Source organism: Falco rusticolus, chromosome 12, assembly GCF_015220075.1.
Source record: "Falco rusticolus isolate bFalRus1 chromosome 12, bFalRus1.pri, whole genome shotgun sequence".
NCBI lineage: Eukaryota > Metazoa > Chordata > Aves > Falconiformes > Falconidae > Falco > Falco rusticolus.
Genome location: NC_051198.1, coordinates 9956204 through 10244561, shown reverse-complemented (window position 1 = coordinate 10244561; position 288358 = coordinate 9956204).

The following is a 288358-nucleotide window of genomic DNA, read 5'->3' as shown; positions in this document are numbered from 1 at the left end:
AATCTAAGGAGGACACAGCACTTCACTTTGCAAATCACTCCGTGCTTCCAAAACTTTCTCTTAAGCAGTATCTCATTTTCTTGCCTTTCCTATTGGCATAGAAGGAGATGGAAGGATGAGAGGAAATGGTTAGAAAAATCTGAATATCTGTTTTGTAGGGATCCAAGAGGGTCCTTACAAAAGGAAAAGATGACACATGGAAGCAATCACCTTCCAGCCACTGCTCACTATTCTTGTAATTTCTTACTAGCATCAGCAAAGTTGTCTGCTGAGGAGGGCAAGTATTAGGTATTGGGCACTTAGTACTCTCGTTAGCTCTCTCCTACTATGTAGACCACAGAAAACATACAATATTCTCTCTAGTACACATGAGATATATGCATCTTAAGAGATTTTTTTTGCCTGTGTTAGCTCTGCCTAAAAGCATAAACATGTTTAAAATGCTCCCTTTCATATTCCTTTGGAGCTTTTCAATGACCAGTTTCACATTTGGTAGTTTACCATGGGAAACGAGAGTGGCACGTTCTCAGTAATGCCTTAAAATAGCTTTTCATTATTTCAGGCCCAACACTGACATCAAAATTATAGTAACACATTAAAACAATCCATTAATTATTGTTTATTCACCAGCAACTCTATAGTTGAAGTAAAATTACTTCACATACCACTATTTCTGTGGAATATATAACAGAGCTCTAATTTTCCATTAGCATTTTCCCCCCAGTTCAAGTAGCACTGGAAATATAAAAATACAGATGGGATTACGCTTTGGCCATTGCAAATACTATATATTTCCTCTATAAGAGCACAGCTGTGACTGCTGTGGGGAAGTGGCATCGTCTGACTTGCTCTTGCATCTTACCTGATCACTGTGGTTAAGCTCCAGATGGAGCCAGGCGGGTGCTTTTACAGACCCTGTGTGCTTGCCTGCTTGGCCAAGACCTGAGCCTGGCAGGAGTCATCACTTTTTGCCTCCCAAGATTTTGTGTCGCTTTACCAGACAGGCAACAGACGTTTGAAATGAAGGGGAAAGGAGAGCAGGCATGATTAGTTCTTCACACCCCTTTTTCCTCCCAACCAAAATCACTGCAGCCTTTTCAAGGCTGAGATTCTATCCTTAATAACTTCTTTTTACTCCCATTTAAGAGAGCAGGGGAAATGACCTACCACATATTTCACAAGGATATATCTTCACTAATGGCATATATGGCATCCTAATATATTTCCACTAAGGGTCTCAAAGCATGAGGACAGAAAAAGACTTCTGTGGAAACTCCAAGGCTAGGGTTTCTGAAAGATGTTGGAGCTCATTTCTGAAAGGAATTTTTACTCTTCTGTGTATTTATTCAAGGAATAAGGACATGGTCGAACTTGAGAAGGAGCAGAGTACAGGAGAGACATAAGCAGGTAGCTATGAGTGTGCTGCTGCCATCTGTGCATACAGGTTGGAGTACATCTGCTTGTTAAAATACTGGGAGGGAGTGGTGCCACAGGCAAGATTAAGCCCAGAACCAGGACTATGCAAGAAAGGTCTCTCCTGAAATGGAGGTTTTGACTGACGTTTCCCAGTCGTACCACTTTGTAGATTTGGGGTTTCTGGTAGGACCTTAGAATACTCTGCCTTGATATATTTGGGTGATTTTACCCTACATTCTGCCCAGGAGAGGAACCAGAACACCCTTGGAACTAGTTGTTCCTCACTCAGGATGTAGTCCTTTTTCTCAAACCATCCACAGCTGGGAATACACCTAAACTGCACCAGCCAACAATTTTGGCAGCTGGCATTTCTTCCTACCCCAAAGCACCTTTCCTCCACCCCCAGGGCAAATACCATGGAGGCATCACAGGTGAGAATGCCCTATGTCTGAACTTACGATGCCACATTATGTGGATCTGACTGCAACATGGAGCCAGGCAGGGGATCCCTCTGGCTGAAGCTACCCGGAAGGTACTGAAGTTCATTAAGGAGAAGGCTAATCTGCTCTGCATATTTCTGAATACTATTTGCTTGTAAATTCAGCTGAACACAGTCAGGTGATAAAAATAGTATCCTCCATAGTTTTTTTTTAAGGGGAAAAATTTCTATCTAAAATCATTATTTTTGCGCTTTGTTGGAAGTGGCTTGCCTGCTATGACAATTAAACGTAAAATGGACTTCTGTACATGGTTTATAGTTTAGAAATGTGTTTCTATAATGGCTTTGGCTCATGCATTTAAAATCTGTATATAGATTGAATCAAGCTCCTATTTTATTAAGATACTTTGTTAAAAAAATCTGCAGCAAATAATCATTTTCTAAAGCATTAAATTGCTATTTTAAAGAGATGGTTTCAGGTCAAAGAAGCGTATTTGTAACCTACTACAAAACCACCCCCTTAATTGACTAAGAAGGCAGTATTTTAAAAATCTATCACCAGGTAGCACAAGTACAATCACTGAGATTTTATTTTATTCATACATTATGACTATAGTCAGAATTTGTTCTCTCTTTTATTTCTCTGCCATACATATGTTTTGCATTTCTTTTAGCTTGGATAACAAGCCTAGGCTTCTGAGTTTCATATTCTCATTTGTTGATTTAGTCCAACAATTTTGTGCTTACATTGCAAGACAATTTTTCTCTTAATTCCCTTTCCATTAGAATGTCTAAAAAAAGGAAATATTTCTGTTGGTTCTAGATTCCATTAAGGGCTAAATTTATCCAAATGGTTAACCAAAACTGACCTTATGTTCCCATTCAAGGTTTAAGCATGCTCCTAGGATTGTTTATATTTATGATTCACTTGCTCTCTTAATTGTACATCTTAGAGTTCTCCAGGTTGTAATGTTTGCCTGAATATCAAAATGAATAGAAAGGTTAGCACGGTTTCACTAACTAGTGATTTCCTGGGGGGAGGGGAAACATCCAACACCCCCCTACTGTAATATGAATAGTGCTGTAATACCTTTCAGTGGCGATTAATAGAAACTTTGGCTGGGATTTTTAAAATCATATCGGTAAATCCTTCAGAGAAAGTCAGGGGGATTTGAGTATCTTCCAGTCAGGTTTTAACATGAACATTGTTTTCTTTTTTTTTTTTAGTAGAACATTCATGGGCTGTTGCATTTCCATCTAACCACCTTCAAGGGCAAGTTGCCTTCCCACAGTCCAGATCCCATTATGGTTTTTAAACCAAGTTAATTTTCTCAGAATTTGGAAGAAAACCCACCTAAAATACCTCCAACAAAAGGACACCTCCACCTGCTTGACGCCCTTCTCCGTTCTTTTCCAGGATAATCCTCTTCCATGTAGTTGCCTCACCCCTCTTTATGGAATGCCCTCTGCATTTCGTGCAGTTGCGCTCGTGCTCTCTGCTATTCCCTCCCAATCATCCAGCCCCTGCAGGCTGGGACCCCCTTTTAGCTACCAGTGTCTGGGATTCACAGGGAACTAGGTGTATTCATGTTGTCTTTCCAACAAAGATGAAAATAAGCTCATTATGTTGGCCTCTGAATTAGTTCAATTTTAATACTGCAACTGGACATGGGTGTTTTTCATAGCATTTATCATAAGAGCATCAAAACATTTCGTAATATTAAAGCTATATCAAATGTATTGCTAGGACGAAGATCTTTCTTTTCTTGTTCTTTTAATCCGGTTTGTTCAAGTAAAATAAGCTGCTGGCAGATTCCTTTGCGTTCCATTTGGCTATTAGCTGGCACGTACTTATTTCAGTAGAAGAGTTTTGTTGCACGCACTAGAACTGGGAAGATTCAGGCTCAACCAGATCTGCTGGAGAAATTTGTTCCATAAAAATCCTGTTGGTTTTGTGTGGGGTTTTTTTCCCCTCCCCAAAAATTTTCCTCTCATCTCTCAGCAGGATTCAAGCTGGACTCCATCAGACCGTGTTTTTAGTGATGAATAGGAAACATGGATAGGAAGACAGAAAGAGAAATAATTCTCCACAGAGATCATAATAAAGAGTTTGACTGGCTTGAAAATCTGATTGGCAGCCAAGGCGGGTGCCAAGCACATGTATTGCAAATTCGTGCTGGTTAGCATCAGCACATGTTGCTGGGAGAAGGCTCCGTACTGTGCAACAGATAGCGCCCATCCCCGGACTAGCAGCAAGTGAAATTCTGCCTTACCATTTCTCAAGGGAAAACTTAAATACTTGAAAACTCGAGACAAATAACTGGAAATGACTGGATCAAAAGGTGCACAAAATCTAATTGTGCAGAAATGAGCACTCAGTTTCCTCTTGCCCTTAAGTTTCAGAGGGAACTGGAATATAACCTCGCTGCTTTTTTAGGCAGAGGCTGCAAGCAGCCACAGGAGTCAGTTCTTCCTCACAAATGCCTTTGCTATGTGGACCCAAGGTTTTCACATGCAATAGCAAGAAAGATGTTTATGACAGCAGAAAGGCATGATGAGGTATTGCTGTCTTCTTATAGCAGACAAATCTCTAAAGCACGTATCCTGCTGAAAATAAAGCTCTTTAGTTTGGTTTTCAGTACTGATCTAGGCATTAATGAAACCCAGTGATTGTCACTTTTTTTTTTTTTGCCTTTTGTCACTTATTGTTGTTGCTTCTTATAGCTGATTTATACCTGATTAGCTGAAACCAACAAATGAATAGCACATTACATTGTGTGTTTTAAAAACAGTTAATAATACTGTAAGTAGAAATATCATCAAGCGTATAAACTCAACACAGAAGTCAGAGAAAAGGAACCACTTGAATTCTGCACAGAATGACTAATTTCATTCTCCAATTTCATTCACAGAGACAAGGTGGGATGGCTGCTATGACTGAAGCGCTGGGATGGAAGGATACAAGCTCTTTAGGAGAACAGGCAGGGGACCAGAGATTTGTGTTATCCTATAATATCTGAAGATTAAAATACTTTAATATTCAAATGTATGAAATTTTCTTTAACTTTTAATATCTGGTATGTACTTGGAAAGAAGCTGGTGTGTCATCTCAAGGAAACAAAGAGTTTTCTAAAAACAAAAGTACTTATTCCATTCTCTGAGTAATTTTCCCTCCCCCCCCCAATTAAAAAAACTTTGGGTTTTTTCTTTCATCAGATACTTAGGTTTTGAAATATGATGTTATTCCCTTTTCTGCTAGTTCTCCTCTACTAGGAGAGAAAGGAAAGTCTGTTTTCTTTTAAGGTTTCAAATTTTTAATCATGCATTGGATCAGCTCCTGTTTCACTAAAACGTTTATCATACAAGAAACTGTAGCAACTCCTTTTGGTTCAGTCTGGTAACTACAGAAATGCAGGTTTCACAAGGGAGGATTAGACACTGCACTATTGAACACTGGCACACTGCGATGTCCAAAATTTTGGCCCTTGGCATCCCAGGGGAATCTGTAACCCCAGATTTGGCACCCCATCTGCTGCTTGGAGAGTGGTGTGGACTTGTAAAAGCGGGTACACAGAAGCCAGCAAGCTGGCTGCAGAATCAGGTAATACTAGCCCATAGGAAACTGGAGAAGAACAGAGACTCAGGGATTTTTCCTCCAAAATGTACAGTGTTTCTAATTTTGGACTGAATAGAAAGGCACCTTTTTCGCAGCCGTGAACCCCTTCCTGGACTGAAGTGTCTAATTTGAGTCAATCTTTTTTTCTTTTTTTTTTTTTTCTTTTTTTTTTTTCCCCAGAAACAGAGGAACAAAGAGTGGCTGTTGTCCTTCTTTCCTCATTTTAAAAGTTCATTGGGTAGATAGAGATTCAGAGTGTTTCAAAAATACGATGGCTTTTGTATTAATCTGGGATACTTAGATGCAGATCCGTTCTCCAGTGAATATAGAAATATATTAACCAAGGGGAGAAACAGGAGAGGTGAAATTTCCCCATTCCACATCTTAAGCGCAAGGGAAGCTTTCTGAGTGATGCAGTTTCCACATTCAGCTCCCAACCGCAGACTGGGCAGGGGGGTGTCCCTGGCTGGGAGGCTCGGATGCCCTGGCTCACTGCTCTCCTTTGCTGTGCGGGACGGTTGTTCTGCGGGGGCTGGGGGACCCCAGGGTTGGGGGATTTGCTGCCAGAATCCCAAAAAGGTGGAGCTGCATGGAAAGTTCAAACACTTAGAGCAGGCTGCAAGGATCAAGCTCCCAAATGGAAAAAGCTCGAAAATGCTTCTTTGTGAATCATGGATATGAGATAAATCTTGCTGGTGACAATTTGTGCAGCATTTGGGTGGTTGGATAAATGTTCAAAGGCAAAAGTGCAGTTGCTGGAGGAAGTGCTGATGAAAAACAAGCTATTTGTGTATTTAAGTGGAAGTAGTGTGAGGTTCAGCAACCTACGATACCTAACGCTGCATTTAGGGATTAAAAGGGATGTTTAGACTCTCAAAACTCCCCTTTTCTTTTAGATTTTTTTTTTAATAAGAATATAAATCACTCAAAGTAGGTCAAGAGTTTCTCAGAAATGCCCTGAAGTGATTTGGAAAAAAATGATGAATATCACATCAAACAACACAAAAAGAGCAGGGTCATTGGCCTTTCTGAAAATTCCCTTGTCTTCAGCAAACCACAGAGCCCTGGTTTTGGTAACACTGCATTTCTACGTCTAACAAGCACACCTGAAACATAAGCAGAAACACCTTCTTTTTCATTTTGTTTAAAAGCAATATACCCATATTTCAATATGCTTTATCTTCCAGTTTTCATGCAACTTAAAATCTGACTCGGGAAGTTCTTGCCACGTTCAACATTAAAAATTATTACTCACCCAACAACCATTAGTATGAGAATGTATATCATTAATTATGAAAATTAATCCATCTGCCTTCTGTGTGCTGAGCTGTCATGCCTTCCAGTGTTACCACAATGGGCTGATAGTGAAGATTTTTACAGGGACATAGTGGACCAGGTTCTGGAATTAGAGATTAGAAAATAACAATCAAAATCAAAGGAGCTGACAACACTGGAAATATAAATTGGAGAAATTCATTCAGTTATGGGCCTGCAGGTCACGTTGGTTCTTCTTCCAGGAAACTAAATAAAGTGGTTTCTGTTGGTTTTTTAGTTGGGAGAGACATCTGCAGTTTATAAGAAGTTAAAAGGTAAACATTATCCAGATATGGGGATAGAAATTCCTGTGTTTCCTTCATTCAAGTCTTTTAGCCTCTTGTTTGCCTGGGATGAGAGGGTGAAAAAGAAATCAATGTGTATTTCATTCTCACACCCAAGTGGGCAAGTAAGTTATTCCCAGAAATGGATTGTTAAACCCCAGGGAAGGAGTCTGCAGGACAGAAGGCATGCTGCCTCTAGCAACCCAGTGAAACATCATGGCATTCTGCACAAAGAAAGTGGCAAAATCCAATCCACAAGCAGGAGAGATAAAGTCAGTTCAGGGACCAGAAAGGGCAAGTCTAGGCAAATGCACCTTCCACCATAGGCCAAATCATCCTGTTTTAAAAACCCACAGGTGAAAACAAAAAAGACATCATGGGCAACTGGGCTGAGACTTTCCCCATTTGCTGCAGAGTGGACAGTTTCCAATGGTTCTTACCGGGGAAGGACCTTCTCTGTTGTCCCATCAGCACAGAATTTACTTCAGCTACTTAAAAAAAATATTTTTATTGTTTACCTATTGCATTATATATGAGATATCCTATGATAACATATTTTAAAATTATTTTTGTCTTGCTCATCAAGGGAAAATGTCCTCTGCTCTGAAAGGGAGGCCAGTTTTAGTACATTATTTGCCTGAACTTAAGCAATTCTGGCAAAGGCTGTAGGGCCATTTGGGCTGGTTTTTTTCTAGGTCTACTTAAAAACCAAGACTACCTATCAAACCTACCTGACAGTCTATTGGATGGCTTGAGTCACCGGTCGTGTCAGAGTTTTCATCACCAAAAGTTCTTTGACAGGACCATAGCAGTATGTAGCTTTCATTACAGAAGAGAGGGTGGAAAGTAATTCTTTATAATGGCCCCAAAATCCAAGCAATTCCAGCCAGTCTCATGAGATCAGCTAAAAAACCTGAGCAGTCAAGGGTTTTGGGTGTAGTTCACTTTTTTTTTTTTTTCAATCTTGTTTTGGCAATGTTGCATGTTTTTGGACGTTCAATGGACAAATGCATTTATGCACTTTTCTCCTTCCATGTACATGTGACAGTGCGCTCAGGAGCAGCAGCGCAGCAAAGTGAGGGATTTTTTTCCTGATAGTCCTGCAGTCAGCTTATCTTAGGCTGTTCAGACTCTCCAGCTTGGAATTCACAGTTTATTTCCTTTCATGCATTGTGGCCTTGGAGTTTTTTTCAGTCCCCGGCTAAATTAGTTCCTTTTAAAAAACTGAAGTGCTCTTGGCTAATCATTTAAATAAGTGAAGGGCACTTGAGTGTACAGAATGCATATCCAGCAGGAAAGCTGATGGAAGTTATTTTTTCTGAATCTCTCTTAAGATGACTCAGAAGATAAACAAGCACAGCGAGCCCGGGCATGCAAAGGCAGGTAGCAAAGACCTTTACACTGACGGCATTGACTTCTTCACTGGACCAAAAAGGGTCCAACCTGGAGGACTGCGATGCTGCTCTGAGACCCTCTTCCACCTGCCCTCCCTGGTCCTACTAGGTTATTACAACATATTACAACTCTAGGAATCTTATAATACCACCAAGGCAATTAATGAGGTAGGTTGTGAAATCACTTTTTTAAAAGACAAATTGTTTGTTCGGGGGGGGAAAAAAAGATTTTTTTTCATTAAAATCCTGCTCAGGTGGGCTATGCTGCAGCTGTGCTGTACTTCATTTTGTCTGGAGGACTACAAAGACCAGAAGATAAGCAGAGGATAGAGTGAGGAGAAAACAAATGGCAAAACACCACAAAGACAAAATGTAATTATAAGAGCTTGATCCTGAAGTCACAGAAGTGTCTGTAGAATCTTGACCTCTCGATCTACTTCTAGTGCCAAAGCCTTACACCATAGGTATGTAATCCACATTAATTTTGACATTTCTGAAATAAAAACCTTCAGTGTTTCATTTGAGGATAAGGCACTTTAATAGCATTCCAGTGCAGGTTGCTGACTGATATTTTAAAAAATGTTGCTTTGAAATTTTAAGAGACCCTCAAACTGGACTTTGGTGAAATGAACTGAATTATTCTAATTCCCTGTACTTACCAGCTGACAGCTGAGTATCCACTTGATCATATCACAGAATATACCTCATTTTGTTCCTCCGAGCACTTTATTTGGTTGTCAAAGTCATTAGAATATTCCTGCTATTAGAAGATGTATTCTCTATTGTATACGCAATCCTATTGTTTGAAGTTAATACAAGCCTGTTTGAAAACAGCAGTTTCCATAGGAACAGTTTTTCCAAATAAATCTTACATGGAGAAGTATGTCATAAATAATTGGTCCTGCCCTGAGGGAACCGTTAAACACCCGAAGAAAATGCATGGGTAGAGACAGAGAAAAGCAGTGAGAAAGGCATAAAATGATGGCAAATGGGGAGAAGTACATATTTTTTGCCTATTCAGAATTTTTTTCAAAGTTAAAAAAGATATGAACATCCATTGTTTTCAGAACTTGGTGGATATAGAGTAGGAGTCCATATTTTATCTCTTAGGATCTTAGCCGTGTTCAAGATAAACTCCATGCATATCTCCTTAAATTATATTGTGGCGATATCTTGGGTTTAGTACATCTAGTTATCCACACTGCCACTTTACCCAACAAGAAGAATATACGCATGCTTACAGTACATTTTTAGAATGTAAATTTTAAAATGTCTAAATCTTATGTGACATCTTACAAAAAGGATAAGCATTATAACATCTTCACAGACTGTAATACCTGAGGAAAAAATGTGCTTGCCTCCAGTAAATAACGAGTCTCTCTGGAGAACACAATATGATGGACATTTTCACCAAGAATCTCCCAGGAGAACACATGTTTGCTCTCCTTTTAAGGCCAAGGAGAGTTCAGCGGGCACGTGCCAAAACCAGAGAAACGTTGCTATTTGATAATGTTTGTCATATAACAGCCCCCCACCCTGCTCAGCCAGCAGGTGTTAGGGGCTGTTTAGGGGTGGGCATGTGAAGGAATGGCCTCAGACACCCGCCTCAAGGGATGCTTCAGGAGCTGTGCCTTTGGTTACTTAATTTTACCTGTACAACTGGAGAGAGATGAATTTTCTCCTCTTCAGCAACAGGCTCGAAAAGCCTTGTCTGAGTCACAATTTCCAAACTATAAGAAAACTCTGAGCATATGTTTAAGGTAACTGTTTGCTTTGAATTATATTTTAATTCTGGTTAGTTTTTGACAGTTAATTATAAGCTTGGTGTGGAAGCCTCAGCAGTGATGGCCAAGGCAAAGAGCTGCCAGCTTGACTAAAAGCTCTGGATAGGATCCAGACCCAGCTAACTTCTGTAGGCATGTGATTTAATTTCCTGAGCTTTTGTCCTCTGCCACGACTTCAGGGTGGACAGCACAAGGGTATCGCTTTGTAAAGACGTGCAGCTTGCAGGAATCCCTGCCTGGAGAAAAGAGTGTCTCCATTAAATGCGAAAAGCTGAGTTTTCTGTTTGTTGGTGATGAGCTAAATTAGGTAGCAAATAATTGAGGAGGAGATTAAGCAGGCATAAAAATATCATTTACCACAATATCTTTCAGGGCCAGCTGCCAAGGAGATGACTTCTATCGTGCTGCCATTTATAACAGTGGGTCAGCCGGCTGAGCTGTCTGGATAGGTAAAAGAAATTCATCAGCTCAGTTGAAATATATAACTAGAGTATAAAGTATTTGAAGTGATCTGTTACATCTTCCTGCAAACCTTTTCCTTATGACAATGAGTAATGACCCTAAATTGCTTAATGTCTCCTCTACTTACACAACTGAGGCCTGCAATTATATTCTTTTTCATTTGGAAACTTGACACATTTGGTTAGCCAGAACTCTAAAAGAAAGTTATATCAAATATAAGGTTGAATTATGCTATTTAGTAAAGAACTGGCCCCCAAGCACCTCATTCAGTGCCCCTCATTCAGTGCCCCTCCACACTGGAGCCTTTGCTTGTACAAATCCAGATTGACTTCGTTAGACTTACACTGATTTACACAAGAATTTGAGTCCACCTGCTAATAATTGTCAACCCCTTTTGCCGGAAAATTATTCAGATAAGCCCCAGGGCAGACTGGAGGAATAGGACACAGGATGAGCATGTTGGTGGCAGGTCCCAGACGGTGGGTAGAAAAGTCAACAATTGTGAACTTGGGATGGAGTTTGGATCAGTAGAAATATACCTCTAATGCCTTGCAGTCTCACCTCTGTATACTTCACTGTGACATTAGAAAAAGCGTGATTTTTTGCAACATTGAACTGCTGGCAAGCCCACATACACAGACGAACATGACAAAAATTTCTTTAAGTGCTGTGACTGGTTTTATTTGTACCAGAAAGGTACAACACTGGCTCCAGCAAACAGCACTAGAATGCACTTAAGAGGCCATGCATGGCTATCTGGAACTGTTTTATGGTTATGTCTCTTACATATTTAATTTTAAACAAAGGGATTAGGTTTGAGACGGTAATATCTTCTTCTGGGAGTGCCACCATCACAGTAGTCCTCTGCAAGACATATGTGTGTTACGTAGGACATTTATGGGTAGAGGTAAGTCAAGGAGTCTACACAAAATCTGGTAGAAAGATGGCATTTGCTATAGGCATCCACATTTCACCACCATAGAATCAGATTCACCACTGAAATCATGCGAGCCTGTGAAAGCAAGATCTTATGGTACCAGATGATCATAATGAACACAAGAAGCAGTGCTATCACCTGTAATTTGATATAAATGCAGCACAAACTCTTACGTAGATTCTATTATAGTCTTTCCAGATTATGGGCTGTGAAATTGCTATCTTGTAAGCAATGCTGGAGAAAGTGTAACAGAGATGGAATTTAAAACAGACAATTTGCTTCTGTCCCAAAACACAGAATTGCTGATAGGAAACAATAACACTTGCTAGAAAATGCTACTCAAATGAGAACGATAGCATTTCCTCTGCAGGAAATTATCTTAGGAGTAGAAAATACTTAAGTAGTAAATGACAAAACCCAAAAGCCTGTAAAAATGTTGTTTCTGTCAGGGAAACATTCCATAATCAAGACAGACAGCATTCCCATAGTCACTAATGAACCAGTGTAGTGTGTGCACATCTAATGAAGGTGCAGACCTAAATTTGCTCTTTTGGAAACCAAAATTGTGAAAAAAGAAGTTGCATGGTGTTTCTTTTTGCCCATTTCTTGACTCTTTTTCTCTGAAGTCTCAGTCCTTTCACATCCAAAATGGACCCTGCTAGCCTCAAATGTGGTTAATTAATTCTGCCACCTAAACAGTAACTGTAACAGGCAGAAAAAGCACTGAAGATACCCCATTCAACTGTTGCCGTCCCTAAAAACCCTTAAAAACCATGAGTCATGCTCTTTTCCTCTCCCAGCAATATGATGATTAAATAATAATAGTCATGCTTTAGGGATTTCTTTTTATTTGCCTTCTGCTTCCCTACCTTGGAGTCACTTCACACAAGAAAGTTTTTTTCTCCATAACCACAAAAGTTAAAAACTTTCTTTAAAATTGAAAAGAAGGATCTACAGTAAGATCCTGATTCCAGGAACTGGGACTGTGAGAACTACCCTGAAGCTGTGAAATCACAATAAAACCATAAGAGCTGGCAACAGTGCAATTCCTCCATGAGGGTGTTTTAATTTTATTGTTAATTTCCTCACTGTAGGGCTCAGAGCATGGAAGAGGGGACAGTGGAAAGGGATTTCCTCTTCTCAAGGCTGGGAAAGGTGCCTCGTAGATCCTGTCCCTGCCCTCTGATTCCTGTGTTTGTGGATGACAAGAGCTGCTCCCTGGGAACCTCTCGCCCAAGGGGGGTGGAGGTGAAGAGCATCAGGAGGTGGAAGGGGGAGCAATGCTTTAAAATGCGGGGGGAAGTGAGCCTCAGGTTTCATACCCCTGGAGGAGGGAGGCAAGAGAAGACAGGCAATCAAAGTGAATCCCCTGTGACTTGGCCAACCCAGGGAGCAGCCGAGGTCCCTCACCAGCTTTGTGCTTCAGAGTTACACAGAAACCCTCAGCCGTGGTCTAACACCACTTGGAGAAGAAAAGCCTCTTCTGCTGGCAGGTCATGTGGTCCAGCAGGCTCGTTCAGTAAGAGTGGTGTCTAAATTAAGTAGTCAGGAAGATGCTTTCTTCCTCCTCTTGAGAGAATGAGAAGTCCAATTCAGCTTCTCTGGAGTAATTGCTAAAACTGAGATTTATCTATAAAAGATACGACCTAACCTTTGTTTGTTTTTTTGTTTTTTTTTTTTAACAGAGTGGCAAGGCTGAGTTCATACATTTTTATAATTTCTGGATTTTCTTTTCTTAGCCATAACAGTTTAACAATAACTCAGCACCACCAACCAGTACTAATGTTGTAACTGTAGAGGTAGTTTTAATGTGTAATAGGTGAACAAATATAGCCACTTGCAACTTCACTCCCTACCCCTCTAAGTATTTCTCCCTAGACTGACTTATCTGATAATCTTATTTGCATTGAATGGTAAAGTTGTTGTCGAGCTGTTGTCACATCTCAGTAGACAGGACAGACTTTATGTTCTTCGAAGCTATTTAAATTCTTTTGGCTGGAAAGTTTGATCATACCCAGTGACTTCAAAAATTATACATAAATATTTTCTACATTAATTTTGCCCTGCAAAAATCTGGATGTTTATCTTTAAACAACATTTTTTGCAGGATGGGGTTTTTTTTCCATAATATTTTAACCAAGCAGAACCTTGAATTCCTTTTTAGCACTGAGGCAAAAGTAAGAAAAAGGAAAAATAGAGTACACGTTTTTTGGTGGCAGTGTGTCTTTTTAGTGACAATACAGGGAATAAAAAAACTATAGAAAGAAATAAAAAATGAAACTGAAAAGAAGTAGTCTGCTAGCCTAAACCTCTGTCTAGATTGGACACCAGTGGATTTGGGAGTGAAAAATAAATTCACCTAAAGCGGTAGTTTCAGGAGACTATAAATTTTTTGTGATTTCAGGGTCTAGTTTTACCCTTTCTGGGATGGGAGCTGGCACGTGGAAGAAGAAGAAAAGGATGAGAGAGAGGTCTTCTTCTGTTTGGACATTTTCCAAAGGAATAATTTAAACCTTTTTCATTTCAAAATGGCATTTTATTTTTAAAGTCAAGTATTTTAATATCATGTTTTAAGGACTGAAGTGATCACAAAGTGAAACATTGTTCAGGTGAAGGGGTTCCATTTTTACATCAGCTTTTCTGAACTTTTTTTTTTTTTTTTTTTAAGTAAAACAGTGGGGAGAGGGTGAGGATTTCATCAACCAGCCAAAAGTTCTGTTGCTTGCTTACATCTAACCTTAAGTCAATAAAAGGGTTTTCATTAATTTTTTTGATATCACAGTCCTATGTAAATTTGTTTATGCTCTGTTCTAGGGGTAAGGGACATGACAGTAGGCTGTTTGCTCAAGGGCCTGTCATCTGTTCCTGGCTGCCTGGAAAGCAGGGTGGGAACGCCACTGCCTCACCACCTACCCCCCTAATATAAGGTGCATCTTTTGCCAGACTTCTGTAAAACCCCAGAGATTCACTCCTTCCCAGATCCAGTCATTGCACTGTTCCATCTCCAGTATTTTCAAAACTTCCAAACTGAGCGAAAACATACTGAATTTCCCAATTAATAAAAAAATAAAAAAAATCACTTAAGGTGAGATCATACAGTCCAGGGAACCACTCCAACATTTTACTTCCATCTATTCCCTGAAGACCAGGGACAGCTGCAGGATGTAAAATGGTTTGGGCTTTCGAGGTATGGGCACCTGCTCTTGATGTACTATAATGCCGGGGAGCAGCTGGCAACGCAATCGCCACGAATGGTTTTGTAAGGCCCTCCTGTGTGGCTGGTTCATGATCCTAATTCTCTAGGTCAGCATCAAGGAGGAAGAGTGGCTTCTCTCCACTGCCGCCAGGCTGTCATCACGTTATAACTTAAATGGTGGAAGGAGGTCAACAGCTAATAAATCTTGTGAGCAGACTCACCACTTTCCGACTGCAGTCCCTTTAGAGATTGTTGTTGCCTTTTTCCCTTTTCTTCTTTTACCCCCAGTGAACCTGTACATCTTCAGAAGTATTTGGCTTTTCCTGGCCTCTGACAAATGGAAAATGTTAGGCTTTGAATAGGAAGCTTCTGCTGTTGCCTGTTAGTCTTTGAAATAACCAGAGGAAATACATTGCCAGATTTTTCTTTTTTCTTAAGAGCTCTGAGATAAAGGTTCAGATTAAAGACAGGACTGTACAATTACATGAACTTTTCAAAGGGCATTTTTTCTCAGTAGCTTTGATTAAATTATTGAAAGGTTATTGCATTAAGAAAATGGTGCCATTTAGCTGTCCTCCCTGCTTTAGAGCTAGTTGTGAAAGAGCTGCATTACAGTCTGTTATAGTATTGATGGATACGCTCATAGTGTCAGGTTCACCAGTAACTCTGCTAAGACTCAGCAGAAAAGCAGCCTAGAGCCCATCACTTTTTTCATTCTTCTCTTGTGCAAAAAAACGATCAGGAAAGGGCAAATGAGAGGTTGCATGGCAGATAATTAGCACAAAGGTATTTCTGAAATCTGAATCCTGAGTTGTTTGTGTCCTGAAGTATTTCATAGTAATGGATTATATTTTATACTCGCTTGGATTTCATGCTGTCTTGCTTGCCTATTCCCCACTTCACTTTGCTGTTTGTACTGCAGAGGCAATGTTAGGCTAGGCTGTTTCTTGTTCCAGAACAAAAGCAGAGACCCTGAGACAGCCAGATTGACTGGTGACAGCCCAAGGAACCACTGTTTTCCCCAGAAACATATGTAGCTGAGAGACATCCATCTACTATAGATACAGTACGGCTGCCTTCCAGAGTGGTGACAGAACAGGATGAGACATCTGCACTTGAGACAAGCCCCACAAGAAACAGGTATCTTAGTGGCTGGATACAAGACTGCTGCATCTGCTAAGGCGATGCCTTGTACTACACACAAAAACTGAAGGCTGACTTAAGAAGCCATGCTCTTTGTTGAATAGGAGATGTTCTGAGTGTACACTGTTAATTGCAGTTCTCTAAACCCCATATTTTCCTGTATTTCCCATTATTTCTGGAGCCTCCATGATTTGCCGTAGCTTGAAAATTGGTACAAGTATGATTGCTTTCCGAATAAACATCTTTCTGACCCAAAAGTAAAAATGTCTCAAAAGCAGCTTCAGGTGGCCTCATGCAGCAGCCGTAGGTGGCATGTTGCAGGCTGAGGTCGGCGGGGAGAGGGGAGCATGGTACCCTGTGTCGGTCACCCCAGCACAACTGAACCCCAAAAGAACTGCATCTCTGATAACAGCAGATTAACAGAGACAGTGCAGAAGCTCTTGTAGTTTAATGTTATGTCTACAAAAAAAAAAAAAAATAAATCAGGAGAAAGTTAACATTTAGTTTGTTCACTTCTCTAATGAAAACAAAACATTCTCTTCTCAGTCCCATGCCACATAATTTTTTGGTCCCTTTCTTAAAAATACATAAACATTAGAAAGCACTTAAGTACAGCTCTCTTCTTGAATATTTTTTGAGGACTCCTCTAGTTTATCATCATAGGGAAAAAAAAAAAGCCTGTCTGTGGGGCCCAGTCAAAGCTCTCCCACCAAGACCCTCAAAGACAAACCCATTAGTGTTTTATACTATGTAGTAACAGGAACAGCTCTCAGGGCACTCACAGAATTTCAGGTGTTAAAAGGGTTGATAAATGTCTGTAGATACTGAAAGTCAGGAGCTGCAGAGATGTCACTGTTTCGTGTCGTGCTGGCAGGGCACTATCAGGGCAAGCTGGCCACTGGTGCCCAAGATGTGCGGATTTAGCTGTCTCAAGGGTAACCTCTGCCTAGGCAGACTTGTCCACTATGGCTTCAGCTGTGGAGAAGAGCTGATCAAAATGATATGGGAAAGTAAATGCACCTTTATGCAGAATAGATACTCCTCATCCTGTTCCAGCATTTGCTAGGGAAACACGAGTTATTGCAAGAGAACAGCAAAACTGTGCTGCACTCCCAGACAGAGTGGGGAGGTTTTAAGCCTATGTGTCTCCTTTCTGTGGGTTCTCCCTTCCCCAATAAAACACCCAGAGGTGGAAACCTCCTAGGTTTCTTAGTCATTGGTATTTGACTCTCTTCCACAGGACCATGGAAGGCACAAGCAGCAAAAATGAGGGAGGTACACCAGGAACACCTTCAGCATCTGCGCTGGGCACCCTCATCCAGTGGCCATCAGCTGAAATGTGGTAATTGAAAGGGGAAAAGGAGATGCTTGGCCAAGAGTTTGACAGAGGAGGGACGAAGGACCTCTGAGGGCCATGGAGAGGGGCAGTTCCAGTTCATAGTGTAAGTTGTGAAGTCAGTCCTTCACACCAAGGTACAACATTGATCACGCTGTATCTGAAGATCACTGAGACCTATTGATGTCCTCAGAGACCAGTTCATCCCTCCCTTATCCCAGGCTTTTTCCCAAACTTCTGCTGTTCAAAGTTACAGGGTTATTGAAACATCCTGCTGCCACAAAGCTCAAGGGGATGCTGTAGGGCCAAGGCAGGAAAGTCCCCGCAGCGGCTGGCATATGGGAGAGAAGAGAGTGTAGGGAGACCAGTGTGAGCAGTCTCTAATCTAAAGTATGCCTTACCACTCCAAGTTTCAGCAATTTGTCTGTACTAAAGGTAATGAAGTTGTGTTGGCATGCTGTACTAAAGGGCTGAATCCAGCACCCATTCAGTAGGTGACAGATTACAATTTTATTGTAAAATAAATAAAAAAATATTGTAAAAATAAAAAATTACCAATTCCCTTGCTAAAAAGCCATGTGGGGAAAACAAGTAATGTTTTTGTCTTTGAGGTATACCTTCTGTTTCTTATGTTCTTCTTTGATGGAACTTCAATGACAAAATTAAATATTAGGAAATGTTATGTTAACCTTGTCCACATATCCTGTACAGTCTGGGTTGTGTATAATACCTTGCTTAAATTTTTGGCAAATCCACTCCTGGTTTACAAACACCTAGCTCCTAGCAGAAATCTACTGTAGCTTGGAGAAGGTAATGAAAGAAACCACAACTGTAACTTCAGATGCTGTAGGCAGAACCCGGTGCAATGACTGCCTCAGGATATTGCAGAAGAACAAGCAACAACAACAGCAACTGTCAATACTGTCAGCCTCAGGGACTCCAAAATGAGTGTCTGCTGCTTAAACAGGATAGTCATTGGCTTAGGACAAGGATTAGCTAAGTTCTCTGGAGAAGACAAGACTGGCTTCAGATGTTTCCAATCAGCATGACAATTTCAGGCTTTGTGCTCATCTCAACCTCATTGCTTTCAGCATCCCTGGGCCGCAGCAATACTGTAGCCTTTCCCTGAATCCAGCGTGTTGTTTGCATAAGCCCCTGCTTAAACCTCATGTTAGACCTATGAGAATATACCTGGTGCACCTCTGGATTCATGAGCATGACCACAGTTATAGAGTTGAATGCACAAATGGTCCCTTTACTTGCATACCATGAAGGCACAGGCTAAAGCCAGGTAACACTGCGACGTACGGGCATGAGGCTCTCAGAAATTATCTCAGTGCTCTTGGATATTCTGCGCTTTTAAGTTATTTGGTATTAGCTGTGACCAAATACTTAAAATAAATACAAAATGTGTCCATTAAATACCAATTGACTGCAGAAGCAATTGAAAGCGTCCACAGTACCCTTCTCTTCTGCCACGTGCTGTGTAAAATGTTTCTGTGTCACGGTTCAGACCCCAGAGGGATGTGATGTATATGACAAGTAGCTCATTGTGAACAACGGGTCAGGTAGAGTTGAGAGCTCTGAATCCATTACCTTTCAGGGTCACTGAGCTGCAGGTTGTAAGGAAAACACCTTGCACATCATACCGCTGGAATAATAATAGGAATGAATAGAGGTGGAAAAGGTATACACAAAACAAACAGATACAGTATGCAAGTATTAAACCTCTTGCTGAACAGGAAAAACAGAACAAGAATATCAAAGCCATACTCTGGAAGTTCTTTTACTACTAAAGGCAAATGGGTCTTTGAATCATTGCTGGCAGAGGCAGCAGAGGAAAACCTGTAGATAGGAGGAACAAAGAACCACAACCAAAAATAGAAGAATCCATATTTCCTTTGATTTATGTGCTTTATGAAGCACAGAGGGCACTGCACTCTCTCCAGGACCATCACTCACATTTCCTAATTCTCACCTCATGCTACAGGCCAAGGAACAGTCAGTCAAGCCCGAGCAGGGGAAAACGGTAACCAGAACACATCAGCTGTGAAAATCTTTAGCCATGAGTAGGCAGGTGCATGGTTTGCAACCAAGGAGCATTGTTGCCTTGATAAGCAGTGTTATTCTGTGCAGAGTCACCAACAGAGTGCATTTATTGGGTTGAGGCAGTGCTTAATACATGCCATCAATACCATTTAGGCAGTGGACAGCGCTCTAGCAGCTGCTGTTCTGTATTTTCCTGCCAGAAACATAGTACCGAGAAGGTAGCTAGTCATCTCCACTCCTGTGCTGTCAATGAAGGTCTCAGAGTTTTTTAACTGATTAGGTTTCAGTTCACCATGCCTAATTTTAGGCACCGAAATAACATGCCTAACAGTCCCCCCATATATTCAGAGGCTCTGAGTCCATTTCTGAGATGCCTCAAAATTTAATGACCTCTGCCAGTATCTATCCCTCCCTGCTGCTTATAGAAGGCTAGTGCAAATAGGGTCCCAGTGTAAAAACTTCTAGATCCCTTACAGTAAACTTCCTGTTCTGTTCTACTTCAGGATATCACTGTGTCAAAGGTTTCTGTGATACCATGCTCCTGTTCTTATTTGCTTACTCTTAAAAGAGCAGCTCCTCTGTCTGGGGTCCTTCACCCTCAAGGATAATAGAAAAGTTGTAGTTGCACCTTGGAATTAAAGAAGACATCTTCTCCTACCAACTGCTTTCAGTAAGTGATTAGGAAAAGTTTTCTTCCTAGTATCAAAGGATTAATACATGGGGCATTGTAGAGGAATGAAGGCAGTGGGTTGGTTAGCATTGGTAACATGCAGCTGTGGCCTTGCCTCAGAGGCAGTGGGTTGATTGACATGGACGATGTGCAGCTGTAGCTCGTCCCGCAAAGTGGTTAAATAACTCTGAGGAGTAGGTGAGAGAAGGTGCTGGCTGGAGGAGGAGCAGCGTGGTCTGGTCTGGTCTGGTCTGGTCTGGTCTGGTCTGGTCTGGTCTGGTCTGGTCTGGTCTGGTCTGGTCTGGTCTGGTCTGGTCTGGTCTGGTCTGGTCTGGTCTGGTCTCTGGAGGAAGGAGAAACAGTGTGGCCAGTAGAATCTGACTGATGGTAAAAGCCTTGTTGCAGCCTGATATCCTTGCTTGTGTGGCAACAATTGGTGCCCCGTGTGAGGCTGACTGAGTTGGGCTTTGACTACAACAACTGGTGCCCAATGTAGCTGAGCCAAGCGGCAGAACCTGCGACCCATAACAGACACTGTGAGAGGTGAGCCAATGGGTGCATTGCAATATTTGTTGTCTGTCTTAACTCAAATTGCAGCTGGGCATCAGGCACTGAACTGGCTTTAGCTGAAAAGACCACACATGTGAAATCCATGGCTAAAATCAAGGCATTATTAATGCCATGAACCTTTACATCTCACAACACTTTCATAGGTGATCAAGTTATTCTACAAACAGGCAAAACATAACAAACACACTTGAGACCACACTCAGACACACTTGAGCCTTCTTTCCATGATTACATACTCCATTTTCTGACACTAAATGCTCACCACTTCAGAGAGGTACTGCAGTGCTTTTCTACTCTATCCTTTTCTTAAGTTCTTACACCCTTCTCTTTCACTAGTCGCAGCACATGTCATCTTAACCTGTACTTTGTCACGCTCGCTGATGCTTTTCTCTCCTGGGCAAAACAGGGGATGCCAATCTGCCCCCCTGTACTCTGCTGCCTGCTCTTCAGGTGGTGCCAGCCATGGCTGAGTGTGGGCAGAGTGGCAGGGGGTGTGAGTGCCAGGGGTCAGCAAGACAGCCCACCTCTCCCCTGTGCTGCGGGACGTTGCCTTTGTGCATCAGACACCCGATGGCTGTCTCCCAGCATCAGCCTCCAGCTGAAACACAGACACCCGGGCGGACACTCTGTGAGAGCGGAATTAACTCCTGATCTCTGCAAAAAAAAAAAAATGATACCGCTAAAAGTAGAAGAGATATCAGACAATCCTCAAATTAATGGTAAGGAGTCAAACTAGACCATTTTTGGTTTTTTGTGGTTTGTTTTTTTTTTATTGGCTGTGGTTTATATTTAGGGTTCTGTGTATGTTGCCACTGACTGTCCACAAGTGATTGTCACTGCTCATCAAAAGAACCTTTGATCAGTGATGCCCGCTTGCTATGATTATCGCCATTCAGAAACATACAGCTCCATTTTGACACAAAATACAGATAATGTAACAGCTTGGCCTTGCTATTTTCCGGGGAACCCAAGATGTTCTTCCACCAAGTTTGCTGTGACACAGTAAAAACATCTCAATTTATTCTAAGTGGCCTCATCTCACAGGCCAAAGGCAGTGTTCTTCCATGGTTGGAGGCACACCATCAGACGATCTTTTGCAAGATATTATGTATATCAATGATATTATGTATAATACAAAGAAAAAACTTAAATGTGTGCTTTTTCTAGTATGATTTATTTTCATTTGGAAAGTACTGAAATATTCCCCTTGCAATATTCTGAGAGCACATGCAGTGCAATTAATATGGTAGCTATGCCTCTGAACAGGGAAGAAAATACTTGTTTTATAGAAGTGTGAATATGTTTTGAGCAAGGTAAAATTATATCTGTATATTTGGGGGGGAATTCAATACTAATCCCATCTGGACCTGATGTTTTACTGAAATGAGATCATCAATTACTGTCTGTGTTTCCTCATGAGGTAATGTTTTATTTAAATTGTTCCTGATTTCTTCTGACAGTTTAGGCAAAGGTAATTTTCATAAAAAGGACTTTTACTGCTTTCAGCTTTTTTCCTCAATATATAATTCCTAATAGAATTTTTGAGGCACTGGTGATTCTCTAATTTTATCTCTCTCTGATGTGTATGCATGCATAACACAGCCCCTGAAACCTTTACTTTCTTGAGTTGTGATTAAGTGTGATATTAGTCATCTAGATTACAGCAAATTCAAGAAGTAGTCTTAGATATATCTATATATCTATGTATATCTCTGCATGAATTCCTCCTTCACTTCTTTGCTAAGAAAAAAAATTACTGTTTTGTTTCCCAACTCTAAAAATAAAGGATAGGTCTATCAGTTACCATCATCGATCTCCTTAAAGCGTGGCTTGCTTCTAAACTAAGTTGGACATCCCCTAGCTGTCACTTTCTCTGCTACCTAACCTTGTATAGCATCCACAGAACTTGTGGTACCTCCCCAGAAGTGTGTTCATACCAAAGCTTGAAGAGGCAAAGTCCAAGAGGAAAGGTCTTTGTGCTGGAATTACTATTATTGTTATCACAGACTTTGTTTCCAAGTGAGAACAGGTGATTGAAATGCAGTAATTTCTATGCTGAAAGCAAAATAGGAGGTGTAGAACAAGTGGAGTTACATATTATTTTCCTGTCAGCAACAAAATATCACTTCAACAATAAATTTTACTGCAGAGTGAGTAAAAGAAACCCACAAGTGAATGCAAGAAACTGCCTTCCAATAGCCTGTGTTCCAGAAAAGGCCTGAATTCAGAGCTTATTAAAACGTGTACTTATGTACTTGGTTACGCAGCAGGAAAACATTATCCTAATATACTGCAGCATAACTGAAGAAACTTTCACTGAAATGATGGGAACTAAGGACAAATGAGACAATCGTACGAATAAAAAAAGATGTAAGCCAGAAGGCAATCTGGTGGTATCATCTGTAAACTTCCCTCTGGCTACAGATGTATGGGGGAGGTCTCTCTGGGTTTGCTGAAGCATTACTGGGCTGTGAGGCCCCCACCTCACCCCAGGTGTCACTCAGTCGATTCAAGGTTCAGACCATACTGTGACATCTGTTCTGGGAGATGAGCATGCTGCTCAGGTCAAATGGTGAGTCCCTGCTAGCCCATGGTGACTTCTGTATTCAGCACCACCAACTCTGGTGTCCTGCAGCACCGCAGGTGTCATGCTTGGAACAGTACAGAAGTGTTTGGAGTGTTGTGGTGTGGAATCAGTGCCACTCCATACACTTTTTGCCCATGCACACTATTTGCCCATGATGCCAAATAACCTCAAGTTCAGCATAATGTACGAGGCCTTATGACTAGTTTCAGACCTGCTTAACTCTATCAAATGGTAGTAGACATAGCTGGTGTTGAACATGATGAATGTGATCCTCCATAGTGCCCCCCTTATCATCTATCTGTTCCACTCTGAAAGGCTGAGAAGGTTCCATTCAGCCCATTTCAGGACAGGTTAGGAAATGAGGCATAAAGTGAGCAATAAGGCCTTATCCCTTAAAACCCATCATTATGCCTGAAGTTAAAGGAAATGTTTCCTGGTTAGACATCTTCTGCATCTCCTACTCTTGTTTTCTAATTTCAGTATAAGATAAAATCTGAAATTAATTGTAACTAATATGGATATTGATGTTTTTGTGACACATTGAATTACACCATACCAAGTCTCTGTCACTGAAACTGTCTCACTGTCTTCTTACATTTGCTTTGGCAACCAAACCAACGTCTACTTTGTTTGTGAAGTACACAAGCAAAGATTTATAAACATGATAAGCACATTTAAATATTCACAGATGTCAGAAGGCATTGAAACTAGTTCCCATGCTAGCTCAGCATATCAAATATGTTTAAATACCCACAGATGTCAGTGTGTTGCAACAAGTTCTCATGCCATATCAGCAAACAAAATTTAAACAGTTGCTTTGCAATGGATGTTTCAGTACAATTAGTGTCTCTGTCATGTTTTCAATAACACTTTTCAAGCAGGAAACCTGCCATACACAAGCTCCTTTATCAATTCCCTACTTGCTTCTGTCTTAGCTGCTCCGTTACAACTGTATTTCCTTTTCAGAGATGCTGGGGACAAAATAGATATTGACTTATTAAGGGAGGTTTCTACATCAACTCCATTCTTCCAGTGATAATTTGCTTGTCATTACTGTTACATAATATTTATTTGACAAATTTAATCAATTTGCCAGTAAAGCAATTACCTCAGGGGCTTTACTTGAATAGCGCCCAACTGAGACAGACATGGTTTTAGCAAGCTAAATTGAAGGGACCAGAAACATATGCTGACTTATAAACAATGGGGGACATACTTTGGAAATAGAGATCTAGATCGTTCTGACAGCCCATAGCCAGCATATACAAAGGAAGAAATTCAGTATCTTTCAGTACACAGATATCTGAATGCAGCCAGTAAGATGTCGTATGTGAATTTACAGTGTGTATGGGCAGGGAGGGCAAGGAGTCAAAACCAGCACTGCCCATGTTAACTGGAAGGGAAATTAACCTCACCCTCTATCCTAAGTGGAGGTATTTAAAAGACATGTAGAAGTGTGCTTAGGCACATGGTTCGGTGGTGGACTTGGTAGCATTGGGTTTACAGTTGGGCTTGATGATCTTTTCCAACCTAAATGATCCTATGATTCTAGGAAATGTGCATAGGCACTTGGTTTAAGTGTTCTGTAATAATTTGTAAGATTGATGCTTTATACCTGAAGTTAGAAATAATATAAAATACTTTTCATCTGAGGAATGCCAGCATCTTGAATGAACAAACCAAACCAATATATTCCACCACCAAGAAGAGCTACAGTGGTTTCCTAATGAATATGTAATACCTACATAAACATTTTTATTAGGCACAAGTCATCATTTTTTCATATCCATAAACACAGTGGACCATGTATGAAATTACTACTTTTCAAGAGAGTGAGTTGTGTTTCCTGTTGTAAACCATCACGGAACTGCTGTGTGGTTTCTGCTAACAAGGTTCTTTGGGAGATCTTTTCTCTTCTGTTGGTCAGGAACCATATGGCAATGACAGAGCCACATTTTTAGATAACTCATTTGTTTATCTAACAACAAAAAATAACTAATAGATTAATCTAGCCTGGAAGAACTGTCATGCTCTAATTCAACAGCTTGCTTCAGTCTTAAGAGCTCTGAAAGAATTTAAAACCCTGTTGCTTCCACAGTACGTGGAAGCTTAAAATTTCATCCTGAGATTTTGAATCTGTTACAGAGCAAATATTCATATCTTCTCCTGGTCTGTCAGAATGCAACTGACTTTTTTGTTCAGTTTTTATTCAAGTGCAGCTCTTGTGTTGATAATACATTAACTCTACTAGTATGAGTCAAAAGGAGAAAAAAAAAATTGTAACTAAATGAAGGGCCTGGTTGGAGGTTCTTTTCTGCGATGTTAGAGTCCAAAGTTAGGCAAAATATTTATCCTGAGCTAAGTATTTCCATTTACTCAGCATCTATCTAATTCTCTGTTAACATGGGCAGTAACTTACCAATGTAGACCATCTGAAACACAATCATCACAGAAGTTCAGCTGGATCGTCCACCACACATAAATAATACGTGCTGGTGGGGCAGACACAAGCTAGCTGATGAACAGAACCTTTCCTTTCCACTTGCTTTGATACGTGCTCCCACCCCTAGTTGCTTCTCTCTGCTCCCTCCTGTGAAAAGCTCTCATTCCCACCTATTGCCTTCCTATATGCCGAGTTCTCACCTCTCACCAGTGGCCGCACAGGGAGCAAAATCCCCATCAGGCAGAGCTGGTCAGGGATGCAGATTCCTGTGTGGTGGACATCAGACCCTGCAGACAGTGGAGGCATCACAGCATCCCTGGTGATGGCTGGCAAGGGAGGACACAAAGTGGTCCATGCTGTTCAGCTCAGCCACTAGCCTCTTCGGAGGAGATGTGCTGGCATGGGTGATGGAATCAGCAAGCGGCTGATGTAGAGGATGGAGGAGCAGGAAGCTGCTCCAGGGGAGCAACGGGAAGGAGGAGGAAGGGATTGCTGAAGAAAGAGGTTGCTGGATTACTCTGAGATAGCTGAGAAGAGACTTGCACAGCTCCCCACACCCCACTCTGTTCAAACTGGCCCTGAGCAACATCCCCCAAAATAAATGTTCTTCTCACAGAGCGTCACGGGACTATGCAGTTCTTTTTTTCATTTCAAATAGGAGTCAGAGTCTAATGCAGTGGTTAGTGCTAAAAAAAAAATAATTTCAAAGTTTTAATAACTGGTGGGATAGTGATTAAAACACTGGAAAAAAAAGTGAAGCTGTGTGGAGATCCGATTGAGTAAATCTGAGGGATGTGCTTTTTTAAAGTTAATGAAAAGTCTTTGGTAAGCTTAGTCATACCTGTAAACTTTGATGTGGTATCAAGTTGATCAGTTTGACTGAAAGATTTTGATAACTGCAAATGTACTATGACAGAGTCTACTGTAAAGAAGTGTGCTGATTTTGGCTGGGATAGACTTAATTTTCTTCTTAGTAGCTGTTACAGTGCTGTGTTTTGGATTTAGTATGAGAATAATGTTGATAACACACTAATAGTTTAGCTGTTGCTACGTAGTGCTTACTCTAAGTCAAGCCTTTTTCAAGTTCCTGTGTTCTGCCAGCGAGCAGGTGACCACCACGTGATCAAGTCATTTTTAATCCAGAATGAGCTACTGTTTTGGTCAGATCAGAGGTATTCCCCATTCCTTTCAACACAATTTGGTCTTACTGAGCAGTTCCTGCAATGTAAAGAAAAAAAGTACAGAACTGTTAATATACAACTGCTTTGTGCATGCCTGAGCTTACAAAACCTAAGCCAAAGATACTGTGGCTTTTATGTTAGTGCTGCCTGTGACTCCTACACTGCAAGAGGCTGTGAAGCACAGTCAGTAAACTCAGAGGGATTGTTGAAGGTCATCTGAACAAATCTGAAAATTATCTGTTTATAATGATACAACCATAAACTGGACCTGTAAAACCAGATCTTCACATCAGTTGGACTGCTCTCGAACAATACCACAAACCTGAATATCTATTTATCAAAAATTTTACATTTAACATATGCAAAAGGCAGATTTATTTTGCTATCAGGAATGACTGAAGAGTAGCATCCTTTATTAGGTTGTACCTAATATACAGTGATAATAGCTTACAATACTTAAGCTCTAAGGATGGTGATTTGGGCATATGAAGACCCACCAAGATTATTTCCTCTGCTTGGGCTTAGACAGGTACATCAATTAGCCTGTTCTGACTTCCTCATCAGTCATCTGATTGCTTGGGAAGGATGAACAGGAAAGCAATGCAACAAATTCTGGATTTTGGCAGAAAGTAAAGGAAAGAAACAAAAGACAAATATTTCTGGCTGGATGCTGTCCGTGAAAATACCATTTTTAACATGCAGGTATTGTCGTGTCCTGAATGAGACAGAAATAGGCTTCTGCTGTATAATTAATCACCCTATGATCTGCCTTTAGAGAATATTGTATTTCACATGTTAACAAGACTCTCAAAGTCATAAGAAAACTTAAGGTGGTAAGAACTGAATTAAAAATAAAAGAATATCCATGGAAAAGCAAATTTTTGCTTGAACATTTTACTGGAGTTTTCTTTAAAACAGACTTTTTGGATGATGGTGAACACACATGACTGAAAAGTAGCTATTACCCAGAAGAACATGATATTACTCTCATATTGCTGGTAGTGTCCAGCTCTTCAGACTATACCACCAGGTAAAGCAAATTACGTTTGATTCTGGCTGATGAAAGCCAATAGAATACAGTGAACTATTCATGGCAAATTTCACTTTTTAAATCTTGATAAAAAGCTTCAAAATCCCTAACCATTTTTATGTTTTCCTTTTTAAGGATGCTGGTGCTAGGGTAATCAGTGCTCAGTATTTGTATAATGTAATATTAGTTGTATACAAGCCTATCATGCCTTCTGTGGGTTGAAAAAGATTCAGAATATCAAAATTTATTATCTTCAAGAGTGGAACTAACACTGGTCATGGTAGCTACTTTTTTGGGTTTTCTACTGTGGCCAAAGGAAAATGATATGACCTTATCTATGCTTTATGTACATTGACACCTAGTTTCTGGGAATCCGCACAAGTATAGACTTTCACAGCAAGGCTAGCTAGAGGGCTATACTGTATGCCTCAGATAGTCTCAAGCTGTATTCCAAACCAGGAAGAACAAAATCCACTGTTATTTCAATATTTTTATTTTAATTTGTTTTTGCTGGTTTGTGCATTTTAGCTTTGTCATTTTCATTATTGTAGCTTTTGTGCTTGTGTGTGTGTACCTGATTTTATTTCCTGTTCTTAGTGTTTTGCTATTTTTTTCTGTCTCAGGATTCATGTAATGTTAAAAATGATTATCTGTTCATCACAATGTTTTTGGTGGAAGGGTCACAAGAACTATTTTCACTAGTTTGTGAAATGTTCCCCATCAGGGATTCATAAACAGCCAAATTCCATAAATAGCCAAACATATGATCTCTGACATATACAGTCAATCAGGTTTTTATTATTGCTACCTATCAGGTGGAACAACAGCCAAGAGAGTTGTCTTGACAGATGGGGGGGGGGGGGGGGGGGGGGGCGCAGAGAGAGAGAGAAGGAAGGAAGAAAAATAAAAGGAAAAGAGAAAGAAAAAGGAAGGGAACACAATCACTGTTACTCATCTGAGGCATGCGTTGGTTACATGAAATATACACCTGCTTGGCTATCTCTTTTCTTGGTTCAGTGATACAGATTCTGCTCTAAAATTTGTCAGGAACCAGTGATTTTCCTTTTGTCTTAGAATTATTGTAGACCTTTGAAATTTCTGCAGGGATAGACTGAAAAACAGATGCTGGAGGGCAGAGGAAATAAATAGTCTTGCTAAGACTGTGGTGCAGGAGTCCAAGGGGAGGAGAAAGGAGCAGCATTACCCAGACTGCTAAAGACAGATGTCTGCTTTCCCAAATCTCCTGTGGAAGCAGAAAACAGCAGAGAAATCTGATCCCCTCTTTCCACAGGAGCGAAAAACTTCTGTATTTCCATCACGCTTGCAATCAAGGAACAAGAGAGAAAATACAGGTTCCTTATTGTGGGCTAAGATAATCCCTGCTTCTGTTGGTCAACAGGCCTAAAACTGTGAGGCTTAAGCCAGAACGGGAAGAATATTAACACAGCCCTCAGGGGCCCAGTGCATCATCTGGCAGCCACTATACAGCACAGTTCTGGTTTGTTAATATCCATTAATAGTCATGTGGAACATGAGAACCTGAATCGCACTGGCTGAAAAGAAGTGTATGAAAAGCATTCTATATATTTTTAGAAGTGGTATTCAACATTGACATCTTCTAAGTTTCAAAGGAAAATGGTCATAATCCTTTCTTTTCCCCATATTCTTCTGCTTATGGCGAAAAAGAATAAGATATAGAAAGTGCTTTCTCTGATAAAAAAATACTATAAAAAAATGAAAACCACAATCAAAAGTAAAACATATTTTTTGTAAAACTTCTAAAAACTGAAATATTTTTCACTCTTTCTATTCCAGATCATCAGATTTACGGGAAAAATTTATTCAAACTTTTTGTCTCGGTTGAAAACTGATTTCCATCTTTTAACATTGTTTTGATGGGAAAATTCTGTCAGCTCTGACTTGATGATTACCCACACCAGGTCCTGGTGTAGGGGAACATGCAGCAACTGGTGGGAACAATTCTCATCCACGGTCTAGATTTCTGAGTTCAAAGGAAACACAGGTGCAGAAGGGTCTTTGAAGCTGCACTGTGGATTTTTAAGTCTACCTGTGTCTGGGAACATAGAGCTGATATAGCTGGACGTGTTGGGAGCTGATGGATGAGTATTAACAATTTCTCTCAAGTGGGGAAGCTGGAGATCAAGTCTCAGAAGACTTGTCCCCTTCTTGCTGCACGCTGGCATCAGCGTGCTCAGGATCCTGCAAGGATCATGAAGTTGCCATGCTGTACCATAGTATCAGCAGGAATGGACCTGTCAGTGTCCATGTGAATACGGGCCACTCCTTCTGAGGAGCAGGCTTGGAAGCTACAAATCTACAGCTCAGAGGCAGTCTGAAGAGAATCTTCAAAATTCATTCAGCCAGAAAAACTGGCACTGGTTAACAAAGTGTGCATAGCTGCTATGATTTAACTCTTTCCCCCAAGCTGCAAGTAGTGATTTTTTTCTTCAAACACTAATAAAATGCACAGACACCTTGTTCCCACTTTGCCTACCTCTATTCCACTGACATCAGCGCTGCTCTTCAGAGTAATATTGGTTGAGCATGTTAGCAAACACGGAAAGTATTCGTAATTGTCAGATCATCTCATGCCATCAGCAGGCACTGGAGGCAATTAATATTTAATCATTCATTAGGAACACACAGAGCCAAAAAATAACATAACTTGCCTTTAAAAGTATTGGCACAAAGCACACAGGAAGCTGTGTGGGTCTACAGAACAGCGGCTTACAAATCTAGCAAATATGTTGTGGGGGTGCTATTATAGAACGCCATTTATCTTTATGCATACACATCCTGTTAGAACATCTAGTCTGCAGCATAAAAAGCTATCACACTAGTAAAACCAAAGATCTATGGGACTAATTATGGTACATATTCCAGAAAGGAAAGAAACCTCAATTTGAGAGCTTTTATGGGCTGCTACCAGACTTTATCTTTTTAAGTTCACAGTTTCAGTCTTTAAAAATTGGCTTCTACATGTGGGACTTAATTAATATCACTGTAACTTCCCAGTTATACACACCAAAAGCCAGCTCCATTTAAAACACAATAAAGAGAGAACTGCACAGCTTGCTGGGCTGCCAGTGACTATGTTGCTGCAAATAAGAGCGCTGAATTAGTTTTCCCAAAACCTGCAACACACAATCCCTTTGGTACTATTTCTAGTGTCCTTGCAGTAGATCTCTGGTACTGGAAGCTCACTGAGAGCATTCAGAACAACTCCCCGCAACCCACACATCTAAGACTGCCTGCATGCACATGTAAAAAATCCATTCAGGAATTGCCATAACAAAACAGTATGCTTCAAAGCACAGGCTGCCTCTGTGACCATGTCTTTAGGAAGGGAGCATGCAGAAAGATTGTGATCTGTACCAAAGATGTGGACTGCAGCTATACTACGTGCTTGCCTCCCCACAGAATAGAAATGCAAGCTCATTCACTCAACAGCATGTGCTTGTCCTGACAGAAGAGCCATCGACTGCTATACTTATTTCATATTTGTATTGTATTTGACTCCTTGAGACTGATTTGACCTTTATTATGTGATTGTCGGAGACATTACATTCGGCTTCTCAATGTGGACAACTTCTAGGAGCCCAACGCAGGATTGTGCTTTTGTGCTTTACCGTCAGCATCGTGGTTAATCAACATTAACACTTAAAGGACATCAGGATGTATGTGTATGGGAAATCAGCTTCATAATTTTTGCAGAGTGCTTTTCCAGGTCAGGAGAAGTCACATCTGTTTTTAATTATTTTTAATGAACTAATCTGGAGTGAAAAATAAAATAATATTTGGTTTCAAAATTATTTGGGATACTAAAATGAGAGTGGTTGTAAGTAGTGGAGTCTCTGCATGGTGACTGTGTGATTACAGATGATACAATGGTTATCAGCCAAAATAATCACCTCTTTCAGGAGTAGAGGAGTTGACTAAGAGTTCATGTGTGATGTGTTTCCACTGGAACATCTCCATCTCATCAAATGCAACGCACAACAGAGTTTGGATTCTGTAGAATGGGGTAGGAGCAGATCAGTCAGTGAATACCCCGCTGTTTCTCTTTTGCTTTTATTTTAGTGTACCTAATGTTTCCAGTCTGTTTTCACAACACAAATTGTATTCACAAATTTGACATCACAGTCACTAAACTACAGAGCGGTAGAGAGAGCTGACTCCCCACCTTAGGGTGTTGTTATTATGGGGAGTTTCACGGCAGGGAAGAGTCTCAGCCTTTTTTTAAAGCTTGCATTTTCCAGAGCTGGAAAATTTCATACAACTCCTTCCCTGCTTCTGTTGAGTTCTGTCTAGCAGCTTTTGCCTGTGAGTTCACACAGTTCCATCACTTCTTCTCATTAACTCTGCTCTTACACATCATGCAGTTGCACAATTTCTGAAGTTACCTAAGCCATTCTCTCTTTGCACCTGGATGACTCCTAATTTCTTTTCACCTATTTTTTGGATTTGGATTGGAATTGATATATCACTTCTCAGAAATGTTGCATTCCTGTAGTCACCAAAAGCTGGTCCCCACTTGCATCTTTTTTGCTTTCAAATACCTCCCAGGTGCATTCCTGTAATGTAGATGAAGTCAGTCACTAAATGAATACCAAGTAGCTATTTAGCTACATGATGCTCACTAAGATCCTCCACCTGGAGCTGAAAAAGAGCATACAACTGAGCTTATATAGGTATTTAACTGTGAGGGGTAGTCATCATGCAAGAAAACTAAGGGCAGAATTTGAACTACAGCCAAACCTGCCCAGAAAACCATTAGATTTTGAAGGCAGGAAGAGGAAAGGAACAGGACACAACAGGTGCACTTCTGTTAGGAAAGCAGCTTCATAAAAATGCTCTGAATTGCTTTAATTGGTATAGGTATATGTCACTCAGACTTGTAGGCTTTAAGAAAGTAAGTAATGGCTGCTAGACATCATACAAAAATAAAAAGAAAAAGAGGAAACAGCTTAATTTCTGAGTGATGCTGCCTTTCATTCCTGACCTTAGTTACTACTATCCTAACTTGTCCGGAATCACCTATCACGTTTCTATTTGCTTCTGTGTAGCAATACAACTATTAGATAGTAAATATTGATAGTAAGGACTGCATCATATGCATCTGAACATCATGCGGGCACTCAGTAATCAAAGCTGGCTTACACAAGGAGCATGAGAATGCCTCTTCTGTGATACGGGCTGAAGCATGGTTGTTTAACACAGTAAGACCTCATTTCACAGCAAAGGCAGTTACTCCTCTATTTACATCTCATAACTTGCTAGTTGGTGTTATTTACTCTGCTAAATGCAGGTGAGTGAGGCAACAGTTTAATTCCCTCTCTGCCAGGCCATATGCTGGCCTCTGGATGATGCCAAGCAGAAGGGGCAACAGAGGTGTCTGCTGCAGGGTTCAGGAAGTCATTACCGAGCTTTGCATCCTCGGGAGATCTCAGCTGGAAAGCCAGACTAGTGACACACACACACAGAGTCACACTACCAGAAAAATGCAGGTTTTACTTCTCTGTCTACTCTTGCCCCTGGCTAGTTCCACAGAATCAGCAGAGATCTCTTACTCGTTTCTCCATCACGGAGTCAACTGTAACTAGTAAAGACTGAAACACCTTATTTCTCCATGGTGAGTGTTATACACTTCCCAAGGAGCATAAAACTATTCCATGATGCCAAGGGCATTTTCTTTCTTTCTTTCTTTTTTTTTTTTTTTTTAATTTCTAAAATGACTACTATACATTTAGGTCTAAGCCTGTCATCTCAAACAGATACATATACATGGGGAAACAACAAAAGCAAAAGAAATGTTAGAAAAAAAAAAAAGTAAGGTAGTTACAGAACATTGCCTATGAAGTGTCACATATTTCTTTGGTGAAGAACACATCAAGGAGCTTCTTACTATTTTAATGGACCTCTTTTACAAGAAAAGAGCCCCATCTTTAAAAAGAAGAATTTCAAAAGGTGTTTGCTGAAGTTGGTGCTTCATTATGGGTAGCTATGCTTGTGCACAGCAGGTGAAACTGACTCAGTCATAATTTTTCAGAGACAGGATGACGGGAGACAGTGATCCCAAAAAGATGAGAAGCCCAGGCTCTGGGAGAATGACTGAAATCCTAAGACAGAGAAAAATCTTTTTTTCTGAGAGGCTGTGTGCATTAGTGCTATTCCCATAAATCGTCAAGTGAAAGTGGTTGCAACTAGTGGCCCTGTAACAGGGTTTTCTATGCTGTCCTTGTTGCAGTCTACTCATGTTTCTATTGCACTTTTCTCCACAGTTCCCTTCCACTCACCAGAATTTTGCTTGTGTTTGTTACATACATTATGAAAGAGATAATATCTCCTTTACCAGCTTTGTACTGTATTCCAGGGGTGTTTCTGCTCAGGAAAGCTGCTTAAACCTCCAAACTGATAAGAAGAGCAAATTGCTTATATTGGTCTACCTTCTCTAATTTTAGAGGAAACCATGTGTAGGGAAATAGCCTCCTACAATGATTACTTAGTAGTGGTAAGAATTTCTAGCCAAGCCAATTGCACAGTAGTTTCTCTAGCTGCGGTGAAGCACTGATTGCTTTATCTTCTATCTTGAGCACGTAACTAGGTCTTTTCTACAGTTCACAAATTGTATGAAGACATCTGCACAAACTGTGCACGTTAGATCTGTACTCTCACAAAGCTCCAATTCAAAGTTATCTTAAGTGCAAACACAAAGGGATTATGTTCTCCTTTTAAAGCTCCATAACTGAGGTTTTTCTATAATCTCTTACTAAACAGTACCAAGTAACAGAACAGAATCATGAAAAACAGGTATGCATTTCTAACTCACCTCCTATGCTTCTATAGAATTTAGCAGTAGCCTTTTACGCAGCACAGAGGCACGATAGCATTTTACAGTTTTAAAATTAATTTTAAAGGTTATCACACAAAACTTTATGCCTTTAGTGAGTGTCCTTCTATGGAGGACAGTCCACAGAAGTTCAAAATGGTCAAAACCACCATCTCTCAGCCTGTTTGCCTTGCTGAAATGAAAAGCCCAAACCTCAGTTCATTTAACTAGGAAATGAAACAGTAGTTTAAGACAGAAGGCTGTCTCACTACCTTATGTCATTTGTTCTGGCCCAATGGGAATGCCACATCTCAGAATTCAAATTACTGCACTGAACCTCAAGGTATGTTACTAATTCCCACCCCTGCTACTTGATACTTCTACTATTTTGGGCAATTAGCTAAGTCTCCATGCCTTAGCACCTACATCCTGAAATATAGTCACCCAATCTCTTAAAAAGTGCAAAATTTCCAGGGCTGTTCAGAGGATGCAAAGTAACTACAGTAGCTACATATTGTGCTCCTCACAGGGTGACCTATGATTGCTGGGGTAGGCTGGTAAGAAGCAACCACTGTGCAAAGATTTGAGGGAGTGAAAGAGGAGGCTTAAAAGGAGGTGGTGTAAAAACTGCCAGTCTAGACAGAAGAAATTTTTGCTCCTCAAGGACACTTCTTAGCAACTTGTATCATATAGCCTCCAAGATCTCAAAAAGTACACTAACATTTTTAACAAATAAATTTAATATGCAAATTATTATTATCGTTAATATTTTTTACTCTCACTTTTATGGTCAGTATAATTGGGTAGTGAAAAGATTTAGCAGATCTAAAAAATACATGAAGATCACAGAGTTCCTTCTATTTTTCCTTTAAATAAGTTCACTGAATTAAGTGTCCTTTTTCCAAACAACTTACAATTATCTGTGCATTTATGAAATCAAAATAGTTCTACCTCATTTTTAATATTACTCTATTTAGCATAAGACTTTGGCAAGTCATGTTTAGGAAAGATAACTTAAAAAATCATTGGATGTCTTTTTTCTTCTCTTCTCCAAAATATTTGTAAAAAACTTTTACTCAAAGTATGGAAATGTTGTCTTTAACCACTGACACTAGTATTATCTGTCCAGAACAGAGGGGATTTGGTGGTTAGAGTTCAATGCACATAGTTTCTCCTAATTCCCTATCAAAATGTGGCACATGCACACACACACACACACGCAAAAACCCACAAAACGGCAAACAGAAAAAAAAACCCAAACCAGCCAAAAAAACAATTCCTATCCTGCAGCCATAAGTCTAATGCTGAAAGATTGTGAGTCCTGAGTGTAGTGATTAATGGTTGAGAAATCTGCATACAAAAAGCTACACTGAATGAAGCTAAAAGGCATTTCCATCCCAGGAGGCAATTAATAGGTGGCAAGAATACTCTTCATTTACAAAGTTATGTTTAACTGGTAGTGATGACACAGAGCAGGGTAAATGGTAGAACTGCCTTAATGGTCCCCAAACCCCAAATCTCAGCGCTGATTAAACCTAAGTCATAGATTAATGAAGAAGCATTTATACTTTCAATCTATCCCATAAATAACTATACAGTGTTAAAGTCAGCTAATAAGGAGGCAGAAGTTGTTGCCTTATGACTACAAGCACGTTTTAGAGATGTAAATTTCAAAAGAGATGTTTTTTTCTTAAAGGATGCATTACAAGTCACACAGAGGAACTACATAAAACTCAGCAGAGTTTCTTGTGGGAAGCTGTCATGTATGGTGCAAACAACAAAAGTCTTCAAACATAGAAGTCTAGCACAACACACCTTCTTTTAGTAAACAACACACTCTTAAGTAGGTAGAAAACTCATCAGCAAACATGACCTTTGACCAGAAAGAACCTTTCAATTTTAGCTGTTTTCCTTGGCAAATTGGCAGAGATGACTATGGTTAATCCTATTGGACTCATTATTCTTAGGTTATACTTGGTAAGAAGCTGTCAGATACCCTTGCACTATCAGTAAAAGATGCTGGGGTTCTAACTATTGCTATACAAGAATTAGCCTCAAAAGTTTCTGGGGCTTAGAATAATAATTTTGCACTAAAAGCCTCCCCCCAAAAGGCTCTACTACTCCGGTACTGCCGTATTTGCAGTGGCTATCACCAAAATAAATCTAGCAATGTACTCCAGCAGCTATGTGTACCTACTTACATTCACTCTACTTTTAACTACGTAAAGTTTTGAAGCTAATACTGATGCTGGGAAGAACTTCATTACAGTAAGAGCTGTCATTTATTAATCTCAAGTTATTTTTAATAAATCACAAATTCACTGAAGTGCCACAACTATGGTTAAACACACACACACACACAATTAATTAAGCAAGAATACAAATTTTGGTTGGATTATAAATAGCCACTACTTATTTTACACAAATATATCCAAACATTAGTGTCATTATTAAAATTTTATTTGCAGGCAAATAACTCAAATTATTTGATTGTTGAAAAGAACTTTTCAGCCTTTATAGTGTTTGGTGTGATTTGCTAGCATTTCCAATGCCTGACCAATTGACTCCCATGATTAATTCACTATGAATTTCATTCTGTAACTTAATACAAATTGAATTTTTGCTTTAATTTGTTTAATATCATTCATTCCAGAAGGGAGGACTTCCAAAACACTGCACTTTTCTGTGTTTTATATTTAGTGCAATTTTCTTGTTTTAGTTTTGTTAGTCAAATATCCTTAAGACAGCTAACTTGGAATTGTGCATATAGGAAAGAAACATATTAACATTGCTTTAAAGCAGAGGCATATTCCTGAACAGTTTTACCATGGAGAGTAGTTCAAAACCACCGAGACTGTAGCTATCAGTAATTGTGGCTTGTGGAGCAGGCAATAGAGATTAACCTGGTGAAGTTGTTTATAATAAATACAGTTGGGGTGAGACTGGTTATTGAGGCAGCGTCCAGAGAAATTAAGAGAAGTGCATAATTTATGGAGGATTTTATAACCACAAACCATGAAGCAGGCAAGACAGAGAAAATAATAGTCCCTGGCATAAAATATAACTTCAGAAATAGCAGGCACATGCTACCTTGCCTGACTGAGTTGTACCCATCTAGACTGCATCTTGATACCAGATCAGGAACAGAGACAGAACAATTACAGTTTTAATGTGATCCTTGCCCTTCTGCCACTCTGAGTAAGTTGGATCCATCCAGCTAAGTATTACAACAGAAGGATTTGTTTCAATAAGCAGCCTGGACATTTGTTTTGTTCCTCATAAGGCCAGCCTGCTCACGCCCCAGAAACACATCTCCATGGAACACCAACAAACCTGTCAGCCAAGAACTGAATGTCCATCTGGAAATGACACAACCGATGACAGTATCCAGAGGATGGGCCTTCTGGGTGTCATTAGCCTCTGTACAGATTTGCCCACTGAAGGTGTTATCCCAGATCTGGGTTCTTCACCCAGTGTGCAAGAGCCGATCCACGCAGAGCCGAGACAGTTGTTTGTCACATGTCTATGCAGAAATGGATGTTAGGTGGCAAACCCACAAAGCTAGCGTGCCTCTTAACACATTTTAAAACATTTTATACACCTCAAACAATTGTTTTTAATTACATTTAGTCACAATTCTGATTGGTTCTTATGAGCCTCTTCTCCTTTTAGAGGTACAGTATTATTTCTTTTCACAGCACGTTCTGTGGGGAGGGGGCTTTGTTAGTAGGGGGCTTTCTTTGCTCGAGGGTGATGTTTTAGTATGTTAATTAGGATATTTCACACATATTTCAAGTAATTTTCTGTTTGGTCCCATCAACCATTTGGTTCTCCTTGATATTATCTTGTTATTTCTTAACTTGGTGTATTTATGGAGTTTATTCCTTCTCCAAAGGCCATGCCTTATTACCTATTTGTAAGGGTTAACATCCTCTATTTTTTCAAATTCTTTTGGCCTCTTGTTTTTCATGATAGATGTTTCTTTAAAGTAACTAGTTCTTTTATCAAAGAAAGGAGGTGTTCCAGTATTTTTGCCAGCTGATTTGACTACATTGACATGCCAAGAACAAATGCCAAGAAGGCATTCCAAAATATGTGCATCCTCTATTATTCACAGCCACTTTACTTTGTGCTTTCACAGAAGAAACTGGTAAGATTGATGAATAGGAGACAAAGTTTACATGCTGCCTGATGCGATTTAGATGTCTGCTGGGACCGATGTTTTTCAGGCAGGACAATGAAAGTCTTTAAGTTACTCTGCTGAAAAGAGGAATTGGAATTGACCACACAAGTATTTACAAAGAGGATCTGTTAGGAGATACAAAAGCACGGATGAGGAAAGAAATTAGGAAAGTGCAGTTTCTCTGAGAGTTTCAAACAAACGTTTAGAACAAAGTTATAACAGCTTAATGTTTTCTACTTCTAAACAAGGAGTCATGTTTCTTTGCTGTAAAGAAGTCATTGTTATTAACCTCCATGTTTCTATCACACTTGAAGTTTGGCGAGAGGTTGTAAGGGGGGCCTTGGAGCTTAGATATCTGACATAGACTATGTCAGTCTGACTATCTGACATAGTTCTCTCTACAAATTGGTCAAAAGTGATTATTACTGTTCTAACGGCTACATGCCGGCTTTCAGAGTCCTCGTTTATGAACCAGCTGATGAAATGATACTACCATCAGACCTCAGTCGATACAGTTACCTAGGTGGCAAAGACATTTTGAAATTGGTAATGCTGGTTTAATAGATCACTTCACTGGGGCTATCAGGAAAGTGCAAAATACTGCCAAGGCAAGATCACAGCTGTATCAAAATCAAAGAACTGAAATCTTGGAAGAAAACTAATTTTGGCAATGCCTTCTGTCTGAAATGGTAGCAAAGGCAGTAAATAACACTCTGACAAGGTGCCATGACAGTTGTAAATAAATGCCGAATTCTTGAACAATAAGTTGAAGAGCTTTGATTAACTGAGGTATATTTTCCCTCCCATCCATATAAATGGTTTCGTACATATGAAAGTGATTGGCATATTTCCAAGCCCACCCATTAGGTGTCTGTCTCAGTCCAGAAGAGATCAGAAATTTTTCTTATTGAAGAGCTAAAGGTAGTGCTATATCCCAGCACCATATGCACTGTCAGTATGTATGCACTGTCCAGTAAAGTGGCTTGTAACACATTCAAAGATCAGAAGTCCTTGACCAAAGGCCTTTTTTCTGTTGTCCATAAGCACCTCTGAGGTGAAAAAATTCTTCTCTCACTGGGTCAAAATTGGACTGCAAGAACTGAGTACTGTACTTTACATAGTGTCAGCAAATTTGTTTTATGATGAAGAGCAGCAACAGGCTAACAGGAAAGGGTCATAGCTATTAGCTTAACTGAGGCAGGGAGAATTATGAGGGCAAAACCATTAGACATATCAAGTAAACATAGCCAGGAAGAACAATTCACAATATTAATAGCAAATTATTGAACAGACTATTGTGGAAAACTGCTAAGGTTATTGCTATTAGTTATGATATCACATTACCCAGATCATTTCAATATACATGAAGCAAGACACATTACTTGTTGCTTCTACTTTTTTCTTACCAGCACAAAACAGGAATAGTCAATCTCCTGAAAGAACAGGTGGAATTGGTGATGCAAACCACTGCTTATGAAAAAGGGTCACGACACAGAGAAGAAGGTCACAGAAAACAATTTGAAACATGGAACCCAATTTTATGGTTACTGGATTTATATTATTTATAAATTACCACAGCAACCTGTGGCATCTGGGACAATATCCAAAAATAATTCAAATAGAACTAAGCCTTGTGGATGAAAGAGAAAAAAACCAGAAACTAAGTATAAAGGACAAAAAGATTAAAAAAAAATAAAAAAGCAGGTGTGTGTGTGTGTAGGAAATAATATACAAAGCCTTCTTGTAATTTCCCCGCTAAATATAAAATACTGCACACTTCATCCATATCCATTCTAAATATCTGCTAATGTCAGATTTACAACTTTAGCATCGTTATTGTGTTGTACTAGAAGGAAAATCAATGCATTGTACATACCATTTTCTTATCTGTTGGGAGCAGAAGCATGCTGTTTGTGGAGCTGGAGAATCTGTTCCTGCCAGCTAAATACGTTATATGGTGTAAACATAGGGTTAAGCTATTTTATAAAACCTGGCACTTCCTCTCCCTATTTGTGCAACAGAAGACAGATCACATTTAAAAAACTTTGCTGTCATTATAAACTATTACTGGAGATGAGATAATGCAATTCCCCTTGCTGCAAGGTTTGTGGTACAAAATGATAGCATTTAAAAAACCTGCTTTTGGTTGTGATGAGCAGCGTGATACGCTAGGTTGTTTTAAGTTCAGAGTCAGGCTTTTCCTCTTGTGCTAAACCAGAAAGGCTGTGGGTGCTTCACAGTCTCAGGTGATCATATTTGGTCAGCACTGGCTGACATGTTGATAACAGATTATGTATCACTGCTTCTGTGGAACAAAAAAAAAAGTCCAGATGGAGTTTTCTAGAATTTCAGCCAATCTTCCCATATTTCCAAAAAGCACCTGGCAACTACAAATTGAGTTGAACAGCGGCAGTGAAAGTTGATGGACTTATTAATTGTGACTGCTGTTCAAGAAAAGATGTATAGAGAAATGCCAACACACTTAATTGAATAACACTGACTCCTGGACCAGAAAGCCAACTCTTGCTGGTGATTTTTTTTTCCACTTTAAAAAAGTGGAATGTGACAGTCTTTTTGAAACAACTGATAAGTCTAACATAGTATACAATCAGATATGTTAGAAATTTTTGATTCCAGTTTCTGGATAGAAAATGAGAATTACATTAATATTGGCAGTTATCTAAATAGAAAATGTCAGAAAACATCAGAATGAAGGGTTATTTCTGCTGACTTTTGTCATTCATTGCTGCCCATGACATCACACCCATGAAGTCCTGTTGCAAGGATAGTACAGAATAGACTGGAAAGGATATGTTTGACGTATGTTTTCCATTCTTTCTTAAAGAAGGCCATTTTGGATCACTCACATCAACAGTTTCAGATACCACTTTGACCTTGTATTTATGACAGCGGACTGACCAGTGACACTTAGCTCCAGCTGTTGGTACCAAACAATGCAGTTAAAGACTCAAAGAATGTTTTTCTTCCTTATTTCTGAAAAACAAAACAAAAACAAGAAGCCTTTAGCAGTACTGCCTGTTTACAGAAGGAAGGCAGGCTTGAGTGGGACTTATCTAGAGGACAGAGTGTCATTGTAGAACAGCCCTGAAAGAACATATCTAAAACATATTACCACGTAGCTAGCTTGGAAAACACCTATCCTCTTGGTGTCTAACAACTGTCATGCAAGGGTTCAGCTGCCTTCTGCTCACTGTCTTAAGAAGCTGCTAGATAAGGCATTATACTTCAAAGACATGAGTCCCAATATCACATCCCACTACCCCAAAGTAGCTGCATAGAACTTCAAAAAGGAAATTAAAATTAACATATGTGTTTTACCACAGCCCAGCTCCATAGAAATCCTGCTATAAGCATCAGCAGTGAGATGTTACTCAGCTGTTACTGAAGATTCAGCTTCTTACAGCCCTTCCTTGCTATTAGAACTTTCTGAGATGCAAGGCAAAACAGAAACTGAATGCCTGCTTTCACTCAGCTAGAAACAAACCCGCTTCATCCTTCTGCTTTTTCTGTTTTCTTGCAACGAGAGAAGTAACTGACCCCATTTCCCCCTCATCTACAAAACGAAAGTATCACCTGTCCTTTCATTTTTGTAGTGAAGCAAATCTGGCTGGTGGGGGAAATCTCCAGCATGGGGGACTGAGATCTTTTTCACCCCTGCAGGGTGCCATCAGCCTGTTTGCAGGAAGACCTGTTGGCAGCTTCCTGCATCAACTCGCGCCCCGAGGTTTTAACACTCCTCCCTCCCGTACCCAAACAACTTAATTTTGGTGAGACTTCCCATGATTCTTGGTTTCACCCACTTACAGCTTGAAGTTAAGATAGCTTTTCAGCTAGAAGCAGAAAATACAACAGAGAATTAAGGTACAGTGGTTGGCTTTTTTTTTTTTTTTTTTAGCTTTGAGTGATGGTTGGAAAGTTTTGCTGGGATAAAAAAAAGGAGGATAGGAAAAGAAAAATGTGAAATTTTACATTACTGATGTTCAGAGACATTGCACACTATAAGACACTGATGTCAAAACAAACCAGCTATCTTCAGCCAGGCAAACTAGGATGAATGGCTGAAACTCCCCAAGCTTCCCAATTTACTGATTTTAGGCTTGCTAAGTCATTATTCAGCAATAATAGCTGAATAATAGCATTCATTCTTGATGAAACACTTTATCTTATATTATATAGCTTGTTTCCTAAGTAAAGCCATTTCCTCCTGGTGCCGGTAACCACATAAACCTAATAAACTCATTTACGTTAAGCTGTGACACTACTGTTCTCCCTCATCTACTCCTATCTATAAAAAATATTCTCACTGTGAACATACTGGGGCTGTTTAAAAAGCCAAAGTAGAATAATCAGTAAATTAAATCACTTCTCTTATTGTCTATTAACAAAAGTTATCAGAAAAGGCTGATTTTGGTGAAATAATCACAGCTAGGAAGAAAACAGCAGACTGATAAGGACATGGCTGGGGAGCCTATTTTCATTGATATTACCTGTGTGGTGTATTGCAGAAGTAGTTAAACTTGTTGGGAAAGTTCTAGCTAGATACTGAGCAAAAGGGGAAGGAATTTACAAAGTGCTCCTGGTTTTATTTTGCAAGACTTCCATTTACTGCAGCAGGGAGCAATACAGAGGGTTGGCATGAATAGTCTGGAAAGAAGAAGAGAACAATGTGGCATCTTTTTAAAGATCCTAACTGCAGTATGATTTTTTTTTTCTTTTTGAGATTTAATTAGGTCAGCATGCTGTGTCAACTATGAGGCTGTTAACTGTTCTCAAAATAGCTTCTGATGTTAGGAACCAAAACTATAATTCTGGTTTTAGGCTGAAAAGACCATGTTGCAAAGACATTACTACATATGTTAGATGCAGCCAATACTGCACAGGTAAATGATGCAGGTGATAAAATGACAGTCCAACCCTTCAGTAATAAATATAACGAAGAATGGAAATAGATCTCAAGAAAAACTAAGTTCCCAGAGAGATCTGAAAGACCCGGTAGATAATGCAATGTATCTGAACAGAGAGGTTATAGGTTTCTCAGGGTCTGTTCCCCGGACTTGAATCCAAGCTTCCAAATCATAAATCCTATATGTGCAGGAGAAGAGCTGGGTCTCTCAAGAGGGTAGCTGAATAAGCCTTTAAGCTCTCTAGGAAGGTCAGTAGAGCCATTTAACACATAATGTTGAATACAAGTATTATTTAAATTTATTCTTCTCTAGGACATAATACCTGAGACACAGTCACTTTCTGTTCCACTCAAGGTCAGAGCCCACCCCTCCTGGAAGGTATCTTTCCATTTTCATTTAAAAAACATGGGAATATTTTATTCAGAGAGAAGGTAGTAGAGGTGCACACTTTAACATATGGCCATTTTAACATTCAGCGACATGGGAGACTTGATCTTCCCAGTTTAACAGGTTAATAGACCCCGCTGCCACAACTGTTCCTACCTAGCAGGCTGAAAATATAGCTGCCTAAGGCTGGGCTGAGCCTTTCTCCAGTCTTGTCAACACTGAGTTTCTGGACAGACATCAATGCAAGAGTTGCAGGCAGAGAGTAAAACAGGAAGCCTTCTGGGGCCCTTACTTCTGGTCCCTATTTCTAACACAGTTTCTCTTTTTTTTTTTTTTTTTTTTTTTTGGAAGTCTAAGGAATGCTTCAACAGCAAAACCGAGAAAAGCCCTTGGTAGATATTCTAGCTTTAGGTGAAGTCTATCTCTACTCAGCTAGATTTGGGCTTGTCCTGTGCTACATTGCAAGGTAGTAGTATGCGGTCCTCATAAACACAGCTTTGTAAAAGCTTCCAGATTTGGACCCTGTCTGGACAAGATTTTAGCAGACCTAGTAGAAATAAAAGTGAAGTGCGTCTTCCTATGCACATATGAATAAAATCATCTGTTCTTCTAAAATCACTAACTCAGAGCGCTAACTTGGAGAACTGAAATAAGACAACTAGTTTGCAATTAAATATTTTTGTGGGCTGTGCCCTGTTTGACATAGTAACCTATTGCTAAATGCAATTTAGTTGGAAGTTTTTTCCTGATTTTTCATATGTAAAAATAAGCAAGATCACTAATTTAAGGGATTTTAAAAGACAAGCCTTACTTCTAGATAAGAAGGAAGATTGATTATATGCTTAGAGGACCTGTCCGTGGAATTTCTGACAGATGGCTGTCTTTATAGGATATTCTGAAGGCAATATGAAAGGAACAAAACAAAACAAAAAAAAAAAAAACAAACAAACCAGAATTATGTTGTTGGAATAGAAATGGATGACAGAATTACCAGAATGTCTAACATGCTGGTAAACTCAGGTGATATTCTTAAACAATCGCTTTTAGCAGTGAGGTGCTGATAATACAACGTGAAGTCCAAACACATTTGAAAACTGTGACTCCAGGGAGGGTAGGGCTCTGAGCAGAAGGCAGTTTCCATTATCTGAGTGCCAAGTAACAAAGACATCCCCTGGAGTTTTCATACCTTACAGTAGTTGACTGGACAAAGATATAAACTGGTTATTGGAGCAGATAACAGACTGAGCTGCTAGGCAAGGAAAACAGCAAGCAAACTTAGGGGGCAGAGTACCCTAGGCCTAGACCCCAGTTCCTGAGATGATGTGTAAGCATCTTACTATACTTTTGCCCAATCATGAACTGCATCAAGAACATGCTGCATGAAAGACAGGAATAATTACGGATTTTTTCTTTTCCTACTTCACTAGGGAAAGTTGAGTGTAAACAGAACTGTAAAATGGGCCAAAACTGGAGGAAAGGGGAAAGTAAAAATTGTTTTGAGCAGGAAAAGGACATTTTACATGCAGCGGTGGACTGTTTGCTAGGCAGTAAGTCTACATGACAAGCCCTTCCAGAATGTTCCTATGTTATTTCTGACTATGGACTGGCTGAAGGTGAGAGTACAGCTTCACACACTCCAGCTTTCCTCATCTTGGAATCTGCTGTTTAATCATAGAATCATAAGAGTCATTTACATTAGAAGGATCTTTAAGATCATCGAGTCCAACCATTAACCTAGCACTGCCAAGTCCACCACTAAAACATGTCCCCAGGCACCACGTCTACCCATCTTCTAAATACCTCCAGGGGTGGTGACTCGACCACTCCCCTGGGCAGCCTGTTCCAACACTTGATAGCCCTTTCAGTGAAGACGTTTTCCCTAATATCCAATCTCAACTTCCACTGGCACAACTTGAGGCTGTTTCCTTGCTACATTTCTTCTTTTATGAAAAAAAGCTGGGGAAAGGTCAAGCCTTCAGGCGTTTCTTAGCCTCTGTTCATGTGGGCTACATCAGTGCAGTAGCATCCGTCCAGTTGTCTACAACTACATGTTGTCTTGCAGTACAAGGCAGACCCTGTACATGACAGGAAGCCCCATCACCTGCTGCAGCAAGAATCATGTTTGAAATGGAGAATCCACCTTGGCAGGTACAGCAGTAGCCAGGCCTGTCCTATCTCTAATGCAGGTCTTCAAGAATATGGTTTTATACCTTGGTGTGTTCAAAGATGAACAGACACACTGCTTGTGTATGCTTCTGGGAGCTGTGGATGCAAGAGCAGGTTTGGACTTGTGAAAGTCCCAAATTTGTGTTTGAAAAGCAAAGCAAATGGGGCTTAAAAGGTGGTGCAGCAGCTGTTCCTCCATTAAAGCCCATGTTCCTTCCTTCTTATCACAGATATCCAGTCATGGGAGGATGGCTGAGAGTCCAGCCAAGGCCGTGAGCCCCCTGATCATACTTTGATGCTAAACTTGCTTTGAGAGAATGCTAAAACTTTAAACCTCTTTTTCAGGCCTAAACTTTTATATAATTCAATGACCCAATGATTCTGTGGATGGTTGGTCACTAAATTATGGACTTCACTATGGCACAAAAAGACACTGAAATCCTGTTGGGTTTTTTTCTTAACCTGATGGGTTCCATATTATGGACAATAATACCTGAAATCGGACTGATTAAGTTCCTCCATCTGTGTGCTCCAAATGATTGACTGCACTGTGGAGGTGTCAGAACTCACAAGAGGAACAAAATTGCAGAGAGGAGCTTCTAGCAGATGTCACTTCCAGAGGAGCCACCAGTCTCCAAAACAATAGGAAATAGATTATTACATGAGCCAGCCAAATACACATGACATGTTGATTAAAGAGATGTTATCTAGTATAATAATCAATACTGTGAATTAAATACAATATCAACTAACTTCAGTTTTCTTTCTGTAGGAAATTAACATTATAAGAACTTAATGTAAACAGGTGAATGGCAGATGAAAGCAACAGAACATTTCACAGAAGTGTTTAAGGTCACCTATTTTTCAAGGTTTATTTGATTTTTAGCACTGTGCTTCCCTTAGCATCATCTTTAACTATTTGCTAAAAGATTCCAGTTTTTTCCTCAAGAGTTTCCCTTGCCAGTGCTGGCTAGCTGGGATCATGCTTTCTGATGTTTAAAGTTTCTGTTGCTTTCTTTTGCTCTAGTACTTTGGTTTTCATTTAGAATTAGCCAAGACTAATATGCCTCTATAAATAACACACTGGCTCTTTGGCTTTCACCCTGGTCATTTCTTAAGCTCTGGGATGCTTAATTGTGAGATTTTGGTTTTAACTTGTCTTATGTTTGTATTATTATTTTTTAATTATTGTGAGGAAAACTACAGTCAGGAAAAGTACCAGAGCAGTTTCCACTACAAACACAAACTGTTAGCACAAGTGTTTGGCATCTTGGTACCCTTCTGTTTCTAATACTGCCCTAGAAAAAGCAAGTGACCACGCAGATGATCAGTCAAACTATGCATGATAAATTTTGAGGAAGTGCAGAGATGAGAAGAATCAGGTATATATGCTGAACAGTTGTAATTGTGCTTTAGGGTGTCTAAAATTTATTTCCATGTCTAACCTTCACTAACCCGAGGAGGAAAAAATAAAGCCTCTACATAGTCATTAGCATTTTTGCATGTTACTGATGATACCCAGAAATAATAATAATAAAAAGGACTGGTTTGAATTTTGTGTTGCTTTGAAAACAGTTAGAGGGCAAATTCAATCATGTGTGGATGAAGTAAGTTCATTACACAGCCGTGTAGAGGTGAAAAGCCTTGCTAGAGTTGACCATTGATTGAGATTTTGTTAGTTCGTTCAGGTTTAGTTTAATATCATTTCATATTTTAAATAACACTAACAGACACATACACACAAACACACACACACATATATATATGAGACACATAAACTGGCAGTTGCCTGAGGCAACAGACTGTCACGGGCATAAAGATATGCATAGCTCCTGCCAGGGCACTGGAAGCGCTGCTGCTAGTGCTGGAGGAGAGCAGGGGCATGAGGGATGGTGCCTGCTGCTGCAGGACAGTTTGGCTACAGCCGAGTCCATTCTGACTCGCATCTGGTCCCCAGTGCTGCAGCCCTCCTGCAGCAGGAGGCTGAGCCAGGACCTCAGTAAAGCCTGGTGCACTCCTTGGCACAGCTCCGTATGTCCACTTACAGAGCTGGCAGCTACATGAAAGTCTGTTGCCTCAGCGCCTGTAGCTCCCGTACTGCTTTGCAGATTCAGCTGGACGGTCATGGCACTAACTTCCCTCCACAATTTTATTTCTCTGGTGAGCTCTGACACTTTCAAATTACAGTCAGTCATTTGGAGCACACAGATGGAAGGAAATTTAACCAAATTTATTTGCAGGCACATAGACCGTGAAGGCATTCCCCATTAGGCAGGAAGCTTCAGGGTTTCAAGCTCTCATTTTGTAATAACCAGGACCTCAGTCTAGTGACCAGACATTTCAAAAAACATCCCAGCTCTCTCCTTCCTGCCTGCCTCTCTTCTTCCCTAGGCAGGACTTGCCCAGCCTCACCAGAAACCTCATTTGAGGGAGATGGAAAATTCAATTTGCCTACATTTCTAAGAAGTCTTCTGCATCATCCCACCATGCATTTTGGTACAAAAGGCAAACGATGGCCAGTGATGACACTGGTCATATTTTATGAATGAACCATCCCCAAAAGCAAAACATTGCAGAAGTAAAAGCATCGACTTTTTATTCCTACTAAAAGTCCAGCTATTTAGAATAAGAGCCCAGTTTGATGAAGCATATCATATACCAATAGTGTGCAAATGACATTGTAGGGGATTTCACTTCTTGGAGACAACTTTATGAATGAACATAAGAAATTTAAATCAGGTAATGTCTCATCTTCACATGAAGACTCACCTTCCCAGGCTTAACAGATTTCCTTGACTTCACACATAACATTGTGTTATGCAGTTTCCCTTGGCACCCTTCACCTTTCCAGACTAACCTTGCCCTTTCAGCACAAGCCACCTGCTACATGGTGGGGGAAGACTTGGGAGAGCCCGGCCACCACAGTGCTCTATGGGATGCTTGCCCCCTTCCTGAAGATGTGAAGCAAGACAAGGAAGGAAGAAGCAGCAGAGACAGATAGAAAAGCTGAGCTCAGCAGCTTGACAGAAAGCACTGCAGTTACCACCAAAGCTTTTAGAAGAGTGTTTTTCTATCCTGTGGTGTTTTTGCATTCACCAGCAGTTGCCTTGACGGAGGTATCGCTATGCTGACTACAAGCAGCGTGGAGAAAACAAACAGGGCACAAAACTGTCATGAAAAGGATGTTGCTGGGGGCTGAACAGAGGTTATGCCCAAGGCAAAGTATGTCAGGGTAAGGATATATCTGGACTGGCTGGGAGAAGGGGCTATGAGGCATGTACAGAGGAACTACAGCGTGGGACCCTGGGTTTCTGCCCCACAGCTTAGGGTACCTATGCAACCCACCCAAAAATGGAGTTAGCCTTCCTGGTGGGCGAAGCTGCTAAAAGGAAAAGTGGGGACAATTTTAAGAAGAATTTTCTAGCTAGGTGGCATTTAAAGCATGTGGGTACTTCAAAGAAATGTTGGGGGTTATCACAGACATGATAAAATCTTTACACACTATTTTTGTACCTAGAAAAAAAAAGGTTTTTAAGGTTTAGTTTGGACAGGTGCTCTTTACTTTTCTTTCTAAGAGCAGCCCCTTACTTTTCCTCCCTTTGTTCCCTGTACTCCCTGTAGCCCCGTGGTTCACTGTCCCTTTAGGCACTGGCTAACCCTCAAAGGCAGGGAATCTCATACAAAAAAAAATGGAAATGAAAAGAACAACATATAAAGGCCAAAGGCTTTTAGATGAGTTATTTTTCATGGTGTTTTTCTGTCATGTGTAATAAAGTCAGCTGCATACCTTGTAATCTGGACGTGTTCCAGGGAAATGCAAGTTGTCACAACAAACAGAATAACCGGGCAAGAAAACGGTCTTTCCAGGCAACTTCCTCTTGGGCTGTTTCATTCAGTTGTTTCTTGGTGTGTTCACTTTCAGGTAGGTGTGTGAAATTCATCTGGCTCATCACAATAGGACATGGGAGAGCCTCTGGGAGACTTGCCACTTCCAAAACAATATCAGGTACTTCACGTTAAATGATGGATTTTTAATTCATAAGCTGAAAGATGTGAACCTGGGAGGCAGAGCAGACTTGGCCCTCCCAGATGAGGCAAGAAATTTAGGTCTAACTTCCAACTCTGGTCCACTCTTGTGTGTGCTCATGGGCAAGACACTGCTTTCCATGACCACAGCTCTCTTACAGTCCCTGATTTTGGGGGGGGGAAACTCAAACCCAGAGACAATCTACTTGTATCTGTATATATCACTTAGCTCTGGGGGTCCTCAGATCTATCGCCTCTTGACATTGCCATAGCACAAAACAATAACAATAAATCACATGGAGCAGATAGCATTAATGCAATGACTGAATAAGTTGATATTGCACTTAGTAGACAAACCTGTGGGTTTATGAACTTTCCTGAAGTGAAAATATGTTTTCTTATCCAGCTGAGAAGCTGGATGTCTTGAAGTTCTTTCTGTGCTTCGGATGAAAGCTTTTGTCCTGGATGTGGTTACTTTGCATTCTCTTACGACCATGTATGGCTAGTGGGCATTTCTGAAGTTCTCTGTAGTTTGTAACAACCTAAGTAATAGAAAATGACCATGCTTGCTCAGCATCCATAACCACAGAACAGCAGAACAAAAGAGGACACCTGCCCTTACAAAGATTACAGCTTGGAAGCCCAGAGGGATGCAGATACCATCTAAAGGAGGCCAAAGTCAGTATGGGTCATCAAGGCAGGCAATGGTCTCCCCTCATCTTGTCTCTGGGAAAAAGAGAAGCTGTTTGACAGCAGCCATTTTAAAAAGGGTCGCTGGTGCCTAAGGACTTGTGCCAAGGCAAGACTTCTTATTTCCCTGCCCCTGACTAGATATCTACACCTTCAAGAAGCCACGAGAAAGATTTTTGAAGCTTTCTTCTGCACTCTCCTTTTCATTTCAAATGCTTTCATAGCCCACTTGGCCTCAGATAGACTGTGAGTGGTCTTGCAACATGCTAGCAAGATCACTGCTTCAAAACACAGTCCCATCTCACTACTTTTGCCATTCCAGATTTTGGTGGCTTGAAAAATCAAGAAACTCAGAAACCCTGAAGCCACGGTGGACAAATGCCTAAAGATCCAAACGCTGATATTGCTTGTGAGTCACTTGAGCGAATCACTGGGGTGATTTTCAGGGGGCCTTGAGGGACCTCTGACATCTTCTACAAAACAGGTGTAACAAAGGAGAGGTGTGTACCTGCCACGAAAGCAGAGGCCAGGGAGTGTATTACCTAGAGTGAAGCCAATTAAGATAATAGCAGTAATAGTGTTTAAGAAGAAGCTATTACCATTTCATAGTCTGACTTGCACAGCACGCTGCACAGAATTGAATATAATCACACCTGCACTGGGTTAACTCTTACTTAATGCTCATGGGAAGAGAAATGGTTAGGTGGCTGCCTGTCTAGACCACCTGCTAAGCTACTGGTACAACTCAAGTCAGATCCACTGAAGAATTAGCTTAGTGTAGAGAGGTTCGCAGGCATCGTGGCCTCCAGCACTTGCCATAAGTCTCTCTAAAGCTTAGATGTGAACAAGGAACTATAGACCACACCATTTTTTCAAAAATTTTACAGGGAAGTGACTGGACTGGCATTTACAAACAGCATAACCAAACAGCTATTTTCTGGAACTTAACAGCACTGAGATGTGCAACTTGTACAACAAAGAATGATAGTTTTAAGAGTAATAGCACCAGAAGAATTAGAGGATCACAGTTCATACAGTGTTTAGGTAGATTTTGGTTTATATGATAACCAAAAAAGCCTCCGACTTTGTGTGCTATGATAAAAAGGGAAATCAAACATGGGAGAGAAAAATTAATTCAGGATAGATATGGAAGACAGAAAAATAAATACAAATGTAAAAAAAAAAAAGCGAATTTGTTAGATAATATATTTGTATGGCTAATTATCCTGAAAGTCAAAGTATTTCCATTATTTCCACTTTAATCTTACTGATATCAACTTTCAGCCATCAGCTGTTGAGTTTTGCTTTTAGACAAAATTCAGTAATTTTTTTCCTGTTAATTGTGAATAACAGTATTGCATGAAAGCCTCTATCACAGAATTATCTAGAGATGCAGACCCCCCTGACAGATTGACGGAGGAGACATTATGTTATTAAAAGCAAGGACCTTCATTTTAAGCTTGACATAAATGATTTGGTAAACTGTCAGGGAAGATGCTGAATAAATGAAATGTCCTTCAGAAGGGCAATAGTGATTAAACCAAACCCCGCGGAAACCTTGTTAAGAAAGAAGAGCAAGCTCCTATGGATCTAGGATAAAGGCTAATCATGCTCCAAACTCAATCAGCCCAGGAGCTGGGGTGATCCTGCTGCAAATCCTCCTTGGCAGAAGCCTGCCATTTTACCCCTGGGTTCAGAAAAAGCCCAGTGTCCTGTTGGTTAGGTGCCAGTCTTAGGTTCCTAAAGCCGCCATGGTGTGAATGCTGTCCCTGTGCTCTTGCTCCGTGGTTGTTCAGGGCTAGCCTAAGCTCTAGGAGAGCCTAGGCACATCTGGGCAAGCATCACTTCAGAGCTGGAGTCAGGCCAGGAAGAGGTGAGGGACAGGAGGCAGGAGAGCTTCCATGGACCTTCAGCTTTGAAGTTATTTAAAATATAGAGACTTTGCAGCATAGAGGTCTGGCTCAGATACAAGAAACTGGTCATTGCTGCTGTAGATTGCCCACCATGACCTGTGGTCTTGTCTACATTCTCATTACCCAGCTACACCCCTACATCACTTAAAGCTTTACCTTCAGCAAGGCTTAAAAAAAAGGCTTTTCCCTGGGGAAGTGAAAGGGGGGGGGGGGGGGGAAATATTCCAGGTCTGTCATTATTTACTTTCCGAAAGAAAAATTCTGTCACGCTTGTTATTCCACACTGAGGCTTCTAATTCAAAATATGTTTTCCCCGTAAAACTCAATGTTCTGCCACCTGAGCTGTATCAAGGGAGTGTGGTGGAGGTGGAGAAGTCCTTAAAGAAAGAATCACTGAGAAGAGAAAAATGAGGCTAACTAAGGCTTTCCAGCAACTGGTCAGCGATTCAGGTCCTGCTGGATCAATTTAACAGAGCAAGTATGTTAAATTCCAAAACTGTAGTAACAAAAGGCAACATAAAGAGGAGGATAAAAGGGGAAAGAGAAGATACTATCTAGATTGCTGAGGAACTCATTAGGTGGGTGCATAATGTAAAATTACGAGATTAATAGATTAATCCTCACAAACCCAGTGGCATCTGACTTTGGAGGATGCCCTCAAGCAGCCGGGCGCCCGTCCTCCCGGCCGGCTGTGGGAGCGGGAGCCAGGCAGGGGCGAGCGGGGCTCTGCCTGCGCAGGCCGGGGGCCTGGGGGGCCTGGGGGGCCTGGGGGGCGCAGGTGGCAGCGCAGCGCCCCGGCGGAGCGCGGGCTGGGCACGCCAAGGGCTGCGGGAAAGGGGAACTGGGGTTGCTGGTACTCCGCGGGTGTGCGCGGTTTCTGCCCCGCGGGGCTCCGCTCCGGGTTACCGCTCCCCACCTAGTGGCTTGCAGCAGAATTACAGGAGCTTTTGGTGTTCTGCCGGAGGGCGCAGGGGCCCTACCTACCTAAACCTCGCTTTTTATTTAGGCACTTGTTTTGCACCTACAAATACAGTAGGTTAATAACTTATACCCTGAATTAATTAATCTATGTAAAAAACTTTATCAAGCAATAAATAGACCTGAAGAAATAGCCTCAAGAGATCCTGTACACTCCTGTTTATCCTCTGCTTCCACCAGCTATAAAATGGAACGTAGCTTTCTCCTCCACCAAGTGTAACACTGAATAGTTACAGCTCCTACTGAATGGGGCCCAACATTTTGCTATAATGGATCATAAATAAGATATGGATCAAATTTCCAATCAGGCTGCAACTCATACTTCGTTTTTGTCAAAACATCTGTGCAGCAGAAAACTGTGTGTGCCTAATTTGTTTGGAAGACATGATTAACCAACAAATTTGAGGCACGATGGCAAATGGGATTTTCAGATGCCTAACTGCTACTACACTCATAGAAAATGCCATTTATGTGCAGGACCAGTGGTGTAGCTGTCTGACTGTGCAAGTCACTTTCACATAAATGGAAGCTGTGCTTGAAAGCCTGAACCTCCATTTGGCATTTGCTGCTTCATAAAATATTTCAGTGTACCTTAGATAGCTGCTTTACTGCTTTCAAAGTATAGTAAGTATTATTATTCAGCTCATTAATGTCTTCTGGACCTAGAAGAATACTTTAAGACTTTCTTTTAAGTCTTCTGATGGCTTACAGAAGGCTTACTTATGTTTTAGTTAAGTTTAAACTCAACTTACTAGTTCACTTTAGTTTAACAGATTGTTATTCTCTATTCATCTACACAAAGACATTGTTATTACTTCCTTTCTGCCCTCTCACCCTGAATTTCAAGTCAAATATCCAAGCTAAGTTAAAGGTATTCTGAAGAAGTTAGTGATAAATCTACGTATCAGAAATATGTGCTGTAGGAAAGATGTGCTATCCTTTTCCTTTTGGATTCTTCAGCCTGGATATTCCAGAAGGTAAAGCCATATGGCTCAAGGGGTTAAAGTCAAGAAGGCTCCATGAAGACTGTATATCTGCTGAGTACTCATTTTCTGTCGGATTGGCTAAGGTGGCCTTTGGCACTACATTGGGGCAATGCTCAAACTCAGTTTGTGAGCTTTAACTACTTTACCTGTGTCCCAAGATCCACCATAAGCAGTGATATTTTTAGGTATGAACGGCCCTTCAGTGATATTTTTAGGTATGAATGGCCCTTAATGTTCTTAAGATTAATTTATTCGAGTCAGAATGACAACTGAGTAAAATGACAATTTCCTTAAGAGTGTGAAAAATAAATTCACGCTTTGAAGATGCTTGCTATAAATTTTTTTGCCCTCTGTGGTTTCTCAGACTTGGTAAATGAGAGTATAAAACATCAGAAATGATCAAACCTAAGCCTACAAAAAAAAAAAAAAATCTGCACATGCTTAGAAAATGTGGGTTATAAACCTAGTCCTACCAATAACAGCAGCAAAGCCATAAAATTTGACTTCGGTTAGAGTCAAGGTTCAGGATTTTATCTGCCCTATAGTGAAGGTATTTGAAATGAAATCATTAGGATGTTAAATATGTTGGAAAATGACCCCATCAAATACAATGCAATTTAAATTTCAACACCCTTAAACTTAAAGCCAGACTAAGCCTAACTTCTCTGCTTTTTCAAGGACAGCTGATTTTTAGATGCTGTCTGTTCAAACCTGCCCAGCATTGATGATTTTTTGACTGGTTTGGCACCTGCACCATTAACAGGAAATATTTACAATTTAGAGACAACAGTAGCCTCTGTAGATTATATTTATTATATTACATTGTATTGTGTTACTTTGTATTGTATTATATTGCATTATTTATTATATAAACTCTCCTGATCTTCTAGCATCCCAAGCCAAGGTTTGCAAACATTTAGCAAGCTTGATCTCACATGCCAGTGAGTTAGGGCTCACTCATCAGATATATCTTTTGCCACTAATTTGCCCTGCTTGCTTTTATTTTTGAGCTAGGACTCTGAGCAACTAATTAGTTATGGGGCAACCACAGCTCCTGCATAGATCTGCAAAACTAATCAGGAGCAAAATAGGTATCTGAAGGACTTAAGAGATCTGTAAGCCACATATCAGCTGAAATGACAGCCTTGAAAATGCTGGTATTTTATTAGGTGTCTAAGTGAGCGTATAGACTTATGCCCAAGTACTTAAAGAGATGGGCCTTGGAAGCTGGAGTCTAGCCAGGCTCCTTGTAGAAAAAAAAAAAAAAAAGAGGGGAAAAAAACGATGTGATTTTAAAATACAAGTAAAAACTACAGGCCAGCGATGACAGGGATTTAGGGAGCCGGAATGATGCTTCCTATCCTCTGCATGCCCAGCGATTTAGGGGCTGGTATGGGCTCTGGCAAAACATGCCTGACGAAACAGGAACAACATTCACTTGCTTTCCAAGACACACATATTTTAAATACAATAACTACTTCTCTGTGTATCAGGACACATTTACAATATTAATATGTCAAATGTAGTCAAAGTCAATATGTCAAAGTAGTAGGTGATTATTCAAATGTGTCAAATAACACACATAACACACATTTTTCAAGTTATCCCTATCTTTCATTTTTACCGATGTTTATTTTTTAAGACTCAGACAAACACATGAATTTCTTATCCAAGAAAAATGTTTAAATCATATAAATATAGGATGAAGTTACATTTAGAAAGGTATAATTAGAAATGGGGCAGCCACTGTGTATTGACAAAGGGAAAATTATAGGTAACAAAATCTGTTGGAGTGTATTGTTTAACTAGGAGATTCGGTTGGAAGAGCTGAAATACTTGGGCTTCTTGGAGTTTTCTGACATTGGAACAAACCGAAAGATCTGCCACCAGGTCAGTCAGCACAGTCAATAGGACAGGAGTACTACCAAGAGGTTAAACACAGAATACCTGCAAATTGCCACTATAAAGTCGGAGAACAGCATGTCTGCTGTGCAATGTTCATGTGCAAGCTTCAAGAAGCTCTGCTTTCAAAACAAGCTCAATAAACACAGGCAATGTAATTTCAGTTGGTGGTGCTTCTAAGTAAATATTTATTTTAATATTATATATTTATATAATCAATTTTATATACACACATATACATAATATATATGTAATTATATATAACAATAATATGTTAATGTAATAATAATATTAATATAAATTAATTATTTACGTAATTGTTTGAAAGTGGAAAATAGAAAGTGCAAGGCCTAGGAATCAAAAAAATTAATGGAGTTACAGAGATTGAAGTGCAGTGCAAAATGTCAGTGACAACTGGAATGTGTTACTTCATTTTGTTTTCTACTTTGATGACACAAATTGTTGAAAGAAAAATAAATCTGTTATAAAGTGAGTTAACATCTAGTAATACTTTATGTATGCATTGATAATCTGATGAAATACATTACTCTGGGTAGACTATATGAACAAAAAAATCAAAGTTCATCTAGTTTAATATTTATGTTAGATAAAACTATGAAGACTGTATGAAAGTACAAACATTCAGTAACAATGACAAAGATCTGTTATCAGCTTGTCATGTAAATTAAGAAGAGGCAGGTAAAACTGATAGTTGTAGATAACGAACTACAGTCTTACAAAGTGACAGATACCATTTCTCCTGGCTAAATTAGAAATAATATTTGAATGTCCTAAGAATGTTACAATGATAATTTCTGTTCCTTCATTCTCCTTTCACTGGGTTAAATAAAACTGGGGAAAATCATTGCATTTAAAACTTCTTCAAAGTTAATCAGTATGGTCTGCAGAGATTTCAATCAAGTCTTATTTCAGCATTTCTGTTCTGAAGTGATATCTTTTCTGCTGAATTTCTATCACAACCAGCAAGAGATCTTTAAAGGATTTCATGTCCTGTCACCTTTCTATTTTTAGAAAAGACGTAATTGTCTTTTTCACCCCTTGGCATTTACACAGAATCACAGATGGCTGAGGTTGGAAGTGGCTTCTGGAGGTCAACTCGTCCAACCTCCTTTCTCATCAGAAGCAGTGCCATCTAGAGCCACTTGCCCAGGACTGTATCCAGATGGCTTTTTAATATGTCTCCAAGGATGGAGACTCCACAGCCTCTCTAGGCAATCCCTTCCAGTGCTTAGTCATCCTTACAGTGCTCAGTCATCCTTACAGTGGAAAACTCTTTCTTGATGTTCAGAGGGACACTCCCATGTTTCAGTGTGTGCCCATTGCCTCTTGTCCTGTCATTGGCACCACTGGAAATAACCTGGCTCTATCTTCTTCACATCCTCCCTTCAGGTATTTATATACACTGGTAAGATTGCTCCAAGCCTTCTCTTCTCCTGGTTGAACAATCCCAGCTGTCTCAGCTTTTCCTCATAGGAGAGATGCTCCAGTCCCTTCATCATATTAGTGGCCCTTGGTGGACTGTCTCCAGTAACTCCATCTCTCTCCTGTTCTGGGGAGCCCAGAGTTGGCTGAGCGTTTTCTTGGGCATGTGTTTCTGACCTTCTGTGGTGGGCTAGCCTTGGCCCACCCAGCTGCTCATTCACTCTCCCTCTTCAGGGGTACAGGAGGAGAAAATAGGATGAGAAAGCTTGTGGGCTGAGATAAAGGCAGTTACCACTTACCATCGGGGTGAAATAGACTCAACATGGAAAAAAATAATCTAATTCATTGTCAATTAAAATAGATACGGGCAGTGAGAAACAAAGACAAACATTTAAACACGTTTCCTCTCTGCTTTCCCACGGTCTGCGGCACTGCTTCACTCTGACTCCTCTCCCCTCTGCCAAGTGGCAGGGTGGGGAGTGGGCTTGATCGTCCATAACAGCTCCTCTCTGCCACTCCTTCCTCCTCATACTCTTCCCCTGCTCCCGTGTGGGCTGCAGTCCTTCAGGATAATCCTGCTCCAGAATAGGTCCTCCACGGGACCCCATCCCTGTCAGTAAAACTCTGCTCCTGTGCCTGGAGCACCTCCTCCTCCGACCTCAGTGTTACCTCTGCTGGTTTTCACTCTTGTTTTTCCTCTCTTCCTCTGCCTGTCCAGTGTTTTTTGTTCTTTCTTAACTATGTTTTCCCAGAGGCACCACGGGCTTGGCTGATGGGCTCATCTTTGCCCTGGAGTGGGTCTGTTGGCTGGCATGGCTGTCCCCTGCATGGGGCAGCTGAGACCTCTTCCCACAAAAGCCACACCTGCAACTCCCCACTGCCAACACCTTGCCACAGATATACAGTCACCTCCCCTGTTTTTTGGCAGCTGCTGTGTCAATGCTGTCATCTCTACTTTTCTGCGCTCCAGTCTCATGCTAGTGTGTAATGGGGATAACCTCCTTCCACTGAGGTCCCAAGGTTGGGACACCCAGCCAGAGATGGAAAGCTTTATCTGAGCACTTACTGGCTGCCATTCCTAGCAACTGAATTTAGGCACTTAAATACTCGCTGGGGCTCGGCTGTGGGTCATTTATGGAAACATAACCCTTACTAAGAAATTACAAATTATGCCCTCTTATGAGCTTTGGTTCACTCAGGCCTAGGGGGTTTGCTCAAGTACAAGAAGAAACTTCAATATATGACCCTATGCTTCTGTTCTTCTTTCAAAATTCCCAGTGAAATGTCCTTATTAGTAACTCTAGTAAAGGGTTTTATTGTCCCTCTGCTGTTAAACTGAGAGGAAAAGCTTGAGAAGTGCCTTTCATTTACTTGCTTGTTTCAGTTGCAGAGAATAGTGCAGACTTGGATGACTCAGACTAGTATTAGGTTAAACATCTTTGATCTTCTTAATTTTCTTTTTCTTTATTTTTTGCATTTAGAAAATAAAAAGCCAAACAAAGCCAATCAGAAAACACCATCCATTTCTGAGTCTGATGGACAAAGGATTTGAGAATAAAGTGAAAATATAATCAGAATTACTTGAAAAGTCACGGACTTCAAAACAAAAATACTGGGAAAATTCCCACTCCAGATCAAAAGTCAAAACAATCTTGTTTCTCAGTGGATCCCACTGTGATACTATGACTGCTCTTTACAGGACTGAGAGGTATAGCAAAAAATTATTTCATAGCAGCTCTGCTATGTATAACCTTTTTTTTTTTTTTCTTTTTTCTTCATTTGATTGATTCTACGGCACTGAGGGTAAGAAACATGATTCAGAAATCCTCAAATTCTAAGCACTGGAGAGTTTTTTCCTGTTGCACGAACACGATAACTGCAGAGCTCACAGTGTGGAAGTGGAGCATAAGGCGCTGACAGACTCAGAAGAATGTGGTGATAAAAGCATACCACAGTCTAGGGCACTGCAGCGTCAAAGGGAAGAATCAAGGGCCCAGAATTAGGTGACTGTAGCCTTGTGATTAAGGCAGTCTTCTACAGCACAGCAAGCACAGAGCTTAATCTCTTCTATTTGGTGGGGGGAAATTTAACCAGGATTTCCCACCTGGTAAGAACATTTTATATAAAATTATTTTCTTTCTATGCTCAGTTCTTGAAAAGAAGTGTTCCTGGCTTCCAGATAAGACAGAAGCGCCTGCATGAGGCCTCAAGAGAGATATCAAAGCTTAGGGAAAGGAGAGGAAAAGGCAGCTGTGAATTCTTGTTTTGGTGGGGCGTTTTTCAGTTGGGCTTTTGTTGTTACTGCTTTCTGGGGGCTTTGTTGTTGTTGCTGCCTATTTCTAGGTGGTTGCCTGCTCAATCTTGGGTTTTAACCTGCCTCTTTCATTGCATTGCACTGAGGTCTGGCTCTGGCATCTGCATGAGTAACCAGAAGGGAAAGGGCAGTGGTGGGAGGAGGAGGAATAGGGGAAGCAGGTACCTAAAAGCTGTCTGCTGCACCTTGAACATTTGCATGCCCATCCTCTTCACTAAACCTAGTTCTTAGCCCCATTCTCCCAAAACCGAAGAAGGTCAGCCTTATGGTTGAAAAGTGGCCAAAGAAAGGGATCCGAACCCTCCCTTGAAGACTGCCACAGACGTAGGCTGTACTCCTTTCACAGAGGAGGAATTGCTCATCTCCTTTTTATTGGCTTTGTCCCATGTTTCATAAAAAGCTCACCATACTGAGAACAGGAAGCAAAATGAGTGATGTCTCCTGAGCCCAGCAATTTCATGGAGGGACCCAATTCCCTCTTTCCTACTCCCATAATCATATTACTGTTTTATCCAGTTACTGTTTCATGTAAAATGCACACAAAGTCCATGTTTAGGAAACAGGGTTTGGACTATATTTCAGCCACTATTTCAAAAACATTGCCTTCCATTTTGCATTCCCCACCCCTCTTATTATTCCATTAAATGTGGCTTTCTTTCCATAGAAGGAAACAAGAACTATCCCTTTCTCCTCTGCCTTCTGTCTCCCTCTCCCTTGCAAACAGCTTTTTCGCTTGGGTAGTTTTCTGGGAAATGGGAGATGTGGTTTAAAGCACCACTGAAATTTGGAGAGAAATCCTTTAAGTGTTACTTCAGAGCCACAAGAGATGATGCTGCCACCTCCTCCAGCAACTGCTGATGCACAGAACTCTGCCTGTGTACTGGGTTTGCATGGCCAGGTTTTGGTAGCGGGGGGCTACAGGGGTGGCTTCTGTGTGAGGCTGCGAGCAGCTCCCCGATGCCTGACAGAGCCAACGCCGGCCGCTCCAAGGGGGACCCGCTGCTGGCCAAGGCCGAGCCCAGCAGTGACGGCGGCAGCGCCTCAGGGATGGCGTTTTAAGAAAGGGAAAAAGTCTCTGTGCAACCGCAGCTGGAGAGAGGAGTGAGACTATGTGAGAGGAACAGCCCTGCAGCCCCCCAGGCCAGTGCAGGACGAGGCAGGAGGGGCTCCAGGCACCACAGCAGAGGCTCCCCCCGCCTGTGGTGAAGCCCACGACGAGGCAGGCTGTGCCCCCTGCCCACGGGGGAGCAGATCCTCCCCCACAGCCCGGGGAGGTCTCCATGCCTGGGCAGGGGGGTGCCCGAAGGAGGCTGTGACCCCCGGGCAGCCCGCGCTGGAGCAGCTCGCCTGGAGGAGAGAAGCCCGGGCTAGAGCCGGGCTGCGAGCACGGCCACTCCCCCCCGCAGGGACCCAGGCTGGAGCCGGCTGTGCCTGAGGGGCTGTGCCCCGCGGAGGCCCCAGGCTGGAGCAGTTAATTAAGAACTGCAGCCCCTGGAAAAGACTTTTGTTGAAGCTCATGGAGGACTGCGCCCCGCGAGAAGGCGGCAGGCTGGAGCGGGGCAGTGCGAGGGCCGTCCCGCGCGGCGGCAGCCTGTGGGGGACTGAGCGCAGCGCGATCGCCGTCCCCCTCCGCCGGAAGGGGGCAGAGCGCGCGGGAAGTGGGCTGTGCGCGGGAAGAGGGGAGGCGGAGGGGGCAAGGTGTTTTAAGATTTACTTCTTATTTCACATTATACTGCTCTGATTTTGACTGGCAAGAAATTAAACTGCTTTCCCAAGTCGAGTCTGTGTTGCCCGTGACGGTAACTGGCGAGTGATCTCTCCCTGTCCCTATCTCGGCCCACCGGCCTTTCCTCATGTTTTCTCTCCCCTGCCCAGCTGGGGCGGGCAGTGGCAGAGCGGCTGTGGCAGCACCTGCGTCCAGCCAGGGTCAGCCCGCCGCAGTCTACCAGTGCAGACCCTAAGAGACAGCAGTTAGAGCAACACTTTGTGCTTCCCAGTGTACGTTAGGTCACCTAACCTTGACAAGACTAAGGACACTTCAGATACATGAAAAATAAAATAATAAAAAAAAAATGGTGACTCAGGGTCTTTAACGTTACAAACACAAGTGTCTACAGGCACTGGATGCCTCAAAAAATAGTTGGCAGATTTTATGATGATTTTGAGGGCTGAAGTTTTGGATTTAGGCATATAGACCCCACTGAACTCCCACTTTAAGCATCTAAATCCTCTGGGGTCTAGAACAAAGGGCAGGAATTACGCAAACCATGTAGCTGACATTTGCCTTGGGGGTAAGTGCTGAGAGAAGCCTAAGAGAAAGGAAGCTTGGAATAGTGCCAATTACCTGCTTTGAACATTAAGATGAAGGAAATGCAAGCTTCACTGTTTGAGCTTTTCTATTTTATATAGAAGTTTAATTCCATTATCTTTTAAAATGTGGCAATGAAAACAAAATGTAGGAGCAAAATAAAAAGTGGGAAAAAAATTAAACATATATGCCCACAGTCTAAATCAGAAGTGCCTAGTTACTGCTCTCTACAACTTCTAGATTTGTGTGTCTAAAAGTTAGCTAGATGCACAACTGCAATGAATTAAATGTGTTTGTGGAGATATAAATACGGATGCATTTTTCAGAATCTGCACTTTGAATTTCTTAACTATGAAGCTGTTACTTCATTTACTTTTGATTGTGGTCTGTTTAGCTATGAGACAGAACTGTTTGCTTTATGTGCTATATTACCTGTCAGCCACCATCATTATGGAGCTCTGAATGGAGGAAGAGTCCATGGAATATTATAAAGGGAAAGGAATGATGAATATAGAAGGTCAGTGTAAGCAGCACAGCCACCCCAGCAGCAGCTGAGCAGCAGCATGTTCATTAAGTCTCTGGGTTATATGTTCCCTGCTTCTTCAAAGTAAATGCAGTAATTACCAAACATGTATTTCTGCCCCAGTCATGCCCCAGCCACAACTCAAACATAAGTTTCAAGTGAAAACATTCACTTCACAAAATCTGCTTCTGGATCACCCAGACAGCATCCCCCCAGCCCACATGCAGGGGCGATCAGAGGACCACCCTTTCAGGTACAAACCATTTAGGCAGGGCATAGCTAGAAGAAATCAAGAACCTAGGGAAAGCCAGCATACTCGCATAGTGAACAGACTGTATGATGACAAATGGCAGTCACGCCAAAACAAAACAGTGACCAAAGAGGGAAACACAGCTAAATGTAATGGAGTAGAAAATAATACTGCAGGTATAATAATGCCTTTGTGCTCAGGTGGAATATTGTGTCCATTCTGGACAATAACAGTATGACAGGTTCATAGGCAGGAAAATGAAATGCTGAGAGGAAAAAGACTTCTGTATAAGTAATTTTAGAAAAGAGAGTAATTTTAGGTAAGAGATGAATAACACAGGTACATTGTGAGCAGGACTGAGGTGCTTGTTTTCTTTACCCTACCCAGAGAAGAGCTCTGGAATTTTCCGCACTGTCTAAAGGCACTGCATTGAGAGGAACATGATGCATAATCAACTCCTTGCTGAAAAACAGCATTATGCCCTAGAGGTTTGCAAGACTCAAAATACATGTTGATGTCGCTAATGAGAAACACCATCGTTGCTGAACATAGTTTCACAACAGAAAAAAAGGAATAAAAAACCTTCATGGTCCAGTGCAGAAGACAAAGACTAACAAGCAGAAGCCAGGGAGAAACTTTCTTTGACATAAAGGACAGAAACTAGAATATGAATTTTTACAACTCGGAGAGAGAGAGGTTACTGACCTGTATGGAGCAGTGCTCTAAGTTCCTGCATAAAGATGACCAGCGTTGTGAAGAGCTTTCTAAGGAAAGTACATAAGTAGATTAGCCTTCAACATATCAGAGTGCCCCTTAAATTCCCAGAAAAAGCTGTTAATGTTTTTTTTCCAGAAGATTTCTGTCATGTTTTATCAGATCTGCCAAGCCTCAGCTAGAGAATTAACCAGGCAATTTGGCATAAGGAAGAACGTGGACCAGGATGTGTCTAGAACTTGTGTCCCAAAAGTCACCAAGCCAGCACTGCTAGTGCTAGCGTTCCTTTTTCCAAATGCTCAATAGTCATGAAAAGTATAAAGGAAAATGAGATCTGGTGGATAAAATGTACATTTCTTATAACAAAATATTCTACTATCTCTATTTTTTTCATTTGTCTATTGTCTTCTTACAGTGTAAGTCACAAATCAAGGGGTTTTAATTGTGATTAAATTGAAATAAAAATGCCAAGTTACTTTTCTGAGCAGATGAAAGCTAACAAACTTCAGAAATAATATAAGCTTCAAATCAAAGTCATTTTAGTGGTATAATACATGTTCTGTTTTATATTTAGAGACTACATTTTCAACACAAAATAATATTCTACATTGCAGGGACTGGAGTAATTCAAGACAGAAGTATAAGTCAGAAATCTCATTACCTGAGACTGCTGCCTCTTCACTACTCATTGCTTTTTCACATTCTCAGCAGAATCATCCCTAACAGATCATAGAATCATAGAATATCTTGGGTTGGAAGGGACCTTTAAAGGTCATCTAGTCCAACTCCCGACATATCCAGCAAAGGGAAAATACTATCCCTTCATGCAGTCCTATGGTAGTCCTTAATGACTTCGTTCTTACGAGACTGATTGTCCTCTCCTGGGCAATGTGTCGTACAGTCCCAAAGCTGCACATGTAGTTATGTTGCTAGTAGAGGCGGAATTTACATGCCTATCAGACTGCTCCTTTCTACATACGACTCATTTACTACTGTGGGGAAAAGGCTTTTGTATGTATTCCTGTGGTTTTGGAGTGAACTTCTCATCAATTTTCTCCTGAAAAAGGCAATGAGCAGTCCTGATACAAAAAGAACATCTTTTTAAAGGAACAGGTCTTCAGAGTAACTTCAAATTAATAATTTCCATGTTAAAAAGTACTGATGCATTCTATTTCTTCTACTCCTCCCCCCCGCTCAGTTTTTATTATCTTTGAGAAGAACTGTGTTAGTGATGAAATTGTCGTTTTTGAAACCTTAGGGGTTTGTTTTGCTATCTAAAAATTTTATTACTTAATAACTCCTTGTGCTTCCTTTCTAGTTACCTTCAAAGATTTCTTAGCAGGACTGAGCTGAATATAAGGTTCGAGACATGACAGTATTTTCTTTCTTTCTACATGAAGATTGTCATTCTAAAGCAATTCCTTTTGTTGCCACTTGCAGGTTACATGTTTTTTCTCTTCCAACTTTTTCTCAATTTTCTGTGTGTTTGTGTGCTGGTCTTGGCTAGAATTGAGTTAATTTTCTTCAGCATAGCTGGTATGGGACTATGTATGTTGGATTTGTTCTGAACACAGCATTGGTAATACAGGGATATTTTAACTGCTGCTGAGCAGGGCTTACACAGAGCCAAGGCCTTTTCTGCTCCTCACCCCACCCCACCCCATCAGCGGGTGGGCTGAGGGGCACAAGGAGCTGGGAGGGGGCACAGCTGGGACAGCTGACCCCAGCTGACTAAGGGGATATTCCACACCATACAATGTCATGCTCAACATATAAGCTGGGGGAAGAAGGAAGGGGGACAACGTCCGGAATTATGGCATTTGTCTTCTCAAGTCCCCGTTAGATGGGATGGAGCCCTGCTCTCCTGGCAATGGCCAAACACCCGCCTGCCCATGGGAAATGGTGAACAAATTCCTTGCTTTGCTTTGCCTGTGTGCGAAGCTTTTGCTTTACCTGTTGAACTGCCTTTATCTCAACCCACTGAGAAAACCCAGAGTTTTCTCACTTTTACTCTTCTGATTCTCTCCCCCATCCCACTGTGGGTGGAGTGAGCGAGCAGCTGCATGGGGCCGAGTTGCTGGCTGGGGTTAAACCTCAACCGTTTGCAGAAATAAATGTATATTTGTTTTATTGTCACCCTATGTTTGGATGGTTTTTTTCTTTTCACTTTTTTAAAATAGATTCCCCAGATCAATTTTCTTCAACTTTTTCTCAGCATGTGAATGAGAATAAAACTCTAAATTGCTTTTCATTTATATTAACACCTTCTTCTCTCTCTCAATGAGTGTGCTTCAGTCTCGGAAACCAATCTCCTATATTTTCATTTGCTTTGCATTTCATTCCATATTCTGTTCTGGGAGCCTCTGCATTGTTTTGGAATAAACCAAAAGTTTCTCATAGCAATATAAATCAGCAGAAGTTTTCTCTTGCTTTCTGAAGGGTGATTATCAGAACATGTTCAGTGATCTGCATGTCAGACTCTTAAGACCTTTATTTACCCATTTGGAGGTTACAGTAAAGCAGGAATTTTTCTACCAGCTTTTTAAATGGCAGATGCATTCTTCAAATGAGCTATTTCTCTTCCACTGAGAATATAAATATCTGACATGGCTATCCAGAGTATCTTCTCTGAGCTGGACACTGATTTTTCTTAGTTATTTTTATGTTTTGTTACAATATGGTTATGACATGAAGCTTATTTCTCATACTATCCTTGAAAGTGGAAACACACAGTTTTCCTTTTTTTTTTTCTTTCCAGCATTCCTCACTTAGAATTTATCATTTTAACAAGTAAGTGAATAAATTCACTTTTATAGCTAATCAAAATTTTATATCAGTACACCATTTACTGTTACATAGTGACAGATATTTTAGGGATGTGGAAAGACAGGAATAGAAAAGTTGGTTGGTACGAATTTTCTTCCAACCCAATCCTGATTCTCACAGCACACAGGCTTTAAGGAATATTCCTTAAGGAACTAAAGTGCAGGAATATTCACAGTGGAGAATTATTGAAAACCTTGCCCACAGTGAAAGGTTTGTCTTCATTAGTTAATGTTAGTTTGTGACTGGAGATATAGTGATTTTATAAATTACTATTTTTACTCCAATAAATATGATATTGCTACTGTCTACATGTACATGCTTGCACACTTTTGTGCTTGAGCTCTGGGATGGCACATATCCAAACCTTACATCCATGTGTGCTAAGCCTATCTTAATAGCAAGTGATAATTTACTTCCTTTCCTTCTCCCTGTCTCCACAGTAAGTGTGCTCTGCCTGACTGTCATCTGAACCAAGCATGGCACCAAACTCAGGAGCCACATCTCACTGCCTGGGATAGTGGGGCCAGGGCTGCAGGAGGACCCACTGCCCTAGGATGCAGATGGGGTCCCAGGCTCCAGGTGCTGGGCGACATGGGAGGGCCAGCAAAGGCATTTGGGGCCTCTCTGCAGTCTGAGAGCTGCCTAAACCACTAGGGAAACAATGCCTCTTCTCCTTAGCTGCATAGGTACATGAATGGTTTCAGCAGTGGGCTAAACCTGAAAGATCAGTGGCAGAGAATTCTACTACTAAATTTTGCACATTTTCCTGCCACCTTAAGGTTATGTTACTTGACTTTCACTGGAGACTTGCTTATTCCTGCATTAAGAGAAAATGTAACCGTAAATAAGAAAAAAAAAACCACAAACAAACACTGCTTTTTTTTTATAGCATTTGGTATTTTGTATAGTCTTGTCATATTCTTTTAAATTCATCTCTTTCTCAAGCTAGACAATCTCAGTCTTGGCAATCTCTCATCACAGAAATTGTGCCCTGCTCTTAGCAATTTTCATCACCTATTTCTACATCTCCTTTATCTCTTTTTCAAATAGATTGACCAGGATTGAGCACATACTGTAGCAGAGGGCACATCACTGACATTATAATACTTTCAGAGAGACAGTCTGTCCCATCCTTTTACACGATAATATCTTATTTGTTGCTTTGGGGTTTTTTGACCACTGCTGTACAGATCTTCATTCTACAGCATTCACTGTAAATTAAGAAAGTAGAACCCATCTGACTTGTTCATATAGCTAGCTACTTAATATCACCTTACAGATAATACAGTGTTCCATTTGTCATCATGTTGCTCATTTGATGCTCTGGCATTCCCTGCCCTTTCATTTACCTTTGGATTTATCTTATTTTACAAATTGCTGTTTTGTTCTCCATTTCAGAGGCATGCTCCACACCATTCATCTGAAAAACACCCTGCTTCCAGACTGTTTGTTAAAGGAGATGGTCAACATCAACAGAGTTACCAGAGAAATTTGTGGTTCAACATTGCTCATCATGAAGTTATTTTGATTTTTACTTGTGTGGTTCAGGTGTGAAAATCTGAAGCCATCCAGACACCTAGCAGCTTGCCAGACCCTGTCAGCCTAGTAAAGCACTTGTACACCCAGAGGAATAGCCTGGAGATGTGTGAAGGTATAGGTGACAGTGCCAGCTAGAGCATCTGCTTTTCATGTCACTGTGAGAAGGTATTCCTGGCTCACCCATAACCCAGGCAGGGCTACACAATTTTTTTTTTTTTTTTCTATTCAATGCCTGATATGGTATACCCTCTTTGGCTCCTATGTATGTTGCAAATTTTCAAAACTGCTATCAGGCTGGTTCTTTCTCTTCAAACATTGTTTGAGCTGTCATTTCTTTTTTGAAAGCTATCAGCTTTTAATAAAACCTCTTCTCATAAGAAAAAAATCAAAGAAACAAAATGTCTCACTTCCTTTGTTTCTTAAAAGAAAAGAATTGTGTATGTGTATTTGCATGTACAAAATATTTGGTGTTTGCCTTATCTTGATTTTTGTTTCAAAGAAATAAAACGGCCTTTTATTGTAGGGACAGTTAGTATTAATTTTTGCTATACAGCTGTTGAATGCTGTTAACAAAAACTGACAATGTTCTGAGTTTCTAGGAAATGTATTGCCATCTTCATGCCTGGATGCCTGCGACTGGACATTTTCTGCATGTTGCTATTATCCATCCTAAAGGTCGTTCTGTTGTTGGCTTTGATATCACACTCTTGAAATGCAATTCTGAACCAACAGGTCTTAACATCTTACCCATGTTGTGGGATGTTTTGACCTAATGATTTCTGCAGCCAAACCCAAAGGTTAGCCTTCAGTCATGTGCTTCTTGAATGCTACAAATAAGTATCTAGTTTTGACATCCATATTTGCAAAAGGAGAAAACACTCTGTAAACAACTCATGAAACTAAAAGTTTATTTTAAGTCTGCCTTTGCACTGAGTTGATTTCATTTAGATATAGTGTTTGTCATGCAGTAAATTTACAATTCTAAATTCCTTAAAGTGAGTAGGAAATGTTATATTGGAGATTGAAGGAAATAAAAATATTCTTTATGCTGGTGAATAATCCTAATAAGCTTTCTGTTGCCACGTTTAAACAAAAAGTTAAAAAAGAGAGTCATAGAAATGGTCTAGACTGTGTAGGCATCTTTTGCACTCCTTTAATTCCTAAGACATGTATTGACTTTGCTAAGGCTGAGATCGGTACAGATCACCCAGTCTTGGACATATAACTCTGATGTGCTGATAGAAACTTGATTTCCCCTATAAGGTTATAAGCTGCTTAAAGTTATTCAACCAAAAAATCCATAGCTTCTTGTCATGGTTTAACCCCAGCCAGCAACTAAGTACCGTGCAGCTGCTCCCTTACTCACCCTGCCCCATGACAATAGGATGGGGAGGAGAATCAGAAGAAGGAAAAACCTGTGGGTTCAGATAACAACAGTTTAGCAATTGAAATAAAGTGTATAATAACAACAACCACAACAACAACAACAGCACCACTAATAATAATAATAATAGTAGTAGTAGTATAATGAATAGGAGATGGAAAGATTATTAAAGACCAAGGGAAAAAAAATTATGCACAGTACCATTGCTCACTACCGGCTGAGCGATGCCCAGCCAGCCCCCCAGCAGTGATCAGCAGCCCCCGGCCAGCTCCCCCAGTGTATATACTGACCATGGTGTTCTATGGCATGGAATATCCCTTGGGCCAGCTCGGGTCAGCTGTCCTGGCTGTGTCCCCTCCCGGCTCCTTGTGCACCTGCTCGCTGGCAGAGCATGGGAAACTGAAAAGTCCTTGACTTGAAGAAAGCACTAGTTAGCAACACTAAAATATCAGTGTGTTATCAACATTATTTTCATACTAAATCCAAAAAACAGCACTGTACCAGCTACAAAGAAGAAAATTAATTCTATCCTAGCTGAAACCAGGACACTTTTATAGTGCTTCCAAGATCTACATTTCCCTTATTTCAACCAGCAGTGTTTCATGATCAAAATAAAAGCAACCTTTAAAATGAACAAGTAATAGTGCTGAAATATTTCTTAAATTAAGATCAACTGGCATTTCGAAGTGAAAAATCAGTTTTTACTTTCACTTGCGGTTGAATCAATGGAGGGTTTTTTTTTTTTTCTCCTGGGTTTTAAAATTGTCTTTCCTTCCAAGAGCCACTGAAAAGAGAACAAAACAAGGCTCAAAGACTAGAGAAGAGTGAATGATGGATACCAGACTTGTAATCCCTTCTTCTTTGTAAATTTTAGTTAGGAGAAATGCTTTTAAGAGTTGTGGAGGTGGGAGGTCAGTCTTGTACTTCTGTGATAACATTTCAGAACCAGTTCAATCAGTGCTCTTCTGTTTCATTTGCCACAAGTTTTACCAGCAACCAGAGCAGCACTGCTGGTGTTCCATCCTCCCTGATGCTATGGAGATCACATTATAAGTATCCTTTCATTGATTCAATTAATCAAATAAAGCTATAGACCAGATATTAAGAATAAAAGCTCATTTTCTCTGAGTTTCATGGACAGCCTAGTGTTAAGTGTGAAAACTCTTCCGATATTTTTTTTAGTTAGGATTAAAATTCAAGTAGAAGAATTAACCTATCTGCCTCTATGCTCCACAGGGATTTTTATTATTCAGATTTATTCATTAGAAGACTTGCTATTCATGTTTGCTCTATTTGCTTTCATTAAATGTTTGGCATTAAATGTGTTCCTGTCACATTGCTAACTAAAAAATAAAATAAAAAGTCTGAGTGCTGTGATATAAAATTCATATACCCTGACCAATATAAATGATTTATTAATTTAATATAATATAGCAGGGACTAAACAGTAATAGGCAAATACAAACTGAAAAAAAAAATAACACACAACAACCAATAGTGAAGATGTCTATGGTCACCAAAGTGTAAATTTCTGCTTATGGAAATACATATGCTGCATCTGCATCATTATTTGTATTTTGAAATACTGTAGTTCTACGGTTTTCCATTCATTAAGAGCATTTTAAAAAACATAGTTAATTCAAAGAGATATGTGTTCTTCTTTTTTCAGAGGCAACAGAATAAATGTGGTTCCCAGTATGATGCAATATAAACCTACTCAACCTGTCTATGAACCCATTAAAAAAAATGATGGAAAACAGTTGTTAGTGAAAAAAATCCTCCAGCTGTTGTTCCTTCAGCATGGAACTAGTTCTCTAAAAGTCACTTGAAATTTTGTTGTTCTTTTCATTTGGACAAATTCCTACCTGGCAGAGTAGCTGTCCTGTACCAGGGTCACTGGCTTCTCCTGGGCTGGCTGTGATGGTCTGCCAAGCCATGTGCTCAGGTGACCTCTCCTTTAGCTGAGGTTAATCCTTAACCAAACACCTGGGCTCAAACCTTGCAGGTTTGTGCCTGGCTGCTGCATGGCATACAACTTAAGGCAGGCTCCACAGCTCCTTTTCTGCAGTGGTGACCTGGACACTGGTCCGAGTGAACTGGCTGGTCCCTGTGGAAAGTCTTGGGTAACTTTGAATTTTTTAATCTCTGCCCTGTGGGCTGTCCCCAACACTCTATACTCAGCACAGCCACCTTCATTGGAAGAGCTCCCATTTTTTCCTGCAGCAAGGGAAGGCAGGACTTGCTGGCAGCAACAGGGACACAGTTCCAGGTCCCAGGACCAGTCTGTGCTACCAGCCTTTTCCAGGGTCACTTGGCAGCAGTCACAGGTGCAGCCTCTGTGTTATCTTGCCTCCACCTGGACTGCATGGAGCAGAGCCACTGCCATGAAATAATAAATTACAATAATCTAATTTCTGTGGCAATGATATCTCTGGTGATGTCTGACTCCTTCTGCCCAGGAGGTTCAGCAATTTCAGGAGTTACCTAACCCTGCATCACCACATCCTCCTCCTCTCAGACTGCTCTCCTGCTCTCCTACCCTCCACAGCCTCACAGTGCCATGCTGACAGCGTAATTAGATGTCCTCAGTCAATCAATCACAGACGATGCCTGAACTCCAGTAGCCAGTGGGTGCACTCGAATAACAAACTCCTGGTCAGTCAATACATGTGGGGCCAAGTTTAAAGTGCCATTCAGGAAGAAGAGACATATCGAGGTGAAGCTGCTTAACCCTCATTAACTTCCCAGCAGTCTCCAGGCTGAGTCTGTTCTCATGAAACATAGGTCAAGCCATTTCAAAACAGCTTTGTAAAAACAAAGGCTGCATGCGGAGAGCAGCCAGCCCTTGGGTGCAGCCCTGCCAGCACCGTGGCAGGGGCACCGGCTCGCTGCCTAGTGCTCAGCCTCCACCTCATCTTATTACACTTGGGTTTAAACAGCGCTAAATTGGATGGTCTGTGAGTCTTTCTTTGGAACTCATATTTCCCTAACCCTTTGCCCTGGTGCTTTCTTATGTTTACTCACTCACTGGTGAGATATATGTAAGGGCAGAGCTGTCCAAAGACTTTAAACTGTTTTTCCAGGACAAAGAAGGCAGTAATGAATCAAGTAGCATTAATGAAGGGCAATGAAATGGTATTTAACCACCCTTCTGCCACAACCCCACACTAGTCATTAATGTTAATAGGAGTCTCCTCTGTGCCCTTCTCCACACGTAGAGAGCTCACAGTAGAGAGCTCACGTCACGGGAAGCATCAGGACTGCACTCCTCGGGGCACTTGCAGTCAGCTTCATTCCCTCTGACGTATTCCCAGCAGATCAAAGGTCAATGCAAATAGAAAATCTCTAGTAGTTACTTCTTAAGCATATATTTACAACAGTTATTGCCACTTATTTTGGTTCAGTAGCATGAACCCAGCAAGGCCAGCTAAAATGAGGACCTTCTGTTTAAAAAAGTAAATAAATAAAGTACAATTTTAAAGCTTACAATGATAACAGTATGCTTCCTCAAAATAAAATTGTTAGTGCTTTTATATAATTAAATTAAAAGAAACAACCTTTCGATTCTCTAAGTATCTGTGTAAGACAGGTCAGATGTTTTGGTCACTTCATTTGTGTTATTTAGTCACCCTTTTTTTTTTTTTCATTCAACTTTAAGCAGGGTTGAGGGAAGCTCCTACACTAATGCTTACAGAAACAGGAATCTGTTTGGCAAGAGACCCTTATTCTAGTTACATGCTAAGCAATTATTTTCTAGGAAATTTTACACATGAAAATATGAGGTTGCTTAAATTCCAGGGCAACCTCGGTTGCTGTCTGTTGCTGCCTGTTGCCAGCTTTTGAACAAAAACCCCATAAACCAAAGTACAGACTGGGGAAGAAACCACACGCAGGCTGAGGCCACTTTCCTGTGAAGCTGATGCTACTCCAAGCACGATGCAGTTCCTGAGAGGAGCAGAGCACAGCTCTGGGCCAGAGCAGCCGATGGTGCTGACATGTTTCAGATCAGGAGACAGGCAAAGGTTTTGCTGCTTGAGCCTATGCCTAGCATGAGCACTAATTCCTGAAGAGCACAAATATTTGCTTTTAACTCATTGATCAGAGGTCACCAGAGTCATTAATGCAGATCCCAAGACTTGCGTTTTAGCTTAAGTTAAGCCTTACGTCAATTCAGTCAGCTCTGAATTGTTGCTTCTTTTTTTTTTTTGATAGTTATACCAGCATTCTCAGCAAAGTGTAGAATTATTTATGTGTACTTTATAAGATAAATTACATAATTTTTTTGAGAAAATCACAGTGATTTGCAGAAGTATATGCATTGGTAGAATCCAAATTTGCTTGACAGACCACACTGGATACTTCCCACCTTATTACAGTGTTTCTTCAAATATCATCTAAAGGTTTTATATGAGGGAAGAAGGTTATTACCTCCCAACAGAGGAGATAAGCCAGATCTGCCAAGACAGTCACAAAGCATCTCTCTATATTAATGCTGTATATTAATACTGTCTGTGCTTTGTACCAGAGATAATCAGGAAGAAGGTGGTGGGGTGAATAAGGTTCCCACAGGGCCAGGAAGGAGGAAGGAGGGAGGAGTCCTGGCACAAAGTAGAAGCAAAGAATGCGAAAATTAGACACCAATGCCTGACATGAGGAAAATGAAGAGATGCCTCTGGGACTTGCAGATGGCATAACAGAAACACAGAAAAGGTGATACCACAACTGAGGAGTGTACAGGAGGGCAGGTGTCTAAGCAGAGGAAGCTTAGAGGAGAGGAAGGAAAACAAAATAAAATGTTGAGCAGGCAGATGGAAACTGCGGACCAAACCCCTCCCTCCAAAAAAAGTGTGGGAATCACAGGGGGGAGGGGGAAAGTAAAAAGAGTGGTGACAAATGGCCGATCAGTATCAGCAGAATCATGCATCACAGGAGCTCTAAACTGCTGTGGTGCCAAATCTGTCAGGCGATAGCACAATCAGTGGGCATCTCAATAAAAGTACAGCAGATCAGTAGGCCTGAGGAACAAGGTTCATCATGGCTCCAGTGGACTCCCTGGGTTTGTACTCAGAATGAAATGTGCCCCAGGAGATCAGCTGCTCAGGAGATTTGAGATCAATAAGCAACAGGGTGGATAATTGATATGGCAGTTAATAAATGGGGATTTTATGGTAATAGACAACGATCTCCAGGTAATGAAATCATCTGTATGGCAGCAAATCAACAGCAGCAGATGATTGTAGCAAACCACAATGGATTATCTTAGAATGAAATATAAGAAAATCATATTCCTTTCAAATTCTATTAGCTACAAACAATTAAAATGACCCCAGATAGAAACTGGACACAGATGTTTTAAACAAATTAAATGGCAGGGTAATTAAAAGCCAGTGGATGTAGCAGTTGCTGGGTTATCAAAAGTGACAGACAGGACAAATGGTGCAATATGAATGATTCACAACAAGGGAGAGGTCAGAGAAGCGGGGATGTGGCACAGTACATCCTGAAGAGCCGAGCCCCCAGTGCAGCAGCCCCAGCGTGGGCCCTAGGGGCTCTGTCCTGAGGGCTGTGGGAAAAAGAGAACTTGGTTGCCCTGCAAACTGACAAAAATCAGGTTGGTCCAGGTTTTTTTCACTTCATGTGTGTAATGGTGGAGACTGCTCCCAAGTCACTTTGTTGGGTGCCAGAAGTCCCCAGGGGACTGTGCAAAGGTAAAGGGGTTTTGGTGACTCCCTGCAGGGGTGATGCAGTCTTTGGCCCAGAAGATTGCCAAGGCAGATGATAAGGGTGGCCAGAGCTGGGGCTCTTCTGCAGCTCCCCCTGCAGTGCTGGCACCTGGGAGGTGCTCCCCTTTTCACTGAATAAGGCTACTACTAGGGCACCTTTAACAACTGGTTATTCCCAGTTAATGATTCTACTGAGAATATTTTATGACATCCTTGTGCTTTACCTCCTCAGCATGTCTAATAGTGAAAACAAATGAACATATTCTTATGGAAAAGCATGGCTGTCCCCAGTGCAGTTCCCAGGGTACCCGTTCCCAGGCTGCAGGCTGCCGCAGAGAGGTACAAATGGGCTCTGAGGGCAGCGGGTGCTCTGGGCACCAGCCCTGGCTCCACACTGCTGCCCGCACTTGCCCTCAGGTCCAGCAGACACAGCCGCCCCGCGGTGCCCTCCTCTCTGAAAGGGACCTGGGGAGTCATTTCCAGTTTCCTGCAAAGGTGCCCAGTCACCAACTGACAGACACTGTCACTGCTCTAGTTAGCACCATTCCTATGTGGGATGGAGAGCCGTTCCTAACTCTCTTCATCCTGGTGATTGCTGAAGGACATTAAAAGGCTGTCAGCAGCAGATGCTGGTGCTAAAATACCTCAGGGTAAAGAGACTGATTCGAGATTTGAAAGATTAAAGGTTACTTTTGCCTTGTTCAGAGCAAGGGTTTGCTGAGAGTTTTGTTAATTGTTTCAATCAGGACAGAACCCATGCTACGTGTGCAAGGGTGGGTATCAAACTTGTATTATTGGCATTCTTGGAGAAATTCAAATCATGAAAGGACTGGGTAAAGGCGGGAGAGCAATTCCTTTTCCTGGCTAATACGTGAACTGAATTGTAACTGATTCATAGAATGAAATAAATTATTTAAAGCTACCTGCAATGTCTTATACTGAATTAAATACCCATATTGCTCTTTTTAAGATGAGAAAGAGAAAAGAGTCAAGGCCTGGGGGGACAAGGGGGGAAGAAGAGAATAAAAACCAGGAATATCTGCTGTTGGTTTGATCCAAAGGGTGTTTTTTGGGGTAGCAGGCAAACTAAAACATTTCGTTGCATTTTCCTGTGTGTATGTTTTTCTTCCACAACTTGAAATTGATAACCATATCAATCTGATGTAAAATAATATTTTTATATAATAGAGGGCCTAGCATTTTTCGTGAAAAATAGAAACATCTCTAATGCTGGACATTTTTTCCAGGGCAAACTTTTTTTTTTTAAAGGATCATTTTTCAATTCATATTTTTTGTCTCACTCTAGTACTTCCCAAGGAACACTTCCGTATTTCTTTCAGCTTTTTCACCATCTGAACCCAGAAATCAGGTCCTACCAGCTAAGGAAGCACAGACCACCTCACTGGCATGCTGCAGGGCTTCCCATGTTGGGTGTGCTCCTCTTGGAGACCCCGCAGGTCACTGCCTGCCTCTACTGCTGCCCATGAGAGTGCCATGCATGGACTCTGCCCCAAGCCATGGGGAATTTGTAGCTGTGGGCAGTCAAGTGTTTATCGTGGTGCAGAGCCATGGTCCTCCAGAGATTCAAGCTGGGACTGAAAAACAGGAAAAGAGAGCAACCAGATGGTGGATGTCAGGGTCTACTCCCATCCCAGAGTGTGGTCCAGCTGCCCTAGGGTCCTGCCTCTGAGAGCTGGTTGATACCTCCTGGTCTAGGGGCTTTAAACACAGACTGTGAGTAATAGGATATATTAATAAAGATGATGTTTTAAAAGCATTTTATCTACAGTCGTAGCATTTTAGTCTTTTCCTGCTAACTATTCATGCAGTCCCCTCCTATCATGGGCAGGTCTTGCTGCTGCTCTCACACCTTCATCATCTGCTCCATGGGAAACTTCCTGGAGTCCAGATCCCCCACTTTAACCAGACTTTACCTGTATAGAGCGTTGTCTTGATGGAAGGCAATATACAAGAAGCAGTATCTGGAAGAAATAAAGGCTAATAAACTGCTCCACAGCAGCAATGAAGGAACCTTTTACTCAAATCTGAAGAAAACTCCAGCAAAGGCACATCAAAGGATGGGTCTGTCCTTGCCATAATAGCACACTGTATTTCACAAAGACAGCAAAGAAACAAAGCTGGCAGTCTAAATATTTCTCCGGTATCTTTAGTAGCTCCAAGCCTGATGGCACGTTTTGATTTCAGATCCCTAGAACACATGTAGGCTTGCTGCCAATTGATTTTGGAATGATAAAGGGAGGAGAATCAGACAGTTAGGTGCTTGCAATTAAGTGACTATTGGACCTGCTAGAATAAAATATTGGAAGTGTTAGTCTAGTAGGACCCTCTGATAGGTTAAGTTTAAGATTCAAACCTGAAAAGGCTATTTTGGAAACTGTTAATATTCAGATGTGACCTTCAAACTTTCCCAGCGGTAGCTGCACTTTGCTCCCACGGAAGTCACTAGAAATAATCTTGTTGTGTAAGGCACTTCTGAAAAACTGCCGCCCCCTTGCTGCTTTCCCAATAAAGACAAGCAAATTTAAAGTAAGTTTTCAAGATTGCTCCCATTTAATTTAAGAGGAAAGGATGACCTTTTCAGAAGCAACCTAAAGAACTCACAGTAGATGCACAATTCTACAGGGCTTCCTGTAAAATTTCATAAGCAAGACTGTCATTGTTTTTATTTAATTAAATCCTACCACTCTCTTCTGTATAGACTACAAGAGTCCCCAAACTCCACAGCTGAGAATAAATTAATTTCCTTAGATAAAGGCTGCCTTTTCTGGACTTCCTTTTAAAACTTAAGAATCAGAGACACCATTAATGTGGAAAGAGGGCTGTTGACATTCTTGGAAGGGGATTCACATAAATCTAATGCTGGATGCAGCCGTATGGGTCTCCAAATCATACAATTTTTCCTTCCGTATATGACAGACACCCCTTACCAGACAATATTAATGGGAAAGAAGGAGTAAAATCTCACTTTGTCCTCCTTTGCTATTAAATATGTTCCTGTAACTCCCACTGAATTTACAAGTATTTGAATATGCATAATGGAGAACCCTAACAGTTTCAGCACCACTTGTTCAGTCTGTGTTCTTTTTCCAGGACTGATGGGTACAACAAAGGAGGGAATATAACTAATTAGTAATAAACGGACTCTCATTTTTTGGTCTACTGAAGCCCATTTGGTTGAATCTGATTAATTTTTGCATCTGAAGTAATAAAAGAAATATTTTATAAACCTGATATTAGAAGGAAAGTAAAAATACTATACTAGACATACAAAGAACTACAGTATTTTATTATTATTATTTGCTTGGACTACACTTGCATTTGGTAGATTTAGCCAAGTTCAAGGTCACATTGTATACTGTTCAAAAGTACTGACAGTAGCTCAAGCTCATCTGATCTTACTAGAGAAAATGGCTAAATACAGGCTGTGCAAATCAGGTACAGAAGTTTGATCAAGTGTGTCTATAATCCCACACCAAGTTACCAATGTTGTGATGAATACACCACAGGTGTTGTGAGTCTGAGTTCAAGGGTCTTCCCAGACTACTGGGTTTCCATTTTTGCTTTAATGTGCCTGTTTGTTGTGTGGATTTCACCCCATCCCATATCTTCTCTTCAGTCTCAAATGACGTCTTTGATTTATTTCTCATGTGTGTATCTGCTTCTGCCTCCTATATTGTCACAGCCATTACACCTATCTTTCAAAGGAGAGTTGCTTTCACACGTCAGTGAAACAGATTTCTTTTTGGGTGCCATTTTTAAGCATGAATCTTCAGCTTGAATACAACAACTTCTTAAATTATATGTACATTAACAGCAAGTAAATTCCTCAACTAAAACCTGAAAACATGAATGAAGGAGCAGTAGCTGGCAGATATAAATAATTTAGGATGGAGACCTAGTAAATCCCCTACACACTCACACTAATAATAATAATAATAATAATAATAGTAATAACAACAACAACTTGGCTGAACATACAATTTTTTCATTTATGATTCAGAATCCAGTCATAGAATTGATGATGCAGACGTAAAAAGGCAAATCTCAGAGGAAGGATCATGATAGGAATTACAGCCATGCTTGCAGGCTGTGCATCCGTGGTACACCAGAGGATTTAAACCTTCATAAAAGTATTTATGAGACTGAGTCCTTATTATGAAAGCTTGTGATTACCAAGATATTTATAAATGTTAAAAAGTCAGAGTTTAATAATTTGATATACTATTTCTGTTTGTAATAAACAATTATGATTGTTTTTGCAAAGCTACTTAATGTTATAATGTGGCTTTAAATCCTTGGAGAAACATCAAAATACCATATGCTATTCCTTGTTGAATTCAAGATGGTTCTAAATCTCCAGTCAGTCGGTGGGACTATTCCAGGGAGAAATTTCAGACCACCTTTCTTTTTTTGAAAAATTAAGCTCAAAATGCTCCACTTTCAGAGAAGCGCTGTGGAAAACTCCGTTACTGATTAACCCTTCATATTTTGAGGTCCCACTACAAGAAAGCTTTTAAGTACAGACTCGTCTTTTACAGGACTTCAACATATACTTGAAGCTGATTGTATGGTTATGTGATTTCTTGAAGAACAATGTTTTCTCGAATAAGAATTTATAAAAGGACAAAAGAAATGCAGAGGCAGTTTTCTTGTTATGTCAATACTATAAATATATTCTAACTGAATTGTTGATTAGCAACACAGTGCTGCAAAAATGGAATGTGGGCAAACCAGATTTACTGCTTGAAGGGATCTGTCCATCTTTCTGTAGATAATTTATATAATTTTTATATTAAATTTAGTCACCAAACCAATGAAAATGTTAAGTACCTGTGTGATATTTGCAGAATCCAAGTATGAGCTATGAATACTAGTTGACATTATGCAGTACCAGTATCCATATTGCTGCATGATTAATGCAGCCCTCTAGATTTGTATGGACTTACCTGCATTAGCAGCAATTATCTTTGCAAACTTGTTGCCAGTGGGGAAGGTCTCGGAAAACTGAAAGTGGAAAAAGAAGGAGGCCATCCTTATTTAGTGAAAACTCAAAAGCTAAGAAAAATACTAGAACGAGTAAATAAAAGCTATTTTGAAGCATCTGCAATGTAATAAAGTGATAAAAATAGTTACTATGAATTTCTGAAGACAAATAGTGTCCAAGAAGTCACATTTGTTTTGGCAAAGTAGCTGTCCTATTTGAAAGATGAGAAGGCAGATGTGACATATCCGTACTTAGTACTGCGTGACAGTCCCACAAACTAATTGAGTAAATATTGTCTAGATGCAATAGCATATGTTAATGGGTAGATGAACCACTCTGCTTATTAAATAGTCAGCTACGGGTCCATGTCAAAATGCCAGGCCATTTCTCTTGGGATTCCACAAGTGACTTATTCTGTTTTGCCATGGTTTTATTCTTAGTCTGAATAATTTTTTACATGACATTACACTTCAGAGGGAGAAACAATGTAATGCTCCTTTTGGAGAACTGACTTTAATACTGTCTTTATAAACTAGAGACATTTTTCCAAATCAGCAAGCTGAAAAGACAAAATGCTACATGAAGGAAAGAGAAACATGTAGAAATACAGAACAGGGAAATATGGCACAGCAGCACTACTTCAGAAAAGAACATGGTCATACCTTTGAAGCGTCAAATGGGTATGATTCAGTCGTGAAACAAGACAGGTTTTGTTCTTGCATGTATTAATGATCAGTGTCATACGGAAGATAAAATAAGGCATTTTTTTATGTTGCAGCTGTGGGTGTAGTCTGATGTCTAGTTCTGAATATCATACTTCTGGAAAGAGGGAGATGGATCCGAGATACTTTAGGAAAGAGACTCAGACATTACATAAGGTTTAATAATTCCAAGGAAACACAGAAGGAGCTGGGGTTTTTTAGCTGAAGAAAAAGAAGGGTCAAAGCAGACCATCAGTCATTAGACGTATAAGAAAAAGAGACTGATAGATTGTTCTTTCTTATATTTGGGACTGGAGAAAGACCTCCATTTCCAGAAGTGACAACTTTGGCCTTCAGGAAAAGGGCGCACCAACCCAGGAGCTCTGTGGTCACCTGAACTGAACATTTTCTTCAGTTGAAACCATTGATCAAGAGCAATGTACATGTCCTTACTCTTTCCTGAGAGGGCTGAACTAGCTGACTTTTCACAGTTCCTTACAATTATACTTGACAGTGAAATATTTCAGATTTTACAATGTTAATTCTGACTCCTCTTTGCCTCTCTTCTCCCCCCGCCCTTTCAGTGTGATTTCATAATGAAATGAGGCTCAGGTGACCATGCTCCCTGTTTGCCTGTCTACCTGTCTTTGAGTCCCTCTCTTCTCGATGACTTTCTGAACTCTGTTGGCCACTTCAAAGCAGATCGGAAAGAGAAGAAGAAATCAGTAACTGGACAGGATACAAAGATTGAAGCCAGGCAGGACTCAGCTGCTGGTTGCTCCACATGGCAATACCTGGCTAACAAGTTACTTGTGTTTACTAGTCAACCTGTCACCATGCATGTTGCTCCAAGGCAGCTCTAGCATGGCCCTCTTGTCTGATGGTGGCACCACAGAAAAAAGGGAGGTGGGAGAGAACCAGGGGAGCCAAGCCTCTGCAGGGTGAAGGATGACATCTCAGTTGGTCATCCCAAGAACCCAGGTTTTAGGATTTCACATCATTCTTCCCCCACCCCCAGTTCTGTGATGTGGCCAAGGAGCTGACGTTGGGCTCCCCACCTGCTGGAGAGGCAGATGCTCAGGGCAATGACCAGTGCCGCAGGCCAGCGTGGGGAGCCTGAAACGTTCTGAGCAGTGCAGAAAGTGGTGGAAGATTTCCATTCTCTGGCCTCTGCTTTCATGAATAGCTGTGGTCCAGCTGGCAAGAAATGTGTTTGTGATTAAAGGGTGGGATCTTTACAGAAAATTACTAATTCTGTCTCTCAGAATTCAAACATATTAGCAGAGCTGGGTTCTCAGTTTTGGACAATGTTGAGAATACTGCATCTCTGCTAAGGGACATCGAAGATACAACTAAATCTAACAACAGAATGACGCAGGAAAATGACTGCACGCATAGAAACAGGCCAATTATTGTAGCAGAAAATTGTTTAGAGAAGCACTGTGTCAGCAGCTTAAATAATCACATTGGAACAACCAGTTTTACAGTATGTGAGAGGTAATTCTTCTCTCAGTCCGAAATGACTCAGAGACATTGATTCAAGGAGCAATTACAGCTGAAATAAAGAGTTTGCTTGAATCTGGGGGCAGAAAAGGATAAGGTAAACCATATCACTGATTGTAATTCTAGCCCTGGACACAGGGAGGCAAAAAGGAAGGAAAATAATTGTAACAGACAAAACACAAAACAGCATTTAACTATGTTCTTGAGATTTACTGTGGGAATTGTATAAGCAGAAAAGTCTAGATTTAGGGAAGGCGCATATCCAATTTTTTGGGAAAAGCATAGGAAAAGCTGAAAAAAATTAGAAACCTTTCAGAAATTCTGGGAAAACTAGGCACAGGACTGAAACTTGGTTAAACCAATTCAGAAATCCACACTAGGAATGTCCACAAAGAAAGAGTGTAAAAGACAATAAAGTATAAGAGAAAAGCAGGAAAGGTACTAAGGATTTTGTAGAGAAGAGACTGAGAGTGATAAAACAAATATGTTTTATTTTAATTTATATTTTAATTTAATTTAATATATGAGCAGTTGATAGCCTGAGGGAGAGTAGGTGGGTCTTGTGAACTACTCAAGAGTAACAGATGCAGTGGAGAGAGTGAAGACATAACAGAGAAACTAAATATTTTTTTGCATCAATCTTTACCTCACATTATATGAGTGGAGAAATGTCTTCCATTAACTCCTTTTCTTAGGAAATGAGGTTAAGGTGTTATTCCAGTTTGAGGCATCAATAGAAAAGGTGCCAAAACAAACTTAATCTAGAGGAAAACATGTTGCCACACTATATAATTCCTGCTTAAAAATTTTTAAACAGGTTTTAATTAAGTGGTTCATCTACAATTAAAATCTGCCAGACAACCATTTGAATCATCTACATTATTTTATTTGAATCAAATTAAAATATGTCATTTCTATATGGGTCTCCTTAGAAACTTATGAATATATGGCTGTGAAATTTTACAGTCTAAAATTTCTGTATTCCTTTCCATACTTAATGCAAAAAATCATTTACTGTTTTGCTTGCCATAAGTACAGTAAAATATATTGCTAGGGTTGCTAAGAAAAGAAAATTTCCTTGAGAAACACTTTGAACAAAAAATGGTATTTTATGGGATTCCATTGTGCAGATCTTCAAGGCTTTGGCCACATAACTTGGGGGAGAGGTTTTTTTTGAATAGAAATAGAAAATTTTCAACAGACTCTGAGAATCTCCATCTCTGTATCCCCCTGAATAATCTTGTATTCTGCCAAAAAGCAACTTCTAATTAAAAATACACCACCCACAATTAAACATTTTTATCCTAGTCTTTATTTCCTTGACAATACAAAATAACCAACGTATTTTTAATGTGTAATGTAGTTCTGTAAAAGTAGAAAGTTGCATAGGTGTTTGTCATGAGTATCAATCAGCTCAGAGCTCCTTCACAGCCAAATTAAATTCATGGAAGTACTTCAACTGATCTTAATTCGCTCTGAAACAAGGCTTACTAATAGGTGTTAAAAATATATTCCTTTTTAAGCTTTTCCATTCCCATGACAGGGCCAAAAGTTTGATTCTGCATTTCCTAATTGAGGACCCTCATGCATAAACTTGAGCACTAAATACGCTGGGGCTGGGATGTTCTGAAGGGAATTTAGCCACACAAAGTTGCTATCGTAGATAGTATGAGTATAAAAGAAAATCCCCGACTCACAGCTAGAAAGCAGACTGCTCTATAAAATATCAGTATATTTGAAAAAGTGCAGTCCACAGGAGATTTGCTTTCAGAAATTAAGAAAGACATCAGAGTTCCCAGATTTCTTTTTTGTGATACCCTACCTGACTGAGACTGGACCTCACTACATGTGATTTCCATGATTCTCAAGGAATCAAACGGGTGTCATTCCATGATCATAATTTTGACAGTTTTCCTTTATCAGAGGTCTCTTCACAAAGGATTTTTAACAATTGAAAATATATCTAGGTCATATTATAGAAAACTGAGACCTCTATTAAATCACTAATAAAAAGTACTAAATCTTTGTACTGGGCTGATGTTTCTAATGGGCAATTTACTAGCCTATAATGATAACACCAAATTTAGGTTTAGCAGAAAACTAGCTATAATGGTAAGAAAATCCTTCACATGACAGCAGAATTATCAGTTTCCTTTAAAAACCCTGGATCTGTATAAATAAATGTCTGTATCACTGTAATGAAAAGTGTTCTTTCAGTTTGATATTCAGAAACATATAATCACAATGGAACAGAAATATTTCCATTTTCTTACCAACCCAAATACTTGAAGAAAATTATTTTAGATTAAATTAAACATGTTTTGAAATCCAAAAGCAGAAGTTTCAGTTTAAGATTTTTTTATCCTTATTAAATTTAGGCAAGTTTAGTCTTAAAATATAAAATGAAAAATCAGAAAGTTTTGCTTAAAAAATGTAGGAACAAGTAGTTCCATACCAGGTCATACAACTATTTCTTTATTTGCGTAGTTCTTTTCCACTTAAAATACACTTTCAGGTGAGCAGACCATTGAAATAGAAGAAATCACCTAGGATTACTTCTACACGGATGAGACTTTTACATAAACTCTTCTTTTAATAAATGTTCATGAAACTGATCAAGTGATTCCACATAATGATGAAGGGATGATACACATGGATATTTTCTCAATACAGGAATTTCACCGACCACTTGAAAGTCATAACAAATTTTTAAACAAATGAGGTAGAATTATACAAAAGAAACTTCAGGCAAATATTTACATGCAATTTTTTCAAACAAATGGAGTGTAATGGCTATAATTAAATTCAATGCAGAGTAAATTGGAGATAAAAATCAATAAGCAACTCTGAAATCTCGTCACTTATTGATTCATGAGCCATTTATCTCCTCCTGCATTCCACATCAAAAGCAATTATCAGTTAATGAAATCACACAGATCCAAACCAGTAATAGGAAAAATTATTAACAGTGCCCCAAAACTGCGGCAAATATATTTATTTACAATCTCCACAAATTAACTTAGTCAGAAAAAAAATGTGATCTCGTTGTGACTATCTGTGGTTAGGAATTTTTTTATTAAATATCTGGAGTTTTTTTCCTGTTTTAAAAAATTCAAAATGTTAAAGTGTTCAACCAAAGCTTTCTTTATCAGAATTAATTAACTTGAATTAATCATCCTTTAAGAAATATCCCTCTACCCTATCAAGTGATTTTCAGGTCAATGCAGTAGAAACGTGTAGCTCACAAAAACCAGGCAGGCAGAGCAGGAGCTGCTCTGGTTACCTCAAGCCTCTTCCCTGTCGGGGAGCAGGTAAATGGGGGCCAGCATCAGCTCAGCAGGCTGCTAGCTGAACCTCCTTCTCCTGTCTTGATGTGGAACAGGAACATTTCCAGAAGTCTGGAACCTGGTTAGGAAAACCCAGCACCAGCGGTAGTAGATGCAGTTGGCAGTCCTGGTAGCACTGGCAGCCCTTCTGCCCAGTACCCAGGGAGGAGCTGGAAGCTGGGTCAGGGCTGGTTCCTGCTGAGGCAATGCAGCTGCTGGCTGCTCTCTGCAATTCGCTCATTGAAGGCCAGGTTTGACCCACAGGACCAAATTCTGTCAAGCTCTGTAAGAGACAGATTTGTAAAAGACTAAAAAACAAGAAGAAAAGAAGAGAGCAACAGGTGATAAAATGTCACATGAAATTCAGTGTAAGTAAATACAAAATGAAGCACAGGAGAAAAAAACAGAGGGAATGCATAAATGTAGTCTGTCCGAAAAGGAAAAAAAAGGATAATGTTATTTTTTTTCCCAGAGGGAATGCAATGACATTTCCATTTCTATACGCTTGGTATGGCCCTGGGACCATTAGTGGGAAGTAAGCATATTTGTGGTCCCAGCCAGAAGCCCGTAGATGCAATGGAAAGGGGATGCTCTCTGCTCTCAGTGTGGGGTTGCAGACTCGGCCTGCCCTCCTCACATGGAACCTCACCTCCATGGCTGAGCCCTTGAGGCCGGCTGACCTGGGAGATACCTGACTGCCCGCCCAGTGTTTGGTACCCTGTTACCCTTCTCGGTGAGGACAGCAGGTCTCTGGGCTTGCCGCCACACTCAGCAGGGAATTCAAATCCAGTTCTTGTTGCATGTATTCTTATATGTGTGTAGGTGTACGTATGTGTAGGTTTATAAGTACTATATATATTGTACATCTTCGAGTTATAAACAGAGTCAAGATTACTTACCTAGTTACAATTGTCTTTCAAAACACATGTCTTTTACATACAGAAATACATTAAGGCAAGCAACTGAATGCATGCTCAATCAAAATTAATTTAGTGATAATATTTACGTGTATTTTCTAGGGTTTATGGCATTTAATAGTAAGTTTTTACTGCAGTTACAAAAAACAAATCCAGAAAACCTTCAACATGATAAAACTTTCAAGCATTTTTAAACTTGGAAGGAGAACATTTTTTGTCTATCATTGCATGCCCACTGAACCAGAAAGAGGGAGCTTAACCCTGACATTTACAATATAGCCTTTAGATGTTCCAGGTGGATGTGCAAGAATAGGAAAGGACAAAAAACACTCACAGAAGTCTTGATCTTCATTCTAAGTCAGTGTTTGCCTCTTGTCTAAACATATACAGATCATGGGCCCATTTTTGCTTCACATTCAAATCCTGCGTGGTTACTTTCTTTGAAAAAAAACCCAAAACCCCAAACCAAAGCCCACCCTGTAACTAGTCAGGTTCAAATAGTGTCTGTTATATGACAGAATGAATTACTATTAGTAGGGCAGATTAAAAAACAATTAAAAAAAAAAGTTAAAATTTCAATCCATTCCAAAATCACAGGTTTAAAATTAATATTTGAAAGCTAGGTGTATGTCACCCGAAGACTGTAATACAAGTTGCCCAGAGAAGCTGTGGCTGCCCCATCCCTGGCAGCATTCAAGGCCAGGCTGGATGGGGCTGGGAGCAGCCTGGGCTGGTGGGGGGTGTCCCTGCCCCTGGCAGGGGGGGTGGAACTAGGTGATCTTTAAGGTCCTTTCCAACCCAAACCATTCTATGATCCTATGATAGTTTTAACTTGCATCAGAATCTGACATTGCACATCACTGGCAGGTGTGTATGGGAAATGTATTGTGATGAGGTCAAGAGCAAGAGAAAGAGAAGCTTTTGGTGGGAGACAGAAATTGGAAGGCTTATGCCTAGCAATGGCCCTGAAGTAACAAATATAACTAGTGCCTCTGGCCTAATTTAAAGACACAATTTTACCTCTACAAACATCTCCACACAGGTAGCACTTCTGAATAATAGATGTGCCTTGTACAAATATATACTGTGTACGCACACCTTGGCATGTGCCTCTCTGGCCTTGGCTTTGCAGCTGTTTACAGCACAGAGCAGCAGCAGCATGCAGAGAAAGCTTTTCGGGGCACGTGGTACATGACGCTGGTTTGTAGGAAATATGTATGGAAATACTAATGGAAAATGTATCCTCAGTGAAAACATTTACAAATGCTTTTAGAGGCTGGAAAATAATGTTCCAAGGCCATCTACACTAGGAGGTCCTCACTCTGGCCTATGTTGTGTCTGTTTCTGTAACATTTTATGACACTGTGCTCTAATGTGGGGATTATGTTTATCTAAGACATAACAGAGGATGCCACAGGTATCAAAGCATGAACAAAGTATATCTGCACGATGGAGAAATATGACTCATTTACAGAGGCAAAATTATAACCATCTTGTAGATGAACTGCTGCATATCTGAGCTCTCAAGAGATGCAAAAATCCAGCTGGTGGACAGTGGGGTTTGTGCCTGAGAAGCAAAGAGAAGGTGAGAGCATATCTTCTCAAGACAACTCCACGGCATTTCCAGTTACAGCTTGCCACAGTTAAATGAAGGAAAATGTCAAATTATGTAGATAGGCTTCAGTGTCAGCTCCAGGACAAACCTGGTCAATCTACCCTGGCTATGGGACCCTCAGCCCTAAGTCAAGGCAGTAACACAAATTGAATTTGAGAGTATTCAGCCCATCACCCAGCGTGGGGATAAACAGTGAGCAAAAACGTTACATTTGTGTTTATCTGAAACAACTCTAGTGGAACTGACAGAGAATCAGCCAAATCTTAAATGCCTCATGCATCTAAATAAGGCCAGGTACTATGTGTGCTTGTATTTCTGCATGTGGCATTTTCAGAACAAGGTGATTACTGTTATAATCTCTGGTTCCAGATGAAAAGAATAAATAAATAGTTGTGTCAGGTTAGGTGTCCAGAACAAAATGATAAGCAAACATGGGGAATCAATGAGGCTTTTGTGTTTAACTAATATTTGATTTTTTTTCTGGTGTGCCTTCAGAAAAGTCACAGTCCTTAGTCAGAGAAATAACAAAAGAGAAAACCAAGGTGAGTGGGTGGCAGCAGAGAGGTGAGGCAAGGCTCGGAGGGGCCCAGGCTACCAGACCTGGGGTTGTACTTGGTGTTGCTGCTGCATGGACCCCTCCTACCCCAGACCCAGACTGAGCTTTTGAAGGACAGCTGGGAGGAGGTCTTCCTTCAGGAGCTTGTAAAGGATCATCTGCCAAAATGCTTAATAAAGAGTCCCAAGAGAAGCACGACTTCGAGAGCTCTGTTACCTGCTTTGGTAACAGGAGTGGAAGTGGGGTATCTCGCACCCTCTCCCTCTGTGTCCCCTTAACACCTCACCTGAGGTGTTTCCAATGACAAAACCCCAAAGTATCATAAGTCCTTCTTTTAAAACCTAAGTTTAGCTGAATAACAAATTTAGAATTGCTTTTTTTAGACAAGTAATGAGTAGAAAGGTGTAAGGGAAAGAAAAAAAAATTCTCTAGTCAGAGAATAAAAATGTGCTTCTCTCAAGTCTTACATACTCTGCCATCATTAACAAACAAGTAACTGTCAGACAGACCTTTGACAAAAGTACTTTGATGTCTTTGGGACATCTAGTTTGAAAAAACATCCTTAAACATTTAAACATTTTTCCAGGCACGGAGTGCTATTGTCACAAAAAGGGTTCAGGGGACAGGAAAACATTTCATTATTGCAGCATTGGAACTATCTGACCCAATGATGCGCTGACCTGACAGATCCAAACATTTCTAAAAACCCTTATAGTTTCAACGCATGGAAACTCCCCCTTCCCCCTACCCCACACACAAGTAATTTTATTTCTGGGTTTTTTTTTTACAGCTGGAATTTGATAAGTAAAGGTATATAAGAAAGTAAATCAAGCTTTTTTTTTTTCACTATGATGCTTTGGTATTATAAAATTTCCAAACAGTAAAAATCCAGCACGTTAAAGTACTTCACAAAAGAAATATCTGCTTTAGTTTCTTGAGCTCACACTAATAATATCTAATTAAGGCCTTGACTTTAGCAAGATTTATAAAAAATGTATTAGGCATAGTTGTCCATCATAGATACTTCTAATACTTTCTTGTGAAACATGTGGCGTTGGTCAGACCTGGAGACAAGCTACTGGGTAAGGCACGTTGCTGATCGCAGCTAGTCTGGCAATTTCTCTGTTATTATGCTATCTTTTTGATATAAAATGACCGGTAAGAATTTCACAATATTTGGTCTCCAAGGCAAAAGATATCTCCAGCAGAGGAAGCAGCTGCCCCTCCCCTTGGTTCCTTTACCCTTTTCCATGCACCCCGAGCCAACAGCTTGTCTAGAAAGAGAGGCGTTCGATTCGACTGACAAGCCAGCAGGGACAGCAGTACATTTCTTGTGAAACTCGGAAGATTTTACTCAGTTTCTGATACATTTTAAAACCTCCTCTGTATGCATCAGTATGTAATGTAAGTTAATTTTTGCCATCTACATGCTGCAAATTGTGACATCTGTAAGACACTGTTTCTTATGTCTTTATTGCAGATTTCATATTTTAAAAGAAATCATTCAGAGCATGCATTTGATTACAGAATTGCAGAAACTTGATTAAACTTTGCACACTTTGTTAATCCTTAGGAATATTTACACTACATTATGATCCAAAGTTTAAAAATGTTATTCTAGAATACTACTCAGAAATGAGTACTTTAGCATGGAAAGTGAATTAATGCAAAGAATAGGATTCCTATTACCTAACTCTGGTAAAAATCAATCCAAGCTAGTCATCCAGGCTTTCTAAGACACCCATTGCTTTTTATTAACCATAGAAGCAACCTAGAAAATTATGTTAGATTAAGCTAACTTTTGGATTGCAAGAGTAGAGGGAGGTGAACTGCTCTGAAATGCATTTGCATGCATAATGTTAGTCGCAAAATGGAAACCCAAAGGAACAATCCTGTATTGTTGTTAATTACTCAAATCAAGGTTATCAGCAGAGACTGTTGGGCTGAATCCTCAGCTGGCTTGTGGGCATCAATGGGGCTCTGATGATTTCTGGCATTATTTGCCTTGTGTGTGCTACAGCTAAATCTTGATTCAGCAAGGGGCTTAGACCTGTGGATGAGCTTAGTCCTGGAAGTAGCTTAATACAAGTTAGGTAAATGTTTAAGTCCTGCATTGAACTGGGGCCATATGCAGATTTGCACACTATGAAATAGTTTCCACTTGAGCTAAAGAAGTCTTAAGCAAAAATGGAAATAAACAGGACAGGCAGGTTCAGTGATCAAATAGTTGATTAAAAAGTTTTACAATTTGAAAAAGTATGCCATAACTCCTAAAAGAAAAAGCAGAGACTTTCTCCGGATAAGAAAATGAGATATATTACTCTCCCTAAAAAAACAAACAAACAAACAAACAAACAAACAAACAAAAAAAACCCAACCCAAACCACAAAACTAATGAAATGGCTGAAATTGTCTTAGCTGAGGATGAAGCAATCAAGATATAACAGGTAAGAAGACACAAAAATCAACCCTAGCAGAAACCTATCTGGGGAAGGACCAGGAAGAAAGGCCTATAGCCACCCGCAATTTAAAGAATTTTACAGGCACATTAAAGGCATCTAAGAAAAAGAATTGAAGAGGTAGATGATGAATCATTGACTGTTTCAAATTCATTGCCTGGCAAGTTGTTGTGTGCCAAGCCATTTCTCTTACTTACAATTTATGACACTGTATTGAGAAGAGAGATGAAGCTTAACATAGGAATGTGCTGCAAATACATTACCAATTGCTTAGATATACTCGAGGCTCGGTGTTTTTAGATGGACTGAGTGCAGAATTTGCTGTTGTGTTGATGTATTATTTTACTTTTTCAAAGGAGAAGATGAATACGTAAACATTTGAAAAGACAGTACTTATGAAAATATTTACATACATGTTCATAACCCACCATGCAGAACTATAAACAGTCAGAAACTGGAAATCTGCCACTCTGATGATTAATACAAGAAACAAATTATTAGTTGTCCCAGAGCATCAAGCAATTATCTTTTTCTTTTCTTCTATTCTTGTTTTTGCCTTTTTATGTCTGTTGTGGGTAGCTTTAGATCTACTTGACTATACAAAGTTTTTTCCCCTCTAATTCCTCAAAAATCTTGAAAATGTAAACTAAACAAAGTAAGAGTTCACACAGGTGCCTCTGTTGAAAATGGTGAGCTTTGAATGAATGTTTTTTCCCTAGAATGTATTTAAACCAAGCTTATTATTATCCCTGCTTAACAGTTTGTAAAAAATAAAAAATATAAAGTGATACGGTTACAGCTAAAATACATGGGATTTCACCTCTTCTGCTGATGTATTGTAGTGGACGGGAGATAAGAAAGATTGTGATTTCATCTGTTCTGTCTGTCACAGACTTTTTCTCTATAACTAATCTTCAAGTACATTACAATTGCTGATTTTAATCCTACACTAATAAGAGATAACCCTAGCCAAAACTGAATGAGAACAACTTCAAGAGTAGGGATGTATGGAAAATAATTGTCACATTTGGCCTCCGGTATGATATAATGAGACCAACCAAACTCCCCAAGCTCATGGAAAGTACCGAATTTAGATGATTTTTTTTTTTTTAATTTGAACCCAGCCTCTTATAATCACCAACTCCCACCCAGCTACTCTAGTGTATCCCCATTTAGGAAGTAAAATACCAACCCTTAACTTTCAGAGGCCTCTCTACTTACCTTCTTATTGGTATGGTTCTACTATTAGATAATTTTCCATTGCAAAAATAACAGTTTGTAGCACTGAGTTCTGCTCCTTTATAATCAACTTTCCTCAGAGTAATCTTCCAGTTACAGGAGGGCTGCAAAACAGAATATGTAAAAACTAGAAAAAAGTAGCTAAAATACAATTCAACTAAACTCAGAGTAGTTTTTTCCCTCTATCCTTAACAAAAAGTTCGTTCTTTAGTATCAGAAGCCCTGTTAAAAAGACATTCTAAGTATGCCATAGGGGAATTAATTTAATGGTAAAAAACAATTAGAATTTAATTATTTTTAGCATATCAGCTGTCAGAACTGTTGTTGGTATTCCTAACCCTTATTTAGCAATGGGTTATGACTGATAAATGGACCCAAAATAGGCTTAATCTTGGGCTATGTAATGTGTATTAAAAGAAATGAAAGGGACCTGTACTTCCACAGATTAGTTAACCTTTCAGAGATATGACTTTCATTTTGATGTCTTCAGAGGTCAAAGGACATCCCAGCTGCTTTTACAGCAGAACTCTTCATGTATAGAGCAAGCAAGAAGCAAAGATTAGGAAAAATTTGTATTAGAATGTAGTAATTATCAAATCCTGCATATATCCAGCCTCATTAGACAAAAAAAAAAATAAAATAAATGTATTGCTGAGTTATATTGTCATAATTAGCATTGGATAACATTTCAGATGCTTTGGTTTTTGCCTTTTTTTTTTTTTTCCTCCTGCTCTTTCCTTTGGAGTTCGCTTTTTGAAGCATGCTTATTTTTCATAGGTTCAGAAGGATAAATTACAAGGTTTCCACCTAAAGCTAAATGTGAGCATTAAGCCACTGATGTTAGTACCAAGCCATTTGACTGAGTCTGGCAGATTTCATTCTCCAAGGCCAAAAGAGGATTCAGGAGGACGGTGTCAGAGGTGGTCAGTCTATCTCAAAAAGAAGGTGGCAGTGACAAATGAGGGTGTACAAACAGGTAACAGAAATGAACAGAAGCACTAACATACCTTTTGTTTGAACAGAAATGCCTAGGAATTTCAGCAATGTACCAATGGCTGGGTAGAGTCAGTGAAACTGAGTTTGCTAAACTGAGTCTGCTAGACCCAGTTTAAGGATCTACAGACAATTTAAAAAAATAATTTTCATATATAAATCCAATATGCCATCTCTTTGGATATTCCAAGGAATGAATAAACAAAACAGGGATTTGCTATACTTGCAAATTCTTCTGATCATTACCTGTAAGGGGGAGGGATCTACCCTTCCAGATAAATTCAAGACAAAAAAGAAAATTGCAGGAGGTGTCTCTGGGCAGTGCCACCACTCACAGTGTTACCACAGAATTCTGCCTCGTTAGTATTGGTGTTCTGTCAAAACTAACTCATTTCCAGACCATTTTGTAACCTCTGATAGATAATATTATTCAGCAGCAAACATTTTATTACCATATTTCTGTAAGTTATTTCAAAGTCATTTAGGCTCTGCAAATACCATCCACTAGAATCCAAGTTCAACTATTTTCATGTTTCCAAGTGACTTAGGCAAGTTTGAAAAACTGGTTTAGTATAATAATTTGGCAAATTTTGTGCTAGATTTTCTTTCCTATTCTGAATCAGAGAAGGTACAAAGTTATGAAGAAAGTTGTTCTGTCACTGGTTTTCTGTGTATCACAGAAATGAGGAAAGATACAGTTAGTAAATGCACAAAACTGTTGAAATACGCCCAGTCTCAGAAGAGAAATGTTAAAGCTCAGGACTTTTGTGTTTATTTTACTCTGGTTGAAAAATAAAATTCCAAATGTTTTAACAAACATACTACAGAACAAAGTAAACAAAGCTAGTTGGTTTCTTTAACGAGGAAATCAGAGTGAATAAGCTAATATTATATAGATTTATACAAGGATTTTACACTGGTTTATAGCTGTTAAAATACTGATAGCAAGCCATGGATATACATCATCAATCAATCATCAATCCTAAGTTGAAGGTGTTCCTAAAACCTAAACCTTTTTTTTCTTTTTTTCTTTTTTTTTTTTTTTTTTATTAAATTAGGCAAGATTATGAATAAAGAAATAGAGCCATTTTCTTTCACTTTGCATTTGGCTAGAGAGTGATCGGATGACACTCAACGAGGATGGGCACTAACTTTTCATAGTACAAGAGAGAGAAGACTTAAGTTGGCTGGCTTCTCACCCTTACAGAAAAGTTTAATAAACTCTGGTTTCTGTCCCTCAGAACTGTCATTTATTCATTGTTAAGATGATGAGTAAAAATAGAAGGCTAAACAACAACATCCAAGCCATGTAGCCAGATTGGCATTTTTATTGGAAAGCAAAAGCTTTCATATTTGTTTTAAACCTGGTTTTCCCAGAGTTACGGTCTGTAACTGTGGACATATGTGGAAAATAAATATGGCCAAATTCTGACCTCAGTTACACTTGTACAGTCCCATTAAACTTAATAGTTCTCTATGGGTGTTAGTGATGGCAGCGTGTAGATCGTAACCAGAATCCTTGTCAGAGCTCTTCGGCTGGCGGGAAGTGAAATAGGGAATGCCTTGATGCTAGTTTCCTGTGCTCACTGAAAACTTTATGGAACAATTTTATGGAACAATGCATGTCTGGAAAAACAAATCCCACAGATCATTTATAATCCATACCTCGCACGTGCTTAAGCATGTCGTTCACTTCACCTCCATCCCCAGCCCTGCGGAGCTGAGGAGGAGTGTCCTGGGACCACTGCTGGTTCTGTGTTGGTGCTCAGGCGTAGCCACTATCCGCACAGCATTTTAAAATTACATTTTCAAAAACAGTTGTTTCTCTTTGCCAGAGCAGTTTCCACTGAGCAAAAAACATCTCTATAAAGCACATTAGGTTACGAATATCCTGTGGGATTTGGGAGTGTTTCTCAAATAAGGTCTGGATAGTCAATTGTTTCAGTGTGGGAGGAGATACGGGTACTCGTGTCACCTCCCACCACACCCTGACTTATACGGGCAGAGACTCCACATATATGACCCACAGCATACTCCAGCATACTCCATACTTCTCCTGGTCCTTTAAAGTAAGGAGTGCAAGACAAAGCAAGGCTGCCACACAGATGGGGCATAGGCTAAGCCGAATTGCTGTCATAAATATAAAAACTTTCCCACAAATATTTGCACATAATTGGTGTCAGGGGCCCTCAGTTGCAAGCTTTTGTCATCTGCACCTATAATTCATTTTAGCAGTGCAGCTATGACAGGGTACAGTTGTACAGGCACCCCCGCACCCCCGGTCATTACAGCCACGTACGTTTGGATAAGATACTTCTAGGGCACCAGCTTTGCCCGGTGTTTCGTTCATACCCCTGCTGGCTTGCTTGCCTTTGGTAAAGTCTGTGCAGCTGTATTGGTTCTAGTTTCCTGTTGGTAATTCTGGATGACATCTGATCCAGCTGGAGTCAGTCCTCCTTGTCACCGTGAAAAATGACAAGAGTTAATGGAAGCTGCCCACTGCTGTTCAAGGAAAACCATGGCATCTGCTCTTGTTTATACTCCTATTTCTGTTTGGTGGTTGTTTTTTTTTTATACCCGTTGGTATCCACAAAATATTGATGCTTTGTCTTCTAGTACAATTCTGGTACTGATGCCCTGTTCCATACCTGACCTCATAATATGCGTATTTTTATCAGACATGGTTATTATGCATTTCACATACCTGGTGTGATGCGCCAACTATGCATGATGTAGGTGCATTGAGGTGTTGAGGTGGCACAGTTATATCTTAACTGACCCTTTGAACTGGGGTAAGGTTGATGGGTTTATTCTCTCTACCCAGGTAGACTTAAAGCAAAACTGAAAATACAGTGTCCTTTACCAAGTTTGGAAATACCTGGGATTTGTCCTGCTCCAAAAAGCATTGTATAGTTTCCAAATCGTGCCTCTCAGAAGCTCAGAGGGTCATTTCTGCCTGGCATATTGTGAGTACAACAGCTGACAAATTAAGCTTTTGTTTACTCAGAAACTTGTATATTTTTGACATGTCCATAACAAAAAAAAGCTGTTTCCCTGAAATTTGCTCCAAATACAGACTTCTCTATGGAATATCTTTCTGTCTTGGTAAGCCTATTAATTTCTCAGTTCTTTGCATGTAAATAGGGATGGCATATCTTCCCTCCTTTCACAATTTATCTTGTTTATTTAAAATCTCAGAGTCCATTAATATACTTTATTAGGGTTATGTACAGCCAGTGGCACAAGGGCATATGACATTGGTTATGACCTCAAGGAAGTCTTGCAATACAGTACGTAGTAATGAATACAATATATACTGGTTGTTATAAACTATTCTAGGTTGTCATTTCTGTACAGCTCAGGAGACCAACATGAAAACTGGAGACTGCTGCAAAGCAATATGCCAGAGGAAAAAGGTATTCCAGCAAGGCTGGTGCGCTGTTGAGGCAGGAATCTCTGAAGGTGTCAGGTTTTCCATGTTGGGAGGGGAGACGCGTTTCAGCTATGCCACCATTGTTGTCATTCCCATTTGAAGCCAAGGAACATCTGTGTATCTGAGAACATACATATACATATTGAGCGTCCTAAACTAAATTTAAAGAAGATTCTTTTTATGTCATCTTACTCTTAAGTTCCTTTGCATGTTTGTCAGGTTAATGTGGACAGACCATCCAGTGACTGGATCAGGCAACTGATACTGATACTCTGTTTGGCAAAGTCACACTGCGAAAGTGCAAAAGGGGACACCTTCTGTTTCTTTTTTCTTTTCTTTTTTTTTTTTTTTTGGAAGGGGGGGGCAGAAGGGGGCAATTTGTGTGTGGTGTGTGCACACGTGTGCACACATGTGTGATAAATTGCCTGCTGTGCTGAAAAGCAACCCACTGAGAGACTGGGTATAGCAATGGGAACATCAGAGGAAAGAGATATATAACACAGAGACTGAAATGATGTGTAATTGGAAGTAGGGTGAAGAATGATAAGAAGAGAGGCGAATAGTGCATATGTGGAATCAGCCATAAAACTCATCTGAAAAGGTGGGGAGAAACAGAAAATCAAGGAATAAGATCTATTTGAACCTCAGGAGTTCATGTATGCTTAGCTACTGGGGATCCTGAGCGCCAGAAAAGATGCAGGAGTGATATGGAAGAAAGCATTCAGCAGCTGTTTACCTCTCTAGCTGTCTTGGGAACTGCGATGTCAACATGCAGAGAAATGTGGCAGAGGCACAGAAAGCCCTGCTCCTCCAGCCTCCCGCAGAAACCATGGGACGGATTCTGCAGCCGTGGGGGCAGGAAGCAGCAGAGCTGCACAGGCTCACTCTTCTCCAAAAAAACCAAAGTGATACACTCCAAAAAAACCAAAGTGATACAGAGCAATGCAAAGAGGCCAGTAAAAATGCTATTTACAGCTATTTAACAAACTGCTCCCCAAATGACATTTCTCTCATACAGATGTAAATAAAACGCTGACTTTTATTATGCTGCTCTGAAGAAGGCAATGCAAACAATCCCATCTAATAGCTAACTGTAAGTTGAAAAGCTCTCTACCATAAATTCTGTCCATTTTTACTGCAGTTTTGGGTGTGCTCATGCTGACCACAACATTTTCCAGGGTTCTGTTTGTATTAAGGATCCCCCATGGATTTCACTGAGTTATGTGGCTAACACAGCTTTGAGAGCACCATTACTTGAATGCTTGGAGGCATCAGTTAATTTTTGAAGGCTGTCATAGGGGTAAAATAGACTACTAAATAATCACAGGAATATTCTGTTTGTTTTTAAGAAGGTATTTTTCCCTTCTGTGACACAATCTCCTTGTTTTCTGTTTTGTTAAACAAATAAATGGCTTATCCCAGGTTGATGCTCATTACATTTCTTTAGTATTCACAGTAAAATCTCTGATGTCATACCACTTTGCTGCTCAGCAGTTCCATGGTTTTTACCAGCCAGACCTCTTGGTACCACGTGCTGAGGGAACATTGCCCATCAGGACAGTGTCAGGACACAGCCCTGGGAGATGCTGGGCTGATCCTGAAGAGCTCTGAGCATCCCCAGGTCCTGAATGCACCCACAGGTCCCACAGAAGATGCCTGCTGCATGCTGCATCTACCCTCATAAGATTCAGGGTCTTATTCTGCAAAACAAAATTCCCACTGAAGTCAGTGTGAGCTATTCACAACCGTGCTGAAAGCCTATTTCTTCGCTTAGCTACCAGGCGATGAATTGTAAGGTACCACACTGAAGTCAGAGCTACATGAGCTTAAAACCAGTCTGAGTGGGTAGAAGTGTGAATCCTTGGGACCATCACCAAGAAGAAATAATTATTCTTCTTAAAATCAGACTGTCCATATTTATGTAGTTATTTAAGGTAAAATGTGCAATAATGAGGGAAAAATAAGTTCTGTTACTATGGGGAAAATTCTCTGAAGTGCTGGATCTTCTTCAGTACGCCTGATAAGAGTGCATGTCTTTTGATTTTTGTTTGCTTCCAGCACTGCATATAGTTACATTAAGGCATGTCTCTCTCATTTGGTAGTGATATATGAAATCATTCATGATGACTAACCTCTGCAGGGACTTCAGAGAACAGAATTACTGCAACTTCCAGGATTCTTTAGAGTTCCCAGGGAAATTTACTGCCTCTAAAGGAGTTTTGGTGAGGTATTTTGCCTGATGAAAGACATATCATTTACAGTACACTCCCAACCCCAAATGAACATCTTTTTCACTATAACAATGGAAGATAAAACCTTCTGTACATACTGTAATCAGTATAATTTATTATGTCACAAAACGATGCTGATTTATAGCTGTTGAGTATCTGACATTTTTCTTTTGTACAAATATTGTGAACAATTAACTTCTTTAATAACTCTCCAGTGGCTACCCTATTTCATTTGGTTTTGGCATCTTTCCTCTTCCTTCTCCCCTGTGGAAAGCAAACACACATACCAACAAACAAAACCTGTACTTGTTGGATACGGAACATAGACTTCTCTGTCACAGAGCTCTGATACATCCGATAGATGTTTTCCAGTAGCTGCTTAGGTCCTGAATGTCCCCTTCTAAAAAACACATGTACAGAAGCATTTTTTTGTGCCAGAACAATGTAGAACAGCATTTACATTAAAATATAAGACATAAAGTAAAAAAATAAAGATCACAGACTTATAGTAGACAAGGCTACTGTTAACGCTGAAGTGCAATCAAGCTTATTGCCACAGCAAGATTTTAGTGTGTTTGTTAACATCTCTGTGTCTTTTCATATATGAATTTTATCACAAGTAAACATTTACATTAAGTCAGTTTCAAAGCATGCCAACCTGCTCCCCCAAACCACTTCCCTCTTCTCAATATCAGCACCTGTAGCGAAACATAAAGGTTGCTTTCAAAATGCGATCTGACATTCTAATAAAGAACATACCTGAAGTCTAAAAATAACTAGGCTGAGTGGTACAAAAAACAGTCTCAGAACAACAGCACTGCCGTTATTGTTAGTGCCATAGCAACTGCCTTTTGATGATCATTTCCCATAGAGTACTTTTGAGGTAGGTAATTGGATAAGCAACTTTTTAATAAGTTTCTGGAAGTGGCACCTAAGCAAATACCTCTGTATGAATATGCACCAACTCCCCCCTCCCCACCTAATATCTCTGACAATAGAAACAAAAAAAAATCTACTAGATGCTCGTCCTATGCATTCACCTCACGACTCAGAAGTTCAGTGTTTCACCATCTTGTGATTGTGCATGTAAAGCATGGGATCTGTATTTCCTTTAATATCAGTATTTCTAAGCCATCAGTAGGCTTCTTAACAAAACTGCAGTCTACTTTGGCAACAACACTAACTGTACAAGAACACCGACAGCTATAAAACAGAGGTGAAAACAGATAACTTCATTTCTGTCTAAAGCAACTTCCAAAATCTTGTCTTCAGTGCGCTTCACTCCCTCGCCCTCCCAGAACAAAATGCGTGTTTGCACCAAAGGCGTAAAAGTAATTTTAAGGCATTTCTGAAACCATTTGTTGGCTCAGCAATGGTGGCAGTGATTCACGGTCTGTCATTACATTTCAAAACTATGCAAGCATGAGATGAATCATCCCTACCAGGCAAAGCACTCCACTTTCTCCAAATCTACAACAAAGAGCCACGGCTTCAATTAGCCAGTCCTATTTCCAAGTTCCCCAATCAGATTCAGAAGCCCACTGAGCAGAGCTAGAAGCAAAGACCTCACAGCACCATCTAAACTCATAAAAGGGAACAGCTGTGTCCAAATCAAAGAGTAATTTGCTCCACAGTAGACAGGAAAAATTCTTAACAGGATGAACAGCAGCTATAACAAATATGGCAATCTGGATTTATTAGGTGGTTGATTTAATTTGCTGAAAAAGTGTTTTCTAGCAACCGTAAAAAGCAAGTATTAAAACCTATCTGCATGAAGACTCTATCAGAATTTCAGATGTATGAAATGACTGTTTTTACTGGAAAATTAAGGGTGAGTTAAGGCTAAAAAATAAAGCTGGACAAATACATGGACAACTTTATTTTTTGTTCTAATTAGGCAAAGAAATTACTATATGACAAACTTTTCCCCTGCCTTATGTACAGAAAGAGAAGACAAAATGGCCTTAAATGCTCAGGTTCATATATGAACCCAAAGTTAATAATAACTTAAGGTCTTTGATAGAGTTTTTCAGAGGTGCTGCAATCTATATTTCACCACAATTTCATATCTTGTTTTCATCTGAGCCTGATTGCTGTCTAGATGGTTTCAGCCCTTACTTGTGTTTACCATATGCACGTTCTGCTTGATTGTTGCAGGGGTGTGGCAGGCTGCTAATTGGGTGCACACCTGAAAATACTGCAAAATGCCTGTGAGCTGGTGGTAGGAGGCAATGCATATCAAAGTGATAGATGGTTGCCTTATAAATACAGGCAGGAATTGTTTGTTAAGGGCTGTGGATGCTCCCAGAAGAATGTTCAACAGTGAGTTAACAGGTTTTTGCTTTAAATACATTTTTTTTTTGTTTGAAAATATTGGTTTGTCATAGTCCTCTTATGAAATGTACTTTTTCAATGGTTTTGATCTGTAATTAATTTATTGGGGGGTTGTGTTGCTAAAGAATCTCAAAATGTTCTATCTTTTGCTGAAGAAAAATTTTTTGTTCTGAAATTTGAAGTGCATCATTTGAGCAGGTAGATACAATTATATTATATGTACAAATATATTAAATTACTAGTTGTAGATAATGGAAAACTTTCATCTTTCTTCCTTAGTTTAGGTAGAAATAAAACTGCATTACTTAACGACCAGAAAATAGAAATAATGTCAAGAGGTGTGTGATGATTTCTGTAAGGAAAATGTGGATATAATAATCTGAGTAGGAAAATTACTTAAGACATATTTCATTTAAATGCTTTTGATCTTGATAGAAATGTTTGATTGGAAAGCTTCTTGAAAAGAAAAAATCTAGCTGAAAAAAAATTGTGTAGAAAGAAAAAATATTTCAACAAATATTAAACTTTCCTTTGTAAAGACTAATAAGGACTGTAGCAGTTTTACGTTCTTGTTTTGCTTAAATCTCTTTTCAAGGAACTTGAAAAGCTAAAATATTACTCTAAAAATGAACACTTTCATTTGTTCAAGAATTTAGTTTTGTTCAGATTAACATTTTCTTGCTTAATATTTCCTGTTGTATGTATAAAGGTAGTGTGAAGATGATGTAAAAAGCTATCAAAACACAAACCAAGAAATTTTTTCTTAAGTATTTTGAATTGTAACAAATGCTTATAAAAGATGCCTGTTGCTATAGGAAAGACAGCATTGATCTACTGTGCCTCCCTTTTTTGTACCCTCAGAGTACCTACTCCCGTGAAGTCTATACTATCTGCAACGTTTGTACATTGATCAGTCATGTATACTCACATATTTTCTGGACAACTTGTGCATTCTAGCATAATAACCTGTTACTTGTTATAATTCCATTAGTCTAAGTCTTTCATCTGTAGTTGATGTCAGTATAAGTCCCACACTTTGTACATTTCTTTGCCCTTCTTTAGAATTTTAAATAATATTTTCCTAACTTGCAACACTACAAACAAATTATTAGGTAATATTAGTGCTACCAGAATGGTGCAATATTGCTTTGGTTGAGGATGCAGAAATAAGAATTTTGACACTCTTATTCTGATGATGATTACAAATCAGAAAAAATTCACTACTAATCCAAAAAAACTTACAATCCATCTGAAAGCCACTTAATCTCATCAAGTTTTGAATATGTTCCTTCATCTATTTTTACTGGAGTTTTTGAAGTAAGTCTGCGATGTCTTTCACACACTATTGCATAAAGTGTGCCCAGCAAGACAGAAAGATATTAACTATAGTTTGGGGTTTTGGGGGCCAGGGAAGGAGAACAATATCAAACAACTTTTACCAGAATTCTAATTGATTACACAATTTTTTTTCTATTTTATTTTACTTATCAAATGCCTTATGTTTAAAAACACAACAATTAATATTTAGTTTAATTCTATATGTATGAAGTCATATACTTCAAAACACTACTATGGCAAATTAATTTCCTTAATCTCATTTGAGACTGCATATAACGGAAGGGAGGTGTTTCTAAGACAGACATTGCGCTGCTAGAATAACAGTGACCGTATCCTGCCCGGGTCAAATATGCAGTTGCTGATGGTAACAAGAGGAATGTCTGATGGCCCAGTGTGTGGTTCCCTTATTAGAAAAAAACGTAGGGAAAATTATTTTCTGCAGGAAGGTAGTTTACTGTATTCCCTGCATTATATTACAAATATATGAATCTCTCATCATGGAGAATTCCTCCTGACAGGTGTTTTCACTGGATGCTTAAATCTCTGCTCTTTGTGCAGAGAAATTGAAAGTGCCTTTCTACATACCACAGGACAGATACTTAAATTCCTCAGTCAGCTTTTGTTCAGTTCTTGCTCAGGCATATCTCTCATTTAAGTTGATTTTGTTGAGTGACTGACTAGAATTGACTGAAGAAATTAAGATTCTTCTATCACAGAGCTGATTTTGGCTTGGAATGCTGTTAAATTAAAGAAGCTGATTAAATGACATGATAGCCTATGGGATTTCAATATCATTGGTGAAAAATGGATGAAAGTATCCATGGATATGAGGTGACGGTTGTAAAATAAAAGGCAGTTCCTTGTGACTCGGTTAGACAGAAATATTCTTTCTTCACCAAAGGGAAAACAGCCTGGATCGACATAATACAGAATCATCCACTTGCCTGCTGCCAGTGACTGGATGTCAATACCCAATGACTCTGTTGCTCCTTTTACATTTCCATGCTTAATGCAATGATGGGTGAAGGCTAAGACTAAACAAGTCTAGGCACTGATGAAGCAAGATATTAGAATTTCTACCAAAGTGAAAGGGAAAAGAAATACAAAACTAAATTAAAGACTAAACAACAACAAAAAAAACCAACGTAACCAAAACCATGATATTTTTCTTTATTTTATTGAGGCTCTGTGACTATTTGTGGTGGTATTGTAAAAGCTTATCATTATGCAGCCTGCTAATAAGATGTACTGGAATCTTAACCTCTAACTGCTGTTTTTGTAGAGGATTTTGAGGATGGAGAATGAATGGACAAGATGAATGGTTATGAAATGATAGCCTTGATAGTCTTATATTAACAGACTTTAGTATTAGAACAACTATCGTTGAGAACTCTCTTCCTAACTTATCGCTTCAGCTACCATTCAACCCCCGAACCACTCAAGACAGTGACATCAAAATACAGTGTGAGCTGCTCTTGCAAATCCAACTTCAAAGAGGTTCTAGCAGCAGCATTAAAAACAAGTGGTATGAATGCAACTTGCAAACTTGATGTTTATAGAAGAACATAATACGGTGCATTTAATCAAATTGTTAAAATACTGGAGAAGTTGCATTTCACAGTAGCACTTTGAAGTTGAACTGATACTTCAGAAGTTTCTAACCAGATCAAAATTTTCTAAACCAAGCAGGATTTTTCGTCAACTCAAGAAAGACTGTACTTGTGTTTTACAGGTGTTTCTTTTGTTATTACCCCATGATACAGTTTGAAGATGTTATTTTTATTTACACCAAATGTTAGCTTAAATATTATAGATTGCAACAAAATATGGATTTTTCAACACAACATTGCTATTGTTGAAAAAGCTATTTTCTGCAGGAAAAAGCTATAACACAGGGCTTGATGATAAAACACTACATCAGCTTATATCTAAGTTCTAAAATTGGTCTGGATATGGACTGACATGTGGCAGGTGTATTTTGCAGAAGAGATAAACCTACCCACTAGTTCAGGTTTACTTGTAAATATTTTATCTCCTAGGAATCCAAGACATTCAGCCTTTGCTTTAGGACACTGAAAAAAATACAAAAGAAATATGCTTGGCTCTGCATAGTGCACAGCTAACCCATACTGTCATCAGAGAATGTGATGTTCATAAATTAAACATTCATGTCTGGATGAGCAAGAGGTGTGCCATAGAAATGTTGGTGTAGCATAGATAGTATGAATCTGACTCCAAGCAAACATCTTGTAACTAAAGAGAACTTACCTGAATGTATTCAGGGACAAATCAAAACCAAAATTCTCAGGCTTTTTTTACAGAAGTCCAGTATAACAGGTCTCTGCATATACATTCAAGGAACAAATTTGAATTAATCCCACATTTGGTTAGTCAGTGTATGCAATGTACTCGGGGATGGTAAAATTGATTGTCAGGTGTGAAAGAGGAGAATGGCACAAAATGATTGGCCAAATAATCAGGTCTGTTTTGCCAGTTCTCATGATGCAGACTGAGTAAAAAAAGGGACAAAATCATAAAACAAGTATGCCACTGGACTAAGTATGTGGCATACTGATGCATTATCGTGAAGCCTGCCAGATTACATTGCAGAAAGGTGTGCATGTGTAAAAACAACTTTTATTTACTATTTCTATGGCACGAAGCATTAAATAAGCAATGTTCAGGATTGGTCTACTCAATTGCCCCATTTGAAATGCAAAGTAACAATTGAAACAAGTTTTCTCTATTGCTTTTAATCTCTGATTGCTGCTTAATAGAAGTTTCAGATGCGGGGGGAAAAAAACCCAAAACAGTCAACCCAAAATCCAAGGAAAAAGATGCTTCTGTACACAGAGTTCTGTTTCATGATTTGAAATAACACCATTATGGTGTTAATATTGCACCTATTATAACTGAAAACACCACTTGTGTTTTCAAAGTAATTACTTTTCCTGAGTATATTGGTGAAGCTATACAAGACTGAAAGGTTTAATGTAGGCTTGTCAGGGATACATTATTTTACTTAAAGTTTTATGTCTGTGGAGGGTGAGAAAGGAGGAAGGAAAAAAAAAAAAATCCTGAAAGCTTGTTGAAGTCAACATTGGCTTTAAGACTGATTATATACTTCAAGCTCTACGGGGTGTCTAAGGCAGAATTGGTCCATGCCCCTCATTTGACAAAAAACTAGTAAGCAATCCAGAAGAAGCTGCTAGACATCAAAGGGGAAAAGAATCCAGTTATCTAATCATTTAAAAGATGAATCTGTGTGTCTTATGTCAAGCATGTTGGAGAGATATCACTGAAGTAGCTCAGAAGTGCATTTTTGCTTTATTTTCATGTGATGCTGCCTGAAATATTACTGGTGTGAAATATTGAGGAAGTTACCTTCATGATGTCCGTTTGAGACAAAAGTGCATGAGAGTACAGAATACATTATCCCGGTGTTTCTAATCGGGAATTTAAGAGCAGTTGTTGTACCTGTTCCTTCAGCCCAGCATAATGTCCTGTGTGGATTTTTCAGGTTTTTGGCTCAAGAAGAGTGTGTGATAAATTGATTGTTACTCACAAGCAGAAGGAGTAGCCTGAACACAGTCTTGGGCCAGAGCGTGTGCGTGTGTTCTGCAAGGCAGAGGAAGAGGAGGCTTTCCCTACTGCTCCATATGGAGCCCCAGCAAACTGGGCTCCTTTGCAACCAGGCATCTGTAGCTATTGCCTCTGCCTGAACTGGTGATCATGGCTGGGAGAGACCTGAGACAGGACATGTCAGGACAGGCAATGGATGCCTGGGGATAGGAAGAACCACAGACTTTACCCTCTTTAAAGCTAAAGCTCTGGCTCTGTGTTTTAGGGGATCTGGAAAACTATTTTTTCAGTCTCTACTGAGTCTAACATGAGGATATTGAAGAAAAGTGTTTTCACAGAGTTTAGCTTTATTTATTTAAGCTTAATTAAAAGATCTAAAGCACCAGATAGACTCGGTGTCCAGACTCCTGCAGAGCATCTAAACATGCCAGCCTAACAGCTTCCTCCCCGTTTTCAGTAGTTTCAAAACCTACTTGTTTTCTTCAGTTTGCTTCTCCCCTGTGCCCAGTGGAAAGGCATCTAAAGTGCCCTTAGCTGAAGAGTTGTCTGAATTCTAGGTGATACTGTTTACCTCTGTGGAAATATTCCTCAGAAATTACAGTAGGTATCACTGTAATTGTTTTTCCCTAACTTTCATTGCATTCAATTTTCCAAAGCACCATTTCATATATTGTAAACTGAAGGGACCCAGTAGATTTTTCAGGTCTTCCAGCCAATAACCTTACCATCCCTGGATGGGGACTTTTTTGTGAATCTAACTCTTTCATTTTAGTCCTGAAGAATGTGCCTCTCTTGCCTTGAATCTGGGCAGTTCTCTGCAAGCAATCGTATTGTACAAATTAATGAAAACTTAAGTTTGCAGCCTACGGAGGGTGAAGCTGAGATGAGAGCCCCCCAGGGTAGCAACTTGGCAAGATTGCTGCTCAGCCTCATGATCTCCCACAGCTCTAGCTAGCCAGGCAATTAGAAACAGCCTCCATAGTAGCTTAAAACCAAAAGAAAAGGGTTGGCTGGTAACAAGGATGGAGAATATTGTGGAGCAATTTCAGGCTTAAGCAGTAATGCTGATGGCCATCAGAAAACAGCTTGTGGCATCCAAAAAGAAATGTATTCCAAAACCAGGAAAAAGTGAGCTGGGACCTCGTTTTCATCTCCCAAGGGAGAGATGGATACAAAAAGCCTGACTGGGAAGAAGCTGGGGCCAAAGCTGGCCACTGGCCCCCTCGGTGCAGGAGCCTGAGTTGCCATCTCTGGGGAGAGTTCACTGCATGAAAAGAAAAGCTTTGTTAAAAGCATCCTTTCACCAAGAGCACTCAAGGGGCAGAGAAAAGCAGCAGAGAGCCTGGCTGAGCCCCTTTGGCAGAGCAGCTGTCAGTACAGAGCCCTCCTAACACAGTTTGTCCCAGATGTGGGCAAGGAAAGGTGTGGAAGGAGCCCATGGCAGTGCAGTTACACGAAGATGGACAGGAGCTGCATCAATATGTCTCATGTCCTTCAGCAGTCTGGCATTGTACTCTTTTTCTTTGATTTCAGGACATCTGTGGGTTGAAAATAAGCCACCTGTTCTGCACAGGACAGATTCTATTTTCTCACTGGGACAATTATAAGAACTTGGAAGTATAATTTCTGTCTAACTTTTACCTCCCAGAGGTTTTTCTACTTTAAATTGCCTTTTTTTTTTTTTTCCACCAGTACATATTTTAACATTTCCTGCTTTCCAAATTCCAATGCTCTGATTACCCAGGTCTATTTAGGAAGGAGAGCTACTGCCAACAGATGGATCACAAAAGCTTATGTGCCTTCAAATGAAACTAATCTTTCTAATTTACTTTTCCCTGCAGAACATTTTTACGCTTTCCTCATTTCTTTAGAGTGCAACTCTCAAAATCATCTGTTTGACCATGTTCCCAGGGTGGTATTTGTGATATAATAAAATATAAACATAAAAAAGATAGCTATGCTTAGTTTAAAAGTCAGGTAGGTTTCACAGGTGTTGCTGAAGAGCCCTTTATTATTTAGAAGTGACACAATAACATCACAATTACTGTTACCGTGGATGAATATTCATGAATGGATTAGGTATTGTAGTAGTGCCGAGTGAACTTCAAAAGGCTTAGAGTTAAGTTCTGATGCAGATAAGTATTCAAAAGTCTGGATGCTCATCTGAAACAGCTAACTTGCCTCGAGGAATGATGTCAGGCATGAATCTGAGAGGTTTGAAATCAGTGCAAGTTAGACCTCTGGCACAAAGACCTAGGGCTGTCACTGAGTAACTCATGGAGAGAGAAAAAAAAAAAAATTGGCTGTAAAGCATAGGTCCCCTAAACCAAGAAATCCCTGTGGAACACGTTACGCACCTTTTTGAGTATTGTGACCAGTACTATCATTCAAAGACCTGTCTGCACCCTTCAAGCTTAATGAAAAATTTCCCACTGTGATGGCAGAGCTTTGTGGACTTCCCTCCTGTCTGTCGTCAGAACTTGTGGGAATCTTGCTTCTCTGCTGTCTTTAAGAGATGAGCAATAACCTACATTTCTTCATCTGTAGGCAACATTAAATTGCTTGTCTGGACTTAGTGGAACTGAAGATCTATGTTAACCAGAAAAATCAGTTCATGAAAATAGATGCAATAGGATGATTAGAAGAAAAATTAGTAAAATTTCACCTGTTTGATGCAACTTCATTGCAATGGCAAAGGCCAGCTCCTATTTGTCTTTGAAGCAACAGCAATAAAGATGTCATCCCCTTTAAATGTCCTTATCTCAGACTTGCCTGGGAAGTATTTATGAATGGGTCCTGGCTGTGGTCAGTGCATCTGAATGTCCAAGGGTCAAGCAGGATGTTATATCCCTCTTTGCTGCAAGCCATGTTCAGGCCAAACAGGAAAACAAATGTGCTTCTACGGAAAGCACATCACTCTTTAGGTTTCATAATGGCAAGATCTAGGACATATCGTAGCTTGGTATAGCTAAACCCTTGCTGTTGTTTCCTGTATTAACCAACCTTGGTCCATGCCAGGCTATCTTGAACCTAATTGATTAATTTGGTAAAGTATGGTGACTGCACACCAACCATATGTTTTAAACTCCAGTCTTTGATATCAGTCATATTTCTTTGATTGCACCCAGAAAATTGTGGAACCTTCCTTATTTATACTGGATGGATTTTAAAGAGACCTCAAGTTCTTCTAATATTTTTCTTTTTTTTTTTTTTTTCCCCCTAAAGAAAAAAAACCACATATCTTGCCAGGCAGGACTTTACCCTTAATGTTTCCATTTTAACCCATAACAGAAGGCAACCATGGAATTTACCGTACTTGATTAAGATATTGGTGTCCTGCTTCTGAGGATGACTAAGAACTGATTCTTCTTCAAAAAGCTGTATAACAAAAACAAAAAAAAAAAAATTGTAATGATCTCAGTTTTGCAGCTCAGGAAAGGAGGAAGGTCAGAATTATTTTCTATCTTTAAGCAATTAACCAACATCCTAAAAAAAAAAAATTTAGATCTTTAGTCTCAAAAGTATCAGTTGAAATCTCTTCTTTACTGGCTATATGTAGGATTAGACATTTAAAGAGGAGTTCACTGCTAAAAGGAGTATCTTAGACTTTCCAAAAACACCGTGAAGGAATGGGGGTTTTGCTATGTGAATACTGAGTGTGTTCACTCAACAACAAGAAAAATATCAAATTACCACTCTTGTGGCAATAATATCTCCTCAGTCTTTTAATCTGTTTTAAAAAAATCTACAGAAGTAAAATGAAAGGTCAGGCTTATGTTCATGCACAGACAGGGAAATAAAGGTCTGTGCAAACTGCTGGGGCTGGAGGCTGAATTTCCTTCCAGTACTGACTGCAGTGTCACAGTGGCTTCACCACAGTCAAAGGAACAGCTCGGAACTGACACACGGGGAAAGCAGATCAGGATCTTACCCATGATGAATGATGCATTTTCAACCTGGATAGCTGCAATATGAACTGACAGCAGTTTTCCCAGGTGAAAATAGATAAACTCATTGAACCTTCTGGCAAGGCTCTACTGTTTCATCAGTTACGCAAATCATTGTGTTATTCCTCGGAAAAAAAAAACAATGAGATGCACAAAAATGAAAAAATGCCAGCTCCCCAATGAAAATTTAATACGCTACACATGTATTCATAAGCAGTAGAATCGTTATCGGGTTTTAGGGTTTTTATCCAATTGCTTTTGCAGTTTTGGTGAGGTGCTGGACTGACACAAACTACCTGAAGTTTATGTATCACAAGTCCAGTGAGGCATTTGAACCGTATGTCCCCTGGAGTTCCTGGACTCCTTGTGGGAATCCTTTAGCTAAGGAGTGGCAGTGTGTGTGACTCCCTTGTACGTCTTGACCCAAAGGAACTTCCTTACAATTTCCAGCCTGCATAAAACTATTTCTACTGAACCTGCCCTTCAAATAAGAGCTTTAACCTATTCATGCCCTGCCCTGACTTCATGCCATAGCTATATATTCATCTGAATGCTCTATTGTACAGTTTCTTGGACACTATTTGTACTTGGACACTTTGATTTCTACACGCTTACAGTGTTATACTTTTTTTTTTTTTTACCACTAGGCATGAGCACTTCTCTGCTATTGAACTTTTTCATTGCAGTCTCTCTCAAGCTGAGCCACTATTTCCTACTGTTCTTTACATTTCACCATCTTTCCACAGCCTGTCTTGGGTGTTGCATGTGTGGCACGGCACTGCCAGAGTGCCTGGTAAATTCAGAGATCCTCCTGTGGGTTGTAAAACCTCCAGGGCTGGGGGAGAAACCCCACAGCTAATGTTTCTGCACAGCATTCACGGGGGTCACAGTGACAGGGCTCAGTTTGCAAGCGTTTGACTTTACACGAGATACTGAAGTCCAACTGCACCTGGTCAGGTAAGACCGCAGAGAAGCGACACCTGCAGAGTAGTGTTTTGCTTCTACCTGCATTCAGTTTGAAGAGGGGTGTGACAGAGATTTGTGAGCTGCAGACCATTCCAGGCAAGCCATTAGAAGCAGTGAAAGAGAGAGGCAGAGGAAAAAAGAGAATTCTAATTGTTTCAGCTGAAAAGAAAATAACTGGAAGTCAAAGCTGAAATGTAAATACCATCTCAGAGGGTGAGATGGAAAATACTTTCCATGTAATCTTTAAGAACTGAGGTACAATTTTTGGTTTACAACCATGATTTTCATTTGTAAACCGTTTTCTTTGTCCCCAGAAGGGTCATGAGCTATTTCTAAGAAACAGTGAAGAAAAAGTAGCCCAAGCCCATGAGCTTAAATTTACTGTAGAGAACTCTGTAATTTCACTGGATTATTTTTTTTTTGGCTGGCAAACTAAAGATTGAAAATCACTGGTTCAGTGGATTCCTTTCAAGTGTTAAAATGATGGTGTCATGGAGGTTTAGTACTACAACATTACCTTGAGGAGAAGCTGAGTAAATTGTGCCATTTCAATTATGTTAGGTGGTGGTACATCTCAGAGTCCCCACCCTGAACGCTGGGGATCTCATGGAGAAGTGTCCTGGTGAAGATTCCCTTTGGCCTTCATCCAGTAAGTACAGCAAAATGTATTCTCACAGAGGAAGGCAAAGCAAATCACAAGGGAGGAACTCGTGTTGTGGGTTTTTGTGGGGTTGTTTGTTTTGTTTTGTTTTATCCTGAACAATTCATAAGGTAGATGGAGACTTTGGCTGAATTAATGGTTGTCTGTGGATAAGGAGTAAAATTGCCAAAAAAAGTGGCTAGAAACATGTTTGCTGTATTTCACCTGGAGTAATTTTAAAGAGATTTACAAGTACTTTGAACCTGAAATTTCCTGGTGAAATCACAGATCTTTCTGCAATGATTAGCACCTCTGAGCTAAGGCTGAGACCTTCAGGTCTTCTGAGTTAAAAGCAAATTACTCATCCAGCTCCAGATGAAGGTACAATAGCATTAAAATGTTATTAGATTACAAAGAGCAGATTTAGGACAGACTTGTACATGTATGCAGTGATTCTGCGGGAAGAATACTAACTGGGTTTTGTGGGCTTGTCTGTTGTTTGTGGGGTTGTTTGGGGGGGGCAGGGTGGTGTTTTGTTTATTGTTTGGTTTGGGGAGTTTTTTTCTTCTTTAAGAATGAACAGGAATTAAGGCAACATAAATGAAAGTTTTTTCTAACTTGAAGTATATCTGAGTGGGTGAACTAACAAAATAAATCCAGGATTCCATATCTCCATTTCTAACTTTATGTCTCTTGGATCCCTTCTTATATTTGGGCCGCTGAAGATCCATATGAAGAGGGAAACAAAGCTGTCTTGCAACCCTTGTGGTCCTGTGCATTCATCACAAAGGATTAGAGGTCCAGTATATTTGTATTTGTTAGTAATAATATATTTTACACATTCTACAGACAGCACTGGTTTCCTATTAAAACAGAAGTCACATATTTCCCTTCTGAAGAAAATACCTGATTAAATAATATTTATTCATTAATATGTACGCAGAGCATGTTGATGTTGAAAGCAACCATATCTTCGAGGAAAATCTCCTGTATCTGGCAGTGCAACTAAACCTAAGACAGACAGACAGACATAGTCCTTTTACATGCAAAATCCTGCTGAAAATTCCAGTTTGATGAAGCAGTGAGGAATCTGGGGGATTTTCTGGAGGACAGTTCCCAGCTATGGGTATTCAGGATTATTACCCGGAGAGCCAGCCTTGCTGTCAGGAGATAGTCAGGCACCAGCTGCAATTTGGCAGTGGAGAAGCAGAACAGCAGTACACAGCAATCAGGTGTTCCTAAAAGCAGGCAGCATGTACAGACCCAGACGTGCACGTTTAGGGAACAGGAACAGGCAGCCCTTTGATCATGCTGTTCCCCAAAGAGAGTCTACTCTCATGCATCACATAATCCTTTTTGTCTGTCTGCTCATTGCTCGACGCAGTTTCTTGTACACCTTAATCTCCCAAAGCAAATTCCTCCATACCTCCCTAACCATGGCTAAAATGTTTCTCTTTCAAGAGGGGAAAAATACTGATCCACAGCTGAAATATATCCTCTCCATATGTCATGGAAGGTTAGGAAGGTGGGCTGCTCTTCTTTGTCTTCCCACCAAAAGATAGATTGTTAGGGAAGACAGGGGAGTAGGAAGAGTGGTTCCACACCTAGATCTCCACAAGCTTTGTTTTCTTTTCCATCCCAACTAAAATGGAGACCTTCAAAATCATACATCCAAAACCAAACTAACCCCAAACCCAAGACATTAGATCCAGAGAGTAGCCAGCTGCTGGTTTGAGCTGTGCAATGACTAAGAGATAGAATTTGAATATGGGTCTCCTACAATAATGTCATTTCCAAGATATTTGTGAGAGTAGAGTGCCTGTCTCCTTTCCTTCCAGGAGCTCTTTTTTAATCTCAGGAACTCACTAGATGAAATTTTTATTGAAAAAAGTCAGTTTCAATGACAAACAAAAAAAATTATTGGGAAAAAAAGCTGATTTCTTTTGTATTAGTCCCAAGAGACTTCAGCATGCTAAAACCCAAAACAAAACAAAAAGCCCACACACAAGCTAAGAACACAGGTAATAGTAGGAAACTGTTTAGAAAGACTGTGTTTAATACAGCCTCAGGGAAGAGGGATACTATTTCCAGAGAAGTTCTTTAGGTTTCTAAGAAACCTTAAGAAGTTTGTCCAGGGGGTCCTGTTCATCCATGCAGGCCTCCTGGCATTTTCCCCTGATTTCTTTCTTGTTGGGATGCATTGCTCCTGAGCTTGGAGGATCCTTGATACTGAACAGCTTTCTTTGGCCCCTCTTCCTGTTGAGGTTTTATCCCATGGTACCCTACCAAGCATATCCCTGAAGAGGCCAAAGCCTGCTCTCCTGAAGCCCAGGGCAGTGAGCTTGCTGTGCACCCTCATCGCTGCCCCAGGGATCCAGAACTCCACCATTTCATGGACACTGCAGCCAGAGCTGCCCTTGAGCTTCACATTCCCCATCAGACCCTCCTTGCTGGTAGGAACAAGGACCAGCGTGGCACCTCTTCTCATTGGGTCCTCTGTCACTTGGAGGAGGAAGTTACCATCAAGACATCCCTGGAACCTCCTGGATTGCTGATGCCTTGCTAGGGCAAGACAGAACACATTTGTACACATATAGACATGTGTCCTTACATATACCTTACTGAAGAACAATGAAAAAAGCTATATCTAGTAATAATAAGTCTCCAACCTTGAGGTTAAATATTCATTTTCTGTTCAAGAGAGAGAAGAACAAATATGGACTTTCGTATCTGAATATTTGTCTCTATACTTCTGTATCCTCAGCCTGACACCGTTATGAAATGCTTATGCAAGTAAATTAAATTTTAATGGTAAGTGAACGCTATTCTTCCTTGGCTACATGTTTTAAATTAATACGTAATTTCACTGGAGGCTAAGAAAAGATGTCTCTTCATGTACCTTGGTGCATCCAGGCTGAGAGGTAGGGCACACTAAACAGTAGCTGGGACAAATTTTCAAGGCTTGTGTAGTCTCTTAATCAGAGTCCATTACAGATGCAATACAAGTTAATTCTAACTAATAAATATCACCTTTCACACACAATTAAATCAGAAAATAAACTGTATTTGGACAATAATATTTATGTTTTCTGCATTTAGCATTTTTTAAATTTTCCATTTCCAAACTTTCACATTTTTAAGTCCTGTCTTAGGAAGTGTAAACATAATTATAAATTCCTGAAAGAGCAATCACAGCACGGCCAGGGTCGGAAGGGAGCTCTGGAGACCATCTAGGCCAGCCCCCTGCTAAGGCAGGGTCACCTGCAGCAGGTTGCACAAGGTTGCGTCCAGGTGGGTTTTGAACATCTCCAGAGAAGGAGACCCCACAGCCTCTCTGGGCAGCCTGTGCCAGGGCTCTGCCACCCTCAAGGTAAAGAAGTTCTTCCTCATATTCCTGCATGTTCTGACAGTGTACCTGTATTACTCGCAAGTGGCCTGTCCCTTTTTCCACATCTCGTAAACTTCCTTCTGTTTTGAGTTTTGCCAGAATACCCCCCAGCAGCCACAGAAATCGGTGCACGCAAGGGGGCAGAAGGGCAAAAAATGGTTGGGGATGGGGGCTTTTGCAAGGCTTGGAATCGAGGACTGGGGAAATGTCAAGGAAGAAGAGGCTCTTGGGAGCACTGCCACTCAGATGAAGCTCACATGCAGAACCCCATCAATACTCCATGTTTAGTCTGTTTGCCTGCATGCAGTAACCATGCAATACACATACCAAAACGTGGGTTATTTGGGTACATATACTTGGCTAATTCTTCCATAACAATCTTACTTACATCATCCAGGCAGATCACAATGGTGGTCTTCATGGCATCTGATGGGAGTGAAGATGATGATTAAGGCTGGGGCAGAGTTAAGGGTACAGAAGCATTTGTAACATTAGCGTCTGCTGATTTCTCAAATCTTCTATAAAATTAATATCTCCTAGGCCTGCTTTCATTTTTTTCTCAGAGCAGAGGGAAAAAGAAATACATGCTCCAAATTTAGCAATATTTTATAGGCATAAATCAATATATTTGTGATAGGTGGATAAAGTCCCTTCTCATTAGATCCCTTCTCACCATAATTCATTTTCTTCAAACATATATATCTATATGGAAATATAGCATCTATATTTATAATCAAATGGACATCTGTTTTGACACTGATTAAACATATTGTTGTTAATTTTTGAGGGCAAGCATTGCCTAATAGGGTGGTTCAATCCCGTTGTCACTTCTATAGGGATACAGAATCCTCTTAACAGATGGACAGAGTTCAGTTTGTCAGTGACTTGATTACATACAATCTAACAGCTTAACAGCTGTGTAGTGGCTTATGCGAATTATTTGCATGAGCAATTTATCAACAAGATAGCCTACAAGCTTTACTGAAACTTCTCACAGTTATGTTTAGGAAGGTTGTTGTGTTATTTAAAGTGTTATTAATTAGTAATGCTTGCTTTTGTCACAATTTTCTGACACAAGCAGCAAGTTGGACTGTAATTGTGTCACATATTTATCCAGCTGTTCTTCAACAGCATCTTCACAAAGAAAACCTGGCAGAAGAAGGCTGTCTTCCTTTCAGGCTGCTCTGTAGAAGGGTGCCCCTGAAAGGAGAAGAGGGCCAGTTATGGAAGCTACTCCTGGCCTGCTGAGAAGAAACTCCTCAGGATACAAGAGATTAAATCCTTTCTCCATTGAAATTATGATATTTCCATTGACACTGGTGCTGTAAAATTTCACTTAAAACACTTATGCATACAAAATCATGGTATGTTCTCTAGTGTTTGCTAGTGAAATGGAAGTGCTTAGATGTAAAGGAGACCAGACTGGTGTCTTTCACGTGGTATTTCTCATAAATACGGGTCAATGCTTTGCTCCTGTTGCCCTTGTGTTACAACTCTTGTGACAGACTGAAGAGTAGAGTTCAACATCAGTAACTGCTGGAAATCTGAGGGTGGCATCCCATGTTTCACTGTAAACCCGCAGGTTTGTGTTTGGGGTTTTTTCCTCCCTTTTCATTTAGCCAGTGAGAATATAGCAACAAAATTCAGCTTTTATACTCAGGTGTCATTTTTAAATAGTAAGAAGCCTTTGCAGCCATGACACAGGGGAATGCATTGCAATCTGGCACAGTAAATATCTTCCACAAGAACTAATCTTTTACTTGGCTTAAAAGAAAGACTTGATGAGAGCCAGGTAGAACAAATCTTCCAGATTACATGATATTAATTCTTGAGCTCATCCAGACAAAACACCGTCTCCCTTTTATAAAGTGAAATACAAAACACATCTGCTAAAATGAAATCATGAACCTCACCATAAGGCACCTTTGATCTGTGCTACAGGGTTTATTCTGTTGATTACTCTAAACCAACGTCTTCTCACAGTGATGTGGGAAAATGCAGGAGGAACAGTAATGCTGCGCAGTCCCTCTCCACACCCAATAAACTACCGCAGCCTCACCCACCCTTCAGGAATATTGGGATGAGGCAATGTATGCTAGAAACCGTATACTACAGTTTCTTTAAAGCTGAAGAAAATTAGACCTCCTGCTGTTCCCAAGCCATCATAAGGCCTTACAAAGGTCTGAACCCTGTTGACAACATAATTCATGACACCAGAGCTCCTCTCTGCTCTCGCTGGAGGGAAGTATCTCAGAAGAAAACGATAACACCTTTTTCCACAGCATCATGGCCATCACAGTCTGGTGGAGATTTATGAGACAATTCATGGTGCAGCCACCACTGTCAAAGCATTACCCACACCACCTCCAGAAACTGCTGATTTTGTTTCTAGCTCATCAGTCAGTTTGAGAGCTGGTCTCTGGGTGCTGTCTGGCTACTCTTTACACAGCTGGAGTTCCACCTGTAAGTGGGGCTGCCCATTTCTCCTGAGCACTTCTCCAGCCAGGGGCTCAGGATAAGCTGAATGACCTAGCAATGTCCTTAGCAAAACAGTTACCTTGATTATTTTGGTATGCTGAACATATTTTCAAAGCTGTGGTTTGCTTTTTCTCTGCCTCATCTTTCCACAGATGTCCTTCCACTTGACTTTTATTTCTGTTTTCCCAGCTAGCTTTACTTTCCCAGATGTGCTGTCCCACCCCCCTTCGCACTGTGCACTCTCCTGCCTCATCACCACCCTCTGAGCTTCTCCCTGCTGAGACACTGCCTCTCATCTCCCCTCCCCTCGCCTCGCCCTTCTTGCCTCTCAGACTGAACAAAAAACCAAAAACAGACAGACACAAGTATCACCCAGTAACTCAGCTCTCCATGTTTTTCCCATCCCCTTAGACCACCTCCATGGGATTTTGGGAGCAGGAGCAGGGCAGGAACAAGTCTTGGGACTGCTATGCCCCTGGAGCACCTCTGGCGACACCAGCCTGTGGGTTTGTCACTTGAAGAGGGTCATTGGGGGCTGGAGCACCTCCCTGCTCCCAGACAACCTGCAGCGTTCTCAGATCTCTCCCATGCTCTGCTCTGCATGGGGGAAGTTCTCACCAGAGGAAGAAATAGGGAGAGACTGGGACAATTTCTGGAAATAAGCTCCCATAGCCTTCTCACAGAGGTTTTCCACATGGGCAAAAGCAGGGATGTCTGGCCTTTCACTCCCTCAACCCTCTGCACCATGCCGGTGTGATTAATGAGCTAGGTCTGACATAACTGACAGCAGACTCTGGTTTTTCTAGCATTGAACATAATGAACTGTGTTTTCATGTGTTGCATCAGAGTTTGTTTTGTTTCTGCTGATGCTCAATATACATAGATATTAGAGAGCAGAGCTAGGATAATCTCTTGGGTAATTTACTCTATCTACCTGCACTACTAAAATTTGGTATTCATAGATTCCTACACAATCCCCATTAGTTTACCCTGATTACATGCAATGATAGTGATTCTGTACCTTCCTTCATCTGAATTTACTATAATGTATTATTTATAAGACTGCTTCAGTATCTGTGGCATGGTACAATCAAAGCGGGGACACAGCACCACCACAGAAAGCCCTGACAGACACAGCAGGTACCGGTGGTGCCTCAGCACAGCAGAAGAAACGCAAGATACTTGAATGCTATTCCAGTCTGAGCCCACTCCTGCCATGAGCTGCGAAACCCATCTGCATGCAGCTTTGTGGTTTCAGACAGCGGTTTGATCAATTAGCCCTGACTTTATTACAGGTTTGGTTTTGTTTTTTTCCCATCTGCCTAATTTTCACCCCCCAAATGTCTCTTTTAGTTCTGGATTCAAACACAGGCCATGGTCCAAAAGCAAAATCTACTGACAGTCTGAATAACAGGTGTACACAAGTCTGAAGACTACATAAGGACAGCTGGTGACACGCGTTCCCCTGAAACGGTAGGTTGGGAATTCCCCATCAGCTCCAAAACTGTCTGTCTCCACAGAGGCATTTTGAAGCCCAGGCTGCCTCCCTCCTCAGACCTTGGGTGTCAGGCTGGGCCTCGGCCTAGAGATGGCTCAGATTTGGCCAAGGTGCCTCTCTATAGCTGGGATCCCATTCCTGGTGATGAACCAAGAGTCATACTCTCGGTAAAGTGCTGAGACCCGATGTACGTTTTGTATTGTTATATACTGGATTGATTCCTAGGTGATGAGGACAAAACTCAGGGACTTCCTTACCAAATTATCTGAATTCTCCTACATATATCACTATTGCGTTATTTCACCTATTGCCTCTTGGAAAGGAAGGTTTAAATTCCTTTCTTTAGCTCTTATACAGTGGTAGTAAGTCCTACCACAGTGCAAATATGATGAAGGATCGATGATGAGGCCAGAAACATTTTTAACTGGAGACTATTTGCTCAGGAATCAGTTTGAGACGTGTGGAGGCTTGCTGAAGATGAAAGTTATCTGTTTCAAATTCAGTCTGCACTAAGGTAGCTTAGGGTATATACGCCTGTAGTGCAGAGCGAAGCAACAGGGGCAGTGAGACAACCAGACTTAATAGCAAGTAGGAAAGAGGTAAGGAAAACACAATCATACACTTGAAACCTGATCTAGGAATAACTTTATCATTGAGGCCAGATTTCAGATTAAGGTCTTCATTCTTCAGAGGAGTTACATCCACTAACTGCATCTAATAATTTGTGCTTTCAGGCACTGATTTGCATGTGTCCTGTACAGCTTATGAAGCCAATGTTGATACACTAAAACTGGCTAAAAACCTCATAGGCACTGTGAAACCTGTTTGGTTTAGCATCAGCAAAAACTTGTTCCTGATTACCTTACAGAATTCCTCATTACCTTACAGAATCAGCGATCTCAAATGTAACATTAACTACCTTTTCCCCATAGTTTTTAACAAATGAAATATATAAGTAATAAGATTCAATGATGATGATTCTTTGTTTCTGACACCTCCCGCTGGCATTTCTTACCTTTTTCTAAGTGCTTTCCAGGTTCAACTAGTAATTATTCTAAATGCTTAAGAGTTTTGAAACGCCTGGGCTCAGCATTCCCTCTATTTATTTGCTCATCCAGACCTCACAAGCTGCATATTTTATAAGTATTTGAATAATTAAAGTTTGAACCTGCAGGGCTTTTCTTGCTGATTTTTGAAAAAGGGGGAGGATTTAATGGGAAATCAACTTTAATTGCATTATCTTAAATGGAAAAATGATTTGTCAGTGTGCATTACCAGATTTTATTTGGTAACACAAATTCTTTCAGTGAAAAGATATGATGACTGATTTAACTAGGCGTACTGCAGCAAACATTAATAACTTCAGAAGCAGATAACGTAATCATCTTGTGTTATTGACACAACAGCTTTTCATGCTTTGTTGAGAATAAAGAGGCAAATGTAAACCCAGCACTCTCAACTATAATTAATTTGTGAGATTTTTGTCAGACAGAATTGCATTGTTATTTCGGTATCACCTACATCAACCTAGTAACCTAGGTAATTAGACTTCTAATGTGTTTTCACTGAAGTCTCAGATGAAAGTCCAATCCTGGGGGCTTTTGTAAAAGCATATTGCATTTTTTAACTTCATTGCTCTGTTTAGCTAACATCATTGTACTTCTGATAAAATGTAAACTGAGGCCTCTGTAGAGTTCATTTTATCTCATTTCAGATTTCAGTCTACACTATTGCTGAAAGTGAACAGTTGGACAGGAACCAAATAGCCTAGCAGACACAACTCCTGTAAAATTAATGGCAAAAATGTTTTTTCTGGGTCTCTGTCACTACAACAAAGGAAAACCCAAGCATTGTCACCCCACAGTCAAGGCAATATAAAACCAGAAAAAGATGAATTTCTGTAAGTGTGTATGCTGGGGATTAGAGCGGGACACAAAAAACCCAGAAAACATATCAAAGTTGAAAGAAAAGAAGATAATATCAAGGCAAAGTGGTTTAAGCAAAGACAGGCACAATCATGTTAATTCCTCATATATGCCATATATAGGGAATTGCCACAAGCTGCTCTCCATTGTTATTTTATAAGCGAGATACTTATCTGCAAAGCAATCAGCAAAGCTACATCGATGTCATTGGATACACTGATTTGTGTCAGCCAAGAACACGGCCGTGTTTATGACTACATGTCCATGCTTATAACTATTGCCAGCTCCTGCTGAAGTGCTTTATTGTCTTTAATGAGATTACCCAACCTAAACGTACGGAATATCTCTCACACTAGTGTAGTCCTCCAAGTAAAAACAATATTTAGAATATAAGTGGCATAGATCGTTTTATAAAGAATTCATTTCCCATTTAAAAAATGAAATTTCAATCTTAATGAAGGCAGGATGAGCTTTGCAATAACACAGAAACAGCAGAGATATCACCAATTTAAATCTGCAGGGATCATCATGTCAATCAAACATCTATTTTTTCATTTAATTTTCAAAAGAAATAAAAAAAGAAGAGGAAATTTATGAAGATAAAAGTCAAGAAATCTGTGTTTTTAAATTGCAATCTGTCCCAGAAGAGTACTTTTTTATCATAGTGGGATTGCTGTTATAGAAAAAACATTCTTTCCTCACTAATGTTTCTGAGCTTCTACTTTAGCAATAAATCACATCTGCTGCCATGGAGTCTGTTTTTAACTGCATATAAATGATTCACTTAAGTGCTTATACTAGAAAATAACTTTTCTTAAGCTTGCAAATTGCCTGAAAGCAATATTATGAAGTGTTTTTTGTCGGCATAGATAGTTAGAAAATGTGTGGCTGTAAAATACCCTGGCAGACATGAATCTGTATGAACGCTTTATCTGAAATCACATCTGGCACAAATCAGATCTCAATCACATCAGAAGGACACTCATGCCCTGTCAATGACACAGACATGACAGAGCAGAGATGGAGAGGATGGCTCTCCCTAGCTCACTCTGCAGCAGGACATGGTGATTAGGCAAATTTGTAGAAAGGGTTTACTCTTGCCAGTGCTGTTGAAAATATTGCAAATATAAACATGATGTGAGGAGACTTAGACCATCACTAAAGTGCTAACGTGCAGCTGTGGAGATGCTTTTATCAAAATCTGATTGAGTCGCTTTTATTTAATCAAACATTTTTCTCTCTGGAATAGAAAAGCTTGGGAAAGAGTCAAGAGCTCTGATGAATTTTCCCTTTCAGAAGCATCTGGAGTAAAAAGTTTGGAAAAAAGATGACCGACAAAATCCAGATGTGATACATTTTGCTCTGTCCAAGACAGTGATAGAGGAAGCTGACCTGCTAACACTATGCAATTCGTAGTGTCTGAAAAGCGGCACGGGACTTTTCTAGGCGCCTACATGTAGCTATTCACGTAGACTCAGTCGTACTCTGACTGTGGCCCATAGGCCCTAAATTCAACCCAGGCTTTGGTGTGATCTGGAGTTAGGGAGCCCTCTGTCTAAATTCTTTGAGGGTCCCAAGCTGGATCCTATGCTATGTCTGTTTAATCACAAACTATGACACAGTGGTGATGTCGTACTCTCTCATGTGCATGCAAGCAAAGGACTGGTACTATATGGCTGTCTGCTCAGCACATCAGCTTCTTGGATTACTTTTCAGGGCATCCCTGCTCTACCTGCTAAATACTCTGGGAATCCTGCCTGATCAGCTCAGGCAGTCTAGACTGGCCCAGTGAGACCAGGCATCTGGATTTTAGTCTTTGTTACACCAAAAAATTGGATGGAGAGTTAGAATGAACTTATCTTTTAAAATTAATGTTAATGTACGGTTTTAAAAACCCTCATAATCATTTTCAGGATCCAATCAAAAATATTTTTTAGGTGGAAAAAGAAAAGATGTGGTATTTACTAGTGAAGCTCAGAGGAGGAACTGTGAAGGTGGGTTTTTAATGCAACATATTTCACTGTTTCCCATGCGTGTATATACATTAAGAGCAAGACTTTATTGCAAACATGCAGTTAAACCAGCATCAGCCTGTTAACTCCTATTTAACACTAGTGATGCTCAGATAAATACTACAAGTACCCTCTTCCCAGTGTCTTTGGGGCACTTGTTTATAGGGGGACAAAATTCCAGGACAACAGATTACACTGGATGTGCTACTTATTTTAAAGCAAAATCTCCTGCACTCTGCACAAAACATAGCACTATTCCCTAAAACCAGAAGGTGCTAAATAGCTCACAATATAAAACTCATGGAAAGAAGGATCAAACTAAATAATTCACTACAGCTACTCAGTTCCCTCTGGCCCTGGGCAGTATTTCAAACATCTTTTTGGGCTTCAAACATGTACTCAAGAACTTACATTTCTCCTAAAGGTTTAAGCAGCCAAACCAGGACAAGAACTTATATTGCCTGAAGAAAAGCTCATTAAAGAAAATTCAGAATATTTTTTTTTTCTCTTCCAAGGAAAGAACAATAATATGACTTTAATGATGTGTATTATCACACTGGTTAGATGCATCTGATGAGCAAATCCAGTCCTCCCCTGGATAGTTTAAACATACTAACAGCTTTGATTCAAGGTGTATTTTTGTACTTGGTCCCTGAAACGGCTTCATATTCAGTACAAATTACAAATGTCCAACACTTTAGACAATACAGGATACATGCATGAAGCCAATGTGAAAAAGGACACCATATCTGTATCGTTAATCCACATCTCCTGGCTCGTTTGCTAAACTGTATCATTTTAATCTTCAACTGTCTTGATGTTTATCTTCAGAAACCCAGTGGCCATGAGAAAGGCATAAGAATTTGAATAAATGCAGGATTTCAGCGGGCATGTTTTCTGGAAATATCTCTGTGTTGTGGAAATTCCCAGTTCAGGAACTCATAAAACAATTCTGCATTCTTCCTGTACCTCTCTGGGAAGTGCAAGAATACAGGTGACCGAGTATGATTCTCTCTTCCCTTTCCCTGCCAAACTCATTGCTGTGCTATACCAATTTTTTTTATACTTTTAGTGAAATAAAACACTAATTTCATCTAGGTTTACAAAATAAGAAGAGGCAGAGTTATCTTTATATCAAAATCATAACAATAATAATGACTCTTCTTTCTGCCTCTGACTTCTACTGACACAAGAGCATGTGATGTGGCAATGCAAAGGACAAAAGTGTCTCTTGACGGAAAGACCTTGTGCGCACCTCTTTCAGCTGCCTCACCAGCTCTGAAGTGGAGTTTGGGATTCTGCATAGGGGTGTGATGAACTTGAGAAGTTTATACTGACAGTTCACGCTACCAGGCATGCTTGCTTCTCAGTGATGCCCCATTGAAACCTGCTGAGGCTCACAAAGTGCTATTTACTTCAGATTTAAATAGGGATCTCACAGCAGTGGTGGAGGTTACATAGCACTTGAAACAACTTGCTGCTGCGTGGTGACAGGAGAAGAACGGATGATGAACATTATCTTGACAACTCTGCCAATACTGAGGCCAAAATCTTGTTGACGGTGCCTCTTTACAGGACTCCTCCTGAGCTGTGAGGACCAAATCCTGTTCTCATTTACACCTCTGCATCTTCTTATCTTCTTTGAAGCCAGCAACCTGAAACTGTGTTTACTCAATATTTAGTCTCAGCCTCACAGCGGTGGCAGGGGTTATACTCTCCTGGTTGTAAATGAGCAGGTCTGCTGAGGAGTGACAGGAGCAGAAGGCCTGTGGAGTAACACCTTGACAACCCTCAATACGGGGCTAAACAAGAGCTGACAGTTTTTCTCCCAAAGACTGCTTTTGTTTATCAGGGCCAAATTCTGCCCTCACATATACCTCTTCACCCAGTGAAGATAAATAGAGCAGAATTAAGTCCTTAATATACAGAGCAAGTGACTCAAAGAGGAGTTGTCAACTCTGTTTTACCAGACGGAGTTAAAACTGTTCAGCCAACGGAGTTATCAGCTGGCTGGGCTGAGGGGGAAAGGAGATGGGGTCTGAGTGCTAATGAAGCGCAATGGTTGTTCAGAGCACATCAGGAGATGGCAGCAAGCTAGGCTGGTGCTGTTTGGGGTGAACCATGAGCCCCAGGCAGCACATTTTCCAACTGGAGATAGAAGCAATAAGTATTAAATTGCTGCAACAGAATTATAAAATAGTTAAGACACACAGTTCTCATTAAAGTAGTCCTTTTGTCTTTTGCTTTTAGAAAAATCATAAGACAAGGTGTCTAGGGAAGATACCTACATCAGCGTTAAGGGCTCAGTTTCATCCCTTGTGGTTTAAAACACTTCAGGTGAAGTCGTCTCTAACCCTGCATCAGTAGAGGTGGAGTGATAGGAGGAGGAGGAGTTTACATTTTTAAGGTAACTAGCACATACGTAACTAAGCTGTTCTCAATGGATTCCTTTATCTATAAGGTAACAGCCACTCCCCCGAGTTTTTTGGATAATTTCTTTAGAAAGTATCCCACAGATTTAAAGTCGCTGAACTTAATTTCAACATGACCACAGCAGCCACTGTCTTTCTGTAGCAATATATACCTGAACCAATACTAGTGAGAACAGGCCACTTTTCAAATCAAATTCTGTAAGTAAGTAGAGTTGAAAGAGTAAGCAAATATACTCTTGTGAATATAAGAACGAGATTAGACATAAATTTTATACATGTATATCATATCCTGGCATTATCTACTTTCTGAAATTTGTATACCACAGTAATGGGTTTAATATTCAAAGTTAGTAACCTCACTTTTAACTATCAAGCAGGACTTAATTAAAAATCATATAAGGTAACAGTAGACCTAAGCTAGGGTGTTCAAGAAATTAAATTTAATTCCCTTTAATTAAAATAATATTTTTTCCATATTGATTTCATTAAAAAAGGGAAAGTCGAAAGAAAAATAGAAAGACATATTTGGACAAAGAAATAACTGACAAGCTCTTTGAATTTTAAGGTCAAACCTCAAGGACCCTTCGTCCAAATAATTCTATGGGTTTGGTTGGGTTTTTTTCTGTAGATTATGAACAAATTAAGAGGCAAAGACTGGATTATTTCTTATTACAGAAATTAACTAAGAATTTCAAATCACTTTGTAGCACTTATTCGATGAACTAGCCTGATCCTGATTGATGGCAAATCACATAATCTCATCACTGATTCTTTAAAAATGTATCAATAAATAATGCAGAAGTGTAAAGCCTGTTCACCAAGGCAGACTTTCCAAAACGTATCTGAGAGACATTATTTGTGGTGCAGTTCATGCCAAATGCTCAGCAAGACTGCAACTCAGGGAATCCCTGCAAAGGCTGAACAGAAGAGCATGTAGGACGTTTTTCATAGAAAATTTTCTTGGAAAATTCCTTGAGATAAGTGAAAGTTTTTTTGTTGGTGGCTTGTCTGGCTGTCTCTTGAAGGTGTGTGGTTTGGCAGCAGATTTAGTCTGTGTTTTCCAAGTAGCCCAGGAACTTCACAGCTGAAGGTGTGACAAAATTTCCTGTCTCTAATCATAGCAAATGGATAATTCCTAAATCAGAGAATGGGCTGACAGAGGCAAAATCATTCAGAAGCTGAGCTGTATGAGAAAAATAAAAAAGGGAGATTTTAAGGAGGGAAGTGGATAAAGGCATCTATATAACCTAAACTGGGATATTTGGGTTATTTTGTTAGCAAAATGAAGGATGAGAGAACATCTGATTGCTCTGTAGGAAAAATCAGGGGACAGGAATGAGTCAAGTTAAAGAACTTTGACAAAGGAACACGAATGGCCCATGAATACATTTAGGCTGGAAACTAGGCAAAGACCCTTTCTGAATATTGGAGCAGTTCTGCCTCGAGTCAGCTGCCTTGGAGTAGCTTTTCCGTGTGCATGGAGGACAAGAGAATAACTATGTAATTTTAAGATGAAGTTTGAGCAGCTTGTGAAAGAAATTATTTAGTTTGGTTGCATATAATAGCAATAGTGGGACTGGAAGGCAAAGAGGGTCCCCTTCAGTTACAGGTTTCTAACAAGGTGCCCTCCATATCTGCATGTTTTATGCACACTTGTACATCAGCCTCAGATTTTAAGAGAGATGTGTAACCTGATTTATTTACAACATTTCTTCATGGCCATATGTATTCTCTGTTCCTGGGGAATATTAAAATACTATATCTCTCTTTCCATGACATAACTAAATTACTCATTCGGACCTTTACCCATACTCTTGCTTATGGGGCTAAAGTCATCAACAACTTTTTCTCTTGACCTCTGCTAACATTGTTAGTGTGTGTTTTGGCTTGCTGAGTACAGGAAAACTCATTAGTGACTATTTGTCTCTGCAACCTGGAAAGATATTTTCATTTTAAATGAACACTCCTCTCATTCAGATTCAATTAAGTAAATCACACTCTTAATGAACTTCATTCATTTTCTACATGGTGGACAAAAATCTCAACATGGCCCAGCAATGTGCAACTGAATGCCGGGCTGCATCAAAAGCAGCGTGGCCGGCAGGTCAAGGTGGGTGATTCTGCCCCTCTACTCCGCTCTGGTGAGACCCCACCTGGAGTAGGGCGTTCAGCTCTGGGGTCCCCAACATAAGAATGACATGGACCTGTTGGAGAGAGTCCAGAGGAGGGTCATGAAGTTGACCAGCAGGCTGGAACACCTCTCCTCTGAAGACAGGCTGGGAGAGTTGGGGTTGTTCAGCCTGGGGAGGTCTGAGTAGGCCTTTGAGCAGCTTCCAGTACCTAAAGGGGGCCTACAAGAAAGCTGGAAAGTTTTACAAGGGCCTGTAGCAACAGGACAAGGGGGAATGGATTTAAACTGGAAGAGGGTAGGTTTAGATTAGATATAAGGAAGAAATTCTTTACTGTGAGGGTGGTGGGACACTGGCACAGGTTGCCCAGAGAGGCTGTGGCTGCCCCATCCCTGGCAGCGTTCAAGGCCAGGCTGGATGGGGCTTGGAGCAGCCTGGGCTGGTGGGGGGTGTCCCTGTCCCTGGCAGGGGGGGGTGGAACTAGGTGATCTGTTTAAGTCCCTTCCAACCCAAACCATTCTATGATTCTATGATTACTGTGCTACCCAAAAGATGTCTGCACTTTGTTGCACAACACAATATCGGAATGGTTTCAGAGTTCTGCAAATAGACAAGGAAACAACAGAGATCAAAATATATTATAGTCCTAGGTCATAATCATTATAAAATTTTTACCTCTGTAAATTTAATTCAGCTAATCCACTACTGTCTCCAAGTGTATTAGCAACTCTGCTGAAATGTAAGTATCTTCTAATCTGAGAGGTCCAACTTCTTCTCTCATCCACATACATAAAATACAGCAAATCCAGTTTTTTTGGATAAGGATCCAGTGGGGGAGCAGATTTGTGTTGATGAAAAAGAGAACAGAACATGATCCTAAACTTACTCCAGACAAAAATGAATCAGGGAAGTAGTTGCTTTGCTGGTGGTTTTTCTGGTTTTCCTTTTTTCCCCCCTTAACATTGTCTGTGTTTTGTGGATACAAAGAATAACAAGGCTGGTGCGTCACCTGGAGGTACGTCGAGAGGCATAATCCCTCTGAAGCTTGAGATAGCAGAGACTGTGCAGGCTGACTGCCCCACACCCTCATGGCCTCACCTCTTCCTGACCACAGAGGAGCTGGAAAGGAAAACGCAGAGTGCATGGGCTGCAATTACATCTGTTCTTTGCAAGGAATAAAGCTCATCGTCTCCTCCATGCCACACTACGCACCAGCTTAAGAAACAGGCAGAAAATAGCCCTTGGTTAGAAGAAATGCATGATTAAATCTGGAGCAGAAACTGGGATGACTACAGAAGATATTTGGAAAAGGAGGGCCGATTAGAAATCCAAAGGCCAACCTGAACCTAAATTTTACATCTCGATTGTGACCTGTGTGCCATATCTGGGATCCAACCCTGTAATGATGCCCTGGTTTCAGCTGGAACAGAGTTAATTTGCTTCCTCATAGCTGGTACAGTGCTGTGTTTTGGAATGAGAATAAAGTTGACAAGACACTGATGTTTTTACTTGTGGCTAACTAAAGACTTCAGCTTCTTATGCCCTGCCAGTGAGAAGGCTGGAGGGGCACAAAAAACTGGGAGGGGACTGGCCCAAGGGATATTCCATGCCATAGAACACCATGGTCAGTATATACACTGGGGGAGCTGGCCGGGGGCTGCTGATCACTGCTGGGGGGCTGGCTGGGCATCGCTCAGCAGGTGGTGAGCAGTGGTACTGCGCATCAATTGTTTTGTTGTGTTTTGGGTTTGGTGCTGTAGATTTTTTTTTCTTTAAATTTTATTTCTTTCTCTTTTTGTTATCCCCCTTTCCATTACAGTTATTAGTATTAGTATCATTTTTTACTTTATTTCAATTTTTCAATTATTAAACTGTTCTTAATTCATGAGTTTTACCTCTTTTTTTTTTTTTTTTTGGGGGGGGTGTGTTCTGATTCTCCTGCCCATCCCACCAGGGGAGGAGTGGGAACTGAGTGAGCAGCTGTGTGGTACTTAGTTGCTGGCTGGCGTTGAACCATGACAAAGAGGCAGCATGGTCCTTCCCCACTGTGGCACTGCTGGTAAGTCCAGGGCTACCTGCAGCTTTAGAGCTGACCCCAAATGGTAATTCCTATGCCCTTGATACAAGTTCTGCACCTCAGATGCATATGTAATATTAGGTGTGATAGCAGTACATCAGGTAATCACTGAAGCCAGACAAAATGTTTCAAATGAAGAAAAAATTGTTTGGAAAATTAGGCTTCTTCCATTTGGAAATATTCTGTGGAAAAATGTCTCTTTCCTTACTCCCTACGCCCCCATTAGATCAGGGAAGCTAATTTGTATTTTTAAGAAGCTTCAGAACGACATTTAAAAATTGTTGCAAATAGCTCGAGAAGCTTCACAAGAACAGAGGCCCCAGCTGAGCCTCCTGAGATGCCGCTATTGCCAAGCGCGGCAGGCTTGCTTTCCCAGCTGAAGGGCTCCCTGCGCCGTATCATCCCCTGCAGCTTCAGAAAGGTGGCAGGGATATGCTGTTATGAGTGGAGACAATGACAAATGGGTATTTTGTTTTATTTTACTGTCATTCTTGCAGTTCTAAGGTTTGACAGAAATGAAGAATAAGTAGAAACAGCAGTGAGACCTAATGCCAGCGCCTTTAAAAAGACAACCTGCTTTCACAAAATTCACAGCACCTCCAGCATAATAAGGTAGGGAGCTGTTTGTTTCTTACCAATTCTTTTTTTTTTTTTTTGTATTTTTTAGTAACTTTGTATGGATTATTACTTTCTTGCTCATGAATTTGAAAGTAATTGCCCAAAGGAAATGTCCCTGTGGTTCCTTAGTGGATACAGAATCTCAGAGGACACGACAGAGCAAAGACAACAAGAGAAAAATGAAAAAAACTCCCACAGAATAATATGGAAAAATGCATTTCAATGTACCGATGGGTCTGATTCTTCTAAACAGTGAATGGCCCCACTGCTTACAGAAGCTATGTCCAGAGGTGCTTCAGGCTTTGGTAACACAGACACCAATACAACAGAATATACTGCATTTCTAATAATCTGAAAAATAACTGGGTACTGGATATTAAATATTCAAGAAGCTGGATCCTGTTGCTTGAGTTCTGCATAGTAAAATTCAATATCGTTCCACAATGTATGCTTAAGAGAAAAGGAGGGAAAAGAAAGGAAGATAAAGCAGTTAGAGTTGTGTTTCTTACCTGCAAATACTTCCCAGTATGGGGAAATAATTTTTCTATAGGTATTAGACAAAACCCATACATAAACAGAGAAACAGCAAGAATCTTTGCTGAAAGAATAAATTTTAGACCGTCACATATAATTTGTGTTACCTGACAGGAAGAGAAGGATTTTGTTTGTTTATTTGCTGTTCTTTCTTAAATACCAGAACGTTTTAAACTAAGGGAATATTTTAAAGCAGCAGACTGTCCCTCTCCTCTGGGGTAAATACACACATTGCTTAGCAACCTTTTATGATCCAAAGACCAAAATATCTGAACGTATAAAATACCACTATGAAAAATGGCCAGTGTGAGAAAAGAGCCAGCAGCCAAGTGCCTGGATGATTTGAATGATTCATTAGATTAAAACTTATTAATAGGCTTTCTGTTTTGAAATCCCAACTGTAAAATGAGTAATGAAGCAAAGCAATCATATAGGGATCATATAGGCAAATAGGCAATGATAGCTGTCTCTGAAAAAAGGCAGAATCAGCACTACTGTTCTCAGGAGGTACATGAGATCAGAAGAAATCGCTGCGTAGCTGTTCTGTGACGGGGGTGCGAAGTGTGGCTGGAACAGCCCTGGCGGGAGTTACTGACGGGGGGAAGGACGAGGGAGCTCCCTCTCCTTTGCTCTCACTTTCCCCATAAGGGTCAGAGCCACCTCAAGGTGTAGCGGCAGGGGCTAGGCACGGCTGTGATCAGCTCCACTGGCTGTTGAGAAAAGAGCCTTTCCATTTTCATGAACAGGCAGCATGCAGAAGACCAAAGAGAGTGGGAAAAGGCGAGGAAGATTAAACTGTGGATTTCTTGCCTGCTGGATGGATACCAAAGAACCAGACAGGTATGGAGAGAGAAGAAGCCTTGTTTCTGGTGCCAGCTGGGAGGCATTCAGCCTCCCAGCCTAGATAACATCCATCGTGCTGTGACTTAACACTTGCAGAGATGGATAATTTTTCATCAGGATGATCCAGGTACTTGCACATGTGTGACTGTATCTTTATCTTTTGAAAGATACTTCATTGGTATGTTGAATTCTCCATTCATTTGAGTTATTTTGCTCTGTACAAATGACAGTCGTGCTTCTGACTTCCTGGAAGATATTGACCAAAGCCCTGGAGCCTGAATGTTAAGATGCGAGCGAAGGCACAGACCTAAGCACTGATCACTGTGGTAGAAGTGCTGGACAAAGGAGAAGTTCACCACACACCAAGCACCACAGAAACGCCCTCAGCAGCCACTGTGAGGTCTTGCTGTAATAGATGAGATATTTTAAGGATCTCAGTTGTTGTCTTCTAAAGATTGCTGCCCACAGAGCTAAGCTGCTGCCTGGCCTTACATTCTGCACCTCCATGAGCTCTCTGAAGGGACTTGCCATCCCACTCCCCACTCCTCTCCTTAAAAAGGCAGGGGGAACCCTAATTACAACACACAGGGTTGTTTCACAAAATGCCACTGATTTATTTTTCATTGGTTTTCTTCACAGGATGAAACTGTCAGGGAAAGGTTTGCCCGTGAAACATTCAGACATTACAATAGCACTTTGGCTGTTTCTTTTCATATGGGAAAAAAATGTCCTTAGCACACCTTCTTTTTTAATGAGCCCAAAGATCATGGGGACATTGGCAGTACCCCTTGGTGACAATTCTTTCTGATGAGACTGGACACTTCCTTGAGAAATTACCAGATTAATCACATCAAAATTAAATTCTGTATGGCTGCCTAAGGACTGCAATGATGTTTCCAGAGTTGTGTTTGAGGCTGGAGGATGGTAATGATGGGGCAGATGTAAGCCGTGCAAAGACTGAAAGCACAGTTAGTGTTTTAATTTACTTTCTGAGCAGTTTCCACTGAAATCATCACTCCTCCACCCATGTGGCCAGCCTCCCCAGGGAAGTCACTGCAGGGAGCAGAAGCAAGCCCAAGGATTAATTTAAAGGAATCCTTCATCTTTATTTTCCTTTGAAGACTGTTGAAAAGGTAGAATCCAGTCTTGAATTGTGAAGATTGTTTAAGACTGTGTATGGCAGAGGAGATTACAGGGTGGGGGTGGGTGGGGTTTGTTGTGGGTTTTAATTGATTTTTAATATCTGTTACTAGAGCTTTTGCTGATGTCAGTGAGAGCTAAGTCTGCTTCCATAATGCAGGATGAGCTTCCAGAGAAGTACCCAGCCTGAAGGGAGTTCCGAAGGGAGAAGTAGGGAGTTTCACTCCTCGCCTTTGCTGGTGAGCCTACATTACGGGTTCTGCTCAAGTGCAGATCCTGTTCCTAGTGCATTCACAGCGTGCACAGTTTCAGTTGTATCCATCATCTGAAATGTGTGCATTGGCCCATGTTATTCTTCGTATGTCAGAGTGCATTTTTTTAGCTCCTATTGTAAACAATTAAATTCTATCAATAAGATACTCTGGCAGTCCTTCAAATCTACCTCCACGTTACGCTTTCATTCAAAGGAATTCTGAAGGACACACAAAAATGTTTTAAAATTCTTCAGAACGGTAATACCTAACTTGTTTGGTGCATATGAACTTAATGCTTTAAAAAATACACAATTATCATCCCATACTGAAAATTTCTCTAAATTACTTTGTGCTAGAAACTCAAATGACTTACCCAATGTGTAGAGAAATCAGCAAGACTCTTTGGATTTTGGTGTGGTTTTGGTAGGCCTTCAGTTTAACAGCAGACCCATCCTTTTTTCCCCTGGTGTTTTTGCTAAATCAATTTTCTTTTTTGACATCAACAGCGAGTGTCCAGACTTGTGAAATCAAAAGTGCTCTGAGTATTATTTCAAGTAGAAAAGATGAAGCAATTGAACAGATAACATATTTGTTTTTAATGAAAGTACAGTGTTAGAATCAAAACCTTTGAAATGAAAACTGGCACTACTCCTGAACTAATGAGAGTATATAAAAAAAACAAATGCAACTAATAACTTTTAGATTAATGTTCGATACAAACTTGGATCAAAGATAATTTTGGTTTACCTTGAAATATATAGTATACGTTGAAATTAAGAATTTAATGATACTTTTGTTTTTCAGTCCACCAGTATGAAACACTGACTAACACAAGGAGGTTCTCACAGCTTTTCTTTTGTAAGAGTGATGCAACTGAGAGTCTTATCAAGTGTCTTTGGTACAACAGAAGGACCTAACGTAGATGTCAAAGGGAGATCCCTGAACAGCAAAATCTTTAGGACTCAGAAGTGTGATGACTGGGTTGTCAGAAGGTCTCTTAAAGGCTGTTTGGCATTATTTCTCTTTCCAATAAAACATGCAGAGTTGGGAGACCTTATTGTAGGTTATAAAGACACTCATTAAATCTCTAATGGGAGATGAAGAAGGAGGTAGAGCAGAGACACACATCAGCTTCTTTGCAGAGGCACAATCAGGTCAGGACTGAGACATGCCAGACTGCCGGTGGTCAGGTGCCCCTCAGAAAAGCAACAATCCTCCTCCCCCTCTTCTCTCTTTCCAAGGAGAAAAAAAATCTTAATCAGCCAAATAAAATCTTTAAATAAAAAGGTATTTTAGCATGTTGTGTTTATGTGGGTACTTAATATCAACAGCACCATCTTCTGGGACACAATACTGTTAAGGCTGGCATTGTTACAGCCATGGAGGCGTAGCAGCACAAAGCTGGAGAGGTGCCACCAAAGTAATAAAAATAAGCACTAAACCACATGTTTTCATAAGGAAGGTTGTAAGTAGCAGAGATGGAAGAGCTGAGTGGCCTTGTTGCAAGTACTATTTAATAACATAAAACACCAGAGGTTTACAGTTACAGAGATGGAGTGGACTAGAGATGTTTGCATATTCAATACTTGAGTTTTCAGTGTAATTAATTAATAATTCTCAAAATTTTCACTAAATAGAAATACCACAAATAACTGTAGATTTCAGTGGCATCACTTGAGAATCACAGTGAACATAAGTGTGGTTTTTAGTCAGGACTTTGATTTCCAGGGATGCTGCGTCAAATCCTCCACAAGGAGAGTGTTGAAAATGTTGCATTTCATCTCTAATAACATGTGAATCAAATGAAAAAGCCTTCTAATAGAATCATAGAATTATTTAGGTTGGAAAAGACCTTTCAGATCACAGAGTCAAACTATAAACCTAATACTGCCAAGTCCACCACTAAACCATGTCCCTAACTGTCACATTTACATGTCTTATAAATACCTTGAGGGATGGTGACTTAACCATTTCCCTGGGAAGCCTGTTCCAATATTTGATAACCCTTTCAGTGAAGAAATTTTTCCTAATATCCAATTTAAACCTCCCCTGGTGCAACCCTCTGCCTGGTAAGTAGCAACTGAACACAGGGAGAACATAGAAATATTCCTGCTAAAACCATTTTCTCTTTAGGTATCACTGCGAAAAAATAAAGATGATTCTTTAAGTATTTCTAAACTTGACTGGGGAATAATAATCTTCCTTTTGCATTGCTGTATCTTTTGCTGTATCCTTTGACATCGGCACAGGTTTGCACAATTGCTCTAGTGAAGGTGGTGGTGAAGGCCGTTTTTGGATTAAGAGTAGGGAAGGCAAAAGATTGCCAGCCACTTTGTATGCTGTCTTCTGCAAAGTACAACTACTGTTTGGTAGGCAGGAATTGTCTGTGTGGACCAGAGTTCCATTCACCTGCAGATCCGTCCTTTTCTTGCCCTTTGTTGTCAACTCAAAATATATACCAAGAATTACTCAAACTGGACAACCTGCTTTTCTCTTTAGGTCTTTGGTTACTACTGAGTTCAAGCCGTGGGGAACTACAATTATTTAATTTTAAACTTATGTCTGCATTTCACCTATTACAGTGACCAGATTATCCATGAAAAATTAGATTTTCAAAAAGAAAATCTATCTGGTGTTTTATTCCATCCAGGCATGGCACCGTATGAATTTTTTTTGTTATTTTTTTTTCCCCACAGCAGAAAAGCCAAACAGTTTAGGTGCCTGCCTGTAGGGGAACAAAGGCAGTGGGTTGATTGATGTTGATAACATGCAGCTGTGGCCTTGCTTGGAAGGCAGTGGGTTGATTGACATGGATGATGTGCGGCTGTAGCTCGTCCCGCAAAGTGATTAAATAGCTCTGAGGAGTGTGGGAGAAGGAGTTTTGGATGGGTGGGCTGGCCTGGAGAAGGAAGAAGCTGGACTTAGCAGAGACAAGGAGTAGTGTGATCTGGATTCTGGAGGGTGGAGAAACAGCATGGACAGTAGCATCTGACCAACGGTAAAGCCTTTTTGCTGCTTACTGTTTTATTTGTGTGGTGACAGTTGGTGCCCTGTGTGAGGCAAACTGTTTTTGACTCAAATTGCAACACCTTCCTGTATAAAAAAGAATCTTTATGATTACCTAAGCTGATTTGGAAAATTAGTTGCTTAATTTTCTATATACATTTCTAAATACATTGTTTTATAAAAAAGCCTCAGCTTTGAGTATCAGAGCAACTCGGAGGGGAACTGTGGAAACCATTTATTAAATGTTCCTTTAAATGTGTGTATATATAGTTATACAAACAGTGAGCTGGGGAAATATTCATATGTTTTCTTATTTCATTTCATTTTTCTGTTCTCTACCTATTGAGAGCAGAACAGACCCCCTGACTTCCTCAGAGAGACCTACACTTCACACCTGCTTCTCAGAAGTGTGAACTCTTAACTCTTATCTTAATTGTCATTTTGCTCTAATGAAAAAAAGTGATCCACCTGTCAATCTCTACAAGGAGAAATCTTATATAATGAAAAATAATGCAACCAAATCTGTCAGGAAAATGTAAACAGCAACAGGGTAAGAAAATACCTGGCTCTGTGGTGAGTCACGCGACAGCCCCTATGCCTTTGGTGTAATATACTTGCAAACATCCGAAACGTGAATTAGAATATTCATACATCTTATTCCATTTAATAAAGAAATGGCACCAGTTGGCTTTGCACTATTCCATATGTGCATGGCTTCTCATGGCCTTTGACTTTTATATCAAGTCACTTGCCAATACAGCTGGTGAAAGTTGCCACATCTTCTAAGGACTGCACACTCTTGATAAGAAAATAGGTACATGGGGTAGATAACTGCATGTGAAATCTTCAGGAAGTATATTTTATTTTCCCTCTTTTTTGTTTAAAGGCAGTTGGATCAGGAAACACCAGCCTTCGCAAAACTGAAAAAAATATATGTAATTCCTCTGTGTTGCTTATTTACCAGCTGTCCTTCAGACTGGTAATACCTTGTGGGTTTAAGAAATTTCTTGTCTGTGGCCTTGAAGTCAAATGACTCCCACTGAAGTCAAATGCTTCCTTAGTGATGACTTCATCAGTTTTTTAAAAGTATTAATTCACCTTCATAATTATATTACTAGTTATAACCACAAAGCAAAACCAGCATCACAACTGATCTTCTAGGACAAGATACTGACTTGGATTTGTCAATGATCAGACCCTTAAGAGAAAAAGCTCTTTCAGTATCTTTTTACCAAGTTTTAATACAACATATTGAAGAAATCATAATGTGTCATAGACCGAGAAAGAAAGATTCACATGTAAGCAGAAATCTTTCTAAAGCCTACATTAATCGAAAGCAAAATAAACCCAAATGGTCAGGTGTGTGAATGAGTTGCCTTATAATTTGAATACAAGTGTAAATGGCAAGCCGTATGAAGAAAACTTAGATTACCAAGTATTGCAGTAAGTGCATAAATGTAGTAGAACTTACTCTCTAAGGCTATCAGTCTACAGGTTATTACAACAAGCACCATGCTAAAACAAAATTAAAATCCCACAGAGCCAAGGGAAAGCAGGAAAAAGCCAATTATTTCTCGTGCATTATGAACACCAGGATAGCAAATTATCTTTCCCTTGTTTCTGATATTTATTTTTCTTTTCCCCTGCCCTGATGGGATTAAGATTGAATGCTTTGGGAAAAAAAAAATATTTTAACAAAGTATGTCTCCTTCCTGGATTTCATAACAAGAGACATTTAATGGGCATCGTGAAACTTGTAAACATGCTGTATCAGTGCAGGAAGGGGATTTTTATGTTTTTAAAGAATAGATTCTTACTGACATAAAACCACAGAAGGCATGTGTGAATAGCCTTAAGAAACAAAATCTGATATGCAGTTATAAGAGTTAAGGAGCCGGCACATCCATCAGTGTTCAGAGATCAGCTTTATCCCTTCTTTAATGTAACTACCTTCATTTTTCTAATTTCAATCTAGATGAGACATGTCTTGTGTACTTAACTGAGGTCAAAGCATGGTATTACACATGGACCACTTCCAACAGGAATCTTTACACTGGCATCCTCTTTATAAATCTGGTCCTGATTAAACACAGCTCCTCCCTTCATCCAAACACTCTAAAACAACAAATTTTCCTCCCCCTCAGACTGCTCAGCTATCAAAAAGAGCTCAGAAATAAATATTCACCTGTTTTCCATGATAAAGGATCAAATCACTCGATTAGCTGCTCCAAAGGACACACTCAGCTGTGATGAGTGGTAACTCTACCATGAAAAACAAGTAATAAATATTGAATTAGTTCCATCTAAAAGCTCAAGACACCAAGTTATATGCTGTGCTTGCTGGACCTTTAGTGAAGTGGAAAAGGCTGCAGGTTAACTTTTAATGTGTGCATAAAATGAAAATTGTTTTTGGCCTTTGTACTGCTTTTATTACAGCCACATGGCAAATCAAGTTATGCTGATGCATGAGCTAACTAAAGTCTAACTTGTTATAAAAATAACGCTCTTCCCTATAGACAAGAAAACAAGAACACTTAGCAAGAAAAGAGGCATGACATCTGATGACTAAAATGTTCATTCCTGGATATTCAGAACTGGGGTTTTAAACCATAGCTGTAATCTTTGAGCAAATGGCTTTGAAAGTGTGTCCTCAAGTCTGACAAATTACACAACCACAGCATGAGGCTGAAAGTTTTACAGCTGCAGGAAAACTTAGAAATTAGGGCAGTCATCAGCAGAGACTGAAAGATAAATGAAAAAGGGACCAAAACTTCAAGCCCTAGCTGTGCCATCTTAGGCTCCAGTTCCTGGAGAGCTGTGTAGTCAACTTAATTTAAATTGTCTAGAAGTGTTTTGCATATACAAATGCATCTTTTTCAAATCTTAATAATACATGGATATATTAATTAGTAATGCCCCATGTTGCAGAAATGAGGTAAAAAGACAAAAAAACCCCAAAACTACTAGTGAGCCTTATAAGCTCTTCCCTACTACTTAAAAGAGATTTTCTCTCACTGGAAATCCTACATTTTTTCAAAGGACCAAAATGGAGTTGATTTTCCTTCGAATCTTACTGCTTTGGTGCTATGCTGAGTCTCTTCACATGCTGTGACTTGCTTGGCATTTGCAATCAACTGACTGAGAAGGCGAGGTGCCGTTTGCCACTTTTAGACTAGAAGATCATTGTAGGTTGCTTCCAACTGAAATTTCTATTCTATACAGCTTTTCCAGTAGCCATTTGGAAAGCTTTGGCTGAGCCTGGTCACAGTGAAGAGGCAGCTGCAACCATCCTTCAGACTACATGTATTTTAGCAACAGCACAAAGTGTAGGATAGGCAATCCACCACCATCATTACCATAGCAGATGAAAGGTAAAAACCTGGCAAACTACTTCAAGCTGCTTATTCTTGGCTCCTTCCTGCGATGATGTTTTCCGACTGCAGATGTGGGGGGCCAGCTTGACTTGCACATCCTTGATTTCCTTCCCCGGGAGCAGGGCTGGGGTAGGACATAGGCTACAGGCTGCCTGTTAGGGGTCACCTGCCCAGTGCACATGGGACCTTCCTCCACCAGTGCAGGAACTGAACAAACAAGGGAATTCGCCAATCCCAGGAGGGCTATGCAAGATGTATTCCCGCTGCCACCAAAAAAACAGAACAGAACCTGACTGCAAGCTCTGTGGAGGCCACCGCGTGATAGCAAATGTCACTTTACAGGACTGAGAGATAATTTTTTCCTGGCCCATTAAACAGTACAATCCTCTGTGCTCGTTTCCATTAGCAAATCCTGACAAATCTGCTCATTAGACAGAAATGTTTATTGTGTATCAATAAAGTGAAAGGCCTAAGGAGGGAAGGTGAAACAATTCTTTCAATAACTGTTCTAGGAACAAAGCTTTCAGATAACAATCCTTCGATGGGATCATAGAAAATGTCTTTTTTGAGCTTCCTGTTTCTCAGACTGAGACAGTAAATATGCTCAGCACCATTTTAATCAAAGGAAAACACTTTTTTTTTTCTTTTCAGCAATTAAGTGTATTATAGCTGAAGGGAAACTTAAAAACAAAAAAGCAACCCAAAAAAGTCCCCACCACCCTGGAGCAGTCACGCTAAAGGGAGAAAACCTAGCTTTCAGAGTCACAAGATTTTTTGTTCAGGCTTGTTTTGCCTTGGTGAAATATGAAGAAACATGTGTTTTTCCCCTAGATATGAAATACTTCCTTTACACTTCCTGATTTCATTTATAATGTGGTCCTTATCACCATCTGAGAAAAACAGAAAGATTAGAAAATAACAAAGTCTGCCGCTTTGGAAAAAAAAGTCTACAGACAATAAAGATGGGAGTAAGCTCTGTAAGCAATTCTAAATTCCTCTGCTATCTGAAGTGGCAGATCAAGGTTTTTCTGCAGGTGAAACTTTTTCATATTGAAAGTGAAATACTGCCTTTCTGGCCCATTCAGATCCCAGCTGTAGCCTTCAGGAAAATTCAGTACTCAACTATTACATCTTTTAATATTTTATTTTCTTATCTTTCATAAGATCTCTGCCAAGAGCTTTGGAGAGTCCCACTTGAAACTATAATTTTCTCTCCTCAAAATATTTTCATATCCAGCTGCAGAAATTAGGGTTCCTCTACACTTCTGCTTAATTAGACACCTGCTGTGCATGCTTATCCTACTGGATTGCTTCAGTGTTTATTTGTACGATGGTGACAAGGAAACCAGGGTGGTGAATCTGGGGCTTTAAAGAAGGAGACAATCGTATTTAATATGGTCTGTTATCAAGAATTGAGCCAGGAATTCTAACTTGCTGAGAACCCCTGTGCTGCTGCAGCACTGACCGGTAGCCACCAGGACAGAATAAAAAGGCTTTCTACTTGAAGTCAAAGCTGAGAAGTTTCTCAGGAATTAGGACTAGTGGAAAAATCTATGCTAAGCAAAATTTACCATAGGGGATTAAGTTTAATGTTTGTTTATGTTCCTGGGGTAAAATAAACAGTGATTAATATGAGATGTGATTTATATACTAGGGTATAAATACATTGGACGTTACATAGTAAAGCCATGTAGTTCACACTGCTTGGGGCGTTCATGTGTTACCCAAAGCAAGTATAATTAACGCGTGACAGACATGATTTATCACTCCACTGCTTTTGCATTTATGTCCATGTGTTATGCAGAGTTGCACATAGAAAACCAGTGTCATGGTGGCGAGTCAGTACTTGGGGGAATTAGATAATGAGACAGAACAGAAAAAGCTTAAATGCCATCAGTGTGGAAGATTAATATCTAAAAGAAATGCTCTGGATAATATGTATAATGAAGTGAAGCAGTGGAGATAAGATTACGTGCCTGTACACACCTAGATAATATATCCCAAGGAACATTAACCCCATTTGAATCATCTAGCCATGCTGGAAAGACAGCTTGGAATTAGAGGAAAGACTATAGGGTTCAAAATACATTTGAGAACAACTCTAAATGTTTCTCATCTATACCTTGAAGAAGCAGATTGTGGCTCTGCTCTCCTGTGCCAGGATGATATTGGTGTAACTGCACCGAGGGGAATAGCCGGTGCCGTAAAGCTGATGTAATGCAGATCTGTACCGATCCCAGGAACTTCAGCCATAAATTTGCTAACTGCTTTTTAATTGTTCCTAATGACTGCTGCTATAGTTTGGCTTTTAATTTACGTTTATGAAAATGTTAAAAAGGATGATTCATACCAGATTCAGGTCATGGGGAAGGAATACAATGTCATATTTTTTAATGCTAAATCCATTTATGTGCTTTTGCCTAAAGGCAAAGCTTGTGATATTCACATCTACAAAAGCTTCAACCTCTGCACAAAATATACATTTTTTACTTTAAATGTATCGGGACAGCCTCTGAAAACAAGATTTCATGTCCCAATATACCACTGGCCAAGCACTACAGAAAAGTTTCTTGCCTTATATAAAGACTTATATACTTATAAGAAGCAGTTGTGAAGACTTTCATTCTTCCTCTGCTTCCCCACAGTTACAAAGCTTCTCATTCAAAAGTCACATAGTTTTTAAATTGCAGTTGCTGCTGGTTTAATGTTCAAAAGTACACTTTGTTTGACTGGAAATGGCAAAAGGTAATAACTTGTCTGATTATGGATGCAATACATTTACAAGTTCCTCTGCTTTTTTCAGTGGCTCATACATCTTCCATAAAGCACTCATTAAACACTCCCAGACCAAAGCTAATTTATGTATTGATGTTAGATAGTCCCAAAGTTGCCAAATTGGAGGAGGCTAAGTTATTAAAGGTTAAAGTTCCTGTAAGGGTGTGATGATTTACACAAGTATCTGAATAGAAATTTAAGTATCTAACTTCAGAGTCGAGGGGTTTTTTTTCAAATATTATTGAAAAAAAGCTTGTGCATAGTAGCAGTTTCTTAGAAACAGATGCAAAAATCATTTTATTACGTGAAGACAAAATGCCTGCCACATACTTTGAAAGATGCCTGCTTGGAGACTCCTCTTGACTCTCTCTGTATTAAAATAAATTTCCACTTTATGTTTTCCTGTTTGGTGCCCCTCACTCTTCCTCCTTTTGAAGGATACCTAAGATGATAGTGTTATTCTCAGAATGCTATTCCAGAAAAAGAAAAGATATGATGCTTGTATTTCTTATAGCTGAATCCTCTTCTCCAGACAATTTGCCTGATGCTCAGAGGTTCCCCAGTGCTGTGCTGTACTGCATCTAACATCACATCTCACTGTATCTGATCTGTAATGTTGTAAAATAACACAGAAGCCCGTTTGCCTTCCACACTCAAAATCTTTGACTTCCAGTAAAAAAGACAGGCTACTGAGCTAGGCATTCCTCTGCTCTGCCCCAAACATTGGCATTTCTTCCAGTATTAGGCAAGCCTGTTACGAATGTTAAAGGATATAGGAGCATCCTTTTCATGGCGCTTACTCCTACAGTTAATACCTAGAGAATTCAGTACCCATAAGAAACAAGGAGTTGCTGAATCTTTTTAGAATTTGTGGTTTGCATTTATCAGCAAGACATTTGTTTTAAATTTGAAACAACAGGCTGGATATCCACTCTCTGTTCCTGTCTTTCCAGGGGTTTTCTCTACACGTAGGCTCTCTGCTTCTTCACTGAACAGTATGAGGAGCACAATGACAATCTATGGTGACTGCTTGGCCTTCTGCACTGTGCCAACCCATCAGTAGCTGACATCTGCCAGGAGCTTCTCTGCCTACTTGGAGATCTTAGAATTAAACAACAGTCATCTCAATGACAATTAGGGGAACTAATTATAACCATGTGCTTTGATGTAAATGGTAGAGTTGGTGTTCAGAAATAGCCTTCCGTATGGGAAGAGCAGTGAGTGGTCATGCACAGATTATGCAACAACGCTGCTGGAAATAGTGCAGAAATACAGGAATCCTGGTTAAAACAATCTTACTCAAAACAATCTTATGTAATTTAAATAATCTTAAAGAGAAAGGTGGGAAGGGGAATTCCTGGGTCAGCCCCTCAGTAGCTGTTATCAGTCAGGCTTGTGCAATTCTCCTTGTCAAGGGAGGACAGCCATGGGTATACAGGACTTCAAGCCCAAAAGCCTTTGATAAATGACAATAAAAGAATAGGAAGCATGGGTTTGAGTGGATGGTCTGTGAGGAAATCTTGATTTTTACCTAGATTTTATCTACTCCTTTTTTCTTTTCTCTTTCAACACACTTCCCAGGGTAAAAGTATCCTTTTTTGTTTCTTTTTGGTTCTATGACTTTTAAACCAATGCAATTGTATGATCCTTTGAACAGATTTTCTTTGCAGTCAGTTGGCAAAATGAAAGTCCTCTGCAAGAGATGAGAGAGTAATGTCTTCCTCATCACAACAGGCTACAGGGAAAATACAGATGAGTGGTTCCCCTGCTGCCTTTAGATACACCAGGCTCACCAGAAACACTGAACAATCAACTAAATGTCAGAAAATATGCTGTAACAGTCTGTATCTGTGTAGGTGTGGATAATAGAATCAATAGTGCCTGGAAAAAAGCCTCCCATGTCGGAAAAACAAGGACTGTTTATATACAGATTATGAACCAAAGCCACAGGAAGAAGCACAGAAGAAAATGACTTCTAGTTAAGATATACATATTTATATCAATATGATTAACTTTTCATCTAAATATAGTAGGGGAAGGAACAAGAGGGGGAGTTCTTTTTCCCATTTAATTGCCTTAATGAAGTCCCTGAAGGTATATGAGAAATATAGATTGGACTCTGTAATCCATTTAAATTAAAGGTCCTACCTTTTGTGAAGAGGTTATTTCCTGTTTGTTACTTGTGCCTCCTTCAAGATGACCTCTGTGGGGGAAAAAAAAAAAAAACTTGTCTGTACAGAGGTATGCATTTTCTGAATTTAAATCCTGTTGCTATCCCTTAGTTCCAATGACTTGTCAGGCTGGTGGTCAGGCATTTACAGTTTAGAATTAAGAACTTCAGCTGAAATGCACAAGCAAAATCTATAGAAACTTCTGTTGCATAAAGGAAGAAAAAGAGAAGGAAAGAGAAAAAAGAAAGAGAAAAGCAAAAACACAAGCAGAAGAAAAAGAAAAGGGGGGAGAAGGAAAAAAGCTTTTCTGGCGTGAAATCCAAAGTGTTGCAGAACATAAATAGAAGTTTTCTCATATCTGAGGCTAAGCATATGGTGGGGGAAAGGTCCTCCTTTTTCTTTAAAAACCATGGCAAAATATTGTTCCTGCTTTCCTAGGTCTCAGATATACTTCCAAAACACCTTTTTTTTTCTTATCTAAAATTGTGGGTCCAGAATTAAATGCATAGATCACTGACACAGAGGTGATTGGATCACTGCTTGTGACTTTAAATAACACACATAATACGAAACTATGAGGAAAGACATTAACTGATAACCAGATCAGGCACAGAATAACCATGCAGAAGATAAAATCTCCATTTTGGCAGAACCATTTTGCTTCCTTATCATTTATAGTAACAGGAAAGAAAAGAATTTAATCTCATCTTCATAAAGTATATCCCGCTTCATTCAGTGTAGTTCCATCAATGTTTTCATTTTCTTCCCTGTCAGTTTTCTCAGTTTAATTACAGAGTCTGTGATTTTCCTTTTATTTTGATATAAACTTCATGGAACTTGCCGTGTAGGAAATATGCTTTTGTACTATTGGTGTCTATATATGTTTAAATATGTGGTATGTTCAAAAATCTAAATTAGATTAAAAACCACTTAATAGATGAGTACCATCTTAAAACAGATCATAGGATTCAGTGTTATTATAACATGAATTCTGATGCATTTAATCACCTGACCTGTGAAGGTCATAATCTGCAGGTTTGGAAATAAATTTGTAACAAATTATTAGAAAATTAAATACTTTCTCAGGTTTTCTCACACATTGTTGGGAAGTGTCAAGATATAGCTGACTGGTGGCTGACTCACAGAGGAAGCCAGGACTGCAATCTGGAATGTGTGGCTCGGGCAAGGTGCTGACCCACGGCAAGGGGAAGGAAGCAGAAGGTGTGGAGGATAACTGCATTCAGGAGCAGAGGAGATTGGAATGTTTTTCTTCCAAAAAAGTGTTTGAAAAAAGATTGAAATTCTTTTTAAATTAAAATCTTCAAAATTACTGATATTACCATTAGGTCCTTGTGGTTTAGATTAATTACTTAGAGTATTCTTAGTATTAAAAATAACAAGCAGGCAAGAAAGTGAGAGTTTAGAATCTTATTTTCTTCATGGCTTCCTAAGTGTTTTACAGAGGAAGATAATATCATCCCCATGGAAGAGATGCTCAGACTAAGACATGAGAAGGTGAGAAACTTCCCACCCAAAGGACTAGCATCAGACTCTGGAATATGACCTCAGTCTCATGAGTCTCAACCCAGTGCTTCACCAGCCAGGCTGTACGCCATCCTGTCAGATTGCTTCTGCTAAACAGACAGATTCGGAGACAAAAAAAGAAACATTGCTTCTTTCTTGAGGAAAAAGAAAAAAAAATGAAGTTAACTTTGGAACCTGGATAACAAAATGATTTGATATTTGATTTCATTAAAAATTTTGTAGAGCATTTCCACTGCAACGCACCATCAAAGCTGGGAAACATGTTGGTAGAATCTCGCTTCTAGCAACAGCACATCTTTATAGAAATTAAATTCATATCATATAACTTGACATTCTTATTCTACTAGCAGAATTTAATATCTAATTTCTAGAGTTGGTTGCTGTTTAATTAGCTTAATTCCACTTCTGGGGTCTTTCTTGAGCTTTCCCCCCTGCCTCCCCCCCCCTTCCATTTTACTTGGACTGTGATAACATGCAGCACTTCTTAAACTTTCCCTGTGAGCAGTTCCACATCTGAAATTTTTTATTTTTTTCATCTGAAGAAAACAAATTATATTTTGCCTGACATTAAGAACAGGTGAATTAACTTGTCATCTTCCATCCATTAATGGAGTCTTCCTCAGAAGAAAGATTAACTGAAGTGAAGAACGGGATGCCTTTTATTGATGATTTAACAGATTTACTGGGTGCAATAAAAAACAAGAGTGGGTTAATATAGTCTGATTTAATAGCAGCTGTTACTAAACTAGAAGAAATTAAAAGCAAAAAAATGTGTCATGGATGAATGGGTAACAGAAATAGAGAACCGGTTTGACCCATATGAAAGACATTATGAGCTGACTACTGAAAAGCTGAAATTCACTGAAAGGAAAGAAAAAGGGTATGAGTTAAGGTATCACAGTCTCAAAACTGTGTGAGAAAAATTAAACACCACAGCAGTAACTGGCTGAAAAAGAAGAGTGAGGGAAAACACAAGGAACTCTTCAAGTAGTATTTCAGAGAAGTTTATTTTAGGGCCTGCCTTAGATTATCTGTTGCTCCCATGGCTGTGGAGCACAGGGAGCCAGCAGAGAAGTTATCTTCAGCCTTGTTCATGCTCTCTTGCCCAGGTCCTGCAAAAAACTTTGCTTTGGGTCAGGCATGGCTTACAGGAGTGAAAACAGCTTTATCTAAACCCTTCTGGTGACTAACTTCAGCCTTCTGTGTTTCTGCAGCTGTTTCCCAAAGGAGGCTGGGCAGGAAAGCACAGAGAGGAGCAGGCTTCTGGGGACCCTGGAAGGTCCAGGGACCAAGCAGCCCTGAGGCCAACCAGCCCCACCGCCGCTCCTTGGTGTGGGGCACCAGGTGCCCTGGGGACACAACCTTCCTTCAGCAGGGTGGCACCAGCCCACACTCACAGACTAACCTGCAGCTGGGGTCCACTCTGCCACACAGTGGAGGACACGAGGACCCTGCCTTAACCAGAAAGCCCTCCTTGAGTGAGCTGGGCCTGAAAGCAGGATGTCGATCACTATCAGTGATTGAAAGGTGCTGACGAACTCTCCTGTCAGTAAGGACAAACACTATGACCATTGCGAAGGTGTTCTGAACCTCTGCTGGAGGACCAATTCATTTTACAGGTGCAGTTTTCAAATGAAAATGTGTACTTAATAGACACGATGCAGGGAAACAGTATGAGCAACTAAGAGTAAGTTACCCCAATGAAATATTTACTGGCATATGGAAAATTAAAAAGGTATCAAAAATATTTTCAGAGGTATCGTTGAAGAAATTACTGATAGGGTAGTCCCAAGAGGGATTAGCAATAACAAGAAGTAGCACACCACCATGAGCTCTCTCTAGAGTCTTTTGATTTATGTGTTCATGTAGAGCAGTAGAAATCAAAGTGACAGTTCATAGGAATATGCCAAATCCAAACTGTTATTCATGATTTATATTCTGCACGTGAAGTGGCCAAGTCACTATGCAAGGTGCTCCAAATTTTCAATGATGTCAACTATCTGTTTGCATTGCAACAGGTTGGGAAATTCATTACGATTTTTTTCAGCATTGGCTCTTATTTGCAATTACAGAAGAAGGTGAGAGGTCATGTAGGTTAACTTCAGACTCACTTTCCCACTGAAATTCAACCTTCATGTGTCCCATCTACCTGCTCCCACTCATTCCCCAACACAATGTTGTTAAGGGCCACCCTGGAGATGTCATTTTCCATATTCATGTTTTTCCCTGTCTGGATTAGTTAACATCATTCCTTCCATTCACTTTGTATGGGACCACAAGTCACTTCAACCTTTTGGTCACCAACTTCATCCACTGCGCAAGCTTTGAAATTTCTCAGACAGGCTAATTGGCCTAACAGTGTGCTCTTGGGCTTTTCCAACCAGAGCACACGTTCAGTCTCATCTGTCTTGCATGACGCTTCCAAGAGCTGAATAACAGCTATTGGAACAAAAATCCTGAAGTCTAATGAGATTTCTTTTTATTTTTTCAGGGAAGATATTTCTCAAGTGTAAGATTTGTAGAAAGCATGACAGGTTGTAAGCTTAAAGCTGGTGGGTTTAGCCTCATGCTTGTTTCCTCTGGCAAGTCATCACGATACTGATGAAAACACTCTGTGTCTGCACCTGTACCGTGTTGTCCATGGGTGGATCTGAGCAAGAAAGCCAGAGACCCTGCTTCTTCCAGCACAACAGCAATCCTACAGAGCTGAAAAACTAACACAGGGATGAATTTCCTGGATGCTGCTTGCATTTTTTAAAGTAACATATGAATGTATGCTCCTGAAAGATTTTCTAGCTTGCTGACCCTTCTGCAGGGTGCGGAAGCCTCAGACTACTTGATGGCATTTGAAATGCTCTACAGAGAAGTTAGCTGGGGCTTTTTATCACATTTTATTTTCACCTGCACAGATATTTGGAGCATTGCTCCTTCGTAGTGTTTGGAAGTCACCACTTTTTTCTTCCTGCTACATTTCTCTCATGCCTTGAAATCTGCAGGTTCTCCTTGCTTTACACCCTCCTTGAGCACTGGACACCCACCTGGGGGCCTCTTCTGACCCCACCACAAACTGTTTTTAGAAGGACCTGGACATAGGAGTCCTTACAACAGGGCAGAGAGCTATCTTGGCAACAATGAGACACCAAAGCAGAGTCACGCGCTCTGTTGCCACTCATCTGAGATAGGTATTTATTGCTGAGACATCTTCAGGATACATTAAATTAACTGTGCGTTGACTGCAAATTTGCAGCGATGTTGAAACGCTTTATATGATAGTGAAGCAAGCTTTTGTGAGACCTTGCCTGTTACTGCAGGGGAATCCAGGCGCCTATGGCGTTTTCCGCATCATGGTGCTGCTCCTTGGTGGGACTCTATGCCTGTTCCCTTCTCTCTGCTACCCTGTCCTTGGCTGGGCTCCACAAGCTCTGCTGGGCTCTGCAGAACTAATTTATTCTGTTCAACCAGCGGCTTTTGTCTTCCCTCACACCCCACGTGTTCCTGTTGCAGGAAAAAAAATTGGCTCAATATAGTTTATCACTCACTTCAATGCAAATAACACATCCTTTGTACAAAGCCAGTGTTTTCGCATTTCGTTGCTTGCCGTCTTAGCAGTCTGTGTTGTTTGATGGGTCTAGGGTGAAAATAGAGCTAGTATATATTTTCCAATTTATTTTACATTTTCCACCAAAACATCTAGAATCTTAATATATGTTAAGAAAAATTTTAAATTACTTTTGCTACAGTGATATTGTTGCTTTCTACCACAATGCTTATCTTTCCAGTCTTTATGTTCTTTCTATAAAATACTCACAGCCTTCTGTGGGGTGAAAATCGGGATTACTGAGAGAGTCTACTGAAAAAGTCCACAGTTGCCCTCTGTGAACTTCTGCTTGAAGAAATCTAAGGTTTAGCTTATATTTAGTTAGTGACAAAATAGCTGGTATCAATTAGGAATTTATCTTTTTAACACTGTTGTCTTACGCCACCTCTTTCCTGCAACTGTAGATGTTTTATCAATGGCAATGAACAAAACATGAGTAAGTGATATTACATATGTGTCTTGTACAGGCTTCAAGGACTTGAAGCGCTGCTAAGAAAGCATAGTTCTGTGCTTTCCAGGCAGTCCTTTATCGGCAATGAATAAATAAAAGGTTGATCAACAAGATGTTGTTTCGTATTTTCTTTCTGTCACAGGAAGATGCAAACTGCCGTCCAGACATCCAGCTGCATGGTTTAACAAGACTGTTTCCAGTTTTAGCATAAAAAGCTTTGTATCTTTTATCACAAGGTAAGAAGTTGCAAGTTTTGCCCCCCATCTGATTTAAGTTGAAATAAAAAGTTCAGCCTCTTCCCACTGAGAGTGATGAAGCCTTCCTATACTGCAGTGCTAATTAGAGCAGGAAGAGCCCTTCAGACTAAAACAATCTTGTGAAATGCATTTAAAAACTTAGTGCTGAATTACTTTTTCTTTGTGAAATAGAGTCTAAGAGTTGTTTCAAAACTCTTTTCCCTGAGGAATACTGTTCACAAAATAGTCTTCAATCTTTTAAAGTGTATGGCTATACCTTTCTTTATGGTAACATTTGTAAGTGTGTAGGACAGAGAAAATTTGGTACTAAATGCCAATTTTTCCCACACTGGATATTCCTGGGGTTTTTTTCCAAAGAAAAAAATTGGAAAATTTGTGCTTAGAATCATGAAACATCCTTAGATGAAACTCCAATTTTTTACCGAATGGAATTTTAGTGTCACTGCTAATAATGTAATTATTCGCCCTTAATTTTAAGCTGTATATTTGATGTATGTATGTACATAAAAATGTTTCCAGGTCACAGATCAGAATGAACTAAAAAAAAGGGATGTCTCTGCTCCTGCTGGGGAAGAAAAGGAGACTGTACACCATGGCAGGCAGAACTGTGCACTAGAATTTCATTGTGGTACAATTCTGTACAAGCTTTCAGCTGCACAATTTTACATTCCTTTGTAGTCTGCTTTGTTAGGGATGGGAACTGGTCCATACAAACATATTTACAGGAAGGTGGGTGGGTAATGGAAAAGAATTGTTAAATGAGCAACTTCAACCAAATATGTTATCTTGACCTTGAAAGACCGTGGGAAGTGAGAAGGATCGTAGCAGGTATTCAGATCCAGCCAATAAATGTACCAGTGTGCATCCTTCTGTCATCCTAGTGCCATGATGACTGGTCTCACTGTGTGGCCATGGTCCCTTCTGCTTTGGCTCCCTGGGTGCTGTGTCCCAACAGCCTGGGAATAGTGTGGTTTGGTCCACAGAGGGAGTGAAGAATTTACATACAAAAGAAACAGTCAAAGTGGGAAACTCTCAAAATGTCTTTTTGTTCTTTTATTAAAAAAAAAAAAAGGGGGGGGGGGGCCCTAGTTGCATAGGCTTCTATCTCTTTCTTTGTTTCTGGCAACAATACTCTCAAATTTCAACATGAGTTCCCAAGAGAACATGATATAAGTCTTTCTGGCTTTCATTCCCCAGCCTCACAGCTCTGGGAGACATGTGGAGCTGACTTCAGAGACTGGAAGTGTTGGTGTCTGGATGATACAAATTCAATCCAGCTTTGGCAAAGCTGACTTTAATATCCCACTGGAGGCAGTCCCTGTTGTGGTGCTGCAAAACCCTCATGAGATGGATGAAGCGCCCAGAGTTGTCGGCTCACACCTCCATGGGAGAGCATCTGGAAATTCAGAAACTCTCTTCATTCCTTCTTCTTCCTCCTCTACTCCTCTGACTCCCACCAGCTTGTTCCCACAGGGTGGTCCTGGCAGCCTCGTGAACCCCAAGCCCAAGACAGCAGCACAACCAGGCTGCCTCATGGCTCAGTGGCTGTCAAGGTCCTGTAACTGTAGGCAAAGGCTGGCGGGACAAGGGGACAGGTTCAACAGCAAAGAGACAAGACACGAAAACTTGTTCAATCAGAAGATTAATCAAAACCAATACAGTTTGGCATGACTTTTGACAAGCTGGCCCTTCAAACTTAAAATTTCCCAGGTTTTGTTGCTGGTTTTGTTGTTGGTGGTTTTTTTTCCTGTTCTAATTTGCTACATTGGGTTTTTGAAGGATAAGTCAGCTGCAGAAGCTCAAAAAAGTAGGTTCCTGAAGAGATGTTTTGGTGACCTGACTCCCTGAGACTTAAGTGCAGCTGGGTGAACTCAGACAGGACTTCTCTAAGCAGAAGCAACACTATAACAGCAAGGGCAAGTGGAAAACTGTCATCACTGTGGATGGGCTGGATGGATATTCTGGAAGGGGAAAATGGTACTTTTTAAAGGTTTTCTGTATATCCAGCATTGTACGTACTTGATCATTTGTGAAAAGAGCAAACCACTGTTGACATTCATCCACTGAGAAAAGTTTAAATTTTATACACTACTGCAGCCATTATAGCTCAAGCAAAGTTCATGCTCTCAAGGCCATTCTTATTTGTAATTCGGTCAACAATATCTTTTTTTTTGGTCTTGCTCTTCTGTCATTGTTTTTTTTAATAGAGCTCAGAATTAGTGTAGTGAATGCAGCTACAGGCATGAATTAAGATAGCAATTCACTTTTTCTCTTGCTCAGGAAAAAAGGTGCAGAGATGGGAAAGATTAAATGAAAGAGCTAAAGTGGATGAAGCTGCCGAAAAATAAGAAAAAATTAAATATTTGAAGACTAGCTCTTTTCCCTTAGCAGCAGTGCTGTATTATTTATGTGTCTACTCATTGAAAAATAGCAGATTATATTTTTTAAAGTACCCAGTGACTGTTCCTTTTGCTTTTAAATTTGGATATTGAAATTTCAAAAAGCAACACACACTTCAAAACTTTGGCACTTTAGAAGGCATTGTGTAAAGTTTTGGTTTTTTCTCTATTGTATTCTTTTTATTTTTTTAGTGCATCTTATTTAATGATTACCAGAAAAATAATAATATGAACATAAATGTTCTCCCTATCATAAACAAAGGTGATTTATGAGGAAGAGTTAAGGCATAAAATAGGCAAAGCTTGCTTAAATAACTTCGTAATAGCTGACAAATGTAAAACTGCTGTAAAAGGAAAGATAAGAATTGCTTAAGATACTTCAGCAAGCTGCAAAATAAAATCCAGCAAAGTATTAAAGCTAGATTTTGTAGAAATTATATTAATAATGCAGATTGATTAGACTGAGGAATAGCACCCTAGAAAAATTAAGAGCCACCCTGGTAAAGCATTGCAGACCCTACTGCAGAGACCAGTCCCACCGTGCCAGCATGGTGCTCAGTATCCAGCAGCAGCTATCTTTTTTTTCTTCCTACAGCTTTTGTGATCCTGCTTCCTGTGAGCCTTTGCTATGTTAATTGATGATTCTTAGCAAGTGCAGTTTAGAAGGATTCTAAAGTTGCACCATCCTGCCTTTAACATCTGCACAGGTGTTGTCCACCTGGCCAGTTACATCTCAAGCTGACTTTCTAAACAAAAGGCAATGAGCTGGACTCTGCTATCTGGACCAGCAGACACACTTGTACATCAGGAGAGGCTCTCTCAAGAGCATCCTTTAGGCTTCTTTAACTCATGATCCAGACTCCGTAGACTAGAGGTCATGGGGGCCAGCAGCAGGCAGTGCAATAAATCAGCACATCTTCCAGTTTAATGTCTGGGGAGTTGGGGAGGGTGAGCAGGATGAATAGAAAGTCAGTTAGGTTGGCACACTGAATATTTCAATATTTTCCTAGAGAAATTCATAACAGAGAGCTTCCTGGGAAGGGCTTTTTGACGTGGGCTGATGGGCTGCTTCACGACTCACCATGGCTGTCCCAGGTGAACACCAAGACCCACTGTTCATTGCAAGTCTTTGCATGGACATCTTGTTTAGCAAGCCAGTTATGTTAAAGAAAGAGCAGGGAAATGACAGCTATATAACTGCAATCTAGAGACAAATAAACAGTCATGATTGCCCAAAAGGAACATAATTAATTTATATTTCACAATAGATCAGCATGGACTCCAGGAAGCAAAAGAGCAAGGTAGATAATATGCCCCTGAAGGGTACATTAGGAAAGAAAAAGGGGCAAAATATGTCTTTAACAACATAGGATTAAATCTGTCATGACATAGAAAGAGAATTCAACAGAATAGGTAGGAATAGGGTTAACTACGTGTTTTCTCCTCACAGAAATCAAACACTGAAGGCATGAATAAAATTCTATTAGGACTGAAAGATTTTCATTTATTTGAACAAGCTTTGTACTAGGCTTTTAGAGCACCGAATAAAAACAGAGATATTGTGGACATAAAACTTTGTCTCCTTGGTTAAGGCTTCCACCAGGCTTCTGGTTAAGGCTTCTTTATTTCACGTAACCTTTAATGCCTGAATATACCCAGGATTCTTTTGGAGGAAAAAATTCTTTTAAAATCTCTTCTTAAAAACAGCTATTTGGGAGTTACCGGTTGTTAAAAAAGTTATGTTGGCTGTGGCACATTCATAGTCTCACAGCGGCAATGCTTGCACCTGGACTTTCACTGAGAGCTTCATTTAAAAATACTCCAATACTGTCAGACTTGTAGTCACTGGGGAAACAAAAAAGTATTTTTGTGAGGATTCTCCCAAGAGAAGCTTTTGATTATAGATCTATAACTTCAGTAAAAGTATCCAGTAACATTCTCAGAACTGAAAAATATGCAAAAAAATGTGGGTTTTTTTTCCCTTTTTTTAATGATTTCTTAATTTTGAAAGTTTGAAAACAGCAACTTACTGCAGGAATTTCTCCCACCTCACATTTTTATGAGATTGCTTGTTATTATTTCCCCTCAATTTAAAGAATAGGACTACTGGATCCTTTTAGAGTTCCTTCATCCAAGGGGAAGATAGAAAAAATTGAGAAGGATGATGTTTTTCTACTATAAGATGAGGGAAATCAAATTTTATTCCATGCTGCCAATTTATTAAAAGCAGGAAAATGCAAAAGAGGGTCTCTGAAAATAATTAGGGTTTTTCTAAGTATTTTAGTGTGTCTTTTTTAACATAAAATCTACTTTCAAAAATCTTTAAAACATCTGACCAAAACAGTCCTTATAAACAAAATATTTTGAACCATTAAGAATAAAATAAAAATAAGATTGAATCCTCCTCAGTAATTTGACAAGCTAAAATACCAAGGCTTAAAAACATTTCTTTCTCAGCATGTAAAGCTTAATTTGAAAGGGATAAGATTCAAAGCTAATTTTCAGAACCAAAACTCAAAATATTTCAAATGCTAATAGTCCATGCCTAAGGCAGCACTTGCAGAAGCAGCCCCCGGGCCCCTGAGATGCTGCCGGCCCATGGTAGCCCCACTGGGATGGGGAGCATGGGACCAAGCCCCTTGTGGCACCTGGTGCTGCTGCCTCCCCTCGGCTCCCTCCCTCCCTCGTGCCCAGCACTGGCTGCTGCGCTCGGTGGCCTCACTTCGGAGGGTAGCTCAGGGGCAGGGAGAAGCAGGGCTGTTACGCTGCTTTGATTTTTTGTAAATGTTTTTTCTGAAGTTAAAGCACTGCTGTATTATGGAGGAGTGTTTGTCCTCCTGAATTTTGCAGGGTGGATCCACAACAGACACATCTCCATTCTCACTTTTGGATGAAAGCTTCTCACTGTGCTCAAGCCAAGACATTTTAGCTCTTGCAGTGTATTCCATTAGTAAAAGGACTAAAATGTTAGCGATATCTTGGGGCCCATCAGTGCAACCAGCTGGACAGCAGACAGGGAAATCCCAAGTGGCATGGGAAGCCAGGGTGGCTGTCGCAGTGTTATCAAAACTAGTTGGCTGCAACAAGGGTTTTACCATCCCGTACCAGGTTAACTTCAGTAAGTAGTTCCCACGCCTTGCCCCAGCACAGCCACCCATCCCCCACAAGGTTTCTACAGTTCATCTACTGTCTGCGCTGCTTCTTCAGGCCAGTCCACCCTGCTTCTTGCCTCTGCTGCGTCCAGTCTTCCTTCTCCGTACTCCTCTTCCAGTCAGCCTCTCCTCATCTGGGCCCCCTCCTTGTCACTCCTACATCTGGGGCACTCTCTCTCCACCCTCTGCTTCTTCCAGGTCTTTCTTCATGCAGAACTCCTCTTCTGTACCCCTTAGAGCTATTTAACTACTTAGCAGGACCCACCCACAGCTGCACATTATCCACATCAGCCAACCCACCGCTCCTGAAGCCAGCCCACAGCTGTATACTATCGATGTTAATTAATCTGCCTTCATTCCTTTATAATTCCCCTACAGGTGGCTTGGTCTGAGTCTGCCTGGGGACTGCTGCGCTGAGGTTAAACTGGGAAAATCACAGAGTGGTTTGGGTTGAAAGGGATCTTAAAGACCATCTAGTCCAACCCCCTGCCACAGGCAGGGACACCCCCCACCAGCCCAGGCTGCTCCAAGCCCCATCCAGCCTGGCCTTGAACGCTGCCAGGGCAGCCACAACTTCTCTAGTAAAAATCAGACCAGCACTGAGGTGTGGGGCAGGAGGCTGCTTTGTGGGAGAGGGGTCCTGTTAGGCAGGTACATCCCCATGGGGCCCCAGACCGATGATGGTGCAGGGAACCCAGTGGTTCCTGCCACAGTAGTGCCGCGGGGGGAGCCAGGGCAGTGTTTCAGGGCTCTTGATAGGTTTAAAGGTTACGCGGTCAAGGAGAGACATATTAAGCAAGCTGTATATGGGTCTCATATGCACACCTGGCATGCATGCACAAGTGAGTGAGCACCAATGCACACAGTGTACAAGGTGGGGAGGTAGGGAAGGTGAGCCAGGGATGTTGTCTCAGCAGCAACCATCAATCCTAAACAGGTGCTTCCTGTTCCTAGCTGGGAGCCCCTGCAGATGAAAAAGCTCCCAGCTTGGGCAGAGCAGGAGAAGCAGCAGCATCTTTCTGCCCAAACCCTGCCAGAAGCTGGGTGTACCTGCCTTGGGCTGTGGGGGATTCAGCTCCATGTAGCCCAGACAAGCCTTGCAGTATGCTGAGCACCACAGCCCTGGGAGGGAGCAGACCATGTTCAGAGGAGCAGATTTGTCCTGAAAGTAAAGGTATGGTTTTATTTATTAGAACAACAGCACTGGAATAATATATGACTGGTTTGAGTGGGGCATATCATGCATAAATACAAACTAAGGGAACAAAAATTTGAGGTTGCAAAAGGCACATTCTCAAAAATCAGAAGCAGCCCTAATGAGGACAGCTGGTACATCCTTAATGCAGCTCCTTTGGGCGTACCAGTTCTCTGATGTAAGCAGCGTCACATCCAGCCGCAGCAACGTTAGAAAGTCCATTCAGTTCTTCCAGGCCTCTGGCAAAATTACCATCGCAGGATCCCTGAAAAAAGGATAATGCTAAAGTACAGTGAATTCTCCACTTGAACACAGTTTATCATTTTGCAGTGGATTTGACTGGCATGCTGAAAAATCCTACTCTGCATGCCTTTAGAGAAGCAGTAAGTGACAGAGAGAAGAGATTCTTGAGTCACTGTCTCCCCACAAAGAAAGAAAGAGATCTAGTTTCAGTTCCCTTCTCCTCAGCCATGAACAGCAGGGGACTCTGGCTGCATAACCGGTGATTAAAGAACTGGACCTCAGCTGTATTTTCAGACTTTGGGGATTCCTTCATCACATGGATCAGTCACTGTCGAGTTACCGAGGTTGTTGCGTCTTTTTGCTGTGCTCTCTGTTGGGTTTTCAGGGTCTTTGATCCAAATCTTTAACGGGTGTAAATTGGTGCTGCTCCCTAGGACTTGACTTTTAGTTTTGAAAGATGAAAGAAAAACGCTATTTAAAAGCTCTGCTTTGTCAGTCTGACTGTGAAAAGATGAATCGAAGTGGCTGCTGTTTGCAGTACACAACTGGTTGCCTTAGTAATAAAGTCACAATTGGGTTGAAGGAACCTCGTATAGGACAACTAATACCATTAGAGAAGCAGAAAGATAACCCTGACAAAGGTTCCTGGTGCTTAGGTTGAAAATGAGCAACAGAAGAACAATTAATGTGCTCTTTTGCTGTTCTTCAATTATGATTGAACAAGCACAACTGGGATTTTGTATTGGGCTTGCCGAGTAAATTCACTTTACTCATAACAAGAATCATCTGATCAGATAAAGCTACTACCGGTTAGTGCAGAAGGGAATGCAGTGTGGATGGGTTAATCTAAATACCTACGACAGCTTAAATTGGAATCCCTTTTCCTTGTCATACTGCAACCGGCAGTCCTTACCAGCACTGTAACAGCATGTTTCCCACTGTTACACATGAAAACATGCTGTGAATCATTTTTTTCAGAGAAAAAAAAAAACCAAACCAAAAAACCAAAACCTCCACCCAAACCAGTAAGATCTTATTGTATAGTTTCTGGTAGAATTGTTTACTTATTTGTTATTTGAAGGCACAGTCACTGATGTATTTTTGCTCTGGTGTAAGCTTTGTCATTTGCTATATACCGTCTTCCTGTGCTTAGGCAGTCAGGACTAGCAATCTTAGATGTACAAATACAATGACAAATCCAGGGACGGTAGGTGAGCCAGGGTATTGAAATTTAGGATATTAAAAGGCTGCTTTCTGTGATCTAGCCTGTTGCAGATTTATCCAATTTTCACACAGATTTTTAGGAAACTTACATTCCATGAGAAATGCATAGCCCAAATGGGTGTCCTTAGAGAGATTTGGTTTATCGATTTAAAGAAATGCTACTGTCAAAATTTCTTTGTCCCTACATTTCACTGTTCATAATTTGCCCTGCCAGACTCACTGTGTGCCTGTGACTCCTTCTCTAGTGAGGGTTCCAGTTCTTTCAGAGGCTCCCAAACACTTTTTTTTTAAAATTTAAACAAGAGAAGTTTTTATCTCCACCTAAAGTCTTGATCTAAAACAGTACCCACAGTGTGCTCTGGCACTGTCCCCACCTGGGGTCCTCCCTCTTTCCCTTGCAGTGCAAGTCGCTCCCTTGGAGGGCTCCTCCTGGAGCCACCCCATAAGCTCTTACAGCAGCAGTCACGCAGCTAACCAGCAAAGAGCTTCTGGAAAAAGAGTGCTTGCCCTAATCCATCCCGATGGTGGCAGAAAGGACAATGTTGTCAGTAGCTTTGCTAAGGTCCAAATAATGAGCAAGGAATTAAAAAAGAGAATGAACAGGGGCAGGGTGTGGGATGGATTTGTGCGTGCGTCTGTGTACAGATGGAGGGAATGTGACCGCATCAGCAGTACTAATTGTCTCAGGAGGTGGCGTGCTGCAGACTAACAGGAAACTCGGCACTTCTATGAGATCCATTTTTTCTCACCTTAGGTCACAGAGTCCCCTTTTTGAACAGGTGCCTGATACACCTTATGCTAGAATAAGCTAACAGGTATAATATAATATAGCCCGCTTCAGAAATAAAAGCAACCTTTGCTGATTTCCTCTGAGTACTGAATTTTGGGCTCCTTTTCCTATAGCGTCTCAGTCATGGGGACTGAAACTAGTCAAAAAGAACAATTATATACAAATAATGCTGACAGAGTTGCAAACACAAAGTGCACCTCTATTCCCAGGGTACTGGCGGAGAATTTTTCCTGGCTTAGAGATGCTCTAGAAAAGGGTTAAACCAAAGCTGTACTGAAGCCCTTTCAATAATCACAATTAAATATTGTATCAATTGTTCAGTTAAAAACAATGTTTTAGTGCATAATATTTATGCATTTATGTTAAATGGCTACAATACATATTATCCTATGTACAGGAGGTAGAATCCAAGATTTCCAGCTGCTTCTGTATGTCCCCTACAGTTGCTCTTCATCTTCCTTGCTCTCCCTTTGCTCTGGTGGAGTTTATCTTCCTTGCCGCAGGCACAATACCAAAGGAGAGCATTGTCCCACCATGCAGTGCCATAGCTAGGGGGCTCAGGAGATCTGGAGAGGTAGGTCTGAGCCTCACAAGGGTCTTCACATCCTGAGCACACGTGCTCACAGTTTTATTATTAATCTGTGAACGTATTGGTCTTTTGAAAAAGGCCAAAATCAAACTCTATACTAAAGAACACCCAGTTACAGATTTTTGTTGTCTTTGAGCCTTGGATCACAGCATTCTCTTACCATCTATGTCACACGTTTCCAGCTTGAACCCCTGAGTAGAAGCAGCAGCTTCTCCACAATAGGCTCATTTAATTCATGAATTCCCTTCTGTCCTGTGCAGAATGAATCAACACATTCCCACATCATCCTAGTAGAGAATCTTATATTAGGAACCAATAATAAAGTACATCTGGGAAGATTTAGCACCATATGCCTTGGCATAATTTGAATAAATATCAAAAAACTGTGTGCATTCTGGAATTTAATGGAAACTGTGTGTTTCCATTAAATAAAATCGGCATTTCCCAGTTATCCTATTTTATTAATGAAGATCCCTCTAGGCAGGAAGTTTATTCTATGAAAGAGCTATTTAAATAGGTAAAACTGTTGTGCTTACATTGTGTGTTAGTTAACTGATTCCTACATTTGAAATGAGGAATATCATCCATATACAGTGCCTGGAATACATTATTACAGAAGTATTCAGAAAAAAATAATTTTATTTTGTTACTAAAAGTATTTCCAAAAACAAGTTCCAGTAAAAAAAACCCAAAACCAACCAAACACAAAAACCCAAACAAACAACAACAACAAAAAATAACAAACCAAAAACCTAACAAAGAAAACCTTCTTTAACAGACATTTCTCTCTGCTTTATTTGGAAAGGTTAACTCCTGCATGTTCTGTTTTATTGCACTACCCTAACACACAGGAAAATGTATCAACTATTTTAACTTTAGTTATAATGAAATTAGTTCTCTAAGGAGCAGGTAACACCCTTAAAATATCATGTTGTAAAATTATCTTCACTTTCTGCTGTTATCCCAATAATAATAATATGATATTAAACATGGTTTTCAAGTACCCATTAGAATCTAAATGTCAAGTGAGTCATTCTTTCCATGTATCGGTAAGATTTGGTTATTTTATCTGTTGAAATTATAATTATTTGCATATACAGCCCTATCACTAGTAGTTCAAGAAAAATGACGTAAGATGTGATGGTGATTTTAGGCTGATTAAACGCAGCATTGTAGCAAAGCCAGTCAGTTAGTCAAAGCAATGTTCTCTAGATGATGAAAACCTTGTTCTAATTACATAGTATTTGAGACACAAAAAATAGATGGCATTTCTCATGGCTCTGTACACAGCAATTTCACTTTACAGATGGCTCAGGTTTATGAGTCAGGTGACAGCCTCACAGCAGACCTGGTGGATCCCCTGAGAGGTACCAGTGAACCTCATATCTTTTTTTTCCCCCATTTCTTCCAAAGATTACTAATTCAGGTAAGATTATACTTGCCTCTGAAAGTGATGACAATACTGTAGCTGCTAAAGGTAATAAAAGCAGGAACAGAAACCCCACTCTCCCCAGTCATTAAATTAGTACCTTAGCTGAGTTTAGTACCATGAGTGACCTATTAAATACCTGCATGACAGGGACTCTCTTAGCTTCACGCTGACTTTTCAATTTTGTTAATAGAAAAAATACTATCATAAATTTGAATTATCCCATTCTCAGTCCTTTTTTTATTTTTTTATTTTTTTCATGGAGCTGTAGAGTACAGTGCATGTGGATCTGCACACTCCAGGATTTGTTCCTCCTCCTCCTTCATAGACCTTTCTTCTTTACATAAATAAAAGGCACAAAATCTTGTTGACATGATTTTGTATTTGTGAGTTTTAGATATCTGTAGTCTATCAGAAAAAGTAAACTGACAGCAATCGTTTTCCTGCATTATAGGTAATATGCCAACCATGGCACATCAATTCCCTTTCCAGTGTTTCTTGTTATATTTGGGGATAAGGGGAGCAGAGGAGTTAGGTGTCATCTAGGTATCCATACACTATTAGACACGCATGTATGGCGGGCTAGTATTTTTTAGATTAACATTTTTAGTCAAGATTAGGATGAAGAACGCCATTGGGATGGTCTAGAAGAAGAAAGCAGATGTATTAAAAATGTCTCCCTCAGATACAAGCGAAGACTCCCTTTTGCAATACATAACTTTAGCAAACTTTATATACATGTAAGAAACTGCCTCATCATTATTTAAATTTATCCCACTTTTTTTTTTTTAATCTCTTGCAGGTAGCATTAAAACAGCAAAAAGAAAAATACCCAAATAGAAAGCATGCTTGTATCATACAGTGTTATGCAATGGGAAAGGCTCTAATGTAATGTTTCACACCTCCAGCCCCACCACATTACCAGGGGCACTTTAAAGGGTTTAATGGTTTGAATGTGGCTAGGTCCCAAACCTGGATTTTGACCTGGGCTAAAGATACTGAGAAATTTAATTCAGGGCTGCAGTTTCACACTGGAGCTATGGCACACTCCGGGCTAGCATTTATGCCATGTCTCTGCAGCTGTAATCTTCTACTGCTGCCCATGAGTGCATGCAGAGTCCCAGGGGGCTGGCAGAGCCCCTTGAGACTTGTCACAGGTGGCACAAGAGCCCCTCCGAGCAGACCCGGCTGCGCATCCCTACCTTATTTCCCTGCGCTTAGATGAAGGGGCACACCTTCTTTTTTCACACCCGTTTTTTCCCATCCTGAAAGAGTGCTGTGCAAGAAAATTCAGTGGCTGCATCATTAGCCTGATAGCATCATGTAGCAGTTGCTTTCACCTCCAAAGCACTTTGCAAGCATTAGTTTAATTGATCTTTTGCATGAATTGAGAAAAAAAAAAAAAAGTGTTTTATCGGTTTTGCCTGAACATAACCAGAAGTTCCTCTCTTTGATAAACTGTTACTGAATATTTCTGAGATTATCTGCTCTCAGATCTTTTCCTAGCTTTTGTGTCTAACGATAGCTGTCAAGGACTTACTCAAAATATAAAAATCCTTAAATATAAATTACAACTTGTATTGATTTTCATAGGCTTGTTCCTGGCTGTGTGGTTTTCATAGCTCTGATACTTGTTTTCTTTATCTATTTATATTCACAGCCTTATTCTTTGGATATGTCAGGCGGTCTTGCAAATTATTTTTAGAGATTTTATTTTAGAAGATCGTGTCCTAACATCAGTTAAGTGAATACAGTCTAGCCTAAAGATTCTGTGACTACTGAGCTATCAAATTCACTTTGGCATATGCTACCTATATCAAAAATTGAACCATATGTCTATTGTCCAGGTGATTACATATGTAAGCTTCAATTACTCAGTGGGAGTATGCTTGCTAATCTTTAAAATCTCCACATGAAACACAATGACATCTGTTCCCCCCTTTATGAACTTCTAGTAGAAGTGATGCTCTACACAAGCAGTGTGGAAATACCCATAATTTCAAAAATAGTGGCAGAAATTACCATAATGAGGATTAAAACAGCAGTTGATAACCATGAAGTGTGTTTTGAGATTCCTCTGTCATTTCCTAATCAATGAGCTACCTTGTCCTGTTTCCTATATCTAGAATAATAGTTCCCACGGCATTATTGTTACTGTAGAATTTAAAGATTGGGGTTTCAGGCTACAAAGTTTCATGACATAAAAAATATAAAGCTTCCTCTCCAGAACAGTTTACCATTTTGGAAATAACAGGTAGATCTACCAAAACAGGTAGAGGCATAATATGATAGTAAGTTTGTTGCACATCACAGAAAACAATGGTCTTCAGATGTGCCACCCTTTAGAAGTTATTAGCTCCAGAAAATGACTTTTTGAAATGGATATTTTTCCATTAATTTAATATTTCAGATCCTCAGTAAATTCATATTTCTTAATTAACTGAATATTTAGTTCGCCATTTCAGTCCTCCAGGGCTTGGGGAAATGGACTGCTAAGGAATTTTAACGAAGTAACCACATAAGTTTCCAATACTGATCTAATTTCTGATACTGAACTTCTTACTTTCCTAAATTACCGATGCAGATGGGAAATGACTGTGTGTGACCTATAGGAAAATTCCAATATGTCTGAAAACCAGATACCGGAAATATGAACATAAAAGAAATATATGGATGAAAAATAAAAATTATCAGAACCAGTGCCTAAAAACCACCACTACTTCGGAATATCGACAAATGCTCTACTAACCTAAACAATGTAGCTTAGTATCCAAAGATATTACATTCTAGCTACATCATTTTTCCTATTCTCTAGTCTTATACACATTTTTATTTTATTCTAGTCAACAGACACAGGCAAAATCAGCATTGGTGATCTGGTTCTATATGCTATCCAGTCTTGTCTCCTTAAAAGAGATACAAAGATACCGTGAACAATACTTGATTGATACTCTGAAGTGTATTGTTATTTAGATTGAGCTTTTTGTTATGCAAACTGAATGATACTGCATTTCAAAGGGAGAAGTAATCATGGACAGTGGAATGAAGAAGAAAGAAACAAAAAGATGGACAGCAAATGAATTTTATTCATTTGACCAAAGGCTGAAAATGCGTAAAGACAAATAGGCACAAGGATAGGACAAGGGGACATTTCAAATCAATACAGACTGAAAGTACCAAGTAGAAGTGAAAGAGGTAAAAGCATTAATCAAAATGTATACACAGAACACATTGAAGAGTTTGGCTTTTTTCTTTTTTTTTTCTTTTTTTTTTTTTTTTTTTTTTTTTCCAAATCAGACAAGTCTTCCTAGTTGTAACATAGTAAGACAGTGATAGGAAACTTTCTCACCTTTCCTTCATTAGTAGTTTCAACTGGTTCTGATCCATCTGCCCTTCTTCACTACCATGTCATCTAAGTCTTAATAACTTGGTAATTGCTGACTTTCTTGGTTGCCTAAGAATAAATTACTACTTTAATTTGAATGTGGTGTCTATTTCTGCTCATAGATAATGACTAGTATTGCCAAATTTATTATTCTAACGATGATGTTTATGTAGAACAGAATAATCCCCAGCCTCTAAAAACCACTTTTATAGTGCTTTACTGACTTTCTCTGTCACAGATCTACTCATCTCAGGTATCTGTGAGCAGCTTACAATTCACTGCAATTTTCTAAGTTATTTTGGCCTTTCGTAGGTTATTCAGTGGAATATCAGACGCTAAACTGATCCACGTGTGAGACGTAAGAGAGAAAATTACAGATAGAAGCAAAGCAGGAATCTTTCAATTTAAGGCCTGATGGCCATTTTCCTAAGCTGCCCCCACTAGAAAGCTTCCCTTGTTAATATTTATGGTGCAATAATGATTATCCCGTTCCTGACAGCACAGGAGGAATATATCAAGCTATTCTTTCCATTAACACTCCAGGTACTACAGGCTTAACACAGAAAGTCTATGTAGAAAACTCGGTTTCCTCAATGCTACAATTTTAACATAAACATAGGGTTTTTCTCCTGTATTTTCAGATCCACTTCTTACCAGCGTAACATGCACATAGACAGCCTTTGCAAAGGAAACACCAACAGGCCTGAATAATTGATCTGAAGTTACTACCCCTCGCTTTTTTTCTGTTCAATGTTAACTTAAAATCTCATTGCCCCAGCCTGTGCCAGCTGGCACACAAGAATGCAGCAGGGCAAATCGGTCCTCTGCTTTCACTTAAAATCCTCACTGCTCCTCCATGAGATTTCTTGTCACCCCAAATGGAGTTCCACCCTTGGCAGTGTGCAAACAGCCAATAGGTTCACTGTACTAATCACTGTCTTCTTCTCATTAACACAATCTCACCAATAATTACCACACTGCAGAAGGCAATCTAGGAGGAAAGCTCCTAAGAAAATTTGATTTAGCTACTAGATTCGGTACTGGTATATCCGAATGAATCTCTATTGAAATGAACTTCCAATGACCTGGGTCGCTTATGGACTGACACTGGGAGACCAAAAAGTCATTTCTGGCATTAAAGGTCATTGAATCTATACATCTATAGCAGCTGATTGTGACAAAATAAAATGCCATGTCACTGTTTTTTGCTTCTCCTACGGCCTTTTGCACCTCCAAAAAAAATCAGCAATCAGGATGTACCTCATTGTCCAGAGCCCTTTTGTAACGTGTAGATCTCTCAAACCTTCCACATCCACACCTGACCCTGCAGCATCTTGTTACTAGTTTCCTGAATTGTCCTCATTGCTGAACTTCTGACACAGACCTGTGTTTTCACATAAAGCCGGGTCTTTTAAGATAGCTAGAATTTTGAGACATTTTTGAATTGAATGTCTTCTGCACCCTCTGCTCGCCGCCTTCTTTTGCCTTCTTTCACCTTCTTTCACCTCCCACTGAAAGTATCTTTCAGCAAAGATACTTCCTTAAGTGAATATTGACTTCACCACAATTCAGTGAGAAGATTAAATTCAATTTCACCTTGTTTTTCCAGTGCTACAAGGTCCAGCAGCTAAATGAACATCTATTGTCCAAGTACAACCACCACCTCAACCGTGCAGGAAAAAGTCTGCAAAATCTTAAGTAGGCTCAGTCCTGAAAGAAAACCAAAAAAACTCCACCCCATGCTTATTTGATTTCTTCTAGAGCACATTTTGTACTCCTTCCCGCAGAGTGTCAGCTGCCCTGGACTTATTGCCACAGTGTAGGCTCCTGAAGAGGCTTATCAGTCAGTGTGAGTGTAATGCAATTGAAATCAGTGGAGCTCTGCTCATATACATCAGCTGAGGCTATATATAACCTGGAGCATGAAAGTACACAGACACTCTCTGTTATTGAGTATGCTGCTCTGCAGTTTTGCTGAAAACACTCTAGATAGATGGGAAAATATGTAAATGAGAAATTTCTGGTGCTGCAGCTTTAGATTAAAGTGTATAGAAACAAAATTAGAAACATTCTGGCATAAAATCTCTGCCACTTAAAAAAAAAAAAAAAGTCTTTCTTCATTAACAGTGAAATGTTTCTAATAGATTTCCACTATCCTGACTAAGTTTGTATACGAAAATGTGTAGGCAACATTTCAACATAACTGTCCATGTACTTAACGTTTAAAAGGTACTTTAGACAGGTGGCATGTTTCTAATTTTGTTTCTGTACAGAGCAGCATCTGAGGGAAGATTACATTTTATTCAAACTTTTCTTATAATGCCATAAAATCTCTGCCACTTAAAAAAAAAAAAAAAAGAGAGAGAGAAGAGGAAGCCTTTCTTCATTAACAGTGACATGTTTCTGACAGGTATCCACTGTCTTGACTAAAGTAATATGAATCTTTTACAGACCTACATCCCTACCTACATCCACATTGGCTGTATTGTCATGTATGAGTTCTCCTGTAATATTGTTGGTGATATTTTAAATCGTGGGTCATATTGTAAACCATGGCTCATAAAACGTTCACATAAATTTCTTTTTCAAATCAGCGATTTAGATTTATCCTGATACACCTTCTTTCACTGTTGAATCTGAAGGAAGGTTTATAATATTTCTAGGTACCTTTTAATAGACTTCTACTTGAGACACTCCTACGGTTCTCATACAATTCTATTTTTGTGTAAGTTATCATGCCACATCCTTTGGTGGAATATCTGAATTCTTCTCAGCTGTACATAGAGCAAAATAGCTAGCACCACTACTATGCTATCTATTCTCACATACTCTCTCCAAAGGGAGAACAGTGTACATCACAGTGTCTTGTCTTGGTTTGTTCTTGAGTGCTGATGCTTTCTGATGTATTTAGTGGAGTGCTATGTCGTGTGAAAACAGATTAAGCCTTACAGCATAGGAAGCTGCTGGGTGAGGCAACTAAGGGCTTTTCCATCCAGACTGATCCCTCTGTAGAAAATACCTGTAAATAGGTTGAAGTGGGAAATGAGCTAATTTCATTCATGCATGGCATAGCTGAGCCTCTAGACCATGGGGTGAAGTACAATATTGAAAAGCAAGTATCATTACTTAAGTATTTTAAATAAAAAGGTTTATTTCCTTCCTCTTTCCATCTACAACTATCTTTCAGGTTAATGAAACCATCCCAGATGACGTATTCTCTCTTGTATTTATAATCACAATTTGCAACTCAATTCCTCCATTCTGGAGATACCAGAACTGAAGCATCCTGGAGTATCTTCAGGGAACAATGAAATGCCAGGTTTATTTCAAGCACAAGTTGTATAACACTAAAACAAAGCTGCTTCTTTTTTAAGTTGAAGCTTCTTTCTTTGATGAACAACTTACATTTTCCCCCTTCATTCCCTCTCTACCATGTAAACTGTCACATATTTCTGCCATTGGTTTTGTTGGTATTTTGGTATTGCAGTTTGAAGTTTTTCTTTTAAGTCAAGACCATAAGACACCTTTCTCTAACAGCACACTTGACTTTCTCAGACTCATCACTTCTGAGCAAGCTATGCTCCCACTTGGAGGTTCATTAGGCCAAAGGCACCAGTGTATAATGTAGCATTTGGGGTAGGTGTGACAAGCCAGTGAAACAGAATTACACTTTTCAGCTGTTTAGCTTATTTCACACATTCCTTGCAGTTCTGATAGCACTTAATCTTCACACTGAATTTTTGATGGGCTTGAATCTTATACCCTTTTATTCCTTATTCCCTTTCACTTACCTTCTTTTGTATTTTTTCCTCAGGAGAAATTAGCAGTGATGATCAATAGCTGGGTTGTTAGAATAATTCTGCTGCAGGCAAGTAATCAGATATGGGATTGCAACAGGATGCTTATTAGGCCAACGTAGGTCAATATAAAAAAAAAAAGAAAGAAATTTTAGATACATACTGGGAGAAGCTGGCAGATGTAAGCACTCCCTAGACAGAGGAAAATGACACTTTCTGTGGTGTTGTGCACTAACTACAAAACTAAAGCTGGTGGTTTTGAAAGACAGGATCCACAGGAGTAATGAACAGTGTAAAACTGTAACAGGATCTTCTTTGTAGTCATCTGAAATGGTTGACAGAGTTTTGAGGTTTGGTCCTCAAATACATGCAAAATGATGCTGCTTTTAACTAGAGACAAACTGGAGTTTGTCTGCCTGTATTTTGTTCATAGCCTGATTTTTTTTTTTCCAATGGATAGCTTTTTGACTTTGTGTGGGCATAGGTGGGATCTCACGGCCTCATCACCAGAAACACTGTTCCTGCTTCATTTAAGTTTGTTCAAAGTAAAATAATGTTTCCCTGCACCCCAGATTTCTTAGGTTTACACATGATCAGAAAGATGGTTTTATCAAAAAGCTCCTTTGAACATAGTAAGTAGATTTTATACTCTCTGTAGCTCTCCTGAATTAAGTTTTTTCCCTTAAGTTTTATGTGGTAATGTTCCTATAATGGATTTCTCTAGAGTGGTTCAAAAGTCTATTTAAAAGGATGAGTTTTAAGTACAAGTTATAAAATGTTATCCAGTGTGAGAGAGGAAAAGGAATAAAAGAATCTGATGGGCCTTAAGTACACACTTAACTGTAAGCTTGAGCTTTGGCATTCTGGTTTTCTATTTTGTTTTTCCGCTTAGTGCCCCAAAACCATGCACATGACATGGAAGTCATAGCTCTAAGTGTCTTGAAGATAAAATAGTCACCATTTGAAATTGATAATCATTGAGGTTTGTTTTTTTTTAATAAATAATACCCATCACCAAGTGTCTGTTTAAAAAAAAAAAAAAAAAAAAAAAGTCTGGTTTTCTGAAATAGCTCTGTTCCAAGGCTGGAATTCCTGTTTCACAGTAAAATCTAAGGACAAAACAAATTCAAGGTTAGAACAGCTCTCAGGCTCCCGAGTCTGACTCAGGCTCCTGGCTCTGCCTGAGGAGCCCAAGGATACTGGAGTTCTTCTGCTGCGGATGCCTGGTCCTGGAGCTGCCTCGCCTCTGCTGTGCCCGGGTTATTGGGAAGTGGGGACTGCTGTTCCTCAAAGCGCAGTGCCACAAAGACCTGCAGTGCCTCATCCTGGGGAAGATGGCTCAGCCAGAAATTTCACGGAGAATCGGACCGTTAAATCCCTGGAGGCTCCTTCGCCCTGGAACAGAGGAAGGAAATAAAAGATGTTTTTTTTCCACTCTATGCATTAAAAAAACCCCTAATGGTTACTTACCACACTGTGACATTTGGAACAAATTGGTATTGCTTCTAAGATGCCATACAGACAAATCTATAAAACGTCTGTATTTCCAGAAGATAGAGAATTATCATGGATCTTGGTAGATTACCTGATGAACAATGGAAAAAGAAAAGGTCATCAGTGCACAGACAATACCTTAAAATCTTTTTTTTTTTTTTTCCAGAAGGCATTAATATCATCCATGCTATTAATGAACCACGGACTTCACTTGCTCACCTTGCCCTCAGGGCTCAGCAGTGGGGTTGGTCTGTCCCTGGAGAGACCACCAAGATGGGGTACAACCTGACTGATGCTCAACCAGAAGTTGACACCTACTCCTATCTTTATGACCTCCAGCCTGTCCCTTCCTGGCTGAGCCAGCTGAGCACCCGTGGCCAAGCTGGGCTGGGGGGACCCCCATCTGCTGGGGCACCTTCGGATGTCACCTGGGGACCTGTTTTGGACTCGCTGGGCCGCTGGCATGCACTACCCTTTCAGGAATGTTTCAGTCAAATTTCCAAGCATTTGCTTGCAAACAGCAATTCCAGGAACTCTTTTCTTTTTAATGAGAATTTCACTCTTGAGTGAAGCAAATATTGCAAGGAATTTGAGACTCTAGGCATGGGCTTATAGCGCCTCTGCGACACTCCAGCCCTGTGAACATTAGCAATGCACATTTTACAAAACCTTGCCTGGGGGTTCTCAATGAGATCCAAGCACATAAAAACTGGGTTATTCTAAACCCCAATTTATTTGAACTTCAGGGCACTTAAGTCCATAAAAAAGGCAAACCAAAAAAGGAAAAAAAAAAAACCAACCAAAACCAAACAATAACCCAACCACCACTTTTAATGGTAAAAAAGAAATCTGTGAACACGTTAATCTGAACTTGGAAGGATTCATATAACTGTGAAGGAGCACTTGTTCTTTCAGCCCTAGCAGAACTAAGCCTCATACCATTAATAACAAAAGTATAACTTTAGCTCATTTTTCAGGTTTTTATTTAAAATGAGAAAGCCCTGCAACAAAGAGCAGAGGCCAAACAGCTTTGTCTATTAATTCAGTTTTAATAGGGATTGTTATGTACTGTAGTAGTATTCTCTGTGCACATTGATGTTCCTGTTTTCCCTCCACTCCTCTCCTTAGTGTGAAAGCTGTCTCTTCTCACTAATTAAATTTCATTACCTCCCACTGAAGTGAAGAGACTGAGAGATTGCTGGCTGACTGCCTTTGACACACTTAATCAATCCCTTGAGAACAAATAATGACCCCTTTTTTGTTTCTTTTTAACTTGTAACCTTTTCTCCCATCCTGAGACACAATTTCCCCAGTCATTTGAATTTATGTTCGTCTTCCGTTCCGGGACCCTAATGATAAGTAATTCTGTGATCACATGAGTAATCAATAAAAGGGTAGTTATTTGTCTCATCTTTGGCATTAATATTAAATCTCCAATGTCATTTTGTCCTTACAAACTCATTTTAGTATTATTCATGGAAAACCATGGAATCTTGCTATCTTGGGACACCACCAACACTGTATATACCCAGCTTTGTCTATAAAGTTATTTACATAAAAGTTGGACTTCAGTTATGGGTTTTCTATTAATTTCACCTGATTTTTTAATTATGAGGACAAATCAACGTTCAGTGGAGCTCCACTGATTTAGAAGTGGTGACATCACACATGAATCCTACTGTAATTCTCAATTTATGACAAAAAGAACCGAGTGCTATGGACACTTGTTACCGGGTAGTAAATCTGACCAGTTCAGAAAGACCAAGTGAAAGAAGTAAACCTCTAAGATATAATTGTCTTTACCACTTCTAGATGCTTGTGTGCGATGGAGGTTGCTCGTGCATCACTTTCTTCCCATTCACATGGATCGTAACGTGTACCTTCAGACAAGAAATGGTAAAAGAACAGATTACATTTCTTCATAATTAATTAGCATTTTAGCTGCCATGTACACTGAACCTAGTGAATCAAGGTGATAGCTCTATTTGTACTTTAAAGCATCAATACACAGAACATTTACATACCTGCCAGTATAAGTATAGGTCATTTTTAGCCCCTGAGGTCATTTTTTTCTGTCCCAACTGATTCCCAAAGTTAAGCCTTTAAAAAAGTTCAGTTTGCAGCTGACTGTACAAGACCCCATGCCTGCGGTGAGACTGTGAGTCTCAGTTAACATTTATGTGAGCACTTACCCTGTGTAAGCATGTACCTACCCACTGCCATAAACCACCCAAACATCTAAGTCCCCAGAGCACACGCTTTGCCGTGATAGGACTGAGGGACAGGTTTCTATGTCTTTCTTGATATAGGAAACTACCACTATACCAGTAATTTCAGACATCTCTTTTGGTTTAGAGCAGCTCTCCCTGCCTGATCCGCTTTCTTTGCTGGGATATATACTTTGTACAGAAGCTATCAGTTCTGTTGCTATGGAAATCAGTGAGATTAGACGGATGGACTTTTTTTTTTTGTGTGTGTGTGATTGCTTAATGGATTAACTACCTACCTGCTGGTTTATGGGAGTCTCAGTTGTGCAGATCTTTCCATGGTTTAATGAGGAAACTATCAGCATATTTTGATTTCCAGAGCTGTCTAAATCCTCCTACCATGACAGGTGGTACCCACACAGCATGAACCACTCTCCAATTAACTGCAAGACGTCTGTGTAACCTGATAATTAGAAGAGGCAATTATTAATTTAGAGGGTTTCAGAAGACAGAAACACTCACTTTCAGGTCTATGTAAAGTTCCAAAAGTAAGAAGTGAAACCTGAAATTTTTCCTCCACCACAAAAAGGTAAAATAAAAAAAGTTTGGGTTTGGTTGTTAGTTTTGGGGTGTTTTTTTTTAAAATAAATAAATATGAAAAGATCAACAAAGTGAGCTGTGTAATATCGGTCCTATGTTTTGAATAACAACTTGCTTATATTATGGGAAGAGCTAGAAAAAAAATGCATGAATCCATTCTTTCAGATCCATAATTATTGAGGACAACACAATGTTGTCCACAAGTGAGATTTTGGTTTTAAGTCCCTTTCACAGAGATCATTCTGAATAAATTCAGGTAAGTTTCATAGGTCTCTCTAGCTCTTTTCTATCACTTGAACACAGATATTTAAAAGCAAAACAAACCACAAAAACTTCCCTATCTCACAGGATATTGCAAGCACAAGAGACAATGTAACATTAAATACCTTAGTTATTCAAAAGATATGCAGGTATTGCCTAACTAATATGGGTCCAAGTATTATTTCTTCCATAAAAATGCTAGGGTATTTCTTTTGTCCTCATAATCAGACCTCTGATACTATTGGAAGTATGAGGTCCATAACAAATGTCATATTTTCAGTATACTTTTAAGTGCAAATGTTTCAAATTGTTTTGAAAGTCTGATTAAAATAACTTAAGTAGAGCTAACTTTGGAATATGGTACTCTGTTGATGGTAAAAATGTGACACAACCCCCACCCCCAGCCTCTGCTTAAGTGAGCAGCACATATCTGATGAACTTCGGTGGGTCTAAAGTTTTACTTTGGTTGTTTGTTCATTATTACCCACTAATCTTCACGCCGTTATTGTGCTACATCACTACTTCTTTCAGACCAGTTGCAATACTTGCCATTTAATACTCCTACGAAATTGCTATCAATATTCATTAAACATAATTGGAAAGGAAAGCAACTAAATGAACCCAGTTAGCCAAGTAATTCTGAGTAAAATTTGCCTATTTATGTCCACTTGCTATTCAGTCATATTTGTAGGTGGAAAGCAAGATTCATTCTGTCCTTGGTTAAAACTGCATATGAGCAGTTTTTGGCATCTTTGATCAAAATTGTTGTTTGATGATGCTTGAAAGATTATTATATTTTATTTTAAAGTTTCATTCTACGCTAGCATCATCAGGCTGTATTTCACTTTCATGAGATTTCTGGGATAGGAAGAAAATTTTGTAACATGTAATATACAGCATATTTTTGACTCATATGCCCAAGGAGATGCAACAAATCATATGACAAATTAAAAACAAGGAAAATTTGAATCTGTAAGAATACCAATTTAGTGTAGCATTCATATCAGAAGGAATAACAGAATTTAGAGTTTCTAGGGTCTGTTTTATTTTCAGTGGAATGGCACTACTTTAAAAAAACTGGTGCAAATTACTTTGAGTTTGTCACTGACTAAAGGCAAAGGATAAAACCCTGTGGCAAAACATAAACACTGAACACAGTTAATGGTCCCAGTTCAGACAAAAGATCCATTGAATTCATGAGCTGTTTGCTTGTGGAGGAACTGGGAAAGTACTACCCTGGCCTGTGATAGCTTCTGGTTGCAAACTCTACTTACATACACATCTGCAGAAGAGAAGGGAAATAAACATACTGCAGAGCTGACAGATAAAGCTGTAGCTACCCTACTATTAACTACTTTCTGCTTTCTGCTTATATTATCCAGTACATTGTGGGTTTGTGTATATAGTTTTTAATCCTTTGAGAACCCAAGGAGAGGAATTTTTGACCTAACTTCAAACTTCTAAATACAGAGATCAACATCAGAGCTGGTTGTCTAGACTTTAGATTTTTGGCAGAAAAAAACAGGCAATTTTAAGGTACGAATCATCTCAACTTCAGGCAGACACCTGAATAATATAATATCAGTCACATATGAAATGCTTTTTTCTCTTCAGTCATCATCAAAAGAATCCTGACTACTGTTTCAGATATAGACAAAAGCATGATAGTTTGGTCAGTTCGATCTATCCTCATCAAGCAAATCAAAAAATTTTCTTACAACAGCATGTCACAAACTAAAACCCAAAATCCCCACACACACACACAAAAAAAAGGAAGAATGAAAAAAAACTATTTAATGTTTTGGACCATAAACATTTTCATTGCTAATACCTCTGACTGCATTTCCCAAGCTAGAGAGGACAAGGCAAGGTTTGGTGTAGAAAGACTATACGTAAAAAGAAAGGGTATACAATATACAAATATACAAAAGCTCCCTATGTGACAGCAGGGAGTTCTAGGAGTGTCAGAAATAATTATAGCTATTTCCCTTTGTTGTACCAGGAACCCAGACACGGCACTGCACTCCTGGGGCTGCTTATGCCAGTGCCTACCTGGAGAGCAGCTCCACTGCAGCACCTGCATGGCAGGTAGGCTGGGAATCCCTCCGCTCTGGCTGCTGAACAGCTAATGGTATATGTGCAGGTACACGGTCAGGGTTAGCTGTGGTGAGAAACTTTGGAAGGACTTGGTTTTGATGCTGGTTTCATCTCGCCAGAGAGATTTTTCCCACACTTGTAACTGTGGCATCACTCGTGGTGTCACTTCATCTGTCCTCACAAACTCTCTGCTCTTGTCATGTGCAGGCATCTGAAATGGTGTTTTCCTATTTTTTTCTCACTGGAAAAAGAAAGAAAAGGTCTTAAAAAAAGCATTAAAAAAAGAATACTAGCTTTAAATGACTTCGAACACAGTGTTCAGCTATATAAAATGATCCATGCGACACACATGGAATCACATGAGGTTATCTCAGGCCTGACAGGTCATATGATATTATGGTAGTGGTGATGTAATATCTTTGAGCTACTATAATCCAGAATGATTTGATAAAACACATCACACATCATGTCTGAACAATGTTATTAGAAAGAGAAGGATTTAGAATCAAACTATAGCTGTTTTAGCACATAACTAGTTCACATCTACTGGCACCACATAAGTATTGAATGCTGTATATAAACTTTTTGTGATTTTTCCTCTCTGTTGCTTTCGAAAGTGGTGGCTACTTGCCCGTAGCCTGCCTGTCCACAAATTTTTACAAAACATCATCTGCAAGTGTTGAAATACAGGTCTCAAACTGCCACTGGGCAAGTATTATCTCTTTATGGTTCCTTATGGTCAGATCTTCTATTGTAGGTTTTGTTTCTTGTTGAAAGAGAGCAGCTTAATCCCTTTGGCTCCAAGATGCTGCCTAGTAAACGATTCTGTGAGAGTTTTTTTCTATAAGAATTATTTTGAAGACACTGAGAATTGTCACCTTTAGCCAGCTCACATTTCTGGTTCTCAATTAATCCTAAAGACAAGACTACGAAATGGTAAATTTAGTCTGGATGCACTCAGTGCACGAACTTGAGCCTTTGCTCCCTGTAGGTCTGGTCTCCACTTATTCAGCCTCTCATTTCACCCTGTCTAAATCTGTAATTTAAATTGGTAGGATAGTATGTAAGAAGCTGAATCCATTTCACCAGATATTATGCTCAACCATGGGCCCCAAAGCCAGGCTTTGGCCCAAAGAGCTTACAGCCTTTTCTGTATCGCAAATGTGCCATAAAGAAAAAAAATATATATATAAAAAGAAAAACAAACAACCAAAAACCCAAAAAAAGCTGTAACTTCCAGACACCACGGTAACAGTGCAAAGTTTCCCTAGGCAGATGCTCAAGTAGCTCAAGCCATTGTACCCATCTCCATTGCTGCGGTGACTGACAGAAGTCAGCAGAGGCACCAGTCCCGTTATTGGCACGATCACAGCAGGGCTGCAGCAGCCAGCCCCTGCTATAAGGAGCAGCCTTGCCTATGCCCCCATCATACAGCCTCAGCTGCACACACAGACAGATGAACAGAAGAAATAGTCAAGTGCTAAGGAATCATAACATTTTGCATCCCTTCAAATATTTCCCAGCATTAAGAAAACCAAATCTGCCACATTCATGTCATCTATGATTTTGAACCAACCTAAAACAGAAGAGATGGGCACTTAGCTTTCCATGTCTTCTGTGGAAATCCATCCATTAAGTACTCACTCTAGTCTCAGTTTAACAACACAGCTACATAATCTTTTTATGCTGAGAGGTATTACTCATCATAAATAAGGGCAACACCATCAAATCTATCTGGACCATGGAGTAAACACACTGTACTTTAATCCTTACTGGAGCCCCAGAGCCAAACCCACTCCTGTTAGCACAGAGGAGCTCAAAGTCTCCCTGGTGACCATGCCCTGAGGGCTTCTCTGTTCTTTCCTGAAGAATTTGGCTCACAAGCACTGCAAAACCCCAGGGCATTGCAAGGTATGGTGCTAGACAGCTGACTGTCACAGGGGCATGATTTGAGGTAGATACTTCAGGTTTCAGGTGAAGATTTCAAGCTTACTATGGATAGATAAATAAAGTAAGACAAAAATCAGTTTACAAATAAAGCAGCTTCTGTGTCTCTTTCCCAGCTGTGGCTCTGCTCCATGTTGATAAAACAGCACTTGTGAAAGCAGCACTCCTTTGCATCTTTTCTGAAGAATGGGATGGTTTTGACTAAGTTTCATATAGGTTAGAATGAAAGGTATTGTTCCATCTGTGACGATCTAAAACATGGAAAGGTTTGATATTAAAAGGACTCACAGTTCTATTATAAGAACAACTTACATGGAAAACACATAGAAGGTGTCAGGCACACCACCTATTCTATGGGTCAACATCAGTGTGTGGAAACTTGGGATTTATTTCCTTCCAAACATCAACAATCCTATTATGTATCTCCTGTTATATACCACCTCTGTACAAACTCTGATTTGCTTAAAGTTAATTTGGAGCGCCCATGTGCACATAGATCTTTCACCATGTGGTACAACACTTTAAAATTCAAGAAGAAAACCTTCCTAGGAATTTGTTGCAGGATATCCATCAGCAATTTTTCTGCCTTTCTTCAGATTCTGCTGTGATAGTTATTTAATGTAAGTCTTTTAGGTACTGAAGTAAATGGCTTTGGCATGGGGACCAGCCCATTCTTTATGCCTTGCGTGAGGCCCATTCAGTGACTGTTTGGAAAATATTTACTGGATGTGGCCCTAGTGATGAGGTAGCTATAGAAATTCCTGATTTGGACTGTTCTGGAGGTTTGAAGCATCATCTCAGTACCTTCACGCCGGCATGACTAAGTTGTGCGTGGTTATGCAGTGACTGCGCACATTTCTGAGGCTTACTGGTTGGAAGATCAAGCAGGTAAGTAATTTAGGATTGTAGAACAGGGGAAAGGGAGTTTAAAGAGCCTAAATGAGGACCTAGATCCCAACTGGGTCCCAACTATCACGCCCTTTGCATCTTCTGCTTCCAGCAGAAAGGTCCATGGCCAGTAGGAAACAATGTAAGAGAAAGTAAATGCCTGTGACACCATTTTACGTATTTCTTGCCAGTCTTTCCAAAGAATAAATAATTGCTATACTGTGGAGGAAAACTTTTTTTATCCGCTACAAAAATTAGGGATTATATTGGTGAATACAGCAAAATGTTTTCTCATCAGGCTCCACGAACAGGGAACAAATGGTAAAAAAATAGGGCTCTTCCACAGTGTCATTATAAATGGTTAACAGAAGTGCTCATAAAATGAATGGTAAAGTGTTCTATAAAAAACATAAAGTAAAAGCAATGATAGTTATAGTAAAATAAAATGGTGTGACAACAAAGGTGAAGTTTTATACCAAATTCTCTAACAGCGTATAAAAACAGTATGTTTGTTCCCTTCAAAACTTCAGCCTCAGACATTTTTCTCTTATTATGTTATTTTTAAAGAATAAACTTTTTGGAGTCCCTTCATCTGATATTTGTTGTGCATGATCGCAATTTCAAAGTTAATGCTCAAGAGGGAAGTCCTCTGTGATGATAGAAGTTCATTTTGGATGTTCTCCGTGTGCTATTGTATTTTTAGACCAGTGTCAGTGACAATTATTTAAAAAAAAATATCATCCAATGAAACTATATAATCCCCTAAATGTCTAGACGGTCACAGTTGATTCACATGATCAGTATCATGAGAAAAGCCTCTGTCTAATTTCTGTTTGATTCAAGTTTTAAATTGTAGTAGTGCCAAGAGTATCCTTATTAAGAAACTTCCTGTGTCACTTGCACCGTCTTCTCATATACGTGCCTACAGTTTGCCAGTTTGGGCACTAATAAATCTTCCAGGTTTCAAGATTAATTATTCTTTGTAAAGCCTAATATCTGGGGGGATGGGGAGGGGGAAGTGTTGCTAATATGCCAGGCTCAGCTTACTTCTTTAAGGGTAGAAAAGAAAGTAAACAAGTTTAATTGCCTTACATTCCTAAGCCTGGAACAGAAAATGCAAGCTCCTTTCAAAGTCAGTAGTACCCTACCTGGGCAGAAAGATCTAACACCAGGAAATCTATCTGCAGATCTTAGTTTAGACTGATCTCCATTATGATTAAATCTAGAGTAGGTTCTATTTATAGGCTTATTAACATGTTTTTAGCAGGTAAGTATTTGAACAGTGCTAATAAAAATATTGTGGCTGCCCATGGTCAACAGTGTATTTTTAACGAGGACAAACTATGTCCTCATTAAACTATACCCTCCAAAGTTCAAAACTATGCCGAGCGAGAGCTTACAAGGTATTTTGTCTGTTCATATGACTCCTAGAGAAAAGCTGCCATTCCCGCTCCCCCCTGCAGCCCCCACGGTGCAACACCCCCCCCCAGGGCAGACATCCTCACTCCTTTGGGCAGCACCAACGTTACGGCCACGCTGCAGAAGCAGCCAGCCCTCCGCTGTGCAGCACAGTACCAGGTTGTCGAGTGCAGGAGTGTGTGAATCCACTCTGGGAGAGGCACCTACTTTTTTATCTGGTAGGCTGAACAAGCAAATATGTATTGAAAATAAAATGCATTGTAAATGATTGGAAATATAAGGACCATTCATAAAGTATCTGCTGTGAAGAGCTTTGTATAATGGTTGTAGGTACCACAGTCACTTGAATACTTGTGAAAATGTTTTTCTTGGTATGAAAAGCCTTTCTTCCCACTACTTACCAGCATGCACACGTTCCTCAATGAGTCCATCTGTCCTTCTCAAGAGTTGGAGATCCAACGGAGAAAGGTTCTCTTGGGGAGTTAAAAAAAAGTATTTTAAAGAACAGGAGAAAATAATCATCCTCTATGAGAGAAAGAAGGTCTCATACAGCCCTGCTCCCTCAGGAAGGATGTTTAGTAATGCATTTAGAAGGATAATCATAGCACAACTGCACAGGCACAGTCTCAAAACCATCCCTCCACAAGAAGTGCTTCATGTCTTTTATGCTAACATTGACAGCACTCTTGTTTTCTTCTTGAAGCAATTATTCATTCTGATGCCCTGATGCCAGAGATATTTCTGAAGGGAAACATCCCGTGCCAATGCCGCCTCTCCTCAGTGCCCACCTACTACCTGGAGACCCCCTGCCGCCTTGGGCACAAAGGTTAGAGAGAGGCAGGTGCCAACTCCCTGCCCTGGCCAGCATGCCCTGCTGGCTTTGGCTACCCTGCAGGCTAAGCAAAAGGAGGAGAGGAGAACCGAGGGACAACTGCATCCCTGTAAAAAGTCACAAAGCCAGAGGAAACTTGCTCATTTGGTCTGCTGCTTGCAGAATGGCTTGTTTCCGTCTTTCTTATCCCGCTCCCTTAGTCCCAGCTGTAAAATACAGGGCTAACAGGTTTTCTGTAATTGCACTGTTTCGTGCGCTTGCCCCATTTCTGTATCTACCCTGCCCAAGCAGACCATAAATCATTAAGGGCAAGGCCAGCGTGCAGCTGGGCAATGCCTAAGACAGGCTCTATCCTTAGGCACTCCATTAATAAATATGGGTAGTATAATATCAAAGATTACCTAGTTCATTACACTACTTAAAATATGGCACATAATTTGCAAAAGCATCATCAAGATTTTTTGTCTTTATAAATGTCTTAGGTTACATTCTTGTAATTAAGCTTTTAGAATAAAATAAAAATATACTGAAAGCAGAAGCTTGTGTGCAAGGAGAGATTATGAACTTTGCCCTTAAAGAATCTGAAATTCTCAGTGTTATTTTTATGCATCAAACTGAAGAAAACATAAACATTTTAAGTATATTTTTGTCTTCTGAGAAAAGTAGTATGTAAGATCCACTGCTAAGTCGCAACAGGAGAAAAACTGATATATCTAGAATGGTCTGTTGAGCAGAGGGAGAAATATTCAGATTAATGTTACTTAGGCCACTTCAATTGTTTTCTATGCAACTGTCACTTCTAACTTCCACTTTTTTGATCTGGATAAAAAAAAAAGTCATATACCATTTTTTTCTGAACCTATTAAACTTTGATGATTTCTGAATAAATTTCACTACACCACACATTTTGTCACATAGTTATGATGAGGTTTCCAAAAATGCAGGTATTTTTGAGCACATACATATGATATAATCTTCAAGAACCAATGGTGCACTATTTCTTTACAACTAATAACACAATGGCTTACATGACAGAAATATTAAATGGTTTACTCTGCAATTTGAACTGGATTGGGCTTCAGTCCTGTAAGACACATAATTACATTCATGAAAGTAGTCTCACTGGATCTGCATTTTGGAGAGTAAGGCCATGTTGTAAAAACCTACCCATTGAGATAACGATATTCTTTTTGACAAGAACCCTTCAGCTGCATTTCTACAAAATGAATAGTTCAAAAAGCACATTCAGTTTTTTTGTTAAGTTCCTGTTTACCTGATGTGGTTATTTCTATAAAGATGGAACCATGGGAAAACTAATATCTAATAGAAAAAGAATGAAATACCTTAAAGAAAATTTTCATGGATGAATTCATATACAAAGGATGGTCTCCAAAAAATGTATTAATAAAATCTATTACCATCCCAAAGGGCCGGCTATAGTGTTTTTTTATTTTATTCTGGAAGCACAGAAAACATCCATACTTTCAAATAATGTTATAAAATCTCTAAACAACATTCCTCGTTTGTGTTTAACACTAATTACCACTGGCTGTGCAAATGACTATACCTGAAAGATATTGGGTTTAGATTACATATATTCTAGTCAGATAAATAAATCTCAAGGATTACGTTTCAGCAAATAAATTATTTTTAAACATAGTTTCAGAAAGGCTCTTATGGTTAGCGCTTTCCACTCTATGGCATGTTGTGTGACTGTGACACCTTCCAGCCCTGTATATTCACTAACGGATAATGGAAATGGAGGGTGATTCTGTAGGCTGTGACAAGAAAATGGGGCATTTATTTTCTGTTTGTTTGGCTCTGACCTTCACTAAGCGTTACATGAACCAGCCATTTGTTTCAGACACAGGATGCTTTGTGAAAATCCAGTTCAGAATATTTGAATATCAATGACTGGAAAAACCATGATGGTCTAACTTTTGCATGTCTAGTTATTGGCAATATATCTGCGCCATTCAGTTTTTATGGCTGTGTGGCTCTAGCTTCTAAGAGATTACCCAGTTAGCTAAATCCCTGCTAAATATTTTTTTTATCCAAATCTTGTTTACATGTGCGAATCCTGACTATACAACGATTTGCATACAGCATCTTTGCGGTACTTGGGAGGCAAAAATCTCTGCATGCAAGGCGGCCTTCTCATGGCCCCACAGCTGCTCTTCCCTGCAGGCTGGCAGCAGGGCCAGTGCCCTGTGGTTGCTGGATTGCAAAGAACTATCACTATCGACAGCCACTACGCTCGGGGAGAAGCGTTGCACATAAATTTCTCCCAGAAGCTACAGGGAGAAACTAGGAAGTGGCTGTCAAAAACAAGGACCTTTGGTGTGCTCAGAAATCTCACTCCAGCCCTGCAGATAGCCGTTTTGATTCACCAGACCTACACGTGCTCATGATAGCCAGGGAGCTTGCCCTCAGCATGAAAATGCCCTCTCATTTATTTGCTGATTTTATCTCAGTCAAATAAATGTTGCTGATACTATAGCAGCTAAGCGCTGCTGCAGACGAAGCTCCTGGTCCTCCTATAGCACCCACATAGGCACCAAGGGTCTGTGCTGAGGACCACAACGGATCTAGATACGCTAGACATAAAGATCTTCTGGATATAAAGACCGCATAAAAGTCCATCAATATGTTGTCCTTTAAAGCATAAATTAAAATGGCTATGAAAAAGAGAAATGCAAATTACTGGTGGAAAGGGAATATATACAAGATGATTTAGCTGCAGCGAGCTTACCAGATTCAAGATCTTTTGTGCTACATAAAAGTAGGCTAATTTGTACAATGTCAGGAAGAAAAATCAAGCTGTGACTCCCAACGTGATTTTTTTTATAAAATTTCAGTTGGATTCTTCAGCTTTTCCTTTAATTGAAGCTGAGAAGAATAAAAATTAAACAAATGTCAAACTCCATATCAAGCTGTTACAGCTAATAGGCATAGCAGGAAACTTTGTAATAGTAATACTTAAATCAAACTTATTGGCAGAAAGGAAGTAATCAGTGTCATTTAAGAACTTTCCATAAGAATGGTTTTCCAATGGAAAAAAGTTCTTCTCTCAAATGTGAAATTTTCCCAAGGAAAATTTTAGTTTTGCCAAAAAGAGCATGATTATACTTCAGAAAAATCAAAATATCTGCATCCACCTACAATATCTGAATATCTCATGACCCTGTAGGGTCTAGGCAGAAAACTTACCAGGTGTAAAATTACATGCCAGTGTTGTTTACATTAGATTTTTCTATTTTTTCTGTGTTTTTTAGCCTGACAGAAGATGGAAATAGATTAAAAATTTTTAAGTTTTTGTGAGAAGAAAGTCTCTTCTAAACAGATACAACTCTCTGGCGGGAAATGGTAGGGTTCGTGATCATTATTACTCATTGAAAAAATTTTTGTTGTGTACTTCAATATTTTTGCAACAAAGATGCCTGTCAACATTTTAGCTTCATTTTAATATTTCTCTTTTTCTTTTTCCCACTTTGCCTTTGCAGAAAAAAAAAAAGGGGGGGGGGGCGGGGAACGTTATCTTGTGTTTCATGAAAAGCAAAAGAATACTAACAAACTCTTAAAATAAAACATGGTTTCTAAAATGTGATTAAAATATGATCTTTAAAATTTTTTGTAAACACATTTGCTTTTTGATGATTATAGAGAATTCCAAGAAAAACCATGCTTTCAGCAAGGATGGAGGAGCACAATAACAACTTTTAAATTAAGAATCTTTTGCCGTTTTCCCAGTATTACCATGACTTGGAGTGGAAGTCTAATCCCACTTAAGTCAATGTCAACTACACCGAGAATTACATTCTTTTGTTTAAAATACCCAAGACCTGCTTTCCTATAGCAGAGTTATCCATCGACTTGTGTGGGGTCAAACATGCCCCTCACAAAGGGTCGCTCAGCGCACCTTCATCCTTGAGAATGGAATACCTTATTAGTGCTGAACCGCACAGTGAGGCTTCATTATTAACTTCAGTGAAAACCTGAGCCTTTCAGCATCTTCAAAGGATTGCTCTGTTTCTATTCAGTAAACGCTTTAATAATAGGCAATAATCCTGCCTTTAGCACAAGCTTTACTGCAGAAATTAGTATCTTAACAAATATTACAGCGTGAGTGTATTTTGGGTTTTGTCATCCGAAGTAAGCAACAAATGTGAACTTGGCAGTTGCCATCTGGTTAATTCGATTACAATCAGTAATGAAATAATGTGTAAAAATATGAAGAGGAAGAAAGCTATGAGCATCTTGACTAATGAAAGTCTGAATACAAATGACATCAGCCGTGTCCTTAGCTAAGTTGCAACATCTGTAGCCTCAATAAAGAGTGTGTAATTTGGCTGGGTGTAAATCAGCATAAAAATAACTTCATTTTTAAAAAGAAAGTATAATAAACTGATTTCATTGTTTTTCTAATGCAACATGGAGGAGAAAGAATACCTGCGTAGAGTTTTGATTAGTTTTGTCAAAACATTTGCTATAGAATCTCATTATATATTTTATTAATGGTTTATTTAAGTTGGTCTGGACACAAACACACAAGAAAAGTCAAAACTGGGACCTCCTGGGCATGCAGAGGTTGTGCTTTGCACTTTATTAGAAAATTTGTTGCTCGTGTGTAGCCAACACATTTCCAAAAGCAAGGTCTATCTAGACAGGTGCCTTTTCTGCCCTTGATAATGCATTTGAAATAAATTCTTGTTGCACTCTGTAAGGTGCTTTAAACCAAATACATGATGCTGCTAAGCTGACGGTGGCAGTTTCGTCATTTTTTGTAATGTCTGCTCTGGTTTCCTGCTTTGAATTAAGCATCACACCTTTCCCCTCTTAAATCCCTACATTTTCTGTCAAGAGTGTACAGGAAGGTAGTGTGGGCTGACCACAAATGCTAGCAAATTGATTCTGAATTGGCCAAGGGACCAAACACTGAATGGTAATGAAAACTGTGACAACCAGCCTGAGCTGTCTGTGAATGCTCCATATTATTTATAAAGATATTAAACAAAACTGACTGCCTCTTGCAGCATTGCCCATGGGAGCACCACTGCGAAGAGTGCTAGATGCGATCTGAGTGTTTCTGTTAATTATCACATCAAGAAGAAACACTGAGATTTTTTAATATACGAATGATGGAAAGGAAGGAAAACTTCCCTGGGTTCAGAGAAAGAGCAGCAACTTTTGCAGCCACATTTACCTGCCTTGTCCACCCCCTTTTCTCTGCCCAAACCTGCACCGAGCCCATGCAGCTCCCAACACCCCGCCAGCACCTGGGTGCACAGCAGGGGCCAAACATTCCCAGCACCAACATCTCTGCAGCCCTGGGACACATCCTGCTGCAATGGCAGGATTCTCATGGCTCCCTCAGCTCTGCACCACTGAACCAGGACAGACACAGGCACCTGGCACAGCTACCCCATACATCATGGCAGAGGACCTATTTAAATATTTCAAAGGGGATGGAGTGTAGCTGAGCCCCTGCCTCCCTTTCTGGCTGCCCACTGTGTATTATTCTATGCGTGTCCCTTTGCAATCCTTGGAACTTGGTTTTCAAAGAGGAATCCAGCATAAGTCACTGCCGTGTCAACTCCTGTGAGCATACAATTTTTTTTATGCTGCCTGTTAAACTATTTATTAAGAGCTCATTAATTTACTTTTTCTCCAGCAAGAATTGCTTAATTCTTTATGTTGGTAAACTACAGCCTGGCACCAAAACAAGGTCTGAAATGCTGTTTGATTATCTCTTTTAACAAACAAAATAAGCAGTTTTCTAATAGGCTTTTTCAGCTTGGAAATATTTGAAATTGTCTGCTGGCTGAATTCTATCTGCAAAACCTTGGTATTTCTGTGAAGCTTCAAGACTCCCAAACCTGAATTTTTGCTGCTATTTATGAGTTATGGAGACAAGCTGTAATTATGTCAGCAGGTTCAGGTAAGAGTTTATTCCAGTATTAAAATGGTTCTCTTAGCATTTTTTTGTCCCTTGACTATTACATTCTTTGCATCCTTTTCACTTGAGGATTTCCACATAAAAAGAGAAAAAATCCCTCCATTCTGCTCATCAGATTTTCAGTTGAATTACTGATCAAGCATTTTTACACTTAGATTTTCTTACAATATAAACTTAGGCACAAAATCTGTTCTTGATGATGACACTCTCTGTCTGTAATCTCTGCATAAGTCTAAATCTAGAGTCTAGGTGGACAGCAGCGAGCTAGACAGCGAAGACCGGCTCTGCACATACATAGACTAAATGTTTAAATATGTTTTGTTATATTGCCAGCATCTATTTTGCTCAAACTATTGACCACACAGCGAGACAATAAAATCCTTGGAAAACATTTTTGTAAATTTTATCTTCAAAGCAGAGAGTATTTTAAAGGTTTTACCCAGAGCAAGCCAACATTTCCTTTGATTTTGGCAAAGCTTCACTGATGGAGCTGAGCCCCTTCCCTCACACTCACAAACTCATACACACCTTTGATCGGGTGTAGCGTACATTGCTATTGGTTTAACCCTAAATAAACAGAACTCTGGACCTTCTGCCTGTCAAGTATAATTTCCAAAAGGATTGTGCTTTGAGTGCATAAAAGTGTCCTGAACTCCTTGGTGTGGATTAGAAGTTCCTTCACAGACCTCTGAATGATGTAACCATGCTCCCCAGGAGCTTCTAGCCAGTTGCTAAACCTACTGGTCACTAATCCCCCCGCTCTGCTTGACTTCTCTGTGTGTGTATTTACCCAGGGCATTTCTCCCAGACAGCCCTCGGTAGGGTATACAATAGGAAAGAATTACCTCTGAATCTCTCAGTGCAACAGAGTTCAGCAGCGGACCCTATCTGGAGTTGGGTCTTGGTAGCAATGCAAGACATGCAATAACGCTTGTCACATTATTCACATTGTCACATGATCATACCGAGGTGGATCAAATAGCGTGAATTCCATTTGGTTCCTCCTTGGGTTTAGTCATTTTGCTGTTGCTCTGCATTTAAAAGGAAGAAAAAAAAAAAGTATTTAACCCTCAGGCTAGAAATCTTAATACATAACAAATACTGTTTTAGAAAGACTTGTCTTACTGCCAGTTCACCCAGGAGAGAGAAAGCTAAACTGAAATACACTTTAGAACTTAAATTCACAGTGTTTTGGTCATTTAGTAAATATTTTCTTAGATATTGCAGATGTTTCTTACTGGGGCAATGTTTTACATTCAGCCCATCTGAGAAGACCAAAAGCCACAGAAACATAGCTAAGCGTTTCAGTTTTCACCTCTCACCTTCTTGCCTTTACTGGGTTATGATAAACACAAGGCCATGTCCTCATCACCCGGCCTGCACAGATCCTGTTGACACCAACAGGCAGAGCACAACAGGTCTGCTGAAGTGGCTGAGATCCCCCTGGATGTCCCGAGCCACAGGCCCAGCCCCCACCCTTTACCCTGCATTGCCTCTGGACAAAAGCCTCCAGAACACCAAGGTGGGAGAAAAAAAGGTCCCCCCACGGTGAAGAACCACCATTTCTTGATTAAAACCTTTCTGTTCTGCTTGTGGCTTTCGATATTTCCTACTTGTGCAAGAAATTGGAGGACGCCATTCCAATTCAAGAGAGCACGTAACTGGTGGTGATACCCGTGCACTCACAGAGCAGCTGTACGATCAAATGACTGAACCTTTGAGCACGTCTCCACCTCATGCACGCTAGCCCACCTCTTGGGATTGTCCTGATGTTCCAGATCCCAGGGCAGCTTTGTACAGCTGCATCATCATAATTAAAGAAAAAAAAAAAAGTTATGAGGAATAGCCTGCAAGGACAGATTTTGAACCTTTTCCCAGGTGCAGCAGGTGCTTGCCCAAAATTCTGAGAGTTTACAGCCCATGAAGGAAAGGGAAGGTTATGCCTATAAAAACTGGAGAAACTTTTCATACATCAGTGTGTTTTCTCCCTATTAGGAAGCAAATTAACCACAAAGTGTGCAAAGTACTTGTGTGTGCATATAAATACATGCACACATATACATGAATACACACATACAGACAAGCAGAACTCCCTGCTCAGGAATATCCTGCTGTTTTACAGACACTGGGCACAGCTCTGGGATATCTGCCAGGACACACTTTGTTTACAAGCTTTCCCAAGGACAATCCTTAACCCGTGGCTGGAGGCTGGAAGCTGAGGAGCTGCCCCGTGCTGTTCTCTGCCAGGGCTGTGGTGGCAGGGGGCTGGAGCTCTGGGCTTTGGGCCACCAACAAGTGCAGCCCCTCGCATGGGCTGTGCTCCCCCATGCTCTTTGCCACCTTTACAGCACAATCCCAGCCCCTAGGAGCCTGCCAGCACCTCCTACACATGCAAGGTCTGCTCCTGTGGGTTGTCTACGAAGCACTATTCTCATAGCCTGATTTTCGGAAATGTGTCTGTCATTTGGAGTGATTGAATGAAGACTCTTTGCAAACCTGTTTCAAACTATGAGACACTTGCAAACCCTTCAGTCCACTTACTGCTTGCAGTGTTTCTCCTTTGTAACTGCTCTGTTCCTCACGTTCTGCAATCCATCGCTGCAGCCACACAGCGCTGTTTTCATCTCTGTGTGGATGGGCCCAGGGCCACAAAGAGCTTTGAAGACAGTTGTGTGAGCCTTCTCAGTTGTTGTAGTCAGAATCCAACTCAGTCAGCCTCATGCAGGGCACCAATTGTTGCCACACAAGCAAGGATATCAGGTGGCAACAAGGCTTTTACCATCAGTCAGATTCTACTGTCCATACTGTTTCTCCTTCCTCCAGAGGTCAGACCACACTGCTCCTTCTAACCTCCTCTCCCACACTCCTCAGGGCTATTTAACCACTTAGTGGGAACAAGCTACAGCCGCACATCATCCATGTCAATCAACCCACTGCCTCTGAGGCAAGGCCACAGCTGCATGTTACCAATGCTAATCAACCCACTGCCTTCATTCCTCTACACTCAGAGGGAATCTGTGTACAAAAAAAAATAATAATCAATAAAAACATATTCCAAAGTGTGTACATTGTTATTCCTTCACAGGAAAGTCCTAAAGAAAAAAATTTCCTTCTAGGAACATGTGCAAGGCATAAATAAAAGGTGCCAGAAATACCACTAGAGTATATTTTACATTCTGCATTTGAATGAGGTAATTCTTTTCAGTGTTACCCTAGTTTCAATGTTTGTATTGTGGTGAAAACAATTCTCTGACATTAGACAATCCTTTTTTCAGAGAGTTCTCCCTTGTCTGAAACCCATACCCCCTCTCGCCTTCCAGCATGTCATATTCTGTTCTCCAAAGTGCCTCACTTAGGCTGCCTGCCCAAACTGTGTTGCCTATCTGCAGTAGTACTTCTATGGCGATAAGAATTCCATGATTCCATGAGTTTTTCCAAAGAAACTCTTCCACAAAGAGTTTTTCCAAAGAAATCCTTTATAATAGGAACTTTTTCTTTTCTTTTCTTTTCTTTTTTTTTTGTCCTACAGTGCTTTTAAATCTTAAAATAGACAGCATTTTGTCTGTCCCCTATCTATCCTCTTAAATTGAAAAAATAAAACGTTAAGTTACTGCTAAGTGATTCACCCTCCACAGAGGTTGTGCTCTGTGCATGAAGAGCGTATTCTTTTATATCTGTTAATTCTTTTTCTACACTAATTTTCTGGAAGCCCACATTCAATCAGTCTTTTTCCAGGGGGACGTGTACTGATGACTAATTTTACACGAGTTCCTACTGTAATGTGTATCTGCTGTTTCATTTCCTTCTTGCTAATGCTTACAAATATGGCTCTCTTTATCTGCAGCTCTCTGGGAATGCTTGTGAAATTCAGCTTTTGAAAAGGATTTGTGGCATAATATCTCAGCTGGAGATATTGCAAGATAATACTTTTTCTATAGCAACACAGAAGAAATTAGCCCATATATCCTGTGGGATGTTGTGAAAGCAGTTGAGAGGGACAAACTAATTACACTATCTCCTCAGCAGAAAACACAGATTAGAAGAGCTACATCAGTCTAAAATTGTCTGGACAGCTCACACATTATTATATCCTTCCTGTAAATATAATGTATACAGTTAAATTGATAAACCTAAAATCAACATGCTTAGAATCAATAAATAGGGAAAGGACTCAGGTGGGATTTTTGAAAGGCATAAAAATTATTTGGTCTATTTATTTTGTGTTCAGAAATCACTTTAAATGCTTCTTGGAAATTTCTAACCTAAATTATGAACACCCCTGCTCAGGTTGTAGCATTCACTAGATTCTTTCTGTTATGATTATCCTGGGTATCTTCCAGTCTGATATATTCACAATCACCAGGTATTAGCAAGTGCTTGACAGAATTACTTAAAAGGCAAGTACCAGGAGTATCGTGGAATAATTATGGACACATCTTAGATATTATATGTATTTTCACTCTCCATACATATCTGCTTTCTCTCTGTGTGTATAAATGTATGTGTTTATGCAGATAGGTAGATATTAGGAAAATATTAAATTTAGGTACAAAAAAACCTGCAGGTACCTCTTTATTCCAGTCCCCAGGTGCTGGGCAGGATGAGAGAAAGGTGCTGGCATTTGCTAGAAAATTTCAGAAATGGCAGAAGGTGGTGTGTCACAAACTGTGCTAGACAGGGATCAGCCCAGCAAGTGAAGTGAGAGGTGAGGAAGGGACACATCAGAGAGGGTATTAACAGTGAAGCCAAGCACTACAGAAATCAGGAACAGGGACATGATGTGGTCAGAGCAAGATAGTGGTAAAATTATCTCCCTTGCTACTTCTTCAACTGTATTGCAACTAAATATGTTTTGTTTTGGTTTGGTTTTATATTACATTTTCCTTTATTCTCTCCACTTGCTTTGCATTGTCCCAAGGACCAAGGTTTTGCTTTAAAATCAAAAATGTGTTTAAAAACTGTCTTCATACAATTATTAGAAACTGGAGAAAATCAACCCTGTTATTTATCCAGTGCATGGTTGTTCCCCACAGTAGGGAAAAACTATCCCTCCCCTTCCATATCTCAATGTTCTATGGGCTTAATCTGCCTGAAAGGAGCAATAGCAGTTTCCATTTCTTCCCTTTGATCCAGGAAAAGTCTGGATCTGCAAAACCAACAGTTACTTCCTGATAACACGAGTTTTGACAACAGTCCAGGCCAGCCGGGACTAATTTAAACGCTTTTAGGAAGGCAATTATCAACTAACACAAGGTCCTGCACAGAAGGCCAGAAGCAGGGGAGCCTGCAGTTGGCTTCAGGAGTTTTCTTAGGTGATAGTTAAAACATGCTCAGAAAGTTTGTGTGGGTGCTGTAGTAAGGCTTGAACTTTTTGTTTGTGTTTCGGCTGTATTGTTCTTGAGATACAGTGAGAGAGAGCACAAGGCAAGGTGCACAGTGGCCATTTTCATACCACCCAGCAACAGCATCCCTGCAGCACTGTTCACTTCAAATCCCTCAACGATGCATATTGTCTGATCCTACAAGTTCCCTACTGGGCATCCAGAGCGTGCCTTGGTTGTAGTATCTGAGGAAAAACCTCACAGTACCTGGGCTTCGGAGAGCCCCTCAACTCCACCATCACTCTCCCACTGAGCCAGCCACTTGGGGGAATATTTCTGGTCTGTTCACAAAATAGCCCCCAAATCTCTTTGTTTGCATCTATGCCAACACTGCTGGGGACATTTTTCCACCAAAGATGAGACTACGTTGGTGTAGCCTGTTTACATGGACAGCTGGGGGAAGTTTAGCGGTAGAGGCAAGGAGCGTGCACGTACCTGCCATCAGAGCCACCAGTGGGCTGCAGCCCCTCCTTCCAGCACAGCATCCTCTGGGATGAAAAGCAGAACGTGGTAATCCCACAGTGTGGCCTTCCCACAAATGAGAAGTACACGGTAAGAATTTAAAAACTTGCTAAAAGATTCCAGACAAACAGGCAATAAGAAATGGAAAACTATGGGAAGTCCTACGGCAGAAGGAACTGAAATGCTCTCTGTCTTCATTGGAAGTACAAATTATTTTGAAAATATTGAGAACGTAAGATTGATGTCAGACAAAGAGCAGCTGTCAAATGTTATTTGCTATGAAGTGACAGGCTTTGTTCTCCATTCAGTTGTCCTCACAGTGCGCTCTCGGCTGAGCAGTCCAGCTATCCCCAGCTCAGTGCACTGCCACAGCCCATCCTTCTCCATGACCTTCCCCATGATCCAGCTCCTACATACCTTAGGTAAAGCTGGTCACAGATGGACAGTGTCTGTACGCAGTTTCCAGGGACTAGAGAGGGGCTGTGTGTACAAAAGCCTGGCGTTGCATCAGGGGAGCACGCTGCAGGAGTCGAAGGTCTGAGTCCCGCTCAGCGGGTCCGAGATTTGGCAGACTAGGGCAAGCAGACTGTCCCCATGCCCTATAAATCAGTAAATGCCAGCCGGGCAAGAACCCTTCTCACAACAGCTCTGCTACCTATTCAGGATCTGGCCCAGAGGTATTGGTTAGTATCTTTCTTGAACAGTGGGAAATTATCTCGCTTCATTGACTGAGTCTCCAAATATTCCAGATCCTTGATAACTGACTAATGAGTTTAAAAACTGCAGAGAAAGTTCAGTTCTTTTACATTTAAGCAGCTCCTGCTGAGAAAACATCCCCTTTGGCATGAAGGCACCAGCTGCTCTGACAACATGCAGCCGTGGGAGAATCTGGATTGAAGGATACCAGTTTGTTAGATTAATTTCTCCCTTCATGGCACTCAGCATGTCTCAAAACGTTGTTTGAAGAAATTTTATTTTGTCCGAGTTTTAGGCTTGGCAGATTTTATTTTTCTTCCTTGGCCCTCCTTGCATCACTGCTGCTGTCCGGTTAACTCACAGCATTCCTCCAGTCCCAGTGCTGCCTGCCCCACAACCCCGTGGTGCAAGGAGCTTTCACATCTGAAAGAGGCAGAAAAATCATTTCTACTTCTGGCCGGCATCATAATTTGTTGAAAGCATCCATCCCTTCTGATCCCTCTGTGCGGTAACCCTTTCCTCTCTGGAGGAATCTTGGCTATCACTGCCTTTAAGCAAGCCTCCTTCAGCAGCATCTGCCACGCTGCTCTTCCCTGGGTACCACTTAGCAGCACAGCTGTGTGATGAAGGGTTAGAGAAGTCGCAGCATGTGCAAATGCTCTGTCTAATGTAGGCATCAATGATGCAGGGAGTTCCCAAATTGCAGGGAGAAAGCCAGTTCTTACCAAGAAAGCTGCGAGTGCTGGGAAGTTTTGTGGAGTTTCTGCTGGAGCCTACTGCTCTTTCTCCCCATACCTTGTATGAAAGATTGTCACAAAAAAGAAGAATATCATCTTCTCTGAAGTTTAAGAAACAGATAGTTAACTTGTTCTCTTGAAACAATGGGGCTGTTACAAAATTACACATGAAAGGGAAACTTGTTATAAGAGTTAGGCAGGTGCTCGAAACTGTTCAGTTCTGTTACTCTTTTCCATAATCAAAAAAGTGACATAAAAATATGAACACATTTATGTGACTATCTTTCTCTGTCAATAGTTTTAACAACTATTCACAAAGCAAAATAGGAAAAAAAGAGACATCTTTTGAGAACCTCTTCTATTGTGGTTTTCGATTGCTATTTAAACTGTGTAACAGATACAAGTATTCAGACAATGTACAATTATTCAGAGTTTGCCAAACTGAAATCCAATACAGTTCAAGAAACAACATACTTGGAAAAAACTGGCAGGCAGATTTCAGGGATACTGGTTTGAATTTGTACCTTACGGTGTCCTAAGGTGCAAAACCTGCCCCGGTATCTCAGAATTTAGAAGACCTTCTCCCCTGCATTCCCACTGACATTTTTCTTGACCCAACACCGAACCCCAACATCTTCCTTTTCTTACCAAAAAGTGTAGAAATTACATATGTCTGAACAGAGCTGTGGTATAGGTTTTAACCATAGCATGGCACTGCTACTTAGCAGGAGTGAAATAAAAATTATTTGCTCTGCTTGGATAAATTCCAAAGCTGTTCAAATCCTGAAGTCTTTCAAGCCAATTCTTCTTTTAAAGTTCAATTAGTTATATTCTGACCTTTCCACAAATATAATTTTGTTAAGGAAAGAATGTACAGTACCTTGATTGCATGAATGATCCAAAACTTCTCAGTGTTCAGAGATGACAATGTTATAAAACTAAAATATAAGTACCTAGAGGACTACTACTCTGCAAATTTGCAGAGAAGAAATCTGAAAAATAAATACGTATTGCATTGTATTGTATTGTAGTTATCCACATGCCACCCATTCTGTTAGCCCAAAGACCAATTCCCATGCCATATTCATGCTTTCCACTCTGAAATGTCCTCAGTAATAATCAGCTTCCAGGACACTGTTCCTGAGACTATCAATGTGAAGATTAGAAATGCAGTCACTTAAGACTTAAAAGTCTTCTCCCCACCTGTTATATCTGCTGTGATGTGAAATGGCCTTCATGCAGATGAAAATCTGGCTTCTAGCATATAGTCTACCAGATCTAATGCTCTTCTGTGAACCCCATCATGTACCATTAGAAGTCGTTGTGAAAATCCATGGCGATTCCAAGGTCAAAGCCAAGGAAGAAAGTTATTGAGTTCTATACAAATCTGTAGGAAAAAATGTTATATGGATGACTTTGCTGTAATTTGCTACTTCAAGCATTCCCTTTCTGTCTCCTGTTTCATTGTCTCAGCAGCATTCATACTTCACAGCATTATTCTTGCTTAATTTTTACACAAGTTTGCAGTTGCACCATATGTTTCGCTGGCTTTGCCTATCAAAGCAGTGCAGTTACCCATCACTGGTCCCACTCACAGCTGCATTACTCTTTTCTAATAACAAGTTTAGAATAGGGCCAGATACATGACCAAAACCACCACCAAAACCTCCTGGGAGTTGCTACCACACATTGCCTTCTGGATATTTATGGACTGAAAAAACACATACCCTAATCGCAGCATTTTTCTGCTTTGCTTGGGTTAATGTAGTGAGATGTAAATATTAAAACTAGGCAACCAGTTGTTCTTGTTTAATGTTTACAAGAAAAACTGAAAATACTGTGGGGCAACACCTCAGCAGGCAGAAAGTAATTTGGTACATTTCCATTTGATTATGCTAATCACCTGATTTGTTTTCTTGCATACTTTGTTCTCATCCTATGTGATATCCTCTCCCTCCTGTCCCACTTGCTGAAGAGTAAAAACACCTTTGTGCTGAAAAGCTAGGCTTGTCACATGAAAACTGCTACTAAGCAGTCAATTGCAAAGTATTTAATTTTGCTAAACTTTCTGCTAATTAGTAACTCTGCTACTCAGCTGAGTTTTGGTATGTGAAGTCATTTTTCCATCTGAAGGACCAGTTGTCAGCTTTTTCTTCTCTAAACCAATATTTCTGAGAGTCAGTTTTGGTGAGGAATATTTTCTTCAGTCAAAACATGAAAAACATTGCACATAACTAAAAAGAGAAAAGAAATGAATAGAATTCATGCAAATGCTTGAAATATAAAAAGCAATCATCTATGTTTTCAGCACCTCCGTGTTAACACCTACTTAGCCATCCTGCTGTTTTTACATTCTTGTTTTTTGCTCTATGCAATCAGCTGCAATGCAAAGAAATCTGTAATTAATATAAATACATATATCAAGAGTGATAAACAAATCTTAAGTGATTTTGCAACCATGTCAACACACGAATTCAAATAACAGAGCTCTACAAAGTGTTTATATCTCCTTATTATGGGCACAAAAATATCACCAGTTTATGAACATCACGTATTTTGCAATTTCATCAGTGCCTTTATGTAATTATTTTGCATTTATAGATTGCATTTCTAAGCTATAAGTACCTGATTTTTTCTTTTCCAAGATGATCTGGCAATGCAAATCAAGGAAGTTTTCTTTTCAGTCTTGGCAAAAAGAATCTGTAACTAAACAAAGCTTGCAGTTTGTGTGGAGGGCCATCACAGAAGTTTATTTACTAATACATATTCCATTGTGATAGAGCATATAACAAAATGCGGACATTGTCATCAGAAAGTTTAAAGACTACATATAAGAGAATTTTAAAAGAGTTGTGTCAGAAATAAAGTTGTCCCTTTATGTCTAAACATAAATAATCAGGGTTTGTTTTTTTATGGAAAGGTTTTTGGCAGTGATGCTCCTCTCTGTGATGACATTACAACCCGGTTGCATCAATACTGAACAGTATGTAATGATATAAATATAGTCTCCCCTATTGCTACTAGAATATTACAGCTTTCCTTATTCCCATATGCCACAGCATTCATTATCTTGTTCTTTTATGCATTTTCCGATTCTCTCCTAATAGCTATAAAACTTGTCCCCACGATTTTGTCCTGAAATAATTAAAACATATAAATATTGTTAGAAATACAGTTTCATTTTATGGCTAAATCAGTAATTTCTGATCCATTCTGGTTTTCTAGTTTTTTGGGGTTTCTTTTATGCCCATAGTTAACGTACAGATTTAAAGCCTTTTTGTGTCTTGGCATTGTGCATCTCAGATTTTGCACTGTTCTGAGTAACAAATGTACCTTGCCTTCTAAAACTAGAGTGGAACTGGAACACATGACCAAAAAAATCATGCTTAGCTTTGGGGTTCACTTTAGTTTTGTGGAAAGAAAAGGGGGAAATATCTCCAAACCCAAGACAGGTTGTGAGAAGTATTCAGTACTAATACAGTAAAAATATGCTTTTGCACAGCTGTATAGAAGAGAGACAGGGTACCCCTTCATTTCCCCCATGCAGGACTGTGAGGTCCACAGCCCTCAGCTGAAAAGAGTAAAACACAGCCCCTTCCCAATGTGCACCTCTGTTTATTTGTCTGAGGGATGAGGAGGGAGGAAAGTACGGCAGGCACAGTGGCACTGCTCCTCTGGGGCATGAGAGTGGGACTGGCTTTGGATGCTGCAAGGGCAACAGTTTGCTTCCAAAGGGTTATTGTCTTTGATGTGGCCTCCTCTTGAAGGCACACTTTCTTCCTTGTGGTCATTCCTGGGGCAATGCCACCATAAGATATGGTCTTTGCACCAGGCCAGCCAGGAGAGCAAATTAAGCATTTCCAGAGAAGGCAACCAAAATATGTACAAGCATCCTTTGCTGGGTGACTATAAAAACAACTGGATGAAAGGCAGATTCAATTTTAGGCAAATAAATTATTCGGGGAAGTCCTAAGATTTCATGAGGAAAATTTCACTGATATAGCATACTTGAGAGGACAAAGTTAGCTGCGCCTTGGGTTTCCAAGCGAGCGAGCCATCTGTCTGTATCCACGCAGCTACTAGTGAGGAATGTGAAGGAAGCCCGTTTCAAGAAACACAAGATCTCTTCCTACAGTTTGTATATTTTAAAAGTGATGCTGCAAGAATCATGGTCCCATGTACATTTGCATGGCACTGTAGGGCATCCTTGTCAGAGATGTGCTCTGTAGTACGAACCAGTGGCTCCCACCAGGGCTGTTCAGCTTGGCTCCTGTTCCACCCTCGCAGGGTGTCCACTTTGGGGAAGGCATGACCCTCCAAGGGGATGTATGTGCCTTTCCAACAGCAGAATGAGGATCAGAGAACTTTGTCCAGGCAGCATGGCAATGTGAAAATTCAACCCACAGCCTGAAACAACAACAAACCTTGTTTACTGCACAATGACCTTTTGTTTTCCTGCTCCTCACAAGTGTTGTTTTGCATGTTATCAGCTCTAACAATTCCACGATAGCCATGCTCAGGCTTGTTTGAATAGTGGCTGCTATTAGCTCAGGTTCCCCATCCGCAGACAAAGCTAATAAATACAGTTAAGCTATGCAGGGCAGGAGTGTCGTGGTTTAACACACAGCAACAACTCAGCCCCATGCAGCCGCTCGCTCACTTCCCCCCACAGTGGGATGGGGGAGAGAATCAGAAAAGTAAAAGTGAGAAAACTCATGTGTTAAGATAAAGACAGTTCAATAGTAAAGCAAAAGCTGTGCATGCAAGCAAAGCAAAACAAGGAATTGATTCACCAGTTCCCATGGGCAGGCAGGTCCCCAGGAGAGCAGGGCTCCATCCCATGTAACAGGGACTTGGGAAAACAAGCACCATAATGGCCAAAGCCTCCCCCTTCCTTCTTCTTCCCCCACCTTTATATGCTGAGCATGACACCATACGGTATGGAATATCCCTCTGGCCAGTTCGGGTCAGCTGTCCTGGCTGTGTCCCCTCCCAATCTTTCACGTCCCTCTAGCCTTCTCACTGGCAGGGCCTGTGAAACTGAAAAGTCCTTGACAGTGTAAACATTACTTAGAAAGAACTAAAACCATCAGTATATTATCAATATTGTTCTTACACCAAATCCAAAACACAGCCCTGCACCAGCTTCTGAGAAGAAAGTTAACTATCCCAGCCGAAACCAGGACACGGAGGCACGGAGAGAAGAGAACATAAGAAGAAACTGACTTAGCTCATCCAGCCTTCACAGCTGCACAGAAAACCTTGGCTGTCTCAGTTTTAGTGTCTTGTAACTGAAAGACCCCTAAAGAGATTATTTTTAGAATTATATTTTCAAGCCTACTTCATTTTCCAGGGAGCCTGAGCGCTGAAATCCCAGCAATGGCAGTGAACCGCTGCTCCCAAGCACACACTGGTGCTTGGAATTGCCACTCTGGGTCTGACTGCTTCCTTCAGATTTCTCAATCTGTCATGGCACAAAACTGGAATAGGTGTGTGACAGAGGCCCCGATTAGAAATACAGATGGTGACACGGGCAGAAAGCTTAAAATGCAGTGGAATTCATTCCTTTCTGAAACCACCATGTAATTATTTATTTCTGCTGACATTGAGAATTTTCTGTAATAATAGTAATGAAGGCATCCATGATGTGAGGAAAAGTGGTCAGCTTTGAGTCTACAGTAAATGACTGATATCTTTCACCAAGGGAAAGCATTTCTTATTTTTTAAAATATAGCTTTTAGCATGTCCCTAGTTTTTTTTCCAGTTTTGTTTTAATCTGTATGCTTACCCCTGCTATTATCCAGTCCTCTTCAATAGAGTGTCAGATCCTATCCCAAATATTTATGTTTATGCCTCCTCACATTTCTTATAAGACACCAAAGTGATATTACTGTCAAGGGGAAATGTAGCTTGAGGGCTGGCGAGCAGCTGCTGGAGCAACCCACAATGCACGTATATGTATATATTCCCACTAACAGACCTTCACCCCAAACCACCAGAGAAGGGCACAGTATGAGGCCATCGGTGCTGTTTGTGTTCTCGTGAGTGCTCTGTGTGCCTGCCTGTGTCGATCTGTGTGTATACACCTACGTGTAGTACACCTGTAACCGAGTGCCTGTGCCTACCGGAATAGGTGGCCAGTCTTGCTACTGGTTGCACCTGGGGCATGGAGCTGCAGCAGCCTGTCGGATTTAGCCCTGCTTAGCACAAGTAACTCTTTTTAAGCTTACAAACTGAAAATAATTCAATGAAAGTTTCCACATAGGACCGAACAAACTGAGTGTAATTATTGACAATATAAATATTTGTATAGAAAGATCTTCACGCTTGCATTTACGGCAGTACCATTAAAATCAATTTTTCCACATAATTCAACAGTGCAAATTTTACCTGGTCACTTTTCATTTATATTTTTTAACATAGGCATGGAGGAGAGGTTCACAAATCAATGATCCCAAGCTAATGAGCCAAATAGGTAAGAGTCAGAGAACAAAAGTTTGGTAGGCAGGTTTTGGAAAGGATATATTGCATTGATGCTTCTGTTGTTTATTTTGCTTATCACTTGTATTTATGAATGAGGTGGATCAAGAAAAATTGGATTTTAGTTTTGATTTGAGCATAAAAGAAGAATCAAGGGCAGCTAAACACGTGGCTGGATATTTAAGAAAGCAGACAGACTGTGTAGACAGTATGGTGGGTTTTATATAATTAACATAAAAACTTTTCTGATACTGTGAGGGTTGCTGGCCAAAACCAAGTTCTTCCCAACTGGTCAGCCAAATAGAAATATTAAATACTCTGCTGTGGCTCATCAGAGCAAAAGTACAAAATAATACAGCATGTGCTCTAGAGCACTTTGTGTGGCATTACATTAATACCTTAAAACATGCCCTCCATAGTGTTCTAATACTTTATATTTTGAGAAAGAATTATGCACACAATTGCTCCAAACATTACTATTCTCTGTTTCTCCAAATCATCTTTATTTTGTTTCACTCAGCTTTCTCCCAGCTGTCATCAAATGCCCACGTGATAATTGGGGCCACATCCTCAGCCTGTGGAAACCGATACCCCTCCATTGATGCCTGTGATACACCCCACAGGGGTGACTGGGGTCTCTGTGCACTCTCAGCTCTACTTTGGACCCTGCTGGATTTGCTTTGTTCTAGAAGATGGCTTCGTACCTGGTTTGGTCCCCTGATTTTCCAGTCAGATGGTCTATAGCAGAGCAGGGACTGACATAGTTTTAGCTTGATCTCATTACAAATCTTTCAATACCCTTCACTCACACACTTACAGTTCAAACGCCCATTGACAGGCAGCAACCTCCCCGCTGACACTTTTAGCTTTACCCTTTTACCTTCAAGTGCCTCTCGCTTTTTTCTTAGTGCGACTTTCATCCTTCCAAGCAGCTGCTTGGCTAATGTACCTTTGTCCAGCTTAAAACAGTTAGTGCTCCACTTCTTTTCAAGCTGATAATCAAGCCAGCTGCTTCTCTGGGGACGAATCCCTCTGAGCGAAGAGCTTTGCTGCCATCCTTCAATGCCTGCTGCGCACACGCTGCTGATGAGCACACACATGCCAAGCAACGCCCACCATCTTTGCTCACGCGTCAACTCCCAAGTGCTCCCAGTGTCTTGGTGCTCTCCTCCTGCTGCCTCCCACAGGCTCCAGCACTGACCTGTGTGCCTTCCTCCCCCAGGTCTCCCTCTATGGGGTTTTGTGTCCCCTGTCACACCTGCAGGCTTGGGGCACTGCCTGCCTTTCCTCAGTGTCCTTCTGGAGAGAGGCATCCTTTCGCTCAGTAGATGTTACCGACCAACCCCCAGTGCTCTGCCTGTGGATTTTTGCCTCCCAGATATTAGGAGCCCTCTTGTTCTTTTTTGGAGGCTTCACTGCTGCTCCTCCCCATAACAGTGAGACTGCAGCTCTACTTGTGACAGCAGAACTAAACTCTCCCAGCTTTTCATTTATTTCACACTTTGCCTACTAACATATTGTAGGTACACATGCACTCTGCAGACGTGGCTGTGTTTCTCAGATGGCGGTGTTACGGGTCCACAGTTAACCTGTTCTGCCAGAGTTAATTGAAAACCGTTATGTCAGAGTCAGCCATTGTCAGGAATAAGGACGCCTCTGAGTTTTTTTCCACTCCGCTGGCAGCCACTGCTCATAGATAGAACACTAAGCTCTGATTAAACCACATTTCTGGAGTTTAAGCTCTGCTGTTTTAGTTGTTCTATTTTTTCACTCCAGGTATTTTCATCATTCATGTTATTTCTGGTACCAGGTGTAATTCAGTAACCATTAAAGAAGGAGCACTGATGGAGTTCTGCCTCATTAGGAGCCTGGAGCGGTGGTGGTCCCTGGCAAGCCTGCCTGTGCCAGCTGCAGGGGTCTGGGGAGCCCCACACCGCTCCTTCCATGGTGCCAGCATAGCAGTTCATGCAGTCACCCAAATGGGCAAGGGACCCAGTTGAAAAATAACCTTGCAAGAGAAAATTAGTTAATTTCCAGCTGGATCGGTACCTTGAGCCTGTTTGGGTTTTTGTTTTTTGTTTGGTTGGTGGTTTTTTTTCCCCATAGCCTTCCAACATCTGTGCTAGCAAAGCAGCGGTACAGCACAGGGACAAGCAGCCCTGGCAAGGACCTGCCGGGGAAAGGATTTCCTCCAAAGAAATCCCTGTGAGATGGCAGCCCAGCAAATGCCAGGGACAGCAAAATGCTACCAAGCTGCCATTGTAGTGCCTTGTGTCATGGCCTCTTCCCTACAAGAAATGTTTGGTGGGGTGCTCTAACGGTGCATGATTAAATACTGTATGCCTTGAGTTTGGGGAGGGAGGCAGAGTTGGGGGCATCCCCTGGGGCACACGTGCTGAGATTAAGCTCACTAACAGATCCTTAGGACCACACAATTTGAAGGTCCTATTTCCAGCACACAACAGATAGCTCTTACCTAGTATCTTGGAGACTTGAGGAAAATCATTTGAGTGAATGTGCCTATTTCATGGGATTTCTATGTGGAACAGGTGTGATCAGACTTTATATTCCTTGTGAAAAGCCAGGTGTGGTATTTTACTAATAAGGATTCAAACACAAAGCCGTTTCATGTTTTTGCCTATGACTGGTGTATTTTAACTTTCAGAAACTTTAACTGAGAAAGGTACAGCTGCTGAAAAAGCAATGAATCACTCAAGCTGAACTTGAACACCGATTCAACATCTAATTAGTTGAATTAGAGCCACTTTGCAAGAGAGTCAATCAATTCTCTAGCTTTAGCTGCCCCAATGGTTCTGAAATTTGATGATGTTATCATTACTTCAAAGGAGACACTCAGTTAACATTTTAATAAGTGCATTTTCCCCCAGTGCTTTAGCTCCGAAGCAGAAACTATCACAAGTTAAAATATTATCTGCAAAATGCAGACTCTCCTGGGCCAGCCATGTGTCCACATCTGAAAACTTTTCTGGTAGAGCACTTCTATTACTTTCACATGGATCAAGAGAATTACCATCAACCAGAGTGCCACGATGTGCAGAATGAGAAGGTAATTAACAGGACAGAATTTAAACTGAAGTAATACTTTTCCAGAAGCAGCTCAAAACTGAATTATTAAAATTCACTATTCACATATGAATAAACGGAGACACAACTGTACCTCCAGAAGGTTTAAACTAGCCTTTAAATACAAACCAGATGAATACTATGCTACCAGCTTCCTCCAAGTTAAGCAAATCAATTTGATGTTTCACAGGAGCACTATCAAGCGAAGGCTAAAGATTTCTGTAAAATTTGAAGTACACCAGCTAAAAGGATATGCGCACATACAGAAAGCCTAAATTAGCTTCATTTCTTGACTGTTCACACTGTTTCCTTGGGAAGGGATGAAGGAGCTCTTGTACCTCTAAAATTGCTTGGTCTGACTTCTAGCCTCTTTGTCTTGCTAAGAAATCGTATGTGGATTGCTGGGTGGTTCCTGCTGTAGGGCACTAAGAAATGGCTTGGGAGGTAACATCCTGCAAGAAGCCATATGTTGGAAGTTCTCTCACAATACAGGCTAGTTCCAGGAGGAACCTAGCAAAGGCCAGCGCTGTATCACCTCTGAGGCTCTGGATCAGCCTGAGCAGCCTGGCTTTACACGGAGGGGAAGATGTGGCTTTCCTAAAGCACCTTGTGGAAAAGCAGTAAGCTGGACAGAGGGAGTGCCCCAGGTCTGTCCTTTCCCTCTCAGCTGATGCTGTCCCTCCCATCTGTCTCAGGCATGCTGGTGGCCTTCCAGCTTGACTTCACTCTTTATTATATTCTTTTAAAATATCACCTTATTTCTTTCTATTTTTTCAAGCCCTTCTAGTGCACAGCCACCATGGGCAAATTCACTTTTTAAAAGGGATGTTTCAGAAAAACAGAATGAATGAAAACAAAGATTTAGAATTAAACTGTAGCGTGTGCCATAAGCCAGCACATGGTGGCAGCTTTCGTTCCTGTTGTAGCTGCTGTGCCAGACCAACTTCATTTGCTGACTATCGCAGTGCTTTGCCTTCTTTTTCAGGCTTCATTTTGAGAATTGCATGAATGTCCCTACCACATCCATTTCAAACACATCCCCTCCCTCCCTGGAAGTTCATTGTCCAGACAGATCTCACCAAACTTCAGAGCTCTTGGAAAACTAAAAGACCCAGCATTTCCTAAAGGTGATAATTCTCAGAGAACACTATCGCTCTCACCTCTGTGGCATCCCTAGCTGTTTAGTTTGTTGTTTTTAAGGTTTAAGCAGATGGTAAGAGAGTGAGGATAAGTAAGGACAAGGGAAGCATGATGGGCCATGCCTGGGACGTCACGGCAGTGGGCAGCGCCAGCACAGTTCCCAGCCACTGCCTGTAAAGGCACAGGGCTGGGTTTGATGTACCTGCACTTCAGTTGCTGTCAGTGGAATTACTGCAGCAAAGCAGGGTTCCTTCTGTGAGTTACAGAACTGGGGATCTCAAGCAGATCGAAATATAGTGGAAAATGGGCTAAAAAATTTGCATGGAAATTTGAGCGAAAGGGAAAAAAAATTTAGGTCATGCAGCCAGCAGGGAAACTGCGCAGAGAACAGAGCAGACAAGGACAGAGGTGGTAGCTTTTATCACTCTTCAGAAGGTAATGGTATTCTCTTAATTACCACAACAGTATCATTAGCTATTACCTGGTTAATGAAGGGACTAACTTAATTATAACTTTGCTTACATATCCTGAAGCGTTAATATTTCCTCAGATGTAAAGACCAAGTCTTGCACAGCTCTCATTGCCATTTCCATTCATGGAAATGACAGACTGTGTCTTTGATATAATTAGCCTTACAACATCCCCACGCAGGAGTCACGAAACTACTATTTATCTTTCAATTTGTGAAATGCATTCTAAGCATTCAGAAGTTTTAGGTCCACAGTTAGTAATTTAGACCTAAGGTGATGCCAGCAACCTGCTGCAAGGCAGGTGTTTGAATCTGGAACCCTGAATTTTTAAGTAACTCCCCTAACCCCTGAGCCATGGCTGGTTTTGATAGTGTTTATGCTAAAGGTTACAAATACCTGTAAGCCATGATAAGGGAATGGCAGGTTTTTGGCCTCCCTTATGTTGATCAGCTGCACCCACCTCTTCTTGCTGTGTCCTATCCTCAATATCAGGGTCTACCAGGTATTTTATGTCAAATAAGCCGGCTTCCTGAGAATCCTAAGAAGCAAACAGGACAAAAAAGGAGATGAGGGCATGAAAATGAAGGGAGAGACATCTCACATTACAAAATCAGCTCTTCAGTCACCTTTCTGCACAAACCCATGCATATAGATCTAACCTTCTGCACAGAGTTTTTGTTTCCCCTCCCAGAAATTGCTCTGATATCAGCACAGCGACTCTGCACATGCTAAAGGAAAGTCCCAGGTTATACAGACCAAGACCTCACGGTAAAAATATGACAATTTCTGAAGAGGAATGAGGACAAGCAGCCATGGACATGGTTCAGCAGAAAATCTAATTCTCCATGTTAAGCATCTTTATGAATTGTGCCTCGCTCAGCTTAATGCATTTGTCCTTCACATTCATGGACACAACTGTTTAAAAAAGAAAAATAGAAGATAATAAATGAAAAAGAATATGCAGGGTACTGGAACAGCTAATCTGTTTTCTCTCTAAGTGTAGCTATGAGACTTAGAAGAAAACAACATGACCGACACAAGTTAATTTCCTTTCCATTCTCTTCCCGTTAAAGATTATGAAATAGCGAATTATAAAACGGCACATTCATAATAGACTAAAATCACTTTTCATGCAGAGAATAATAAGTGTGTTGAATGGTTTACTATTTTAAAAGATTTAGATGTAACCCTGGAGGAAATATTTGTACTTAAAGGTATGAGCAAAAGCAATAAAAGTAACAGGTTTTTTACTCCTCTTTTTTTTGCATTCCTGTCACTTTAGGATGTTTATATGCTGTGGCAGCCAGTCAGGAGTGAATAGGCCAGATGTGGAGTTTGTAAAAATCAATGCAGAAGTCAGTGGGGCCAACCCACTTTAAAACTGCTGGACACCTGACCCAGGATCTGCTGTAAATGTCCCATATTTCCTTTTCTTTGCTTATTTACAAACATTTTAGCCTTGTTTGCCACAGTTTTCCTGCTGTGCCAGGTCTGTCTCTTCCCAGGAGGAGATGGTGGTGGGTCTGGCCCAGGGACTTGTAGAACATAGCCTGCTCCAAAGCCAGGGCTGGGGCAGTGGTGCACTGGGAAGGAGCATTCCCCAGGAAAGGCCATTTCAGTTCCAGGGTGTTTACGTGCAGTTTTCCCAAGGGAGGGGTGTGGAACAGTCTCTCTGCACCATCCCGGTAGCCTGAGCCTCCCTACCAGGCAGGGGATGGAGTGCCAGCTCCCCATCCAGGCTGCAGAGCAGGGACTTGCTGAGCCCCGTTTGATACATTTTGAGCTGCCCAAACAGCCGAGCAGGCAACTGTTCCCTAGACACCCCCTGTCCCTACCCCACATCCCAGCTAACCCCACTTTGTTCTGGGTTAGAACTCCTTCAGATCCCTCTACCAGCACTCACCTCCTTGAGATCTCAAAGCTCCCTTACAAGCTTTTCAGCAGTTGGCCTATATGAGCGTAGGTCCATACAGACTTCAGCCTTTAAGGTGCAAGCCTATATATACACAGCGCAGTAAGTGCAACAGAGCCTGCAGAGAAAGAGGACGCTATATTTTATCAGTGCGACTTTTGGAGACTTACAGACTCCAGAAATTAGTGTTATAAACTTGTCAGCAGGTGATGTGTGGCTGCAGAATTATACCAGCACTACCCCTTGTGTCCTTTGGATGAAACATTAAAGAAGAATGAAAGTTAACTATGCATGAGATGCACTAAAACTATATGCTTAAATAACACCCATCCACTGTATTTTCTTATTTCATTTCAGGTAACTTTTTTTCCAGAGTGGAAATTCATAACCAGGTGAACAAGTATTTTCTTCCTAACTATTTTATTTAAATGCTTGCACTGAGAGTCTTCTGAGCCTTGGAGGAGAGAAGCTTTTACATCCTTGTAACAGGACGAAAACATGTAAAGGGCAACCATTTTATGCTTACATTGCACAAGACCATCAATTGAAAAATATGCTAGATAATGGGGAGTATTTCCCTTATGGGCTTGATTCAAATCTCATAGCAAAGGGATTTCATTGTGACCTCCCTTCTCATGTCCCCCACAATTACTCCGTGACATTGCATTAGCTTACCCAAAGCATCTGAGCCACATGCGCAACCCACCGAAATAAACAGAAAGCTGCCCTTCCAGCACACAGGCAGAAAGTTATCTGAACACAGATCAAAATATGAGATGCTTCTACCCAATTTTTATTGTTTATCACAGTTCCAGATAAAATAAATGCAGAGCTTTGCCCACTAGAAAGACATCTAAAATTAATTGAGTAAAGATGATGGTTTCCATTGATTTAGCTGGAATATGCAGCAAAACACAGACTAACACAGGTTTCTGGGTTTGAGAGTTCCCATCAGAAATATTAGTCTATATCTTTTCATTATTATGGTTTTGTATTGCTTTAAAGTTATTGGCAGAGATATCTCATAAAAAAATAAATCAGATCTAACTTGGGAGGGTATCTTTTTAATTTGAGGCAATATTTCTAATTGGGCATTTGAAAATGTATAGGTCTTTAGTGAGAAAATTAACTCTGGTAATAAGAAATAAAACCAGTGAATGCAATTGTATTAAGCATCTTTATCATTTTGAGAATGGTGTCAAGATCATGGATGCCTCCTCTTTGGCAAACTGATTCACTTCTGACAGACAATAGTTTTCAAGTGGGGGTGGAAAAATGGTGCTTGAATTAGCATATAAGGACTTTGCAACTTATAAAAAGTCATAAAGGGATGAAACTTATGTTTTGTGACACAAATATCTTCAGCATTTTCTGTGAGTTATGTTCCATTTTCTACTCAAGAGCAACACAACAGTATTCCTGCAGTGCATATTTGTAACTTAATAAGATTTCTTGTACAAATGAGGGTTGAGCAAACCTGTAGAGGCGAATTCAGGCTGACGGCTGTCCCAAAGCTCACCCTGGAAAAAATGTAATCGCCTATATGCCATTTAGAGTCATACAGAACACCATGGTGGTGTAAGGTGAATGTGCAAGGCCAATTTTTGTTGCCAGGGCACGGTCAAGAGATTTTCAGTGCAAATGAGCACTAGGCTCATCCATTTAAAACTTTTCCCAGAGGGACAGCAGCACATCTGATTGTCTGTCAACTGTATCAGTCAAGAGCCATTCCATAAGGGCTGATAGCCATGGGCTAAAGATGCAGCGCAACTGATAACAATGGGGCAATCAAACCTGGAATGCTTGTTTGAAGCTACATGTGGGTCTATTTTTATTCTGGAAAGGATAAGAAGTAGTGTGGAAAGGAGAGGAATGATGGTAGCAGCTTAGTTTTTAAGGGAAAAAGCACCGATCTGCTCTGATCTGAAATTAGCACAGAAGATTCAATAAAGGAGAGAACCTGAGAATGCAAGTCTTTCAGAAACAAATGTCATCTTGCAGCTGGAGGTAAAGGGAAATTACTTCTACAGCTATGCTGCTTTTTGTGCTCAGAGGCAACATTTTCATATCTCCGTAACACCCGTATATCATGGGAGAGATTCTTACCTGGTATAATTGGCATAAATCTATAACATTCCCTTGAGGGTGAGCACAATAGCTCTTTCCCTGCACATTACCACTTCTTGTGCTATGACAGATCAGTGTACCTAACGCTAATAGACTGACTTCAATTCAGTCTGCGCAGTACTGACGTTAATGACAACATATATCGAAAACATCCTTGGATATACTTTCTAATGTTTATTTGCCTCCAAAACCAAAATGATGGTTGGGTTTGTATTAAGCGGACATTATCTCCAAGAATGTTAGAAGGATTAAAAAAGCTTTCAGCTTTCGTAATACAGCCTATCAAATGCAAACACAAGTTTGCTTTTCTGTAAACAGTCGTCTTGTTTCATGATGATACCTACATGTACTGCCAGAACAAATGACAATAACATAAGTTCTATTGCTAACTGCTCACAGCTGTCAGGAGTGCATTTCTGAAAGGATCCAAGCATCCGCTGTGCAGATTTGCTGGAAATAGTACAAAAGCACAATGCAAAATAAAGGGAAAAAAGACTTACTTACCGTTAGCACTACTTTTCACCCCATTATTCTGCTGTCCAGGAATGTGTCAAATCCTCCCATAGGAATTTTTCCATTGTCCTTAAAGAGGGCTTATTGTAATTTATAAAGGTATATAACCTACTGTCAGCAGAATATACCTTTAATAATATAGATTATTATTATAGAACATGCATTTCTGTGTATAAAGAAAATTACCACCTATGGGAGATATCTTGGCCTATCAGCTATCAAAAAGCTTCTGTTATATTACAGATATCAAAGCCCAAGAGGTTTTATCATTGTTTTCATAACCCTTTTTTCCTCCCAATATTTAATGATGGAAAATTTTTCCAAACAGCCTAAAGGGATGGATGCTGACCTCTGTGGATGTTGTATACATCCGTGTGTGTTAGGAAAGTTTTATTTGGGGAAGGGACTGCAGATCTGGGTGCTTGAATAGGAATTACATTGTAAACTATCTGAGGTAAATTGTGGTTTTGTAGTTTGGAAGCAGAAGCTCAAGAAGATACAACAACTGCCCACATGAATGAAAAATAAGAACAAAAGGGGGAAAAAATAATATATATATATAAATATTACTTTGAAAACTTAGTTATATTTTTACCTTCAAATTTCTGGAACATACCTAGTTCTGCTGTGGTTTTGATATCATAAAGATACTATACTAAGTTGTAACCCTGTAAGTCACAAGGTGTGTTACCATTTCATAATATAATACTGAATAGTTACATGTCATTCTATCAGAAACTGACAAACTAAGTGTAAGTGGATTTTTAAGCCTCAGTTCTGGAAATAAAGATGAATGTCTTTGACAGTCCTTTAGATACCATTGTATTTTGTCAAAGTTATCAGCCTAAATATACCCTCAGAATAAGTCAGCTGAAGTGAGCAGCATTGTTAGAGAATGAACTTGGCTTAAAGGAATTGAGGTCAGGGTAACGTTTAGTTCATGTTATATGTGGTACAGCACAAAACTGCAGTTTTTCAAGTGTGTTTCAATCCTGCTTGGCAAATACCCTTGCCATTTCAGAAGTGGCTCCTTGTGTGTCGTAAACTTAGACTTATTTTCTTGACTGATTAAGCCAAATTCTGCTTATTGCTTACCTATAACACAACTGATTAGAAATAGTTATATCCCAAAATGATTTTGACTTAGAAGTTTATAGGTAGAAGTAATAGTTCAAGAAGCGATACAAGCTAAAGCATATTGCTTTCTTCTAAATGCAGTTGGCTCCCGAATGAGCCCAGGACTTCTGCAGTGTGTAGCAAATCAGCAGGTTTTTTTAATGGTGCATCTTCATTAGTGTTATGGTTCAGAACAGGTGCACATCTCCCAGATTTCTCCAGTTTACCATGTTTTCATTGCCTTTTGTGGAGTAATTTCAGAGAGCAGACCGGAGTCCATTTGGAGGAGCTAAACTGGAAAATATGGCATGCACCTCAGCAGCCCCAGCCACGAATGGCCTTCACCCTAGAAGCTCAGACTACAGTTGCCACAATGTAAAGCTCCCCAGATCGCTGTAGCGTGGATATTATACCATCATTGTCAACTGTTTCATGCTATGAATCTTCTCCTATTGGTCATCACTGTCTACCAATAAAAAGCATAGTTTCTGATCACATTAATAATGTTATAACATTTGAAGAACGTGTTATAAGCCTTTGAAGGCTATCTTCCTATGATTCTTCATCCCTAGCAGCATCAGCAGAGAGAATAGAGAAAATGTTTTTGATGTATGTCACCAAGATAATGAAAAACAAGGCTGCGCTTCTCATGGCACAGTGTTATTGTGTTGTCTGACTTGAAGGCTAGAAACATCCATCCTCAGAACATGCAATGTTTTTTGCATTTGCCAGATTGCCTTAACACCCAGCATAGGTTCCCTCCTTCAAAGCACGTGTTGCAGCAACAGTATAACCTGCCGTAAACTCAGCTAGCAGGAATTGTCTTACCTTCCCCCATCTCAGTAAAGTTGCATCTAAGCAAGATGGAACAATGCTCCCATGTCACCATCCTTAACAACCTCAGCTCTTCCTTCAGTACTGCTGTGAGAGTGTGAACTGTCTCCCTAGAATCTTTCATGAGACCCCATCAGCAGTCTTATGGCCCCACTCCTGGACCTTAAGTAGCACCCAGCCTCCCTAACCCATCTCAGCAGCATCTCACCCAGCCTCGTTAGCACCCTCTCACTCAGCACAGGTGAGGATCACACAGGTAATAGACAACCCTAACTCACAGCAGATACTGCTGCAACACAGAAACAACCTATTGTGCCTGATGTAGGAGGGTTTTCTGAAGTACCCTTGTGCATAAAGCACCTCTACTGCTGGAAAGTTGCCAGAGCTTAGGTATCTAAGAAACCGTGTTTCCAGAAGAGATCATTATGTAGGGTGACTACCTTACATGCTTATTGCAGGAGTAGGATGGGCCCTTGGACCCAGAAGTATTTAAACCTGGGACCTTGCTTTAATCTATGAAGGAAGTCTATTACACAATTGTAATTCTGATTCCATTTGCCCCTATCTCTCACCAAGGCTCAGCTAACACACGACATCCAGGCAGCGGTTGTGGTTTTTTGAATAAGCAATTCAACAGTAAGAAATTATTGCAAAACAGAGCTGCTGCCTTTGCTTTCCAGAGATAGAGTATGCTAATGTGTTTAATCTCAAAGTCTGACTAGGAGATGGAGAAGGAAGAGCCATACAGTAGCCTGTTGAAATGTAAATGCTAAAAATGTTCTCTAAATGAAGCAAAACCAACAGAAATTTTCATTCACATTTTGGATTAATTAAAAATGTTGTATTTCTACAAATTGACTGCTGATTTTTCTTAACGTATTATTTAACCTTTCAACAATAGTATTCCTTTACTTAACACTGTATTGCCTGTAATGGGCTCCAGCCACCATTCTGTATTTCTTTCCACAGCACAACGTTTGGGCCAAAGCACAGATTTTGGGGACAGTTAAGAAGATATTAGCTGATCATAACCTTTTTGTAAAATGAGAACACAAGTTCTACATTAGCTTTGAAACTAGAGACTCTACCAGATTCATGGAATATGTCTGACACAAGGCAAAAATAGTAGATGTGGTATCTGCGATACTGTGAATTACTTTTAAGCAAAACCAGTTAGTAAACCACATTCCTCATGAGGCCTTTCGTACTATTCTCTTGTTAAATATGTTTAAACATACAGCTCCAAGTTAACATTTACGTTTCTCATTTCAGTACTCGTATAGAAAACTATTCCCTTTGATCCTTTCCAAGAAGCGGTTTATCAAACTTAATTATGTGAATTATGGAGTACATTTCACCTGGTATTTAGGGACTTCCAGAGGAATAGCATGAGCTAGTAGCTCATGCTGGGATTCATATAACTTAACCTGAGCTGTTCAAAATCTAGAGGTCTACCCTGAGCCTGTTGACTGTGTGCTCTCTCTGACCAAGTTTTCACACCAGTAGGAGAGACCGAGTAAGATCCTGGAGGTAGGTGGAATCAGTTGTTATCTGGAAACGCCTTTCCCCTCTCCATTGACTATCAAGTGAGCCTAGATCACTTTAGAAACCTGAAGATTTTAAATGGTGAGGGCATAAAAGATGTATCCTAGATAAATGAACGAGGAGGAAAAGTCAGATTCAGTGACTCATCAAACATGTACCATAGCTATTCCGACCCTGGTACTCTGGTATTTCAGGCTCAAAACTGTGCTTCACTCCATGTTATTTCAAAGTTATGATTATGTAATAAAATCCAACATTCTGTGACCACAATTAAAAGTGAGGCAAGAACAATAAAAAAAATATGTTTAAGACTAAAATCATCAAGAAATCCAGGCCCAGTTCTTTTATCCTTTCTAATCTGAATAGTCTTTCATCATGTAAATAAACTCACTGACTCCATAATTTACAGCAATATATCTAATCTGTCTTCATGCACACACTGTGGACTCTTCTCCACCTCATAAAACAATGTGTTCAGTAAAAGAAAGGATCTCTGCCAGTGATTCTGACAAGTTGATAAGTGAATTCTCCTTCCAGTTCTCTAGGTGAGCCAACAATTTCTTCTGCCCCCACACTGCAAGGAAAATGCTCTTTAAATCACCCACATGGGCAAACTCAGCCATTTACTTGATAGTCCAAGACAACAGTCAAAATGTTGTTGTGTAATTCTAACCCCATAAGTTGTTCAAGCTTTAGCCTCACATAGGGTTATAAGCCTATTATCTGATGTGTTGTCACCTATCATCAATATAAGTTTCTAGTTTCCTGGTCAAGGGTGCATGAACATTTTTCGTGTGTTAGCTGAAGAACAATTGAATTCCACATGAAAATGCATTATTTTCTGATCCAAGCATGTAAGTTGAGCCTCTGATAATGCCTTAATCGGCATTACACTGCCAAAAGAGGATGCAAACTCAAAATTACAAGGTGGTTGGAAGTCTTGGTGGTGAAGCTTAGAAGTAAAAATATCACTGTTCCAGGAGCTTTTAAAATTATTTAGCTGTCATAAAAAATTGAACTTCTTTTTGCAGCTCCTTGTCATGTTCAGAGATACATTTAATATAACTTTGTCAAATCAATTCTCTCTCTAGTAGGATGTAGCAAAGTGTTTGTATTTAATTTGGATAATTGGTGAACATAATATCTAGTAATTATAGTGTTTACATTTATTACCTGCATAATCCAAAATGTTTCACTCAAGTGTACCTTGACACAGTGACCTCAAGGAAGTAAAATATCCATGGCAGAAAGCGATGGGTTTTTAGGTTTACCATGAATTGGTTGTCAGAGAGTTATAACCATGTGCAAGAGTAGAAACCATAAACGTGTTTAAGGCAAGTCTTAAAAACTTTGGTGATCTTTAATGTAAGCAAAAAGGTAATAATGTTACTAATAAAAGTGAACAACATTTACCTATCTAGAAATCTGACTTCATCGGTATTTCTGAGGCAGCTTTGAAACACGAGGAGAAATAGAAATAAGCAACTTTATAGTGAAAACAATGTGTTTATGTACTTATAATACCCTTCCTTTAAATTTTTCATCTCTTTCCACCTGTCTTCCTGTTCACTTGTCTCTGTGTGAATTTCACAGAGCACTGAATGTCCCTTCTCAAATACCTGGAAGAAGTCTCATACGGTAGTTTTGGGGAACAATGAAGAAAAAATTGATGTGATAAAGCTAGAGGATAAACGAGCCTTCCTGAAGGAGTATTTACCTGCATCGACTTCAGTGAAGTGAGGTCCCCTACATCACGTCTGGTTTTTGGTCTGGGTTTGTGAATGAACCACACAGTGTCTAAACACCTCCCAACAAACAGATTACAATTTTTTTTTCCTATTTAAGGCAGGCGTAGCAAGATCTGATATATGAGAAGCTTAGAAGTCCAAAAAGCATGGTAACCAGGAATGCAGAGACAACCTCCCGTGGTGGCAGGATCCAGCCATCACTCCTAAGTGAGGCAAGGAATAGGTGTGTACGATGAGGCGCACACAATTGCTGCTCCACATTTAGTGCAAAGTCTCAGCGGGTTCTCTACCATTTCCCTCTTATTCAAAATTTGAATAAGCATTTGACATACCACTAGAATGTGAAATGAAAGCATCTGAAGGTCCTTCAATGCTCCTTCCATGCACAGATGCCTCCTGCAATGCAAACAGCCAGAGAAACCCAAGCCTTTGAAAGTTTTGTGGCTGGCAAGGAAGTTGAAATGACTCCATGTTTAAGCTGGTCTGGGTTAACTATTTGATTTTGCTACCATTTGGTGAGGGTCTTGGAGGCAAGGCCCACTGCAAGGAGTCTGAAGTGCTGGGAGCATTGACTGGATGGCACAGCAGCAGTCTGACATCAAACACAGTTTTACTGTTTGGCCAAATGAATCACTTTTGAACTGTTTAACTGATCTTTATGGTAAAATATCAGTATCTCTTTCTCAGTGGAACAGAAATAGAGGGATATAAGTAATCACCCCTAAGGAAACAAGGCCTCCACACCCAGCTTACTATTCTCTCCACTTGATTTCTGCTGGAAGCAGATTTCAGAGGATTTGTCCCTGGTTCAACGATGCCACAAGGCAGCAACCCCTGCCAAAGGAACACTGCACAGGGGACATTAGGTATTCTGAAATAAAGCATGGGACATCAGGTCAGGGGACAAGGCTAGAGTTCAGGTGGGTCCTGTTTATGGGTGGGTGGGCCAAAGCAGATAGCAGGAGCTGCTGGAGGGTGTGAGAGGGGTGGAGGATGCAAGCTGGTTTACAGTGCGCAATGACTTCAGGCTGCCTCAGTGACAAATACATACGGGCTCCTTTAATTCTGCCATGCTGCCATGGGCAGAGGATGCTTTATTAAACATCGGCAGCTGTTACAGGACAACTTCCTCAGCTGAAGTGATGATAATTTTTGGTTTGGGTGTGTGTGTGTGTGTGTGTGTTTTGTCTCCAGTTCGCTGAGAATGACTGTCACTGTTTATGATATAAACTCCTGATATCTACAGGAAACCTAAGAACTCAATTTTCTAACAAAATGTTCTTATTCTTGCAGGTGAGTCAAAAAAATACTTTTACTTGAGGCATCCTGTCCCTTTTGTTGCCTGAAATAAAGTTAAGAAGTACCAGGCATGTAGAAATGAAGATTGGTTTAAAAAAATAAGAGTTCTGAAATGAGGGGGAATGAAGATGCATTTCCTCAGATGCTCTCTGAGAAGCTGTGCTCTGGGATCCTGCTAGCTTTTTGTTCTGACTGAACTTTAAGTGTTGCCTTTGTGGATAAGCATGTGCTGTGCTTCATTTCACTCGAATTTCAGGCCAGGAGCACAAAATAATACAAATCAAAGCTTTTATCCCTGAGATGTTCGCTCACTTTATCAAAATGACACCATGTTTCCAATGAACCCTAGCTCTACCCAGGTAAAACAGCCTTTGGTTTTTCATATTTGTCTTCATATTGCCTGCTTTTATAAGTATTGGGGATTTTGCCTTGGAAGCAAGGAAAATAAAACATTAATTGACCTTGGAGACTGATCTCTGAGCTAGCTACATTCTGCAGCAGCAGAACAAATGTCACTCTGCCTCTTTTGAACTTTCTGAGAATCCCTTAGTATGCATCATTCTGCCTGGTGCACTTGCCATGTCATCCACTTCTTGTTTTTCTATAAGATTCATTTGCTTGAGTTAGTTATTCCAGAGACCCAAGACTTAACATTTTCCAGATCACCTGCTCAGCGACCATTTATACAAGTTCTCTGCGCAGACTTTGAAATTACTTGTGTTTCCATTAATTTAATCTCACATCCTTTTGCTGCAGCTTATTGTTTCTACTAAACAATGTATTTCCAACATATTCCCCTTTAGCATTGCTGTAAGACTTGTCAGGAAAGTTCCTTGTTACATTTGGCTCCTTGGCTCATATACCATTTTGCCTTTCAACAGTGCTTGTATCCTGATCTAAAAGAAAGCCTTTTCCATTAGTACTATATAATCCCTTTTCCTGTTGCCTCCAAGGCATGAAGCATGCATGCTCATTCCATTTTCTCTCCGTTTGGTCTCTGCACATTCATAGTCCTGCTCTCCCCATCACTAAACTTCCTCTTGCATCTGCATTTCACAAGTTCTACGGGGGAAAAAAAAGCTTTAGAGTATATCCTTAAGCTTGAAAGTATATCCTTAAATTAATGTATATGTATAAACATTTTATATATGTCTTAACAGAAACAAAGGAGAATGCTTTATAATAGAATAGCTTTTAGAAAATTTTAGCATGCTGAAGGCCTTGCTCCTGTATTGCAAGAGACCAGCAGGACCTTCCAAACCGAGTGTGTTGCCTGGTATAGGAAAACACCCAAAGCCACCAGTATATAACAAACCCATTCAATGTCCACAGAGAGACTGCCCAGACTGCCACACTCTAGTCAAGGAACACTGATGCACAACAAGGCAGACAACGTGAGAGGCCACCTGAGATTCAGAGGAGACATCTCACTATCCATGTTCCACCATTATGCCATCTGAATGACTCTAGGCAGCACATTCACTTTCACAATTTCCCACCTCATTTTCCAAAGTTTCCTCATAATGGTTAGAGCTCAGGATTTTGGGGAGACACTGTTTCATTGCAACTGTCCAGGGCATCTCACAATTAAATCCCTAATCTGACATACAGTGACAGCCAGGATGAGATCTCCATCGCTTTCCCCTGCCTGCCTCCCATGCCAGCTTTGTTGTTGACTTTGTTGACTGGCCCTGTCAGGGGGCAGCCAGTTTTAAGGAAGTCACCCACTGGAATGGCATGCACTGCATGCCCCAGCCTTGCTGGGATATAGGACTCCTGCTGTGTTAATAAAATCTGGTTTATACAATTGCAGATCTTTCTGCTCAGTAAAGATCTATTCAAGCACAGAGGGAATGGGAGAAACTCAGCAAAAGTAATCTGAGTTTTTGCTTTTAAGCTTCTCACATCCATCTGAAAATCCTACCCTCTATCTTTCCAGAGAAAGTGCTGAACACATAAAGCCTGCTAATGGTGTGTTAATACGGGCACATTACTGAGCTCCTTCTGACACACCCTGTAGTACTCAGGGTGTCTGAGGTCTAACAGCTCTCTATTACTTAAACACTGAAGGTTTATTCTAAGCAACCAGGGAGGCAGTGCAGCCTCTCATTATAGATGCCCAACTCATTTTAACAGTAACAGCCGCTTTAATTCTTAAATGAAAATGTTAACCTTTAGATTCTTTTGCAAATTTGTGAGTTTATCAGGAGAAGAACAGGTTGGAAACTTATTTCTGCTTCCTTACGCAATAAAGTGTTAGCTGCATGCTAAGTTTCCACGTGTGATCTGAAGAGGAAAATACATTGAGTGAGCATTCCCTGGTGGGTCTGTCCCAGTATTGCTCACGTTGCTGATCTGGCTGGTTTTGACAGGCTGGAGACTTGTAGCAAGTGCAGTCTGGTTCCCACAGGGACACACCCCCCCTGAAAAAACAAAACAAAACAAAAAAAAAAAAAAGCACAAAACCCAAAAGACGCCCCAAAACAAAAACAAAAAAACAACGAACACAACCCCCCTCAAAAAAACAGCCAGCCACAAGGAAATGTGTCTCTGTTCCTGTGCCATTACGTTAAACCATCAGAAAATTTACAATTCAACCTGAAGATACTCAGGACTGTGCAATGAAAATGTTGGTAGGGTCCTTTTAACACTTTTCACTAAGGACACAAATGCAGGCTGTCCCCTCTTTAACTGTGGCTGGACTTGTTAGGTACAGGACACACAGTGACATCTCACAGCCAGAGCACTGCAGCATCTCCCCTCTCTTTCATACATGGATTTACCAAGGCACTAAGAGGATTGTAACTCGCCTCTCCGCTATGTGTTACCACAACACACAGCGTGTGCATTCCATTATCTGGATCATACACATCTGTATCCACTCCTTTCCATCCTGCTATCTTTGAAGTCTTCCCTAGCTCCCCTAACTCTATGGATGTGATGGAAAGCACCTGGCCCCAGTTACAGCACCTGCCTCCTCACAGAACTTTGGCCAAGTTTCACATTCCCAAGTCTGCCATTGCTTTTCTCCCAGTCTCACCAATTGCTTTTCCCCAATACTGTGTACTTTCCACAGGGATTAGCTTAACTCCTTGTTGGTGTTGCTGCTTGTCATGCTATTAGCACTGGTTGGAGCATACTACTGAGGCATCAGAGATACCTATCGATCAGCTTTTAAGTCTCCATGCACATGTATTTCTGTGTAGTATTTATCGAGTATTTAAATGACTGTAACCTGCTTTTTTGTGCACTGTACTCAGTTTTCCCTAAAATCAGCAAGACAAGGGTGAAGTGGGGTGAGTAGTGATGTTTCTCACACCAGTGGCAGTCACTTCCCATGCAAACCTGCATAACAGCAGCATCAGGGTCTGCAGGTGCAGGGACGTGAGACCAACAGTGTCAGAACAAAAGCATGAGATGCAAGGGAAAACTGCCAGCAAGACTCCAGGCAGCTCGGGTGAAAGGTCACAGAGCTGCAAATAGCAGACCTGTAGCATGACAGATCCTGAAGCACTAAAGCACCTCAGGCACCATGCAGCTTCGTTTTCTGCTTACCTTCATCCCACATGTGATTTCACAGACGTCTGCCTTACTGCCCCTCTTCACCTCTCTTCAGTCAGGGAAGTCTAGTTAGTCACTCTTCATGAAGAGTCTGGCTGGGATCTCTGCTCATCCTCATCATCCTTCCCAGAACCATTTTCAATTCTACTACAATCTTTTGAGAGGGTGGCACTAGAATTACACACAATTTTCAAGATATGGTGAGTGAAAGTATTATAGAGTGGCCTGGTGATGTTTTCTGCTTTGTTGTCCCTCTCCTAAATAATTCCTAATATTGCAGTTGTTTTTTCACTGTGACGGAGTAATGCCCTGACCTTTTCATCTTTATAACCCCTGATTCTTTTTCACAGTAAGCAGAATCAGCCAAATAGTTGTAATACACTCTGAATCTTTATGTTTTGAAGGTTTTCTATACAAATTATGCCAACTGAAGCTCGATCACCACACAAACATGGGCACTCTAAAGGTCAAAAATCATATGTAAGCAGGCATGTAAAAAAGTGAGGTTGAAGAATGTTTTTTTCAGATAATGGAGACACAGGATGTTTTACACATATTGAAAGATATACCCACAATTTTGTAGTCATTTGCTCTGTTTGTGGAGGGGACTTGTCAGGCTTTAGAATTCCTACCACTCTTATTTAAGTTTCAATAAAGCTCCTAAAACATTGGCTTCTCTTCAGAAATGCCTGGAAGTGCTGTTGTCACGTTGCAACCAACCAACCTTATGTGCAATTGACTTAGAATCAATCGTGAAAAACATTTTCAAATGAATATTCATTATTGAAGCTTTTTTTTTGGGGGGGGGGGTTGGCGGGGGGAGCAGCAGATCACTGCAGAACTAAACAGAGTACTGGGACAATGCTGCTATTTGTATATAAAGTGGATAAACACAGTCTGTTCATCACATCTGAATGATGTTGATTCTTCTTGGGCTGCCATTTCTGATGCAGTAGCTATAGAACTATGGCAAAAATTAACCCGTTTCTGCTTGGGTGTGGAGAATCACAGCATTAGCAACATCAGCCCAGTGCTGAGGAATTTCACTTACCAAAAGCCATTGAGGACCTGGTCTGAAGGTCTGGCTCCCAGGCACTTCAGGGGTTTGAATATGCTTCTCAATGCAATGTGAAACACATTTGCATATAAATTCCTATTGTAGTAAAATGTTTTATGCTTCCCATGAAGCTGAGATGGAGTAGAATGGGTCACTGAGGAGAAAAGGAAAATATTTTAATCTTTTGGAGACTTTGGGGTGACCCCCATCACCTCCTACCCTGCTTCACTGCCACCAGCACCTTGGAGGCCAAAGTGTCCCTTTGCCCGAGGGGCAGTTTCTCATGGCAGGCGGCAGCGCAGAGAGTGGGAATGGAGCACGCAGCCCCTGCAGCCCTGTACCCTGAGCCTATGGGCAAGCCACCCCCCGTTGTTTGGCATCCCAGCTGTTTGCCCGTCCCCATCAATGCATCTGCTCCAATAAGGCTGGCCACAAAGATTCTGCACTAAAGTATCATCACAGTCAATCACAGTTCCTCACTAATGTTTGCTGCCTTCATTGTTTTCAAAAGAAAATATCAGAGATTCATCTGACAGAATGCAGAGATAGAATCAGTAATAATATCAAAGCAAGGGAATAAAAAGAAAAATCCAGACTGTAGTGCTATCAAAATGTAATAGGTTTATGCTAATCTGGGTTTAGTAAATGTTTGTATCTATAAATGTTTATTCTTTCTGATTCTTTCCTATTACTTCTTAATCTGAAAGGATTTTTTCACCTTCACTCAAAAAGGTTGAGTTCCTTTCTGTTGAATAATAATTAAAAAAAAGTTTTATTAAAATTACTGAGAAAATCCAGTTATCAGAAGTACATGGTTAATTTTGTTTTCCAGCGCAAAGCTATTCTAAACTTTTTTTTTTTTTTTTCATTAAAGCCCTAGTTCAGCAAGGCATTTTTGGCATATATGTAACCCCCTTTTTTCATTCTACAATGTCCTTTAAAATCTGCTTAAATAATAACCTGTTTTTCATAAAAGTGAGCTAAAATCTATTTTAAACTTCTTCACAATGTAAAACCCAGACAGGTAATTCACCTACTCAGAACTGTAAAGCTCATCTGTAATTATATAAAATTAATGCAGGCAGGGCAGGTACCTAAAACCTTTCATTTGTCGAAAAATGCAGTTCATGGAATTTGTGAATTCAGACAAGTGTAGCACATGCTTTTGTCAGTAAAAAAGCAGTTGTTCCTTGAGCTGGAACACTTTGTTTTGACTTATTTAAATAACACATTTCATCTTTTTTACTTTGAGACAACCTCAAATTGCAAATGTAGCAGAGCCTGGGCAGGCAAAGGTACTTGCTAGGGAAATTATTCTTCTCCATTAAGGATGTGAGATGGGCTCACTGTTGACCTCTGCTTAGATGGCTCTCTCAGGTGGCTCATACTGGTTGGCATGAACTCACTATGCCCATTCTTTGGAGAAAAAAAAAATTGAAGAAAATCACAAACTCCTTTGAAAAAGAGAACAAGCAAAAATCAGCCCAGTTAACAGTGTAGCCAATGGGAATTATCCAGAGGGTCCCGTAGAAGATGTGAGCCAGGACTTCAGGGGCACATAACAGCATCTGTATTCACACTACAAACAGCCTAGTCTAACTCAGATGAACTGATTGCTAAAAAAACAGAGAGGCTGTTTGATTTCCATCCTTGGAGATATTCAAAACTCAAATGAACTAAGCCCTGATCAACCTGATCTGAGGCTGAGGATTGCCTGCTGTGAGCCCATAGTGGGATGAGATGACTGCCTGAGGTCCCTACCAACCCAAGCTGTTCTATGAGCTGGTTCTCAAAACAGTTCTACACTGCTGTAAAAAGTGCAAGGAGCAATCTGTACCAAAGGCAATTTGCTCTTCCTCCAGTCTGTCAAGATACTCTTGGGAAAAGCTAGCTTCATCGGTGAGAGCTATCCCGGGTCAGGGTTAAACTGCTTGCTCCATTAAATGACATACCAAGGAGGAACACCACCTGGGAGACTGGCTGTGACTGAGAAACCTCCATCCTTTTCCTAAGGAAAGTGTTATCCTGCTTCCTTGCCACAAAAAGTTTCTCTTGAATGAAGAGGGGAAAAAAGTAGAAAACTTCCAAACATTCCATTTTTAAGGCACCTAGGAGCCTTCAAAACACAGAGAACTGACCTGGAAGACTGAACGTTACATGTATTTCTTTGTTTGCTTCTTCATTTTCAGCATGTGATACAAAGTTGATGGAGCTCTCGAGCCTGATGCTCATGAGGGCAACCAAGTTAAATATAGAACCATTAACAGAGGAACAGAAATAAGTCACCAGTCCAACATCCAGGAAAGCCTTCTAGCTAGCTGGGTAGACCAGAAGCTGTAATTAATCTGGAATATCACATTTAAATTAAAGTGAGCATTGATAAAGGAAATGTTCAGAGACTTCTTTACAGAATTGCAAATGGCAGAGAAATTAAGCAAAAGACTGTGCAAAAGAAGCTGCTATTCAGTAGAAATAGCTGATGGGACAGTCCTACAAGGCACTACAGAATCATAAATTATAAACTTGTTTACAGTTACAGACACAAGGATTTTTATGATGCCACAAGTATGGAATATTAGAAAATCAACAGGTCTAACAATCTGGGACTGTTGGAACTCATGACCAAGAAACTTCATATCTTACATAAACAACTAGAAAATACTGTGCAAGGTTTGTCACTGACAGTATGGTTAGTTGTGTTTTGCAGATACTATTTGGAATATTGGTCTCCAACAGGGAGAACATCTCATACTGGTTTTGATAATGATTGTGAAAGTAGTGAGGCAATATATCGCTTTTAAACTTTGCAGAATCATTGGCAGAGTCACTTTGAATACCTAATCTAAGGACATACATATTAATAATCAGAGAAATTCCTTTAATTCTGAGAAAGTATGATGTCACTGGATTTCTTTTTGAATTTGTCAGACCCATTCACCTGCTGACTTTGTGAGTCACCCATAGAATTGCTTGCTTTTCTTAAAATGTACCCCAAAGTGATATGACTATGTATATTTTCTCAGTTGTATAAGACATCTCTATACCACTACAGAAACACCAAAAAAACCCAACTCAAAACCAAATGCAAAGATTACTATTATTCATAGTCATTAACTTATTCTTCATCTGTGCAGGCAAAAGTCCCAAGATACCAACACAGTTTAATCTAGTACACATCAAAGTCCATGGCAGAAACACTAACCTTAGGACCATCCTACTATCTATCTTATAACCCCCTGCCACACTCATTATAAATATCTTCCAATCTCCACAGCAACAGCTTCTTTCATCAGGTAAGTCTGATTTTTCCCCAGCACAAATACATCCCATATGTTGAATAAATAGTTCAAAAAATATAAAATATAAACCCGTTAAAATATAAACAATACAAAATAAGTGTGATGTCTGCATCTGAAGGTTAATTTCCTGGTTTTGATACTTCTATACATCTGAGTGCTTGCAGTGATCATAATATGATTTTCATTGATTTGGGCTGTGAGCATGTCCATGTGCAGATGTGTGTCAGGGCAGGGGGGAGGCGGTCCATCTGCACGTGCATTCCTTTCAGCTTCTATTACCTGGCTCTGTTGTTCACCTGTAAGGCTGAAATCTTATTTCAGTCTCTTCTGAATATCTACACATCAGTCTTTGAACTCATGAAAATATGCTATTTTCTGAAGAATCCTGCTTCATTCAATGCACTGGATGCAATCCTCTCCTGGGAAATGCTTTCTGCCTTTTATGAAGTACTGTAAAATGAACATAGGTAGTACAAAATGTAAAGTGTAAAAAATGTAAAATCATGTAGAAAGAGATCATTGATGCAGCAGCTTTGCAGCCTGGCACTTAAAATAGTCGTGAACGAGCTATTAATTCACAGATACTATGACTGTACATGTGAAAAACTGTCACCAAGAGAAACTGTTGAACAACCCCCCATAGGGTAACTTCAAATCTAGCATTAAGACTTCATACTCATGGAAGTAGATTTAAACTCTTCCAACAGAAAAGAGAGATACACCTGGGTTTCCAGCAGACTGAAATACTAAGATATGTCATAAAAGCAGAATATAAATGTCTCTGAAATCCAGACTTTCACTTTCTGGTCTGGAATGAAAAGGCAGCATTACATTTTGGATTAAGCATGCTTGATTGAGCCCAAAATAAACTTGATTAATGTCTTTTTACATCAAGCTAGAAGCTTTACTTTGTGTCTTTGCTTAATGGTAAATTGTGGGTCAAATTCTTGTCTTACATACAAACATGGAAATGCATATCCAAAGGCAGAATTTGTAATATCAAATCAATGTACACTTCTGGTGGAGCACTTTTTTAGATTCTGACATGGAAAGATGTATTAACAATTCGCAGCAAAATCTAAAAGAGGCAAAACTGGCTCTGCTCCATTTTCTACAAATGAGGCTTGAGCATTGAAGTCGATACAAACAGTTATATATAAATATACAAAAATAATATATCTATAAATGGATTATATATAATTCACTCTGTTCTGTATCTGAATTCTTCTAACAGTTCAACAAGGTTTTGGTGTCTAGGGCCAAGAAATGAAAATGCTGGTCATCGCCCTGTAACACAAAAGTTAGATAACACAATTTCTAACTTTTTGCACCCTCTGGCATTGTAAAATCAATTGTCTGAATTGAAAATTAGGTAAATGTATTTTTTCCCCTCATCTAATCAAATGCACATGAAAATAGATTTTTTAGGAAAAAATTTATTAAAGCCCATAATGAGCACTGCCAGTTAGGAAGGCTGTGCAACAACTTTCATTCCAGTATCACGTCTGCATTTTCTAAGATTTTACTGTTCAGAAGCTCTCTCTGCTCTTTTTTTCATTGTTATTTCATGTTATTGAAAAATGAATCACCAAAATTCAAATCAGCTCATCAAATCAAAGTTGATATATTAATCTAAAATCACCAGGACCGATCATTCCTCTCTGGGAGCATCTGAGAAAGACAATTACGCATGCACCTGAACCAAGAATGTGTCCATTTCAGCTGTGGTAAGGAGGCAGGGATGAGTGCTAGCCCACCTTTGTGCACGGGTGCAGATGCAGCCCCACCAGCCTTCCCAGGGCTCCCAGCCACAGGAACAGCCACCCTATGGAAGTGTCTCTGGGGGCCAATGGCAGGGAGCAGACTGCAGGTCACAGTAACTCAGAGCTAATCTGCCGTATGGAAACCCTCTTCAGGAGCAGTTAGTAACAGCCAGCCTATGTCTGAACAAGAGAATCATTTAATTCCAACCACACAGACGACTAAGATTACTTGTTTCATGTCATTGTGCAAAATATCACAAAGAGCCAGGGTATTTTGCAGCTCACAGTCTCAAAGAGAAAAAAATATTTCAGGTGGATCTGTCTAAAAAAAGAAGTAAAATGCTACTGTTATTAGTGCACATTTTGACTGAGAAAGCATCCATATCCAGGACAGCACATATGTTTCAGCCTAAATGTGTCTTAAGTCCAGTGAGGCTGATGGGTTTTAAGCACTCAAAAGTAAACAACATTGCTTATAAATTTTCCTCTAAAAACATCTGAGTGGTACAAAAGCAATAGCAGGAGCACACTCCTAGGCCAGATAGGACATCAAATATTCACTCAAAGGGTGCTGCGGACATCCATTCCAGAACAAAAAATTCAAAGTATCTCAGAAGTTACTGAATGTGACAGATGTTCAGTTGCCATAGAAAATCAAATCCTCTTTACTGAGGTGATTAAATATGTCTGTGGGTAGCTGGTTCTATTGAAAATGTCTGCCTTAGAATCAATTAAGCTTATTTTGCTATATTCTGTATTTGAGGTAACCAGATTTTTCACTTTTGTTTACTTAAAATGGTCTTGCAGTTTTCTCAGCCATAATATAGCTTCCTGAAAACAATCTGTTCATTGAAGTCTGTCCTGGTTTCAACTGGGATAGAGTTAATTTTCTTCCCAGTAGCTGGTGCAGTGCCATGATTTGGATTTATTACAAGAACACATGGATTTTAGTTCTTTTGAAGCAACATTTACACTAAGTCATGCACTTTTCAGTTTCACAGGCCCTACCAGAGAGAAGACTGGAGGGACATGAGAGACTGGGAGGGGACACAGACAGGACAGGTGACCTGAACTGGCCAGAGGGATATTCCATACCGTATGGTGTCATGCTCAGTATACACACAGGCCAGGAGCTGCTGATCGCTGCTGAGGGACTGGCTGAGCATCAGTCAGTGGGTGGTGAGCAATGGTACTGTGCATCACTGGGTTTTTTCCCTTTGGGATTTTATTCCTCTCTCCCTCTCTCTCTCTCTCCTTTTCATTGCAATTGTTGTTGTTCTTTTTATATTTTATTTTAACTATAAAATTGTTCTTATCTCAACCGATGAGTTCTACATTTTTCCCAGATCTCTGGAGATGGAGAGTGAGCAAGTGGCCGCATGGTACCTGGTTGCTGGCTGGGGTAAAACCATGACAAATTCCTAACAAAATACTGGGAAAACAGTTGTCAATATTGAACAGAGACTCAAGCTCAGAAGCTACTTGTAAAGGTTCTGGCAGCATTTATTTAAATATATTGTTATATGGGTTTTCATGTCATGATAAAGCTAGATCAGGACTCTGATGCTCACAGAAAGCATCTAAGTGTTCAAAAAAAATCTTGGAAAGAACCACCTGGGAGTGCTGAGTTGAGCATACAAGACATAATTTATTTGAATTATCAACCTCATTACATTGGAAATGTGATTGGTTCTTGTGGTGTGTTGTTTTACTCCCTAAAGAAAAATTCTCAAATTACTGCCAAAGATTCATGTTTCAATAGAGATGCTGCCATAGTGTGCTATGGTAACTATATGTAATACAGAAGTACTGCTGTATATAGAGAATATAGTTTCATTTAAAAAAAGGCTCATTTTGTGAATGTGAAGGACTTCAAGATTTGTACACTTCTGATAAATAATTCTAACATGGTTCAGAATGTGTGCCTGCAATGTTGAGATCAGAGCAATCCTTATCCCAAATCTGTATCACAAGGTTGCCATAAAATCTATAGATCTGGGACATAAAGTATTGGCAAACTGAGTGGTAACAGAGTTTGCAATTTGTGAACAAACGTTCTTAGACTGTACCATGTGAAAACACATCAATATCTCTTGAGCCTGGAGAATAATTCATTCTTTAGTAACTAAATGAACAAAATAAATGAAAACCAGCTTGTTCTCCATGGTAGAGACCAGAGCACACAATACACAAGGATGGATGAGAAAGCAGAGGGCGCACAGCACTTCCTACAGGAAAAGTCTCCCTGGAAATGTTCCTGACTGTTGCAAGACCTCCACACAGGTTTTGGCAACAGTGACACACGTCGCTTATATTAATATCTTTTTCTCTGAGAACATTGTAGGATAAATTGCTATACACGTTTGCATCTTGCTTGAATTTCTGGGCAAACTGATTTCTTTCTTTATTGCTTACTGGTGAAATCTAAAGATAATTTTCTTTTGTTAATGACGCTCTTAATTTCATCTGCTCCAGTTACCTCTGCTGCTACTCATTTGGGGAAATGAACAGAAATACCAGTAACTAGCATGAGACCCTTTAGCTAAGTCTTGAGGTTTCTGAGAAATCTAATCTCAACAATACTCAGTAAATCTCCTTACAAACCTCCCCAGCTAAGTCTATCTATAATTTCTCACATTTCCTACTTTACAAAGAAACCCGTCTTATATATAAACAGTTTTTAAAAGATGCCTGCAACTAAGGAGCTCATCACATTTTGAAAAAAGGTTTCTAAGTGCCTTTAGTCATGTCTGAAAGGAAGATTTAGATTTCTAACTCACTTAAGCTTTTTTTTTTAAAAAAAAAAAGTCTGTCATCCATCTGAAACTAATTTACTCTATGCTTTCTAACTCTGTACACTCATACCAAGATGTCATCACTCTGTTTTTAGTTTTAAAATAGCTCAGTGCACAAATTTTCTGAGCGCTTAAAATTTTCTTTCCAGTTTTGAAATAAGTGATTTGTCAGTGCTTCTTTTCAGTCTTTCCCTTTCCATGGCTGAAACTTTAACAAGAAGAATAGAAAGCATTCAGCTTTTTTTTTTTTTTAAAAAAAGCACATGTATTCCCACATTAAGTATTTTGTTGTGTGCAGTTTAGTTGTCTCTATTATCATGCGTAATAGTAACAGAGAAGCTGTTGTTCAAGAAGCACCTTGCAGTTTTTCTTCAGGATCAGAGAGAGGCATGAAGGGCCACAGAAACCCTTTCTACATGTTTCCCAAGTTCAGCACAGTCTAATGAAGCCAGCAGAAGCACCAAGTCCTGCCCTTGTGGGTGACAATGATTGTGACAGAAGGCTGTGCAAGGCAGTTTGTGTAGGTGCTGGGCTCGGTTTTGTCAACACAGATTCGGAGAGAAAAAAATGCAGTACTCCATGCACCACCAGCATCAGTTTTTTGAAAGATGTTGGCACCTCTTCAGCAAGCAGGGAGCAGGAACTGCAGCATTTGGGTGTGCAGTGCTCATTCCTAGCAGAGGTTCGGTTCAGTCTGCTGATAGGCGTTGGTGATGCCTTGCACCCTGCTGGCCAACATCCATCAGTAGCAAATGTGCCCAATGCCGGCCTCAGCTGGGACCTTTCCCCCTTTGATTGACAGAATGGGGCTCCACCACATCTTCAACTCAATTTACCTGTGCAAGACAATGGTTCAAAGGGATCCCCTAATTTTACAGTTTACCAAACAGACCTGAATAGCTTCGGGGCCAGGTGTCTCCCGGAATGAAGCAAAGCTGTCAGGAGCCAGGCCTTAGCCCTCTCTCTAAACCAGGCTAAGTTTAAAGAGTGACCTGATTTCTAAAGATGTAGCAAGAGCAGAAAAAACATAATTGCCATCTAAAGTTTACCTGAAATGTTTTTCCAGTAAATAACAGTTCTCTCAGGTATACTGGACCATGAAGATCACTACTATTCAAAACATTTTGAAACATAATGCAAAACGCTGTAGGTAAACTGTATGCAATTATCCATGTATTGGAAAAGTTTTGCTCTGCTTCAGCTGTGCAATCTTACGGAGGTCTCACTGTGCTTGCAACTCATTCTGACAATTCCCAATTAATGGTCCCAAGCTGAGCCTCAAGTGCAAAGCTCCATTTCTTCCAAAGGAAGAACAACAAAAAAAGCAAACACTCCATGTATATCTCAGATACACTATAAATCACTGTGACGCTGTGTTTTTACCCTTATCACCAAATATACAGATGCTCTTCTACTTTCCATCACCATCTTATCTCAAAAAGCACCTGAGGACCCGTTGAAGAGCTGTCTGTCCACCAGAAGTATTTTGATGGTTTATAGAGGGAGTATTGAATGCAAAGTTTCGGGGATGAGAGAAAGCATTTAGATGCTCATTCAAATCTGAACAGTGAACTCCTTTTGGCAAAATGTTTTTGAGAGTATGATACGAGCAATTCCATCCTTTACATTTTTTAGAGCAGTAATGATGGGCAAATTGGCAAAAAGAGTGATTTCCTATAATGTTTCATTCTATGTTCCACTAATAACTTTTCCACTATCATGCAACTACTCCGTAATTAAATTGCAAATATATAATAACTTTTGCTATGAAAATTATGAGATAATTGTAATTTAATTAAGCTTCACACTCCACTTTCCCCCACACACATGATCTGCTTTAGAAAATATTTCACAGAATTAAGTGAGAATACACATTTCGCTCAGATCCCAAAGCAAGCAGTATAGAAATAGATATGACAGGCAGAGAGACAAGGACACGGAGTGAGAATTTCTTCAACAAAAATGCCTTAGCCACCTCTGACAAGCTTTTTCTTGTCAGCTGAAAACCTATGTGCTATACAGATATTACCACTGCTGTAGTGACAACATAACTGAAAAATGAGTAAGAAAGACAAGCCATCTGAGGCCAGCACCATGGTGGGGGTCATCTCCTCAGACCTCAGTGGTGTCCCATCCCACTGGTGCCAGCAAGCCTTTCCCTCTGTGACAGATGGCATTTCAAAACAGGGGAGGAACGCAGCAAGGACTGACTTGTCCATGTACTTCAGGGAACACCTTTGGGGTTACGATGTCTTAGGGCAGAAGGACTGAGGGCCAGGGATGTGTCTGGAAGAAGGTAAGGATGCTTCTGTGTCAGATCTATGGGGTTCAATGGCAAATGGGTTGGTTCCTCTCATCATTCACTCCTGTGGGAGCACAGGCAACCAGTTTCTTTGTGTCTCTTCAGTGACTGCTCCAACTGGCTCTGACTTTCCCCCCTTTCTTCTCTGAATCACTTTGCTTATTCTCACTTTATTTCCCTTCAGTATCTTTAAGAAGCTTTCTTCTCCCATTTCTTTCTGTCCTTTCTTCCCCACATGTGCTTCCATATCTACCTTGCTTTTCTGTCTCTTTTCTTGCCTCCTTTTCTTGTCACCCACCAAGTCCTCCTTGTTGTTCTTCCCATTTTCCTGTTTTCTGTCCCTTTACCTCTGAGGGTATGCCACTGTGTTGGATACAATACATTCTGCAATGGAAAGCACACCATGGAGAAGCTACTTTTCATCCTTATTTGTTAGACATTCCTGCCCCCAACTGACAACACAGTGACTACCCTTTCCAAATACTGTCAGTCACGTTTTACATCATCTAAGTTTTGTACACAGTTGGCCGGGGTTGTCTATGATCAAAACATCAAAATGCACACCACAGGCAGGCGTCTGAGCACCCGTCCCAAGCTCTACCTATAGAAGCCCCAACCAGCTCAACCACCAAGGGGCAGAGCAGGAGTTGCACCCTTGGCCAGCTGAGGTTAGCCAGCAACACCAGAGCCAGAGACCTGGCCTCCCAGCTGTACCTACCCAAGACCCAGGGGTCTCCTTCAAAACACAGCCACATCTGAGTAGAGGATGCTGTGCACCTCTCCTTAAATTCTGGAGCACTGAGTTCATTTTGACCCCTGCTCTTAGCAGCAAAATGTGCTGAGGGTGACTACTGCAATTAGACATGCAGAAAAATAATGTCATAAAAACATACAGCGTACATTTAAGCAACTTTCAACCCCTTTGGCAATGGAAATAATTCTCCTGGCAGAGGACATAAACTAATCCCTGCAGGCCACAGCTGGAGGACTGCCAGGTTGCTGTACCAAGGAAAGGAGGGCTGCAGATGTTGAAATAGCCTGAATAAGCCTGAAAAATATTCAAGAGAACCTTTGCTGCTGCAGGGAAGGTACTTATTGTAATAATAATAGTTACAAATGGGAGCCTGAATGAATTCTGAGAATACCTTCATGATAACCTACAGGAGAAAAAAAAATAATTCTGTGAAAAACTGATGGAAAAACCTTGGAATGAAAATGTATGAGTTGGGGATGTATGGAAATACTCTGTTGGGTTTTTTAGTTGGGTTTTTTGTTGTTTTTCTTTGACATTCCAATCACTCGTTTTCTGAATGAACAACCAAACTCTTAAAATCTACCAGTGACAATTTTCCCAAGCCATCTTAGAAATGAGATAATAAACAAACAGTAGAGTTCTCCAAATATGCATTCTTTGCTTTTCACAGCAAAGCTAACATAATTCTGCTCATTCTGGTAATAAGCATTTTTTCCCTTACTATCTCAAATATCAAAAAGTAATTGATTAACCATGGACTATAGCAGTACTGAAGATCAGTTATTCAGTCCAGGGGTTGCCAGTTTTAGCTATACACTAGAAAACTAGGGATAACTTATAAATTATTTAGCATTTTAAAAAGCAGTATTTTCCTGAACCTGCTGCATCTCTAATTAATCTTTGATAAACTCTTCAAAAAATCACAGGAGGATGTGTAGAATGTTTCAGTGCTGGAAAAACTACTACATTCACTCAGATCATGAGATCTTTAAAACTCACTGCAAGATTAATATCATATTTTAACATAAGGTAGCTCTAGAGGAAGTATTGCACCTCCATTATGTGCCAAGCCTGGCAGCTGTGCCAGGCTTTGCCTTTTAAACCCAGCTGTGTCTCCCCTGAACTGTGTTAATATAAGTTCTGTTCAAAGAGAGATTAATCAGACTGGCTAGACTGCTGGGATTTAATGTTTCCACTACCTCCTTTTTTATCTAGCCTTATAAACATTATATTGAGATATAAATTAAGACTTCAAGTGCTCCTATTTGCTTCTCTGACTCCTTGCCTGAGGCTCCCTTTAATTCTAAGCTGTCTGTTGAGCTATACAAATGATGCATGCGAGAATGCCATCAGCTTTGATATGATGTTTATTTCTTCCTGTTAATGAAAAGATTTCCCATTTTTTATGCATATTTCTGGTGGTTTAAGAAAATGCCATCTATGTATTGCTTTAAGGTTCACCATGATGGAAAGGCTTTTTATTAAAACAATATTTTTCTCTAGTTTCAAGATTGGCACTTGCATCCTCTAATTCTGACAGTTTACATTATTTCTCTGCATAATAGGATAGAAGCAGTGGAAGATTAACAGGAGGCAATCTAATTTAATGGTTGCAATTATAGTTGATGAAGGAATGTGTTAATCAGGAAAAATATAACTCTGATGACTTCCTATGCAGTAAAGAAACAGAAAAGAAGGGAAAAAATGGAGATGAGAAATCTGCACTGGCGAGCTTGCTCATCTGTATATCTACTTTTGTTCAAGAATAGTATTTTAATATAGATATAATGGCATAAAATTTCATCCTAAAGTACATAGGCTGTGTCAGCCTGATGGCTCAGCCAATAGAAAATATTGAGGAGTCATTCAAACTTCTTTGCTGACACCTGAATAATTGCTGATGGAAGAAAAATACTTTACTTGCTAAATCATCTCTTTAGGCAGGGCTCATGCCTGCATAGCAGGAATGGTCTGTGAGGCCATTTCTCCATCTCAGCTGCACTTTCACCCTACAAGTGTATGCACATACATAACAACTTGAGACAACTGCAGCAGGATGTTCCTGGCCATTATTTCCTAAATAGATATAAAGTGCAACCTGCCTGATGTTCTAATGCGTAATGTAGCGTGCACCAGGGTATTGCGACCTCAGAAAGCAGCCACTCAAAAAGAGTTCAGGGAGCTGCTCACCCTCTTCCCTCCTTGGGAGTGGTTGAGGAGATGCATTTCCGTAAGACAATGTATATGGCATTACTTAGCTATTAACAATATGACCTGGCAGATAATTTAAATGAATACAGCAATTTAATTGAACAGATGTTGACAAATGCAGAACACGCTTCCGCATTTTTTGTCTGGTATTTCAGGGGGTGAGGGGGAAGGGACTTCCCTTACCCAAAGGATGACCCTTCTTTCCCAGATGTCCTGAGTGTCCCAGCCATTTGCTTCATGCATCCAAACCCACAACACAGAGGCACTGCTGCTGCACCCCGCACCCTGGGCCAGCAAAGGTCCCGGTTCCTGCGGCGCTCCTGCAGGCGCCTTGGTGCGCCGCTGCCTGGTGGGCCAGCAGCTGCTGGCCTGGTGTGAGACAGCGGCATCCTTCACCTCCCAGGGCTGTGCATATGAGGTGATTCTCAACTATAAAGAAAAAAACAGCACTTTAGATCAGTTTCCCCCAGCTCGCCCCCCAAAAATAAAAACCAAAAAACCAGCCCTTCATTCTGTATTCAGACATATCTATACCAAGTCAATCTGGCCCCAAACTGCATTCCTATCTCAGGGGAAATTTCAGTGAGTGACATAAGAAAAAGAGAAGCATAACATATACGGTACACAAAATTAAAATCTTACATAAATATTTGCTGTAGGACTGCATATTTTTGAGGATTGATTTTATGCCTATAAAAACATGTGTTACGTATGTATAGTCTGCTGCAGACCTTCAGTGATGTATAACTCTACAGAGCTCTTTCACCAACTAACAGTCCTTGACACGTGCAAGCAAGAACCCTTCCCAGTACCACTCCTGGTTTCAGGAGCAATGTCGTGTAGACTTTGGGTCTCCCCACCTCGACACCCTTTGGGCGAAAGGGATAAGCAGGGCCATACAGTAAGCATTAAAGCATTGCTCTGGCATCGTTTCCTCTCTCTGCCAGCCAGTGGAGCAGTGAGCCCGTAGGATTGCTGATGAGAAGCACACCAGAAAAGGACAAAATGGGCCCAGAGCACTGTTCTTGTAAATAAATTATTCCTCCTTACCTTTCTTTAGCACCTGAGCTTGAAAGTAATACTGCCTATCAACAGTGGAGGCCTGAAGACCAAAATTAACATCTACCATCTCATTGTGCTGGGACTATATACCTTTTTGGAAAAACTCAAGAAGCATATCATTATTATTACTATTATTATTATTATTACCTTTTGAAGGATGTGGAATTAACGGGCTTAATGATATGAACACTGAATAACTGCTAATTTTAGAAGTGCTGAGTACCCTTTGAGGCAGAACTTTGGCTCTTTATTACTTGCACCGCTACAGAAATGTTCGGTTGGAGAAGCTGAACAAGTGCTTGTGTTTCAGGTGACCAACCACCTACTACAGGCAAGCTGCAGTGAAATGTTCAGATAGATTTTTATTCAGTGCTTTAGTCATTATTTAGTGACTAGTTATGGATAGCAACTATATTAAAAGCAAACACATTAAATATAGTGGATAATATATTCATAATAAGTTATTCCTGACACTCCTATGTTACCTATTTTTAAACCTGATCATCTTACTGTTTCATAGAAAGGAAAACCTTGTACATAAACAAGTAAGGCTTCAAGAACTGTGATCTTGCATTAACGGCAGTGTCCAGCATTTTTTCCCAATTTGCAGTGCTTCAGTTCTCCCGGAAGAGAACAACTCAGGCTCAATCTTCTGAATTCAAGCATTTCTGGAAGAAGTTATGTCATTGCTTTCAGGCACATGGCTAGTTTCTGGACCTAGAAAAAAAGAAATACAACATAATTTCTAAACTTAAGCATAGAAATAAATAAACCACAAGTAGAATCTGAGGCAAGGTTTCCTTTGGCCTTTAGGTTTTGAAACAAGTATAATCATTAGCCTTTTCTCACAGATGCAACATGTATATATGATTTATTATCGCTGCTAGGCAATCCATCATGCTATCTGTCCTCCTCCCTTGAGATCCTCTCATTTTAAAATGTTCTTCCAACACTCCTTCTTCTGTGCTCAGCTCAGTCTTCTGCATTTGCTTAACATTTTCTTTCTGAGCTAAGATCTTAATTGTTAAAATCGACTCTTAAAGCAGTGAATGCCATGCCTTCTTAGAGTTTGAAATATTTTTTGTGCCTTCAGGATATCTCATTGAAAAGCAGACTTTGCAAATCCACTGTAATACAGTAGCCATTTTCCCCTGTTCTCCTAGGAAACCTATAACTGTCCTTTCCAATTGGTCTGGAAATGAAACCTGAATACTAATTTATTAGAGGTACTGATCCATATTCATCCAAGATAAAGCATAAATAGCAAAGGAATTCATTCAAAAATGAATTTTGATTTCAAGCTTCGTTAGGAAGCTGACATTTAAGAAAAGATGGGCTGTGCATACCTCATTTTTCATCCATGGAGTATGTTTTGTTTAAAACTTTACTATAGAAGACTAAGTCTTTTTCTGTTTGGTTGGTTGGTTGGTAATTCTTGATCTTTTCATTAGAAAAAGTACAAAAACAGATTCTGTTTTGAAAAAAAAATATGACAAACAGAAATTGAAGTGCACCTCTTACATCTTTCAGATCCATAGAGGAAAAAAAAAAAAGGATATGACTTGTGAGTTGAAAGATAGTGGCACATCCTAATATGAATAATGACATGAAAAAAAGAAAGTAAAGAAATAGAAATGAAAGAAATGAATAGATGCTATAAATGTAAGGAGCCATTTGGAACTTTAAATTGAGCTCGCTGGAAACAGAAATGGAAAAACCATTGGACTGGAACATTGAATGGCAGGGGTGGAAGAGGAAAGAGCAGAGGAAACCTTCCCTCAACGTGCACAAAACTGAAGTGGTTTCAGAAACACTTAAGCAGGAAGATATTAGCTGGCTCAACTCGGGAATTATTTTGAGGTACTAAGGAGAACAGAAGAGGTGATTATAAAAAGATTCAGATTTGTGGATAATATTTAAATGGTTTCCATTACTTTAATACACAGCAGGAAAACCTACTGCTATTATGCTAAACACCGCATAGTAAGAGGAAAATTTTCAACAGCTAATGTGGATGGCAAGGGAATGGGCTTCGGGTAGCTACAAAAAACTGTTCAAGAGGAGAAAGAACTGGGTATTTTACCAAGATGTGGGTTGTGTGATTAGAATTGATCAAAAACCAACACAACTTTCCACAGTTGCAATTTACAGGCATGAGGTAGAGATAGGGAGGGAACAAAAAATAACCTAAAAATCAAATAAAATAAGGCTAGGTCCAAACCAGCTACTTACAGCTTGTTTGAGAAGTAGAACTGAAGCTGCTGTTTCTACCTCAGAAGCTCCTGACAGAGCTTCTGTTTTCTGAGTCACCCCTGTTGGAGCCTGGCTACAGGCCCATCCCTGTAAAAACGACGGCAGAGCTGGACGTTTCCCACCTGGCCGCCACCACCTCCCATCCCACCTTCTCGCCTCAGCCTGGCTGGCCACAGCCGTTTCCCTGGTCCCCCTGGGACACCAGGCCTGATGGACCCAGCCTGCGGCCAGATGAGAGCCAGCAAACACGTGCAAGTAACAAGGGAACATTGGTTGAACCAAATCCAGTTTCATTTCAAGATTTTTCTATGAGTGTAAAGAGACAGACATAACAAATAGGCAGCAACAGAACAGAGCTTTTCTGTCTAGCTAGTATGTCACTGGCAGAAATACACAGAGTCAGATTAATAAAGACATACCTTAAAGATTTTTCCACCATGTTACAATTGCAATTTTAGGCTATTTAATCTGCAATCTGTTTAAACTTCCTACCCGTTACCATATTATAAAATTTCCAGGCATTATGTAAAACAATACTGGTTTAATAAAAGGGTGAGGCAAGGAAGAGAGGGGTCAGAGTTTTTTATATGTTGATTTATTCTGACCACGACAGCTGTGTTTTCAAGTGCACATAAGGACATTGCAACTGTCCCTGGTGGCCACCCCAGTTACCTTTGCACAGGGGCCCATGGTGTGGCATGGACCTGTCCCACCCAACCTCCTCTTTGTGTCAACTCAGGGCTACTGCCATTTATATCCTTGGTCACTGCTGATTTTTGGATAAGCTGTTGAAGGAATAGCATGAGTGACACGTTGCCTGGGTATGGTAGTCAAGAAGTGTGGGTTTGTGGCCTGGCAATGGCAAAGAAAGAAGCAGTCATCTGGAAAAGTCATTCAGTCTAGGAAATGAGAATAAATGTTCGCTTCTAATTGTCATCAGGGAGCTACATGCTTTTGAGTGGTTGAAAAGATATTTTTTTTCCACTCTAACCTCAAAAAAAAAAAAAAGTAAATAAAAAAAAATCACTTGCTTCCTGGGGAATTGTTTTCATCACTTTATGAAAAAATTGAGAGCCCCTGTAGGAAGCATCGAGAAGCAAGGAAACACTAATGCTTCATTACAGTTCTGGGTATCTGCAGAAGACATCTCTAAAATTTCCTTACCTTATGAGTAGTGTCTTTAAATGCTGTGTCAGTAGCGTTCACATCACCAGAGATCAGGAGCAATTTCATTCCTAGACCTCATTACTGACAATCAGATGCAGCAGAGTCTGCATCCCAAAAAAAAAGAGAAAATGCACAGACAGCATCTCAGCAGCAAGCAGCAACACACTGGCTCAGTCAGCAGCACTGACCTCTGCACCCTGCCCACAGCCAGTCAGCCTCACTTCACTTCTTCCCACCTTCTTCTTCCTCTGCTGAGACCAGAGGCAAGGGGACCAGGGGACCTGCAGCCCCTTTCCGTAGCAGGAGCAGCCCTTTCCTGGGGCAGGCACTCCTGCCTCCCGGCGACCTGTGGGATCCCAGCCCCGTGCTGGGGGCAGCCCCCACGAAGTTCAGGTCATGAGGCCAAACGAGGTCAGATCATCTTGGAAAAAGGTGGAGGGACATGCAAAGGTCATCCCATCCGCACCACAAATAGCCATCTGGATGAAACTAGCTGGCCCTGTGATACCTTTTTTTTTTTTTTTTTTGGCAATCAGTGTTGCAAAAAATTGCAATGCTATTACTGACCACTACGGTGTCCTCAGGCTTTGTTTCCCGTTTTCTGTTTGCTTATTTTGTGGATCTTGTCTTCCTTAGAAAATTCCTTGCAACCTATTTATTTGTTCTTAAAAATAAAATACAGGGAGCTGTCCAGCTGAGTGAGTACAATATCCTGTTAGTATGAACATTGTACATGGATTGGCTATCCCATAAAACTTTTAGAATTTTTTCTTTTTCTGTTTGATCGCCTGGCTAACTTTCCCTGTGTATTTTGTGTTTTACTTTGCAGAGTTTAAGTGTTATTTTCAGAGCTCAGCTGGAATTGTCATAGTTAACATTTAAAAGTCTCAGGTACTAATTAACTGATTAGCAAAGCAGAAGAGGCAAAGCCTTTAAATAGGCTCTGTTAAACATTTTTTAACATTAAAATATAATTTCCTATATGATTGTTATAATATCTTCAATATAGCAACATCAAAATGGACCAGTTGAGAAGTGCAATTAATGCATCAGAAAAATTGATATGCCTCTTGTGCTGGAATGGAATGGAATAGAATAGAATAGAATAGAACAGAACATTTCAGTTGGAAGGGACCTACAGCGATCATCTAGTCCAACTACCTGACCACTTCAGGGCTGACCAAGTTAAAGCACTTTATTAAGGTCATTTTCCAAACACCTCTTAAACACTGACAGGCTTGGGGCATCAACCACGTCTCCAGGAGGCCTGTTCTAGTGTTTGACCACCCTCTCTCTAAAGAAATGCTTCCTAATGTCCAGTCTAAACATCTAGTTCTGGTACCAAGAATCCAAGGAAAAGTCATACATTTCTAACCACCTCTTGTTTCCCCTTTTTATTCACACCACATACATCAGCTCCGTTTACATGGCTTGTCACATTCATTTACAAAACTTAAACAATATGTATTAATACGTGTGTAAAGGAAAAGCTAAAAGCGAGCAAGCTACAGATTATATGTATTTTTCATAGCTCTTTGTCCTAGTTAATTACAAATACTGCTTTTGCGGGTTTTTTAATGAAGGGCCCTAAGGTCAGTTCAAGATTTTGTTTGGTTCCACTCTGAGCCCTACTCTAAATTAAAAAAAATCCTTCCTAAAAATGTTTTAGTCAGGGATTACCTTTTCCATACGAAATACTAGAAATTTTACAACATATGAAAGCTATGGGATACTATGATATTGTACTAATCAACATATTTCGATACTTCTGTTAAGCACCCTGACCAAAGTCGTGATAGAATTATGAGAAAAAAATGACAAAATAAGCAGAAAAAGCTAAATAGAACACGCTCATATCCAAAATAGCATTTTGTTTAATGATTTATGATTATTTAATTTTGAACAATCGTTTGCTAGTTATTTAAATTATTGTAATTTACCAAGCTTTACCAAAAGAACAAAACGGGAAGATCAGAAGTGCTCTTTCTTCAGGTTAAGTTTTTTATTGTAAGTGTGCTGTGGTTTTGTATTGCTGATGCATAAATGTTGCCTCTAACAGGTAAAACTACAGGAGATATTTAAAAGCACTCAGAGTGGGCCTGACTAGTGAATACAATGGAAGAAATGTCCAATAATGTCAGTATCTGCAGACCTCGGTCAATGCCAAATGCTTCAGAAATTCTTTCACAATTTTCCCTTCTAATGATTAATGTTTATGGCATTCATACTTGTACTTCACCATGAAAACTTCTGCACTTCTGCAGCATATTCTACACAATGGCTTATTTTAATACATTCAAATTCATAATCTATTTGAATACATTTTCAAGTTGCTGTATCTCTGGAGCTTAATGGATTATTCTCCACATAAACCATCGACATATCATGACATACACAGACCTGAAAACATGCTTCCTCTCTTAAAACTGATGAAATGCTAACACCACTAGGCATGATTTCTGTCACATACCCATCCAGAGCAATGGACTAAGTCAGTCAGCATCACCTCCTGAGGACTCTCCCATACTCAAATTCTTTTTTGCAGTCATACCTGCGTTTTAATATTTCTGTTCATGTAAATTTCAAAGGAAGCTTCCTCTTAAAGTTCATGCAAATGCTCAGAAGTTTTACTCTGGCCTAAAGAGAAAACAAAAACATGTTTTCCAAATACAATGGAAAGTGAAACACTACCTTTCTGCACAGCAGCATCCCAATGCCTTCAAGTGAGATTTGGTCCCTCCACTCAGCTGGATAACGGTTTTCCATCAATATTGCTGTTTTAAAGAAAATGAAGCATACAACTAAATTTTTTAACTTTCTTTTAAAATTTGAAAAACCAAACCCCAAAATATCTATATTTTGGAGCTGCAAAAATTACGTTTTTCAGCGGGAAGTTGTTTCCAAAACTAACATATTTTTTTTCCTTAATCTTCTATGAAAAGAAACTTTATTTACTAGACAGCTTTTTATTAAACTCCTCCCAGACATCTGTGTGTCACAATCTGAAACAACAGATGAGGTAATGGACAGCAATTGGGGTCCAGAGAGATGAAGTAATCACCTGCAATAAGAAGGACGTATATGCCCTCCCATGTCATACCCAGCATTTATCTTGGTCCCAGAGGCCTGACTACTGGTCATCATCTCATCTCTCAGAGCAACACGAACTACCAGCAGTTCTGAAAATGTAAGGCAAAATAAGGCTGGTTCTTCAAGTCACGGAAGTTTCCAAACATTTTTCACATACCTGTTTTTCACATTCTTTGGTTTGCTGTGTTTCCAGGATGATATGCAAGCTGTTCCAGATCTCATTGAACAGTTAAAGCAAACACTGGAATATCCTTTCTTCTTCAGAGATTCCTACTAAGTAAGTGCTTCACAGAAATGTTGTATTTTTGCACAATCAGGCAGTAAGGAAAAAAAAAACCAAACCTGAGGCATTGTGAAGGAGAATTAAAACACCAGGTAACAACTCTCGTCTCACAATAAAGTATTGCCTTCAGTTACTGTGTGGTTTCAAAAAATTGCACTGAAATGCTACCAAGTCTGCTCAACCACTTGAAAAATATAATTACTATTTTCTCATAAACCAGTCATTTGTTTTTCACATTCATATTAAAGACCTGAAATCCATATTTTTTAATAATGATAATCTAAACAATAATATTTGAGAAATTAGAAAAAAAACCTTTACAAATGTAAGTGATGTTGAAAAAGAAACATATTTTTTCCAGGCAGAGCCCAGATTTTTGAAAAAGGCAACGAGCCAAGTCACTGTGATTGCTGCTGCTCCATTTCAAAGCTCCAGGGCTGCCACAGCCCCCTGTGTCCCTGCCCCGCATCACCTGTTGGAGGGAGCACAAGCCACCCTGCTGCAGGTAGTGTTGCTTTTAGCAACCCCAGGTTAAGAGATATCCTGCTTACCTGATACTTTGAGGGCAGGCTATGCTCTGAAGCATCAGTCTCCTCATCAAGAAGCATCTTCTTGCCTGTCCTCCAGAAAAGGAGAGAGAGGTGGAAGTATCTGTATGTGCAAAGTTACAGACTGATGTAGCCGATAGCATCTGCAAAGTAAATTTGCAGTGATTAAAATGTTCTGTCTGTCAGTCACTCCAAGCTCCTTTTGTATTATACTCTGGGAGCAAGCACAGGACTAAAACAGAGGAAATGCTATGCAAGATGAAAAGGATGGATGACAGTCCCTTAGCATCACTTATTTTATTCAGCTAGAGATGCTGAAAGATTATTGTTACAGCAAGAATCTGGAAAACAAAATTTTATGGCTGTGGTTTGTAAATATTGAACAGGAGAAGGGTAAATACATTCTCTGCTTCTTAGTCTAAACATGCCCATTCCCTCTGATCTTTTTTCTCTTCCCCGCTTGCGAGGCAAATGAAGTCTGTAAAGGATCTGATCGCATTGGCCATACCTCAGATGTAATCTGCCCAAGGCTGCTGAATATAAGCAATGTAGCAGAGAAAAAGAAGCCAAATTGTCGTCACAGGACACAGCATGCCCTCTTCAGCTAGTAGGAAGATGCCTCTCCAGCTAATAATACGATCCAGACACAGCAGCAGCAGACAGACATGCATGTGGATACAGCATTGCATTTTAAAGCCATTCCCATCTTCCACTTATTTGCTGTGGCCTTTCCAGACCCGATCATCACATTCCTTGCCTGAATTTTTGTATGTCACCACATTTGCTCTATTAAGCCATGCTCGTTGGCTGTTTCCAGAGGACAGAAAGACATTCCATCCTCCCATCCCATTCTCTTTCCCTCCCTTCTGCAGCACAATGATTCAAAAAGTAGCTTTTTGTTTTCTGTTTAAACCTTTCCACAAAGCATTGGAAGCTGCTCACTGCTAACGACAGCTCCATAGAAGGCAGAGGGCATTAATTCTCCACCGTGTTGTTCATGCACACAAGTGGAATTGAGCACCACATTTGGGACCAAGAAGAGAATGTTCTTCCTGCTCAGACAGGTAGGCAATGTTAAAGAAGTTCTTCCTCTGTTGAAAGAGAACAGCCTGATTCCTGAAGAGAACTCACGAGTTTGGAGAAAAACCATCCCAACTGCCTCAGAGATCTTGGCTTCTAATGGTGTCCTCACGCTTTCCTTCTCTCTGCCTCTCATCCACTGGGGGGTGGGTTTGACCCTGCCTCACAGATCGGGCATTTACTGCAGTGTCAGGACAGCTCTTGTGGTTTATGTTGTTTCCACAGAGGTAACAGGGATGCTCTGTGCATCCTTCTGGTTTAAACTTCTACCCACTGCTGCCTGCACTCGCAGAGGAGTAGGCGCATTAACACATTGTCCCTTCTAGTTCATTATTCTTGTGTAAATGAAAAATGCTTTGGTTGTGAAATCTCATCATTTTAATCATAACATAAATTTCCACTGAGTTTATAGCAGTAAGGTACCTGAGAAGCAGGGTGATGTTTCTAATCAAAACAACAGAAAGAGAAAAATGGAAAACCGGAATGTCTCAGCTTTCAGAACAGATGTTTCAGCACAACTCCAGTTTACATAACATTTTTTCTAAAGGTCTCATTTTCTTTTCAGTGCTCAACTAAAATTTGGAGAAAGCTGTGAATAAACAGTTGTTCTTCCTCAGCCTGCTCCAGTTTTTGTCCTCCTGTCAATGTTTGCCAAGGTTTGGCAGCACAAGCTGAGGTTTGGCATGAAAAGAGTGAGGAGATGCTCTTTTTGTCTAATTCTGCATAATTCATGGGCTCATCCTGAGGCAGCTTCTTGAGCCACATGGTGCTGAGGAGGCCACATTCAGTAGCACAAGTCAGGGTGCTGACTTGCCCCAAAGGCCAGCTGTGTCTTTAGCAGAGTAGGCTGCAGGAGCCCTTACTGGAGTCTTTGAAGTACTCTCCTAATATGAAGTAAGTTGCATTTTATTCTGGACATATTCAGGAGGAAAAATTAAAAAAAAAGAAAACCAACAAAAAAACCCCCCAAAAAAACCAATAACACAACCAACACACACACACACACACAAACAACCAAAAAAAAAACCAAACCACCAAAAACAATTCCCAAACTCAAAACTGAACAATGACTTCAAAGTATTCTGATGTGATATTGCCAGGATCCACACTGCTCCAAGGGATGCCAGCCACTACATCCCTAATACTTTAAATCACTGCTGTCTGAAAAGACTGTCACTGTCTTCGGGTCTTTCAGGGGCCAAAAGCATTTATTGCATCTCTTGAAAGCTGGAATCCAAAATCCAGCTGCCTGTCCCTGGGGTCCTGCTCTCTCTGTCACCGTGCTTCATGGTTTGCCACCTGGTACTCAGTTGCCGGATGGAGTTAAACGTTAAACCATGACACCACTTTAAGGACCAATTACTGAATGCATCATTGCAAGCCTATAACAATAAAGTGGAAGAAACAAACATAGAATTAAGACAGAAAGCTCAGTCAAGGTAACACTCCCCAGTCTCCTTCTTGGAAAAACAATCTGCCAGAGGTTCCTGAAAGTTCTCCCTCACTTCTTCCCAGTAAGTCACACCAGGATATGCTCTTTATGCTTGACATACCTTATTCTGGTTGCTGGTGATCTTCTATTCTTTTCTTTAATTCTTTCTGCTACAAGGTAGGAATTTTTTAAAAAAAAATTCACCAAACTTGACAGACCCTCAGAGTGCTATGTATGCATTTTTAAGTTTCGTCCTATACAGACTGAAGGTATCATTTTGCAGTTCCTTGTAAAACACTTATTTTTCTTCTTGTTATTTTCTCAGTTATTACTGATAACCCTGAATCTGTTTACCAGAGCAACTCAGTAAGTAAAGCTTTCTTATTGTAACTCTACAGGACACCTATTGTCCACCTCTTGTTTAGTACATCAAATATCTTTTGTATTACTAACAGGGAAGAAAAATAATTGCATACAAATACGTCATGTAGTACTCAAGTAAGAACTAGTATACTTAATATAATACAGAAATAACTGAAAATGCTAGGAAGAGGTTTATGACCCAGGAAAAGGTCTTTTAAAAGCCTCTAATCTGATACTTATATTTCCTTATCCCGGTTTGTGCTTGACTTCTATTAAAGTTACATGCAAACTGCAAAAGGAGGTCATATCCCTAAAGGATTATTTTTTTATTATATGTCCTCCAAAGTTGCATAAGTTTCCTGACTTTTCATATTAGAATGGTGAAAATATGCTTAAATCTATTTCATGTTCTTCTTTAAAAATTTTCTTCATAAATTGAAAGCTTGTGAGTTCCTCCTTCGCCCTTCTTTGGGGCTACTAGCCTTTGAGCAAAATGTTGCTTTCACTGAAAGAGAACTAATGAAAGCAGAGTTCAGCTTAGCATTAAAAAGCTTCTGTGAAATGGCATTTTTCTAAGAGGCAGAGATGGACATTTTTCAGTACTGGAGGTGCATGGAGGGGACAAAAGTCAGCTGTGGTTAGAAAGGGGGTGTGATTAATTTCACGTAAAGAAAGAAAAAGTAAAAAACCCTCTTATTAAAAAAGATGTATAGCATATGGAAGAATTAAACTGGATAGGTGGAAAAAAATTCTAATAAGTGCAGAGCACTGAAATGACTATTCAAGGTCTTTAGGAAAGTTAGAAAGTCATGCAAAAGAAAAAAATAATCTGCCTGGGTGGAAAACCCTTAATGTCCCTTCCAACATTATGATTTATGATGTTTATTCCATATAATAAATTTAATTTATCTTACAAGCTCTGCTACATCTCTTTCACTGTGCCTACGATATTTGTCGCTTTTTGTCTTCTTCCAACAAAAACCTTGAACTTCTCAGTGTTACCTGTTTAGAGGTTTATAATTCACAAAATCTCTTCCTTCCCTTGTTCATCTGTAATAACATATTTAAGTGCTTTACTTATGTGTTAACCAAGCCCATTATCTCTTAGGACCTGCCACATGTATTTGTCTTGGTTGTGCCTGTATTCCACATAAGTCAGTCTTCCCTTCACTCATGCTGTTGAAAATGACTTGCGTCAAAACTAAAATCTAGCATAACCGTGAAACTGAGGTCACAGAATTTCTGTTTCACTCTAGATAGGTTCTTTTCAACCATCCATCTGTGGGCCCTTGGGCAAGTCTCTAGACTATTCCAAAGGGATCTGTGAAATATAATAAAAGCAAACCAACCTACCTATTGACAGTAGGCTGAACCTTCCTATACAGAGGTGTACAAGGAATGTTTTAGGGGACGTGCAGATTGGAAGTGTTTAATCTAGAGTAATACATCTGCACTTTAAAATTTTCTTTATGAATGCTTTGGTATGACTTCCATTAGCTCTTTGATCCTGATAACTCCTCATGATTTAGCAGGATGGATACACTCATGAGACACTAGTAGGTTGGAGGAATTGCATGAAACCAATCTGGATCTTGCAACCCGGATCACGACCAGAAGGCAGACTTATTTCACTTAAGATATTCTGGTTTGTGTCAAATGACAGCAGGGAAAAATCCTTTTCTCATTTTCTGAAGCATTATCTTTCAGCCTGAATAAAAAAATAAATGTAGCACATAAAACTTAAAAGCACTCAAAACATCTTTATGATCAACCAGATTTTTTTTTTATTTAAAAAAAGGCAACATTTGTGTAGATGTTTATAGTGGATGCACATGAAGGCATAAAGCTGGATTCATGGGATTCAGTGTGCTATTTAACTTTCATTGCTGACAGCCGAGCACCCAGTCCCAGCAGGTTTTCCAAGCTCCCTTTGGGTCACAGTGGGACAGTGCCAGCAGGAGGGCGAGGATGGCTCACCTGGCTCACCACTGGGAAGTGCCCTGACACCTAGCCCAGGGTGAGACAGATGGCTGGCCGCCTTGGCTTTCCTATACAAGATCCCCGATCTCCATACAGCTGAAGGTATCTGAGATGGAAACCTCCCATGACAATAAGAAAACTGACTTTATAGATAAAGAGATGCCAAAAATAGCACCATGAAACTTCCTGTGCATCCCTGCCATTAGAGCAGTAAGTGTGTGTTTCTGACTGCATATGGCAATATCAGGACAGTCGGGAGACTGAGGTTTTCAGTCCTATTCTCAAGTCTATTATTCATGGAAAAGAAGAACCTAATTCCTCTCCTGAAACCTGGCTATGCACTGGAACTTTCAAGAACACAGAAAGCAGCAAGATTTTTACTTCTGCTGAGTTAAACATTAGTAATTTATGTCTTCTGGAGCAAGAGAATGATTTAATCTCCAAAAACTCAAGTTTCTGAAGTTGAACCCTTGAAGTTTTCATGGAGTTTTCAAAGAGATAACTAACCACTGTAACAGTTCTTGTAGCAAAAAATACATTATTTCTTTGAAACCATATTCTTAAAATACGCTGCTGTCTCCTAGTCACAATTAAGAAATTTTAAGTAAGCCAATTAGACCGTGCCTTTTTCTTAAGAGATTTTGATTGCACTTCTGAGCAAAATGATGTGGGAATCAAGTCAATTCTCAGAAGAGGCTCAAAAAGCTTTTAAAACAGTTTTTCTGATCCATGAAAGAATAATCTAAATGGAGCTATGTTTTCACATGAGGTTTTGTTCCTTAATGTATGATGTATTAAGCAATACTGCTCATAGCAATAGTCCAGAGAGTTTTAAGAGGCACCGAGAAGTTTATTTAAGACGTGGTAGCAAAAGAAAAATTTGTGAATTCTTTCTACAGAACAAATGTCACTGTAAAACTTCCCCCCTCCCCTTTCAAACAGCAGCTTTTAACTGCTGGTATTTTTGCTTTATGTTGCATATAAGTTTAAGCATGTGTGAATGCATAAGCACCGTAAGGGTGCTTCTCTTAAAGGGCTATTACTGTTTAGACATTTGCCTTAAGGAGGGAGGGGGGACTAAGAGGGAGAGAAGGAGTAATGGCATCAAAAGCTTGGTTTGGCTGGCTGCAAGAGGGACTGGAGGTTCAGCAGGTGTGAAGGTCGCTCTCTCCAGCGAGTGGTCCTTCAAAAGATGTCTCTGGAGGCAGCAGCTCACAGGACTACTCATCTCCTGCCTGACGGGACTTAAGGGAACTGTGGCTTTTTTTTTTTTTTCCACTCGAAGCCCAAACTGTTTCCTTGGATCATGCATTATAGGACAAAATTGCATGCTGCTTACATGCAAGATGTTTATAATCTGTCTACCTGTGTTACATTTAAAATAGCTGGGAGTACGTGGCTTTTTCTTCCTAGGTCCTGTGAATGAAATGCAACAAAGTGAATGAAATAGCTGCAAGTGGGTGCAGAGTTATAGTACAACATAAATATCATGTGTCCCATAAAGATATAAGAAATTTTAAGGTGACACTGTAATAAGAGGAGGTCATAAAATCCTTATATGCAGCTATTCCATTGTCCCACGTGTTCCCCTTTGAAGTACAAAAGGTCTCAATACTAAAGCACACACACAAACCTATCCCTTTTGCAGACTTAGTCTAAGAAAAATCTTGGGTTTGGCTAATTCTCCCTAATAGTGAATAGCATCACTTATCTTAGCAGTCTTACTGATGCCTGGAGCCCAGAGCACCCCCTGCTCTCCCCAGCCCTGTGCCTCTCCTCAGCCCTACAGCCCATGGCACTGCAGGTGAGCGATGTTGTGCCTGGGCTTGGGTCTCTGTCTCAATGTTCATCAATTCTTAGCCAATCTTCCAGAAAGCTTTTATAATTAATATGAAAATTGATGTGAAAAGTAGTTAGTAAAGGGTTTGCGTGACATTTCTCCTGATGTCAAAGTTTCTGATTTAACAGAATAGCCCTGAAAATTTAACACCTTATCCTCTGTAGGAGCATCAGGGGATTTCCCCCAGTAAAAGCCTGACTGGCAAGTAGGCCATAATGGAGTCCTGAAGGATTATAGAAGTAATTTTAGTCTCTCATGCAAATATTCAGTTGATACTTGCATGAATTTTTAAATTAAACTGCCATTGAAGATTACAAATTAATCTGAGTGTATTACTGTGGTCCTAAATGGAAGAGACAGAGAAGATAAGAAATAGATGCTGTTTGTGCTGAGGATACGTTTCTGAAATAAAACATCTAGTACCTCACCCCAGAGTGATAAAAAGGACAGCAAAACAGGCAGGAGAATGCTACAGCCCAGATGTCTGCCTCTGTTCAAATCTATGTTATGCTGCATTTCAGCACAAAAATCTATTACAAAAAGGGAAAAGAAACACATATGAAACTCACCATATGGGGAAGTGGAGACACAGCGGCCTGCAGTGTCTTAAGAATCTCTGCATAGAAGCCTTTTCTTCTTTTCATGTATTTCCTAGTATCTGTTTTGCATAATTTGATTCCTACATATAATTAGAAATAATTAAATACATTTGAAATAAATATTGGAAAGAAATACAAGTATGGCTTTAAACCAATCAAGTAATTCACTTAATGGTTAGTTGATATCATGATAATACATGCAGTACAAGACTCTTAATGCATATCTTCCCCTCTGTGGCAAAAACAAATCCATGTTTTATTTGAGTTGTACATTTCCTTCCTTTTCCAGTAAAGATCTGCTCTACTTCCACCCTGAATACACAGTTCCAGTTAAAAATACACTGTGTTTGTATCTGCATTTCTTACAGACCATGGGCTGATCCTTCAGTTTTCTCATCAACTTTCAGATGATCTTTATATGGAATATAAACTTTTGGGGTTTTGTCCTGAGACCACATTGTCTACATTTCATTACAGATGTAATTTTACTTCATTACTCTGGAACTTGGGTTTTTGGAAACAGCTTTCCAATTTTTATTTTTTTCCAGAAGATTTTCATGTGATTATAATCCACATATTTTCCACAGCTCTGATCAACGGCATTTTCTTGAAGGTCAACAAACCCCCAGAATCTGTACAATGGAGCTGTTATTTACACGCAAATGTAAGCAGCACCCCAGCTCTTCACAGCAGAAACAACAAAGCGGGTGCCTCTGCTCATGTCCTTTCCCAGTTTATTTGAGTAGCCTTTTAGTTCATTTATAGACTTTTGCTGGGGGTGACAGATTTGTCCCTGTTAAGGTTTGTGTGGGCAAGTGGCCATGCGGGGGGATGATGTGGTGCATGCAGAATTTATTTTAGCATCGAAGGAAAGATCAGTATTAAAAAATGTGGCCTGTGCTAAGTGCCGGTAATGGCAGAAGACAGGACTATTTTTTACCTCCTGCGAGTTCCACTGCTGTGTGCCAGCTTCTGGGAATTTCATCTCCTTAGCCTTGAATTTCCTTCTAGTTATTTGATGTCGTTGTCCTGGTGGAACATGTCGGTGCCAGAAGCAATCGACTGGGTAGGTTGTGCCAGCCTGCGGAGCGACGTGAAACGCCAGGGCTGAGGCTGGAGCCCGTGTCCATGGGGACAGCCAGCCCGGCCGCAGGGCTGGGCGCCCCGCCTGGCAAAGTCTCCTCTGGACACAAGGTTTAATCCTAACAAGTGAATGGCAGCTCCTTAAATTATTACCCTGACTTTTTGGAAATCATAAATGGCAAAAAAACATCTATATATTGTCTGGGAAGCCAGGGCTATTTCAAAGCAGGGAGAGGTAGACCACCTGCCCAGTGCAGCTACCCTTGATGCTGTCAGGCCTGCTGTTTGGGCAGAAGGGCACACCACCATCTGCCACCCGCTTTAGGAGTGACAGCACTGCCTGCCAGACACCAGCACATGTGGCAGCGAGGTGGCACCCCGGGTCTCTGACTGGAGAGCGGGTGGTGCCACCAGCTGTAGCAGGGGCTCAGAGACACAGCAAGGAGAGCAATGCACCAACACCTCCCTCCTGTAAACACCTACAGTAGCCCATTTCTTCGTGATGGAGAAATAGATCTTCTCTGATGCATGCTACAAGAAAGAACACAGCGAGAAACTGTTTTATTTTCTATTCTATGAGCTGCTACAATTGTAAGCTGATTAGAAGCTGTGAATATCTTAATTTTATTCTAAGAGAGGTAAATTAAAGCCTTTTTTTTGTTTGTTTTTTGGTCACCTTTTACTTGCAGGCATTTAAAAAGTACTTTAGCTTTACCTGCGTGTACAGCTACACTACAATTCTCTAAGCAGTTGCAGTTTGCAGGCATAAGGGATAGGTACCCGCATACAGGATCACCCCATACTCTGTTTGCAGAGCCCCTTTAATGGCAGGGGGTGTCAGGAGCTTACGGACAGAGGTGACATACTGGAAAAGGGTAGAGCTTATTTTCTGGTTGACTGATTCATAACACTGACTGACTGGCTGGTCTTAAAATTAAATGCAATAGTGCTATTAGCCTGAACAAGGACCATCTGTACGACCCACATTTCTTCAGATCAGGACATGATTTTTTATATTGTAGTATCTAATGAAGCTATTTAGAAAGCTTTCTGATTAAGTGTGAAGTATGTTTAGAGATAATAAACCTGTTCAGATACTCACCCAAAAGTTTAGTTTCAATTGGAGGTTTGTTGAGAACAGAGAATGCCGGGCAATGTGTTCCCATGATATTGCCACTACTATCGCTGAATAGTTCCAGTAGTTCTTGATCCCATCCAGGAAATTCTGCAAGAATTTCTTCTCATAAGACTGAAGTGTCTCACATGTGTGTACAGCTCTTACTTCCTTTATACTTGGAAAAAATTTGAACTACAGCTTTGTCACAGAAGTCTTCTGACACTTCGAAAGAAAAGAGAAAATCTGAACAACATTGAACACAAAAACTGTATTCTCTGAGACCTGATAATTGATCCATGACAGAAGATACTGTGCATTAAATTTCTTCATGGTTAATAATTAGATGCATTTATGAACACATTTCATCTTGTGAAAAAAAGTATTTCTTATTCATATATATGAATACCCTGAATAACACAGACGAATAAATTCGCACCTTAGGGCTGGAAGACAACTTTTGACATCAGTGTCGGTCATATGAGCCATGCAGTTCTGGCGGAGTTTGCTGCACTTTGAAGCATTTGAAAACAGAATAATTAAGACTTAGAAGTACCTGTATGTAAACAATTTCTATGTTAAGCTCTATTTACTGTTTTGGATAAAAGAATTTTCACTTTTTTTGTATTAGCAAAAATGGCTATGATATGAAGTGACCTTTCAGTGCTATGAACCAGTAAGTACAGGGAGGGGTAAAAAATGCAACAATTTAATCAGTTGTAGTTTTCTATGCTTTCTTGAATCAGACATATGTTGTTATCCCAAATATGAATAAAGATGAGGTGAATGCTCACTTGATGTTCATTGTTTCAGCCTTTCTTAATGAGCAGACTTATTTTCAGTGCCATAAATTAGTTTTTCTTTGTAAGTTTTAACAAAAGGTAAGAACATACAACAAAAAGCATCGCTTTGCAAGAATGTTGTGGCATGTTTTAATTCAACAGCTGTATAGTGCACATGTTCAGGCAACAGCAACATGTTAATAAATCCCATTAATTCCTTTCTCCCTGAGGTATTTGCTGACTGTTTGACTGACAAAGTTCTGCTTTTATTAGTTATGACAGATAAGACTTTGGTTTTCATCTCTCTGGGGAAATGTCACACTGTTATTTTAAGGTGAATTGCTCAATTCAAATAACAAAACTGCCTTAAGCTCTGAAGACAGTTAATGCAGGGCAGCTTTTTTAGTCGAACAGTTTCACACTTTCTCTGGCTGTAGGAATATACTGATTATGAAGAAAGCAGAAGAGAGTGGATGGATGGACAGGGATCCTCCTGGGGTTTCAGTCCAAAAGACCTGAAGCGGGTGTGTGAACATGCTGCTTCTCTGGACTCCAAAAACAGGCTCCTCAGAAAGACAAGTGAATTTACTTTGCCGTTCCATTTCTCTCTTAACTTGTTTTATTTTTATTACTTATAATATCACTTCTCTGCAATGCTTAGACACCCAGCCACTGCAGTGCAGATAGGAACAGCTGGGAAGTCCCAAAGCTCATGATGTTTCTGCCCTGGCTTCGCTTCCCCCTCCTGCTGCACCCCCGTACCTATAGGCTCACACAAAGAGCTGAGCCAGAATATGGAGTTGTAGAATAAAAAGACCAACTTCCTCTAATCACAGCTTTCTGAAAACCCATCTCTCCAAATAAAGAAGTATAGATTGTCCCTGACATCCAAAACCTGGAATTACAAAAAGCTGCTCTGGGACAGCTAAGAGAAATAAGATTGCCGTTGTACTTACAATGGGCAGGTGTCAACTGTAAATTGAAGTGGGAAACTTCTGTTCTTTTCTTTTTTAAGACCTGATGAGTTTCAGTCCTTCATAGCACTCACTGATTAGTTGAAATAATTTTGAAAAAAAAAATCCTAGGAATCTTTCAGTGTTTTCCTCTTCAGCCTCACTACTGCTTCACTTCACTCTTGTAATACTCAGTGTAACAGATCTGTAGTGTTCTCCTATTAATACAATTAATAAATAAACAATTGATCCTGTAGCACACCTTGCCACACCCTGATGTTAGCTTTCCACAATATAAAAAAATGGACTGTGCACGTGTCCTTTTACAGCTGAGCCATTTTTGAGGCATTGAAGTGATCCCATTTATCACCATGGGATCACTTCATAGAGTCTTTTAAAGAATTTAACTGTTGCCTTTTTTCAGTCCTTTCAATTTACATAAACCTTTCTCTCAGTAATTTTATAGTTAATATTTCATACATAATAATTTCCATTATTTTCATATGCTCAAAAAAATTGTAATAAGTTAAAAGAGGATAGTTTTCTTTTAAAGAAAAGATGCTGATTTGTATCTGAAGTACCACAAATCTCTGAAAGTATAATAATTTTGTTTTTAAAGATTATCTGTATTGCTGAGATAAATCTTAGTTTTCTGCAGTTCCCTGAAGCAACAGCTTTACTTGTTTCAAATACATATAATGCTTTATAACTTCTTGATCTTCAGCAAGTGAGCCAATGTTGATATTATATTCACCATAAAAAGTAGGGTTATAGTTTATTTACGGGGCAACAGAAATGAGAATGACAACCACTCTAAGAGCAACCCTCTGAAATTCACTGTAGGAAGATGACACTGCTCTGTGTCACTGGTGAGCAGTGACAGATTCCCATCCACCAAGTCCTTAATGGCTCATATATGCTTGAATTATTTCAGAAGTTCACTAAAATGTTAATTATGTTTTAAAAAAGCTCTAGCTGCCTCCTGAATGTTAAAGGTCTTTCAAAGAGATAGTTAACAGTCACGTCTTCTTGAGGAGATAGTCAGAGACAGAAATAATAAAAATGCTGCCCAAGCCCTGTGAATCCTCAAAATTACTCATCTCTAAAAATATTTCTAAACATGAAAGTCCACTATTAGAAAGCTCTTGGCAAAATCACAAAAAAATTGTGCCAGAAATAAACTGAACTGGTGTCTGTCCTGTGCTGACATGTTCCTGTCAATCATCTTTGCCAGTTTTTCCTACTCTAGGACACGCTATCAACACTGTCACAAAGCTTACGCAAAGGTGCCTATATTTTTCTGGTCTATGCAAGAAAAAGAAGTTCCCTTGGAAGCGTACACTGTCTGAAGGTTAGATAGAAGTAATCTCCAGCCAAGTGGGCCAGATGTAGGTGGTCAGGCTGAATTTTCCTTCTATAGACTGTCCAACTCAGCATTCACGAATATCTCCCCTTCCTATCCAACTATCACTCCATAAATAAGGGCTGCAAGGGGCAGCAGCTGCAGCCCCTGTGTTGTTTACCTCAGGCACTCCTGAAGCACAGCCACAGCACCTATCGCACCCTGCATCCCTCAGCAGATGCAAAGCAGTGCTGCATAGCTGTGTACCGGTGGCACGCTCAGAAACTGGACCATCGGATCTGCTGAGCTATATTCCACTCTGACTCGCCCCCACATGATGGAAAAACATGAACTGCCAACCCTATGCTCAGCACAGTTACAAGTACCTAGTCTTCTCTTAGGCTGATATTTTATGTACTATTTCACATGAGGTTTGCCCCGTTTAAAAGAAGGAGACACCCAAAGAAATTAATAGGGGGCAAGGAATTAGTAATCGAGAGTGGAAAGGTGACATACCACATCAGGGCTTGTACAGCTCGGATTGTGGTATGTCTGAGAGCAGAAAAATCCCATTCTTGCATGACCGAGGAAAATGTAATCAGCAGCAGTACGAGAAAAAATCTTGCCTAATTACATATTTACACAACAGAGAGAAATGGCATTGGAGTTGTTCCAGGTTTTTGGTTACATAATACATGTTTAACAAAACTGTCTAATTGTAACTGCACATATTTACTCAAGAGATAGAAAAGGCTTCAAAGGAGATTTTCCAACCTGCAGGAACGACTTATTTTTTCAAAGCAAGTTTAATCATTTACTATTACCTAACAATCTGTGGCCTTACAGTTTATAAATACATGAACTTAATATTATTTAATATTTAATATTTTATAATAACGATCTTCAAATCTCTTAACTATCTGGTTTCAAGCCATAATATCTTGGAACTGAAGGTTAAGGGTGACGCTCTTTCTAAAAAAGGCAAAAATAGGCCACAAAACCAAACACAAGTGCCTCAAAATTTCCTTTCTCAGAGGTTAACCATGGAATGCAACCTTACCTCCTCAAGCCTCAAAATACCTGCATGTGTCAACATCCAAAGCTGTGATGGCTTCTTGGCCAACAGAGGCTGTTGTAATGGGGCATCTCTAAAATAAAAACAAAACCCAAACATAAGCTGTTGACACTAGAGCAGAGATAAATAGGAAAAGTCCAATCTGATGAAAAAAAACCCCACACAAACTCGTGATTTTTAAGCTTCCCTCCCAAGTATGGACAAAAAGGCAAAATCCTGGAATGTACTGGCTTCCCAACAGATTTTGTTTTGTTAATATGAAAATAACCTTAAAGGACAAGTTGCTGGAATGTTTTGTTTCTCTTGAAGCGATATATAATCTACATAATACAATACATAATATATATTATATAATACAATGCAAAATTATTATATATATAAAATATACAATATAATGCCCCTGCCCCCTGCCAGGGCACCCCACTGTGTGGTGCGAAGGGACAGCAGCCTCTCTCTGCAGCATGGATTTCTGCTCCTGGTGACACCTCCTGGGCTCAGCCAGCAGGACGCAGAAGCCAGCATGTCCTCCTTAGTGTTCCCATGCTGGGAAAACTGCACCCCAGCCTTGAGGACAGGCCACCTCTAGCCTAGGAGGAAAACAGGGTGCCAACATCACCTAGGACAGAGGTTGCCTCACCAGCTGGGAACCAGGAGGCACTGCACGCCCAAGGAGAGCTGAGCTCCCTGCCCAACTATGGCCAGCTTACCTGCCCGATGCCCACTGTGAAATTCACAAAGACCAGCAAATCTCCCCAGAATGTCTCATTCCCATGCAACCAGTATTTTTCTGATGTGAGAACTGCTCTAAACGTTTCCTCTTTTTTTCCAACCATCTCTAACTCTGAGGTGAGTTTAATGAGGTTTTGTAGCAGCATCATGTCCTCAGCAGATCAAGCATGGAGAGAAAGCTGCTCCACCGACTCACCAGATGCAATGCAAAATACCTCGGCACAGCAGGGCTTTAGAAGAAGCTCAGGGAACAAGTAACTCTACTGCTTGTACTTTCTGCCATGAAAAACCTCCAGCCGACCAGCAACCTCATTTTGTTGGCACAAAAACCCACTGTAGTCACCAGGACTACCACTCAAGTGACAGGTCTAGATGTTAAATCAATTTTTTTCTTCTCCCCAAATATGTACAATAAAGTAGTGTCTTCAAAGACGGTAGCAATGACAGCAGTACCCAGGCCTGATACGATGTGTCCTGCATGTCCTCACCATAGACCAGAGATAAACTAGATCCAAGAGAGAAGAAAACTCCCTTTTGCAGAAGCCATTAGCAAGTTCAGGTCTTGTTTTAATACATGCACCTCCCTCCTACTTATCTTTACTTCTTGCACTCCTTTTAAATATGTTAAGTATCCAAATACATTATTAGGCAGAGAAGGATATTATACGAATGCAGATTTTTAATCTGTGACAAATACATTATGTATAATAGCTTCCTTTTAATATTTCATAATCATCATCATTTAATAATTGATCTGAGTCTAATTTGTAATGCTCATTACTCATATGAATTGAAAATGTTTTTCATCTCACACTATAGTTCCAGCACAGGCACAGACCTGAGTTGCGACTGCTGCTCACGTTGTGTTAATCAGGAGCTGGAGCCTGGAGAGCAGAACAGGTGCAGGGTGAGAAGCACGTCCCTTCCCTGGGAATGCTCAAGGACAGAAATTGCTTCTACTGAGTGGTGCTCTGACGTACGCTGAGTGCATGTCAGCAAAGTGAAGGGCATGTCTCATGCTATCTGTTCAATTGCGCTGTCACTGCCAGCTCAAGCATGTCTTTCACTGTGTTGACATGCATGACAAATTGCAGAAAAAGCTCTGACTGCCAATACTTTCTTCAGTGGTGATGAAATACTTTTAAGACTGATGAAAGGGTTACACTCATGAATGCTTGTTAGTCATGCGATGTTTTACTACATACACTCAGATGATCTGTCATGGAATAACCCTCATATTTTAGAGTCCTGCAAGTGATGCTTCTCATATTTAACCTATTTTAATATTTACCACTTAAGAAGTCAAAGGATTTTTTTTCTCTTACATTTTAATATTATGACATGTCAACAAACTATTAGTACCTGTGAGAGTCTGTGGGATAAACTGTAGTTGACTGTAGTCAATTTTTCTTGCTGCAACGTGTTTCTGCAGCAAAAATATGCTGTGGCATTTGAACCATCATAGAGAAGTATTTAGACACAGCAGGTGAATTATCTGGGAGTTAACAGACAGGCAAAAACAAGGAAACCAGCGATTAGTCATATAACAAGCAAATATTAGTGGAGTTAATTTGTAGAAACTATGAAACAGAATCTGTAGGAAACATATTTTAACAGCTCTGAAGTCATGCTCTTACAGAAGAAGTGTGAACCTTTCCAACCCTCGGGACGTGCCAACAGAAATTTTGCAATCTACATTACTTAGGCAGCAGCAGGTCACAATAAGCACAAAAGAAAATTGGAGGCAAGGTGACACTGTAACACTAAGATTAATGTTCTTGGCATAGAAGACCAACGGACAGGCAGGTGGGCAGATGCTGCCAGATCCAGCTTGCTGTGCCTGCGTTCAGCCTTGAGTGGGACTGCCTCCCTTCCCCAGAACTCCGAAATGCCTTGGGTCTCACCTAGGGCTACTTGCAGTGAAACCTTCTGAAAATAATGAGTTTCGCTTCAACAAACGATATGTGAAACTATGCAAATGTTTTTTTATTATTATTATTATTATTATTGTTGTTGTTACATTCTTGACTGTATCTTTGTATCTGTTACAGGAATTCAGTTTTGTCCAAATTGTCTTTTAATTTTCTTTTCTTTAACTACAAGTTCTTTGAAGCAAGAATTCCTTCTTCAGATGTGAAGGTTAACACCTCAGGCACTGAGTCCCAGAGTTTTGAGGGAGGCTTATTGCATCATCAATACAACCCTTTTCAAGCACAGAAACCCATCTGTCATGTAAGACTTTACAAGTACTTTGGTACTCTCTATCCTGCTTTCTGGGGAAAGACTCTGCTGGGAAATGAAAAGGAAAGAAAGGTTCATTGAAGCAGCAAAACTCTGGTCTACCTTTTTCCTTCTCTTGTTCTCTGGCAGAACCAAAGCCTTTCTGAGCAAACCTGTAGTATTACCCACAGTTGTCCGATATGTGCATGGAGACAAAATATTTTTTAGAAAGGGGTAAAATGCATGGGTTTTTTTCCAGCACCAAAAATTAGCGATCAGAACCAACGCTGTGGAACCCAAGCAGTACTGGCAGTACTTGCATCTTTTAAAAGCCTGAGACATGTCCCTCCCCCAGGAATTTCCAATTTTCTGCTGTGATCACCTGCTTTCATTTGGTCCTAGTAACTCTGTGTGGCAGCTGTGTTCGCTATATATAAAACACCAGGAAAATTCTTGTTATACTTTAGATTTTCTAACAGTGTGATCACCACTGACCTCAGCTAGGAGTGTGACCAGTTCATGGCTCCTCTATCATCAGCTCTGACCCGGTCACCTCCATTAGATCGCCCCAAATAGCTGACAGATCTGAAAACAGGTGTTCACTGGGATTTAAACACCAAAGACGATAGGGATTTCAGGGGGTTTCCAGAATGCCCTGGCTCTAAAAGTCTCATGCCAATCTGTCTCTTTTTTTTTTTAAGCACATTATTGACCTGGGCTGTATGTGCGGCTTGCTAACGTAGAACTTAGAAAGTGAACAATCTCCAACGCTGAATATGCACAGATGAATCCCACTGTTTCTGTGTGCAGTGCACAGCACTTCCAGATGGCTTTGTTGCATACTTAATGTTTATTAAGGTTTCTAAAATAATTTGGTTGAGTTTACAAATTATTACTGAGTGTCTAAAAAGGGAAAGGAAACAAACACATACAAACCCAAAATGTTTCAAAAAGCTAAGTAATTGTTTGTAATTGCTATTCACGGATATTTGTTTTCACCTGTGGTAAAATATTGTTGTTTTGTGCTCTCCAACAAGAATTTTGGAAAGCAGCACCCAGAACAAGGTGTTCCTATTCAGAGTTTGCACTCCTGGCAAAAAGGGAATAGGCAGTAGGACATCCTTAAAATTAGAGGAGGCAAACAAGGTTCGCCAGCCTGCCAGATTGCACATACTCAAACCAGTTTGCTAAAGTTGATCATTTCCCTGTAAGACTGTCTGTCTCTATTTTTCAGATATGCCTGTTGATGTATAGTAAAAGATCTCCAAAGCACCTAAGTGCTCTATTCAGAACATTATCTGTTCATGCCTAGCTGCTGTGGCATCTTTTTGACTTCAGAGCACAGCAGGAGGTCTCAGATTTTTATCATTAGTGCATATAGTGCCATGGTTTCATACAGCCATTGCTCCATAGAAGATAAATTTGTAGGAGATGGTGTGATGGAATAAATTACTTGGGAGCTTGAACTTCATTGCAACTCAGAAGGAACTATGTTCCCGTCGCTTATCACCCAAGTTAGTCAGGCATCTGGCTAACTCCTGTGAATTTTGGTAAAAGTTAGGCATGGAAGTCTTTTTGTGGAGCTGGAGCTGAAGTCTTGCAGCATCTACAAAACTGTTCCCAAGAAGGAACTATATTTAAGACTTAAAGACTTCTAGCCCTTCTAGTCTTGATCTGCAAATGTTGTAATAGTCTGTGAAACTACTGAAAGTCTGCTGAAAAAAAGTGGACAAAACAATTTGCTTTTAAATGTAACATGAAGTAAAATTCAGCGTGTTTGTCTCACCAACACAATCTTCACATAATCTCTAAGATTTAACTCAAATTTATTTTGCACCTCTCAAACTGCACTTGATGTTTGAGCTGATTTTCCCCTTTTCACCTATAAGAGGAAAAATGTTATTTGTGAAGCTGACATTTGCAGCTTTTCTCATTAGACTTCCAGTATCTTAGGAAATGGTAGGTTTCTCAAGGATCAAACCAGTATCCCCCCCAGTTTTGTGATTATAAGTTGGAAAAGCTGGTTTTGTAGCCCACTTGGAGATACCTCTCTCATGACCTCTGAACTCAAAGACAGTCTGGCCAATGTCTTTGATTCATAGTCTTGAGTATTTGCGAGAAGCCAGCGTCAGATTTCCCTCAATAATAGCTGTTGCCAGATCAAGGCCCTAGAAAGAAATCCTTTGGAAAGGATCGCAGTGAAGTATAGATGAATATAGGCAGGTTAAGAGTGCTGAGGCAACAAATAAGGGATGTAGTCTGGAATAATGGGCTGTCAGAAGACCCCTTTGGGAAGCTCACAGTCAGCACAGGTTAGAGAAGCCTTCAGAAACTTATCAAACAGCATTTCACACAGTCAGGAGGAAAAGCAAAGTATAGGAGGTGATTTAAAGCTGGTCCCTCTGACCTGTGCTACGCACTCAAGATCTGCCAGTCTCAGCCTCTGTCTTTAGTTGAGGTCATTAATTATTTGTTTCTAATTTCACCTCCACACACAAATGTTTTCAGAAGTTCCACCACTGAGAAAAGATGTGTTTACATTTCTGCCTGTAGCAAATAATTCATTGCTGCTAATTCTGTGTATAGGTGGAAAATACTATATTGATTCCACAAGCTGCATTTTCCTTCCTGGTAGATAGCCCTCCGGACTGTGCAACCACAGTAGCAAAAGCTGAAACATTTTTGCTTACCAGCATGAGACCAGCAGGCTGTGCAGTTAGCAGCTCCTCATATCCATACTGCAGAAGCTGAATTTTCCCAGCTCCTCAGTCATCCTGGATATATCAACTGCATTAAAAAAGAAAAATAAAAAATAGATAAATCAGAAGGTGAAAGAAAATGAAGGTAAAAATAAAGGTGAAAGGCAGACAGTTTTTTAATAGAATCAGAAGCAAAATTCTCTGTTACTTGAGATTTTTCAATGAATCAAATGCAAGTGGAAGGATCCATGGTAGAGCAGTTTTCCCATTTGTTCAGCTCTCAGCTAGGGATTTAGATCTCTGCAAGTCCAAGAAGCATTGCAATACATTTTAAGGTGTACTGAAAAGGTCTTTCATTTTGAGTCATTATTTACACCAAAGCAAAATAAAACAAACAGGGTAATTAGCATTTCCCATGTGTCAGTTATTCCATACACCTCCCATTGCATGACAGTTTCCTTCATGTTATTCTTTTGTTGCCTCTTAATAGGTTGTAATTTAGCAAGGTCTTTCAGTGGGAAAATTGTCCTGTATGGTTAAATTCCTTATTTTCCCAGTATTTTGGAGAATACCTGAAGAAAAGAGCTCTGCTTAAGCACGTGTTGAAAATTAAGTCAGGCTATAGTGTTTTATCAAGTCGTAATCTGTGTTTGACCCATGTCTCTGTCCTAAAGCCATTGGGAAGTAAGCACTCACATCACTTGAGTGTTTTCAAAGACGTTACATCAGAAGTCTGACTCTCAAAGCATTTTGCTTGAAATTTTTATCTTCTCCAAGTTTCTCCAATCTTACTAATGTAATGGAACCAAACCTTCATGATTTACTCCACGTACTGACTTATCAGTGCTATGAACGCTACACTGTTTTCTCCATTGTTCTACATATGATCCAGAACATCTGTCTTGTATTTAGGGTGTGGGGGTATTTTTTATCATCTTCAGGTGCTCCCTGCTGGTTTCAGGGTATCCATCTTCCAATTTTTGATGATATTTTTTTCCTCCTCAGTATCTTACACAAATGTATGTCATGTTCTTGCGTTGTACTATACTGACCTCTTTAAGACTCCTTGCAGTTTAACTTTCTTCTGTCTCTTTGCTGATACTCTTATTTTGATGTAACTGACAAATTCAATCAATGTCAAATGTAACCACTCTTTTGAAATAATCACAAGATCTTAAATACTAAGGTTCATAATACTGTTCCCTGCATTAACCTCAGTTTTCTGTCTGTCAGAGTTTCTGATCTATTATGTGATACTGCATGCTTTGATTCCAGCATAAATCAATATTGCAGCACTATAGCACATGCATTATGGAATTTCACATGTAAGAAAACACTCTTTAGTTTTCTTTTTGAAAAAAACTATATCTATCAGAATAGGTTATATTTATCTGTTATGCAATAAAAGCATATTTTTTGCTATTTCAATTTCATAATCCTGTTATAAATGTTCATACAGGACCCATTTCAGACCTTACCAAAATCAGTACACTAGCTGACCAAACAGGATAGATTTTAGTATCATATTGATGTTTTTTCATATGCTCAGACCCTTATGAGCTAAACCTTGGGTGTGTCCATGCAGAACACTATATGGAAATACTAAGGCAAGTTTTTTCAAGCCAGCTCAACAACCAAAAGTAAGCACATCAGCACAGTTCTTGATTTCAGGTAACTCAGCAAAATAACAGTAAATATAAGGACACAGTAATAGAATCATAAAATGGCTTGGGTTGGAAGGGACCTTCGGAGATCTTCCAGTCCAACCCCCCTGCCATGGGCAGGGACATCTTTTATTAGATCAGATTGCTCAAAGCTCCAAACTGACTTCTAAAACTTCCAGGGATGGAACATTCACAACTTCTTTGGGCAAACTCTTCCAGTGTTTCACCACCACCTTCATCATAAAAAAATTCTTCTGTATATCAAACCTAAATACATACTCTTTCAGTTCAAAACTGTTGCCCTTTGTCCAGTCACTACAAGTCCTGGTAAAAAGTCTCGCTCCATGCCCTCTTAATATATTGAAAGGCTACTATAAGGTCTTCCTGGAGCCTTCTTTTCCTCAGGCAGAACGTCCCTAACTCTCCCAACCTTTCTTCGTAGGAGAGGTGCTCCAGCCCTTCCATCATTTTCATGGGCCTCCTCTGGATAGGCTCTAACAGGTCCATGACTTTCAAGAACTGGGGACCTCAGAGCTGGACGCCGTACTTCAGGTGAGGTCTCATGAGAGCAGAGGGGCAGAATCATCTCTCTTGACCTGCTGGCCATGCTTCTTTTGATGCAGCCCGTGATATGGTTGGCTTTCTGGGCTGCGAGTGCACACTGCCACCTCATGTTCAATTTTACATCCACCAGTATCCTCAAGTCGTTCTCTGCAGGGCTGCTCTCAATCAAATTGTCATCCCGTTTGTATTGATATTGAGGAATGCCCTGACCCAGGTGCAGGACCTTGCACTTGGCCTTTTTGTACGCAGTCATGCATTCATTTCTGTAAGAGCTCTGTTCATTACCTTTGGCAACTATTAGAACAGTGTTTTACTTTGGACTGAGAAGGACTGGAAGCACTCCCACAATCAGGTGCTCCATTTCATCTGAGGAGTGATAACATCACAGCTGGGTCTAAAGTGCCTGTGCTTTTAGCTCAAGCAGAGCATCAGAAAGACAATTTCTGGTACACAAGTGGTTTGAAAAGAGCTAGTTCAGCTATCTCTGCATGACAATGCACGATGCTAAGTGCCCGTACCTATTGTAATCAGTACTTCCATGGAATCCCATCTTCTGTAATTAGCTGGGTGTGTATTGCCAGTAGCTCCTATTTGAAAACCCTTTGTGAGGGAAGGGGGAAGGGGAGCAAGAAGAAGGCAGATATAAGAAACTGTTCAGTTTTCAGTACTTTCCTCTAGAGAAAATGCAAAAATTCCTTTTGGACTAGAGGAGCTAACTCAGCCAGTGCTACTCTTACCAATTTCTTGATTTGGATAAAACCAGAATGATCATGCAATGAAAAGAAGTGGACTTTGCCTAAAACACCTTATCTACACTTCCAGAGCACAAGTTCAGACAAGGACTTCTTTCAGGTCAACTAGTGATCCCCTGACAGCAAAACTGACTGTCTGAGTGCCAGCAGGAGCCAGGCCCCTCTTCTCTTTAAGTATCTGGATTAGCTTCCGTACCCATCCATGCCTGTTCTGGCCTTTCAGGTAGCTGACCAGTGCATTAATCCTTCCAGATGAACTTCCGATACCATTTCCACAACAGCACAACCACAACTGCCTTGGTGCCTGAGCCCCATCATTACTGTCCTCTTCTTATCCCTGGGAGTCCTTCTGCCTTCAAGTCTGCTATAAACATAAATCAGGTTTTTTCATTTAAGCTACAATAATTTCTATCCGGCATTCATAGGGCCCTGCCATCTCATTCTACTCCCTATTCCTGCTAAATTTTTTGGCAAACTATTGAGGTAAATAATGAGCTAATGCAATGTTGCTATTGCAAATTATTTAGGATTTTTGTTAGCTTTTAAAAAAGTGTTATCAGATCATTATGTGCTATCAAATGCTTTGCGTTCTCTGTTTGAGCTATAGAATCAAATTTATGTCCAGTAAAATCAATTAGTTTCAATATACTCATGCTTGGAGGAAGACTGGACCATGACATTCATTTTTACACAAGATTTCTTGTTTCCTCGATCAGTATTCCTCCTTATTGAACACTGGAATATTAAATCATATAATATTTTTATTTTTACAATTCTTCATTGAGTGAACAGTGTTCTCAGGGGGACTTTTATTTTGCTCTTCTTTGTCATGTACGTGAGCACTTCCTTACTCAGCATTTCTTAAGCAGCATGGAAGCCATATTTGCTATTCCAAAGCTCACTGTCTGGGATGCAGCACTGCCACTGAAAGGGTGCCAGAAAGAGGAGGAGTGGAACCAAGAGGAAGGAGTGAAAAGATCTGCCTCTTCTTGTTGCCAAGGATATCAGAAGGCCTGAGGCATTATCTTTAATGTCTTTCATACATATCACAGCCCCTAGGGATGGACCTGAAATGGTGATTTGGAGGTTAGAAGAACATTAATGAATGGAGTCTCTGAGCTCTGCTGCTCTTAATTTAATTGACTTCTCCGCAGCCTTGCTCGTTATCATCATAGCAGCTCTACCTTACACAATGTCTGCTACTTCACATGAACCGATAATTTACACTGCAATTGCTTACAAGAGAATAACTGTGAGAACTCAGCATTTTGACAGTGTGAGGTAAAAGTCAGACACATCAAGGTCTGAAGTGCAATAAGATTTTTTACAGCATCTACCTTGTTTTCAGTCTGTAGAGATACAGGAGATGGGGGTGCAAGGTGTGGGGGCAGAATGCAACGTGCCCTCTGCTCAGCTTGTAGGTAAAAGCAATCTCTCTCATGGGGAGAAAGCCGAGCAAAGCCACACCACCACTTCCACTGAAACAGGGAAAACGGGGACACAGGGCATCTTTGCCCTTTAACAAGAATTAGCAGGTAAAAATCCAGTATTTGCAAGTTTTTGCATACTAATAAATTAAAATCTGAAGGCAGATAATGTTGTAAATGTATATTCACAAAAAGAATAGAGCACCTTACAGACTTGTAGGGTTTCATAAACCAAAGTTTTTTTTAATTTCAACATAGTTATAACGAAGTTTCTCAAGGGCTTAAATTCTTCATCAGTTTTGAGCCCCTGTGAGCAATCCAGGCTTCCCCGTCTAGCTACCACTGTAAGACACCATCTTACAGTCCAGAATCTTGCCGTTTTCTCCAACATTAAGGGAGTAAAGTTAAAAAGGAAATGAGCTATTAACACATTCTACAGCATTGTATGATTTTGGCTGTGCCTCACTCTAGAATCACTATTTGCTAGTGTAGCATGATACACTTATTTCCCAACAAAAGCCATAAAGTAAGGGCTACTGGCCCAAATGCAGAACATAGTCTACTGCAACCACCCAGTCACACAGCAAGTGTGTCACACACCACCTGTGTCCCTCTTCCCATTTTCTGCTTTTGGAAAGAAAAGTAGTCAATGTTTCATGCGATTCAAAGCGAAAAAGAACTGTTTCTAACATTCACCCTGACATTGGCTGAAATGTCTCAAACCTTTGTGGTCACTTGATATATGACTCAGATCCTGTACTGTAAGAACGTTGATAATGTGTGGAAATAAGCATCAAAACTTAGGTCAATTTTGGAAGCTTAAGTCAATTTCCTGACTTTCACTGCTTTGAAGATAATTATTAGCCTCTTGTAGTTATTATAAATATTTTCACATATATCTACATTTCCTGATTCCACCCTGAATGAAAGCAGGAAATGCCACCAGTTAAGAGAAGTGGCATTTACTAATGGAGCAAATGGCTCGCCTTTGTGTACGGTACGGATGAGTTGGTAAGTGAGGTTTTGCACGCTTATCTAAAGCAAAAGTGAACCGAATTATCTCAGATTCCCTCTTTACTGAAATTTCTTCTTGCACATTTCAGCTGTCAACTTCCTTCTCAGAAACTCAAAACAACCTGTTGAAGTGTTGAAGAATCCAGTGGTTCAAATGTCCAAAAGTGTATTATGTTTAGTATCTTATGATATCAGCATGCTAGTGTGAGAAGGTAAAAGGAACAGAAAGGCTGTGCATCAGGCTAGAGCCACAGGAAGGAAAAGTGAGTGTCAGGCTGGGAGTACACGCTTGTCAGAAACAAGGATTTTGTAATATGTACACGTGACATGCAAAACATGCTTAAAGAAAATCTCAGGTTTTCAATGAAAGGTCCTTCCGTTCAAGAAGAGCTCTCAGTTTTTAACAGCCCATCAGAACTAATATTATATATGCAACAAATATTCATTGAGTTTGTAGAGATTTATCTCCTGCATTTATCAAGAATTATTCATAATATGGCAGTTTCTGTCATAATTCAGACACTTTAGCCCAAAAATGTAGAAAAAAATAAAACCCAAAAGAGAAAATGACAACTACAGTGATGGAATGGGGATAAGTAATAGTTTTAAAGAAACTCACTGTATGTCTATAATTTTCCCTTTTAACACCTTATCTTTAAGCTATACTTCATTTAACGTGTCGACACAGCTTGATGTGAAGTGCATAATTTATTGAATGCTGACATTTTTTGTAAGATTTATTTTGTTGTTTTGCAAGTCAAGTACAATCTTGCAAGTCTATGTCTTACTTGTAAAAGAATGAAAAAAACCCTTTGTGTTTACTGGAGCAGTGATCAAAACACGAACATTATATGCCACATCTAGTTTAAAGCATAAATATGAATGCCCAATCTACCTAAAATCAAATCACTCATCCAGAAGGCACAGCATCAAAGAGTTTTGATTAGGTCCGACAAGCTAGCACAAGGCACTTGATAGGACATTCAGCAAAGCAATGCAAACTTGCTTTGCCTGTTGCATCACTCCCTGCTTCCTGATCAGTAGTTCTTCCTTATTTTATGAGGTGATAAGAGTTAGAGAAAAGGAGACTACAAAGATCTAGACGGAAACTTGTACTTTGAAAGTTGCTTGTTTAATTAATACTAAATCATCTGTATTACATCAAGATGGAGAAAGATACATACTCCTTATGTTCAGATTGCAGGTCCTATAAGCCCTTTCTTTCAAAGCCAATGACTAGCAATGTTTTTACATAAATAAAATGATGAAGAGATAAGTGAAAAGATGGACCTGTGTTGTGCCTATTACAACACAGCAAACTAAATTATGAAAGAGTACTAATACGCAACATTGTAAACCCTAAAAGATAACGTCAGAAATTGTAATATTGGATGTACAATTCAAACCAAAGATCTAGGCGCATAAATTGACTTTTCTAGGCTCGTTATTAGCAATGACAGGCTTTATATTTGCAGATTGTAGTCCTTTCATCTGGGGATATGGGTTTTAACCACAAGTGCACCAATAGTAAAATAAGCCTCATCAACCCCATTTTATGCAGAAGTAACATGAAGAACAGACTAAAGTTTTATATAGAAAACAGTGTTACTGTTAAGAAATATTTCCTATATTTAGAAATATAACCATGTATTTCTCTGTGTTCATCTCTCTCTCTTCCAGATGCCCAAAGGTACCCATTCGCAAAGATACTTACATATAACATCTGTCTCTGTTGAAGAACCTGTGACTTACATTTCTCTTTTCCAGCAACATCAAATGTCTGCTCTTCATGTACCTATTGCAAGCTATTGGGTGCTTTGTGATTGTGTCCTTTGTGATGGCATCATAAGAAGTTTTTCTTTAAGGAAAAGAATAAGAAAATAGACAATTAGTTTCAAGAAAATATTAGATACTAGATAAAATATTAATGAAAAATCAATTTTTACTTTTTTTAAAAAAAAAAACAACAAACAAACCCAAAACTGTGTTACAGTCATTCAACACTGATAATTCACACAGGAATAGGTTTCTCACTTTTTTTTTACTCAAGGTACCCATTCATGACCTTAAAATTGCACAATCATAACTCCTTTTTAACAGTTAATAATTCTGATTACCATTAGAAGCTGGCTTAATGGTTCATGGCCTAGCAAACTCTCCCCCAACCAAGAAAGAACTTATCAAGGCATCAGAATCATTTAGGTTGAAAAAGACCTTTAAGATCATCAGGTCCGATGATTACAATCAATAACATTTCAATTCTTTATTGAAGGCACAAAAATTTAAAAAGGTAAAAAGGAAGAAAAGCTATCTTAAGTTATTTCACTGTGTAGCTTGAATGTTTTACTCAGTTGTGGGGTTAATTAGTAGAAGTTTCTTTACATGGAGGTTCTTCAGAACACTAAACATCAAAAAACCGTAAGGCTTTAAAGTATTTTAACACAGCATTTACAAGGGACAGAGTCCAATAATATTATTATCGCTAGGATTTTTAAAATAGAAGTTGGATGACAACAGACTGGTGGTACCAGCTATCTTAATCATCTGTATCTAATTTCAGACATCTTAAAAGTTTCTTAATTTCCAAATGACTCTAAGTATCTTTTCTCAGAAAACCTTTCATTGTTAAGGTACATTGACTCAGCCAAAACTCAGTTAGTCAAATCTCTGTGATTAGCTTTGACATTTCAGCTTAAACACTAAATAATGAGCGTTTTGTAATCATAGATACACCAAGATTTTCCAATACTTTAAGTTCATCTAAAGATCCATAAAAAAAGAAAATTAACTGTGATCCATATAGGCATGAAAAATTTATCAGAACGCCTCAATTATTAGCTTTACCCTTTATGCAAATGACTTAAAATAAGGTATGTGTTTATAACACAATATATTTGTCAATACTACAGCACTATCCACACACCATTCTGTCAAACAGCTCAGATCCAGAAAGGCAGGTGAGAAGGGAGTGGTGAAGCGACAAGATGAAAAAGGCCAAGTCAGTCAGTGTGGAGAAAGTTCTTTATTTGTCCTCTCTTCTTTTTAACCATAGGTCATGCCTTCCTAGAGACTGAATGTGCCATTAAGTATAATGCTGCATAATAAAATGTATTCAATGTAAATGTAAATCCAGTCAGCTTCATCTGAACATTTCACAGACTGTATTTGAAATACTAATATCTCAATACTAATTAGCAAATACTAATTGAAAATAACCCCAAAACATTTGTTTTCTGTAGGAGAAAACGAACCTCTCACCAACATTATGTTCTACTCCAATTCATTAACCAAGGTATAAGTAATTAAATCTGTATTATTCCTCAGACTGGACAAAGCAATACTTAACAATGGTCTGCTGAGCTGTAACCATTAACCTTTGATCATACGCTGTGAAGAAATGACCTAAAGAGGTACCTTCATTAACAAGAATTATTTTACAAGTGATAATCATGATAGTTCTAGTATATGCCAAGCAGGAGATAAGACTACTGAATCTCTTGTGTTTTGAGTATTGATTTGTCATTTGTATGAGAGAAAGATATTTAAACTGAAGGGAAAAGAAATCAAACTTTCAAATCAGATGTTATAATGTCTTACAGGTCTTTGAGGACTTAAATTTTCTTTTGAAAAATATGTTTCTTACAGAAGTCATCAACATGTATCCTACAGAAAATAACATTCAGCATGTTATGATACGGCATCCAGATTTACACATTTGTATACTGTGTTGACTTCTTTTCAATTAATACAAATACTTACAAGGTCCTAAATCTAAACATTTGACCAGTTGCTTCCTATGCTTTTATAGCCCTGTAGGTCCATTCTTAAAAACTTTCTAGGCAGTTCTTTCACATAAGCATCTGTGAAAATAAAACTCAGGCTGCAAGTTCAACAGTGGGTACCCAAGGTTGGTGACTGCTCTTGAACACTTGTGACTGCAGGATAGGCTTGTACTTAATGCACTTTCAGAAATGTTGCAAGGCAAGGTGCTACGATAAATGAAATAGGTACTACAGGTTGTCAGAAGAGAATTCCCGTTTTTTTGAAAGGTCTGCACTCTAAAATTTTTAATCTAAATTACCACAAAAGGTACACCAGCCTCAACCTCCCTGCAACTCTTGAGCCCTCCTTTCTCCAAAACACAAGTACCTCCTACATCTGGATTATTACTGTCTATTGCTATCTGAAAAAAACTTTCCCTGCACCAAGAATCTCTTTTCCTTAAACCTTCAGAGGTCCTCAATCACTTGCTCTGCCAATTTTCTATCTCTTTAGCAAACTAAAATGATTTCTCTTCTATGGTGCCACATTCCACAGAACAATTTTGGAGAAGGGAAGAAGATGACTTTGACCATCAGCAGGAACTGGGAAAATTCTACATTTACTCAACAAAGAAAAAACCAAAAGACATTAGTAACTTGAGCGAGCTACTCAAGGGATTCTGTGCACGGCTTTTGCTAAAGTATAGCAAGTAAAGTTTTCAGCCTGAAGTGGAAATATTGCTTTGCAGTGACACACTGCCACAAAGTGCAGAGAAGCTGGGAAGCATACGGGCAGGTTCTGCCAGCTTTACTTCTGTCACTTAGCACACTTAGCACTTGGCCGTTTCATTTCTCAATGAAACCAAAGGGACTGTATGCACAAGAAAGTTTTACTCAGTGGTTAAAAAAAAAAAAAAAAAAAAAAAAAAAAAAAAAAAAGACAGAGAGAGAGAGAAAAAAAGCTGTGTTTTTCCAGACCTAAAAGTCTGAAAAGTGATGTTTTAACAAATACTCAAAGAATCTTTAAATTATCCCATCAAGCTCTTGTGTTTTGACAGGTGCTTTAATGTGCAACATTCGATATTTCACATTTTTCTAATGCCATCAGTGTAACGTTGTACAAAGTATATATGAGTCATCTGATGGGCCTAATGTACTGAGCAGAGGGAGTAAATCCAGCGTCTCCAGGGACATTGGTTTGTTTTAGCATAAGCCAACTCACGTTGAACTTGAAACTAATGTTATTCCCCGTTGTGTTGCTGCCTCACTTACGGGTCTTTGTAATGGTTCCATCAGTAAAGGGAGACATCATTAGAATAAAACCTGTGAGCATTTTAAAGCACGGTTTTAAGATGATGAATGAGAGTTACTCTGTGGCAAAAAAAAAAAAAAAAAAAAGTAGTGACAGAGTATCTTCGTGGGCCTTAAGTGGCTGAACACGGCAATGAAATGAAAGATTTATGCTTCTCACATTTGGTAATATTGTTCAGAAACTTGTGGGATTTTGCTACACTTAAACATCAGGCAATGTCATATATTTAAGCTCACTCAAGCTGTCAAATTCCAAGAGCATTAAAATACAGTCATCTTAAAAGCTCCTACTTTGGATTTCAGTGAGAGCTCCAATCCCTTAGCACTGCTGAAAACACAGCCGCTTTGATCCGGGCATCCAGCTTTCTGTCCGGCAGCTGACATTTCAGTTTGAACTTCTCGTCCCGCACCCACGATCCCATTTGGGAGCTGATGTTTTCAACACATTTGCAGTGTTGAAAATAGGCGAGTTCCTGCCGGGACAGATGCAGTAATGGATGGCACCTCTGCACAGGAAGGCAGGGATGGAATGTGGTGCATGCTTTTGCAGCGCACAGAATAATAGGAGGAAACCAGACCTGCCAAAGAAAAGGGTCAGGCGCAGAAAAAGAACTTGACTGATTTGGCAGCATTAGAGAGGATAAATAAGTTTGAGTAGCCAGAAAATTATCAGAGGACAGCCTGAATGTCCAGAGCTTGCTCAAAGCCAATGCTCTGCTACCAACAGCTGCAGGAAGCTGCCACCATTACAGATCAGTGAGATGGGAACAGAGCATACCCTGTTGCCTGCAAAATGTTACTTAGCCAGTACAAAGAGTCCTGACCGTACTCCTACAGTATACTTTGCATAGCTTTCCACCACACTGTTAGGCCAGACCTTTCAAAGAGCTTATCAGTAGCACGAGCTATTTTCAGACTTGCAGAAACAGCCAAAGGAGATGAGAGGAGGTGATCTGACAGTACCTGCTTCCTCAAAAACTGTGACCGACAGCAGATGGACTTGCACCCTATTTCTGTGCCTGGCTTTGTGCTTGTCTTTAGGCTCACATTCTCCAGGCCAAGCAGTTTGATTCCATTTGCTCCACAATACTTGGAGGAAGACAAATATCAATACATTCTCCTGCAAAGCTGTTTTCCTACCTGTGATGCCAGCTGACCCTTTCCAGGTTTAAGCTACAGAGAACCAAAAGTTAAACTAAGTGGATGAAATGAATCAAGACCCAAACAGAAGCTCACGCCCCAAGCTTACACATCAAGGTAGATTTTGCTTTTGTTTTTTGACTGAGTCTTTGGGAAAGGGTTTAGGTGGGTGTGAAGAGCTGCAGCAGCAGTTCCAGGAAGAGCTCGTCGAAGCTGTATTTTGCTGCTAAATCCATAACTGAAGCATAGAAGAAATATGTTCAGGCTGAAAAAGAATAGTTGGCAGGGAGTGCAAAGTGGTGAGCTTGGTATGCAGTTGCACAGATCCAAAACACTCCATCTACTCCGTAAACAGGCAGCAAATGTACGGTGTCATTGATCAACAGCCAAGATATAAATCACCACTCTGATGTATGTGCCTATCGATTAAATTTATGAGATTCACTGCTAAGGTGCAACTCATTCCAAGGAAGAAGCTGATTGTCAGCCAAGTTTGCAATGTACTCATAAAACCTCCTGGATCGGAAATATCATTATTACAAAATGTGCACATACATTGTTAGAGCTGATTATGTAGGAAGGCATATGATATTTTGCCACACTTACACCATATTTTAGAGAAAACTGTAGACTCCTCAGCTTACACCTTACAGTGGAGAACTGCATACCTGGGTAAGACTTTTTCTGTATTGAGAAAACAGATATTTTCTTGCTGAAATACATGAAAAAACTATTGCGCTCTCACTTTTTCAACAACTTTTTCATCCTCTAGCAAGCATCTCGCACCCACAGGGTCCTGCAAGCATCCGTGCCATGAAAGAAAACTTGGAGATCACAAAACCTCAACACAGGTTTCCTCATATACTGTCGGACAACTTGGATCATGTGAGATGTCTTAACAATGTGGCGACACTTGGACGAGCGACACTGCAGCCTGCCATGTGAAAAGTGGTAGCTGGAATAATTTTACAGCAATTCTGACATCAGCTGCATCAGCAGCAATTCCTGAACATAACTCAGAGCTGTGGTTGCTTTTCTTTTCCATGCACACAAGGTAAGTCTCAGAGAACTGTACAGTATTACCAAAAATGTCACTGCCTTGCATCACTATAAGCGGCCAAGTCAATGTGGTTTGTGCATGTGCATGATGATTATATCTTACAGTTTCCATTTAAGTTATTGAAGTCATGCTTACTAGGGGAAAAAAAATACTATGGATTATTCTGCTCCAGTATGTGAAAACCATGATTGATGACATGGCTCCAAGGAATAAGCCTCAATGACATCTGCAGCGCAGCTCTGAGGTTCCTAATAACCACAACCTGTGAATTGGGAAAGAAGCCCTTAAAAATGACTGCTGACAAACACAATGAAAAAGATTTATGGATTGCCTACTTCAAGAGTGCCCATCCCTTGTGGAGTGAATGGCTTGTCTCATTCATTATGTTACTGTGACATGAAAATGGTCTTCTGCTTTTTTTTTTTTTTTTTTTTTTTTTTTTTTTTTTTGTCTCCACTGAGTGAATATCAGAGACTCCCTTCCAGGGGAAATAATAAACACGACTCATTTAGCCACTGAACTTTCAGAGATTTCAGCCTTTCATTCCCTTAATGTTTCAGGAAAACAGGATGTCTTTAGCTCCCAACAAAAGGGATATTAGCTTATCAACAGTAGATTTTAGCAAGCCTATTATATGGCTGTAAAGTCAAAGCCACTTTTAAATCCAATTATCTGCATTCTTACTGCCTTTATTCCTGACAAGTGTTTATACTAATTCGTTGAAGGTTGATATCTCCAGTGTTAAATATACTCAAATGCTACTCAGTTCACAGTGGCCAGAGTCCTCTCTCGAGTGAGTTGTTACAGTCAGGAACAGACTGGGGCTGGGCTGGATACAGACAAGGACACAATGGTTGTCACTGCATCACACAGTAAAGATAAACATATTAAGGATAGAAAAGGCACAGTGGGTCAAATATTTAAAAAGGAAGAAGCCCTGTTCATCGGCAAAGGTTATTCTCAGAACTACATGGACCATGTAACCAAGAGACCTGTACTGGCAGAGCATCTCACAGTCAACCCTAGCACTGCCACTATGGCCTGTTTTAATCTGGTGGATAGCCATACAGCTGCACAAGCTGAGTTGGGAATAGATGTACATAACAGCTTCTTACACAAATCAGAGTTTCTCTGGTAGTATGTCACTCTCCAGTGAAGAAGAAAGGAAGGGAATTGCTGAATCTGCATATCCAGCAATTCCTACAACATCTACAGTTGACACTAAGTAAATAGGACCTTGTCCACCTCTGAAGACTTTTTTTTGTGTCTATGATCTTGGGCCAAGACAGAAGCTGATTGCAGGTAATAACATTTAATGCAAAACTGCAGTGTTGCTAATTTATGTTGAGCCAGCAACCTCCAAAACTACAGAAACGCTATGAATCTGAAGAGCGGCTGAGGGACTCTTGCTAGTCTCAGTTAATATGTGATTCTGTCAAGGCAGCCTAGCTCTCAATCTATTTGAGGATTTTATGCTGTCACTCATTTGTGTAGCAGCATGCACCTGCGCTGCTCTGTAGCACACTGGATGTTACACTGCTGAAGTGTTTGCTTGCTTTAGCGAAGTCCATATGCTGGGACAGAATATAAGGAGGAAACACCTTGATACACATATCTAATCTACAGGAGCTTAAGTGGGGTACATCAGCAAGTATCATTATATCTTTCATTCCTGATGTTTAAGGTTTAAGGACCATTATTTTCTGTCTAAAGATCATTTAGAGTGCATTTGGGAGTCAGAAACACAGTCTTCGTAGTTGTCAGGCATTAAAGAGATATCAAAGGGTTACGGAGAGGGTTCAAATACTTATCTAACTGCTTCACAAAAAAAGAAATCTTAAGCTGCAAGTAAGTCATAACAGAATGAAATAACTGAATTTCAACATATCCCCAAATGAGAAAGCTTGTGTATGGGAAATGTGACAAAGGTAAAAAATAAACTGGCAAGCAGTTACAAGATGGTGGTCTGCACTGTGGAAAGATGAGGAAATTTGTATATCTGGTGCATCGTGTGAAAAGGTGGGTCCCACACTGGGCCTTATTATCAGAGCCTTTTTGTTGAAGTAGACTGATTTTGGTTTATACTGGACAGTTTTCTCTTAGTGCCAAAGCCAATTAAGTGTGACTGTCTATACTTAAAGTGATTAATGGGCAACATTGATGTTATACGTTACTCAGAAGCCCATGACTTCATTCATTGTGTGGGCCAGGATGAGGTTGTTCCAGCTCCAAGTGTTTTCATGATAAATGCATATTGTCTTCATCAGCATCTATAGAGCAGGCATTGTACTGCAGTTTCATAAACATTCAGCACACACACACACAAAAAAGTAATGGTGTTGAATATTATAGAGAAAAATCTAGTCCACTAATGAAATTTCCCTCACAAACTGGTTGCTCAGAATAAAACAGAATTAAATGAGTAACTGATCAGCCTGAACAACAAGTTCACTGTGTTCTGCTTTGCATGTTATTATAGCAACACTTGCCTGCTGCAGAATTCAAAAGCTGCTAGGCACTTGCCTTCCTGCACTAGTATCTCCCGTACATTTGCAGTGCCATCTGACAGCATCGTTGCTCCCGTATTACTCGTTGCCACCCATCAGTGGGAGACTGCCAGGTCCACAGCGCGGTGAGCAGGAAGCTGAGCACACTTTAATCTGTCACGGGTAAAAGTCAGATGGGCTGGTGCTAACCCTCTTCGTGGACTTCTGAAACTAAGGTGGCAGCTTTTTCTGGGAGCTGCCCAGGCTGTGAGCATACCCTGTGCTCTCGGAGCAGTGCCCTCCAGCAGAACAGATAGCAAGCAGAGAGAGAGCAGGGGTGTAGGAAAAGGGAGGTAACAACTTCAGCAAATATCCCCCTTTGCACAGGGAACATCTGCCTACAGAGAGTGCCTACTGGAACACTGCCACCAATTGCCACATCTCTGTATTTCCATATGTTGCTAAAAAATTGTTTATTGTTAAAACAATATAGGCACGTTACTTTCAGGGGACAACAGATTGTCATGCATAGGATTTTTCAAAGGTAAAAGATAATCAGTCTATAATATAAAATTAGCATTTAGCTTACCAAGCACCTGAAGGAGCTGTTGTGATTTTCTAAAGTCCTTATTTACTGACTCAAAAACCATGTCTGTTTTGAAAACCACCCTAATATACACATTACAGCCAGGGAAGTAATAATAATCGTAATAGTAATAGCAATAGTAACAGCAGTAGCAATAGCAACAATAATAGAAATAGGCACAGCTATAGCCATAGTTGTCATCACAGTTAGTCATGGTTACAAAATAGTCACAAAAACAGTTGCAAAATACAAAGGTATACAAGATATATATAGTGTATAAAGGGAGATATGGGTTGGGGGTTTGTTTGGCTTTATTATTTTGTATTTTGCTTGCAAGTTTCTATGTTATTTCTATTCTAATCTTGACCCCCCAAAAAAGGCATCAGATGCTTGAAACATATTTCACTACTGAAATCGCATAGAGCTTCTAAGACAAAAGTTCTAAATTGCTCTTCTAACACTGGTTTCCATATGAACTTCCAATAGTAAGGTAGTAACTTCCTCCTCTCCACTGGCCAGCGTTAGCTTACATCCAGAAAAAACAGAGGACATTTTTCAGTTGAATAATTAGATAACCCTGCTCATTTGTATCCATTTTCATTAACAGGACACAGAAAACATCAGCAAAAAAATGGGTCTCCTGAACTACCATTCAGTTTTCTGGCAGGTACTACTCCCCCTCAACAATTTAAATTATTTTGATTTCAGACAAGGAAAGGGAGATCAGAATAGTTTAGAATACTGAATTTGAACAATTTTATTTTTTATTAAAAGAGAAATCTGAAGTTATAGTTAGTTGGGCCCAGTTAGACCTATTTATCATTCATGAGCAACAGATTTACTTGAGGTGCTGACTGGTACCAACACTAACCCCAAACCAGCCTGCTCAGCTGAAGAACAGAGCACCGCGTGAGCTGATTTTCTTTACCAACAAAGTTGCTAAGAAGCAGGAGAAAATAACCAGAACGGATCTCCATGCTGCTTCAGCAGATGATTTCTGGTACCTGCAATATCTTGCTTAAAGTTCATTGGACAATATAGCACGACATGATGGGCACTCTGGTCATCTCCTTCCATGAGGAAAGAGAGCAAGGTGCAACTGTCATAGCTGTACTTGTGACAGTCTGAAGCCACTAAACAGCAGGCTTAAAGCAGTGATTTTTGTGTTAGAAATACAAAAATTATACAAGTCAAACATAGCCATCTACCTCGTTTCTTGAATGCCTGTGCTTTCAGCATCAGCCATTGTAAACCGACTCAGAGCATTATCTACCATAAGGCAGGGGCACCCTCACTCTCAACACATAGTATCCAGCACAACATATATCCTAGGCAGAGGCAGATGTAAATGGTGGCTTCCTCTTGATGATATAACTAAGAGTTATAAGCTTCTGACGGTAGTAACTATCTTTTTGTCCTCACTAAAAATTTTATCTGTCCTGAATTATAAATGTCTCCTTTTTTTCCCTGAAAAATATATGCAAAATCCTATAAAGGCTATAAAGTAAAAACTGTACATGTGTCAGGCTGAAATGCAAAATGAGAAGCCAGGCAGTCAATTTTTTAAGACTCCTTTAAGAAAGTAAGTATTACAATATTGAAAAACGGTTCCTTATAAAGTCAGCTTTACCGGGGAGAGGAAGGAGGACAGGGGAAACAAGAGTATATGCTCCAGAGCTATGAAACAGTTGGATGGAAAAGAAAGATTATCATGCCAGTATATACGCAGAGCAGATTCTCAAATACCTTTCTGATATGCATTGCATTTTATTTGAAAGAGTATATGAGAGGCACTGCCTGTGTCATTACCTAGCAGGCACACAGGCTGGTATGGTATGTTAATGTTAAGGCATTTAGTGTATGTTTGCTTGGAGACAGGGACATTTTGAATTTAGCACTGTGAAATCAGTCAGGTCTTATGGAACCCCTCTAAGCTGTTCACATACCTGGAGAACTGTCAGCCTCGGCCAGAGAGCTCAGCTTGTGTTGGTATCCTGCTTCTCGCCACGTCTGTTGGTAGATATTTAGGGGAAGATTGTAAGACACAGGGAGTCTTTCCTGCAAATATCCTCAACCTTCTTATTTGCAGAATTTAGACCCGTTCTGATCTGGATACTGCCTCCACACCATCATGCTTAATTATTACAGACTTGTATTCCTAAACTCGGGTAAACCACATCATTGCAGGATGGATTTTAGTTTTCTCTCTCTCTTGTGCTTCTCTGCCTTACCCAGTACTCTACAAGCATTCTAAACTGGTTTTTTTACATAACTAATAGAAGAGTAAGTAATTGAATGAGTAAGATACGATTAAATGTGCTCTCATTTGGTGGTAAAGCTAGAGCAGTAAAATGCTGCATCACTGAATTGCTTCCCAGTATAGGGATTGCAGTGGAGTCCCATCTCCCACACCCTGCCTGCAGTAGCCCCTGCCTGTTCCTTCAGATTTTGCCTTCGGTGCCAGAATTTGATGCTAAATAATTAGTGTAGCAGATGTGAAGAATACTGTTTTTCTGAAAGATTCAAAGGAGTATTTCTTTTCTTTGGAATCCTGTCAAAATTGGTTTGGCCAACTTCAGATGTTCTCCACCCAGTGCTGTTTAAAGTGGAGTCTGATAATTTTTGTCTCAGTAAATAAAACGAAATCATCAATCATCCCATTAGCTCATGCAGGACAGCAAGGTCTGAGATGATAAGCAGCCAGTCACCCAGTCCGCTGCTACATGAGTACATCTTTTAATGGGGAGTTGGACAAAGCTGCACCAGGCTTCCCACTGTTTCTGACTCTGCCTTGTACAACACACAGATAAGGATGGAGTCTTGAAACACGGAATGAAGTTATTAAATAGGCACCCGATATAGATGGTTATAATTTGTGCTATAAACAGGATTACAATTACCCGGGTAGCTAAATGCAGTATCCACTATGCTGCTTATGGTGGGCAGAACTGAACTCTCTTTGGTCATTCTTACAATTAACAGATTCTTAGTGGTCACATAACCGTAAGCAAGAGACAACAAACCAGGTGATATGGGGCATATAGTACCTGACCAGGACGAGAAGGGGAGTCACATGGAAATCAAAGCCATATTACAGTGAAAAAAAAAAGCCACTCCAGGTTTCATGCAAGAGCACTGGTCCCAGTGATGCTTAGGCTCCAGGTGGGTCTCTCAGCTGTAATACCTAGCTCGCTTTCTGGGGAAGGATCAGGCCCCTCAGGTCCTTAGTCAAACAGAGTGTCAGTACTGGGCATACATATACCATGCCGTGGGAAACCTGTGTGGTCATCGTATCTGTACATCCTGGAAACAGGAGCAGAGGAGATGCTGCTGAGGGTCTACATGGAAAGTGAGAGAAGGCGATGATGACCACTTCTGACTGGCTCAGTCAAGATCAGTATCAACCATCCTATCTCAGTGAACAAAATGAAAGCGCAAATACCCATACTGCTGCGCTTGGCCACTCTCCCATCAGAGAACATGCCCTCAGGAGCTGGCAAAAGCAGGGCTTTGCTTTGATGCCACAAGTCCCAGGTGCTAAACTACAGACCAGACAGCACATGGGAAGGATGGAGAACTGGATGAAAACCCCTGAATGGCCATTGTGGTTTTTACTCTGAGCCTGTGTTAGTCCAGCTACCATAGCCCTTCTCCTTTGCTGCCCCCACAGCAAAGACATCTACCCATAGTACCTTCAAAGTCAATAATTCCCAAAGGCTTGGCATCCAATCTCTTGCCAACCCTGCGCTCAGCTGTCTGGGTTTCACCACCTGCGTGACCCTCAGTCATGAAAAGGTGTGCTGAAATCAATTCTGCCTCACGTCCCAAACTGGCCAGACAATCTGGGACAGGTTTGTTTTCCTGTGAAGACATCCAGCAATCACCATCCACTCTATATGCTCCTCTCCTTCCCTTCTTCTCACTTGCACACACTGGCAGCTTTCCCAACACTTTCAAACTTGCGAATTATTGATCTGGGTTTAGCTGAAGCCTGTAAGCCACCTGTCCGACAACTTTTGCATTATGTCTGTGTCAGTGAGCACATTTTTTAGCAACCTGAAGCTTATTGTGGCAAGTCTTGTCCCAAAATACAGTAGAGTCCTTTCTCACAAAAAAATTCCCTCAAGAAATTCTCTGCTTCCCTATGCCCATCAGCTTTCTGGCACAGTCTTATTCTTTGAGCCGCAGCTTACTGGGAAAAGTGTCATAGGTCATCCTCAGCTCTGAAACTACAAATATACTATACATGTTAATATATATAGCATACTACATAAAAATACATAAATAACCCAGTGATTATGAAAGACTGACAGCGGAGGCTGAATCCTTGCCAAGCCCTTCTTTACGGACACTTTATACACACACTGACCTTCTTCAATTGCACAGCAGCAGCAACTCCTGGGTTGCTTTTCACGAAAGTAACACGGTTCAAAGAGGAGCAATTCATCGTCATCATCCATATCAGCAGTCAAGGAGGATACTGGTCATCCTGGTCACATAATTTTGACTGGGATGAGGGAGGGGGAAGACTAATATTCTACATCATTTTTCTTCAAAATGACATTTCATTCTGAAGTTTGCTTAAATATTTACTTTTGGTTTTAAACCTGGTCCAAAAGGAAAGGATTTTCTCCTCTTTTCTGATTGTCTTTTCACCCAAAGGTTTGAAAAAGTACTGTTGTGAGGCACCCCCCCAGCCCAAGCAGTCTGGTTAGCATGCCAGAGCACTGCTAAGATGCCCCACTTGTAAAGTGACTTACTAGCTGTGTGGTCATGTAGCAGTGAACAGGGCATCCACCAGTAGAAGTAGCATAATCCTCCAGTACCTCGAGGTCCAAAAGGTGTCCAGTCACAGTCAGGTTGATCAGGCTTGTTTCATCAGAAATTACTTCATGCTGTTGTGATCTGTCATGAGGAAATGGCCTCCACAGATGCAGTATTCAGCAGGTAGCTAATACAAAATGGGTGAATGATCTTGCGTATTATCATTCATGTTATCATTGTTATACAGAAGACACATTTTTCTCCATTCACACTGCTGTAACTCGCAAAACATCCAGGGCTACAGTTTGTATCCTTTTGCTTTGCTGATAAAACGCAAACCATTTTTCTTCCCCATGTATGCACACCTAGCTATTTATTACTGCTTCCTGTGCCCATCAGCAACAAAATTCTTGCTGTTTCATCAGTAAGAAAGCCTAAAACAATTTATGGATCATACCCTCCTCTATGAGAAATGTGAATTACGCAGTCAATAGAGCCCTCAGCTACTTGCATCAGTAGCTTTTTCCCAACCAGTCGCTGAGATGGTTATCTACACTTTCATTACCCCAAGATGACATTAATGCCATTCAGTGCTGACTGGTTTGCCCGATAAAGCTAAGCATAAACCCAGGCTGAGGCAGAACGTGACTGACAGTTCTCAGCAGAGAAGCAAAAGCCAGGAGCACATACAACCTCCCTGGAAAGAGCTGCATTTGCCTGCCAGTTATATATATGAATTTTAAAATTGTTCTGTTTGATAGGCTGCATAGAACTTTACATGATCTCATTATAGCCTAAACCACTTTCTCCTCATATTCCTGAATGTCCCTGATGATAGTCATCTGTCAAATCAGAGGAGCTGATGTCCATTAGCAGAGTGAAAATTGTACGTTGTCAATGAGTCGCAAGCAACACTTTAGAGGAAGGCACCCTCCCAAGGCAGGGGAGGAAGAAGGGCAGCACAGAGAACGTGGACGCTGCTTCAAACCCAGGCACAGGGTGGCAGCTAACAGCTGCTGTCCCACACCACCCCATGCCTCGCAAGGCACACAATTGTGAAGCAAAAATGCTTTTCGTTTTGCACCGAGTGTGGCAAACATGAATTTAAGCAGCAGATTTGCGTAGCAAGGAGAATTTGGGGAACTGAATGTGAAGATCATAGTCAGCATAGTAGCTCATAGCTTATTTTGATTTATTTGATTCTCTCTACTTCAGTTTGATCCTGGGTTTTTTTTTCCCCCACTGTTGGTGTGCCACAGATTTGTGTAGTGCAAGATTCGTTCACATTCTAGTCACTGTCAAGAAAACTTCGGCTTCAGGGGCTGATTACAGCTTGGGCTTTTGACATCAAAGTTGGGTGACATTTTTTCAGTGGATGTACAAATAACCAAACACATTTTGAACTAGGGCTGTGGTCCAAATCACTGTTGGCTGAACAATTAGAAAAAGCGAGATTTTCTGAAACAAGAAAAAAACCTGTGCATTGGTAGAAATGTTTTGCTTCAAAATTGCCAGAACTTTTTGACATTTTCAAAAGTAAAATGGGAAGCTCTTTTGAAACAGCATTTTTACTCTCCATATTGACACACAGTTTTTGAAAAGGAGTTAAGAAAAATCAAAAATGATCCAAACCAAAATGAAATATTTTCTGTCCAATTCCAAATGAATTATTTGAGAGGTTTTGGTTATTTCATTTTTTTAAATTTCTAATAATTTTCAAAACCTTGCTTCTCCTTTTACCCTCTTCTTCAGAGTCAGCAAATTAATCATTAAATTCATTTCTTGTCCAACTCAACTTGGCACCATAAAGAGTAATAAACTACTGGCCTAAACTTTTGGTGGTAATAAAAGTGAAATGACTATGAAATACTGGCATTATCTTCAATTTGCCACAGGAGATGAAGGGCCATTCACTCAGAACCAGTTATCAGCTGTCTGCCAAATCAAGCTATTGTATGCTATGCTCTACACACCTCCCCCATACAATTTGTTCACTTAATTTGAAATCCTGTGATCCTTTGCAATCCCATTTCTCCTTTCAATTACTTGACTTGTTCATTTTCCTGAGTAGCCACCTGAAATTGCACATGGACTGCCCACATATATTTAACTGGTTTTTCTTTTTTCCTTTTATGCATACTTTGTTCTTGTTTAAAAGCAAATAATTTTCATTGAAACCTCTTTGTTTCCTTCCAGTGTTTCTTTAATCCTAACCTTTTCTTATCCGATCGTCTATTTATTTACCACTTGTTTTGCTTTATATTAAAATTCCCTAAATGTCTTTCTTTAAAATAAATAAATAATTTTAAAAAGAGGCGGATTTGCTAGTCTTGTGCCCTGTTTCTCTTGATGGCAGATAATTCTCTTACCTGCTTTGCGCCATCTGTTGCTGCCTATTTGCAAGCAAAATTAAAGTAGCACTCTGGCTGCATCATCATGGACAGATCACTGAAGACATCTGCTCAGTGAGCAGCAGTGGTCAGAAAAACAGATGAGTCGTGAGACTGCAGTAGGGAGGGACCACACAATAACATAGTCTTCATTTCTGGATGTGCTGAAAAATTATTGCTCACACTGGACTTCGTCAAGAGGAGCAGGACTGTGGCACCTCCGTAAACCAGACAGCTGATGGGGCACCCTCTGGTAGACCATGGAGTTCAGAATCCAGCTGTGCCCAGCCCCACCTGGGCAGAGAGGGGACCCAGGTGTCCTCAGAAGGTAAGAAATGCCCCACCTCAAGTGTCTTGTCTCTGTGTATGCAGGATGTCCATGTGATGCTTCAGGTGGCTGTTTTCAGAACACCTTTATAAGCAAAACAGCCACGGGGAAACATCCATACCAGGATGAGGAAAAAAGTTATTGTTCCCATAGAGACTGAATGGACACTTCTTCCCAGGAGAGAGGAAAACGTCGCTGGCCTACATCTTCTTTCTGGATAAATCTCACCTCTGAACTGAAGTCTCCCACGCTCATAAAAGCTGTCACTTTTCCCATAGTGGAACTATATATATTCCATAGAAACAGTTCTGCAGCCACTCATAGCTCAGTCATCTTCCAGGTTCAGATCTCATGTACTCCAGTTAGTCTGTCCTCCTGCCTGGAGCCTGGAAGCTGTCAAGGCCTGCTGTCAGCACATTTCAAGACACACCAAGTTAAAATGAGACAAACCTCTCTTAACGTCAAATTCACATGGCCGGCATGTGTCAAGGAAAGCATGTCATGTTTACATCTGGCTTTTTGTTATAAAGTATTACCTGTCATATGATATAGTCATAAGTTACCTCCTAGTCTAAAAAGACCCTGAAGCGAGGTAAAATATTTCTCATTTTTCCAGAAAAGCACGGTGACAATATTCCCACAAAGGAAAGGGCAAGAATCTGGTCTTAAAAAAGATACTACTTCCATATTCCACCCCACTTACCAGAAGTGATTTGTTTAAAATAACAAGAGGAATAAACAAGATATACTAATACCATGGGGCATCGACCCCAAAAGCCTGGCCAATCCTACCAAAGACTGGTTTGCTTTACTTCTTTTTATTGTATTGGTTTTTTTTTTTTCCTTTGGAAGGCAGTAATTTCAATATTGCAAATACTGGAATATTCTAAATACAGTTAGGCATTCAGACCCAGTTACATCGACTAATTTCTCACGTTTCTTATTTAAAAGGTTGGGAGCAGCATGCTGAAGCAGATCGGCACTCCCTGCCAGGTTCCTTCCTAGCGCAGGCAGTCAGGTGGGACCAAAGGGAGGGCAGGCTGAGGGTTATGAAGCCCAGCCAGGATGTGGGAGAGCCAGTGCCTTGTGATTTGCATTAGCAGTTAATTGCTGCCCACTTGTGGCAAAATGGCAGGGGCCTGGTTGGCTGCTAGGAAAAAAACCTGCAGGCAGCAGATACCAAGCTAGGATTGCACCAGGTCTCTAGGATTTGATGGCAGCATGACGGTTTCCCTCCTCTTCACCTGTCATCAGCAAAGGATGGAGAAAGGGAGCTAGCTGGAAGATGCCATGCTATACAAAACATGCTTCTGCTGCAATGCTTTGTGCAGCACCAGCACATAACAACAGCAATACAATCCTGCAAAATATGGTGGTTTACAGCAAAGAATCCCGGCAAAATGTTGCTGTGAAAATCCTGACACACTTCTATATTTTTATCTCTTATTTGCAATGTAAAATTGAATACAGATCCTAAGTCAAATAAATTAATTACATGTAAATAAATAATCTGTTAACAAATATTGTTTCAGAAATGGTGGGTCCAGATTCCTTCCAGTCAGCGCATAGGGATGAATGTGTATGAATGATCTATCCCCTTATATATGACTACACCTAAAGCAATTTTATCAGCTTCATATTACATAAGTCCTTTGGGACAGTAGTACTAGCTGCTCCCTGCAAATCAGGAACCTTAAAGCTCTAAAAGCTAGGCTTATGAAATATCAAAAGATTTTACAGCCTGAAGTGTTTAACAGTTTTATGAAATGAGCAGCAATTGCAGACTGATTTGTTGTTTTAAAGCCTGTTTCATGAGATGGTGCTGTTCGCTGCAGAGTATATCAAGGACCTTTCGGTTCCAAGGCTTGCAGAAGCTAGAGACTGGAAAAAATCAAGGGCAAGGGCAAGATCAGTGAGGGGAGGGGTATGGCATTATATCATTCCCTGAAATATTACATCTGTTATACATAGCTCAGCTCAGCAAGTGCAGCTGCTTTGCCAGAGCAGTTGCTGTGCCTTTCATTCTGAAATGGACTTTTCAGTGCACTTTACAAGCAGTGAGTTAGGTCTTGTTCTTTTCTTCATCATTTTATAATAGGGAAACTAAGGCACAGAATTATTAGGATGCTTATTTTCAAAGGTGTTGAGCACACCTGCTCCAGCTGAGGTCGACGGGACCTCTGCACATCAAACTGTAAATGGTAAGTCCGAAGTCATAACCGCCTGCTGTACTGGCAACAGGAGGACAAGCCGGAACTCTTGTCCCCGAATTTTTGCTTTAACCAGCAGTTCTCACCCTTGCAATGACAGCTCTTTTTATTTTGCTGGAAAAATGGAAACATTTGGCTTGTGACACCACATTAATAAATGATTCGGGTCCTCTTTGATCACATCCCTAGCTCTCCTTTGGCAGGAAAAGGGAAACATTCTTCACAACAGTACTTCCATGAGATGGGCTTGTAGAGCACACATTTATTAGGGACAGACCCTAAAATCGTTAGCCAGATAACATTACATTGTGCCCCCATTACATCTGCCTCATCTACTTTTTTGTCTTGTCTGTCAGCAATTAACAGCTAAGCCAAGTGTATTTTCTGCCACTCAATTCACAATAAAAAAGGTCTAAAAATCTACAGAAAGAGCATGCAAGGTGTTCAGGTACTACACTGATAAATGTAGTACAAATGAATTAGAAGATTAATTTGCAGCTATGGGTCCAGCCCTAGCCCCTACCACTGACACGGACTCCTTCTTCAGAGAAGTTTGACTGGAAAAAGTGGGGATTTGCAAAGTCTGTGGTGTGAACTACCCGTGCAGAGCTTCTATTGATTTTGTCGTGTCTGAACAGCAAGCAAGAGCTAGATGCAGGAATGTAAGGTAAAAGTAGTCATAAAGGACTAATGTTTAGGGAACATATAAATTAGTTAAAGAACTCTAAGCCAATGATGAAAAATAATGGAATAGAGTATCAGAGAGTCAATATTCTGCAGGAATCACCACAGCAGGAACATTCGCATGACCTAGCATTTTATAACACAAGCCTGAATATCTGAAAA